Raw genomic sequence first — 288,358 nt, forward strand, 5'->3', positions numbered from 1 at the left:
AAACAGAACCTTTGGCGGCATACATTGACAATGTTAGCAAAAACACTCTTGACTACATACCACATATACTAAAGGACTCCTGGCACTGTCTGGACTGACTCAGGACCTTGTTAAACATGACCCTGGGGAATTTTTGGTTTGTTACAGTTGATATAACAAACTTATTTTCAGTAATACCTCACAACACAGTTTGGATTGGTTTTCTAGAAGTTTGACCAAATATAGTCACAACCACTAAGTAAAAAGAAGTTTATTGGTTGACTTAATGCAGATTGTCTTAGAAAACAACTATATTCACTTTGAGGGTGAATTTTACAAACAATGCATGGGAGTAGCAATGGGTGCTAGATGTGGTCCCATTTACGCTAACCTGGTACTAGCTGAATGGGAGGACCAATATGTTTTGACATTTACTTATGCATCCAAAATGATTATTTACTTAAAATTTTTGAATGACATATTATTTTTATGGAAGGGTTCTCAGATGAGCTGAATGATTTCATAGCTTACTTAAACTACACCACAACTTTTTTGAAGTTTACTAGTAAGGTTGACAAAAGCTCGATTGATTTTTTTGGACTTGCATTTATATATTAGAGATGGGAGGATAGAATCAACTCTATTTAGGAAAAAAGACATGTAGTAACACCTTCTTACATTATGAGAGCTGTCATCCACAATATGTCAAGAAAAATGTAGTAAAAGGTCAGCTGATTAGATCATCCCGTATAGTAAGTGAGGATACTACATTCTTAGAAGAAATTGGCACATTAATTGGTTTATTTGTAGAAAGAGGCTATCCTATGGACATATTAATGTCAACTAAACACGACATTATTCAAAGAAAGGGAAGAGACTTTCAACCTATTTTATTGGACAAATCAAGAGACACAGGAAAGGTTTCTGGACATCAACACAAACACATTGACAATCAGACAGGCATGGTGTTGCAGTACAACACCATGTCTGGTAAGATGAAGGAAGTTATTGAAACAGGATGGCACAACATATTTTCTACAGATATGTTAAACATTTTAGGAGATGGCCCAAAATTTATAAACAGCAGGGGTGTAAACATCAAGGAACTTCTGGAGAAAAGACCTAAACCCATTAGTCAAAAACCTGCAAGGATGGCTAAATGTGGAAATTGTAAAGCTTGCAAACATATTAATGACGGTCCTTATGTACAAATTGGTAATTATAAAAGGTCCCTGATGTGTCCAATTTACAGTAATTGTAACACGAACATGGTCATATATGTGGCTACTTGTCTATCCTGCCCAGCGTTTTACGTTGGCATGACCACAAGAAAATTAAGACAAAGGATATTGGAACACACCAGTGACATAAAAAATAAGAAGTCAACTAATTCTTTATTTACCCACAGTAAGGACTGCACGAATTTTAAGAAATTTATATTTTTTGTCATCGACAGATTATACACCAAAGATTTTGGTGGAGATTACATAAACATGCTCGAAGTTAGAGAATGCCTATGGCAAATTAGACTAGAAGCCAGTAAATGGCCTGGCATTAATGATACCTTATCTTTGGCATGTATATTAAAACACAAAGCATTATGCATTTGAAAAGTTTGTAATTTTGCAATAAAGAAATACAAGGGATTTTCAAAGGAGGGATGTTTTGAGACACATTGCATTTTGTTAAAAACTTTTGTATTATATGGGTGGCAACTTCTTGACAAGTGAAATTTTGTTGTACCAGCAAGAGTTAACTCTCAAGACAATTGATAATAATTTTACTTTCATTGCACTTGAATGCTCATTGGCTACAATGTTATTTGAATTTCATTTATAAAGGCTTGTTAATATTTTATTAACTGACTCTGAAGATGCCCTAGTTGAGTGAAAGCGCTAAGTCCGTTTATGTATACCGGTTTCCTGAGTCATTAAAGCTGTAGGTGATTTTACTTTTGCATCACCAGTATTTTCTTTTTATAAGTTAAAATCTTTATTTTTGGACATCTCAAGTTGTGCATACACACATGAAGTATGCTGGATTAAGAGCAGGACTTGTTGTTGAGTGACTTGATTGCATGTGTGCTGTGACAACTACCTCTGCCAGACAGCTGACACTAAACTTATCCTTGTTTAAGCTGGTGAGTGGGACATTTGTACATCTCACTATACAGTCAACTATTATGTAAATCTTTGGAATAGATGCAGATTGCCTTAAGCACTTCTATGGTGAGGCAATGGTAATATTTCTTATGTGTACTGTCTGCTTTGGGTGTAGTATTAGATGTAGCATGATTGTGTTTAGGATGTGTGTGCTGTTTAGGCTGGTTTGTGGGGAGTACCCCTGCACATGATAGTTTGTGTTGGGTGTATATTATGAGTAGGAGTCAAGGTGTGTGAGTGGACAGCTTGTTAAGTGTGACTCTTCTGGAAGCAAAAGAGCACTCATTCCAAATTTCTACTATAGGTGGATCTCTAGAAAATTGTACTTCAGTGATGTAGGAGATACAGGCTGTTCAGTGCACATGAGGCATTATCTGCACTGAGTCAAAAACATATGTCAACTATGCTAGGGGGGAAACAGCGGGAGAATGATAGGTGATAATGGGAGGTTTGAACCTGTTATCCGCATAGAGAATGCAAAAAGGAGGGGTATATGAGATCTGACTACTATTTGCAGGTGAATAACCTTTGGGGTGTACAGGAGGTCCTTCATAAGGTGGATCAATACCATCTGTTTTTTTCAGGACTTCTGAGATGTATATGACAAACATGAGGATCCACAGCTGCTGCTTGTTATTTAACAGAGGTTCTGACAGCTAGATCTGCTATGCTACATAGTAGCAGCCGATTGTATTTGAAAGAAAGTGTACTGACACTTCTGAGTGTATAAGGGCAAAGTGTTACAGTATCTGCACACAATCCGGAGCAGAGCAGGTAATGCAAAGACACACTGTTAAAGCCCAAACTGAGTCCAGACACGCTTACCTTCAAATAGATACTCCTACTGTACATTCCTGCCACAAGTGTACAGATGGGGTTTCTCCAAACACAAATGTCATATTCTTCCTGTTCTTTTGGATAGCACCATTAGGGCTCACCACAGCAGATCATCTGCTTCAATTTCTACCCATCCTCTGCATCTTGCTCTCTCTAGCACACCAACCATCTGCATGTCCCCTGTCATCACATCCATAAACCTTGTCTTAGGCCTTACTCTTTTCCTCTTACCTGGCAGCTCCATCCTTACCATCCTTCTCCCAAGACAGCCAGCATCACTGCACAGCACATGTCAATTGCACCACTCTGTCTTTGTCTCCAAACCATACAGCCTGAGTTGACATTGTAATATATGGTTAATACTCCTGTCCATCCTCAGCACACACAATGCAAATCTTAACATCTGGAACTCTACCAACAGCTGTTATGACTCCTGTCTTTTTGTCAGTGCCACCGTCTGCAGCCCATATAACATAGCTGGTCTCACTACCATCTTGTAGATTTTCCCTTTCACTCGTAATGGTACCCATCTGTCAAAAATCACTCATGACACTCTTCTTCACCCACTCCACCCTGCATGAACTCTCTTCTTCACCTGTCTTCCGCACTCACCATTACTCTGAACTGTTGATCCAAAGTATTTCAATTCATATGCCTTCACTAAATCTACTCCCTGTATCCTCACCATTTTTCTATCCTCCATCTCATTCACACACATCAATTCTGTCTTAGTCCAGCTGATCCTCATTCCTCTCCTTTGTAGAGCATATCTCCGCCTCTCCAGGGTCTCCTAAACCTGTTCCCTACTCTCACTACAGATCATAATATCATCATCAAACATAATAGTCCACGTGGACTCCTGTGTGATCTAATGTGTCAACCTGTCCATCATCACTGCAAATAGATGAAATGATGTTTGTGCATACAATAACAGGAATGTCACTGTTGTCTGTCTTATATAGGATGAGGTGACATCTACCCATCAGTCATACTAGTGTGTGACCATGGTCTGTTGTGATGTATACATATCCAATAATCTGATATTGCTGATGACATCAACAGTGTCTGTTGAAGACAAGACAAGAAGACAGTGTCCCATAGGCTACTGTAAAATGATCCATGTAATATCCACCAACAGCTCATACATATATGACTGCAGTGCAAATAGAACCCCTACCAATTTAAGTTTATGGACTATAGAACAGAGTACTTAATGGCACAAGTGTGATTTCAAAAATACATCAGGTAATCTTATACTAGAAGACATTAGCAGGCCACGTGGGGGTCAAGAGTTTGGAGGCGTCCTTCAACTGGATGTTTGTGCACACACCAAAACAGTGAAAAACCATGCCATTTGAAAAGTCAGTGTAGGATACACACTTACAGCCTTCTTTATGGACACACACACACACACACACACACACACACACACACACACACACACACACACACACACACACACACACACACACACACACACACACACACACACACACACACACACACACACACACACACAGGCCACTTGGGGAACAAGAGTTTGGAGGCCTGCTTTGACTGGATGTTTGTGCAAACACTAAAACAGTACAAAACCATGCCATGTGAGAAGTCAGTGTTGGATACACACTTACACAGATCTTTATGGAGAGACACACACATACACACACACACACACACACACACACACACACACACACACACACACACACACACACACACACACCAAGTTGGATGCAGTGAGGATAGAAACCCTACTATCTAGTTTGCATACTACAGATCACAGTACTTAAAACACACACCACTGCACAAGTCTGATATTATTAGGACTGCAGGTGATTTTATTTTAAATTACATCAGTCGGACATGTTGATGACCTGTGTTTGTATGCCTGCTTGGAACAGATGTGTGTGCAAGCAGCAAAGCAATGGAAATCCATGTTATTTAGGAACTCGGATGGATTGGGATACATACTTCCACTTTTGTTTATACAGGCACATACACACACTCACAGTTGACTACAGTGAGACTAGAACCCCTGCCTATCTCAGTACAGGAAATGTAGAACACAGTACTTAACAGATGCACCACAGCAAAAGTCTGATTTGTATAGAACTGCAGGTGAACTTATATTAGATGACTTAACCAAGCCATGTGTTGAACAATGGCTTGGGAGGCCTGCATAGTCACATTGCTTCTTAGTGTCATCTGAGGCTTGAAGACCAGCAGACAAATGCTGTCTAATAGCCTAGCTGTGTAACAACACTCTTATTGAGCATATTTTCTGTGTTTGTGCTTGGATGAGCAAGCCTATGAGCACCATCAATTGGCTTTGTTCATAGGTGAGCACACAGCATTATATATTACAACTGTACAGTGGTTGATATATGTGTGGAAAAATCAAGGAGACTCAGGGCTGTTGTGATTTTTGGTGTTGTTGCTGGTGGGAAAACAAATGGATAGCTTATCAATTTATGTACATATACTTATATTGTGCTCTCAATTTTCAACATTTCCACATGTAGTCTTAGGGGAGACATGAGGTCTGAGAATGATTGGGAACTATACCTCACAACTGTTCAGATATTCGCAGAATGTCTAGATCCTTTACTCATAGTTTTGATATGTTTCTCACAAAATTGTGGTTTTTCTGAAAAATCAATGGAAAATCATTGAGAAATGAAGTCAGACAAGAATGTCAAACATCTGAATGTCAAACTTCATATCTTACAGAGAATTCATGATAATGTAACTCCTGTTATTCTATCAAGTTTCCAAGTATGTAAGAGCAATATTTAAAAAGTGTCCTTATTTTTAGGCCTTTGTCCACCCATGATTTGTGTCTTAGTCCATATTTCTTGTTCTAAGAGGTGAAGGGGTATGTAGGGCACTAAGGACATATATATATATATATATATATATATATATATATATATATATATATATATATATATAAATGCAATAGCATGAGAAGCAACAGATTTGTGCTATGTACACGCATGCCCATTTGCCTGTTTTACCTGTTTGCACATAGGTAAGCAGTGCGCAAATGCAGATGCATTGCTCAAGTCTGAGACTTACTATTATGTAATATGTACCTGCTACTACAGCCCACTCCTATCTGTACTCCAGTCTCTGATTTCCCAATTACTAACAGTAATAACTGAATGTATCTGGTGTCTGTGGTTGGCAGTCTGACATTAATCCTATTTCCTCTTTCAATGTTTCTGCACTTCTGTGCTCCACACACACTGGCTAAGCTTTATCAAAAGGGTTTTATACATGCGCCATGCAAATGTGGAATTAAAACAAGGCAAAGTTGATAACGGTATGGAATAGAGTCACAGTCTGTAAAACACACAGTCTATTGCAAGTAGGCCTCCAAAACGTCTATATCAGGATTAGAACCATCAACAGCAATTCAGCTTCATCAAACAGTATAGCAGTTTTAGTGCTTTTGGCCACAGATGTAGCTTGCCAGAACTGGGATCATTCATCACACATCCACTTGCAAAAAAAATGTAAACTGCTATTCATCAGTTACCTAACACATACAATGTATGATCAAATCTACATTATTATCCTGAAAATGTGGGGGAATAATAACTGTGACAAACACCCATATAACATGGGTTTGGGGGTAGCATAAATGAGTTACTGTTATGGCAATTACAGGGGGATACTCCTGTTCTGGGGGAACAAACCACATTTACTGTTAGGATACACAAACAAATATGAAGTCAGACACTGTAAAGTGTAGCCTCACTTTCTAACTTTTCTCTTGAATGATGTACCACTAATCTGTTGCAGTAGGACTGTATGAATGTTTAATGCATGAGGCCTACTAATTGCAAATGGACACATAATAGTAAAATAAGTGTCTGTAGTCACATGTTAATTTAATTTCTGTACAAATACACTGCTATATACTTGCATACTGTACCAAGTTCATAGATACAAGGATATGCCATAATACTCTTCAAGATTACAGTGTAGGTTAAGGACCTACCTTGCAAATGCAGCGACTGACACAACTTTAGTTCAAGGCTGACTTTGTCTGATGCAAGCAGTACACAGCCAATACATGGATAGGTACAAGTCATATGAGTTGCCTGGCATGAATTTTAAAATATGTATGTGACTAGAAGAAAGGTATTAGTCCCTAGGTCCCTAACTGTTCAGTTAATGTGCTATGTTGTCTCTTAGCCATAACAAGGACATATTGAGCACACCTACATCTGCCTAAAGGGACAGGAGCTGGGGGTTCTTCCTCCAAGTCCTCCTGTGACTGTGACTGTGGTGACCTATGTGTTGGTGTCCCTTCTCTTTGTTGATCCTGCTGCAGCTGTTTCCACAGGATCAGATTGTGGATCTTAGCACATACTATAAATGTTTAACTGGTGGAGTATCCTGGATGCTGATGCCTGTGACACCCCCATCATTTCCCCAGTTTGTCTTTGAAAAGTACCTTGTACCTTAGTTTCCACTGGGATGGATTCCCCTTGATTGACTCTGGCTCTGATTTGAGGATGCCAGACTTCACAGAGTTCTTGTAATATGTCCCTGTCCACCCTGCAGCACTTTACAATCTCCAGCTCATGCAGCACCTGGAAGGTTACCCTGGTCTTGAATACTCTTCTTCTTGGCCTATGCCTATTGTCAGCAGCATCAGAAGCACTGAATTCAGCCTCTAGCACATACAGATGTAGAATAGCTGCAGCAGTCTCTAGCATTATCTCAGTTAAAATTTCCAAGTCTCTACTCCAATGGCCTTGAAGTACAGAGGGAAAATCAGAATGTAGGCTGTATACATACTTTATACATTTCTTGGATAGGCCCACCATGTGTGATTGGCTAATTAAGATGCAATTCACCTGCTTAGGTTGTAATTAACATGATTTAAAGCTCCTGCTTGAGTGCTCTAGTGTGCAGTATGCACCTTCATGCAGCAGAGTGCAACTGTGCATAACTAAGGTAAGCCATGTCAACATTTTACATTTTCATCCCTCTTGTCATGAAATGTACAGAAAATTCTATTTATTGCAAGTTACACTTTATTTGTATAAGCTGCAATGTCACAACAATATGAGAAAAGTTAGCATATTCTGTACTAGGACCCAGAACCAGCTGCATTTCAAGCCAATACTTTAAACCTGTTGCCACAAGACTAGTTACAAAAAGCCTCATAACTTGAGGGTATTAGCAGAGAACAGCTCCACTTACTAGGTTTGTGCAATGCCCAGCAGTGCTCAGCAATATCAATTGAATGCATCCTGTTTCTATTTTTGGATGTATAGCTCAAGTCTGACATGTGAGTGGTATAGTAGCGCAAACAGGTTATGCATTGCCAAAACTGTTTGGGACAAGTGGAGCACTGAACAAACATGTACAATACACAAAACAACAATAGAAGTGACCTGACACACCCTGTGATGTCATTGACATCCATTGGAAACATAAATGCTGTGTAGAAGCCTAAATGAAGTGATCATCCCTATACAGTTCCTGCTTTTTGCAACTCAACAAATCCATTGATTTTTGCACTCATTTGCATAATAACCATGCTGTCAGCCTGGATACATGGTTAGTAGCCATGTAAGTTGGTTAACAGCATGGGAGCACGATTTTACAGAAACGAGGCAGGGTATTACATTACCTATAGTTACAGATCATTATACTCCTTTTTTGGTAATCATAGTTAAAACCTTTTGAGGCAAGTGCTGTGCAAACATGAGGAAAATAAACCATTTAACTTTATACTAATCTAACACACCCCCTGATCCTTTTGGATATGAACACTGCATACATCGGCCATTATATTTGTGTTGTTACCTTTTCGGGGAAATTCTGTCCATATTTCTGGAATTTTACATTCAATTGCTTCTGTGTACATCCCTGTACATGGGGAATCTCTGCATACACTACCAACACAAACACGGAGTCTACACAGTTCTATTAAAGGATGTCGGATTGCTCCACCATGTTGTTTCACTTTATTAGTATAAATTTCAGCTACTTATGCTGAAATTTGAATTCCATGAAAGTTAATGCATTAGTGCGAGTGATTGCACACCACTACATGGAGTTTACTAGATCTAAAACTGTTCACACCCATGTTTGCATTGTACCACAGAGTGCACACATACAAAATGACTGTGTAAGCTTTATTGAATTCCCCCATAAAGTAAAATATAAAAGTTCAACTGAATTTGCAGTCAGTGATCACAAATAACTTGACAGAGAACAAATAATAACAACAATACCTTTGTGTTAACCAGGTAAGCCCACAATCCCTTTTCAGGGGCAACACTGGAACAATGTCTGTTCACAGAGTAGGCATAGGAAGGCTAAGAGAATCAAACCTTGTACCACAGGAATTCCATCTTATAGTATTAAACCTCTTTTGCAACTGTCATACGAAGAGTACTACAAAGGCTTTTTTTTTAGTCATAACCTAGTTACAAATAGCAAACATATTGGAACATGAGATTCGATAATTAATGGGGTAGTGGTTAAAATCGTCTGAAACACTGCCATGAGTATTGTCAAGAATAAGATATCGTGCTGAATTGAACAAAGCAATAGAAAGTAATAAGAGAAGAAAAATGTGGTCTGAAACAAACTTGATGCATACATTATTAACTTGTAATGTAAGTTCCTATTAACATTATATTTTCATGAGATTTTTACTGGATAAAACAGGAGAGAGAATTTTCATAAATCAATTCATTGTGGAAGCTGGATGTAAGCATTACACATGGAGTGTGAGTAATATCAGAGTTATTAAAATAAATGCTACAAGTCCTGGGAATAAGTTGGACTACTTGCAAGTAAGGGCATATTAAATAGTCATTATATAGTACAGAAAGTAACTTTATAAAAACAGGTGGGAATGGGCATTACATAATGTTATGAGCTACAGAATCGACAACAATGGGAATCATAGTCATGTTGTATGATGATTAGAGCAAAATAGCACCAGTAGTAGCCATGCACAAGATGTGGACAATCCAAAGATGCTGTCTGAGTAATACTTGCAATGCTCAGCATTGCCCATTATGCAGCACAAGAAGAATGATTGCATAATGATGTAAATGGGAAAACACATGCAAATAAGCAACACGAAATATGCAAATGCAAGAAACTAACATCGCAGAATGAATCAGAGGTGTATAAAACAGTGATGCTGCTTGTCCATTCTCACCTAGCTAAAAGAACATGATTTGTGAAGTGCAGGACAGAAGCCATGTTAGAGTCAGCAGCAGCAGTAGCTCGACAACATATATAGGTAGCCCCTGTTAGAGTCAGTGCTGGCGATGCTACTCTGTATAGCAGCCTATACCAAAAAGGAAAATACAAGCGGCGACTGACATACCAGCAGATAGTTGATCACTTCAGAGTCAACATGGATACACCATAGGACCTATTCAAAATCTGTCACCAGAATTAAGGGATATCCATGATATGCCCATTCCTGTGAAATTGAAGGTATGTGTAGCATCACCCATCCTAGATGCAGGGACCTTTCACTTCTTCTGGATATCGGAATTATGACTCTGTACCTTCTCTGTGAAAGGCAGTATACAATAAAGCACAAGGTTAAGATAGAAGGTTCAGTAGCTAAAAGAGATTGTCTTCAAATAGTAGAAGGCAAGCTTAAATACCCTAGTAATATTAGTAAAGGGTGGTCTTGTCAATAAATCACAGTTCATACTGACCAGTGTATGTTCATTGTGAAGCCATGAACTGCTGAGATAGTGTGCATCAAGAAGGGAAGACATTATTTCATACACCCCCAATTCCCCAACATTCAAGACAAAATTGTACATATCCACCCAAGCAATTTAAACAAAGACAATTTAAGACTGTTACTTAAAAAGCACTGAACAGATATGAGATTTTTTTTCTGGAAAGGTTTTAGAAACATGACCAATACGCATGTAAGAGTTTGTAAAGTACTACTAAATATCAAATGTAAATCTGGAAATCTAAAAGAATGCTGGAAGAAATTATTTCAAGTTTTAACATAAAAATATTTATGATATAATTTACCTCGTACCAATTTTAGATTCTATAATACTTTTTAAGAAGATGTTTTTACCTTTATTAGTATGTTTGTATCAAAATAAGGAAAATGTCAAAATCATTGGGCCGGATTCACGAAGGCTTTCACAGAGTCTAAGAGCAGAGTAAGACTCCAGCAATCCAACATGTCCGCCGAGCAATCCAGGAACAGCCGGCAGGGGCGTGCAACTGAGCTCTCTAAACTAGTCCTACACGGACAGGGCTGGGATATGAAAATTACCTCAGTTGCAGACGAAAGCCATGCAAATGAGGTAAATTTGCGATCCAGGAAACCCGAACCTGTTCGAGTAGGAGTAGTGTTATCTGCAGAAATGTAGTCAGTTGATAACTGAGTACGGTTCTGCAAATAGCAAAACGGAGCCGTGTCAGCAATAAAAAAAGCATGCATTCACAGGAGGAAGCATGCCAATGGCCAAAAATATGGCCATTGCCAATAGGAAGTGATGCAAATTAAAAATAAAAAAAATTTTTTTTAATCCCGATCTCCGGGTTTAACCGTAGCACAGTGCCCTAAGAAGCAGAAAATGAATAATTAATATCCACAAATGTGGATTTCATAGCTAAAATGAATTTACAATGCAAGGGAATGGCAGGCTGAAGACAACATGGCCACCGAGTAGAGATTGCTAAGGGGGGAAGCTCAGTCTAAGAGATGTAACTAAGCATTAGTAGGCAATCCTATGCAAATGAGAGTTATGATAGTGAATCGCAAGTTCACATAGCAAATGAGCACAGTCAGTGGAGTGTAGGAGTAGAATAAGGGGAGTAACAGAGTAGAAGATAGGTGACATCATGAGGGGAGTATGTATGAAAGAAGTGCAGCTCATTGGAGCAGAGTGACATGTGTCACCTTACATTTACATAATAGTGAAAGAGGTGTGTCAACAGGTAGGCCAGGTAAAGTCAAGAAATCGAAAGTGTATGCTGTGGATAACACCATTTCTTGCTGAGCATGCATGCATGCGTGTGCGCACCAGTAAACCTGAGTAAGACAGTGTGCACGCGTGTAAGCGTGTGTGCGCATGTGTAGGCTTGAGTAAGCATATGTAAGGCTGTGTAAACAGTTGTAAGTGCATTTGCGCCGATGTGCATGCGTTTTAACAAGAATAAGCAAGTTTTAGTCCATGTAAGCATGTGTGCGAGCATGTGAGCTGGTGTGCGCATGTTTGCACTTGTTTGCACGGCGCTGCCCCCTGAGGAAACAGAAAGGGAAAAGGAAGCACAACAAAGGGAGTACTAGCAGAGCTAGTAGGTGAAAACAATCAGAATCAGCCAATTACACAGGCATTACACTAGCCCAGCCCAGCACTTAAAACTCAGCAAAAAACATTCCAGTATGTTTTTCTCAGACACACTGCAACACTGCAGTGAGCTAATAGAAGTGAAAACTGAAAAAGCTTTACTGAGACAAAAAAATGTTAGGGGCTGCCATTGCTGTCATAAGGCAACATATGCAACATGCTGGGGGTGGTGACAATGCAAATGCTGCTGAGCAACCCACAGTGAGGAGACGGAGAAGAGTGTACAGACTGAGGGTAACCTACCAGGAGCTACATGAGCTGGAGATAGTGGAACACTATAGAGTGGACAGAGAGCTCCTGCAACAAATTGTTGAGCTGTGCAGGCCACGCCTCACACACAGAACCAACAGAGGGGAACCCATCCCTGTGGAAACCAAGGTATGTGTTGGCCTAAGAATATTCGCAACAGGTATCTTCCAGAGGCCAACTGGCGATATGATGGGGATTTCACAGGCATCAGCATATAGGGTACTGCACCAGTTCCTGAATGCCATGGCAGCACATGTCAGTGATCATGTATATTTCCCCAATTCTTGTGAGGTATTAGCCAGAAATATGCTTCTCTTCCAGCAAATAGCAGAATACCCTGAGGTAGTGGGTGCAATAGACTGCACGCACATTTACATCAAAGCACCAGCCAGTGAGCGGGGTAGGGTCTACTATAACCACAAGGGTTACCCCTCCATCAACTGCCAGGTCATGTGTGATGCCCAGGGCATAATAATGAATGTGTGTGCCGCCTGCCCTGGAAGCTACCATGACTCCCATATCTAGCATCTTACACAGCTGTACCAAACATTTGCCAATGGGGACATCCCTCATGGTCACCTAGTGGGGGATGCTGGATATGCACTTGAGCTGTGGCTGATGACACCCATCAGAAATGCACACACACCTGAACAGGAATACCATAATGAGGCACACGCACAAACACAAAATGTAATCGAGCGTGTGTTTGAGCTGCTCAAGTCACGGTTCTGGTGCCTGGGCACATCTGGTGGAGCTTTGCAGTACTCACCAACTACATGTACCCAAATAGTCATGGTATGTGCTATACTACACAATATGATCCTGCAAAAACAGCTACAGCAGGAGCAGCATAGGGCCAGGCACAACAGCCCCCAACCATTGCCAAGGCCATCACAGGCAGAGTGTGACTCGGAGGAGGAACAACCTCAGCTTGCCCCAGTAGGCAGAAGGAAGCATGCCCAGTATGCTTTGGCCTTGGCAAAGAGGCAACACATAGCATATACACTGGCTCAGTAGGAACCCTGGAAATGATACCTCTCTCCAACTTGCACATATAGTAAAAGCGATGACTAACTTGACACTACCTGTTAACAAACATGTATAGGGAGTGTAAAATATGCATCTGACATAGGCAGCCCTGCGGCAACACCTGAGGCATGATTGCTATGTGTTAAGCAATATAAAGCACTGCTAAACAGCTCTCACCACTATTTAATATATGTAAACAAAATTGCGCACACTAAGTAGCACAACTACAGGCAATGTTCAGCAATATTGTGCACTGTCCAGCAATGTTGGGCAACATTGAGCTAGTCTGGTCAAATGTGGGCATAGTTCATCAAAAGCAGGTTAACAAGTTCATATTTGCTTCACTTTTCTTGAAGCAGTCTGTTCTGCCATGTATGAAAATATGAAGCAGTAACAGTCCTCAAACCCAGGATATAGTGCACTATAGTCAGAGAACAGAACCACTAAACCATAACAGTATGTCAATGGTCCACTTGCATGAAAAATGTTAATAAGTCAATGCTCAGTATGTAATGGAAACCTTGCATGCATAGCAAAATCCCTGTCGAGTCAAGAGACAAAGGTGAAGCCTGCAGTAATAATAGAACCTGATATTCAACACACATATAGTATAAATGTTAATATTGGTAATGTTCACACACATCAACAAACGTAGTGGACCTCAGACAGCAACATAATGCAAGGTCACACTGGGCATGCTCACACACTTGAAACTATGAGACAAATGGCAGGCAATAAAACTCTAAAAGTCTGAACTGGGCATGCTGACACACTTAGGAAAAGTTTGAGTACAGCAGTGGGCCACACATATCCCACAGTTGCAAATGTCAACCCAGGAATCTTGTACTATTCACCAATCCACCGTGTGCACACAGTGATATGACAACAGACACAATATAAAATAGTGAGATACTGTCACAATCAAATATGTAATGCAGAAACCTAGGTTGTTCATAGGAAGTGGTAAAGCAAAGAAAAAACAAAACCTGCAATCAGTACCATCACTGAACAATGTGCATCCTGAACATTAGGGTATGTAGAAGCCTAGCCACAGTGTGTTTGTAGTCTGCAATCACGTTAGATCAGTAGACTGTGTCTGTCAATAGTAGGTCACACAAGATATCTCACATATGTTCATTTCATTCTGCCTCTGTCTAGTAAGGACCCATAACATATCCCAGGGCTAAGCATATGATCACCCGTCCACCTGTGAAGATGTCACCTGTAGGTGTTCAGCATGGGTCTGTGCATATGTGGTACTGTGATCACATTCCTGAGTGAGTGGAGCCTCTGTGATGGTAATATGCCCCTCCAACATGTCCTATTAACATCATTGCTCATGTACCTGTCCCTGGAGCATGTAGCTGTAAGGGACTTTGATATCCTCATGTGGAGCCTGTCCATCAATGCTGTGATGGACATGGCATCAAAGAAAAGGCACAGACTGCATCCAAGTAGGCAGTAAGCAACTGAGGAGAGCTGGGGTCACCATAGCCAAACTGTGCATACCATCTGCGTGAGTCCCTAGATCCACTTGGTATGTAAATCTGTGTACATACCAGTTGCTGCAGGGGTTGGGTAAGGTACAACTGAAATGGGCCATTGTATCCAAGCATGTTCCAGAGAACTGCAGGGTCACAATGACCCCACCTGATCTGGATGTAAAACTGTATGGGATAAGGTTGCCTAAATAGAAGGTGTGTCCAACAACATTGGCAATGTGAATGCCAAAGGCAAGAGTACTAAGTATTCATGTCCACAAATCACAAACCACACACACTGTACGTGATGTATCATCACCTATGTGGTAATGTGTGTGCACGATGTTACTACCAAAAGTGATGACTATGCATCTAAAGTAAGGTAGCTGTAGGCCATGGCTCTGGCATCAGTTAGCCATCTCTGTGAGACCCTTTCTGAGGATGCATGTGCCAGCTGTGGAGTCGATTATGGCACACAGTTTGCAGCCATCTGCAAACATGGTCATCCATATTCCCCCTGTGTTAGCCAGTATGTATCAGAAATATATACAGAACAAGAGAGGTCCCAGGACTGAGCCCTGTGGGATGCCATGTGTAACTGGTGTATAGTCAGACATGGCACCTGCAATACTGACCATGTGTGTGCTATCCATGATCCAGTTAGCAATCCAGATTGTGACATATGTGTAGATATTGAATCCGGTGATCTAATGTGTAAAGGCCAAGTGGAGTATTGTGTAGAAGTGGTGTGCGAGCTCAAGGTAGGCTGTGTGGACAACCCTGTGTATGTCTATGGACCTGTTAACTGTTTAAAGACATCAAACATCTGCAAGAGGCAAGATATGCTCACAACAACACCAAATTGTGTAGGGTCCAGTGTCTGTAGGTTCACAATGTGTATGTGTTCCATGATGATACACTCCATAGCATAGCAGACCAGGATAGTTAGGCATATATTGTGATAATGTCCAGGTTCCCTTGTGGCACCAGCACTGTGTAGCGGGTACACCATATCTGTACACCATTCCATGGGTACACATCCTGTAGTAACTGTGATATTGAACAGTGACATAATGTGAGTGTGAAGTTTGTCATGAATCTCATGTATGCCACAGTCTGGGACACTATCTGGTCCCACTGATGCTGTGTTGTCTGCTATGGAGAGGGCAGCACACACATGTTCATCTGTGATGTCAGGGAGGCTACACCCTGTTGTGATGGACATGTGCACTGCAGGGGGGTGGTGGGGAAACATTCCCACTGAACCTGTTGTCCAGGATGTTTGTAATGTCAGTGGGTTCACTGTATCATTTGTAATTATGCAGTAACTCACAGCATATCTGTGAGTTCCCACACAGGTCCCTGACATAACTAAATAAGGCCTTGTGATTGTCCACAGTGTCTGTTGCAAGTGTCCATTAGAAGTGGGCCTTAGATGAATCAACAACTGATCATAGCTATACCATAGTACTGATCAGAGATACCTTCTAGATTGTGATTGTGCTCCATAATGTAGTGGCCTCCTCCTATCCATGTACAGCTCAGTAATGGCCGTGGTCCAGTAGACAGGTCCCCTGCCTTTAGAGGAGTGAGTCTTGTAGTTATCTGGGATAGCATGATCCATGAATTCCAGTAGTTGTCCATAGAATGTGCTTGTAAAGTATGTAGTTGTCTGAGCCGTAATTAACACTGTCCCAGGGTCATTGAGGGATACCACCTCAGTTTGTACAAGTGTGATGTTTGCTCATGAGAAGTATGTCATTGAGATCACATAGGATGTGTGTGTGTATGGGATATGTATGTCTAGTGAGATGAATGTATGCTCCGACCTTAACAATTACAGGTATACCTCTGTTGTGGAACATAGAGTCCCCATGTGTGTGATGATCAGGTACCACATGTATAACCCCCTGTGGGTGTGGTGACCAGGTCTTCCCTAGCATTTGAGTGTAACAATCTTAGCAACTGTTGTGCGAGGGTGTCACTGCTTGAGTAGTATACCCAGTCAATGTTTGTGTATTTGAAGTCACACAATATAATGGTGTTTGGTGAGACCTTGACATTCCCCAGTGTTCCCAGGAATAACGACTGTTGTGCCCATCTTTGGAAGTGTGGTCTGTAACAGTCTACAAACTGAAATGCAGTTTTGACTACTCTCAGTTGCACATGTACATTCCCCAATGCTTTGTGTACTGCTACCAACCTGGAGGTGTGTGTATGAATGATGTATATGGAATCCCCCCCCTATTGTTGTTGTCCAGACCGAGTCCTGTGTCTGAAAACAATGGTATGACGTAAAACATGTTAGTGCTGCTGTGCGTTTGTGTGCCTGAACCAGGTGTTTGTTACTGCACATATATCGACAGATTCCATACTGATGTGAGTCCTGAGTGCATGCATTCTGAGGGTTAGACATCAGTTGTTGAGCAGCATCACTCTCCTTTTCATGTACCTTGTAATGTCTATAGCTGTGCTTATGTCATCTGACCCTCACTTCAAACAGCCACTATGTGTGTGTCAAGAGCCTAAGGCAGTCTGTGAAAGCCTAGGGGTGACAGCTGCATGGCGTCCATAGAGAATGTACATGGCATGTTGAGCATGTAATCCCAGGCTGACAGACACTGGATCCCCTGTGAATGACAACAATATGTTAGGCAACTGTTGAAAGTGATCAGTTCGTCTGTATACTGTGACATAGTACTTGGTGAGGGTAAGATGCTACACAAAGTCAGGATCATACTGGCCTGGGCTACATGATCAGAGAGCTCCTCTATGTCTCTTGTCATGTAGTCCAGGGAGGAACGTCTGAGGGTTTACACACCAGCATGGTCAATGATGGAGCCATATTTGTACTTGCAGTGGACTGACAAGAATGCATGTGTCATGTGGCAGATCTTGGCACCTGACACACAGCACAAAGTGACCTTCACCTTGTTCAGCCTGGTGAGTGGGATGTCAGTGTGACCAACAATTACAGTCACCTAATACAAGTGTATGAGGTGTGTTGTGTAGGCCTAAGGGCAGTGACTGTGTGGCACAATAACTTTGTGAACTATGTGATATGTGTGTATGGTTGTGGGTTAGCAGTTGTTTGTGTGTCTGCTTTGGATGTCTCTGCTGCTTAGGCAGAGTATATTTAGATGCTCTAAGTATGTCTTTGTGTGTCAATGTATATGGTTTGCTGTTGTCATAGGTCCATGTGCGACTGGATTTGTGGTGTGTGTGGTTACCTTCACCACCTGATAGACTGTGCCAGTCATGGCTTGGGAGAGCTCAGCCTCCTGTCTGTCTATACAGTTGCACCTCTCACATATATCTGAGTTTGCTGGTAGGAGGACAGTGTTCCCTGTGTACATAAGGCAGTTGTAACAATGCGTCAAAATTCCAATATGCACCAGCTGGACTGGAGAGTACACACGAAACCGACCTTTGGACATGCCAGGATATAATGATGATGTACACTGTTGACTGATCACAAAGGATCAGTAGTGTGTGAAGTGTGTAAAAGAGTATAACAGGGGTTTAGTGTTCAGGTTTGTTGTTGCTGTGGAAAGATAATCTGCAAAGGAGTACAGACAGAAACATTACACCTCCTTCAGCTATGTCAGAAATATCGCTGTACAGTCATATATGTCCTGAGTCAGGGTCAACTGTACCTGATTGACAATGGCGACATCCTGTCAGACAGGCCCATACATACATACCCACCCCCCAGTAACAAAAGGCCCTAACATCATACCAGGAGATATCACATGTAGAATGTGTAAACTGGTCCTCCCAAAGCCAAATGAATCCCATCACGTGGATAACATTGTTTCCCCATATGTGTCATAAGTGAACAACAGAACAAACAGACTCTGCACCTGAACAGTCTGTTGAGCCTCACACTCTCTACAGGATCTTACACCATTGAATGTGTTACAGCAACATGTGGCACACCCCACAAGTGTTGGTGCACAACACACCATGGGAACTATAGTCCTATAAGCCTACGAAGTCCAAAATGCTAGTCCATGGAGCCCATCATGATTGCAGTCAGGAACAGAGCTATTGTAAACTGACAAACACACAACCCAAACGTCTGTGGTATGTTAATGAGCACATCATGTTCCCCAAACCTGCTAGATTTCTTGCAAGGCAGCCACCCAGGACATACATCACTGAAAGGAGCAACACAGGTCCCACATAGACTTTGAATAGCCCTTTACCAACATCGCAGACACATGTTGTATCCACAAAACCAACAATCCATGCATGAATATGTATTGTCATATGAAGGAATGGTAATTTGTCCACAGATAGATCACACAAGCTATGAATTGTGTATTCCCGTTCAAGATGTTCACACCTGCTGACCCACAAGGCTCATTCCAGGGATTGCATAACACTAAGTGCACACACATTACCATGTCCAGTCTGACGATGTCAGCAACCTACAAATATAGCATGTGAATACAAGCTAGATAGTAAAACATATAGCGCATTGTGTTAATGTGTATCTCACTAGTATCATAACAGAGCTAGGTAGGGGTTTGAATCCTGCAATTGCTGAGTGTGTGTGAGATTGGCTTTGAGGGGAGTGGCCTTTTTGGAGACTGTGGAAACACATTAAGAGAGGTGAATACCTCTTTGCCAAGTGTGATGATGTCAGCATCCTACGAATACAGCATTGGAAATGAATGCTTGCAGGAAAGCAAATAGCGTGTTGTGTTAATGCGTATCTCACTAGTGTTATAACCTAGTTAGGTAGGGGTTGGAATCCTGCAAATGCTGAGTATGAATGTGTGTATGTGATTGCTTTTGAGAGGCATGGCCTTTTTTGGAGACTGTGGAAACACATAAGGAGAGGTGAATACCTATTTGCCAAGTGTGATGATGTCAGCATCCTACAAATACAGCATTGGAAATGAATGATCCCAATAAAGCAAATACCCTGTCGTGTTAATGCGTATTTCTCTAGTGTCATAGCATAGTTAAGTAGGGGTTTGAATCCTGTGAATGTGTGTGAGATTCTCTTTGAGAGGAGTGGCCTTTTTGGAGACTGTGGAAACACGTAAGGAGAGGTGAATACCTCTTTGCCAAGTGTGATGATGTCAGCATCCTACAAATATAGCATTGGAAATGAATGCTCCCAATAAAGCAACTAGAGTGTCATGTTAATGCATATCTCACTAGTGTTATGACATAGCTATGTAGGGGTTTGAATCCTGTGAATGTGTTTGTGTGTGAGGTTTCCTTTGAGAGGAGTGGCCTTTTTGGAGACTGTAGAAACACATAGGGAGAGGTGAATACCTCTTTACTAAGTGTGATGATGTCAGCATCCTACAACTACAACATTGGAAACAAATACTCCCAATAAAGCAAGTAGTGTGTTGTGTTAATGTGTATCTCACTAGTGTCAGAACATAATTAAGGAGGGGTTTGAATCCTGTGAATGTGTGTGAGATTGCCTTTAAGAGGAGTGGCCTTTTAGGAGACTGTGGAAACACATTAGGAGAGGTGAATACCTCTTTGCCAAGTGTGATGATGTCAGTATCCCATAAATACAGCAGTGGAAATTAAAGCACCCAACAACACATATAGTGCGTCGTGTTAATGCATATCTCACTAACATCATAACATAATTAGGTAGGGGTTTGAATCCTACAAATGCTAACTGTGTGTGTAATCCTATGCAAAGAGTGGCTTTTTTTGAGAATGTGAAAACACATTGAAAGAGGTGAATACCCCTTTTGCTGGTTTGATGATGTCAGTATCCCACAAAAACAGCAGTGGAAATGAAAACTCCCAGTAAAGGATATGGCGCATAGTGGTAATGCATATGTGTCTAGTACCATGACATAGGTAGGTAGGGTTTTGAATCCGGCAATTGTTGAGTGTGTGTGTGACACTGTTGAGCAAAGTGTTGTGTGTTTTGCTACTACTACTGTATGACATATCAGTAAAACAACAGTATGTGCATTGCACACTGCAGGTATCTGTGTTGCAAATACACATATGTACATGTGACCTAAATTGGTAACTGTGTGGACAAGACATATATGTACATGTGACCTCATTCACGTCATAGGTGTGAAGCCTGCTGTCAACACAACTACATCTGTTACCATTGACAGTTTTTGCTGCTGCTTCTTGGACCGTAGCTCACATATGTATGTATGTGACCAGTCCAGCCACTGTAATGAGCTGTGCCCTAGGTCATCTGTGTCACACACACACATGACAGTTGTTACAGAATAGTGTGAGTGTGTGTGTATGCCTGTGGCATATGACAGACATGCCCAAACACAACACAGTCTGTCAATAATGGCCATTCATGGTAGGTATACAACAACCCTGTGTATATGCATACAGACACCTTATTACTTATGTGATACACTGAGGGACATCAGCATAGCTTTGGGATGTGGATATCAAAGGACAGATGAAATCACATGTGGCTGTCTGTACACATCGGTACCCCTGCTACACGTTGTGTGCTACTACCAATGTGGTACAATCAGGATACTATGTGTAGCAAATGTGGATGAGTATGCTGTTGTTGGATCATAGCTTCACAACATGTGTTTGTCAACAGGTATGTGTCTGTATGTACCTAGGACGGACACATGCCAAACAGGAGTGGTCATGGGAATGTGTGGTGGTCATTACCACTGGTAACTGGTATAGTACAAAACCAGAAAGATTCTAATGCTAAGTAACTGAAACAACGAACGAATTCAGCTCCAAACCAACAGCCAATTATGAGACTCCACAAGTTGTTTTAGCGCTTTCATTCACGTTTAATATTCTGTGAACTTCCTCAGAAACAACTTCACCATCCATTCAACTGTTTAAATATCACATCAATCACATTTAATTTACATAATTAATTGATTTAAATACTTAATCAAAACTTAAAAACATACACTTTAACAAATATAAAACTATGAAACAGTAATGAAATAACTCTTTTGAACATCATAAAACATTAATATATATATGTGTAAATACTTTAAAATGTGTAGTAATGATATAATTTATGAATTCATTTCCAAAAAGCATCTCATGTTTATAGTTTCGTTGAGACCTGGAAATCTGTCAGCTCCTAAAAATATTTGCCAAAAAGACTCTTTACATTCCAATAAAAGCTTAAAATTTCCACCAAAAATTTCACTGTTGACACTATCTAAAACAGCAAATGTAAACTTTTTGAATTCATTACAGCTGATAGAATGCCTTGCTAGGGCATTATTTAAATCTTTTTTTCTAATAGCCAAAAGGTGTTCAGTAATTCTAATTTTTAAAGTTCTTGTAGTCATACCAACATAATAACTTGGGCATGTTTGGCACTGAGCTAAATATACAACCATGGTGCTGTGGCATGTAAAATAATGTTTTAGCCAATAAGTGGTACGTAAATGTTGAAAATACACAAAAGATGAATTAATAATGTATCTGCACTGTTTACAACAGTGACAGGAAAAAGTACCTCTGGTGTTGATGGCACCCACTTTACTAATGGTACCTATGTTCTCCTTTTTCTCAAGTAAACTTTTAAGGTTGACTACCCTTTTGAAAGTAAATTTTGGTTTAGTACATATAGTATTCACTAGATCTTGATTGCCCAAAATTATCTTCCAATTACTGACTATAATATCTTTGATCAGCCACATCTCATTACTAATAGGTAACAGGAAAGAACTGTTAAGTTCCTTATTGTCCTTTGTTGTTGTATTTGTCAGTGATGACCCTACTGTTAAAATGGGCCCTGCTGTAGTCTCAGAAGTGCTATTACCTCTTTTTCTATTAATTTTAACCAAGACAACTGGTAGCCTCTATTGGCAAAAAATCTCCTTAAAATGTTTATTTCACTTAAAAAAACATCATTGTCAGATGTTAACCTACTTAAGCGAATGTATTGACCTTTTATAACTCCTTTTTTCATATGATAGGGATGTATACTATTCTTGTGTAAATACTGATTCGCAAAAGTGGGTTTCCTGTATATAGTACTTGAAAACTTTTTAGACTCACTATCGTAACTTAAATGTAAATCCAAAAAGTTAATGTTAGTTCCAAATTCACCAACAGAGAATGTTAAACAATTAGTAGTATTGTTTAAGTAATAAACAAAATCATGAAATTCCTGTAAAGTACCATTCCATAAGAAAAACAAATCATCTATGTATCGAGTGTAATAAATAATCTTATTTTTGTAAGTACAATTTACTAAGAAAGTGTTTTCCCATTGGGCCATGGTCAAGTTGGCATAAGCCAGAGCTACTTGTGCCCCCATGGCTACCCCGGAAATCTGTCTATATAATTTGTCATTAAATTTGAAAAAATTATTATCCAATACACATTCCATAAGACTACAGATAGTGTTAACTCTAGTGTTACTAAAACTTGTATTAGCAATCAAATATTGTCTTAAGTATTCAATACCAAATTCATGATTAATACTTGTGTACAAGGACTGTACGTCCAAAGAAGCTAGGAAAAACTCAGACACCGAAGGTTGTAATTCTTTAAGCTGTTCCAATAAGTGCCAAGAATCTTTCAAATAATATTTTGAACACTGTACAACTGGATTTAAAATATAGTCCAGCCAAATAGAAATGTTCTCTGTCTTATATTTAGATGCTGAAATGATTGGCCTGAAAGGGGGATTGACCAGATCTTTCTGTAATTTCGGGATACCAAACATGGTTTCCATCTTGGGAAATTCGACCAATAAAAAATTATAAGTAACATAATCTATTTCATCTTGACTAAACATGTCAAATAAAGTAGTGTCTAATGTCAAAAAACTTTTTTGTATCTGTTTAGTATCTACTTCTTGATAAACTTGTTTGTCTTCTAATAAAGCTTCCATAGATGTTATATACTGTGAATTTTCCATGATAACTATTTTACCCCCCTTATCTGCCTTCATAATTCTTATTTCAATATTGTTTCTTAAATCTTTCAAAGCTATTAACTCTGACTCACTTAAATTATTGTTGTTGTTAGAAGTGTTGATGTTCCTCATGGCTTCTTCACATATATTTTGGAAAACCTGAAGTGTACCCACTAACGGAGGGTTGAAAGTACTAGCTTTCTTGGGACCTTCATGTGAAGAAACAATCTCAATATCTTTCATAATATATTTCAGATTTAACTTCCTAAGAGTTAATCTGAAATCAATAATAGTCTTTGTTTTATTAAAGTGGTTCGAAGGAATAAAAGACAAACCCTTCTGTAAGAGAATAACAGTCTCTCTAGAAATTTCTATACTGGACAGGTTGTATATCTGTATTTCAAACTGATTAGAATCAGTTCCTTCTATCATCTCTTTCTGTTTCTCAACCTGCCCTTGGGTTTGTTCTGAACCACTTTGTATGTCGGCCCCCGTTTGTTTCTCTGTTTGTCGACTAAAAAAGGCCCTCCGTTGGATCCACCATCACCACAACTATTGTCAACATTACCAATACTATTGTTGTTACATACAACAACAACAATAATTTAAGTGAGTCAGAGTTAATAGCTTTGAAAGATTTAAGAAACAATATTGAAATAAGAATTATGAAGGCAGATAAGGGGGGTAAAATAGTTATTATGGAAAATTCACAGTATATAACATCTATGGAAGCTTTATTAGAAGACAAACAAGTTTATCAAGACGTAGATACTAAACAGATACAAAAAAGTTTTTTGACATTAGACACTACTTTATTTGACATGTTTAGTCAAGATGAAATAGATTATGTTACTTATAATTTTTTATTGGTCGAATTTCCCAAGATGGGAACCATGTTTGGTATCCCGAAATTACAGAAAGATCTGGTCAATCCCCCTTTCAGGCCAATCATTTCAGCATCTAAATATAAGACAGAGAACATTTCTATTTGGCTGGACTATATTTTAAATCCAGTTGTACAGTGTTCAAAATATTATTTGAAAGATTCTTGGCACTTATTGGAACAGCTTAAAGAATTACAACCTTCGGTGTCTGAGTTTTTCCTAGCTTCTTTGGACGTACAGTCCTTGTACACAAGTATTAATCATGAATTTGGTATTGAATACTTAAGACAATATTTGATTGCTAATACAAGTTTTAGTAACACCAGAGTTAACACTATCTGTAGTCTTATGGAATGTGTATTGGATAATAATTTTTTCAAATTTAATGACAAATTATATAGACAGATTTCCGGGGTGGCCATGGGGGCACGAGTAGCTCCGGCTTATGCCAACTTGACCATGGCCCAATGGGAAAACACTTTCTTAGTAAATTGTACTTACAAAAATAAGATTATTTATTACACTCGATACATAGATGATTTGTTTTTCTTATGGAATGGTACTTTACAGGAATTTCATGATTTTGTTTATTACTTAAACAATACCACTAATTGTTTAACATTCTCTGTTGGTGAATTTGGAACTAACATTAACTTTTTGGATTTACATTTAAGTTACGATAGTGAGTCTAAAAAGTTTTCAAGTACTATATACAGGAAACCCACTTTTGCGAATCAGTATTTACACAAGAATAGTATACATCCCTATCATATGAAAAAAGGAGTTATAAAAGGTCAATACATTCGCTTAAGTAGGTTAACATCTGACAATGATGTTTTTTTAAGTGAAATAAACATTTTAAGGAGATTTTTTGCCAATAGAGGCTACCAGTTGTCTTGGTTAAAATTAATAGAAAAAGAGGTAATAGCACTTCTGAGACTACAGCAGGGCCCATTTTAACAGTAGGGTCATCACTGATAAATACAACAACAAAGGACAATAAGGAACTTAACAGTTCTTTCCTGTTGAGATGTGGCTGATCAAAGATATTATAGTCAGTAATTGGAAGATAATTTTGGGCAATCAAGATCTAGTGAATACTATATGTACTAAACCAAAATTTACTTTCAAAAGGGTAGTCAACCTTAAAAGTTTACTTGAGAAAAAGGAGAACATAGGTACCATTAGTAAAGTGGGTGCCATCAATACCAGAGGTACTTTTTCCTGTCACTGTTGTAAACAGTGCAGATACATTATTAATTCATCGTTTGTGTATTTTCAACATTTACGTACCACTCATTGGCTAAAACATTATTTTACATGTCACAGCACCATGGTTGTATATTTAGCTCAGTGCCAAACATGCCCAAGTTATTATGTTGGTATGACTACAAGAACTTTAAAAATTAGAATTAGTGAACACCTTTTGGCTATTAGAAAAAAAGATTTAAATAATGCCCTAGCAAGGCATTCTATCAGCTGTAATGAATTCAAAAAGTTTACATTTGCTGTTTTAGATAGTGTCAACAGTGAAATTTTTGGTGGGAATTTTAAGCTTTTATTGGAATGTAAAGAGTCTTTTTGGCAAATATTTTTAGGAGCTGACAGATTTCCAGGTCTCAACGAAACTATAAACATGAGATGCTTTTTGGAAATGAATTCATAAATTATATCTTTACTACACATTTTAAAGTATTTACACATATATATATTAATGTTTTATGATGTTCAAAAGAGTTATTTCATTATTGTTTCATAGTTTTATATTTGTTAAAGTGTATGTTTTTAAGTTTTGATTAAGTATTTAAATCAATTAATTATGTAAATTACATGTGATTGATGTGATATTTAAACAGTTGAATGGATGGTGAAGTTGTTTCTGAGGAAGTTCACAGAATATTAAACGTGAATGAAAGCGCTAAAACAACTTGTGGAGTCTCATAATTGGCTGTTGGTTTGAAGCTGAATTCGTTCATTGTTTCAGTTACTAGATTCTAATGCTACTGTGTATCCTACAGCTGTGTGTCAGTTGTCAAGACACCATGTAACAATTGGTTAAAATCAGGCTGTTGAGGTTATGTACACTAACAGAATGCTAACCAATGAAAGATATCAACAGTATCACCCACAGCATAGTGTCATACCATGTCATACACACATGTGTACCCAAGTTGTGACATATGTGTAGTGACATGCATATTGGACACCAATAGGAAATATGAAGTATTAACACTGTGTAATACAGGGCATGTCACCCTTTACATGTGCCCACCATGCACATACATGCAAACAGTGCACCTCCACCATGTTCACAAATGTACACCTTGGAATCTGTACAGCACACATCATAGACGTTACATCCACTCAACAAAACATGCTGCCAGTACCACACACATCAGCCAACTGTCACATGTGTAGACAATCCATGTTTGGGATTAACACTGGTGTATGCAATACGAAATTGATAATCACTGCTGGGATGCATCATGTCTGCTCAGATACACCTACAAGGATATCATTACCCATTACTGTTCACAACATGCTAACATTGCTACACTGCTAGTAGGTCACCCTGTGCATCAGCACCATGTTATCCTGTTCCTGCATCAGTGCCACAGATGACAAGAGGTGGTACAGTTTCATCATAGCACAGGGTGTGTGGTTGTTTCCCAGAGCCCGACAATGACCCATCCAATCAACATGCATGTGTGTGTGTATGTGTGTGTGGGACAACAGTACAGTATGGGTCAGTGTTGATGTGATGTGTGTGTGCATGTGTTAGCCCTACGTGTTGGTAGTATGTGTGTGTCTGCATGCACACAGTACCCCCTTGTGGCTGCCAAATATGGGAGTTTGTGGGACAGCCACAGACTGTACCTGCCAGGCTGTACAGATCACTGTCTCTAGCCACGGACACAGTACCTGTGCCTGCCAGGGGTGACACGGACTGTATCGGGTACTAAGCCAGACTGAGTACTATTGTCAAAGGCAGAGGGATGTTGACTGGACCCATGTCCCTGCTGGGACTGGCCAGAGCCACGTGCATGTGGTCGTCTCGGACGGTCTACCGACAGCCGAGCCACAACATTGCTGGGGCTGGTACTGGCACTATGGGAGCAGCTGGCACTTGGTTGTCATCTGCGTCGGCTGCCAGCTGAGGATGTTGCTGGCATACATCCACATCAATGTCCCAGCCATCCTGCACTGTCCTGGCACATGGACATAACATTGAGGAGGACATCTAGTGTCTCCCCCCAACATCTATCAATGACATTGGTGTGATTGCAGATGGCACCGGCAAGGTCATGGATACTGTCATTGATCGCAGTATTATGAGCCCTCTGCGCCCTTAGTCCCTGCCTGGTGTACTGTTCCATACGTGCCTGTGCTTGCATCACAGCACGGAACATACCTGAGGTTGTGAGACCTGTGTGGGCATGCCTGCCAGGGGCATTATGGCCAGCGATGCTCCCACGAGAACCCCTGGACATATGCCTATGTGGTACCGTTCTGTGTGTCTGGGCATGGCTGCTGTGTGGGGTTGCATGTGCCATGGATACCACACTTTCCTAGTCAATGTCTACCGTATGCTGTTCCTCACCTAAGGCCATTGATGTTGAGGGATGTAATGGCAGTACGTATGTGCGCATAGATGGGGTGGAAAGCTGTGTACTGTCGAATGGTGGACCACCGATAGACCCTGGCAAACATGCCTGTGACACTACACATGTATCATCATGGTCACTATTAGTGGCAGTGACCTCAGGTTCCCCGCTGCACCCATCCAACATTACCTCAGCACCTGCAAGCTTCCTGTGAAGCACACTTTACCATCTGTACAGGATGTTCGCACACTTGCACACATGAACACATGAACACATGCACACATGAACACATGCACACATGAACACATGAACACATGCACACATGCACACATGAACACATTAACACATGCAGACTAATACACTACACATTCAAGTTGACACACACACACACCAACAGCAATATGGAACATAGTCGTTAGTGGTTGATGGTGGAGTACAGTATCACAATACAAAGAGTCCTCTCACACGTGTCAGCATGCAGAATGTGTGTTGCTCAACAGCATGCAGTGCGAGTGTAGAAAGTCCTTGTAGTTAACAGTATACATGTCGTTGATGCATGCGTGTTGCTCACTGATTGCCCTCACCATGGTAGACAATGTGTACATGGACACAACATTGCAATGCAAGTCTGAAACACTTTCCAATGTCATGTGCACCATCACTCATAGGTATACAAACCATGTCCGGATGCATACAACTGTCAGGTGTCTAACGATGAATGCTATGTGTAGTACTGCAGGTACTGTAATTGGATGTAGTGTAGTACCATGAGCCATCATCAGGCAGCATCATGTGGTCACTCAAGGACACTGATGCATGTCACACTGGCAACTATCTTGCTGTACCTGACCTGCACCACTTAGGCTACATTAAAAAGTTCACAGACAGTCGTTGCATGGGCATGTCAGGTGTTTAATAGGAACATTGCCTAACATGACTGTGTTGTGTGTTGACGCATGTCACACTGCCCCATGATAGGGCTCTACCCCCAGGTATAGTATGTGTGCTGTGTTGATGACATATAGGATACTGGAGTACGACCTTACAGCAGGTGTCTACATACGCCATGTGTATCATATTAACACATACTGCATATGACAAAGTGGTGTATGTTGTGTGCATTTGTATTGACTATGCCTATACAATGTCCACTACAGTGTACCCCACTTGTTTGTGATGCTCTGTGTGTTGCATGTGTGTGAGTCAGCTACTCATGTCACTGTGAAGTGCATAGTCACACAGAGAACATGCAGAGCATGCACTATGCGTAGGTGTTTAACATGTGTATATGGCCTACAACTCCCCTATGACATGCAGATGTTATATGCTAAATTGACTGTAACCCACTCACCAGCATGGGTCTTCTGTCTTGCTATCATACCAGAGGGACCTGCAAGGATATGAGACAGTATGTCAGTGTCAACAACTATGGCATTGCTGCTGTGAGTCTGCAATTATACAGTAGTACATGGGGTGACAGTCACAGGCATACAGATAATGTCCCAAATTATCAGTATTGCATGACACCAGGCCCTACATATTCTGCATACACAGTACACATCTGATTAATGCATATTATAACACTTTGGATAACAGTGGTCTACGGATATGCCATGTTACCTGCACGCTCGTTGTCGCTATGCTGGGTGACTCCGGCCTCCATGATGACACAGGTGTGTTGTAATGGTTGGCCAGGAGCCACCACGCTGAGGAGCAGCTCTTCCACTCTGGTGAGGGGGGGGTGTGGCAGCACCACCACCTGTGGCAAGCTGTTGCCTGTGGACATTGGAGACGGACATGTCTCATTAAATCACTGCAGTGATGGCATACCTGCTCATAAGTCCGGTTATGCATGCCTACATCATGCACCCGACAGACAACATCCTGCCACAGTGCAGTGCGACCATGCTGTATCTGGCAGGATCTTGAAAACAGTAGATTATAATGTTGGATGTGTGCATCTCTGATAACATCCTCCTCCTCAGGGGTATAGGATGGCTTTCTGTTGTGTGCCATAACCCTGGAAGAGAATTAAACAGTAATTGTAAAAAAGCCATGTTGCACGCTCAACATTCTAATGTACAGACCTCATTGAAATGCCATGTATAGCAATCTATTGGCTGTCAGCAGATACACACTTTTAATAACACGTATGACTGCTAAGACCACAACTACCTGACAGTGCCTGGCACATGCTAAATACAAAACCATGTTCTGCACAGCCACAAAGTGAAACCAGTATGTAGGACTATACAACAGTACATGGCACATTGTATGTGACACAATGCAACACCTAGCCACAGGAGGTGTATATGAAGCTAATGCATACAGACATTTGTCATCCATTTAAATCTATGTACAGTATGGTTACAGTACTAGCAGTGCACCGCACTACTTGTTGATAGCAAACCCCTCAGTAACATATGTGCACATTCACCACTATAGGTGGCATACTGCTGTACTACACTATACATGTTGCTAGATATGCACCTATATCCTGTGACACACATACCACTGAGGACATGTTACAGGCATACCCACACACACTTCAGACATACCTACAAGACACAAGGGTATGGCAACCCAGACTACAGTTACCTGTGTACAATACATTACTGTGTGTCAGCACATACATAACCTCATGCCTGAGGTATGTGATGTGTGAGGACTACAGGTAACAAACAAAAGTGTGTTACCAAGCCATGTGGATATAAACCATACTGTGCAGTTGAGGCATACAGCTTCAGGTAGTACTACAGTCCATACGTGACTTGTATTCACTAGTGTTAACAATCAATAAGCATACATGTACTGCTTTAGCCTACAAAGGCACACTCCATTCGACAACATGGGACTACATCACAACGTATGCCATAGTAATTTTCATGCCTGGCAATAGCATACGGACCTTTTGATGGGATTAGAGCTGCAACACTACATACCATGGTATACACAGACTCCCACTAGGCTATCACACATATACACATCATTGACACATTCACATACACATTCTCCATCACACTCAGTCAACCTCACATAGCATGTGTTGCAACAGGTACATGCATGTGTGTATCGTGTCCTAGGCAGCTGATAGGCTGTTATCCATAGGGCCTATGGAAGCATAGACATATGGTACCCTGAACTACAACACACATGTAATGTAGGTTCCTGTGCCCCTGTCATGCAGAGCCACAGGGGTGATTACTGGGTTGTGTTTCCTATCTCACATGCAATCATCATGGTTATTGATGGTAACTGCTAATGAGGACCTTCATATGCTGTTGATAGGTGGTTGGTTCCACAGTATGGTATGTGTCTGTGATGATGATGTGCCAGTCAAGCATGTTCTGCTTTTTACATTACAAGGTGTTGATCAGTAGAGTGTGTATCTTGTCTGGTGTTCCATCTGTTAACATGGAGCACGTCCAACACCTGTGGGTTTGCCATAGCTTTGTATGTTGGGCAGGGGTAGCCTCTGGGTAGGCGGTATTCAACACAGTGTACAATTGGTTTGGTAAGACAGTCAGCATAGGGCATCTGTTGGAATCTGGTAACACTCTTTGTGAGGTATGTGTCTGGTATCTGTTGCTGTGTATGTGTTCTGAGGTACATACCACCAGGGACATTGTACTCTATGATGGGTGTTATGACTGATGAGTGGAGTGGAACCCTGACCTCTGTTTCCATGGATGACACACATTTACTGATGACATGTGGACTGTACTAGGTTTACATGACTAGTGTGGCACAGTGATCAGCATTAGGGACACTACTGTCCACCTGTGTCCCGTAGTCTCTTATCACACCTTCGGTGTTGAGTACACTACCACCTATGTGTTAGTTCATGGGTACAGGGCTTTTAACAACAGGGATGGCAATACATGTACAACATTCAGCTGGAGCGTACATTTCAACATCCACTGGTGTACACATTGATATGCATATCAGCACATATACAGTCCACCTTTCATGGTGGGAATATCAAAATGTTAAGGTTGAGGGGGATACAGTTATGTAATGATATTGCACAGTCTTGTGCAGAATGCATGGAAGGTGTTCTCAGCCCATATATGTTTAGCAGGACCCCATATCTGGGAGGCTATATACCTAACAAAGTATACCCACGGCATTTGAACACCACATGTCATATGCCAGCACTGAATGCTGTCTTGTTTGACACATGCTACAACCTACATATATATATATATATATATATATATATATGCACATAACCTGCACCAACATATAAATGTCTGCCTTTCACAAACAGTTGCAGTATATCCCTTGCTCTATACACATGTTCAGATGCTCATAAATCAGACACACATGTATCTTGACATATGTGTGTGCCAAACAGACACAAGGTCCACACTGTTGTAAGTCCATACACCTCACGGATGACCTGTTGGGCCTTGCTATGACACGGACAGTTGTCACATGTGTGCATACAGTAATAGTACAAGGGTATACATAGCTGCAAATGATACATTACTATGCTAGCCTGCTACAGCGGTTGCCAATGCTAAGCTACACATTATGTGACTATCATGCATGTCTTACTCTGTGACATCCAAGTTTATCTAGATGTTTGCGATACTCCCCAAAACTGCCATTAAACGCAGTACTGTACAGACCATAGATAACATGTTCAGATGTTTGACATGTACTGCTGACCTACAACTGTCACACTTATGTCCCACTGCACACAGCTACCCAACAATTTCTCCATGGCAATACTTATGCATGGCATCAGTGCATACATACCTACTGCTGCCACATATGCATGTATCAGAGGATCAACAGTACTAACCATAAACATCTACTACCTGCCGGTAACATCAAACTGTTACATACCTGTATGTCCCTTCCGGGTCCGTCTGTGTATGTTTATTATTATTATTTTTTTTGGTACTGAAACGTACTGTTTTTTTTTTTTTGTTTTTGTTTTTTTTCCCTGCTTGGCGTTGTTCGCTATGTTGAACTTGCAATGTAATGATTGCATGTGGGGATAGCAAGTCATGGCCTTCCTATTTTTCCTTTACATTCACTCATTGCAATGCATGATATATTTTTTGCAGCACACAGTTATTGCATATCTGTTGTGGCTTAGTGGTGTTTCATGCAGTCTTATGTGTCCAAGGTCTGGGGTTCAAGACTGACAAATATATTTGCTGCTGAGCAGAACAAGGGCCCTGACCTAGAGTGACTAAGGCACTTTTAAGCAGTTGTAAGTGGGTTCGCGTGACACTTAGCGATGCTTGGCTAAGCGCACACATATGCACAGTCATTTAATCCCGCTTACTACTGCTTAAAAGTGCTTACTCCCGCTAACTCCTGCGCTAATTTCTTTGAAAGAAAAGAAAATGGGGAGATAGGAAAGTGGTGAAAAAGGGGGCACAAAGAGGGAAAGACAGTAGGAAAACAAGCTTGGGATGTGCAGGACGGGTGTAGGGAAGGTCTATAGCTGCCCATTTCTTTACCAGCAACAGCTGTGCATATGTTGCAAATTTGGAGTGAAATTTGAAACCTTCCACCCCTGAGAGAGGGGTGAGGACAACAATGTTTGTTGTACTGCCAATTAGAATTATCAGTGTACATGTCCAATGGGCATGTGTGCGAAATGGGCAGCTATGTATGGGGCGTAATTGTTTTTTGGGTACAGATTGCCCTTTTTTTTTTTCCAGGGGAGAGTGGAAAGTGAGGTAGAGGAAGTAGGTATATTTGGAGAGGTAGGTTGGGTAGGTAAACAGACAAGACAAACAAGACGCATACAGGGGCAGATTATGACACATGGGGTGGGTGAACACAATTGACGGGGACGGATGTTTGGAAATCGCAAGCCCATGAGCCCACAGATGGTAACAGTGGGACTGAGATCCCCACCCATGGGCAGTCACCACTGGACCTTCACAGACCCGAGAGTCGCTGTGCTGGGGGCTGCATAGGAGGGGTAGGCTCACCCGTGAGTCGAGCCACTCTCGCCTCGAGCTGGCATAGGGGATCAGTGACTAAACGCTGGATCTCCCTACGCACAACAACCTGGACCCTTTGGAGGGTGACAGGAGGCCCTTCTCTGCCCAAGCTTGCAGGGGGGGTGAGCCCCATCCCCTGCAGTGCTTCCACCCGAAGGTGGCTGGGCACCAGACCTGCTGGTGCCAGGTGTAACTGCCAGCTGAGGTGGGACAGGTGAGTCCACTGGGACCGGCCTTCCCATACGTTCTGTGATTAGGTGTGTTTAATTACAACATAGACAGCAGCATTCCAAGTTAATTGTAACAGCATGCAATAATATTCCCATTAACCCAACACACCAGGGTTACAACAGTTGAACAGCAAGCATAACACATGCATATATTGAACGACAGTGGACATTACAACAGCATGCAGGGATGATTGGTGGCAACATGCCACCAAGATTGTGGTGTTTTAACAGGGGACATGCATCAAAGTAAGTGCAGATTTTATATAACAATAGGACATATGTCCCAACAAATGTTATGAGATTAGACATACCCATTGAGGTGTGGAATTGCATTGTTTATGCACATGGAGTAGGGTGTAAAAAGAAACCTCCATTAACATCTTATTAGTACTTTAACTGTACACTACATTCCTATTGACTGCAGGTGTATATCCCCTACATGTATTCTTACACTAGGCAACATACATTTGATTGCGTTATGGGTTTGGTTACTTCATTATATACCTGACCTATATCTGACATAGTAACTGTCCAAGATGCAGATGTTACTGCTACATACTTGTATTAAATTTACTTGTTTGTGTATCTGCACATCTGGATGTATTCACATGCCTTTTTCACTTGTTTTCTACACAACCCTACTTTTCAGGTAGAACACTAACATTTCTGGGGAACACCTTGACAGTCTACTCGTGTGCCAGATTTACCTATGCATGTCAGCCATTTCACACCTGTTGAGGACTGTTACATACTTCACAACTACTAGCACTTCCTTCATCCACTTTATATGGGACTGCACTACTGGGGGTTGTCAGCACTTAATACAACAGTAACATTTCTTCACTGCAAGGGTACAACAACATTTCTGAGTAACTGGCACATACACACTGCAAGTATTATACCTTTCTTATTTACATTAAAACTATTTTCTACAGGCTCTCTTCTTTATTTGATATTACACTGCATACAGTAGACCTATTCAGGACATATTATACCTTTATTGATAGGTTACAAGACTGTTTTTCAGGCTCACTCACTTTTTATCTATGACAGTACATGCAGAGATAGTATTCCAGACATGTTTTTGCTTTATTCATGGGTTACTACACTCTATTACTGGCTATCTGACTTATGATATGTAACAGTACATGCAGAGGATTTATTCAGGGAATAAATGTTATATGCTTCACAGCTACTGCCACTTCCTTCATCCACTTCCTATGGGACTGCACAGCTGTGGGTTGACAGCACCTAATACAACAGTACTATTTTTTATTGCAAGAGTACAACAACATTTCAAAGTAAGTGACACAGACACACTCCAAGTTTTATAACTTTATTAATTACATTGAACACTCTTTTCTACAGGCTCTCTCCTTTACTTGTTATTACAGTGCATACGGAAGACATATTCAGGACATATTATACCTTTCTTGATAGGTTACAACACTCTTTTTCAGGCCTGCTCACTTATATATTATGACAGTACATGCAGGGATAGTTTTCTAGACTTATTTTACCTTGATTGGTGGGTTAGTACACTCTATTTCTGGCTCACTGATGTTTGTTATATAACAGTGCATGCAGAGGATTTAATCAGGACATTTTATTGCTGTATTATTGGGCTTTAATACATTTCCCATGCTCACTCACATATATCATGTAACAATACATGCAGAATATTTACCAACCTGCCTGGTGGCGCAGCCTTAGCAGCCTATCTGCTTAGGCTTGCTGATTCATAGCACGAGCACCTGCAGCTGTGGAGTAAATAAAGGGATATTGAGACATACCTATCAATTATTTAGACTATATTAGCTTGTCTTACATATTGCATTCCATGGCTACCTACTTAGTAGTGGGCATCACGCATTTGACGGGCCTCCTGGATCCACTGGTTCAGAAGGTCCTGCTTCCACCTCTTCAGGTCTGCATGGTGGTGACAGACCTGCTCACCAGTCCGAGGGATGCCTGTGGCACTGGTGAGTTCATGAGCCAACTGGTTCCAAGCCTCTGCCTTATACTCCATTCCTTGGAACTGGCCCTGCAGGAGTCGAGTCTCATGCCGATGGACTAGGAGCCAAACCATATATCTTGACTCCTCGATGCCCCAGCATTGCGCTTGAAAGCATGTACCCTCTCCAGCACCAGACATTCTAACTGCAGATGGGAGCTACAATCAGTTATGGCAAGTATTCCCGCCTATGCGGCTTAAATATGCCGCATTTCCCACACTTTTCTGTGATTGGCCATTTTTGAATATTCTCGGCTGACTGCAGACCTGCTTAGCAATTTTTAATCTAATGTTTATTAGTATATATATGTTAACAGTTGATGTGTATCCTAAGCTGTTGTGGCTTAGTGGTTCAGTACTTTGATTATGGTGCACAGTGTCCTGGGTTCAAACCTTATCATTGCTTTTTATTTTACTACTGTCCAGACAGGTTAGGGGGCGTGGCTGTGTTTAAGAAACTTTGCTCTACATTGCTCCACGTTGGCCGACGGTGCACTGGTTGGCGTGGCGCGCACCTCCGCGCAAAACAATTGCACTGGGTAAAGCACTATTTAGCTATGGGCAACTATTTTGTGCTGGGTAAAGCACGATTTAGCTATGGGCAACTACATTGCGCTGGGTAAAGCGTGAGTTAGCTATGGGCAACTATATTGTTCTGGATTAAGCATTGCTTAACTGCGACCAATTATATGTCAGGTTCCTTTATAAATATACATTTTGCTCACTGATACATAAGCCATTTGAATGCTTTTTAGTAAAAGTTTCATCATATAGGTCAAGAATTATTTCATATACTAATTTGGAACATAAAATAGGAAGGGGAGTGGTGGGAATCGTACCGTGAATGCCTCTTCTTTGAGTGAACACTCTACCACTACGCTATTACTATTTGGCATAATTTGCCTGAACATTCCTTATTATGCTCTTCCATGTCGTGATTGCTAACTGCAGCTAAGCAATGGGCACACCCACGCACACACGCGCAAATATGGGCAGCTATACTGGGAATTAGAAAAAAAAATATTAATGTTTTACTTTTTATAACTTTGCTGGGGGTTTACAATGTCAGGGAGTGTGGTGTTGGGTACATGGACGTTGGAGCGGACTCGCTCTTGTGTGTTGACATTTTGTTTTTTCACACACTTGCAGGGGCATAGACCTTTACACTGCTCGGCAGTCGGACACGCCCCCTGCTTGCCTGCATGGTCTGTGTTGGACTTGGGGTTGAGTCAGCGTGCCTTCATGAATATTCATGGCACGCTGATGTCATACCGTTCAACTGCAGCCTCCAAGTAAGACTTATTTAGTCTTACACGGAGAATTCGTGAATCCGGGGGACAGTGTTGATCTTATCATTGTCAAAGTTAGTATGACAAGTCAAATATTCCCTAAATAAATCAATTCCAGCTTCTTGATCTATACTTGTATAGAGGGAAGTAACATCAAGTGTCTCAAAAAATACAGTTGACATATCAAAATTTTCCAAATTAAATTCATGTAACAACTCTAATAGATGCCATAAATCTTTTAAATAAAACCTGGAACTTTGAACAATAGGGTTCAAAATTGTATCTAACCAAATAGAAATTGGTTCAGTCATAGACTATGCTGCTGACACTATGGGACTAAAAGGGGGGGGGGGGCATCTGCATTTGTGAAATTTAGGAATACCAAAGAGAACTGCTAACTTCGGATGTTCAACCTGTAAGAACATGTATACTGAGTGTCCAATATTACCTTAACAAAAGAAATCAAATAATAAAGTGTGAATACGCTTGAAACACAATAAAACTTCATTTATATTGACCTGTTTGTAGTTTCTATGGTCACTCAAAATTTGCAGCATAGCATTTTCATAGTCCACAGTATGCATAATGACAAGGACCCCACCCTTATCTGCCTTCATTACTCTCAGATTCTTGTTAGTAGCTAAGTCAATTAATGCTTTCCTCTCTCCCTGAGTAAGATTATCAATACTGTGGGACCATCAACTGTTGTTGTTGTTGTTGTTGTTGTGTCTTTCGGCTTATCACGATTAGGGGTCGCCACAGCGGAACTCCGGTCCGCTAATGTTTGGTAGTGGATTTTTACGTGCCGAGTTACCAGCCCTGACGCACAATCTTCAATGAAGGCACGCCCATTCACGCATGCCTCCACACAGAAGACTATGGGACCATCTACTAATATCTCTGAAATGCTGTTCACGTAGTGTACCAAAAACTTGTAAGAAAGAGCATAAGGCAGGATTATAAGTACTTCTATGTTTACATTGTTCTGTGGGTAAAACAGAAGTAGACAAACCATCCAAAATGAACTTCAAATTCAACTTCCTTAAGTATAACTTAAAATCCACAAACAAATTTACTACATTCACTTTGTTGGAAGGAATAAATGTAAAGCCGTGTTGTAACACCTTATACATGTCATCTGTTAAGTTAACATCAGTCAAATTTAAAATGTCTATACAAAAGCTTAAGTTCAATTTTTGCTGTTTCTGTTCCTGTTGTTCCGTTTCTTCCCTTGTTCCTTCTTGTGTGTGGCCTGAACTTCTTTTGACCACCTCGGGGTTCTCTGTATCCCTGATTTGTCCACTAAAAAGGTCCATTCATTGTGGACACAGCAGCACCAACATTAGGAGAATTATTGACAGCATTCATATTGCCAGCATCACACTGACTAGAAACAGAAGTAGAAGCAACTACCTCTGTCCTATAAAATGCACCAGTTGGTTTCACAGTTTGTACTGATGTTAAATGTTTAGGTAAAGGATCGGCAGTCTTGTCTTTATAGGCAGCCAAGTCCCTCTTCAATTTTCTTTGTTTCCTATTAATAATGGTCGCCCTCTGCCTGTCTGCTTTGATGGAAATACCTTCATATAAAGTAGAAAAGCACTGGAAACATTTGGACCCCCTAACTTTTATGTCCAAAATTTCCATGTCAGTTTTTAAGTTAGTAATATTACATTTATAATGGGCAACCAGCATTTTCATCATGGCGACACCAGTACCATTAAAAAGTTCAGTCAATTGCTGGTACAAAGTGTCCCCTTGTTGAACACAGTTATGGAATTTAAATAATCTTAAGCCACGAGGTACACAGCAGAGTCATACGCATTCTTCTAAGTAAGCCACTTCTAACTGCAAAGAAATAATTTTAAAGGAATGTTTTTCTAAAGAAAATGTCATTTTTGCAAATGTCAAACTCATCTGAGCAGCTACTTTCAATAGTGGCACTTACTTGTACTTCATAAATATCCAATTTGAAGGGGTTTTCAAACTCGTTAAAAACCTGAGAAACCACATCTTTATGTGAAATTGTGCTAGCTGAAGTCCCAACAACACCATTAGGATGAGAAACACCATCACTGGATCCACTGAATGAAGAAACACCTCCATCTTTGTTTCCCCCAGCCAACTGACTGAGAGGTTGTTGTACTGAAGTCAGCACACTACTAGCAATACTGCTCTGTAGCTGAACACCTCCTCCTTGGTTACCTTGACCATGATAAAAGCCTTCACGAATAGCAGCAATAATGTTGTCCATAAAATATTTGTTAGACACAAGGGATTTGTCTATCACTGAATGGGTGGTTAAGTTCAATAAACAGTCCTGTGTAAGCTCACTTTCTGCCATAATGCTGCCCAAATGCCTCCAAAATCAACCAAAAATGGATAAACAACTCCAAAGAACAAAGTAAAAGTGAAAAAGCAGAAAAATACTTGTACTGTGGTATCATTCTGGGTGAAGGCAGGATGCTACCCAGGCAGGTATGACCCTAGCCCTGAGTAGCATCCTGCCTTCCCCCCAGAATTATACCACAGTACAAGGACAAAATGATTGACTTCAACAATCGGCTAAGCTTCTGGTGTCATTCCAAGGGGAACAAGTATCTGTCTGCCTGGGACGACATGATCAACAGACCATGATGCTTTGCCAGAGATGGTCTGCACCTGTCGCCCTGGGATTCAGGATACTGGCTAAGGCTCTTGCCACCCATATAGTGCCTTTTTTAGGCAAAGTTCAAAGGACAAAACCACCCCTGTAACAGGTACAAGCATGCAGAATCTGAAGGTAATGCTACTCAATGCTAGGTCTAAACCTCAAAATGCACTCTCTCGAGGCACTCCTAAAAATGGAGAACATTGATATCTATGCAGTAACTGAGACCTGGTTCAAGGCTCCAGAGGGCACTCCTGCAATACCAGGCTACAACTGTTACCTCACTTTTCAGCCACCAAACCAGGACCAAAACACTAAAGGTGGAGGAGTGTCCATATTCACCAAGGATATTCACAACACCAGGCTAGTTGTCCAACACAATGCATCTGAAATTCTCCAGGTGCAACTAACACTAGGTAAGACTGCAATCTAAATTGTAACTTGCTACAGATCCCCCACCATGCCCCAAGATTCTCACTACACCTTTCTAAACATACTGGAAAATATTAAGATGCAACCAAACACCTTAATACTGGGTGATTTCAACTACCCTGCCATTAACTGGGAAAACTACTCATGTACCAACAACTTTGCCCAACGGTTCTTGGAATTCATAAATTCCAATGCCCTGGATCAACTAATCCTTAGTCCCACCAGGGGCTCCAATCTCCTAGACCTGGTCATTACCAACATGGGAAATCAATGCTCCACACCTGTGGTCACCCCCTCATTGGTCAGGTCTGATCATAAGCTAATCACCCTTGACATCCACATCCCACCCCCATCCCCCAGTAAGGAAACCTCCGTAAAAAAAACTTCTCCAAAGCCAACTTCATGCTACTCAAGTCAGAAGTGATAAATGTCATGACACCCATGCAGATGGGAACTGAATGTTTGACTGCTGAATACTACACTAATGCACTGTATGAGCACATCCACTCGTGCATGAATCGTGACATCCCCAATAGAACCAAGATGCTCTCCTCCAAAAAAAGGAAGCCAATCTGGTGGTCCCTTGCCATAAGCAAACTTTGTAACAAAAGGAAGAAACTGTTGCAGAAATGAGGAAAATCCCAGGATGCAAAAAACTCCCTTACCAGCCTCAGTAAGAAGCTGAGATCCCTCATAAAATCCTCCAAAGCTAGTTACAAAAATAAAATTGCCAAAGATTCCAAAGACAACCACAAGGCATTCTATAGCTATGTCAAGAATCTAAATGGCAATGCTCAGATCTACTCTGAGTTACAACAGGATGGCATTAAATATACTGAGCCCAAGGATATTGCCAATATCGTGGCAGTTCGATTTCAGTACAAACTTCACCCACCTCACACCCCCTAAAGGTCTCATCTCAATACCGAAAGATTGCCAAATTCTGGTAATAACAGCCACACAGGTAAAAAAATGCACTCTCTAAAGCTAAGAATACAGCATCCATGACACCAAACAACATCCCAGGCTATGTACTACATGAACTACAAAACGAACTGGAACCTCACCTAAGTCTCATGTTTAATCTTAGCCTCACCTCGGGCTTTGTGCCCACTGAGTGGCGCACAGCTACAGTTATCCCACTCCACAAGGGGGGATACAACTTGGATCCGGAGAACTACCACCCCATCAGTCTGACAAGCCTGATCTGCAAGGCCATGGAACATATTATCATGGAACTTATAAACAAAGACATTGGCAACCTTCAAACACTGGACCCCATGCAGTTTGGGTTCATGAAGGGCCAACCTTGTCTTCTGAACCAGAATGACTTCTTCGAATCAATCTCCAGAGCCATTGACAAGGATAAGGTGGTCCACACAGCCTATCTGGACCTCAACAAAGCCTTCAACACCATCCCCCACTCTGGAATGATAGATAAACTTGCTAAGCTGGGCATTAATCCCTACGTCACTCGGGTTGCCATATGGCTTACTGACAGAACCCACACTGTAAAAGTAGCCGACTCCAAATCCAGCTCCAGACAAGTGACAAGTGGAGTACCTCAGGGCTCAGTCCTAGGACCGCTCTTGTTTGGCATCTACTTCTCTGAAGTACAGGCCAACACTAAGGGACTCTGGCTAACAAAGTTCACAGATGACTGCAAACTGGGAGCCATTACTGAATCCCCAAATGATGTGGATATTCTACAAAAGGGCCTTACAGAAACAGATGCTTGGTGCCAGCGCCATGGGCTCAAGCTCAATGCCAAGAAAGATATGCCCCGGGATTCATGAAGCTTGCACCAGGTGCAGACGTAGCGTAGGTGGTATAACACCAAATATGGCCATCGAGTGATTCAGGTACATTCCAATTCCACGTGCACTACCGGCGTATGCCAGAACTGCACGGCCCTTGGCTTAGGTATGCTAATCACCCCATGCACAGTGCCGCACCATGCAAATGAAGGTATGTAGCGATTCATGAAGTGGTGCAGGCATAGCGTAAGCCCACAGAAATGTAAACCAAAAAAACACGGTTTACATTTTCCCAAACAGAACATTGGAGCTATAGAAGCGGCCCAGACTCATGTATTACAAAGTTAACAAATGCCAATGGCTAACTACACAGCCAATGGCATAAGAAAAGATGCACAACACCTAAAAAACAACATTTAATGTCATGTCCACAGTAATGCAAAGTACAACCACAGGGCATGTGTGCGCAAACTGGAACACAAAGAAAATATATACAAATGTCATAAAATCGCAATGTAATACAAATCAGGATTTCACCATAATACGCAATGGTATGCATGGTACACCACAACCAAGCTGCAAGGGTTGCTAAGGGTCTGTGACAGTGTTCGGCACAGTAACTATGAATTAGTAGTCAATGCCATGCACATGAGCCAGGTAATACTGAACCGCAAATGTCCCGCCGGATTAAAGATGCACCATATGGTGCAGTGCTATAACACCGAGGAGCAGCTCAGAGGTATACATGACATCAGCAGTGGGGTGTGCCACCGTAGCTGTAAGCATACTGGAGCAATACAAATCTGGCCTGGCTGTTGCTAAGCAAAGCTGCAGGACAGGGGTGGGGGGTAGGTATAGAATTGTTTAGCTGAGAGCACATATGGTGCCCGAAAGCGCATGTGTATGGGGATGAAAACATGCCCAAAACCCGGTAAGCGGATGCACGCACCGCGAACCATATCACAAACAGGAAGGTCAGGGGAAGAAAAGAAGGAAATGCTGCAGTAGGGTAATTGGAGTATAACTGAGCAATTAACACCTATTAACTCACAGTGGGCAATCGACGGCAGCTGACAAGTCTGCTCGCAGAAACCTGCAAAACAGGATAGGAGAGGCATCGGATTGCAAAGAAAGGAGAACTGTCATAGCAGAGCAAAGCAAACCTAAAGCAAACCTACAGTAGACTGGCAATAGAACACATTACGCAAGATAAGCCAGGTCTAGGAAAGTACAAATGAAAGCAGGCTGCTGGATGCATGCCAGAAAATGGTAGGTGAAACGTGAAGAAATGTAAAGGGAAGGGCAAGAGGTAATTCACGGCAGCCAAATGTAATTCAACACCAAAGGCACCACAATAGTAGTTCCTGTAGTAAAACACATAAGATACCCTGTAGCTATGATCGTACATACACACCCTATGACATCATCGGTGTTCACAGCACAATAGTATAAAGTGTGAAAGCACCCTACACACACCTGTGTATTCCCAAACACCGCACCATAGGTGTAAACACACGGGGAACTTTTAAAATGTACATGTTGGGAGCTGCCATAGCTGTGATTCATCACCATGTGTTAGAAACTGATGGTGTTGTGGAGGATGATGCTGACAACCACCGCAGGCCCCAGAGGAGGAGAAGAGTGTTCAGACCAAGGGTAACCTTCCAGGGGCTACATGATCTGGAGATAGTAGAGCATTACAGGGTGGACAGGGACATCTTACAGCAAATAGTTGAGCTGTGCCGGCCACGCCTGAGAACCAGAAACAACAGAGGGGAACCCATCCCAGTGGACATGAAGGTATGTGTAAGCTTGCAAATACTAGCCACAGGTACCTTTCAAAGGCCAACTGGAGATATAATGGGGATCTCACAGGCATCAGTTCCTGGATGCCATGTTACCACATGCCAATGAGCATATATACTTCCCCCGAACTCAGGAGGAGTTGGCCAGCAATATGCGTCACTTCCACCATGTGGCACACTACCCGGAGGTACTGGGTGCGATAGACTGTACGCACATACATATCAAGTCACCACCCGGTAAGCATGGTAGGCGCTACATAAACTGCAAGGGATTCCACTCCATCAACTGCCAGGTCATGTGCAATGCCCAGGGCATTATCATGGATGTAAGTGTGCTGGCAGCCCTGTAAGCTACCATGACTCCCATATCTGGCATGCCTCACAGCTGTATCAGGTATTTTTCAGGGGGGACATCCCACATGGCCACCTTGTGGGGGATGCTGGCTATGCACTGAGGCCATGGATGATGACTCCCATCAGAAATGCACACACACCCATGCAAGAATGCCATAATGAGGCACACGCACAAACCAGAATCATCATAGAGCGTGTGTTCGGGATGCTAAAATCACAGTTCCATTGCTTGGACACATCTGGTGGAGCCTTGCAGTACTCTCCAGGCACGTGTGCCCACATCGTCATAGTATGTGCCATGCTACATAATATGATCTTGCGGAAACAGCTGCAGCAGGGACAAAATGGTGAAGGCCCTCATAGCCCACCACAATTGCCAAGGCCATCACAGGCGCAGAGGGATTCAGACCACGAACACCCGGTGCCAACCCCAGTAGGCAGATGGAGGCGTGCCCAATATGCCTATGTCTTGGCAAAGAGGGAACGTATAGCACATACTCTGACAGTGTAGGCCCCTATGGACTGACACACCTCTCCACCTGCACACACAGTAAAATGGATGGCACATACACACGACCACCTGTAAATTGTAATGTATAGGTGGCCTACTGTGTGAATCCTACATAGGCAGCCCTCAAACATTGTACACACAACAGCTATTGGAACAAGGAATGTCAACACCTGAACAGTACATGCGCCTATCAGCATATGTTGGTGCTGTGTGTATAGGTTCCTAGGTACATCAGTAGGTACACGCCCGATTGTCAGAGGCCATACACCAAATGAGGCAAACAGTGTCTGCTGTCACCACAACATCGATTAACCAACTGTCGCTCAGTGGAACAGAGGCAATAGTGGGATCACATGTGTGTAAGCACTGTTCTCCACACACTCTGCATGGATTCCCTGCTGTGTTAATGAGGGGCTCCACATAATGTAATCATGGATGTTGTATCAAGGCATGGGGTGTACCCATGACAGGTATTCGTCACCCCAGCATGCTCCACCTATGGTCGTTTGAAGGTGTAGCACATTATCGTGTGTGGCTCACTGTGATATACATACCCAATGCTGGAGCACATCCAGTAAACATCACATGGACATACCATTAATTGGACTCATCCATATGTAAACTAAATGAGTTCCCATGTGAGTGCAGTATGGAGTAACAGCCGTAGTATACTCCACATACAAAATGCCATAGCACGTGTACAAATCCCAGATGGCCAAGTGGTAAATGCAGTGACCGTCGTGCATGTTCCCGGTCCCACGTCCTGCAAGGGATGTAACGTAATCCCGAAGGCACAAATAATGCATGTCGGATACAGGTCATCAGATCATGTTTAGCACACGTTAGCGGGAATATGCGTTGCCCAGTGCTGGTAAGCGCTGTTTAAATATGACTATATGGATATGCACAAAACAGGGCTACACTTCTCTGAATATCACGCAGATCACGGTCAATGATGTCCAGAACAGGTGAAACCAGCATTATTCACCCCTGTACTAATAGCACCTGCTCTGAAGGGTAAAACGACCACTGCCAGGAATAGAACACGCAATCATGTATACAATTACCTAACACTATGGTAGCCAAGATGTACCTACGGCAGATGTGTAATGTGACAGGTTCAGACACAAACGTGCAGAGTCCAGGAAACAGTATACACCGATAAGTACACAATGAAAGGTGTATTTTGCCTGTCACTTTCTCTGTCAGAGATATACATATATATAATACAGATAGAAAGGGTGATAGAGAGATATATGTTGATATATACAGATTTACCGATATCTGCACATATATAGATAGGACAACGACATTCATAAAACCTTGGAGGTACAAATAAATAGGATACCGCCAACTATGGAATGTGTCACATACCGACACGCGTAACCACAAGGCTGAAAGACCGAAAGAACACAGTACCGGAACACTAGAACCGTGAGTAATATTATCACGATATGAAGGGACATTTAGTTACTGCTGCCGGTGTTGCGGTCCACGTAGGTACTGTGTTCAACTGTGTTTCTGATTGCCGTAGTCTGTGTATATATGTGTTGAGGGTGCCGTGTGCATTTCCATGTAACTGTAATGTGTGTGTGTGTGTGTGTGTGTGTGTGTGTGTGTGTGTGTGTGTGTGTGTGTGTGTGTGTGTGTGTGTGTGTGTGTGTGTGTGTCTGCATCGTGTGTCTGTTAGTGCCAACTCGGAGGTAGATCATTATGGTAGTTGTGGTTATAGCTAGCCGTAGGCATACGGTTACCACCTGTCCCACATTAGGAGGGACAGCCCCTCCCTGGGCAGTTGTGTCCTGACATAAAACATTACAAAGGGCAACTGTCTGAGATTGTAGGACATTATTATGTCCCATATATTATGTAATCATTGCATTAAATAGTTATGCCTGTATAAAAGAAACGTAAATGTTACATGCAATAAGATAAGTAGCCAAAGTCCTACAACAATAAGTATATAGCTGTGATTCATCACCATGTGTTAGAAACTGATGGTGTTGTGGAGGATGATGCTGACAACCACCGAGGCCCCAGAGGAGGAGAAGAGTGTTCAGACCAAGGGTAACCTTTCCAGGGCTACATGATCTGGAGATAGTAGAGAGTTACAGGGTGGACAGGGACATCTTACAGCAAATAGTTGAGCTGTGCCGGCACGCCTGAGAACCAGAAACAAGAGAGGGGAGCCCATCCCAGTGGACATGAAGGTATGTGTAAGCTTGCAAATACTAGCCACAGGTACCTTACAAAGGCCAACTGGAGATATAATGGGGATCTCACAGGCATCAGTTCCTGGATGCCATGTTACCACATGCCAATGAGCATATATACTTCCCCCGAACTCAGGAGGAGTTGGCCAGCAATATGCGTCACTTCCACCATGTGGCACACTACCCGGAGGTACTGGGTGCGATAGACTGTACGCACATACATATCAAGTCACCACCCGGTAAGCATGGTAGGCGCTACATAAACTGCAAGGGATTCCACTCCATCAACTGCCAGGTCATGTGCAATGCCCAGGGCATTATCATGGATGTAAGTGTGCTGGCAGCCCTGTAAGCTACCATGACTCCCATATCTGGCATGCCTCACAGCTGTATCAGGTATTTTTCAGGGGGACATCCCACATGGCCACCTTGTGGGGGATGCTGGCTATGCACTGAGGCCATGGATGATGACTCCCATCAGAAATGCACACACACCCATGCAAGAATGCCATAATGAGGCACACGCACAAACCAGAATCATCATAGAGCGTGTTCGGGATGCTAAAATCACAGTTCCATTGCTTGGACACATCTGGTGGAGCCTTGCAGTACTCTCCAGGCACGTGTGCCCACATCGTCATAGTATGTGCCATGCTACATAATATGATCTTGCGGAAACAGCTGCAGCAGGGACAAAATGGTGAAGGCCCTCATAGCCCACCACAATTGCCAAGGCCATCACAGGCGCAGAGGGATTCAGACCACGAACACCCGGTGCCAACCCCAGTAGGCAGATGGAGGCGTGCCCAATATGCCTATGTCTTGGCAAAGAGGGAACGTATAGCACATACTCTGACAGTGTAGGCCCCTATGGACTGACACACCTCTCCACCTGCACACACAGTAAAATGGATGGCACATACACACGACCACCTGTAAATTGTAATGTATAGGTGGCCTACTGTGTGAATCCTACATAGGCAGCCCTCAAACATTGTACACACAACAGCTATTGGAACAAGGAATGTCAACACCTGAACAGTACATGCACATATCAGCATATGTTGGTGCTGTGTGTATAGGTTCCTAGGTACATCAGTAGGTACATGCCTGATTGCAGAGGTCATACACCAAATGAGGCAAACAGTGTCTGCTGTCACCACAACATTGAGTAACCAACTGTCGCTCAGTGGAACAGAGGCAATAGTGGGATCACATGTGTGTAAGCACTGTTCTCCACACACTCTGCATGGATTCCCTGCTGTGTTAATGAGGGGCTCCACATAATGTAATCATGGATGTTGTATCAAGGCATGGGGTGTACCCATGACAGGTATTGTCACCCAGCATGCTCCACCTATGGTCGTTTGAAGGTGTAGCACATTATCGTGTGTGGCTCACTGTGATATACATACCCAATGCTGGAGCACATCCAGTAAACATCACATGGACATACCATTAATTGGACTCATCCATATGTAAACTAAATGAGTTCCCATGTGAGTGCAGTATGGAGTAACAGCCGTAGTATACTCCACATACAAAATGCCATAGCACGTGTACAAATCCCAGATGGCCAAGTGGTAAATGCAGTGACCGTCGTGCATGTTCCCGGTCCCACGTCCTGCAAGGGATGTAACGTAATCCCGAAGGCACAAATAATGCATGTCGGATACAGGTCATCAGATCATGTTTAGCACACGTTAGCGGGAATATGCGTTGCCCAGTGCTGGTAAGCGCTGTTTAAATATGACTATATGGATATGCACAAAACAGGGCTACACTTCTCTGAATATCACGCAGATCACGGTCAATGATGTCCAGAACAGGTGAAACCAGCATTATTCACCCCTGTACTAATAGCACCTGCTCTGAAGGGTAAAACGACCACTGCCAGGAATAGAACACGCAATCATGTATACAATTACCTAACACTATGGTAGCCAAGATGTACCTACGGCAGATGTGTAATGTGACAGGTTCAGACACAAACGTGCAGAGTCCAGGAAACAGTATACACCGATAAGTACACAATGAAAGGTGTATTTTGCCTGTCACTTTCTCTGTCAGAGATATACATATATATAATACAGATAGAAAGGGTGATAGAGAGATATATGTTGATATATACAGATTTACCGATATCTGCACATATATAGATAGGACAACGACATTCATAAAACCTTGGAGGTACAAATAAATAGGATACCGCCAACTATGGAATGTGTCACATACCGACGCGTAACCACGAGGCTGAAAGACCGAAGAACACAGTACCGAACACTAGAACCGTGAGTAATATTATCACGATATGAAGGGACATTTAGTTACTGCTGCCGGTGTTGCGGTCCACGTAGGTACTGTGTTCAACTGTGTTTCTGATTGCCGTAGTCTGTGTATATATGTGTTGAGGGTGCCGTGGTGCATTTCCATAACTGTGTGTGTGTGTGTGTGTGTGTGTGTGTGTGTGTGTGTGTGTGTGTGTATGTGTGTGTGTGTGTGTGTGTGTGTGTGTGTGTGTGTGTGTGTGTGTGTGTGTGTGTGTGTGTGTGTGTGTGTGTGTCTGCATCGTGTGTCTGTTAGTGCCAACTCGAGGTAGATCATTATGGTAGTTGTGGTTATAGCTAGCCGTAGGCATACGGTTACCACCTGTCCCACATTAGGAGGGACAGCCCCTCCCTGGGCAGTTGTGTCCTGACATAAAACATTACAAAGGGCAACTGTCTGAGATTGTAGGACATTATTATGTCCCATATATTATGTAATCATTGCATTAAATAGTTATGCCTGTATAAAAGAAACGTAAATGTTACATGCAATAAGATAAGTAGCCAAAGTCCTACAACAATAAGTATATATTGAGGACAAAAGTATGTGCTATCCTGTGTACTGACCGTGGGTATGTGTCGGCCTGTAAACACTGATGTGTGTCACTCAAGTGTCCCACAATGGCCATTTGAAAAGGTGGCAACCCATGCCAAATGCCAAAGAGGTTCAGTTACCAACACAACTGCAATGACTGCAAATATCTGGGACAGAAATACATGGAACAGCTGGCATTTAGTAACATTCCTTTACATATCGCTGTAATTATGGAGGTATGGAAGTATCAACCTCACCTGCATACTATACAGAAACCAATTAACAACGGCCCAATGTATATGCCCATAACAAAAGTCTACTAACTGATAGCTCTTTAATTAGGGAAGGAGCCCACACACATATATGGAATATGTAGAAATGCAAGCCCCACAAACCTGTATATGCTACGTACATCCACCTACATCCCCCACACACGAAACTATAGCAATATAGACTGTAATTACAGCACAAACATCCAGTCAGTCAATTACATCTGCAGAAGCGTTAACATACCTTGTGAGAGACACATTTAAAGGCACCATGTGAAATTGTAGCTGTTGTATAATGGAACAAATGGAGATGTTACAGGTTTTGTATGCAATAGTCCCTTATCAGGTGGTTGGGATGACAGGTACACTCACATGTAGAACCACATACTCTAACTGTCACACACAATCCACGGGGAACATGAATCCAAACTATCCATGTCTTTACACATAGCAGTTGCAATTACTCACAACAAAACACAATACAAGCCGTCTCCCCGAAAGTAGGGAAAATGGGCAACGCCCAAGTAGAGAATTCAATTATACCCCACTGCTGCCACGTAATTGGCAAATGGAGTAGCTGCACAGCTGATGTGCAAGTAATAAGTCACTCAGGAACACCAATTGGTGGCAGGAAACCACATGTTACAGGTATCGACGTATATAAGGATGACTTGCCAGACATTCAAACCAAATGCTCATACCATAGAACTGTTTAAACAGTGTAAGAGAGATAGTCACGAAAGTCTAGAATGATAACAAGGTATGTAGAACACTCGGTATGTAAGTGTATGTATAGACTGTTTTGTATTAATTATGTTAGTGTATGTATAGCCTGTTTTGTATTAATTAAAAGTGTCTGCAATGCATAAAGTGGGAAAAGGTATTATGTAGTGATGTTTTGCTGAGCATAGTAATGCTTGTAGAAATTGTGTGTCCTGCAGTGGGCCACAAGGTAAACATCACAGACACCACAAGGGATGTTACATGAGGGCTTTAAACAGAACAATTCCATACCACCCGCCGTCAGTGGTAGGGTATGTCCAACAAGTACGTGCCATAGCAGGGGATAGTATATGTCAATATACTGTCACAGTAGGCATGTGTATGGGCATATAACGACAATGACATGTCTAAGGTGGTCCCGCTGTGCAAGTATGCTTTGTATTATGGGATACTATGTAAAATATGTGTAATGTACAGTATTGTAGGTAGATATGTCAGATATTCTACACAGCATAACAGGCATATCATGCATACCGAAGGTATCGTCTATTGGCATGTACAATATACAATAACAGGATACATATGGCTTGTATTCATGGGACACTGTAATAGCGTGATAGCTAATCTAAATGGAAGAGCTACTCAATTAACTATGCACAAAGGACATGTAATAGCTTCACAGGTTCATAGTGGGGTACTATGCAGTCTGGCAAGTCTATGTGTAAACTCAACTACAGTGTTCACACCAGCGGCACCTCTCTAGGGTAGTGTCCTGTTTGTGAGCAGCAGAGCCATGTGTTACCTGCACCTCTGCACAGTACAGCCACTGCAGTGATCCCTGGCGTACATGTGTCTCCCATCCACCAAGTGAGGTATCACATGAACAGTGCTACTGAGTGTCCCTGCATGATGTACATAGGAATCATGTTCCAAAGCATGGTGAGTGTCTGGTTTGGGTATGTAACCCTCAAGCACATCCCACTCATCATTGCGTGTATGCACATATCCATGAGCATGTTGCTGACAGTGGCTTTTGCTTATGTCGCTTATGTGGAGTATATCCATGAATATTGTTGTGGACATGGGCCCTGTCTGTTCAGTGGAGGTCACCCCTGAGTATGTAGTATGCAAATGTGTACAGATGTGGTGTCCATCGTTCTGCCGCATACGTCAACCTTCGGAGCTCAATAAACATCATGGTGTGTTAATGTTGTGGTATGTAAAGCCGTAGCTGTTGGGTAAGGTACACCCTAAATGGGGTGTTGTACGGTTGAATGTGTGTATACATCTGGAATTCAGAGGTACAATGGGTGCCTATGTTCCAGCTACAAACCCAGTAAAGATAAGTGTGGCCACGTAGAAGGATATCCACGCCACAGTGGCAATATGGTTATCAAAGGAGTGGGTGCAACATACGTGTGTACTACGATCATATACAATGTGACATGTATGTAGGGGACTACCACCTATGTGATAGTCAGTGGGTGAATAGTGTACTGCAAAGGGGATGTTCATGCACCTTGTGTCATGCAGCTTGAGGCCATGATATTGATATCAGGTATCCATCACAGTGACACCCTCATGGAGGGAGTTAGTATCAGCTCGTGGATCAATCATGGCGCTTTGTATGCAGTTGTCTGTAAAGCTAGGCAGGGAAAGTCACTCTGTGCTAGCCTGTACCTCAGGGAAGCATATACTGAACATGAGGGGCCCTATGACTGAGGATTGTGGTAAGGCAAGTGTAACTGAAATACAGTAGGTACTATGGTATGCTGCCCTCATTGTGTGTGTCCTGTCCTTGAGCCACTTTGCATAACAACCTGAGACATAGGGGTCAATGTGCAGGTGGATGTATATGTTGTCAATACCAGAATGGAGAACGGTGCTGAAAGGCAATGAGAGGACAATGTAGGCTGTGTTGGCCCCCTTACCATCATCAACTACCCTGGTAACTGTATCAAAGGAGTCCACCAGGTGTAGGAGCCATGCTCTGGCCCTAACAAGTCCAACCTGGGTAGCATCAAAGGACCGGAGCCCACCAATGTCTCTGTGAATGACTTCCATGATGATGTGCCCCATAGCCTTGCAGAACAGTCCAGTCAGGTGTATAGGGCAATAGTCCCCCTCGTGCATTGTGGCGCCACCTGTGTGGAGTGTGATAACTGTTGCTGTGTGCCATTCAGGGGCCACAATGTCTGATACAAGGCTATTACTGAATATGGTGGCCAAGTGGGAAGACATGTCGTTCAGAGGTTTGTGTAAATCACAGCCTGGGATGTTGGACGGTCACATGGGGCCAGTGTTCCAGGCCACATAGAGTGCAGGTTAGTACTGTGTAGGTGTGACCACAGGGACACCGCAATGTTCCTGCATAGATTGTGGCCCTGTAGGGAGTGAGAGGGTGTAATGTTAGCATTGAACCCATCCGCCAGCATGTTGCCAACATCACCTGGTTCTGCAATGTTCCTGAGTAACTGTTGTATGTCAGAGCAGATGTGGGTATTGCCATTGACTACTGACATACCTCCATAATGCCTTGTGGTACACCCTGGAATGTGTCGCAGTAATGTTTACGTAGCTAGTTTTGGAGTATGTGATGAGGGATCCTGTAGCCCTACTGAGGCTGACCAGTGAGCTACCCTACCCATGGGATTGTACTCCACTTTGCAACAGCCTTCACCTGTTGTTGTAAATTATGTACATGGAACTGGACCCCCAGAGTGGTGTCCTTTATCTGGTGGGTACCATCATGGCTCTGTGTGGAATAGCATGATCCAAGCAGTTGTGTAAGTGCTAATGAAGTGCACTGGGGTATGTTTCAGCATTTGTATGCGCATTGTCCATATGCACGGGTGTCATGATGTTAACTACTGCTGTCATAAGATGTCTGTAGTAGGCGTTGTAGTACTCTTGTACTGTGTATGCCATGAAGGGTGTGGTGCCGGGATGTAGATAACAAGGGTGATTAGCATATGTTCGGAATCCACCAACGAGGTGATAACCCCAGGTGTGGAACACCAGTCACATGTTGGTAGTGTCCATGTCAATGATATTGTTGGTCTTGGAGGTGGTGTGTATGGGTTGATCCAGCCGAGTGGAGGTTATGAATCCCGGACAGCGTTGGCCTAATGTGTCGGTACATGAGTGGCTATCCCAGTTAAGTGTGGGGTAGTGTCAGTCTCACATCAGTAGTACCTGTCTGAGCCCTACTGTCCAGTACACCAAGAAATGAGGTCTGGTAACCGTGGGGTATGTTGTTGAATCCGTAGCTTGTTACAATGTGTATAGCAGTTCTGGCCACAGTTAGTTGCACGTGGAGCACCTCTGATGCATTGTGCTAAGCAACTAGCCAGGATGTGTGTACAACATAGTGGAATATGGGAACACCTCAGCAGTGGGTGTGCCGGTCCAGGTTACATGACTGAAAGGTATGGTCTGTGTATAACCTGTCATTGCAGGTGTGCTCTGCAGAGCCTAGAGGCAGGTCCCAGTCACTGCAGAGATATTGAAGTGGTCCATTATAAGGAGTGCCTTGCCTGCATGCGTCAGAGATGAAGATGTCAAGCATTGCATCACATGACCCCATGTTTTGCTTGCCTGTTCCCGTTCTGGTGGTGAATGTTATTGGAAACTGTGCAAGACAGGCAGTATAGAAGCAGCAAGAGCCTTACATGTTATCTGTACTCCCAGGGCTGACAGGTGCAAGTCATCTGTGCCAAAGCATCGTGTTTTGTTGACCATGTCAGTCAAAGCGGGCAGATACCAGATGCCTGTGGAATGACAGCAGAAGCATAGGCAACTGTTGAAGTGACACAGTCAGTCATTGTACAGTGGTAACAGGTCCGGATGAATGCATAATGCTCCCAGGGCTTGGCCCATACCTTCAGAGCTACAAGACCGGTGAGATATTGCATGTCCCTGCACACGTAGTCTGTGAAGTTGCATCTCAGGGCAGTCACACTAACATGGAGAATGACGGACAAATTGTACCTGGTGAGGTGTGGCATGGGTGCATAGGTTATGTTGCAGAACCAGTTACCTGACAGCAAGATGTAAGTGACTATCACCTTGTGTAGCCTGCTGAGTGGAACATCAGTGTGACCGCCTACAGAGTAACCTATGACAGGTGTGTTGTGTATGTTATAACACCCTATTGGCTGTATGTGATGGGCATACATGAGTCTGTGGGCTATAAGTTATTGTTGTTGTGTTTGGTGATGGGAACTGCCTTTGGTGCCTACACAGAGTATGGCGAGGTACTGCACAAGTCGTACTCGTATGTGTGGCCTGTGGTGGTGGAGATCTTGTGAGACTATGTGATGAGTGGGGTGTGTTGCGAATGTTACACATCCCCACATGACTGTCAGGTTCAGTCAGGGTTGTTGACAGCATTACCCCTAGCAGGGCTGCATATGTGCATCTCCCACAGGCTGTAGTGTCGTATGTTGGGAGGTGAGCATTGACTGTCTACATGAGACAATTGCTCTATTGCCACATGTACGACATATCCATCATATAGACAGGCAATGGCACTGGTACGTGACAGTTGGACATGCCTGTATATACAACCATGTCTCACAAGATATGTGAGTTACGTGTGTACAACAGCTGTTGTACTGTAAGCAAGCTGGAAATGTAAGGACAGACAGTGTACTTGTGAGAAATGGTGTGGAATGGGTGCTATATTAATCAGTAGCTCATGAAGTGCACACAAGTTCTGAACAAGTGCTGAGCATGAAAATACAATACAGATAGGGTGTTGGATAATATCAACCCACAAGTGGTGACGACAGTCATAATTGGTGGCACCACACTATTACCCTGCTGAGTATGGTATGCAAGTCCATGAACCATTATCAATGTAGATGTTAGCAGTACAGATGAACATGACAGTACGGATGTTTGACTACATATACCTTCGTATGTCACAGGAGTGTTCTACCAGTGGCATATTGACAGAATCAACACTACAAAAGGTGCCAGAGTGACATGTGCATATCACACCAGTTCCAACTACAGTAAAACAGGGTTAATGTGTTGTACTCCACCCTCATTGTAGCCCATACCACACAGACAAATGTGAGGCATCTGTGTATGTAAGGATGTGAATGGCCATGACCTATGAGCAATAGCTGTCTCAGTGTTGTGAACAACATACAGAATGGGCTTTGTGGGTGAGGTGTGTGACATATGTGCACATTCTGACAGATGATATCAGCATTGTCACCGCTAGGTGAATATCCCTTTACCCATTAACTACCACCTAGGCTGAGGTCAACATTATGGACACTGTGTAAGGGATGGTGCTGTGCAGTTCACCTCCTTGAGTTGGTGACATCTCCAGGCCCCTTAGGTAGTCATACAAGGTACCCATGTCATGACAGGGTGCCATCCATGAGCATGGAGATCATTGGACAGGCATACACAGCACTTGGGTGACCAATATTGGATCACATATCACCTTTAAGGGGTATTGGCCATGTGTGGATGGATGATACCAGCCTTCACAATCTTCACCTCCACTATGCAGCATGCTGTCAACCTTGCATAAAGACATGTGCTACACTATGATGTTGGACATGCTACATGTCCATATCCTGATCTGAAAGACATATGTCATGGACAGCCACCATCCTACTACTAGGATTGCCACATGCTGGACAGATCCCTGTGCCATACATGTGACATACTCCCATCATACCATGCAACCCTGTCCATCAAAGCTGCACATGTCATCTCTGTCATACATGGTGTGATGACCGCATGGTAGATGTAGTATCAACTGTCTGGATCAGTAATGTGGCACTGATGCACCTCGCGGTGGCAAAATGGCTATTGGATACAGCTAGGAAACCTTGCCCATACATGCTATAGTTGATAACCATCCCTGCGAATGACGTCCGACTAGCCATTGTCCCATGTCTATCACATGTGCAACACAGGTGATCCATGACAGGATGTTGAACAGCTGTACAGTGCCGTGTAGATGTATATGGCAAAACACATGCATGTAAAGGTTTCCATGTGCATGTGTGCATTGTCACTGCTCAAGTCCATTAAGGCAGTGTATGTGTTGATATGTGACATATACACAGCATCAAGGTCAACAGCATTACCGTGGACACATCCAGGCATGTGCTGATAGGTAAGAACACCAGTGCAGGCAAACAGACATGTCCACATCAAGACAGCATTCACATGGAGTATGAACAATGTAATGAGGTGACACACATATATGGTGATGATATCCAATGCATAATGGGTGTTACATGTCAGTCGTGTCAGTGTCATGATGATCTGCAAAGATAATTGTGCAGATGTACTAGATTTACTAGAAGTGTATGTGCAGCAGTATCGCTGTACATCTCTGATACTGTGACCTGTCAATATCATTATGTCTTACAGATAATGCCACGTACACGCCTACCAGTGTACAGCCACCAGGAGGATGATGTCCTCATCCCGTACCTCCATGAGAACTAAAAGGTGTTGTTCAGCTATGTGCCACAGCATGCCCAGCAGCGTGACGACCTGTGGCAGGATCTTCGCAGGAGGGTGAATGATGTGGGTGGCCATAACCGCACCTACGAGCAGGTGCACAGACACTACACAGACTTGATACGACATGCAAAACAGTGTGCCACTGCAATCGCCAGGGAACAAGGTGGAACAGGTGGTGGGCCACCAACCCAGCCCCCACTCACACACACCGAGGAGCTACTGGCCAGTCTAGGGACACCCTCAGAACAGCATCCACAAACACTAGCTGCCATCATGGAGGTGGGTGTCTCCCAACCAATGAGCCTGTTGTTGCCTGGTAAGTCAGAACTGCACATATGACTATTATATCCCATTTAGTTGCATGTGTCACTGTACATTATGTAATGTAACATCATATGCAAGGTATGTCGACACACATGCTGCATACTATAGTATGCTACCCTGTGTATGTACACATGTGCATACTATATGCTATTGTACAGGCAAATGTGTTAACATGCACAGTGCACCCTGTGGCTGTCATACAATCATGGATAATGTTCAAACTGCTGTGTCACCCCTATACAGGTACCTCTGGCATGCCGCACAGACATCAGTCCATTGCAGGTGAGACTGTCATCAGTATCAGGCATGTTAAAGCATAGATCTATTTGCCATGTGGCCATTTAACACTTGTACACTTGATGTTCGGTCCAGTCACGATATACAGGTCGCATCACCCAACATTCACACTGGCTACCCAGGTGCAATATATACAAATGAAATGATACACCGACATGAAACCACAGTATTTGTCATTGCTACATGTGTGGACATATGTACTATACATTGGAACAACACGTGTGGTACACAAACAGTACCACACAGAGAGCTGTGATATGGGCAGCCCACAGGAGTCACCATTGTGTTATATGCCCCAGCAATGGGTGCACACATTGTGATGTGCCATCTGACATGTCCCAGACATGTAGTGTTCTGGCTGCAATATTGTCACACTATCCCATAACCCATACCCCACATACCAAACATACAACCCATTGTCTGCATAGCCCTGTGGATGGTGACATATCTGACATCTATGGGTATATGTCATATGGGAGAGCACAGACATGTGAGATAGACGGCCATCACACACATTTGGCCAACACATGTGCACACATGGCCATAGGGAGATGGCCAGAGACACGTAGCCACACAGTAGATGTGATGTGTATACACCCTGTTGCAAATTGTCCACACATGGTCCAATTATAGCCTTAGTTGACTGATTATACAGTTGATGTGGTACACTGGACATCCTAAAAGCCTGTGCACAGCTAGTGGAGGTGTCACTGAAGTCTACCATATAAGATGTGTTGAACATCACGACTGTGTCATAGCATGACAGTAGTCACCTGTACAGCTTCCACAGACATTGACACCACATCAGGCCACAGATACTGTACATTTCCCTTGCTGCTGTAGGACATCACCGTTAGCTGTGCACCTCATGTGTGTGGTACATCAATGTCGTGGGACATGGTGAATTGACAAGTCTGCTATGTGTGGACATGGTTGCCAGGCAGCTAAGACTCTGTAGTAGTTGTGCAGGGGTGTCATCTGTAGGTCCTCCAGTGACCTGTCACATGACACAGCATGGTTTGGTGTGTATACACCTCAGCATCGTGGGTAACAATCCACAGTTATGTCATGGGTATGCATGCAGTTATGGCTATGCAATGTGTACATATTATGCACTGTATAGCAATATAGATGCCTCATGATGCCATGCAATGGCACAGTGTCTGTACTTCACACTGTATAGCAATGAAGATGGCTCACACTACCCTTCCATGCTCATGCACATTTGCTAAACATGCATTCTATCTGTAGGGCATACAGACAACACCGCAATGTGATGCCCATTACGACGCTGTACGTGTGTCAGGACACCATTGTGTCAGACATGTATGCATGTTAATGCACACGTCAGCAGATTACATGTCAAGGTTACGTCAGCCATGTGTACTGTTATCCTGTTCTGGTCCACATGGTGTATCACAGGGATGCATGCATACTACCATGACTGTGTGAGCTGCATGGTTACTGATATGACACCTGCTTGCTGTAGTATGCACCCCAGGGAGGTATCCTAACTAACACTATTAATGTCTGAGCTGCATGCCATCCGCTGTATCCCATGCATGCTGCATGCCATCTGTCAAATCACATGCATGGTGTGTCTGTGTGTGTCTGTGTGTATCTGTGTGAGTCTGTGTGTGTCTGTGTGTGTCTGTGTGAGTCTTTGTGAGTCTGTGTGTGTGTGTGTGTCTGTGTGTGTGTGTGTGTGTGTGTGTGTGTGTGTGTGTGTGTGTGTGTGTGTGTGTGTGTGTGTGTGTGTGTGTGTTTGTGTCCGTGTGTCCGTGTGTCTCTGTGTGAGTCTGTGTGTCTGTTTGTGTCTGTGTGTGCATCCGTGTGTGTGTGTGTGTGTGCGTGTGTGCGTGTGTGCGTGTGTGTGACTGTGTGTGTCTGTGTGACTGTGTGTGTCATAATTTAGAGTCTTTCTTTGCATTCACAGGTGATGTAGGTGCGTTACCCTCCTGTGGTCCATCTGATGTTAGTGTCCCCACAGATACTAGCAGTGTAAACATATGCATGAGGTACAGGCAGGGTTGTCAGCGGCTGAATCTGTGCCACTGGTTGCCATCCCAGCGATGTCCCCCTCTTCCCCGCACACAGTTCTGCTGCCAACACATACCACATCACCAGTGGCCATAGAGGAAGGACAGTCAGCATCTGTTAGCGTGGAACAGGAATGTGTGGTGGCTACAGAAGGTGTGTCTCCACACCATGGTGTCAGTGTAATGACTGCAGATGTGCCACACAGGCATGTGGCTGGTGCTGCTCGTAGGAGGACCTCTGGCAGACATGCACCTGCAGGACAGAGCGCAGCAGCTGGTATCACCAGACACATGTTCCAGACTGTAATAGTGGCACAGGCATGTGCTGAATGGCAGAACAGAGAAGGGCAGAGGCTGCAGAGGGCTGCTATCCGTACCCTAAATGACAACATCCAGGCATTGGCAAATGCTCAACAGCAGATTGCTGATGTTCTGGACAGGTGATTGAGTGACATGGTCGGAATCCTTGACCATGGCATGGCAATCCGTGAGCTGAGCTGTCTGTGCTGGAACATCTGGTAGGAGTGAGGCATAGGCTATGTGGACATAGGCCAGCTACATCACCTAGTGCAGGCCAATGTGAGCGTGTCACCTCACATGCCCGCTCCCATAGTGCTGGTAGCAGTAGCAGTGCAGCTGGTGTTGCGCTTTCCACACCAGGACACAGCAGGCCACGTGGATGTGGCCCTGGATGTTCCCAGCAGGGACACGGTTCCAGTGGACATGTGTCATCGGACAGTAGCCAATCTGTACCTCCGCCTGATAGTGCCCGTGCAACCCCTGGCAGGCACAGGTCATGTGGCCATGGCCGGACACAGTGAGCTGTACAACCTGGTCTGTACAATCTGAAGCTGTCAATAATACCCCTGTGTAGGCCTCACAAAAGGCAGAACTGTGTGCACACATACACGCACACAGCAAACACATCTGTAGGGCACCACAACACCCACATGCATACTGAACAGAGATGTCCAATCATATCACCGGCCCTTACCCACACACATGATGTCATCCATTGGTGCAGCCTATGCCCCTGGCAAACATTATCACCCTGCACATATGATGAAGCCTGTGCCACATCTCTGTCATCCAAACCATCGGTTTAGGAACATGCTCAAATGGTCTGATGCACAGGGTGAACAGAATAGTGAGAGAAGTTTATATTACATTAGTTGTGTAAGAATAGTGAGAGAAGTGTATATTACATTACTTGTGTAAGAATAGTGAGAGAAGTGTATATTACATTAGTTGTGTACTGTTGACACACACCAGACATACCATGTAGTACAGGTTTAGCATGCATTGTTATATGTTCACAGTATGTGTCTCAGTAACAACAGTAACAGCATGTTGGTAATGATGCCCTGGTTCCCTCCTTATGGTCTACTTGCATGTGCCTACAGGTAGCAGTGTTTGCAGTCTCCCATGTCTAACTATGGAGTACTCACAGGCATGTATGGCACTATCAGCATGCTATACGTAGCCTCAACCTGACTGTTGGAAAGGGTAACATACCACAGATGTCCACACATATACTGATCCAGAAGCATGTGGGCAGTTTAATGGGCTACAGTGGCTAGAGACATGACATCCATATCAGGTCACATCACAGGTATGTTGACGTGGTGCAGGGATTGTACACAGCGGTCCGGCCGATGATAACGTTAGAGGCCACTTGATAGCATGAGGCCTCACTGTGTAGCAGTAATACCCAGTCACATTACAGGAACATGCCCACTCTCACGGGGTCAACAACACTATAACGCACACCCCATAGTGTTGAGGTGAGGACCCCTGCCTATGTGGTCATCACCTTCACAGTACTGTGCACCCACATGATGCGACACAGAGAAAGAACATGTACAGGTAGCCAGTACGGCTGAGACCGATGGCATCAACAGGGTAGTAGACTGCATCACCATGAGGGGTTAGGGATCCTGTGTGTTCTGTATGGTAGCATACACCCTCAATCCATGCACCAGACAGCCATACATACATACACACACACACACACACACACACACACACACACACACACACACACACACACACACACACACACACACACACACACACACACACACACTGTGGAGACCACAAATGTCATTCACATACGGATAGCTGATATGTGTGTGATACACACACCACCCCTGCCTACGTCATGCTTTCCACACTGCAGTATGTACAGATCTCTACAACAGTGTACAGGGGTGAGTGACAATTGGGATGTATTCCCCACCATATGTGGCATATATGGTCACACAAGCAAACACCCATGGCAGTACTGTGAATGATACACCTGCTAAATGATGATACATCTGACAGACATGCAGCAGTATTGGCCGCATTATGTGTACCAACGCTACGTCCGGCAATTGTGCTGCTATATGCAGACAGGAGGATGTAAGTCTTACAGGTGTCAAGTGACTTACAGTCAGTAACACCCGACCGCTGTGCAGGTTTTATGTCTTCACCGTCAAGTAACAGTAACATAGCGTACTGTTTGCACATGTAATGGTAGGATGGCGTGTGACATACCTGTGAGCCATCCCCGGCAAACATCCATCTGCACATGTGGATCACCACTTTATGTACACACATCCATCCATACCTGATGTGCATCCTACCGTACTGTCAGTATGTCACCATATACAGGTGTCAATGATGGGGCTGCATTGCAACTGCATGTTGTAGTTGGGCACAGACGAGTTACATACATCAGCTACTGCACATGCTTGGTAGCTGCATGCACACTACAAATTGTACAGGTGTTTTGGTCCTACATGCCTGTCATGTAGCCATGTTTGTATGCATTGCAATTGATGGACATGTGTGATGATATACATAACACATGGACTGTTGTATGATATGATGGGTGTCATGGGTAACTAGTACAGAGGGAATGTGTCCTCAGTCAACATTGCTACCTCATGTACTGTTACCATTCAACAGCCATGGACCCACCTTCCATTTGCGTGCATGTGATTGCTGTAGCCACTTGTCTGCATGGAGGACAGCAAAAGCTATGCTATGTACATATGTGTTGTGTGTGTGGTCCATGCACATATCCACTGCAATTACATGTATGTCATATCCAAACATGTGTGTTCTTTGGTGTACAGCGACAGTCATCTGTCACAGCTGTGTAAGACCCAGGGCCCCTGGTATGTGTAGAGCCGACCTGGTTATGTACAGTGGTATCACTGCAATGCATAACACATGATGGAACCCTGTCGGTACATGTGTAGTCTGCACAGTTGCTGTAGACCTATGTACAGTCCACTGGTCATGAGTCACATGGTGTTGTGGTAATGTATGGCTGTGTATTGTTGGTCCAACGACATGGGGATGTCTGAGGGCTACATTGTAGACTGCGGTGTGTACCTCTGTGATCTGCACCTGAGACATCTGTGATGGCTCCTGAGTGTGCACTGGTCAGTACATGTGGGTGGCCTTCATGTACGTGGGGACAGTAACACCATACTGTGCCCTTCCGTGTTTAGAATCCATGTGCATGCAAGACGGCCCTTTGCAACTGCTAAGTGTGTGAGCATGCCCAGTATGTCATTGTGTAGATGGACACACAGTACATTCCAAACTGCGCCCTTCCATGTTTAGAATCCATGTGCATGCAAGACGGCCCTTTGCAACTGCTAAGTGTGTGAGCATGCCCAGTATGCTTTTGTGTAGATGGACACACAGTACATTCCAAACTGCGCCCTTCTGTGTTTAGAATCCTTGTGCATGCAAGACGGCCCTTTGCAACTGCTGTGTGAGCATGCCCAGTACACCATTGTGTAGATGGACACACAGTATATTCCAAACTGCGCCCTTCCATGTTTAGAATCCGTGTGCATGCAAGATGGCCCTTTGCAACTGCTAAGTGTGTGAGCATGCCCCGTACGCCGTTGTGTAGATGGACACACAGTACATTCCAAACTGCGCCCTTCCATGTTTAGAATCCGTGTGCATGCAAGACGGCCCTTTGCAACTGCTAAGTGTGTGAGCATGCCCAGTATGCCGTTGTGTAGATGGACATACATTACATTCCAAACTGCGAACTTCCATGTTTAGAATCCGTGTGCATGCAAGATGGCCCTTTGCAACTGCTAAGTGTGTGAGCATGCCCAGTACACCGTTGTGTAGATGGACACACAGTACATTCCAAATGGACGTGTGATACTAAGCATGTGGGCATGCCCAGTGACACCTTGTGTCGGTGATGTGCCTCTGTGTATGGGCATGGCCATTGACATCCTGTATAGTGATGGTGGTCATCCAGGCAACAAATGTCCATTTTCAACATCACGATGGATGCCTACATTGAACACACTGGTTGACTGTCTTGAAGGGTGTACTGTCTGTGGCGTGTCCCATATCTATGTAGTGTTGTTGTAGTGCTCCATAGATATTTAGTTGCCCCGATTACACCATTGCCATATGTTTGTCTACATCTACCTTGGAACAGTAATATGCTTTCAGACTGCTCACTCTCTATACAGTCCCTATTGGCATCCTTGCCTTTGTGGATGATGTCATCCACCTAGAAGTATGCCTCTAGGAGTGCTGCGTTCAGTAATCTCTGTAGCGCGTTCTGTAACTGCGTAATGCTGTAGTGTGATAAGGTAGTTAGGTGTATGTTCGACTCCCAACCCTGCCAAGTGTGTGCCTCTGTGTGTGTGTGTGTGTGTGTGTGTGTGTGTGTGTGTGTGTGTGTGTGTGTGTGTGTGTGTGTGTTTCCAGTTGCCTGGGGACACAGTAATGCTTTTAGACGCCTCACACCACATACATTCCCTATCAGCGTCTTTGCCTTTGCGGATGATGTCATCCACCTAGAAGTATGCCTCTGGGAGTGCTGTGTTCAGTAATCTCGGTAGCGCATTCTGTAACTGCGTAATGCTGTAGTGTGATAAGGTAGTTAGGTGTATGTTCGACTCCCAGCCCTGCCAAGTGTCTGCCTCAGTGTGTGTGTGTGTGTGTGTGTGTGTGTGTTTCCAGCGGCCTGGGGGCAGAGTAATGCTTTTAGATGGCTCACACCACATACATTCCCTATCGGCGTCTTTGCCTTTGCGGATGATGTCATCCACCTAGAAGTATGCCTGTGGGAGTGCGGTGATGCCGGAACTCGGTAGCGTGTTCTGTTACTGCATAATTCTGTAGTGTGGTAGACTAGACAGGTAGATGCTCGATTCCAGGGCATGGCAGGTGTGTGTTTGGCAGTTATAGCGTTTGTGTTGGTATCTGTGGGTCACTAGCTGCAGGATGTGTCCAGTTTGTTTTGTTGCTGACCTATTTAGTGTCCACAGCCCGCATATTCTGCCAAGACACTGGGTTGTCAACACATATAGTCGCCAATAGGTCTAGTGAGTAACTGTCAGCAGCCCTACTCTTACCCTTGCTACGCTCTGACCTGTGTGACGCAACATAACACACGTGCCTTGATATTAACAACACTACATGATGCAGGTGGCACATGTAGTTTCCTTTCCATTCCTGTCTAATGCATTGCTATCATGTGGTTTGCTGTTGTGATATAAATGCCATATCTACATATGTGTGTACATGTATATGTGTCTATGTATATATACATATATATATCTCCATGTATATATGTCTACAAATAATATATGTGATATATGTAGATGTAGAGGTGGACATAGATGTGAACATATGTCTGGGGACTTCAGCACTATTGACTATTTGTGCCGGATGATCTGTATGTGATAACCTGTGATCTATGTATATCTGCCATGGCGTGGTGTTAATGCACATCGTCTGTGGTGTGCAGGACCACAGGTTGTAGTCATGTAGAGACCGGTTATTTTGTTGCTGGGAAGACCATGGGATATTGAATATGGTGATGCTAAGGCACCTGTTGCCAGTTGTGTGTGGATCTGAGTGACACTGAGCAGTGGTTAATATGTTGGAGGTTTGGTATGGGTCATATAACTATTCATTAGAAGACTATACTATGCAGATGAGGTTGACTATGGTGTATCACATTTATCACCAGGGTGTGCTGCTGGTCCCTGGAGTGTATGTGTGTAGTCAGCCAGGTGCAGGTCTGGCATATAGTTGACAGCATGGGAGGGGGGTCAGGCATACTGTACGTACATTGCAGAACTGTGCCTCGGGACTGCTCCTGCCTTAGCAAACCTAAGCTAGGGGTGTGTCTATACCTGCCTGGTGATGTTGGGAGGGATGACAGCAGTGGTGGGGTAGTCAGGGTATACAGGCTGCACAAACAGGTGTTGATCAGCACAATCAGCTAATGACATGGCCAGCCCACACATGAACAGTACATTAATGCGAACAAGCAGCATACACACATGTTTCATCCACACTCTACACCACCGGTGTATACCTGCAGGGACATTTCACGACACAGTCCAACCAAATGACACGGGCTGCAGCAGGCAACATATACCAACATGTGCAGGAGGCTGGGGCAGTGCGGATGTGTATGCTGCCGAACAACCCTTACTGGGGTGACATAAGACTTTATAGACCGAGGGCGACTTACTAGGGTCTATATGGGCTGGGGATGTTGGAGCACTATGGGGTGGACAGAGACCTCCTACAGTAGCTTGTTGACCTGTGCCTAACACATCAAGTAGGCCAAGGGGAACACATCATAGTGGATAACCATGGGATGTGTTGGCCTAGGTGTACTAGCCACAGGTACCTCACACAGCACAACTGGGGATATCATGGGTATCTCACAGGCATCTGCATCCAGAGTATTGCACCAGTTCACAGATGCCATGTCAACACATGCTAGTGAGCATGTACAGGTCCTCCACACATGTGATTAGTGGACCAGCAATATGAATCTGTTCAACCACATGGATGAGTACCCTGGGGTGCTGGGTGCTATAGCCTGCACACGTAGCACCACCTGGGGAGGAGGGTAGGGCCTACAGTCAGTGCAGGGGCATACCCTCCAACAGCTAGGCCCTATGCAATGGCCAGGGCATGAGATTGAATGTGTGTGCTGTCTGTCCTGGAAGCTGTGATGTGTCCGATATGGTGTCTGACACAGCTGTAGCACACCAATGCCTATGTGGACATCCCTTACAGTCTCCTCATGGGGGATGCTAGGTAAACACTGGTGTAGTGGCTTATAACACCCATCAACAATGCACACACACCTGAACACTCACACCATACTGAGGCGGATGCACAGGCAAGACATATACATGTGCATGTGTTTGGGATGCTTGGTTCACAGTTCTGGTATCCAGACACATCTGTTGGGGCTCTGCAGTATTCACAAGCTACATGCATACATGTTGTTATGTTATTTGCTATGCTACACAATGTTATCCTGCAGTAACAGTTGCAGCAGGAACAGCATGGGGCAGGGCCACACAGCCCAACACCACTGCCAAGGCCTGTACAGGCACAGTGTGACTTGGTGAAGGAACTACCTGAGTAGGGCAAAGTTGGCGACAGCCCGTGCACAGTATGACCTGCCCTTGGCAAAGAGGCAACACAAGGCATATGCACTGACACAGTAGATACCCACGGATTTACCCTCTCTGACCAGCACACAGTACAATGGATGTCAAACATGACAGTACCTGTGCTCGGCCATGTATGGGAGGTGCACTGTGTGCATCCGACATAGGCAGCACTCCAGCACCGTCCTGCAGTCCGTAACACAACCAGGGTATGTCTGTTGACCTAACAAGTGGTAGTTGTATTAGAATGTGTACTTACCCATTGCTCTGGTATGTATGTGAGCATACAAGTGACTGTGGTGGCCAAATGTTAGGGCAGCAGACAGTACACATCCATAGTGGCACCATGACCTCTGTAGCACATACAGGGGTCACAATGGTAGGCTGTAGTACACAGGGTGTCCTAACCCACTGCAGATTATGGGCTGACCATGATGTGTGTCCGTACAGCCCACACATATTCCATGCAGCTGGACAGATGTGGACCAATACAGACAAATGATATACGATGGCCTATGGATATGCCCAATGACTGACCCCAACCCCCTATGACCCACACAGATGACAGCAGGCCAGGCTGTTTGATGTAGGATGTGTAATAGGATGTCCAACACCACTGTGCTGGTAATTAATGCTGGGAACTGACATACCCTGGTATCCCTCCAACCAGCAATTTAGGTAGGTCCACACACTGACATGGAGTACCCAGCAGACCAGTACAGTAGTGGCAGATGTGTACAACTGTTGGCTGTGCCCCCGTCACACCTACACATGTGAGAGTCATGTGCACCACCCACGGTGCTGTGTAGGACTGTGGTTGTGGTTGCATGTCCCTCCATGCTATACAGACATGTAGCAACTGTCAATGCCACATGACCATTAGCTACCGTGCAGACACAGCATGTCACCTATCTGTGTAGAACGGAGGTGTCAGCAACGCAGTACTAACTATCTGGACATGTGACACATGCAATACAGTTGACCATACTTTGCATGCTCACACACACATGATGGTATTGTCAGTCTACAACATGCGTAATAGTCATACTGGGCATGCTCACACATTGAAACACAGGACGGCCAGGCATGCACACACCAGTGGTGTGGACATATCTGCCAGTACATTGCTATACTGTTGGATGTCTGCGCTGTATGGTGTTTGTGGTCTCTTGTCTGTACATATGCCATGGTCTATTGTTAATTCACATGCGCTATGTGCACAGGGTACTTCTACCATCACGTGTATAGGGCAGTTCTTTGTTTGCGGACAGGCCGACACCTTTGGATACAAACTGGGTAAGGCACAGTCCAGCAGGTGGGAGCTGTTGTGTATGGGTTTGCACAGTGTTAAGCACTGCTGACCTCTGGTCACAGCACCTTATACATGTTTACACTCCACATTTCTTTGACAGGGCACTACTGGCATACTGGTAGACAAACACGCTTACAGCCGCTCGCTCTCCAACATTTCCTCTTACATTTGTCACTCACGCTGGGTGTGTGCGATCCCTTGTGATGCGTATTACATCGGACTACATGACTACAGTATCGGGTATGTGTAACCATTTTGCAATGGCAGCCGTTCGACTGTACAGACTCAGCGGCCTGTCCAGTGACGTACTCATATTATATGCGTGTTCCTCATACGATCTGCTCCCATCTGCCTGATACATGGGAACCGATACTCTGCAATGCTGACATGTGACTTGAGTTTGTTAACGCAGCTGTCTGCTGAGTCATGCAACCACATACCTTTCAGATTGCACGATGGGAGACTGTAGGAGTGACACCTTTCCCACTTTGCATGGGACAGTCCCTCATCACACATCACATGTGACAATACCAGAACTCTCCACCAATCGGCGACACATTTCTGCAGAATCAGGGACAGGTCATGAAAAACAGGGACACTTTTACAAAAGTAGTGCTATTAACTTGACACATTGACAGAATCAGAGCATATGACATTATACACATATTCTGAAGTAACAGTTGTTTATAACTCTTACTTATTGTCATTAGTCAGTAAGTGTAATTCACCACCTTTCCTTCAACAGCCACTACATTTAGGAGGGATTAAGAAGGACACAGTTAGACTTTCAATCAAACTCAGGGACGTACCTGACATTCAGGGACAGTTGAGTGGTATGGACAATACTCTAGCCATTGCAACTGTCCTGATTAGGGGACCTTCTCATGTTGTAGGTGTTTGTACTGGTTGCTTGTTACAGGTCTTGTATACCTGACATGTTGATATGTCATATGTAGTAGCATAAGCAACTATACTGCTGCTAGACTACGCTTTGATTTGCTCCGATATGTATATTTCTGTACTATGCATGGCTGAATGTTCTGCCCTGGTACATCTGACAGTTCTACAGAGCAGGTTCCACTTTGGCCGTTCAGACTGGTGGTGGCCCTATAGACCCTATATGTAGAGCTTTCACATGTGTCGAGGCAACACATACCCACAGCATACCTCTCAACTGTCCCTGATTTTCAGGGCCGTCCCTGATTTTGAATAAAATTTTAACTCTGTCCCTCTTAATCCCTCCTAAAACTAGTGATGTTTGGAGGAAAGGTGGTGAATTACACTTCATGAATAATGACAATAATTAAGAGTTACAAACTTCTTTTACTTCAGAAAATGTGTATCAATTCATATGCTCTGATTCTGTCAATGTTTCCAGTTAATAGCTCTAATATTTTAAATGTGTCAATGATTGTCCTTGTGTTTTCTTGACTTGTCCGTGATTCTGTTGAAATTTGTCCCCAATTGGTTGAGAGGTCTGACCCACAGCCAGTAGTACACGGACGACCTCCACGGTTTGCATATGTTAAGGTTATTCATGTAGCATTATAATTGATAATAGTGTTTCCTATTACATGCAGCTGTTACTGATACAACAAATTGATGTCTGACACCACTACACACACTATATAGCCTCCATTCCCGAACTCACAGGCCATGTGCCATAACTGTCATTTTGCAAGACAAAACTGCCCAGACGGGTGTGTCCCTCGCAGGCGTATGGGTGTTTAACCTCTTCTATTATGCTATCATCTACTTGAGGTGGTCAGCAACTTATGCACTTTCCGTCAGTAGCAGAACTCACATACCAATGGGTGTGACTGAACATCATATCAGGAACAATGCATAACACCCTGTGGGATACATTTAGATGATTGGTTCTATTAACCAGACACATTCACAGTCACAGAACATATGTATTCATTCACGTTTGTCAAGGTACATGCCGCTTATGACTCATACATGTTGTCATCTTTCATTACCTGTATTCCGTCACCTGTTCACCTAATATCAGTAGTTCTGGCAGTGTTTAGTTGGACTTTGTTACATTCTGATACATAACTATGGACATCCATGCTAATCGGGCACATGGCACTGTGTAGGTCTCTATGTATTCCCCGATGGTTTACAAACTATCCGGTAGATGTGCTCTTTAGGTTTGGGAGGTGTAGGCGTATGCTATGCCTACATAGGAATATTAATGACTTCCACTGGGCGGGCCTACTACATCTCTGCCAACCAGCACCTGCACACTTAAGCCCATTAATGCATACTCATGGTCCACCTACCTGGCACCCCTCTACAGCAGTCGTGACAAATACTTACTGCGAGCGCAGCTGGGGTATGAGCACACCCCTACAAATTGTCCACTCTCCCCATCTCGGGACACATGTCGTACATTTTGTTAACCCATGTATTATCACACTTGCACAACCTACTGTTCCATGTACACCTACATCCTGCTCGTATTAGTGTCAGCAGATTCTTTCATAACCTGAATTTTGAGGTCCCGCAAGGGACACCATTATCCATGTTTAAAGTGTAGACCTTGCAGAACTCTCCCACTGGTCCTTTCCTACCGGTGTTTTGGACAGCGACAGTGTATTGATCTGTATTGCCTGTCTGTATGTCTGTCCAGCCTAGCTGGGTGATGTGGGGGGTACAACGTTTCTTTATTGGACCTCCCAGTCACAAATGCCTGGGCTGTAAATATGTTACCCCTAATTGCTGTGAAGTAACCTATTTATGTGAATGTGTATATCTACACTGACATATAGTTTGTTTTGTGTGTATGTGTATATATCACTACCTGTTGTTTGTGTGGGTCTACCTGACAACGTCGACAGCTTAGAATGCCGACACTGAGAACACCGACGCCAGAAGATCGACAACTGAGAAGACCGACAGATGAAAACACCGACGCTGAGAACACCGACATGGGAAATGGCTGTGTAAGTATGCAGTAGTGACGGACGTTAGGGTGCGAGTAAGGTAAGTGTGCGATATTGACGGCCTGTAGGGATAGGGGTGGGTTAAGTGAGTTAGGGTTAGGGTGCGGGTTAGGTAAGTATGCGGTAGTTATAGTCTTTGGGTTAGGGGCGGGTTAAGTGAGTTAGGGTTAGGGCGCGGGTTAGGTGAGTGTGCGATAGTGACAGTCTTTGGGTTAGGGGTGGGTTAAGTGAGTTAGGGTTAGGGCGCACGTTAGCTAAGTGTCTAGTGATAGTCTTTGGGTTAGGGGCAGGTTAAGTGAGTTAGGGTTAGGGGCGGGTTAGGTGAGTGTGCGATAGTGACGGACCTTAGGGTTAGGGTTTGGGTTAAGGTTGTAGATAGTTGTGTATGTGAGGTTTAGTGTGGGTTTGTAAGGATTTTGGTGTGCTTGTGTTGTGTGTGTGCTTTTTGGACAGGGGATTTGTTTTGTTTGTTGATTGTCGGTATTATGGTGTGTAGGGCATGTGAGGTTTCATGTTTGTGAACTGTCGGTTATGTGGTGTCGGTGATTTCGTTGTCGGTGTTGTGATGTGTCGGTGTTGTCAGGTAGACCCTGTTTGTATATATATATATATATATATATATATATATATATATATCCATAATATATATATATATATATATATATATATATATATATATATATATATATATATATATATATATATCCGTATGGATATATATGTGTATGTAAATTAATATAGCTATGTGTATATATACGTTTTTATCTAGATATACATCTGTGTGTCCGTTAATCTGTACATTTTCCGGACATGGACACTTACACATGCGTATTGGTTTTATCCCTGCTTCAACAGCATACTATTGCCTTAGTCATTCTGACACTGACACTTCACTCCGGTGAACTTGTGCTCAGTATATTGCACGTTATGCAGTGGACAGATGTCGCAAGTTTTTCATGTGTGGGGGTGCCGCTGCTAACTGGGTTGTGATAGTGTCATTCGACCTATTGCTCATATGCGCAGCCTATTCCTGCTACTGTGTTTGTTTCTGTACACATTCATATTATTACTGTTGATTGGATGTGTGTTTGTGTTACTGTGACTGTACGTCGACAAATTGTTGTTTTCATGTAGTTGCGTCTTTCTGCTTTTCCCGGTTTGGGGGTGTCACAGCAGAATTCCGTTCCGCTCATGGGTGGCGTATAGGTTTTACGTGCTGGGCTGCCAGACCTGACGCACAACGTCTGACAACCATACGCCCATTCACGCATGTCTCCATGCAAACTATGCTCTGTCTGGGAATTGCAACTATGTACTAGCTGACCTCCATTGCACCCGGCGCAACATACCCTATCACTCCTGTGTCCATACTCACATATCCATGGTTTCTCCTGCACACCCGTGTTGAGTTTCCCCGCATAACAGCCATTATACACCTGATATCTCAGCCATGGCACACCTTTACACATTGCCCTCTCATGAGCGTTGGGGCCCTACACACATTTTGTACTGCCTCGAGTATTCACAGGCTCACCATCCATTCATATTTGCACATACATGCCTTTCCTGGTGTTATGGATTACAAACAATTTGTGGGTTACAAGTGTAGGTGGTCACAACATGTCCAACATTCCATCTGTTTACAATGTTGACGTAGCACTTCAACGATGCTATGGCCACTGGTATAGCCCTGCCTCTGGTGTGGAGAGCGGTGCTCTACCCACACTTCTTCAGCTTTATGTGACATACGCTGCGAGCACTTCATAATTCCTAACTTGCTCTGGATTCTCTTCACAACCCTTAGGTTTGCTTTCATCTTTCAGCATTCCTAACATATCTGTGTATATATATATATATATATATATATATATATATATATATATATGTATATATAGATAGATATGTAGCTATATAATTGCATATTTCTGTTATGTCTGTGGATATTTATCTATACACACATCTATCTAACTATATATATATATGAAAGTTACAGCTGTAGAAGACAACATACATTTGCTATGCTATTAGACGTGTACACCCACACAGGCCCACATGCATCTACTTATTCTGAGTTACATATGTTTACAGGCACGTCTTTAGGATTACATGTGCCTTATTCCTTATGACAGTACCACTTTGATGGAATCCGGTTAACGGACCCATGCAAACGTGGTTACCTTTACATGTATAAATGTTGGCTTTACAGCACAGAGGCATTCATTACACAATTAATATGTGCTATAGTCGTACTTGCACCGGCAATGCCTTTACGTTGGGCGGATGCTGTAACCACTACACTATTGGTGTTCTGGCTCATTGATATGTATACCCATGGTTCATAGCTACTCTGACATATGCCTCACCACTTTCCTTACACAGCAGGCATCCATTCTCCTGCTGGGAAAACTGCAGTACTACAATTAGGACATTCCCTGTTTCCTACTGCTCTGGGCCTGTGCTGCAAGTCTATTCACTCCAAGGATATTCATAACTCCTACGCTTATAGTCCTCGCACATACACGTGTTTGATTGTCAGGGTGTTCATGTGCTGGTCCGGGTTTAGGCTCAGCCGACTGGTGACTAGCACTGCCCTGGCACTGTTCAAAGATCAGACGTAGCACATGGACAGAGTTACTCCAGAGTTTAACATTCTACCTGTGTTTATGGACGCAGGTGTTTGGGCACCTCTGACCACATTATTGGGTCGGTGCTACATAATTTATGGTGGGGAGTGGTTCCACTACATAATGCAGGTTGGGGGGGTAGTTTCCCTTCCCATTTGACTATTTCATTCATTTATACATACAAATGAATATTATTCTGGACATCTGTTATGAAATCACTACAGGTATGCAATAGTCTTGTTAACAGCTGGGACAGTTGGTTGGTGTACTTCTGTGTACGGACCTGTCTGATACTTGGGGACTCGTGTCTACAGGGACAAGGCTATGACAACTCAGGGACAATCACGGACACTTCTACCATATTAGTACTATTAACTTGGAACATGTTGACAGATTCGTAAGACTACTAATTGTCTGCAGTTAAATGCATGTATTACTCTTCATTGCTGTAAGTAGTCATTCTCATTCAGCACCTTTCCCCCAAAGGGCACTGGCTTTGTGAGTTTTTAAGGGTCTGGCCAGTTATTGTGTGAATGCTCTGACCATTGGTATCGTTGACATTGTGATATGTATGGGTTGTGCTGTATTCCGGTGACTAGGGTTGGCACCTTTTCGAATGGCCAAGATGGGACATTTACAGAACACACCAGGTTTTACAAGCCGACACATACCCACGGTCAGTACAACGAATAGAACTTTACTTATTTGCCTACATAAAAGCCTATTGTTGTAGCGGTTTATTTGCTTATTCTGTTTCTTGTAACATTTAGGTATTGTAGATACTGCAATAATTATTTTCTGCTACTATTACATAACATATGGGACATAATTATGTCCTACAATCCCAGGACATTTGCCATTTGAAATGTCTTTTGTCAGGACACAACTGTCCAACGATGGACTGTCCCTCGCAAAGCAGGACAGATGATAACCCTACTGCGGACACCAGTTGTTTGGGCCAACACATAGCCATGGTCACTGCAGGTTTAGAATAGTAATTTGTTTCCTAGCTGTAAGCCTTATACATTTGGCACTTTTGTTGTTTGCCTGTTTCTTGTATGAATTACGTTTATTCTGTCCTGACGTGACCGCTTTAGGCAACTGTTACATGCAGTATGGTGCATAGTTATTTCATACGGTCACAAGACATTTGGCATTGTACCATTGTTGGTCAGGTCACACCTACACACACATTAATTGTCCCTCACACAGTGGATCAGGGGTATCCTGTTTATGTCAGTGCCTTCATCACCCTTATACCATGTGCCACTATGCGAATGTGTGCAATATATTCTCTCGCTTATTCGTGTCGGGACACGTGTGTCACGGGCAGGTGTTTGATCCTGGGTAGTAGATTATGCATGACCATTTAGGGCTGGACAGTGTGGTGCACCTCTAATGCACATTCCAACTTGTGTCCAGATATCTACAGGACTGGACTTTGTGTCTTCCATTCTGATGTTTACAGAGGTTACGTATCCCATGAGGGATATCCCAAAAATTGGACTGGTCCAAAACAAGACAAATACTGACCATTTTTCTGGCATTATGAAAATGTGCTGGGGGTTTTACATGCAAAGGATACATAGTGTGCAATCCTGCAACTGCCTAGGGTGACACTACCTACTACATATGTGTAGTGGTCACTATGTGTAGCTGTGGCTGCACCAAACCAGTAGGCCAAGTATGGATGGATTTGGCAGATGTTCAGGTAAGGGAGCGGGTTGTGTGATGTGGAGGGGATGCTGGGTAGTCAATTATGCATCCAGGTGTGTTGCATTTGTTATGGCCAGTTCCATCAGGACCAATCTGTGGGTATGTGCCGGTGACATGTCTATACATTTGTATCGCGCATTTCAATATTCATATGTTTGAGGGATTGTGTTCTACAGTATGGCCTGTCTGGTTGTATTGCAGCTGTTTAGATATGTGTTTGTGTTTCTTTCAGCTTCACCCACTGCTCCCTCATACACCTCCGGTTCATCTATTCTGCATACGACACAGTATCGCCTTGGAGGATTGTACCATTACCCATCCCCACACACACACATATTCCTCACACCCCATACATCACTGCTTTGGTTGCTGGCCCATGTCACGGCCAGAGTAACACATTGAATACCCTACATATGTCAGGTACCTGTATGGTTCTGTGGACTACCCTGCCATGTTTGCTTTCCACATGCTATACCTCACACACATAGGTACATGCCCATACTTAACTTTCATTACATGGTTGGTATACTCGGGTACTACCCATTCAACTGTGACACATCCTGACAGGTTCGGCTTGTACCGCTGATTTGTGGATTTTGGCAGACTGTTCTACTCATTGGTAGGATGCCACCTTTTCCTATGTCCAGGATGGGATATATTCCGTACACATATCCGACTGTACTGGACAGCACGTCCCCACAGTCGACGGTATGGATAATACTGTTCCTTTCAGCCTACATGTTTCCTTATTGTTGTAGCCGTTTATATGTTCCTTCTGTTTCGTTTACATGCTTATTCTATATCCTATCACATTTGGTATGTGAAATATGGACATACCTTTTGTATGTGACTATTACATGCCTTGTGGGATATGATTCGGACATACGGTCGCTAGATATGTACATTTATCGTGTATTTTGTTATGGACACATCTGCCCAGCTGTGTACCCTCCCTCACATTATGGGTCAGCTGGTGACCCTAACCATTGGGCTTGATGTACTTACTGGCAGCTCGCTAACATATGATGCATTTCACTTCCACTTGGTATAGCTATCTACACTGCGTTGGACTATGGCCACACCGTCTTCCATGTCATTTGTTCGCGGGATACGGACCCGTTATTCCCTACCGTGCATTTGTGTTTGCTTCTTCATTTTGTGTTCACAGGAACTTTCTTGCATGCTTTGCATATGTTTCAGTATCCACGGACACTGACAGATGTGATTACTATCTTGCAACTTGCTATATGCAAGCATTTTAGGTTGCACGTCAACAGCTGGCATTTCCACGCCTCCGTGTGGCACTTCGACATGCCTTATGCACTTGCGCTCCTTTCCTGTGCACGTGGCTGTGGCGGCAGCACGCCTTCATTAATATGCATTTGGCGCTACTGCGCCATCTTCACGCCGCACTGTCGACGCAAGCCTACCGCCGTCCTTGCGCTGAGCTTCATGAATCCTGGGGATAGTTATCCCCTTTGGGAAAAAAACATGAACCCATGAATTACCACATAGGTGGCAGTACACTAAACACCAAAAGTGTGATAAGAGACTTAGGGACACAGGTGTACAGTGGTCTCACCTTCGATAACCACATTGCCAAAACAGTCTATGTGGCACACCTCATCACTAAGGGCTTTTCATCCAGAAAAAATGAGGTCATTGTCCCACTGTACTCATCCCTCATTAGACCCATTATAGAATACAATGCCCCATTTGGTATGTACCTCTCAAGGCATCTGCAACAACTGGAAAGGCCACAGAAATACCTCACTAAAAGAATCACAGGCCTAAAGCAGATGCCCTGTGCTGACTATCTATAAAAACTCCACCTATACTCTGTCGCATATCGTCTACTCAGAGGTGATCTCTGCTTAACATACAAGGCCATGTCAAACCCAGAGCTGTTGAACATGCTACACTTAAAGAACTCCCAATCCCTCAGAGACACACACTCCAGGGATCTAAACCTTGTCATCACAATGAACAAAACATGCTGGAGGGATAGGTTCCTGAACCAGAGACTCCCCAGACTCTGGAATAGATTGCCCATACATGTCAAGCAGAGCGCCTCTTTGGCCCTCTTCAAAAGGAACCTTGATGATTGGATGGGAGATAGGAAATTCACCCCGGGGATCACGTCAGTCACTCTGCTAGACAGGGGTCCAGGGAAGTAAATACTGTGGGAAGAAATAGCCAGGGAATTGTTATGGCTAGGCTTGTATAGGCCCTAGGGCCGATAGCCTAGTACTAACCTATGAACCTATGAATCAAAGACCAGGGAGGAACCAGACCTCAAAACTTATAAGCTTTTGTTCATTTAATAAAACACCATGAAATTCATCAGAATAAATACAAAAACTTGAAACCACCGTTTAAATACTTGTCATGTGCAAAAAAATCATCCAATGACAAAACACTTCAATTGAATTATTTAAAAAGCCATTGTGATGTCATGAAAATTTAAAAATACACTACAAAATATTTTAACATTGCATATGTATAAGAACATAAAAATGTATATATATATATATATATATATATATATATATATATATATATATATATATATATATATATATATATATAATAGTCAGGAATGACAAACTACTACACAGAACACACGAACAAAAGCTTATAAGTTTTGTGGTCCGGTTCCTTCCTAGTCTTTGGATTTCTGCTTTTTCACTTTTACTTTGTTCTTTGGAGTTGTTTAGCCATTTTTGCTTGATTTTGGAGGTGTTTGGGCAGCATTATGGAAGAAACTGAGCTTACACAGGACTGTTTATTGAACTTAACCACCCATTCAGTGTTAGACAAATCCCTTGTGTCAAACAAATCTTTTATGGACAACATTATTACTGCTATCCGTGAAGGTTTTTCTCATTGTCAAGGTAACCAAGGAGGAGGAATCCAGCTACATAGCAGTATTGCTAATAGTGTGCTGACTTCAGTACAACAATCCATCAGTCAGTAGGATGGGGGAAACAAAGATGGAGGTGTTTCTTCGTTCAGTGGATCCAGCAATTGTGTTTCTCATCCTAATGGTGTTGTTGGGACTTCAGCTAGCGCAATTTCACATAAAGATGTGGTTTCTCGTTTTTAGTGAGTTTGAAAACCCCTTAAAATTGGACAGTCATGAAATACAAGTAAGTGCCACTATTGAAAGTAGCTACTCAGATGAGTTTGACATTTGCAAAAATGACATATTTTCTTTAGAAAAACTTCCCTTAAAAATTATTTCTTTGCAGTTAAAAGTGGCTTATTTAGAAGAATTTGTAAGACTCTGCTGTGTACCTCATGGCTTAAGATTATTTAAATTCCATAACTGTGTTCAACAAGGGGACACTTTGTACCAGCAATTGACTGAACTTTTTAATGGTATCGTTGTCGCCCTGATGAAAATGCTGGTCGCCCATTATAAATGTAATATTACTAACTTAAAAACTGACATGGAAACTTTGGACATGAAAGTTAGGGGGTCCAAATGTTTCCAGCACTTTTCTACTTTATATGAAGGTATTTCCATCAAAGCAGACAGGCAGAGGGCGACCATTATTAATAGGAAACAAAGAAAATTGAAGAGGGACTTGGCTGCCTATAAAGACAAGACTGCCGATCCTTTACCTAAACATTTAACATCAGTACAAACTGTGAAACCAACTGGAGCATTTGATAGGACAGAGGTAGTTGCTTCTACTTCTGTTTCTAGTCAGTGTAATGCTGGCAATATGAATGTTGTCAATAAATCTCCCAATGTTAGTGCTGCTATGTCCGCAATGAATGGACCTTTTTAGTGGACAAATCAGGGGTACAGAGAACCCTAAGGTGGTCAAAAGAAGTTCAGGCCACTCACTATAAGGAACAAGGGAAGAAAGGGAACAGCAGGAACAGAAACAACAAAAAGTGAACTTAAACTTTTGTATAGACATTTTAAATTTGTCTGATGTTAACTTAACAGATGACAGCTGCAAGGTGTTACAACGCTGCTTTACATTTATTCCTTCCAACAAAGTGAATGTAGTAAATTTGTTTGTGGATTTTAAGTTATACTTAAAAAAGTTAAATCTGAAGTTCATTTTTGATGGTTTCTTTACTTCTGTTTTACCCACAGAACAATGTAAATGTAAAAGTACTTGTGATCCTGCCTTATGCTTTTCCTTACAAGATTTTGGTACACTATTTGAACAGCATTTCAGAGACATTAGTAGATGGTCCCACAGTACTGAAAATCTTACTCAGGGAGAGAGGAAAGCATTAATTGACTTAGCTACTAACAAGGATCTGTGAGTAATGAAGGCAGATAAGGGTGGGGCCCTTGTCATTATGCATACTGTGGACTATGAAAATGCTATGCTGCAACCTTTGAGTGACCATAGAAACTACAAACAGGTCAATATAAATAAAGTTTTATTGTGTTTCAAGCGTATTGACACTTTATTATTTGATTTCTTTTGTTAAGGTAATATTGGACTCTCAGTATACATGTTCTTACAGGTTGAACATCCAAAGTTAGCAGTTCTCTTTGGTATTCCTAAAGTCCACGAATGCAGATGCCCCCCACCCCCCTTTTAGACCCATAGTGTCAGCAGCATAGTCTAAGACTGAACCAATTTCTATTTGGTTAGATAAAATTTTTAGCCTTATTGTTCAAAGTTCAGGGCTTTATTTAAAAGATTCATGGCATCTATTAGAGTTGTTACATGAATTTAATTTGGAAAATTTTGATATGGCAACTGTATTTTTTGCAACACTTGATGTTACTTCCCCTCTATACAAGTATAGATCAAGATGGTGGAATTTATTTATTTAGGGAATATTTGACTGGTCATACTAACTTTGACAATGACAAGATCAACACTGTGTGTTTTGATGGAAATGATTTTGGAAAGTAACTTTTTTAAGTTTGGAATTAATATTTTTCAGCAAATCTCTGGTGTGGCCATGGGTTCTAGAGTGGCTCCTTCTTTTGCCAGTCTAGTTATGGCTATGTGGGAGATGAAATTTCTTGTGACACATCCTTTGGCTAAGAATGTTTTATTTTACAGGCGTTACATTGATGATTTTTTTTTTTTTTTGTGGCAAGGAAACCTTGACAATTTTCAGTTATTCTTGCAAGATCTAAATTGTTCAACCAGTTTTTTTTTTAACTTTACCCTGGGAGGGTTTGGGAAAATAATAGACTTCCTGGATATTCATTTGGAACTACTTGATGACAGTTTTAGTTTCAGTAGTAGTATCCATAGGAAATCTACCTTTGTCAATTAGTACCTGCACAGGGACAGTTTCAACCCAACATATGAAAAGAGGGTTTGTCAAGGGACAACTTATTAGGTTGAGTCGTTTGACCAGTGAATATTCTGTTTTTGATGGTGAGGTTAACACACTGATTGGATTTTTATAGCCAGGGGATATAATTTGTTTTGGTTATGTAGCATTGTTGCTGAAGTTACAACTCTCAGAGACAGTTTGCTAGCCCCATCTTGAGAGGCAATTTCAGTGTTGCAAGTAGGGTGAATAAAAACAACAAGGTTTTTGAGCTGGTCTTCACAATGCCTATTTCAGATGGAATGGACATTATTAGGCGTGTTATTAAGGAAAATTGGAAGGTGTTGCTTGGATATTCTGAATTGGTGAAAGTCCTGGGTAATTAACCTTTCTTTACTTATAAAAAGGTATGTAACATAAGAAGTATACTTGAAAGTACTTCTAAGACATCCCACAACGGGGTCAAAGACCCTGTTGGGACTTTTGCTTGTGGTCAGTGCAAGCAATGTAGATACATAGCCAATTCAGGTTCTGTTGAGTTGAAACATTTCAAGAAAGTTATTTGGGCAAAGGACAGGTTTGCTTGTGATTCATGTGTTGGCAGTGAGAAGTAAAGACAGGAACAATGCACTGGCACAACATGTTTTATTATGTAACAATTTTAAGAAATTTACATTTTTTGTCTTATTTTAAGAAATTTACATTTTCTGTCTTAGATAAAGTAGTTTGTGGTCCTTTGTTGGGTAATTTTAGAGCCTTATTAGAATGCAGGGAAACTAAATGGCAGATAGCTTTAAAAGCAGACTACTCTCCAGGACTAAATGAAACTATTAACATTAAGTGTTTTCTTCAGTTACAAAGACTTTGATGTAGTGAGCCAAGCTGTTCACAAAATGGGCTTTATTTGCTGAAACACTGTAGTAGTTTGTCATTACTGACTATTTTATATGTATATATATATATATATATATATATATATATATATATATATATACATTTTTATGTGTTTATACATATGCAATGTTAAAATAGTTTGTAGTGTACTTTTACATTTTCATGACATCACAATGGCTATTTAAATAATTCATTTGAAGTATTTTGTCATTGGATGATTTTTGCACATGACAAGTATTTAAAGGGTGGTTTCAAGTTGTTGTATTTATTCTGATCCAAGTTCATAGTGTTTTATTAAATGAACAAAAGCTTATAAGTTTTGTGGTCCGGTTCCTTCTTGGTCTTTTGTTTGCTGCTTTTTCACTTTTACTTATTTCCAGTTAGATTTTAAGAATAATATAATCAAATCAAGGCAGCTCACAGAAAGGACTAGCAGAAAAGCTATTAACTTTGACTCTGTCATTGTACATGTTGGTGTGAACGACCTGAGACGTACCTCCCTGGACTACATGGAAAGAGACATAGAGGAGCTCTCTGATCATGTAGCCCAGGCCGGTATGATCCTGACCCTGAGTAGCATCTTGCCCTAACCAAGAATGATTCCACAGTACAATGAAAAAATGATCAGTTTTAACAATTGGCTAAGCTATTGGTGTCATTCAAATGGGATCCAGTGTCTGTCAGCCTGGGACGACATGCTTGACAAGCCACGCTGCTTCACCAGAGATGGCTTGCACCTGTCGCCCCTGGGCTTTTGAATACTGGCCAAGGCTCTTGCCACCCCCATAGTGCCTTTTTTAGGCAAGGCTCAAAAGACAAACCCATCTCTATAAACAACAGAAGAAACCAGAAACTGAGGGTAATGCTACTTAATGCCAGAAGTCTAAACCTCAAAATGCACACACTCGAGGCACTCCTTAGCATGGAGCAAATCGATATCTGTGCAGTAACAGAAACCTGGTTCAAAGCTCCAGAGAGCACCCCAGCACTACCAGGCTACAACTCATACCATACCTTTCGGCCCAAGAACCCGGACCGAAATACAAAAGGAGGGGGTGTGTCCATTTTCATAAAGGATGCCCATGCCTCCAGGTTAGTAGTACAGCACAAGGCCTCGGAAACCATCCATGTGCAACTATCAGTGGGCAAAGCTGCTTTTCAGATCATAGCCTGCTACAGATCACCTACCTTGTCTCAGGACCCCCACTCAGCATTCCTGAGAACATTGGAAAATACAAAGGTCCTACCTAACACCATGATATTGGGAGATTTCAACTACCCAAACATTGACTGGATTAACTAGTCGAGTACAAACTCCTTTGCCCAATGCTTCCAAGAGTTTATAAACTCAAACACCCTGGAACAGCTGGTCTCCACTCCCACAAAAAAAGCAAACCAGTCTGGTGGTCCCCGGCCATAAATAAGCTTTACAACAGAAGGAGGAAACTACTACATGATAGAGCTAAATCTCAAAAAGGAAAGGCATCACTGATCAATATTAGCAAGAAACTACGATCCTTCATAAAATCATCCAAGGCCAGTTTCAAAAGAAAAATTGCCAAGGACTCTAAAGATAACCACAAAGCCTTCTTTAGCTATGTCACAAATCTAGGTGGTAACTCTCAGATATGCTCTGAGCTAGTGCAAAATGGCAAAAAATACACTGAACCAACTGACATTGCCATCATCCTGGCTGACAAGTTCAGTGCAAACTTTACTCCCACCCCCAAAAGGGCCAGTGTCCATCCCAGAAGAATGCAGAGCCCCAGACATCACGGACACGCAGGTAAAAACAGCCCTCTCCAAAGCTAAGAACACAGCATCAATGGGACCGGATGGTGTCCCAGGCTGCGTCTTACACAAACTCCAAAAGGAACTAAACCCTCATCTAAATTCACTGTTCAGACAGCCTTACCACAGGCTATGTACCCAAAGACTGGCATACAGCAACAGTCATCCTGCTCCACAAAGGTGGTGCCACAACAGAACCAGGGAACTATTGTCCTAAAAGCCTGACTTGCCTGGTCTGCAAAACTATGGAGCGAATCATCATGGAACTCATAAACAGAGACATTGGGAACCTCCAGACACTAGACCCTACCCAATTTGGCTTTGTTAAAGGCAGATCCTGCCTCCTAAACCTAGTTGACTTCTTTGAAACAGTTACCAAGGTCATAGAAGAAGGAAAGGTAGTCTACACAACCTACCTGGACCTCGCTAAGGCCTTTAACACCATTCCACACTCTGAAGAACACAGACCAAAAGGGGAAGCTCCACAAGAATATCCAAGGTGGCAGGCTCGAGCAGTGCAGTATTGCATCCAATCCAGGCAAGAAAAAATAATTAACCAAGTCCACGAAACTTCTCCAGTAGTAAAAACACTTTATTACACACGAAATAAACAAGGCAAGCAGTGAGAAGATGCAAGTAGCGTTAAACACTAAAACTGCTAAGGCTAGCGTTTTTCGTTCGGTACTCTGACCGAACTTCCTCAGACAAAGTTCAAACAATGTAAAACGATTCGGTATAAGTGTCCAAATCCTTAAGCACACCTCCTCATTTAATTACGTCAGTTCCTGCGAGTAAATAGATAAATATATTCACCCCATGAACTGCGTATAATGTTCATTAAACCAAAAATAATAATAAAATAGAATGTAAAACACAAATTAAAATACAATATAAAATACATTTTTAAACATACTATTAAATATATTATAAAGTAGTACGCATTAAGACATGCTTAACTAAACACAGGGGACCTCAACATAGTGAAAAAACCTGTCTTAAACAGTCTATAATTTAATCTATAAATTAGTCTATAAATCAATATTATAATTTAGTTATTTAATATAACCTATCAAACCCACATCGATAAATATAATTATAATATATATATGGTATATATAAAAATATGAAAATCTATTTTATTCTAAAAATTCATGTTTATACACCCTATCTTAACCCAGACAAAATTTAAATAGATGTCTAGTTTAAACAAATACAAAAACAAAAAAGGAATAGCTCTTACATAGCTTATATCGTACTTGCTGTTCCAAAAACAGAGAATTGATAAGAAATGTTGTAGTATATTATATGTAAAAAAGGCACCTACCTACCAACAAATTAATAGGCAGAATTGGCTATAAACCAGGAAAAATATCATACAAAGTATAAAATACTAATTTAACATGAACCAAAAAGGTTCTTCATCTCCAGAGGCTGTTCAATTTTAATAAACACATAATCGAACAAGCCTCATTGATACCTGGCGTTTTATAAGCCATCAGGCGTATCTGCCAACTAAGTTCCTTCTTTTCAAGTTGTAACTTGAATAAATTATCATTGTTAAAACTGTAATTCTCAGTGTGTATCTGGTCAATCACCATAAAATCGAATACATGGCCCTCATGTCCATTACAATGCCTAGCAAGGGCGTTATCATCTTTCTTTGTGTTAATAGCATAACAGTGTTCGTATACCCTGTCTTTCAAACGCCTATCTGTTTTCCTACATAGAAGGCGGGCATTGTTTACACTGCCAAATACACCACTCGTCTGCTGTTACAATTAAATTTATTCCTAATCACATATGTGTCAACACCCACGGTGAATGAGTCTTTGGTGTTAATATGGGTGCAGTGCCTACATGCCCCGCACTTCCTAGTCCCTCCCTTCGACATGGGTTTCAATGATTTCCTTTCCAGGAGTTGCTTCATGTTCTTACCCTTCTAAAGATGACAGTAGGTCCTACTTAAACAGAATTTAATACAGTGTCCAAAGACAAGCAAAACCAATATTTACTGAGGACTTTTGAAATATTGTAAGCTTCTGGGCAAAGGTAAAACAAAGCGATACCATATAGTTCTTAACCCCGGTGACTCGTCAGTTATTACTCCTTGATTGTTACAGGCTACTACCCTTGAGGTCGTCCTCATTTTCATGGTGGTCAACTAGAATGGTGGGTAAGGTTTTCGGTTGTAGTATTGGTTTATAGACCCTCGTTCCTCTTATCAATAACTTCTTTAAAGATGGCCTCCAGGAATGAGCGAGGTATGCCGTATGTTGAAACATTCGATAAACATTCTCACATTCATTAACAAAGTCTTCTTCCAAGCTAGTCATTCTGGCCACCCTTACTAGTTGGCCTTTGACCACTGATTTTTTCTGGTGTTTGGGTTGGGAACTTGAAAAATGTAGATATGTGTTAGAGAATGTGTTTTCCTGTAGATTTTAGATGTATAACACCCCTGCTGTTTGCTAAGTGCGACATCCAGGAAACAAATGTTATTTGTTTGAAAATTCATAGTAAATCTAAGGAACCCTGTTGTAGAGTTGAAAAAATCAACTAGTTCCTTTGCTGCAACCTCATCACCACTAAATAGAATAAAAATGTCATCCAGGTATCTCTTATATAAATGCGTGGCTTCCATACACTATTCAGTACATATGAGGTCTCCCAGTGGGCCATTACCAAGTTAGCAAAACTTGCCCACTGGTGACTATAACCCTCCGATCTTCTGTAGGTACAATTTGTCCTCAAAGGCTACATAATTGTTCTTCAAAATTATATCCAAGAGTTGTTCAACAAGGTTGCATTGGTCACTACTAGCCCCCTTCGACCCAATGTATTCAACCACCCACTGGATACCTAGGTCTTGGGGGATACTAGAGTAGAGGTCGCATACATCTACTGTCAAAAAGTTAAGTGAACAATCAAACCCTATTCCTTGCAGACAGTCAAGGAATGACCATGAGTCTTTTAATATTTGGGTCTCCTTTGTCACATATTCCTTAAGAATTAAATCGACAAATTTTGCAACTGGATACGTAACTGATTGCCATGCGTCGACAAGTGTCCTAAAAGGGGGGTTATTCAGATCTTTATGAAGTTTTGGGATCCCAAAAATTTTTGGGATCCGAGGAGCTAACATATTTAAGTACTGATTTTGCTCACTATTGGTAAGACCATCAATAAAGAGGTCACCTAAATTTAACTTAACCTGATGGTATGCTTGGTTAACTTGATTCTTGCTTACTATCTCGTAAGTATCCTTTTCAAGTAACTTATACATGATCTTCACATAGTCCACATTATAAACAATAGCTAATCCCCCACCCTTGTCCGGTTTCATAATTCTCACCGGTAAATTCCTAAACAAAGTTAGTAAATTTTTATCATCCTTAGATATGTTGGACTGGTCATTATGATGTGCTCGAGCAACTATTTCCCTAAATTCTAACTCACATAGTTGTTCGAATAAGACCAGTGAACTATTCAAGGGTGGGTTAAAACTACTAGGGACGCGTAATGGTTCAGTATGTGAATTCAAATCCCAAAAATCATGTTTAGGTTCAACTTCCTTATGAACATTTTGAAATCAATTAGCAATTCCACTATATTACAATGTTGTGAAGGTACAAAAGAAAGCCCTTTAGCAAAAAGTTCAACCAGTTTGCTGTCCACAAAACATTCGGTAAAGTTATAAATTTTAAAGTCAGCATCTTTGTTTGTTAATGTTTCAAATAGTGTCAGTCCCACTGGTTGCTGTTGCTCCGTGTGTTGTAATGCCTCCTCAGGGGGGCTGGGGGTCGGGGTAGCCAATTCCTTCCCCTCCCCCTCCCCCCTCTGGAGTTTTTTTGTTGTTGGGGTTGAAGTGACCACTCGTTCCCCTCTCCATTCACAAAAGTAGTCTCTGGAGCATTAGAATTGTCGACCCCTCCTTCCACTTCTTCATCATCGAAATTCATATCTGTATTAAAGTTACGTTGATAATTACCATGACTAGAGTTATGCTCTGCAGTCAAATGATTATGCCTAACAGGTACAGGGAACTGCTGTCTTTGCTGTGTTTGTCGTGGTTGCAAACCGGGGGGTTTTGGAAAAGCCAGTCCTTCTTTATAGGCCTTAAGGTCTCTTTCAAGTTTTTTAATTTTGACTGCTTTCAATTTAAACATTTGTTGGGAAATGCTAGTTAAAGTTCTTTTGAATTCAAATTCATACCTATGGAAGTCCAAGTCACTCTTAATGTCTCTTTCCAAAAGTGTTGTTTCATTAGTCAGACAGTCTAGTTCGATTTGGTAGTGTTTGACCATACATTTGAGAATTTCAAGTCCGTGATTATTAAAAAGAACAACAAGTTCATTATAGAAGTCAGATCCAAATTCTAGGCCATTTGGATATACAAATAGTCTGAGACCTTTCGGGACTATCTTCTCCCTAATGCACTTATTTAAATAATTTAATTCAAGTTGTTTTTTCTTTATTTTAAAAGTTTGTTATCAAAACTTTTCAATTTCTCAGCTAAGGAAGATTCACTTACTAGTTCAGTGGGATAATTTGTTGTACCCTCCAAGTCTTCCAAATTAAGTTCGTCATTAAGCCAATTCCGTGGGTCGAAGGTGCCATCAAGTATTATTGACCTCCCAGTGTTTGACCTGACAGCCCCACTTGTTTGAATATTTTGCTGTTGCTGTCGAGAAGTCCCTGTGTTTGATTCGACTCCGTGCCTTGAGCAGAATTGGAGCTCTGTTGGCCCCAGCTAGTATTCTCCACCTTTTCGAAAGCCGGTCTAATCGTGTGTTAATAAGTTCCAATAACTGGGTTAAGTTGCCTTGCGAAGGTTACCTTGTGTAAGGTTTGTGCCATCCTCCGTGTCCGCCATCCTGATACGTAAACTCCCTTAAATAAACTCAGAACTGACAAAATAGTCCAACCAACAAACCGAAGAACACAGACCAAAGGGAAGCTCCACAAGAATATCCAAGGTGGCAGGCTCGAGCAGTGCAGTATTGCATCCAATCCAGGCAAGAAAAATTAATTAACCAAGTCCACGAAACTTCTCCAGTAGTAAAAACACTTTATTACACACGAAATAAACAAGGCAAGCAGTGAGAAGATGCAAGTAGCATTAAACACTAAAACTGCTAAGGCTAGCGTTTTTCATTCGGTACTCTGACCGAACTTCCTCAGACAAAGTTCAAACAATGTAAAACGATTCGGTATAAGTGTCCAAATCCTTAAGCACACCTCCTCATTTAATTACGTCAGTTCCTGCGGAAGTAAATAGATAAATATATTCACCCCATGAACTGCGTATAATGTTCATTAAACCAAAAATAATAATAAAATAGAATGTAAAACACAAATTAAAATACAATATAAAATAAATTTTTAAACATACTATTAACATACTATTAAATATATTATAAAGTAGTACGCATTAAGACATGCTTAACTAAACACAGGGGACCTCAACATAGTGAAAAAAACCTGTCTTAAACAGTCTATAATTTAATCTATAAATTAGTCTATAAATCAATATTATAATTTAGTTATAATTTTATTATAATTTAATATATTATATATTATAATTATATTTATCGATGTGGGTTTGATAGGTTATATTAAATAACTAAATTATAATATTGATTTATAGACTAATTTATAGATTAAATTATAGACTGTTTAAGACAGGTTTTTTTCACTATGTTGAGGTCCCCTGTGTTTAGTTAAGCATGTCTTAATGCGTACTACTTTATAATATATTTAATAGTATGTTTAAAAATGTATTTTATATTGTATTTTAATTTGTGTTTTACATTCTATTTTATTATTATTTTTGGTTTAATGAGCATTATACGCAGTTCATGGGGTGAATATATTTATCTATTTACTTCCGCAGGAACTGACATAATTAAATGAGGAGGTGTGCTTAAGGATTTGGACACTTATACCGAATCGTTTTACATTGTTTGAACTTTGTCTGAGGAAGTTCGGTCAGAGTACCGAATGAAAAACGCTAGCCTTAGCAGTTTTAGTGTTTAATGCTACTTGCATCTTCTCACTGCTTGCCTTGTTTATTTCGTGTGTAATAAAGTGTTTTTACTACTGGAGAAGTTTCGTGGACTTGGTTAATTAATTTTTCTTGCCTGGATTGGATGCAATACTGCACTGCTCGAGCCTGCCACCTTGGATATTCTTGTGGAGCTTCCCCTTTTGGTCTGTGTTCTTCGGTTTGTTGGTTGGACTATTTTTGTCAGTTCTGAGTTTATTTAAGGGGAGTTTACACGTATCAGGATGGCGGACACGGAGGATGGCACAAACCTTACACAAGGTAACCTTTCGCAAGGCAACTTAACCCAGTTATTGGAACTTATTAACACACGATTAGACCGGCTTTCGGAAAAGGTGGAGAATACTAGCTTCGGGGGCCAACAGAGCTCCAATTCTGCTCGTCAAGGCGTACGGAGTCCGAATCAAACACAGGGGACTTCTCGACAGCAACAGCAAAATATTCAAACAAGTGGGGCTGTCAGGTCAAACACTGGGAGGTCCGAAATAATACTTGATGGCACCTTCGACCCACGGAATTGGCTTAACGACGAACTTAATTTGGAAGACTTGGAGGGTACAACAAATTATCCCACTGAACTAGTAAGTGAATCTTCCTTAGCTGAGAAATTGAAAAGTTTTGATAACAAACTTTTTAAAATAAAGAAAAAACAACTTGAATTAAATTATTTAAATAAGTGCATTAGGGAGAAGATAGTCCCGAAAGGTCTCAGACTATTTGTATATCCAAATGGCCTAGAATTTGGATCTGACTTCTATAATGAACTTGTTGTTCTTTTTAATAATCACGGACTTGAAATTCTCAAATGTATGGTCAAACACTACCAAATCGAACTAGACTGTCTGACTAATGAAACAACACTTTTGGAAAGAGACATTAAGAGTGACTTGGACTTCCATAGGTATGAATTTGAATTCAAAAGAACTTTAACTAGCATTTCCCAACAAATGTTTAAATTGAAAGCAGTCAAAATTAAAAAACTTGAAAGAGACCTTAAGGCCTATAAAGAAGGACTGGCTTTTCCAAAACCCCCCGGTTTGCAACCACGACAAACACAGCAAAGACAGCAGTTCCCTGTACCTGTTAGGCATAATCATTTGACTGCAGAGCATAACTCTAGTCATGGTAATTATCAACGTAACTTTAATACAGATATGAATTTCGATGATGAAGAAGTGGAAGGAGGGGTCGACAATTCTAATGCTCCAGAGACTACTTTTGTGAATGGAGAGGGGAACGAGTGGTCACTTCAACCCCAACAACAAAAAAACTCCAGAGGGGGAGGGGAAGGAATTGGCTACCCCGACCCCCAGCCCCCCCGAGGAGGCATTACAACACACGGAGCAACAGCAACCAGTGGGACTGACACTATTTGAAACATTAACAAAGATGCTGACTTTAAAATTTATAACTTTACCGAATGTTTTGTGGACAGCAAACTGGTTGAACTTTTTGCTAAAGGGCTTTCTTTTGTACCTTCACAACATTGTAATATAGTGGAATTGCTAATTGATTTCAAAATGTTCATAAGGAAGTTGAACCTAAACATGATTTTTGGGGATTTGAATTCACATACTGAACCATTACGCATCCCTAGTAGTTTTAACCCACCCTTGAATAGTTCACTGGTCTTATTCGAACAACTATGTGAGTTAGAATTCAGGGAAATAGTTGCTCGAGCACATCATAATGACCAGTCCAACATATCTAAGGATGATAAAAATTTACTAACTTTGTTTAGGAATTTACCGGTGAGAATTATGAAACCGGACAAGGGTGGGGGATTAGCTATTGTTTATAATGTGGACTATGTGAAGATCATGTATAAGTTACTTGAAAAGGATACTTATGAGATAGTAAGCAAGAATCAAGTTAACCAAGCATACCATCAGGTTAAGTTAAATTTAGGTGATCTCTTTATTGATGGTCTTACCAATAGTGAGCAAAATCAGTACTTAAATATGTTAGCTCCTCGGATCCCAAAAATTTTTGGGATCCCAAAACTTCATAAAGATCTGAATAACCCCCCTTTTAGGACACTTGTCGACGCACGGCAATCAGTTACGTATCCAGCTGCAAAATTTGTCGATTTAATTCTTAAGGAATATGTGACAAAGGAGACCCAAATATTAAAAGACTCATGGTCATTCCTTGACTGTCTGCAAGGAATAGGGTTTGATTGTTCACTTAACTTTTTGACAGTAGATGTATGCGACCTCTACTCTAGTATCCCCCAAGACCTAGGTATCCAGTGGGTGGTTGAATACATTGGGTCGAAGGGGGCTAGTAGTGACCAATGCAACCTTGTTGAACAACTCTTGGATATAATTTTGAAGAACAATTATGTAGCCTTTGAGGACAAATTGTACCTACAGAAGATCGGAGTGGCTATGGGGTCACCAGTGGGCGCAAGTTTTGCTAACTTGGTAATGGCCCACTGGGAGACCTCATATGTACTGAATAGTTTATGGAAGCCACGCATACATTTATATAAGAGATATCTGGATGACATTTTTATTCTATTTAGTGGTGATGAGGTTGCAGCAAAGGAACTAGTTGATTTTTTCAACTCTACAACAGGGTTCCTTAGATTTACTATGAATTTTCAAACAAATAACATTTGTTTCCTGGATGTCGCACTTAGCAAACAGCAGGGGTGTTATACATCTAAAATCTACAGGAAAAACACATTCTCTAACACATATCTACATTTTTCAAGTTCCCACCCCAAACACCAGAAAAAATCAGTGGTCAAAGGCCAACTAGTAAGGGTGGCCAGAATGACTAGCTTGGAAGAAGACTTTGTTAATGAATGTGAGAATGTTTATCGAATGTTTCAACATAGGGCATACCCTCGTTCATTCCTGGAGGCCATCTTTAAAGAAGTTATTGATAAGAGGGAACGAGGGGTCTATAAACCAATACTACAACCGATAACCTTACCCACCATTCTAGTTGACCACCATGAAAATGAGGACGACTCCTCAAGGGTAGTAGTCTGTAACAATCAAGGAGTAATAACTGACGAGTCACCCGGGGGGGTTAAGAACTATATGGTATCGTTTGTTTTTACCTTTTGCCCAGAAGCTTACAATATTTCAAAAGTCCTCAGTAAATATTGGTTTTGCTTGTCTTTGGACACTGTATTAAATTCTGTTTACGAAGTAGGACCTACTGTCATCTTTAGAAGGGGTAAGAACATGAAGCAACTCCTGGAAAGGAAATCATTGAAACCCATGTCGAAGGGAGGGACTAGGAAGTGCGGCCCCCGTAGGCACTGCACCCATATTAACACCAAAGACTCATTCACCGTGGGTGTTGACACATATGTGATTAGGAATAAATTTAATTGTAACAGCAGACGAGTGGTGTATTTGGCGCAGTGTAAACAATGCCCCGCCTTCTATGTAGGAAAAACAGATAGGCGTTTGAAAGACAGGGTATCTGAACACTGTTATGCTATTAACACAAAGAAAGATGATAACGCCCTTGCTAGGCATTGTAATGGACATGAGGGCCATGTATTCGATTTTATGGTGATTGACCAGATACACACTGAGAATTACAGTTTTAACAATGATAATTTATTCAAGTTACAACTTGAAAAGAAGGAACTTAGTTGGCAGATACGCCTGATGGCTTATAAAACGCCAGGTATCAATGAGGCTTGTTCGATTATGTGTTTATTAAAATTGAACAGCCTCTGGAGATGAAGAACCTTTTTGGTTCATGTTAAATTAGTATTTTATACTTTGTATGATATTTTTCCTGGTTTATAGCCAATTCTGCCTATTAATTTGTTGGTAGGTAGGTGCCTTTTTTACATATAATATACTACAACATTTCTTATCAATTCTCTGTTTTTGGAACAGCAAGTACGATATAAGCTATGTAAGAGCTATTCCTTTTTTGTTTTTGTATTTGTTTAAACTAGACATCTATTTAAATTTTGTCTGCTAAGATAGGGTGTATAAACATGAATTTTTTAGAATAAAATAGATTTTTCATATTTTTTATATATACCATATATATATTATAATTATATTTATCGATGTGGGTTTGATAGGTTATATTAAATAACTAAATTATAATATTGATTTATAGACTAATTTATAGATTAAATTATAGACTGTTTAAGACAGGTTTTTTTCACTATGTTGAGGTCCCCTGTGTTTAGTTAAGCATGTCTTAATGCGTACTACTTTATAATATATTTAATAGTATGTTTAAAAATGTATTTTATATTGTATTTTAATTTGTGTTTTACATTTTATTTTATTATTATTTTTGGTTTAATGAGCATTATACGCAGTTCATGGGGTGAATATATTTATCTATTTACTTCCGCAGGAACTGACATAATTAAATGAGGAGGTGTGCTTAAGGATTTGGACACTTATACCGAATCGTTTTACATTGTTTGAACTTTGTCTGAGGAAGTTCGGTCAGAGTACCGAACGAAAAACGCTAGCCTTAGCAGTTTTAGTGTTTAACGCTACTTGCATCTTCTCACTGCTTGCCTTGTTTATTTCGTGTGTAATAAAGTGTTTTTACTACTGGAGAAGTTTCGTGGACTTGGTTAATTAATTTTTCTTGCCTGGATTGGATGCAATACTGCACTGCTCAAGCCTGCCACCTTGGATATTCTTGTGGAGCTTCCCCTTTTGGTCTGTGTTCTTCGGTTTGTTGGTTGGACTATTTTTGACCATTCCACACTCTGGCATCATAGATAAGCTCACCAGCTTGAACATTAACCTCTATGTCACGAGATGGGTGGCCAACTGGCTCACGGATAGAACACACATGGACAGAGTCGCAGGTGCCATGTCCGACTCTAAACCAGTTACAAGTGGTGTCCCACAGGGCCCAGTCCTGGGACCCCTCCTGTTCAGTATATACTTCTCTGAGGTACAGGCAAACATGGGAGGACTATGGCTGAGCAAGTTCGCAGATGACTACAAACTGGGGGCCATAATCAACTCACTGGCTGACACTGACATCCTCCAGAAGGGTCTCACAGAGACAGATACTGGTGTCAAAACCATGGCCTCAAGCTGAATGCCAAAAAATGCATAGTCATCCCCTTTGGGAAAAACAAAGTGCCCACAAATTATCCCATAGGTGGTAATCCACTAAGTATGGAAGATGTAATTAGGAACCTGGGGACCCAGGTAGATAGCAACCTCTCCTTCGATAATCACATTGCCAAAGTAGTTAGAAATTCCTTCTATGTAGCCCACCTAATCACAAAAGGGTTCACCTCTAGATCAAGAGAGGTCATTGTGCCCCTCTACTCATCATTCATTAGGCCCATAAAAGAGTACAATGCCCCATTTGGAATGTACCTTACTCACGACCTGCAACAACTGGAAAGACCACAGAAGTACCTCACCAAGAGGATCATGGGCCTCAAAGAGATGCCCTATGCAGCTCGTTTAAAAAAACTCCAGCTTTACTTGATTGCTTACCGCCTGCTCAGAGGTGATCTCTGCCTGACGTATAAGGCCATGTCCAACCCGGAATTAATGGACATGCTCCACCTCAAGAAAACCAAATCTCTTAGAGCCACATGCTCCAGTGAATTAAACCTCAGCACAACAAGAAACAGGACATGCTGGAGGGATAGATTCCTGTCTCAGAGACTTCCCTCACTCTGGAATAGAATCCCAATTTATGTTAGGCAGAGCCCCTCGCTGACTCTCTTCAAGAGAAATCTTGACAAGTGGATGGGAAACCATAGGTTTACCCCTGGGATCACTTCAGTGGCCCTGCTAGACAGAGGCCCAGGAAACTAATTTAAAGGGAGGCGAAAGCCAACACATTCTGGCTAGGCTTATAAATGCCCTTAGGCAGATAGCCTAGTACCTACCTATGAACCTATGTATGAGTCAGAGTATACTTATTATCAACCACCTAAATCTTGTCATTTTTTTAATTCTATGTACTGTTAAATCAGTACCTTCCTATATTTAGCTGTTTTTTATACAGACTCAGGTTTATCACTTCTTCTTCCGGCTTTTCCAGGTTAGGGGTCGCCACAGCGGATCACCTGTCCGCTCATTATTAGCAGTGGAGTTTTACAGTGTCGAGTTGCCAGCCTGGTGCCCAACCTTCCACAGAATGCACACACACGCACACACTCACACCTAGGGCCAATTTAGAGTGTCCAATCCACCTACAGCATGTCTTTGGGATGTGGGAGGAAACTGGAGCACCTGGAGGAAACCCACGCGACCACAGGGAGGGCATGCAGACTCCGCACAGAAGGCACCCCAGCCGAGAATCGAACTGGCGAACCTCTTGCTGTGTGGCGGCAACGCTAACCGCTGCACCACCGTGGCCACCCACTCAGGTTTATCACTATGATTCTTTATTTTGATTATCATGTTTGGTTTCAAAATAAATAATGCCAGACAAAGACAAATCATATTTTACCTTTATTGGCATTCCAAATGTGAATGGCCATATGACATATAAAACAGAGAAAGGTTATTTCCTGTCTATGAATACTTGATCATGTGTTACTTGAGGATTATATTCTGCATTTAGTAGTGATATTGTTATTGTAGCAGAAGTAATAATGTTCTGAACTAAAACATTGTCTACTTCCCAAGTTGTTCAAGCCGAAAAAAACAAGTGTCTTTCGTACATTAAACCATGCATAAGCTCTTTAAAATAGTGCTCAGAAAATGGTGAACAACTTATGAAAGATACAGCCCATGTATATTTTTTCAGTCATCTGCCCCCAACTCCATATATGTGAATCACACTAACCCAACACACATTTGCAGCTGTTCAGTTGCATATGTATACATTTCTTCTCAGACACAAGCAACACAAGGTACCAGTTGCAAAGGTTACTCATACCAGTTGCATGCAATACCTGCATCTAATACCCCTTTCAGTTTTTAAGATACAGATGGATTTAAAATTCTTTGCATGTACACATTAAATTCTGGGGAGATGTCACTAAACTGATAAGATAACTGGTTTCTAATTTCTAAAAAATATATTTTAGAAAGGTGTTGATTAACAGTTAGTTATGTACACAGCAAGTCACATGTAAAAACACTTCAGTTTAATATATGCATTTACTGGAAACATATCAAGAAATAATAACAGTTTTGTTTTTTGCAGTTGCAGATGGTTGTTTGTGAAATGTGCTCCTCAGTTATGCTGATAAACAGTGGCTGTTTCATAAAAGGGAGATTTGCAGCAAGTTTAGAGTCATGACTCATTGTGACTGAAACATTCCCTTTCTGAAGATTCAGTAAAAAGCCACATAGCTCATCATATGCCAAAGATACTATCTGGAAATACTGAAAGGTACTGCTAAACAAGATGTACTCTTTAATCCAAGAAGAAATGAAGATACCAGCATCCAAAGGAAAAGACTAAACCTTTCATCTACTATTATTAAGGACTCCATCAGAGAACACCTTCGGAGAAGTGTTGTTTTTCCAAGATTTTCGGCATATCATGCAGGACTGCACAATAATTATATGGCTAATCTGGGCAGGGCAATAAATAATGAGGATGGCAAACAGGGATGTTCCTACTGGCAGGCTGGGAAGGCAATGAGATAATGAATTGGATTAAGGAAGCAACTACATCTAGACCTTGGGTTTGAACAGGTAAATGTTTGCTTCCTCAAATGCAGGTATGTCAAATGTTAATGAAAATATTCATGGTATCACTTTATTATACTTGACATAAAAATGTTTTGTGCAATGTCATCATATCTTGTTTGCTGTGTATGAAACTGTGAGTGTCAAGATGGAAGACACATACCTGAACATAAGGAGGGAGAATGCTTTATGGATCGTAATCCCATTATGTTCTTCATTTATGAACAATTGATTAAAAGATAACCCAGGGAATTCAATAAACTCTGTGTAGGCTTTGCGCATGCCATACATATTAATGAGGCACAGTGCGCCTAAGCTAGGATTCAGTGTCAAAACCTTTTAAGCGAACATGGATACCAGTTCTGTGTAATGCAGAGCACCTACAATGCATTAATTTGTGCAGAATGCCACAATGATCACCAAGGCTTTACAAATAGTTGTCATTCTGTTATTGCAACACATCTACACAGAGGCCAACTTAATGAGAGGGTAAATAACCAGTAATGCCACATAAGATTATACTAGGATGTAACAGTCTCAACATCTTAGAGTGAGAAATGTGGACAAAGCCATAAAAATGGAAGGACAAAGGGCCAGAAATAGGGACAGATGTTTAATATCACATTTCCAAACTTAGGAAGTTAATTGAATATATAGGTTGTATATTAGCATGAACTTTCTGAAGAGCATAAAGTTTGAAACTCAAATGTCAGTCATCAGTTTCTGATCGTATTCTGCATGACATGCCAATGATTTGCCAATGATTTCCATACAATGGAAGCAACCACTATGCTGCTTCCATTGTATGGAAAGCTTTCTACGTGGCCCACCTCATAAGTAGGGTATTTCATCCAGGGAAAAGGAGGTAATAACATCCCTGTATTTTTCCCTTATAAGGACCATTATAAAGTACAACACCCCATTCGGCGTGTACCTCTCAAAGCACATACAGCAGCTGGAGAGACCACAGATGTTCCTCACCAGGAAAATCCAGAACCTCAAAAATGTACCATACACAGTTAGGATAAAAATCCTATCCCTCTACTCAGTTTCATACAGACTCCTCAGAGTTGATCTCTGTCTGGTGTACAAGGTGATATTGGACCCCGCTTTGATGGGACTGCTACATATCCGCAAGTCAAGCTCCACTTGAGTAACCTGCACGCGTGGCCTCAACCTGGTCTTTGACATCAATAGGACTTGTTGATGAGACAGATTTATGTCCCAGAGACTCCCCCATCTGTAGAATAGACTCCCTCTCCATGTCAAGCAGAGTAACTCTTTACTCCTTTTTAAGTTCAACCTGGATAACTGGATGGGAAATAGAAAATAATCCCTGGGATTCCATGCATGTCCCTGCTGGACAGGGCCATCAGGTGCTGATTTGTCTAAACATGGGCTAAACCTTTGGCTAGGCTTATAAGGGCCACAGGTCCAATAGCCTAGTAACTTGCTATGATCCTATGGAAAAAAATGTTATGAGGAAAAGATCACAAATATGAGACAAAAACTCCACATTCTGCACAGATCGGGACAACTGAGAAGTACGTACTCAAATGTATGTATTATTGAGTCATATTAGTCCAGAGATCATTTCCCATTCCTGGCATACTGTACTGAAGCTGTGTGTGTGTGTGTGTGTGTGTGTGTGTGTGTGTGTGTGTGTGTGTGTGTGTGTGTGTGTGTGTGTGTGTGTGTGTGTGTGTGTGTGTGTGTGTGTATACAGTGAAAATATGTTGCCTGTGACTATCACACAGGGTGACATAACAATGGGAGGATGTGTGTGGCATAAGCATCCTTACATGAATAATGCAGAGGACATCTATCAGGGATCTGACATACAATTGAAGTAGGGTGCATATTGGGAAGCTGTGTAAACTGTTATTCCTGAATTTGAGTGTACACTCAGCAGAAATCTCCAGCAAGGGGGCCACAGGTAAAGGATAATGGCAAACACTAGAAGAACCAACCACAATCATGAACAATATCAGATTAATGCCACCATTAATCCCATGCCTGTGACATAACATATGTGATATGGAGTGATAGATGAGCCTACACACACACACACACACACACACACACACACACACACACACACACACACACACACACACACACACACACACACACGCACGCACGCACGCACACACACTCACTTGACAACTATTATAATACATCCACACTCTATGAGAATAACCATGCACACTGTCCTGGTACTGTACTATCTGCAGGAGATGTTAGAAGCGACACTGCTATACCTGTATGTGACAGTATGGGCAAAACAGACTAGTTGCCTATCTATATCTATGGCACAATCCACACTGTCATGAATGATATACAAAATGATGAGCACTTTTGTCTTTTTAAATAAAAGACTTCATCAAACAATCAAGTTTTACTCATGCTTAAAAAACATTTTAGACCAATAAAAATCCTTTAATGTAACCATGTGATTTTTCAGGCCTCCCAACAAGCACCACCCAATTCATAGCAGTTTACCATACATAAATAAAACACAAGCACACTTGTTTGAGGTTAGCTCAGTAGTCAAGACATCCACCCAACAAGCAAAAGGCGCAAATAGCAACTCTCATCTGGGGCAGGCAACTGGGCTTCAGATGCCCAACCTTGGCACCCAGTACTAACCCACAAAAGCTAGTTTTTACAATTATAAATTCAGACTTAACATTGAATGTTGCTCCTTAGTAAAACCAGCTTTAAAAGATTTATTATTTCTGTTGAGCCCCATACCTTACAACTGTACAGTTTTCGCAGAATCTCCAGATTCTGGCCTCATATTTATGGACAGTTTTTCAAAAAATTGCAGTTTTCTGGTAAATTCGTGGCAAATCATTAAACATTGAAGTTAGAAAATAATGACAAACATTTGAGTTTCATACTTTACATACTTCAGAAAATATATCCTAATGTAAACCCATTATTCTATCAACTTTCTAAGTTTGTAGAAGCAATATTTAAAAATTGTTCCTATTTCTGGCCCTATTTTCCTCTTTTTATTTATGGCTTTGTACAGATTTCTTGCTCTAAGAGGTTGAGAGGTATGTTGAGCCCTTAGTATAAATAAACAAGCGATTGATATATTTTCATTTAAACCTGGCTGGAGCCCTGCCCCCTATTCCCACCCACCCCCAGTACTCGTACTTTTATAACCTCAAACCACTCCCCCTACTGTCCACTAACTTCCTGTACCTCACTACCGCCCTCTAAGATCAAACGGAATATGACACCACCCAGGAAGCTTATCATACTAACTCTTTTTCCCCTCCTACTTGTCCCTTACCTAGCTACCCTATATGAAACCTGGTCTTACATAGGCTTCCACCACCCAGGCTACCAAACCAACCCCTCACCCATAATTAACAACAGAGGCCATGACTCAACTCCCTACTCACCCACCTTGTTAGAACTCAACGCTATGTAATTATCAAACCTACCAATATTAGGCCAAATGATAAACATTACTACAAACTTCTACTCAAAGCCCTCAAATTCATTACCACTCTGAATCACAGACTAGCCACAGATGGTGATATCCACCCCAACCCTGGCCCTTCCCTCCACTCAATTGTAATTCCACCCTATCCTCCCTCCACTTCTCAATCTAAACTCTAGACCCTTTAACTCTCTTCTGACCTGTCATCTAAACATCAGAAGTGTAAACAATAAGATTCACAACCTACATGCCCTTTTAGCTACTTGTTCCCCAGACCTACTATGTCTCACAGAAACCTGGCTTAAACCAAGTACGAAAGACACACAGATAATCCCACCAGGGTATGATATACTAAGAGCAGACCGAATAACTCGTAAAGGTGGCGGTGTAGCCATACTCTACAAAAATACATTACAAATCTCCCTTGCCTCTCCACAAGCCCTCCTAACAAACAATGCCGAAATTCTACTTGTAAAACTTCAACCAAACAAACATAAAAGCATAAATATAGCATGTATTTACATCCCCAGGCAACAATAATAACAAAACCTTAGAGGACTTTCTCCACTGGTTAACTCAAACTCACCCCCAGGAATCCATAGTGTTAGGTGACTTCAACATCGATTGAAATTCCTTCTCATCTAGCTCCCCATCTAGCAGCATAAATCTACATGGCTTTTCTCAGCTCATATCCACTCCTACCAGACTAGGTAAACCCCAAAACAAAGACAGCATCCTGGACTGGATCCTTACTAATAAAGATCCTGACCAGTACTCAGCAGGTACTCACCCAGAGGACATGAGTGATCACTTACTCACCTATGTTATCAAATTCAAGAAAATCACCCCCTTCTTACAACCATAAAAAATCAGGAATAATAATAAATTCAACGCCTCCATTTTTCAAACTGAACTTAAAGCCCACAACTGGACAATACTCAAGTCTCTTCCTCTTGAAGAGGCAGTTATCTACTTCAACACCACCTTCCTCAAGATTCTAGATTCCCATGCTCCAATACGGTCCATTAGAACTAAAACCAAAACCGCACCATGGCTCTCTAAGGAAACAAAATCCAAAATCCTATCTAGAAACAAGATGTGGGTCACATGGCGTACCTCTAAAGACCCACACTCCCACCAAACCTTCCGCAACTTAGAAATGAAACTAAAAGAATGATCTTAAATGATAAAAACTTCTTCCTCCACCTCCAACACAAACACCTTAATAATCCACAAAAATTCTGGGCAGGCTTAAACAAGCTCCTGCACCCAGGCCAGGCAACCACCCCCACTCCAACAACTTGCAAACAACAGTGCCCTGTAAACATTGCTAACACATTCAATAGTTTCTTCACAGAAACTATATAATCCCTGGCCACACAATTCAAACAAACAACCAGCCCACTCCACTACCCATGCCAGCAGAATACTACAACTACATCAGATCATCTATTTACCTTCGATCCAGTACCCATATCCTTTATAACATCTCTTCTTAAAACTAAAACCCACTAAGCTAGCAGCTGACCTTCTCCCAGCTGAGTTTCTGCAAAAGCAGCTGAGGCCATTTCCTATCCCGTCTCCATAATCATAAACCGTACCTTGTCAGAAGCCTTCATCCCTCCATATGGAAAATGTCCCACATTATTCCTCTCCATAAAGGTGGTAGCTCACTAGAGCTAACCAACTACAGACCTATAGCTATACTCTCACCCCTAGCCAAAATTATGGAAAAGTGTGTCCACAAACAACTGATGGAACACCTCACCAAAAATAAAATTCTAGCTAACTCCCAACATGGCTTCAGGCCAAATCACAGTACCACATCAGCCCTACTATCCTTTTCTAATACCATCAATAACTTCAGAAACAATAATAAACTATCATCTGCTCTTTTCTTAGACCTCTCCAAGGCCTTTGATATGGTGAACCACATTCAACTCCTCCATACATTAAAAACTATCACTCAGCAATTCCACACTGAAATGGTTCCAATCCTACCTGTCCAATAGGCAACAGGCTGTTCTATGGCAGGACAAATTATCTACATGCCTACCTGTTACACTTGGAGTTCCCCAAGGATCTATTCTTGGCCCTCTTCTCTTCACCATCTTTGTTAATCACCTGCCCACAATCACCCCCCATGCCACATGCATTCAATATGCAGATGATTCGACTATCATCAGCACTGCCTCCAACCTGGCAGACCTCACTGCTTCAACCCAAGACACCTTCACCCTAATAGAAAAATGGTTCTCAAGTCGACAACTAGTTCTCAACCCCAACAAAACAAAACTACTTACTTTCTCACCCACTAACAAGACTCTTCCCCCACCTTCTCTATTACATCCTCCAATGGAATCACTATATCACCAGAAGCTCACACAAAGCTATTAGGTGTTACCATTGATAACTCCCTTAAATTTGACACCCATTTCAATCTTACCATCAAAACCGTCAATAAAAAGCTTGGCTCTCTCTATAAAGTAAAACACTTTCTCACTCCTCACGCTAAAATTACAATTGCCAGCACACACCTACTATCAACTCTTTTCTATGCCTCCCCTCTTTACAAACCTAAACAAGACAACCCTTAACAAACTTGCTTCTTGTTACAATCACATAGCTAGATTTGCCACAAATTCCACCTTTATAACGCACCACTGCACTAACTTGAAGCAACTAGGGTGGTTAGAGTTTTCCAGCCAACTCCATTTCAACCAACTCAAAACGGCTCACCAGATACTGTATCACCCAGAGAAAACACCAGCTCTGAAAACATCATTAACCCCTATATTAACCTGCAATCTTTACGCTCCTCCAATAAGATCTTAGCTCAAACTACCAAAGCCAATAATTCTGCTGGGGATTCTCTATTCTCAAACTTTGTAGGTAAAATGTGGAACTCCCTACCGACCATGCTCACCTCAGAACCCTCACTCCTACAATTCAAAAAAAAGCTTAAACCCCATCTCAATACTCTCTGGCAATGTCCCTGTTCCAAACCTGATTAACCACTATAATTTACCCTTCTCTTACCTCACTATCCTTAACCGCTTTTTAACAAGGCACCTCGCCTTTGTAACTGACCTATGTTTTTTATTTATATGCTGCTGTTGTTTTTTTTTTTCCCAAGATGTGATGTATCTTTATATTGTATTTAGAACTCAACTATCTTCCTTTTTTGCATTAACAATGTTCATATGTCTGTTATGTACTTGGAGCTTTTCTCCCCGGGCCTCCGCTGAAAATGGACATGTATCCAGTCGGACTCTCCCGGTTAACAAATGTAAAATAAATAAATAAATATAGTTGCCAATAAAGACTACACTTTTCAAAGGTTAAATTCCAAGGTCTCCCTCTTTCATTCACTGCAATTTGTTCAAGTACAATGAATGTAAAACAATGGGTAGGGTTTTGCTGGAAATGTTTAAACAGTGTACTTGTATTTTTATGATTTTTAATATCATAAATATGTTCTTAGACTCTCTCTCTCTGAGTCTCCTCTCTGTCTAACCAATGTAAAAACATGTACATGCTGAACAAAGTATACCACCCATTTTGTATTGCAGTCGGAATACCCTCCAATTGTGATTTTATGGGTGGAAATAAAGTACTTCTTCATAACAAGAGTATGTTGACACTGAGGGCAATTCCCACACTTGAACATTCCAGGGTTGTTGGTGTTAATAATTGCCTTGGGTATGCTCAACCCTTTTTCGAACACTGCCTTTAAGTTCTCCTCCCTTTTATATAGCACATGTAGACATGAACCAACATTTTTGATTATCCCCTGCTTGCTCCTTAAGATTGGCCAATTCTTTACCAAAATGTCCTTTATTGCCATACTATCAGCTGTAAAAGTGGTAATAAAGGCACACTTAAAAGTTCTCCGAATTTCGGGTGTGGTTGACGTTTGGGTAGTAGTAGGCTCAATCCCCTTACTCTCATTCATATTGTTGTGGCAGATAGTCTTCTTATTTTCCAAAATTTGAGTAAATATCTTTTGTTCTCACTTATTCATGACTTCATACATTAAGTTGTCAATTAAGTTATTTGGATACCCTTGTACCATAAACATGTCCTTCAACCTCTGACATTCATTCCAAAAAGTTTCAGCTGTCACCATTCTTGCTCCCCAAACAAATTGTCCATTCACTACTGCTCTGTTTTGAGTTACTGGATGAGAGCTGACAAAGTGAAGGAAACTGTTAGAATAAGTGAGTTTTCTATAAATTTCAGACACAAACATCTTGTTTATTTAGTCTTTCATCAACAGGATATCGATATAGGTAATCTGGTCATTGTTACATTCATCTGTAAAATTTAAAAACTCTGTAGTTGCAATAACGTACTCAATAAATGTCGGTATGTCGTCCCACTCCCCATCACAGACAACAAAAATATCATCTAAGAATCAAATGTAGAAACTACAATGGGAAAAAATTCTGAAGGAAACAAATATTTCTTCTCCCATTTGATCATTACAATGTTTGTAAAAAGATCCCCACATGGTGAACCCATAGCAACACCCTTACTTTGTAAGTACAACTTTTTCATGAATACCAAGTAATTATTTTTTAGCGCCCTCTCCAATAAATTCTCATAAAGATTAATATGATCTTGCTGTATCCTTTTTGGTGCAAAAATTCAACAAATCACTCCATCCCCAATATGTGCTGACCGTGTACAGGTCCTTTATATCTATCATTCCCCCTACTCTACTATAACTATACACTGTACTTATTAGCTATGCATATACTTTCTTCTTATCGCCCTGTTGCTCTCCTCTTATGCTCTGACCCACTCCTCCTTTTAAAAATTTTGCTAATCTTTAGCTGTTTAATTGTGATGCTTCTACTGAACTAGTATATTTTTTTTGGTGTGCCTTAGGTATTTTGTTGTTCTTATTACTAAATGTATATTCTTATTGTACTTAACTTTTTATTAATATGTCTCTTTGTAATTGATTTATGTGTGGAGCTTTTCTCCCCGGGCCTCTACTGAAAATGGACATATATCCAGCTAGACTAGCCCGGTTAACAAATGTAAAATAAAAATAAAAATAAAAATAAAATAAAAATATTTTAATAAATATATATAACTCCTTGAATGGTATGGTATTCATCTTCTGGAGAAACTCCCAAGAGTCCTTACAGACGTGTTCCTCATCCATAACTAGGGAGTTTAATTTTTCATCAAGAAATTTTGAAGTGGGATATGTAATTGATCACCAGGCATCTACTGTGAGTCTCAATGGTGTTTGATGTTTTTATGAATTTTGGGCACCCCAAAGATAGATGGAATTAATGGTGTTGCCACATTCAGGTTGTCAAATCTCGGTAGATGAATTCAACTATCTATAAATAGATCTTCAATGTTAACTCAAATTTGTCTGTATGCCCATTTAATTCATTAATGGAAGTTTCACAGTAAGTCTGATCAGTAAACAATTGTTTCATCACATTGGAATAATCTCTCTTATCCATTACCACAGCTCCTCCCCCCTTGTCTGGCTTCATAATATGAATGTCTGAATTACTCATAAGTTTGCGTAGGCTGTTCGTCTCTTCCTTCCTTCCTTGCTGAAATTTGTAACCTTACGCATTGCATTCAGTTTTCTCCTGAAGTCCAGTTCACACATCGTCTCATAGAGGTGAATGGCTGGAAGCCTCATCCCCTTGTTGAAACATTATGTTAAAATTAAGTTTTTGCAGATTTAATTTCAAGTCTATTAATGCATTAGCTATATTAGCATGTTTTCTTGGGACAAATGTAAAACCCCTTGCAAATAAATCAACATATGTGGTATTAATATACTATTAGGAATAATTGTAAACATTAAAATCCCTACTTGTATTCTGAACAATAGACACTATTGCCTCTAATGCAGCATGTTCTAAACCCTTTGATTCCAGTATTGTGCTCTCCCTCTGCTCCTCCCAAGGGGCTGGGAGAAGGTTATGTTGGTTGATTGGGGAAATTGTTGTTGCTGTCTCTCTTTGAGCCATTCCAATCTCCTTGGGATAAATTCCCCCCAATTATCTAAAAAAACATTTTGTTTAGACTGGTTACTCTGTTCCAAGACTTGAACATGATTATTTACCATATCAGTTCTATGTTTAGAATTGTTTGGAAATTGATTTGAATTGAATTTAGTTCCCCAGTTAAGGAGGGTGGAGAGATTGGGTAAGCCTTATTACAAGCATAATCTTTTCTGTCTCTTTCCAACTTTTTTATCTTATGGTTTCATATAGACTGTATCTGTGCATCATTACTCATAAAAATTTGTGCATGCTCAAATTTGTAGAAATTCATATTGGGTATCACTAGTAATTTCTGTGTTCAGTGTTTGGGTGTCTTTTATTAGTTAGTAATCCAAACACAAAAAAACTAAAAAAAAACTGAAACAAATGAACACACCCTCACTGCACCACTTCTATTAAAACAATCCAAATGGTATCGATATCCACCTTCAATGGACCAAGCAAAACATGAAAGTTTTAAAAACCTTTTTAAAACTTTCATGTTTTGCCTGGTCCATTGAAGGTGGATATCGATACCATTTGGATTGTTTTAATAGAAGTGGTGCAGTGAGGGTGTGTTCATTTGTTTCAGTTTTTTTTTTTTTAGTTTGTCTTTTATTAGTTCATTGATCAGCATGGTGTTATGTTTGATTAATAAATTCATATATTCACACCCATGTCAATCAAATAATACCATAAGGGCTTATGTAATGGGGAACCTGCCAAAGGTCCAGAAGGGTACCGCCATATCCTCAAACCTTGCAGTACTGTGTTTGTTCTTACACATTTCCCAAAATGCACATTCTCTAATTGCAGCCCTTTAATTTTTGAAAATTTATAATGAAACTCACTCAGCTTGACTACTATCAAATTTGGACATGGATTTGAGTCAGTCTTTTGGTTTACAATTAGATTAAATTAAGGTTGCAACCATTCGCTCAAAAATGGTGGATTATTTGAAAAACTTTTTATAGGTTTTCTTAAAATGTTATTATTATCAGCAGCCAAAATATTTGAAACAGAATAAGTACCTTGTGAAATTCTAATTCTCCAACTTGAATGCTCACTGCTTACTGGAATATTTGAAGGCCTCACTTTTTCTCTTGGCTGACCAGGCTTCAAACTGGGAAAAGAAGAACAAATATAAGAATCCATGTGCTGAGTTAACTGTCAAACAAGTAGGGTTAAATTTTCAATGGACTGTTGGAGGATTGGAGGGTCCATATCATCGTACAAACTTTGGCTTTAATGTCTATTAATCCTCCTGTAAGCCATGCTATAGCAAAAACATGAAACAACAACCTGATCACAATTTAAAGCACCCAAAACAAACTTGAAACAAATGGCTGAAAGCTGGAAATACAGGCATCAAATTTGTACTTAAAGGAAAATTCTCTTAAATCCTTTTAAAATCACTGCTCATAGATTTAAAATCAAATCCTTTTATTTATACATAAAATGAGGAGCTCTTTCATCTTTTTACATAATTAAAAGATGAAGAAGGGTGCATTGTACACAGTTATTGGTGTAATGAAGGCTGGGAACCATGACGTTATTATGGCCTCTGATGTGCATGTCCTTCACATACCCAGTAGTTGTGCTACATTCAAGGAAGTAGTCAGGACTGCGACCACATGCTGGTGGATATACCATTTACCATCTACCCCAGTACACAGGTCACATACCTACTGGTCTAATTATTGGGCGCAATGTCCACATTATACTTGAGTGGTGTGTCTGTTTCCTGATTGAACAAATCCCTCCATGTGTTTCATCAATGCAGCTGTTGCCATAGCTGTGGCAGCAGTCTCTGGTATTTGCTGATACTGTCTGTATCATACTAATATCAAAGTTGGAGTCAATAATTGCCCACAAGCTGTAGCCCTTCAGGCAGCTGTTTGGACATAGCATGTGTATGTCATCTGTGATGTCCATCACTTAACTAATGTGCAGGAAAGGACTTAGCGGGCACCCCTGATGTACGGACCTGATCACTGGACTGTCCTTAGATACCGCCTCTCCTCGCTCCACCTCCCTGACCCTCTCTGCCTCTATCTCTCTCCATCCACCCTGGCAGAGGCCGGTGAGACCAAGCCCATGACTCCTGGAAATGAGAGAGAGGGCGCGAGGGGCGGGGTGGCATCCGTCCCCCCTTGCCTCCCAGTGGTGGGAGGGAGGGGTCCTGTCCACATGGCAGGAGGCATGGGAGCTCCTCTGCTACCCGAGGGAAAGGCCATGGAGGGGGAGCCCAGCCCAGTGGTGCAGTCCACTGCGCACCCCAGAGGTGACCGACTCCCGCTTGGGAGGGGGAGAGTGAGAGTGCCATCCCAGTATATGGACACTATGCCCTCCCCTCTGGCCATATGGGGCAACCCTCATGGGAGTACACCAGTGTCCTCTCCCCTTAACAGCAGTCGCAGGTACCTGAGGAGGACACCCTGCTCCCAGCTGGCTTTAAAAAGATCACAGCTTTTTGCTGTTCTGCTACATACAAAACCCTGACTCAGAATCAGGTCATCTATGAATGATTTAGCACCCAGTTCCCCACAAATGTGTGGTGCACTGCTAGAGAGATATGGTCCCCTTCTGTCTGCACTCCAACCCAGTGATGAGCAGCACTCCATGTCAGCCTTGAGGCTGGATATCCCTGGCCAGCCAGAGATCTGGGGTGCTGTGGTATCATTATGTTTAGCCAGGATTCTGAGGCATTCAGTCATAATCCCACAGATGGTAGCTTTGCACCATTAGCTCTTCAGCCAAGCACATACACCAAATGCCTGAACCTGTGGTTCCTCTCATACTGAGCAGGATTACTATTGAAACAACACATCATAAGTAGGGCAAAACTAACCTGTCTCATGATGGTCTAACCCCAGCTCATGTTCCCTATGAGTGGGTGAACAATCCAATGCTCGGTAAATTCTGCTTCACAATGATAGGAAGAGCCAACATTGTAGGATCAAAAAGTGACATCGCTATGAACGCTTGGCCACCACAAGCTAGTTATCCCTGTGGTAACTTGTCTGACACCTTCTGCTTAAAACCCAAAAAGCTAGAAGGATCATGAGGCCTGGCTTTCACAGTCTATATTCATACTGAAAATTAAGATCAATTGAGCTTTTGCCCTTCTGCTCTATGAGAGGTTTCTGTCCTCCTTGGGCTTACCTTACGACACCTGCATTACTCTTTGACAGATGTACCACCCCAGTCAAACTCCCCACCTGACACAGTGCGTGGAGTGAGTCACACCCAAATGCCCGGGTGCTTGGAGCCAAAAAGTAAGAACCCAGGGGGCCCACCTCACTGGGTAAGTGAAAAAACAATAAGAGTAGTGGTATTTCACTGGTGGCTGAGGCCTCCTACTTATTCCACTCCTCTCATGCCTCTTCACAGTGCCAGACTAGAGTCAAGCTCAACAAGGTCTTCTTTCCCCTCTGATGATGCCAAAACCATTCCCTTGGCTGTGGTTTTGCTAGATAGTAGATAGGGACAGTGGGAATCTCCTTCATCCATTCATGTGCATCATTAATTAGATGATGAGACATTTGGCCAATCCCTCATTGCCATATCACATATTTCAACATAGTGAGATGTCAAGTATGTCATACACTGGTCTACCCATTTGGTGATATAGCTGTTCATGGCCACACATCAAATCCCTTGGCGAGTTCAAGTTCTTCAGATGATACTGTTGTCATCATGCATGCCCTCAATTACCTCTTTGAGGACATCTATCAGACATAACGGACCTGATGTAGCAGTCACAACTCACACAGGTCTGTTGCACAGACCAGGAATACTACTTATGTACATGCAGAAGTGGACCATGATGACATGTTGATCTACCTTGCAGTCAAGTAGAATCAGGATGTCCCTATACATGCAGGTATCAGGCACTGTCCCTCCAACTCAGGTAGATGCACGTTGATGTACACACTTGTATGGGAACATAGGCCATGTGGAAGGTGTGTTGAACTGTGTATTCAACTATATCAGGAAGGTGTTTGTGCTGGGTCATTCCATAGGTGATCGGTGATGTTGTCACAGCACATGGATTCCATGTGATAGGCCTGGATAAGGTAAGACAGTGCATACTGCCTATTGTGAGCTGGCCTAGGGTTTTGAAACAATCATACACTCAGGTATCATTGAGGAAATCCCCAGGTTAGAGATTAAACTTTACATCAGTTGATGGGCAAACAATTGGTTCACTGACAATGCACATCATATGAAAGTTGGTAAATCAACCTGTGCCAGTAGAGCTGTCACTACTGGCAAACCTCAGGGATCTGTGCTTGGCCCTTCACTGTTTGAACTGTATTTCTCGACAGTTCAGGCTAAACTATACGGCTTTTGACTTACCAGGTTTGCTGATTCTTGCATATTGTGTGCAATCCTTGAGCCCACCAGTGGTGATAACATAGTATAGGAGAAGCTAACACATATGTTCATAGGTTCATACTAGGCTATCTGCCCTAGGGAATTTATAAGCCTAGCCAGAGTGTGTTTGGCTTTCACCACCCATTTTAAATGAATTTTGCTATGCCCTTTTTCGAGGTTAGTATACTGTGCCTCTGTCTAACAGTGACACAGAAGTGATACCCGGGGTAAACATATGATCTCCCATCCAATCATCAAGATTCCTCTTGAAGATAGAGTCAATGAGGGACTCTGCCTAACCTGGACTGGGATTTTATTCCAGAGTGAAGGCAGCCTCTGGGTTATGAATCTGTCCCTCCAGCACGTCCTATTTATTTCAGTGCTGAGGTTCAAGTCTCTCAAGCACATAGCTCGATGGGATTTGGATTTTCTGAGGTGCAGCATGTCCATTAATTCCGGGTTGGACATGGCTTTATACATCAGGCACAGATTGCCTCTGTGCAGGCAGTATCCCACTGAGTAGAGCTGGAGTTTCTTTAACCGGGCAGCATATGGCATCTGTTTGAGCCCTTTGATCCTCTTGGTGAGGTACTTTTGGGGTCTTTCCAGTTGCTGCAGGTGTCTGGTAAGGTACATCCCAAAAGGGGCATTGTACTCAATTATGGGCCTGATGAGGGATGAGTAAAGAGGCATGATGACCTCCCCTGATCTAGATGTGAATCCCTTCATGATTAGGTGGGCTATATAAAATATTTTTCTAACCACTTTGGCCACGTGGTTTTCAAATGAGAGATTGCTATCAACTTGGGTCCCCAGGTCCCTAATTACTTCTTCTGTACTTAATGGATTACCACCTATGTGGTAATTTGTGGGCACTTTGTTTTTGCCAAAGGGGATGACTATACACTTTTTGGTGTTTAGCTTGAGGCCATGGCTCTGGCACCAGTTGTCGGTATCTATGAGGCCCTTTTGTAGGATGCTTGTGTCAGCTGGAGAGTCAATTATGGCACCTAGTTTACAGTCATCTGCGAACTTGGTCAGCCACAGTCCTTCCGTGTTGGCATGTACCTCCGAGAAATATATACCGAACAAGAGAGGTCCCAGGACTGAGCCTTGTGGGACTCCATTTGTAACTGGTTTGGAGTCTGCCATGGCTCCAGCAATTCTAACCATGTGGGTTCTGTCCTTGAGCCAGTTTGCAACCCATCTAGTGACATAGGGGTTTATATTTTAGCTGGTGAGCTTATCTATAATGCCCGAGTGGGGTATTGTATTGAAGGCTTTTGCGAGGTCCAGGTAGGCTGTGTGGACCACCTTCCCCTCGTCAATGGCCTTGGTGACTGTTTCAAAGAAATCAATCAGGTTTAAGAGGCAAGATCTGCCCTTAACAAAGCCGAACTGGGTAGGATCCAGTGTCTGTAGGTCCCCAATATCTTTATTTATGAGGTCCATGATGATCCTTTCCATAGCTTTGCAGACCAAGCTAGTCAGGCTTATGGGGCGATAGTTTCCAGGATCCGTTGAGGCACCATCTTTGTGGAGAGGGACCACTGTTGCTGTACGCCACTCTTTGAGTACATATCCTGTAGTAAGGCTGAGATTGAACAGTAGTTTTATGTTTGGGTTTAGCTCTTCTTGGAGTTCATGTAGGAAGCAGCCCGGGACACTGTCTGGTCCCATTAATGGTGTGTCTTTTGCTTTGGAAAGGGCGGCTCTTACCTGAGCATCTGAGATGTCAGGGGGGCAGCACTCTGCTGGGATAGATATTTGCCCTTTTGGTGGGGGGGGGGGAGTTTGAACTGAACCTGTCAGCTAGGATGTTGGCAATGTCTGTGGGTTCGGTGTAATTTTTGTCATTTTGGACTAATTCTGAGCACATCTGGGTATTCCCCCCCTGGTTCCTAACATAACTAAAGAAAGCCTTGTGATTATCCTTAGTGTCCTGTGCAATTCTTCTCTCGAAGCTGGCCTTAGACGATTTTATGAGTGCCCGTAGTTTTTTGCTAATACTGATCAGGATGCCTTCCCTTTTAGGGATTTTGCTCTATCATGTAGTAGCTTCCTCCTTCTATTGTATAGTTTGTTTATGACTGGGGTCCAACAGACAGGACGCCTGCCTTTGAAGGATTGGGTCTTGCTTTTATTTGGGATTGCATGATCCATGCATTCCTGAAGGTGTTCATAGAATGCGTTTATAAAGGATTCTGTGGTCTGGGCCGTATTTTCCACAGGCCCGGGGGCTTTGAAGGATTCCACCTCGGTTTTGAGGAGTGTGAAATTTGCTTTAGAGAAGTTTTTCACTGTGGTTTTCTGGGCGGGGGGGGTTGGGATGTGAATATTCAGTGAGGTTAGTTTATGGTCTGATCTTACGAGTGAGGGATACACTTCTGGTCTGGAGCATAGAGCCCCCATGTTGGTGATGATCAGGTCCAGTATGTTTTCCCCTCTTGTGGGAGTGGTAACAAGTTGTTCCATAGCATTTGAGTTTATAAATTCTAGGAACCTTTGGGCTAGGGTGTTGGAGCTAGAGTAATGCTCCCAGTCTATGTTTGGATAGTTGAAGTCGCCCAATATAATGGTGTTTGGAGAGACCTTCATATTTTTCAGTGTTCTCAGAAAGGCCGAGTGGGGTTCCTGGGTTTGGGAGGGTGGTCTTTAGCAGGCTATAAACTGGAAGGCAGTTTTACCCACTGTTAGTTGCACATGGATAGTCTCTGATGCTTCGTGCTGTGCCACCAACCTGAAGGTGTGGGTATCTTTGACGAATATTGATACTCCCCCTCCTTTTGTGGTTCAGTCCAAGTTTTGGGGCTGAAAAGCATGGTATGAGGTATAACCTGGTAGTGCTGGGGTGCTCTCGGGAGCCTTGAACCAGGTTTCTGTTACTGCACAGATATTGATGTTCTCCATGCTAAGGAGAGTTTTGAGTGCATGCATCTTGAGGTTTAGACTTCTGGCGTTGAGTAGCATTACTCTTTGTTTCTTATCCCTTGTGATACCTATGGAGGTGGGTTTGTCTTTTGAGCCTTGCCTAAAAAAGGCACTATGGGGGTGGCAAGAGGCCTTGCCAATATCCAAAGCCCAGGGTGACAGGTGCAAGCCGTCCCTAGCGAAGCATCGTGGCTTGTCGAGCATGTCATCCCAGGCTGACAGGCATTGGATCCCCTTTGAATGACACCAATACTTAAGCCAATTGTTGAAATTAATCATCTTGTCTTCATATTGTGGCATCATTTTTGGTGAGGGTAAGATGCTACTCAAGGTCAGGGTCATACCGGCCTGGGCTACATGCTCAGAGAGCTCCTCTATGTCTCTTTTCATGTTGTCCAGGGGGGTACATCTCAGGTCATTCACACCAGCAAGGACAATGACTGAGTCATATTTGTACTTGCCTTGGAGTGACCTGAGTGCTTGTGTTATGTGGCAGATCCTAGCGCCTGACAGGCAGCTCACCGTGACCTTCTCCTTGTTCAGCCTGGTGAGCGGGATGTCAGTGTGCCTGATGATAGAGTCACCTATTATAAGTGTATCAGGTGTGTTGTTTAGCCTTAAGGACTGTGACTGTTTGGCACACTGGCTTTGTGAGCTATGTATTGCACATGCTTTGTTTTGGGGTAGCGGTTGCTTGGGTGTCTGCTTTGGAGGTCTCTGCTGCTTAGGCAGATTTTTATTTAGAGCCTCTGAGTATGTTTTTGTGTGTTTATGTGTTTGGTCTGCTGTCGTGGTAGGTCTATGTGAGACTGGAATTGTAGTGACTGTGGTTTCCTTCTCCTCCTGACTGGTTACACCACTACTGAGTTGAGAGAGCTTAGCCTCCAGTTTGGCTATATGGTTGCATCTCTCACATATGTTGGAATTCGTTGGGAGGAGGAGAGGGTTGTCTGTGTACATGAGGCAGTTGTAACATTGCCTCATGATTCCCAGATTCACCAGCTGGACCGGAGAGGAGATTGACAACTGACCTTTGGACATGCTAGAATAGTATTGGGAATTCCTTTATAATTGAAGAAAAGGGCCAATGGGGAACAAGGTACTCAAGGGGAGTTTGTGAGGGTGTAGTGCTTTTAAGTTTTTAGTGCTGACTTATATAATTGCTTTAGTGAGCAAGTGCCAGGCTTTAGAGTAGGAATAGGGTGTTTATTATGAGAACTAGATCAGTTCTAAGGGAAAAAGTGAAGAACAGACTTTGTGGAGCCGAGAATAGTTTAAACCCAATTAAGCAGAGCTGCCCGATGCTGCGCTATGCGCAAAATCGTTCAAAGCCACGCCAGAGCGGGTTTTATACAGGGGGACTTCAAAGAGCTAGAAATTGGCCTAAAACAGCCAATAGACTACCAGATTCTTGTGCTGGGAACACTCCTCCGGGGATAGATTGGCTGCTCTAAGCTCCCCACTGCCACTGGTGAACAAAGAAGCCTCCCTTTATCCAAGAAAGGAAATGGGCAACACAGGAACTTTCCAAAAGTCCAGAATACAGCAAAGCCTGTATTTGGACTACTCTAAGTCAGGAAAGACGGGAAACAAGGATCATTTTTTTGTTTTTTTTCTTTTTTGCAACAAACAGCAGGAAAATGCAATAAATATGTAACACAGGCTAGCGCACTTGAGTGTGTAGCCTCAACAGGTAAATGCAACAAACAGGACAAACTTTAAAAGTGCAGGTGCAAAAACAACTTTAAACAGTTTAAAACAGTTCAAGAAGCAGAAATACTTGCAGTTTAGCTAGATCGGACAGTCGCCCAGGTAGCAGCAGGAAAAAAGACACTTTTATCAGGTTAGCAGTCACTCTTTTAGCCTCACTGCTGCTAGCACCACTCTGCAGGACCACGAGCAGCTTGGCTGAGTAGTATCAAGTGCAAAAACCACATCAAAGCGGGTTTTATACAGGGGGACTTGAAAGAGCTAGAAATTGGCCCAAAACGGCCAATAGACTACCAGATTTTTGTGCTGGGAGCACTCCTCCAGGGATAGATAGGCTGCTCTAAGTTCCCCACTGCCACTGGTGAACAAAGAAGCCTCCCTTTATCCAAGAAAGGAAATGGGCAACACAGGAACTTTCCAAAAGTCCACAAAACAGCAAAGCCTGTATTTGGACTACTCTAGGTCAAGAAAGACGGGAAACAAGGATCATTTTTTTGTTTTTTTCTTTTTTGCAACAAACAGCAGGAAAATGCAATAAATATGTAACACAGGCTAGCGCACTTGAGTGTGTAGCCTCAACAGGTAAATGCAACAAACAGGACAAACTTTAAATTACAAGCGCAAAAGCGTGCTAAAGCTGGCTATAAAGCAGGGGGTTAGAAAGAGATAGGAAATGGCCCAAAACGGCCAATAAGCTACAAGTCACTGGGCTGGAACCACTCCTCATGGGACAGATAGGCTGCTCAGAGCTCCCCACTCTCACTGGTGAACAAATAAGCTTCCTCCTATCCAAATAAGGATATGGGCAACACAGGAACTATGACACAGCCCACAGATCAGCAATACCTAAAGACTGGACTATTCTAGTTAAGTAAAGGTGGGAAACCAGGATTTTTTTTTTCTTTTTTACAAAGTAGCAGAAATTAGGTACAGAAACACAGTAAATGCTTTAATTCGGCTAGCGCACTTGAGTGTGTAGCCTACCAGTTAAACTAAGCAAAAGCAAACTTTAAAAGTGCAAAAAACTCAGAAATACAGGCAGGAATGCAATAAAACAACTTTGCAGAGCTTATTTAGTTAAAGAAACAGAGGCATCTATATATACAGAAAAGCAGCTAAAACACACAAACACTTCAGATGCAGTGCAACCTAGAGCACTTGAGTTGTAGCAATATTAAGGCAATTACAGTTATAATAAATGCTCTGAAATATACTCTGTATTTCAAAAATGTTTGAGAAGCACAGTCAGAACACAAGGAGATTCAGGCAAAAAAATGTTTGTTTGTTTTTTCTTTTGAAAAGGAAAAAAGGAGAAACAGAAGGCCTTATCCAATGTTCTCTCTGTATTAGGTAGACTGAGCTAATGACACTAGACTGGGAGGAGTGTCACAGATCAGATTTACAGTAGGGGCAGGCAACTGCAAAGCCACCAAGTATAACAGTAAGACACCAACTGGGAGGGGGGTGGTGACAAAAACAATAGCCTACAAACAGTAAGCACTAGAGAAAGCCACAAATGAAAGTTTTTAAACAAATAAAGATTTGTAAAGATACAGAATGCTTTTAACTGCAAACAAATCAGTTACTTGTGCAGATTAGTTAATAGCAACAAAATACACTCAAAGACTAAAAAGCAGGCAATAAAAGTGCTATATATTAATTGTTAGAAACAATAATCTGTATAAATAATTGAAAAAAAAACAGGATACTTATATACCTCAGCTAACAGTTGTGGTCAACAACTCTCATCCACTCTGCTCAGTGTGTATAGACAGAAACCCTATCAAAGTTAGGGCTTAAATACCAGAAGAACAACTTTTTTTTTTTTTTTTTTTTTTACAAAAACAAAAAATAGCCAGCCCCCACTAGCCAGCAGACAATTAACACAATCTAGCCAAGTTAAAGAAAGGCTTCAGCTAAAAACAATAGCCTACAGACAGTAAGCACTAGAGAAAGCCACAAATGAAAGTTTTTAAACAGATAAAGGGCAGGATTCACGAAGGCTTGCACGGAGTCTAAGAGTAGTGTAAGACTCCATGCAGCCCTCGCGATCCAGGAACAGCCTGAAATTCCGTGTAAGAGACCAGCTAAAACGTCTCTTACATGGACTGGGCGTGGATATGCTAATCACCTCACTTGCAGCTGAAAGGCATGCAAATGAGGTAGATTAGTGATCCACGAAGCCCAAACCAGCCCGTGTAAGAGCCGTGTTAGCTGCAGAAGTGTACTCAGTTGACAACTGAGTACGTTTCTGCAAATAACACAATGGAGCCATGTCAGCTTCAAATAAAGGGTGCATATGTGTCAGGCAGCATGCCAATGGCCAAATATGTGGCCATTGGCAAGGTACCCCCATGCAAATATGAGAAATAAATATTTTTTTTCGGCGATTGCCGATGTTTAAACGCAGCGCAACCCTGCGCTATATAAAACATAAAAATGAAGGTTATAAACCCACAAATGTGGGTTTTATGCAATACATGGATTTACAATGCAGGGACCAGCAGACCAAAAACAACATGGCCACCGTTTAGTGGTTGCTAAGGGGGGAAGCTGAGTCTAAGATATGAAACTAAGCATTAGTAGGCATTCTGATGTAAATGAGTGTTAGGATACAGAATTCCACTGTCACATAGCAAATGAGCACATTCTGAGTAGTATAAGAGTTACATAAGAGAAGGAACAGAGTAGGAGATAGGTGACATCACGGGGGGAATGGCAGAAAGAAATGCAGTTCATTGGAGGTCAGTGTTACATGACAGATGTCAGATGCATATCATGGAAAGAGGAGTGCCACAAAATAAGCATGGGAAAGTCAAGAAATGGAAGGTGTACACTGTTGCCAACACCAAAGTTTCTTGCTGGGCGTGCATGCGCACGTGTGTGCGCCATGATTTGTGAGTAGGGCAGTGTGCGCACATGTAAGGCAGACTGAGCATGTGGGAGCCTGTTGGCAGACTTGTAAGACTGCTCTGGTGTGCGCGTGTTTTAACCCGAATAAGAAGATTCTAAACCGTGTAAGCATGTGTGCGCGCGTGTAAGCCACTGTGAGTGTGTTTCTGTTGGTATGCGCGTTGCTCCCCCCTGAGGAAACAGAAAGGGAAAAGGAAGCAACAGAATTAGTAGGAAGCTAGCAGGGAATACTGCTGGAGCTAGCAGGTGAAAACAATTAGAAGCAGGCAATTACACAGGGAGAATAGTAGCCCAGCCCAGCACTTAAAACTCTGCAAACAGCAGTGCAGGATGTTTCTCTCAAGAGACACTGCAAGACAGGAGTAAGTTATTAGAAGTGAAAACTGAAAAAGCTGAACTCAGAGCAGAAATGCTAGGGGCTGCCATAGCTGTCATAATGAGACATAGGTGACTTGCTGAGGGTGGTGACAATGCAAATGGTGCCAGACAACCCACAGTGAGGAGACGGAGAAGAGTGTACAGGCCCAGGGTCACCTACCACGGGTTACATGAGCTGGAGATAGTGGAGCGCTATAGAGTGGACAGAGACCTCCTGCAGCAAATTGTCGAGCTGTGCAGGCCACGCCTCACACACAGTACCAACAGAGGGGAACCCATCCCAATGGAAACCAAGGTATGTGTTGGCCTAAGTATACTAGCAACAGGTACCTTCCAGAGACCAACTGGTGATATGATGGGGATATCACAGGCATCAACCTCCAGGGTACTGCACCAGTTCCTGGATGCCATGTCAGCACATGTCGGTGATCATGTATATTTCCCCAATGCCCGTGAGGTATTGGCCAGCAATATGCATCTCTTCCAGCAAATAGTGGAATACCCTGAGGTAGTGGGTGCAATAGACTGCACGCACATATGCATCAAAGCACCAGCTGGTGAGCAGGGTAGGGCCTACATAAACCGCAAGGGCTTCCCCTCCATCAACTGCCAGGTCGTGTGTGATGCCCAGGGCATAATAATGAATGTGTGTGCTGGCTGCCCTTGGAGCTACCATGATTCCCCATCTGGCATTTGACGCAGCTGTACCAGAAATTTGCCAATGGGGACATCCCACATGGACACCTAGTGGGGGATGCAGGTTATGCACTGGAGCCGTGGCTGATGACACCCATCAGAAACGCACACACACCTGAACAGGAATGCCATAATGAGGCACACGCACAAACACGTAATGTAATAGAGCATGTGTTTGGGCTGCTCAAGTCACGGTTCCGGTGTCTGGACACATCTGGTGGAGCCTTGCAGTACTCACCAACTACATGTACCCAAATTGTCATGGTATGTGCTATGCTACATAATATGATCTTGTGAAAACAGCTGCAGCAGGACCAGCATAGGGCCAGGCCAAACAGCCCCCCACCATTGCCAAGGCCATCACAGGCAGAGCGTGACTCGGAGGAGGAACAACCTGAGCCTGCCCCAGTAGGCAGAAGGAGGCATGCCCAGTATGCCCTGGCCTTGGCAGAGAGGCAACGCATAGCACATACACTGGCTCAGTAGAAACCCTGGGAATGATACCCCTCTCTGACTCACTCATATAATAACAGGGATGCCTAAAATGACATAACCTGCTCTCAAACATGTACAGGGAGTGTAGTATGTGCATCCGACAGAGGCAGCCCTGCAGCACCACCTGAGGCATGAATGCCATGTGTTAAGCAATGTAACACCATGTAGTATATGCAAACTTGATGACCCTGACTAACATCCTACCATCACCAAGCATGATGCCACAATATGACGATGAGATGATCAATTGCAATAATTGGCTGAAGTATTGCTGATAGTCAAAGGGGATCCAATGTGTGCCAGCCTGGGATGACATGCTGAGCATGACATGATGCTCCACCTGCTAGTGGTGGCGTGCATCTATCAGTCCTGGCCTTATGGATACTGGCAAAGGCTGTTGTTACCCACAGCGTGCCTTGAATAGGTAAGGCTCAAAACACAAACCCACCTCCATAGGTATCACAAGGGATAAGAACCTAGATGTAATGCTACCCAATGCCAGAAGTCTAAACAGCGAGATGCATGCAGTCTAAACTCCCCCAGTATGGAGAATGGTGATATCTGTCCTGTAACAGAAAACTGGGTCAAGGCTCACAACAGCACCCTAACACTACCAGGTTACACCTCATACTGTGCTGTACAGCCTCAAAACATGGAACAAGCTAAAAAAGGAGGGTGACTATCAATAATTGTCAAGGATAACCACACCCCCATATTGGTACCACAACAAGAAGCAGCATGGACTAGCCATGGTCAAGTAACAGTGACTAAAACTGCCTCCCAGTTTATAGCCTGCTACAGACTACCATCCTAACACCAGGAACTGCACTTGGCCTATGTTGGAATACATGAATATATCAAGCCCTCCAAACCACATTATATTGGGTGACTGAAAATACCCAAACATAGACTGGGAGCATTATTCTAGCTCCAACACTGTAGGACAAAGGTTCCTAGAATCCATAATCCAAAATGCCCAGGAACAACGTACCACTCCCACAAGGGGGGTAAGCATACTGGATGTGATAATCAGCAACATGGGTACTGGATGGCAAGATGAGAAGTGTATCCCTCACTGGTAAGATCAGACCATAGAGTAATCACACTGGATATACACATCCTGACCACAGTCCCTGGCCAGAAAACCACAGAGAAAAACATGTGTAAAACAAAAGTTTCACTCCTCCAAACTGATGTGGAATCCATTAAAGGCCCTGTGCAGGTGCAAAATATGAGTCACACCTCAGAACCTGTTATACAGGCATTCCATGAACACTGCCAGGAATGCATGGATTATGCATTCCCAAATAAAACCAAGACACAATGTCATACACTCAGGCATCTGGCATGGTGGACCCCAGCCATTACCAAACCATGCAAGAGAATGAGGAAGCTACTACATGATAGAGCAAACATAAAAAGGGAAGTAATCTCTGATCAGTATTATGGCAATAAAATATGTCCACTCATACAATCCACTAAGGCCAGCTACAACAAGTTGAATCTGTGAATCTTGAGGCAATGTTACACCTGCCCCATGTACATAGACAGCCTCACCTCCCCCCAAGAAATACAAATATATGTGAGAGATGCAACCATTTATCCAAACCGGAGGCTGAGCTCTCTCAACTCAGTACTGTCAAAACTAGTCAGGAGGAGAAGGTAACCACACACACCACAAACCCAGACTCACATAGACCTAACACAACTGCAAACCAAAGACATAAACACAGAAAAACATTCCCGGAGGCTCTAATTACAAACACACCACATCAACAGAGGCCTCCAAAGCAGACACCCAAGCAACCACTACCTCCAAACAAAGCACATGCAACACATAGTACACAAAGCTGGTGTGCCAAACAGTCACAGGCCAGAAGGAGAAACAACATGCCTGATACAGTTGTAATAGGTGACTCCATAGTCAGACACACTGCTGTCCCACTGACCAGACTGAACAAGGGAAAGGGTACAGTAAGCTGCCTGTAGGCTGCTACAATACGCCACATAACACAAGTACGCAGGTCACCCCAAAGCAAGTAGAAATATGATGCAGTCATTGTCCATGCTGGCGTGAATGACCTGAGATGTACTTCCCCAGACTACATGAAAAGAGACATAGATGAGCTCTCCGATTATGTAGTCCAGGCCGGTATGACACTGACTGTGTGCAGCATCCTACCCTCACCAAGAATGATGCCACAGTACAAACACAGAATGATCAGCTTTAGCAAGTGGCACAATTACTGGTGTCATTCCTAGGGGATCCAATGTCTGTCTGCTTGGGATGTTATGCTTGACAAGCCACGCTGCTGTGCCAGGGATGGCTTGCACCTGTTACCCCTGGGCGTCTGGATAGTGGATAAGGCTCTTGCCACCTCCATAAAGCCTTTTGTAGGCAAGGCTGAAAAGACTAACCCACCTCCCTAGAAAACATAACTGGAAAGAAACATAAGGGTAATGCTGCCCAATGCCAGACGTGTAAACCTCAACATGCATTCTCCCGAGGCCCTCCCCAGTATGGAGAACATCGATGTCCGTGCAGTGACAGAAACCTGTAGCAAGACTCCTGACAGCACACCAGCACTACCAGGTTATACCTCATATCATGCGTTATGGCCCCAAAACCTGGACCAAAACATAAAAGGAGGGGGAGTATCCATATTCAGCACAGACACCCACACGTCCAGGTAACTGACAATGCACGAAGCATTCGAGACCACCCATGTGCAACTAACCATAGGCAAAACTGCTGTACAGTCTGTAGCATGCTACAGACCACACTCTCACACACAGGAACCCCACTCAGCCGTCCTGAAGACACTGGACTGTATGAATGTCTCACCAAATACCAAACAAGGTACTCACAAATTACCACATAGGTGGTAATCCATTATGTATGGAAGGTGTAATCAGGGACCTAGGGACACAAGTGGACAGTAACCTGTCATGTGACACTCACATTGCCAACGTGGCTAGGAAGACTGTCTATATTGGACACCGTATCATGAAAGGATTCACATCTATGTCAACAGAGGTCATTGTGCCCATATACTGTTCTCTTATCAGACCCATTTAGTACAATGCCTCATTTGGGATGTACCTTACACGACACCTGCAGCAGTTAGAAAGACCTCAAAGGTACCTCACCAAGAGGATAAAGGGTCTCAAATATATGTCATATGCTGCCTGGCTGTAGACACCCCAGCTGTATGCAGTCACATACTGCCTATGCAGAGGCGTTGTATGCCTGTTGTACAAGGCCATGTCCAACACAGGAGTAATGGACATGCTCCACCCCAGAAAACCCAAATCCATCGGAGCTGTGAGAGTGAGAGATGTCAACCTCAACACATAATGAAATAGGATGTGCTGGAGGGACAGATACATAACCCAGAGGCTCCCTACACCCTGGAACGGAATACCACTCCATGTTAGGCAGAGCCCCTCACTGACTCTCTTCAACAGGAATCTTGCCAAGTGGATGGGTGATCGTAGATGTACACTGGGGGTCTTCACTGTGTCACGTCCAGACAGAGGCACAGTAAAGTAAATCCTAAATGGCCATAATATTCACATAGCAAGGGGTGGCAAAAGCCACACACACTCTGGCTAGGCTTATAAATGCCCTAGGGTGGATAGCCTAGTATGAACCTATGAACCTATGAAGATACAAATTGCACAGGACACTAAGGATAATAACAAGGCTTTCTTAACTGATGGTAGGAACCTTGTTGGGAATTCACAGATATGCTCTGAGTCACTCAAATATTACAAACAACATACCAAACACACACACATATTGCCAACATCCAACCTGACAGGTGCAGTGCAAACCCCCCCCACCCCCAAAATGCAAAATACCTATCCCAGCAGAGTGCTGGCCCCCTGACATTGCAGATGCTGAGGTAACAGCCAGCATCTACAAAGCAAAACACACAGCATCAATGGTACGAGATGGTGTCCTGGGCTGATTCCAACATGGACTCCAAGAAGAATGGAATGCCAAATAACACTACTGCTCAATGTCAGCCTTACCACAGGATATGTACCCAAAGAGCAGTGTACAACAACAGTGGTCCTTCTCCACAAAGGTGTTGCCTGAATGGATACTGCAAACTACCACCCCAGAATCCTGACAAGCTTGGTCTGCAAAGCTATGGAAAGGATCAGCATGTACCCCAGACATAAAGATATTGGGGACCTACTGACACTGGACCCTACCCAGTGTGGCTTTCTTAAGTGCAGATCCTGCCCCTTAAACATGTTTGACTCATTTGAAACAGTCATTAAGGTCATTGATGAGGGGAATGTGGTCCACACAGCCTAGCTGGACCTTGCAAAAGGCTTCCATACAATACCCCACGTGTTCATTATAGATAAGCTCACCAGCTTAAATATAAACCCCTAGGTCAGTAGAGGGGTTGCAAACCAGACCAAGGACAGAACTGACATGGTCAAAAATGCTGCAGCCATGTCAGACTACAAACCAGATATAACTGGCATCCCACAAGGCTTGGTCCTGGGACCTCCCTTGTTTGGTATATATGTCCCATAGGTACAGGCCAACATGGAAGGACTGTGTCTGAACAAGTTTGCAGAGGACTACAAACTGGCCACCATATCTGACCTTCCAGCTGACACAAGCATCCCACAAAAGGGCCACATAGAAACAGACAACTGGTGCCATAGCCATGTCAGCAAGCTAATTGCAGAAAAGTGTATAGTCAACCCCTGTGGATATACAGTAAGTGCCCACCAATTACCACATAGGTGTTAACCCATTAAGTACTTAACATGTAATAAGAGACCTGGAGACACAAGTTGATAGATATCTTGCATTGGACAAGCATGTGGCTGTAGTGGTTACAGAAACATACCATATACCCACCTAATCATGAAGGTTGTCAGATCTAGATCAGGGGAGGTCATTGTGGCTCTGCAGTCATCCTTTATCAGCATCACAATTGACTACAATGGCCCCTGTGGGATGTACCTCAGCAGACACCTCCATCAACTGGAAAGACCCCAAAAGAACCTCACCAGGAGTTTCAAAGAGCTTGAAAAGATGCCATGTGTTGTATGATTAAACAAACTGCAGCTCCACACACTGCCATACTGCCTGCCCAGAGGCAAGCTGTGCCTGATGTATAAAGCCATGTCCAAGCTGGAATCAATGAACATGCTGCACCTTGTACAATCTGAATGGCAGTGAGCTATGCACATGAGAGACCTGAACCCCAGCATTGACATACATAGGACAAGCTGTACTGAATGATCCATAACACAGAAGCCACCCCCACTCTTGAGTAAACTCCCAGTACAGGTTAGCCAGAGAGTCACTCATCGACTCCTCAAGAGGAATCATGATGAGTGGATGGGAGATAGTAGGTTTACCCTGGGTATCACTGTTATGTCACGGGTAGACAGAGGCACAGTATACTAACCATGACATATGTCATGGCAAACTCCAGTTACAATGTGTGTCGAAGGACAAACACACTCTCTGACTAGCATTAGAAATGGCCTAGGGCACATCGCTAGTGTTTGCCAATGTCCACCTATGTTGTGGAATACACTACCAATGTTGGACAAGCCTGGTTTAAGTAGTCCATATATGAACATAATGCAACATGGTCATATGTGCACAACTGGCCCCTAACCAGTCTGTTGTGCTCACTATGAAAATTTAAAGCAGTGATAGGACTAAAGCCCAGGATACTGTCCACCACAGTGAAAGTACTGAACCAGTACACTATACGGTACTACAGTGTTAGGTCAGTATGAAAGGATGTTGACAACTGTATGCAAAGTATCCCATGCAAACCCTGCAGGCACAGTATAATCCCTGTTGTGTTCAGACACAAAGCAGTTGGACAGTAAGTACACAACATGACACACAACACACAACCATAAACGTGAGATATTGTTGAAGTTCACACTCATCCACATATGTGGTGGACTGCAGAGTTCAACATATGGAAAGCTCACACTGGGCATGCTCGCACACTTTGATAAATGAGACATATATGTCAGACAACATGCCATGGAAAGCCTGAACTGGGCATGCTCACACACACAGGCCATATCTCAGTTTAGCAGTTGGCCACACATATCTGGTATTTGTACGTGTTATTCCAGGAACCAACCACATTACAGCAATCTGCCCAGTGCACACAGTTAAATGACTACAGAGACATAAGTGATATAGTGGATCCCTCTCATATTCAAACATCTTCCACAGATACACAAATTGTTCATAGAAACAGGGAATGCTATAGCAATAAAGACCTGCAAACAGTCTATCAGCAACAAATATTGTGCATCTGACAATTAAACATATGGGTGTAGAGGTCATTACTAAGCTGTTTGCCCTAGGGAATGAAAGCTTAGCCAGAGTGTGCTTGGCATCTGCCTCCCCAGTACAGTAGGCTACTGTGCCACTGTAAAGTAGGTCACATAAGGCACCGTTTGAGGCTAGTGTGCTGTGCCCCCGTCAAGCAGGGACACAGTGGAGATCCCAGGGGTTGAATTTGCTATGCCACATCCATGTTGTTAGTGTGTACTGGAAGAGGGTTGGTGAGGACCTCTAACAGTAAGTGGGCGTCAATAACAGACTGAGGGGAGCCTTATCTGCAGTGACTGGGCAATTTCACTGTCAACACTTTGTCGTGATGATTATGAGGGATTGAAGTGTCGTGCCAGTACTGTTCAGAGATGTCCTCCCTCTGTGGGCTACTGCTCTGCAATGTATTAGCTCACTCTGTCTGTTGGTCAGCTCATATATGGCTTGTGTACACCTGACAGGTGTCCTGTTGTGGAGGAGTCATGGGTATATTTGGGATAGCATGATCAATGCAAACCTTCCACATGCTCATAGAATGCAATTGTCAAGAATTATGCAGAGTGGCCTGTATACTCCCCCAGCATGGGTCCTTTGAAGTCTTCCACCCCAGTCTTCACAAGTGTAAGTCTGCTTTTGATAAATACACTTTGTTTGCAATGACAACCTTGCCTGGGGGTGGGGATGGGATATGGATGTCCAGGGAAAGGTGGGTATGGTCAGATATCAACAGTGGTGGTCTACCTCTGGTGTGGAACAGTGAGTACCTATGTTGCAGATGGTCAGGGGCAATATGTATTCCCCCTTGTGGCTGTGGTGAGTGGTCCTGCCATAGCACATGGACTCAGAAATTGTAGTGGCTGTAGGGTAATGTTGTAGAGGCCTGAGTAGTTCCCACACACAATATACCTGTACCTGACGTTAACAACTGGAATGGTGTATGTGAACACTTTCATATCTTGGCACTGTTCCCAGGGTAGCAAAGTGTGTGTCCTGGATGTGGGAGGGGTGGTCCAAACTGGTTGTGTTGTGTGTTACAGGTCCTGTGGTCATGAAGCATGGTATAGAACATAACCTGCCAGTGCTGATGTGCATATCTGACCCTGAAGTAGGTGGCTGCAAATGCATATATATGTTATCCCCCACCTGACAGGTAGTAATATATGTACATACCTCAGTATAAATAATGATGTCAGCACCCTATAAATACTGCAGATGCAGAACAGCTGCCCAATAATTCGGATAGTGCACTCTGCTAATGCATCTCCTTCAAGTGTCATAATATAGTTAGGTAGGGGTTTGAATCCTGCAAATGCTCAGTGTGTGTGTGTGTGTGTGTAATTCTGTGTGAAAGAAATGTCCCTTTTGGCAACTAGGAAAGCACACTACAGGGTGCATGCACATTCCCCTTTCTAAACACTGATGATGTCAGCACCCTATAAGTACAGCAGGAGAAGGGAAACCTCCCAGTAATGCGAATAGCGTGCTCTACTAATGCATCCATCTTGAGTGTCATAACATAGTTAGGTAGGGATTTGAATCCTACAAATGCTCAGTGTGTGTGTGTGTGTGTGTGTGTGTGTGTGTGTGTGTGTGTGTGTGCGCAATTATGTGTGAGAGAAAAGTCCCTTTTGGCAACTAGGAAAGCACACTACAGGGTGCACATATCGCTTTCTAAACACTGATGATGTCAGCATCCTATAAGTGCAGCAGGAGAAGAGAAACTTCCCAGTAATGCGAATAGTGTGCTCTGCTAATGTGTCCGTCTTGAGTGTCATAACATAGTTAGGTAGGGGTTTGAATCCTGCAAATGTTCAGAGTGTGTGTGTTTGGGTGAGGGGGGTTAGTGTGTGTGCAATTCTGTGTGAGAGAAATGTCCCTTTTGGCAATTAGGAGAACACACTACAGGATGCACATTCCCCTTTCTAAACAGTGATGATGTCAGCACCCTATAAGTACAGCCGGAGAAGAAAAACCTCCCAGTGATGCAAATAGTGCGCTCGGCTACTGCGTCTCATGCTAGTGTCATAACATAGTTTGGTAGGGGTTTGAATCCTGCAAATGGCAAGTGTGTGTGGGGGAGTAGGGTGTGTGCAATTACATGTCTGAGAGAACTGACCCTTTTGGCAACCAGTACAACACACCAGCTGCTGCATATTTCAATATCTACACAGAGATGATGTCAGCACCCTACAAGTACAGCAGAAGAGGGCAAATCTCCCAGTAATGCAAATAGCACACTCTGCTACTGCGTCTCTCAGTACTGTCATAGCACAGTTAGTTATGGCTTTGAATTCCACAAATGCCACGTGTGATTTTGTCACACAGAATGCCCATGTGTGTGGGTTGTTGTTCACAATAATGCATGACATCGATTAAACCAGTAATGGCAATGCACACAGATGATGTATGTGTGTGCCAAATACACATATATACCTGTGACCTTAATTAGTTCCCATGTTTGATGCCTGCCACATGTGAATACATGGTATTTGCACTGGATAACATTATGACTGTGGTTTTCTGCACGGGTGCTGCATGTGGTATGTGTATATACAGTGTGAGTTGTATGTGGTATCATCCTAGCAGCGAGGGATACACATCTGGTCTGGGGCATATAGTCTACATGTTGTTGATGAACAGGTGCAGCATGTTTTCACCTGTTGTGGGAGTGGTAACAAGTTGTTCCATAGCAATTCAGTGACTACATGCTAGGAACCTTTCATCTAGGGTGTTGTAGCTACAGTAATTCATCAGCATTCAGTAATACTTCAGCATTCTTGGTGAGGGTATGATACCAACCAAGGTCAGGGTCATACCAGCCTGTGCCACATGCTCAGAGAGCCCTTCTATGTTCCCTATCATGTAGTCCAGGGAGGTACATCACAGGTCAGCCATAGTGGCATGGACAATGACTGAGTCATATGTGTCCATGCCTCTGACTGACCTGTATGCTTCTGTTATTTGGTGGACCATAGTGCCCCACAGGCATATCACTGTGACCTTCACCTTGTCCAGCCTGGTGAGCGGGACCTCACTGTACCAGACAATAAAGGTACCTAACACAACTGTAGCAGGTGTGTTGTCTAGCCGTACAGGCTGTGACTGTTTGGCACACGGGATTTGTGTGCTATGTGTTGCACGTGCTGTGTTCCGGCTTAACGTATGCCTGTGTGCCAGCTGCAGAGGTGTCTGCTGCTCAGGCAGGATGCTGTTCTGAGGCTCCATGAATGCCCCAGTGTGTTCATGTGTTTGGATTGCTGTCAGTGTAGGTCTACATCAGACTGGTATTGTAGTCACTGTAGTGACACCTGACAGGTTATGCCAGTACTGGGTTCAGAGTGTTTAGTCCCCAGTTTGGCTATGTGGTTGCATCTCACACATGTGTTGTACATCCATGTGTAGGGGAGAGGGTTGACTGTGTACATGTGGCAGCTGTGACACTGTCACATGACTCACATATTCCACAACTGTACCATAGAGGTGACTGACAAGTGACCTTTGCACATGCTACCATAGTATTGTGATTGCCATGGTGATTAACAGCACATAGGGCCAATGGGGAACAAGGTACAGAAGGTGAGTATGTGAGGGTGTAGTGCCTGTGATTAGTCAGCACTGGCATATATGACTGCTCACATGGTCAAATGCTAGGTAAGTCGTATGCAATGTGTCACAGGCAACATACATGCGAACAGGACAAACAGTGACGTTCTGCCAAGTGAGACATGGACATACATTTAGTAAGCTATGCAGATGTCACTAGGAATCCACAGAAGCTCTGTAAATCTGCATTGCAGGTAGAATCAGTGTTCCAGGGTAACTGCAAGCAAACATGCATGCAAACAAAGCTACAGTAAGCAGGGCTGCATGTAGTCCATTGTACAACAAACAAGCTGTACCACTTCCAGTAGGTAACAGTGCAAATATGTAGGCACTATACACATGTACATGGAAATACACAGGTCAGATGGCCAGGGTCCAGTCTCAGCGCACACAAGTGTACAGACCATGTACCGTCAGGATGTACAATAACTGGATGGAAACCCAGGTGCTCACACCTGCAGTAATACACATGTCATATAACAGACACTGAGCCTTCACTCAGTGGTTCCATACTTAGTAGGATGTATGCTATCTGTCCTGCCACCACAGTATCCCTGACATTTATGGAGACTCTCCTTCCTGTGAAAGTTAGTTTTGTGTGTTGGGGCTGTCTAGCATGGTATGAGATGTGAGCTTACAGTGCTAGGGTGCTCCTGTGTGTCCTGTACCAGTCGTGTAGTACTGCACACATATCAACATCCTCAAACATCCGCATTGCAGAGTCCAGTGTGGGCAACATGCCACTTTCAGTTTACATGTCCATCATTGCGTATCAATACTTTCATTACCTTATCCCCTGTGCTACCTATGTATGTGGCCTTCTGTTGACATCCTTACCACCAGTATGCAAACATGTGCAGATGATACACTATGGTACTTACCATGGGTGTAGACAACAGTACAAGACAATCATACCCTTACTGCATCAGGCATGCTGGGATATACCCACAATTATATCAGCACACAGTACTGTTAACAACATGATACTATTACTACACGTCTATGTAGTCACCCTGTGCATCAGCAACATGTTAACCTGTACCTGCACTGATGTTACAGATTGCAGGAGGTGGCATAGTTTCATCATATGGACAGGGTGTGAACTTGGTATGCCTGAGTCTGCCACTGATACCACCAATTGACATGTATGTGTATGTGTGTTGGTGAGGGACAGCAGTACAAGGTGGGGCAATGTTGATGCAGTGTGTGTGAATGTATGCGGTAGCCCTAGGTGTTGCCAATTCGCATGTGTGTATGGATGCACACAGTTCCACCTCATGGCTGCCATATACCGGTGTTTGTGGACAGCCACAGACTGTACCTGCCAGGTCATACAGATCAGTGTCTCTGGCCACGGACACGGTATCTGTGCCTTGCAGGAGTGCTATGGACCATATCCGGTACCAATCCAGACTGGGTACTGTCATCAGAAGCAGGTGTTCATTGACTGGACACAGATCCCTGTTGGGCCTGTCCAGAGCCACGTGGTCTCCTGGGGTGGTCTGATGACAGCACAGACCCAGCATTGCTGGGGCTGCTGCTGGCACTTTGGGGGCGGCCGCGGCCCTGTTGTTGTCCGTGACGACTGCCAGCTGCTGCTGTTGCTGGCATATGCCCACGTCGACACCTCAACCATCCACCATTGCCCTGGCTCATGGACATGTAGTTGTGGAACTGATCTAATATGTCCCCACAATGTCTGTCTATGACATCGGTGAAATTACGGATGGCAGCCGCAATGTCACGCATACTGTCAGTCATGGCTGTGTGACATGCTGTCAGCTCCTTCAGACCCTGTCTGGTGTACCGTTCCATACATGACTGTGCCTGCATAACAGCCCAAAACATAGCTGAGGTTGTAAGACCTCTGTGGGCATGTCTGACAGGGGAAGTACGCCCACGGATGCTCCCACGAGAACCCCTGGACATATGTCTGTGTGGTACCATCTCAGGGCCATGCCCATGGCTGCTGTGTGGGGAAGCATGTGCCACAGATACCACATTACCTTGGTCAATGCCCACTGTATCCTGTCCATCACCTAGGGACATTGATGACAAAGGATGTATTGGCAGGATGACTGTGCACATTGATGGGGTTGACAGCTGTGTACTGTCAATTGGCTGACCAATGATGGACCCTGGCACACTTTCCTGTGCCATTACACAGATGTCATCATTATCAGTACCCGTGGCACCTGATTCAGGTTCCCTGCTGCATGACACCAGAGCAACACCAGAACGTGTGGGAGGGAAACAGGAAACACAGTTTACAATGTCTACACAATGTTACCAGTGATGCACACATGCATAGGTGCACACATGCGCACATGTGCACCTGCACACATGCACACATGCACACATGCACATTTGCACACATGCACACATGCACACTTGCACACAGTTGCACACAGTTGCACACAGTTGCACACTTGCACACTACTCAGTATGCGAGATATCAACACACAGACACAGACACACCTGCATGCATACACAGAGCACTACTAAGTGAGCCTAATATTACTATTACTATCAAGACTATTAAAGGTATTGTTAATACACACTCACCAGCATGGATAGGCTGCATTGCTGTTACATCGGAGGGACCTGCAGAAGTGAGGAAATTAATGTCAGTGAGCACAACTGTGCCATTGTTACTGAGTATGATACAGGTCAGTAGTACAACAGTTGCCTTTCACAGGTCAGCTGCTGATATTGAGAATATCACACTTGCACATTAAATACTGTGATGACAGCTACAAACCAAGGACACACCTCACACATGCATTAACTACCAGTGTACACAACAGTCAACTATACATATGGCATATTACCTGCACGCTCATAGTCATGGTGCTGTGTGGCTCCAGCCTCCATCATAATGCAGGTCTGCTGCTGTTGTTGTTGTTGGTGGGCTGGAGCCACAACACTTATGAGTAGTCCCTCCAGTCTGGTGAGTGGGGGATGTGTAGCCACCCCACCACCTGTGGCAACCTGTTGCCTGTGGATATCTGACGCACGCTGACGGACATTTCTGATTAAATCACTGCAGTGATGTCGTACCTGCTCATATGTCCTATTATGCCTGCCTATGTCATTTACCCAACGGACCAGGTCTTGCCACAGTGCAGCCCTCTCCTGCTGATTCTGGCTGATGCGGGAAAAGATTATTGCATAATCCCGCACCAGGCACTGGTGTATTTCCTCATCCTCAGCTGCAGAGTATGCTGGATTGTGCTGGTGAGCCATGGTCCTGAAAAAGGAAATAAAATTATATCAGCAAAATATGTCAGCAGAATTTGGCACACATACTGCACATGCTACTCAACTGTTGTGATACAACATATCTCACATATATAGCATCTGTCTGTCTATTGGTGGATACACATGTAAATGGCCAGGTATCGGTGCTCAGCCATCAACTGTGCAACAGTACCTGGCACACTCCATACGACATACTACCAAACCCCAACAGTCAGAACACTGATTCAGGTCCAAAGCACCTCCTCACTCTGGAGGTTTGTATCGAGGTACTGTATGGGGTACATCATCAACTACTGTGATCTGACCACAAACTAATTGCCCTGGATATACATATCTCACCTCCACCACCAGCACAAATGACTACAATGAATAACATTTCAAATGCAAACTTTACACTTCGTAAGACTGAGATGGTATCCTTTAAGCCCACTGGGCCAGTGGAAGCCACAACCCACAATGCTGACTCCTTCACAAATGATTTCTATGGACATCTCCAAGAATACATGGATCATGCAATCCCATATAAGACCAAAACACTCTCCACAAAGGGAAAGCATCCTGTCTGGTGGACCCCAGCCATAGACAGATTGTATAACAAAAGATGGAAGCTACTGCAAGACAGAGCATAATTCCATAAAGGGAAGGCATGTCTGATCAGCACTAGTAAAGAGCTATGTTCTCTCATACAAACATCCATGGGCAACTTTGAGAGGGAAATCACTGGGGACACTACAGATAACCACAAGGCCTTCTTCAGTTATGTTAGAAACCTGGTCAGAAACCCTCCAATATGCCCATAGTTAGTACACAACAACAAATAATTCACTGAACCCACAGATATTGGCAACATTGTGACAGACAGGTTCAGTGCAATTTTCCCCCCTCCCTCTCCCCCAAATGAAGACATACTTATCCCAGCTGAATGTAACCTCCCTGTCATCACAGATGTCCAGGTGAGAGCCGCCCTCAGAAAAGCAAACAACACAGCATCAATGGGACCTGATGGTATCCCCAGTTGCATGCTACATGAACTCCAAGAGGAGCTAAACCCGCATATAGAAGTGCTATTAACACTAGCCTGACTACAGGATATGTACCTGTACACTGGCGTACAGCAGCAGCAGTGGTTCCACTCCACAAAGGAGGCACCTCTACATACCAATACAATACAACACAATACAACACAATACAATACTATACAATATGCTATTGCCCCTGGGACTACAGCAGCATACTGTTCTGCTACCCTGACCATTGTGACACATGTGATGTGATGGTACCTGCTCCTGTCAAACAGTTACACAGGCTGACTCATATGGCATATTACCTATCTGACTAACATTCAGCAGGGGTATGTGTGACATGTACTCATGGGGAGCCTTGCTTCTTAACACTGTGTGGTTTACTGCAGGGTATGTCTTATCTGTGGGTAGGAACCTGTACCTCTGCCATGTGCTCTCTACTGTGGTGTCAAGGACGACACACAGCGGTCATTTAGGTTGTGGATGGTGTGAGGTATTACTATGGTTGTTGGACATCTGTCATTGGTGTGACTTAAGTATGTAAATCCAGGAATGGTAACCTCTATGTGGGTAGTATGTGTGCACTCTGTGGTGTTGTCAGTCACTGTGCATTGGTAATGTGTTTGAGTGCATTGTCACAGTGTCGTACATGTCACTGTGTCCTTCTCCATATCTGTAGCTGTCATGTGAGGTACATACCGTGGCAGCCATTGTGTGGTGTGGAGGGGTACACTGACCTACATGTCCATAGCTGACACACCATGTCTGCTGACACATACCATGTACAGGTATTCCAGGAATAGTGTGCCACTGTGACTATCATTGGGGGACTATTGTACACATTTATGACCCTGTTCACCCCTGACACATGCAGTGGTGGGCAGCCAATCACATATCTGGTGGTTACTGGTGTAGGTGATTTGAAATGGGGTATGGTACTCCAGTTCATCACTGGTGTTCACTCCATGACTTTGTCACCAGGCACCTGTTGCAATACATCTGTACACATGTGCCTCACTCAGAATATATATACATCTCTCTCTCTCTCTATATATATATATATATATATATATATATATATATATATGTATATATATATATATATATATATATATATATATATATATATATATATATATATATATATATATATATATATATATATATATATATGTCTGTATGCATATACACATATATATATTGATGTACATATATTGCTATAGATATGGAGGGGGGGTGACAGAGAGGGGGTGAGAGTGACAGATTGGGTGGGACAGGGGGAGTGTGAGATCGTCATACACAGTCATATCTGTAGATAGTCAGATCTGTCTGTCTATGTATATGTATCTACATTTATCTATATCTGTACGTGTGTATTACATATATATGTTTGTACATATTCTATCTATCTACATCTGTCTATGTATTCCTACATCCCTCTCTATCTATGTATACATATATGCATATTATATATATATATATATATATATATATATATATATATATATATATATATATATATATATATATATATATATATATACATACATACATATATTGACATACATACGTATCCATATGATAGATAGGTATATCAACATGTTTGTTTACAAAACTGTATACACACACTAACATACTGCTAAACATACATAACTGTGAAACCTACTTTGTACATTGCACTACAACCTACATTCAACCTACATTGATATGTGCACATAGATGCCCTCACATACATATGTATGTACAGCCTTCACTGATAGTTGCTGTATGTCCCCTGCCTTATGCACATCTTCATATACATATAGATACAGACCAATGACACGTATGGAGGGTTCACAGTATGTAGACTTTTTAAAGTATTACTTTACATTACCTGTGTTTGTCACAGCTGCTTGTGTTGCCTTTTGTATCGGTGTCCTGCTGCTGCTCCAGTTGACAGAAGTGTTTTTGTTTGTGTATTTTTTTTCCCTCTCTCTCTCTCTCTCTCTCTCTCTCTCTCTCTCTCTCTCTCTCTCCCTACCTCCAGAGGGTGCAATGAAAGTATTGTATGTGTGGACTGGGAGTACAGCATGCTTTTGTAGGTATCTGCATATGTCCATGTGATGGCCTCTGCACCAATTGTTAGCCAGCATTTGCTAATTGCATGCAGCCAGTTGTGTACTGATTGCAGTTCTCACTGTCATTTCAGGACAGTGCTATAAAAATGTATGTGAGATAGGCGTAGCCCTTTCAGAGTTTAAGGGCAGGGACCATGCTGGTATGCTGTGGACACTGTTCTGTGAGTGTAAAGGTTAGTATCTCTCTCATATTTCCGGCTGTGTTGTAGATTAACATTTCTCCATTCATTTCTCCAGTTTCCTGTACTAAGTGTGTATGTTCACTGACACCTAAGACTACTACTACTGTTAATGTGGGTGTGTGTGCTTTCCTGTGGGACATGTGTAACTGGTATATAGCAGTGGCTCTTGCACTTTGTTGCTATGGCTTCAATATTTACCCTTTACATTCACTACTTGTATGCCTGCTAGGTGTCTTGACTGTAGTGTGTTGCTGTGGCTTTCCTATTTTCCATGTACATTCACACCTTGGAATGCTTGCTATATCTGCTAGGGTGTTACTGCATACAGTGTGGTCTGGCCATGGTGTGAGCCTTGACATCTGTTAGGGTATTTGAGTATGCTGCTGACCAGGCCCCAGAGACTCTCAGGTGCATCTTTTATCTGCCTCATGGAATGGTACATATCAGTGGGGTGCACCCATTAAATTGTCTGGTATTCTGCAGTTGTGACTGTGGGTTAGCATGAGCATATGTATTACTACACTATTTCTGCCGTGCAAGTGGTGCATACTTTCAGTACTTCATAGTTACCATTGCATGTGTTGTAACACCTTTCTGCCTACTGTTTGTACATTTCACAGGGAGTCTGTGGGCCATCCCTGTAACTCAGTCACTGTTGCTATGTCTAGGCTCTTAACTATTCAAATATGGCAGCGTCAGACCTCTCAAGTGTACAGATATTTGCAAAATGTCCACATTTTTGATTCATATTTTGGTCCATATCTCATAAACATCTTTTTCTGGCAAATCACTCAGGGCTCAAGTCAGACTATAGTGACAAACATGTCAGTTTCAGACTTCATACCCTTCCAAACATCCAACATAATGCATAACCTGTTACTTTCTCAACTGTCTAAGTTTGTCGGAGCAATATTTGAAATGTGTCCCTGTTTTTGGGCCTTTGCTCCACATTTTTTATTACTTAGTCCGGATGTGTTGCTTTAAGAGGTTGTGGGGTATGGGCAGTGATTATCCTGCTGTGAGTATGTATGTGGCTTGCAAGGTGCTACAGTGACATTATTACCTACTAGCTACCAAGTAGCATGGTTGTTTCTGTTCACACACTACTATTATAGTAGTCCACTACATTTGACAGTAAATATACATGACATGCTTTGTGTACTACACATCCTATATTCCCTTTACATTCATGCCTACTATTGCATGGTATATTTATTGTAGCACAATGTTCTTATATGGCAGTCATGGCTTAGTGGTAAGTCATGCAGACTACTGTTTCCAAGGTCCTGGGTTCGGGACTGACAGTGGGATTTTATTTTGCTTTCGAGCAGACTACAGGCCTTGTCATTCAGAGTGACTAAGGCACTTTTAAGCAGTTGTAACCGGGTTAGTGCTGGTTTGCGTGGAGCTCACGCATGCGCACTGGCGTTCAGCTCTGCGCACACCCGCTTACAACTGCTTAAAAGTGCTTACTGTTGCGCACACCTGCGCTAATTTCTTTGAAAGAAATTAAAATGGGGAGACAGGAAAGTGGTGAAAAAGGGGTCACACAGAGGGTAAGACAGTGGGGAAACAAGCTCGGGTTTTGCAGGAGGGATGTAGGTAAGGCCCATAGCTGCCCATTTCTTCATCAGCAACAGCTGTGCATATGTTTCTAATTTGGTGTGACATTTGAAACCTTCCACCCCTGAGAGAGGTGTAAGGACAACAATACTTGTTGTACAGCCAATTGTAATTGACAGTTTCCATGTCCAGCAGACATGTGTGCAAAATGGGCAGCTATGTATGGGGCGTAATTTTTTTGTGGGTACAGAGTGCCCTTTTTTTTTTTTCAGGTGAGAGTGGTATGTCAGGTACAGGAAGTCGGTATAGCTGGGGAGGTAGGTTGGGTAGGTTAACAGACAAGACGCATACAGGGGTGGTGTATGACACATGTGGGGGGGGTTACACAATTGACTGGGACGGATGTTTGGATATCTCGAGCCCATGAGCCCACAGATGGCAACAGTGGAACTGAGATCCCCACCCATGGGCAGTTGCCACTGTGCCTTCACTGCCCAGGACGGGGCTGTGCTGGGGGCTGTGTAGGCTGGGCAGCAGGCACACCAGTTAGTTGTGCCACCCGTGCCTCAAGCTGGCGTAGGGGCCCAAGAACAGCATCCCGGATCTCCCTATACACCACAGTCCGGACATTACTGAGGGTGAGTGGATGTTCTCCTCCGGCCACACTTGCAGAGGGGGAACGAGCCCCATCCCCTGCAGCGCTTCCACCCACAGGTGGCACAGGGTCCGTCCTGGGCACTACTGCCAGGTGCACTCGACAGCTGAGGAGGGAGAGGTGGGTCCGCTGGAACCCGCCTTCCCTGTCGTCCTATGTTTTGCATTATGTTATGACAGTTTGAGTTAGTAACGTACAATACCATTCACAATTAGTTGTAACAGCATGCATTAGTATTCCCATTAACCAAACACCCATATATTCAAACCATTGAACAGCAAGCATAACACATGCATAATTTGAACAGCAATACACAATCCAACAACATGCAGGGTTGATTGATGGCAACAGGCCATCAGGTTTGGATGTATGAACAGAGCAGATGCATCAACGTACATGCAAATATGTATGAACCAACAGGACAAATGTCCAGGGGTGTTAATTGTGATTGCACATACCAATTTCACGTGGAATGGATTATATGTGGTTATAGGGTAGGGTGAAGAAAATTTAATTAACAACTTCAAATACCAATACATATGCTGTACATTTCTAATAGCTGCAGATATATATACACACTACAGTTTCCTATGTGATAACTACTTCAGGTTGGTGATAGGAATGTTACTGCTACATCAATATACATTTTCATTTTTATTCATACACATTCATATCTGGCTCTGTTCAGCTACATCATCCCGCTACATTTGCTTTATATAGCTATAGACAACTGTGGATGTTTGGTATTTCAGACAACCATACTATCTGCATATTTCAGACTGTGAGCAACATATCCAGATTTTGGGACACACATTTCAGCTGCGGTACCGTTCTCAACACATGTTACTGTTTGGTTCTGCCTGTCACATTCATTTCATTCTGTACTGACTGCAGTATACTTTATTCAGGAGTTATTACTACTTTATTGGTGGATTCATAACTCTTTCTCACACTCTCTCACTTGTTTTATTTTTACAATTCAGGATGGTACTTAATTCTAGGCTTTATTGACATGTTTTACCTGTAGTTATAACAATCCTTTCCAACAGTCTCACTTCTGTCATGTTTCTGTATTTCAACATGGATATATTTCACAGATGTGTTTTACTCAGCTTCTGCAGCTGTACTTTTCAGCCTGCTGCAGGTCATATACTATTATATTACAGGTGGGACATCTTTATTTCAGACTTGTTTAATTTTTATGTTTGGATTACAGGCTGCATCACACTTTTGTAATCAAGCAATACTTGCAAACCCTCTTACACTGTTACTTGCACATTTTATTAATTAGTGACTACACTGCACTCTTTTGCTAACTGTCATACTTATATATTTATTTACAGTTACAGGGAGAGAATTACTGACCTGCCTGGTGGCACAACCATGCCAGCCTATCGCCATAGGCTCGACGGTTTGCAGAACGGACATCTGCAGCTGTAATATAATAAAGTAATATTGGAATACACATCTCCATAATATCAGCTAGGTTAATTTCTTACATAAATAATTACATGTAACTTACTCAGTAGTGGGGCGTTGGGCATTTGCCGGGCCTCCTGGATCCAACAGTTCAGTTGGTCCTGCTTCCATCTCTTCAGGTCCGCATGGTGGTGACGGACCTGCTCACCAGTCCTTGGTATCCCTGTGGCACTGGTGAGATCATGAGCCAACCGGTCCCACGCCTCAGCCCTATATGCTCCCCACAGGACCTGGCCCTGCATAAGTTGGGCCTCATGATTGTGGACAAGGAGCCAAACCATATATTTGGACTCCTCAATGCCCCACCTCTGTGCTCAGAAGCAACTACCCTCACCTACACCTGACATCCTGGCTGCAAGTCGGTTCTACAATCGGTTATGCTGTGTATTCCTGCCTATGGGGCTTATATATGCCGTTTTTCCCGCACTTATCTGTGATTGGCCATTTTGGAATTGTATCAGCTTCACAAAACCTGCTTTGTCATGCTCCTCTTTCTATTCATTCCTATATATATGCTATTACTGCATTTCTAAGTGTAACTGTCATGGCTTAGTGGTTCAGTACTTTGACTATGATGCATGGTATCCTTGGTTCGAACCTGGCCATTGCTTTTTATATTTTATGTCTGTCTACACAGGCTAGGAGGTGTGTCTGTGTAAAGGCAGTTTTGATACAGCTTGCTCAACGTTGCCCTTCGGTTAGCTTGTTGGCGCGGTGCGCAGCTCCGCGCAAACGGATCACGCTGGTTTACACATGGTTTGGCTGTCAGCACGCATATTGCGATTAGCTCAGCTACGGGCACACAGTTTCAGCGTGTTAAAATGCTGCTCAACCCCGGGCACTCATTTTACACCTGTTAAACCACTGCTCACCTACGGGCACTCATTTTATACCTGTTAAAACACTGCTCACCTACAGGCAGATGTACTCAACTTGTTAGACTGTAGCTCAGCTATAGGCACATCTGACATTTTTTTTTTTTATTATCTCACATTTCTTTAAAATACATGGCCCATTTCATTACATTTTACATAAAATATAATTTTATACGTGTACATATATGTCAGGGACTTGTTTCGTGCTTATTTCACTAAAAATAAAAATTGATGTTGTGGGGGCGCGAACCATGACTGCCTGCTCTTCAGCCGACGTCTCTACTGCTATGCTATTGCTTTTTGGCTTATGTTGAATATTTAGTTCTTATATGCTTTCCACTGACTGCTAACTGTGGCTAAGCTACGGGCACGCTCGCGCAAACGAGCGCACTCACGGGCAAACATCTTTACAATTTAAAAAAAATATATAAGATGTTCATTTATACATTTTATGTTCGTAGTCTGTGGGGGCATGTGTTGTGTTTATTCACATTTACACGGACTCTGTCGTGGGGGTTTACTTTTGGGACTTTTACTCTTCTGGGGCGTGTCCGTTTGCAGGGCTCAGCCTACGGACACACCCCCTACTGTCTTCCACAGACCATGTTAGCCTTAGGTGTGATTCAGCATGCCCTCATGCATATGCATGACATGCTGACGTCACACCGTTTAACTGCAGCCTCCGTGTAAGCCTTGTAACTCTTACACGGAGGCTTCGTGAATCCTGCCCAATGATTTGTAAACATACAGAATGCTTTTAACTGCCAACAAATCAGTTACTTGTGCAGATTAGTTAATAGCAATAAAATACACTCAAAGACTAAAAAGCAGGCAATAAAAGTGCTATATATTAATTGTTAGAAACAATAATCTGTATAAATAATCAAAAAAAAAAACAGGATGCTTATATATCTTAGCTAACAGTTGTGGTCAACAACTCTCATCCACTCTGCTCTTGTTGTGTGCCATGTCTTTAAGAACCATGTCAAAGATGTATCGTGCATATATAAATGCTAGGCATGTTCCATTTTGAGAGAGCAGCCAGAGAGTAAGCATGTATGATTCCAGCATTTAGTTTGTATATAAATAACTTAAGTAAAAGTCAGATAACCTCTACCAATCCTAAAATGGTTGTTCCTGCTTCCTTACAACAAGAATATATTCAGATTTTGCATTGTGGTCACCCAGGTTTCACATCCACTAAGAGAAGAATGACAGAATTAGTATTTTGGCCTTCGTTACTGAAAGACATTGATAAAGTACTTTCTTCCTGTTCAGTATGCAATAGTACTAGACCGCATTTGCAAAGAGAACCACTTCGGCTAAGTCAAGTTCCTGAGCTACCTTGGTCAACAGTAGCCACTATCTTCAAGTGGAACAATCAACACTACTTAGTATTGGTAGACTCTTATCGAACTGGTCTGAGATTGACTTACTACCTAACTTAACGTCCACTGCTGTTATTACTAAGTTGAAACATCATTTCTCAGTCCATGGTAGTCCACACTAAGTTATATCTTACAATGGTACTCAATTTACTAGTCAGTTGTTTCAGAAATTTGCAAGAGAATGGTACTTTGTACATGTTACTAGTAGTCCTGAATATCCACAGTCAAATCGTCTAGCTGAACACGCAGTGCAGAGTGCAAAGCAATTACTTGAAAGGTCAAAACATGACAACACAGATTTACTTAATCTCAGAAACAGATCCCATGACGATATTATTGGCTCACCTGCTCAAAGACTCCTTTCCAGGCAAACCAGAATGATGCTACCTATTAGTTCCAGTTTATTGAGGCCTAAAGCTAAGAACAACAGAACCATAAATGCTCAACTATTCAGAAGTCCAGTTATGATAAATCGAGCAGATTTTTTCATCTGTTGAGGGAAGGAGAGACAGTGAAAATACAAACAGTGAAAGGTTTCGACCAGATTGGTCAAGTTACTATAATATGTGCTGAGCCAAGATCCTACCTTGTGGAATCTAAGTGTATGGAGTACAGGAGAAATCGTAGGCATCTACTTCCTGTACAGAATCATCATCACAATATTATTCTAGTGACACAGATTCTAGTTCTCAGAGTGAACCAAATGTTATTCCCATTCCAGAATGTGTTCCTACCTCTGATTCTATTCCTGAAGATGTTCCAAACAATTCAAAGATCGAACATTTTACAGAGACAGCTCCAGTTGCTAAGCCCAATTCCCAGTTTTATGTCACATGAAATGGATGAGTATCCAGGTCCAGTGTGAAATATGCAGCAGCATGGATTTAACTGTGTATATATGTACCTTATCTTGTGTAAATGCATGATGGAGAACTATCTGTGATATCTGCATGTCAAATATATTCATAACATTGCATGTTTAATTTTTTCAAGAGAGAGGATGTACATCAGAGTGCACTTGCTGTGTCTTTAAGAAGCATGCCAAAGACGTAGTCTGCATGTATAAATGCCAGACACGTGCCATTCTTAGTGCCATTTTGAGAGTGCCACCAGAGAGTAAGCATGTATGATTCCAGCAGTTTGTATATAAGCTACTTAAGTTAAAGTCAGTTAACTTCTAGTGTAATGTGTTTGTATAAAATAAAGCTACTTGAATAGATCCCACAAAGATTCTTCTATTGTGTCCAAAGTAGGAGAGTGACAACATACAACTTAATAGTTATAAAGGCCCAAGATGTACAAATAAATGCAGAAATGTGAGTTTGTAATATTGTCCATCTGAAAAGTGGAATTCCATGTTAATCACAGCATTGACAACAAACCTGCTATGCAGAAACCCTGGGATGCAAGCACTGGGAATACATTTAGATAGCCAATCTGAACTTTGACCACCAAGTGTCCACACTGCTATTGAAAGCCTATGTTGTAGACATCATACATCACTCCATCATACTGAGATCTTAGGATTGTATGACAGCACTGTAGTCAAATCTCATTACAGTACTAATAGAGTATAATGCACATTTTTACATGTACCTCACCAGACACATGTAGCAGCTGGAAAGGCCACAGGGCTTTCTCAGCAAGATAACACAATGCCTACATACCATGCCATGATAAATGTGGATAGATTTAAAGCCATGTCACTGTAAACTTTATTCTATAGGATAAGATGATGTCTGCCTAGCCCCCAGTCCAGTTTCTGACCCTGCCCTGGTGGGAGTACTGCATATCCAAAAATGTGATATAGCTGATGACATCAGTAGTGTTTGTTGAGAAAAAGATGACTGTGTCACACATGCTGGTGTAAAATGCTCTCTGTAATGTCAAGCAACAGCTCACACACACACACACACACACACACACACACACGCGCGCGCGCGCGCGTGTACACACGACTGGAGTGAGAACAGAACCCCTACCTACTTAAGTACACAGACTACAGAACATAATACATTACACAAGTGCCAAGACACAAGTCTGATTTACACAACAGTGTGGGTAAACTTGTAGTAGATGACATCAGCAGGCCATGTGGGAGACAAGAGGTTGGGAGGCCTGTATGAAATGGATGTGTGTGCATGTGCAAGTATCAAAATATTGGCAATCCATGTAATTGGAGAAGTAACTGTAGGATACACACATCTGCTGTGCTATCCACACACGCACAAATACAGTTGAGTGCGGTGAGAACAGAAGCCCTGCCTAAGTACACAGATTACAGAACACAGTACATTATGTGAGTACCACTGCACAAGTCTGCTTTATACAAGAGTGAAGGTGAACTTATAGTAGATGATATCAGCAGGCCATGTAGGGGGGTCAACAGGTTGTGAGGCCTGCATAGGCACATAGCTTCATAGGTTCATATGTATCTAATAGCCTAATAGCACTAGGGTGTTTAGAATACCTAGCTGTGTAAAAACGTAAGTACCCTTATTGAGCATTGCTGGATGGTCATTGTTAGCAGAGCATGTTTGTGGGCAGCACCAACTAGATCTGTCCATGAGGGACATAGGTGCCAGCCCAGAGGTTGAGTGAGTGTAAGGTCACCTTTGGGGTAGCAGCTATGCCCCTCATAGACAGGCTCAGTTGTTGCTGTTCAAAACATTGCTTTGCTAACAATGACCATCTAAATATGTTTAATAAGGGTACTTGTGTTTTTTCACAGCTTGGCTTCTATTGCCTCATGTATACTGACAACCATATACTCCTAAAACTTACAAACACAATATGTGAGAGATGCAACTATACAATGAATTGAGAATAAATGCACTCTCTCTCTCTCTCTCTCTCTCTCTCTCTCTCAGGTAATAACAAACCAGGTATCAAACAGGTTGTAAGCCCACACACTTCACCTCTTCAACAAACCAAGTGCACAACACATAACCCCACATACACAGAGGTACTCACTAGAAGCTTACCAAAAGAGCATAGACCTCACAAATGCAAACTTTCTGCACACATGACAGTCCCAACAGAACCCACTACACTTAAAAACAAACATATTGGTGTGTTACCCATTAAGCCCTTAAGGCAAAACACCTGAAAACCAATGTTCTGGTCATAGGCAAATCCATAGTGAAACACATAGATGTCCCCCTCACCAGGCTGAACAAGTAGAAAGTCACAGTCAGCTGCCTGTCAGTTGCCAGGATCCACAAAGTCACACATGCCCTCAAGTCTCTCAACAACAAGCACAGTTACACTTCTATCATACTGCATGCTGGAGTAAATGACTTGAGATGTACCTCACTGGACTATATGAAGAGAAATATGACTGAACTCTCAGATTATGTGTCCCAGGCAGGTACATCCTTGGCCCTAAGCAGCATGCTACCTTCACCCAGGATGATGCCTCAATACAAACAAAACAATTATTGTCTTCACCAATTGGCTTAGCTACTGGTGTCAATCCAGGGGATCCAGTATTTCTCAGCCTGGGATGATATGGTCGACAGACCACATTGCTTTGCCAGGGATGGTCACCTTTCAGTTAGTGGCCAAGGTACTCAGCTCCTGCATAGTGCCTTTTTTACACAATGTCATAAGACCAAAATTCCTGATGTAAAAATATCCTCAAAAGATAAACTCAAGGTTATGCTGCTTAAGGCTAGGAGTGTAAATCAGAAATTAAACTCAGTGGAGGCACTGCTTACTTGTGCAGATGTCAATGTTTGTGCAGTCACAGAGACATGGTGTAGGGCAGCAGAGAGTATTTTGACCATGAAAGGCTATAATGCCTTCCAATTGTTAAGGCCACAAAATGAACATGAAAGAACCAAAGGAGGAGGTGTACCCATCTTCATAAAAGACAAATGCACCTCAAAACTGGTTAAGCGGTATGACTGCCTAGAGTTACTCCAGGTCCAGCTAACTGTAGGAAATACCCCCCCTCCATATCATTGTTAGCTACAGATCCACCAACATGAACCATGAAAATGACACAGTGCCTTCCTGGACCTACTTGAATCATTCATAATATAGCCAAACACTCAAGGCATGGGTGACTTTAACTGTCCTTCCATTGATTGAGATACATATATGAGCTCAAACAAGCTTGCCCTGTGGTTCATGCACTTTGTAAACACAAATGCTCTGGAACAGTTAGTCCGGACCCCCACAAGGGGCTGGAATGTTCTTGACCTAGTACTCGCCAACACTGGAGATCGCTGCACCCTCCCTGATATGGTCTAGCCATAAATCAGCCATGTTCAATGTGGCAATCATACCTGAACCCCCTCAGGATCCAAAAGGTTGAGAAGTTTATCCAAAGCAAACTATAGCCTCCTAAGTGATGATATAAATAGCTTCAAACCTCCTGCCACCAATGGCAGTAAAGACTACTGTATGGAGGTGTACACAAATGTCCTGCATACAGAACTTTACACGTGTATAGACTTAGCCATACCAAAATGGATCAAAACTTGTTTATGAAAAAATAAGGCACACTGGCGGAAATCTAGCATAAATAGATTATACAACAAGAGAAAGAAACCGATGTCCAGGAATTAGAGGGAACAGTCTCAGAAGAAGAACACCCTCCATAGCTTGAACAAGCAAATGAGACATCTTGTAAAGCCTTCTAAATCTAATTACAAAACCAAATTAGCATCCATAACTAAGGATAATCACAAGGCATTCATTAGCTATGTCTGTAATGTAAAAGGGCATTTTTATGAGCATTGTTATGCTCAACTCATGAGAGACTTACTTGGCTACAAACATCTGCATTACAAGCTGAAGCTAAGTGAAACTTGCAGTAGTGAATTTTAGTCTTCTGTTAAGTACAAACTTGCAGTTTTAAAAGTACTGTATTTTAAATTTTTCTATTTCCTAATTATGTGTTTCGGGACAGTGTGCTGTGTGTCTCTGCAATTATTTTGTTATAAGACGGGGTGTTGGTATCACTTGTTTGTTATCTGATATTTAATAGCCTAGAGGGATTCCTCTGTACTGTAAGTGCTAGCCACAAAGTTTGAGAAATCATTTTATGCTCAACTCCCGAGAGACTTGCTTGGCTACAAACATCTGCATTACAAGCTGAAGCTAAGTGAAACTTGCAGTAGTGAATTTTAGTCTTCTGTTAAGTACAAACTTGCAGTTTTAAAAGTACTGTATTTTCATTTTTTCTGTTTCCTAATTGTGTGTTTCTGAACAGTGTGCTGTGTCTCTCTCTCTCTGCAGTTATTTCCCCACCTTCTCTCACTGTTCCTGTGTTGGTATTAGTGTTGGTGGCTCTGGAATTGCCAGCCCGCCCCTCCTGTAAGTCTGTATTAGAAAACTCCTCCTGGGTCCATCTCATTTGCTCACTTAACTGAGTACAGTTAGATCATATTCTGAGTCAAGCGTTCACTCTGCTTAAAATAGAGAGAAGATTTGAGAAGGCCAGCCCACTTAGTTTCTTCCTTCCTCTCTTCTTGCACTTTAAAAAAACAAAAACAAATGTTTGCACTTTATTCATTTGCTTTTATTGTATTTGTGTTTCCTCCTACGTTATTTTGCTTTTCTTAAAAGTACTCGATTTTATTTATTCTGCTGCATTTATTACTGCTTGGTCGTAGCCTGATTAAATTATTACTGTTATTCTAAGTATTTTTGTTTAAGCACTTGGGCTTCATACCAGTTTGTTTACATTAAGAAGGTTTGTGGTCTGCACTGTTGTGGCAGGACAGGTAGCTTACATCCTTCTAAGCTGGGAATTGCTGATTGAAGGCCCAGTGTTTGCAATTCTAAAAGTGCATTAGTTCTGTCTTAAGCACTTGGGCTTCAGGCCAGTTATTCTACATTAAGAAGGTTTGTGGTCTGCACTCTTGTGGGAGGAGAGGCTGGATTCTGCCCTTCTGAGCTGGGAATTTCTGATCACAAGCTTATTGTGACTGCTTATTTGAACTGTTTCTTTCTGAAATTGGTGTGCCTTGTTGCTGTAGCATAGACCAGATTCAGGCCTGCTGAATCTAGCTTTGTTTGCATAACTTGAGCACTGATCCAGGCCATCTTTTTTGGAGAAGGTTCCCCTGCACCCTAGTAAGCAGGGGTGTGCAGTTACAAAAAGCACTTTATTCATCTGCTTTTACTGTATTTGTGTTTCTTCCTACTTTATTACTGGGGGCATTGACTACAATTCTGATCTGCGATATATAAATAAGTATCATTTTCTCTGCTTTTAAACTGTTTTTTTGAGTGTATCTGCTTTATTTTTCTGGAAAAAAAAAAAAAAAAAAATATATATATATATATACTTGTTTCCCGACTTTATAAGCTAGTATAGTCCAGTTTTCAGGTTAGTGCTGAATTCAGGGCTGTGTTACAAATCTCTGTTTGCCCATACCTTACTTGGATAGAAGGAAGTTTCTCAGTTCACCTGTGAGAGAGGGGAGCTTTGAGCACCCTATCTATCCCTGGAGGAGTGGTTTCAGCCCAGAAATTAGTAGTTTATTGGCCATTTTGGGCTAATTTCTATCTCTTTCATTTCCCTGCTATAAATACCATATTTCCCCAGGTTTGTGCACCGGGCAGCACTGGTTAGCTAGTGTAAAACTATTCCCGGCTCCACAAAGTCTCCTCTTCTATTTTTCTCTTGGAACTAGACAAACTTTCAACTTAAGCACTCAAGCCATTCATTCCTCAGCCCGGCACTTGCTCAAAACTTATAGCAAGCACTTATAAACCCTATCACTAGACCCTCCTGTACTGTACAGAAGGACAAGGCTTTCTATTCAACCTTACCAGCCATCCAGTAAAACAGTTCACTGTACCTATCCAGGTATGTCCAAAGGGCAGTTTCAGGTGTACTCTCCAGTCCAACTGGTGAATCTGGGCATTTTGAGGTCATGTTACAACTGCCTCATGTACACAGACAACCCCCTCCTCCTACTACCAAACTGTAATACATGAGAGAGATGCAGTTATACAGCCAAACTACAGGCTATGCTCTCTCAAACCAAGACTGGATCAAACAGTCAAGAGGAGAAGGGTAATCCTTGCATCATACCACCAGTCTTACATAGACCCATTAAACCAGCACCGGCAAAAAAACACACATAAATACATGAAAACATACTCGGAGGCTCTAAATAAAAATCTACAAAACCAACACAGACCTCCAAGGAAAACATCCTAGCAACCTCCACCCCCCAACACAAACCATGAAACACATACTTCACAAAACCAGTGTGCCATACAATCACAGCGCTTAAGGCAAAATAACATACCCAACATACTAGTAATAGGTGACTCTATAGTCAGGCACACTGACGTCCCAATCACTAGGCTGAATAAGGAGAAGGTTACTGTTAGCTGCCTGTCGGGTGCCAGGATCTGCCACATAATACAAGCACTCAGGTCACTCCAGAACAAGTACAAATATGACTCTGTCATTGTCCATGTTGGTGTGAATGACCTGAGCCATACCTCCCTGGACTACATGAAAAGAGACATGGAAGAGCTCTCTGATCATGTAGCCCAGGCAGGTATGACCCTGACCCTGAGTAGCATCCTGCCCTCACCAAGAATTATACCACGGTATAAAGAAAAAATTCTTGATTTCACCAGTTGGCTAAGTTTCTGGTGTCATTCAAAGGGGATACAGTGTCTGTCCGCCTGGGATGACATGCTTGACAAGCCACGCTGCTTCACTAGAGATGGCGTGCACCTGTCACCCTTAGTCTTTCGAATATTGGCCAAGGCTCTTGCCACCTCCATAGTGCCTTTTTTAGGCAAGGCTCAAAAGACAAACCCACCACCGTAAATAGCACAAGTAACAAAAAACTGAGGGTAATGCTACTCAATGCCAGAAGTCTAAACCTCAAAATGCATGCACTCAAGGCACTCCTCAGTATTGATATATGTGCAGTAACAGAAACCTGGTTTAAGGCTCCAGAGAGCACCCCAGCACTACCAGGCTACAACTCATACCATACATTTTGGCCACAGAACCCACACCAAAATACAAAAGGTGGGGGCGTATCCATATTCATCAAGGATACCCACACCTCCATGTTAGTGGCACAGCATGATGCTTCAGAGATCATCCACGTGCAACTAACAATGGGCAAAACTGCAATTCAAATTGTAGCTTGCCACAGATCACCCACCATGTCCCAGGACCCCATTCCGCATTTCTGGAAACACTAGGAAACATAAAGGTCCTGCCAAACACCCTAATATTGGGTGACTTCAATTACCCAAACATTAACTGGGAGAACTACTCAAGTACTAACTCCCTTGCCCAACTTTTCCTAGAAATTATAAGCTCAAACACCCTGGTTCAACTGGTCAACACTTCCACCAGAGGTGACAACATACTGGACCTGGTCATCACCAACATGGGTGACCGGTGTTCCACACCAGAGGTCAACCCCTCACCGGTTAGATCTGACCATAAACAAATCACTTTGGATATCCATATTCTGCCCCCACCCCCGGACAAGAAAGCCACTGTGAAAAACTTTTCAAAAGCAAACTTCACATTACTTAAGACCGAGGTGGAAAGTTTCAAAGCCCCCATGCTGAAGCATATCACTGTCCAAGCTGCAAAATCCTTTACTAATACATTCTACGGGCAGCTACAAGAATGCATGGATTGTGCCATCCCAAGCAAAACCAAGACTCACTCCTCCAAGAAAAGGAAACCAGTCTGGTGGACTCCTGCCATAAACAAGCTATACAATAGAAGGATGAAACTAGTACAGAAAAGAGTAAAATCCCAAGAAGGGAAGTCATCCCTGATCAATATCAGCAGGAAACTACGATCCCTCATAAAATCATCCATGGCGAGCTTTGAAAGAAAAATTGCCAAGGACTCCAAAGGTAACCACAAGGCATTCTTTAGCTATGTCAAGAATCAAGTGGCAATGCTCAGATCTGCTCAGAGTTAGTGCAAAATGGCACAAAGTACACTGAACTGACTGATATCACCAACATCCTGGCAGACAGGTTCAGCACAAACTTCACCCCCCTCTCACCCCCAAAATGGTCCATAACCATACCAGAAGAATGTAGAGTCCCTGAAATCACAGACACTCAGGTTAAAACAGCCCTCTCCAAAGCCAAAAACACAGCATCAATGGGACCGGATGGTGTCCCAGGCTGCATCCTACAAAAGCTCAAAGATGAACTAACCCCTCACCTAAACACACTGTTCAAACTCAGCCTCTCCACAGGCTACATACCCATAGAGTGGCGCACAGCAACTGTTATTCCGCTCCACAAAGGTGGAGCCACAACAGACCCCAGGAACTTTCGCCCTATAAGCCTGACTATCTTGGTCTGCAAGGCTATGGAGCGCATCATCATGAAACTCATTAAGAGAGACATTGGGAACCTCAAAACACTGGACCCTACCTAGTTTGACTTTGTTAAGGGCAGATCATGCCTCCTAAACCTGGTGGACTTCTTTGAGACAGTTACCAAGGCTATAGATGAGGTAAAGGTGGTACACACAGCCTACCTAGACTTCACTAAGGCCTTTGACACTATTCCCCATTCTGGTATTATAGGCAAGCTCATCAGCCTGAACATAAACCCCTACATCACAAGATGGGTTGCCAACTGGCTCACGGACACAACCCACATGGTGAGAGTTGCAGGAGCTAGGTCTGACTCTAAACTGGTTACAAGTGGCATTCCCCAGGGCTCAGTCCTAGGACCTATCCTGTACAGCGTATACTTCTCAGAGGTACAGGCAAGTACAGGAGGACTATGGCTGACCAAGTTCACAGACGACTGCAAACTAGGGGCTATAATTGACTCTCCGGCTGTCCCAGACATCCACCAAAAGGGTCTCACTGAGACGGATACCTGGTGTCAAAATCATGGCCTCAAGCTAAATGCCAAAAAGTGCATAGTCATCCCCTTTGGAAAAAACAAAGTACCTACAAACTACCACATAGGTGGTAGTCCCCTAAATACGCAAGACGTAATAAGGGATATGGGGACCCAAGAAGATAGTAATCTCACCTTTGATAATCACATTGCCAAAGTGGTTAGAAAATCCTTCTACGTGGCCCACCTAATCACAAAATGGTTCGTATCCAGATCAAAAGAGGTCATTGTGCCCCTCTACTCATCACTCATCAGACCCATCTTAGAGTACAATGCCCCATTTGGGATGTACCTTACAAGACACCTGCAACAGCTGGAAAGACGACAAGAAGTACCGCACCAAGACGATCAATGGCCTCAAACAGATGCACTCTGCAGCTTAACTAAAGAAACTACTGATGTACTCGATTGCATACCAGCTACTCAGAGGTGAATTCTGCCTGACATACAAGGCCATGTCCAACCCAAAATTGATGGACATGCTCCACCTAAAGAAAACCTTATCCCCTTGAGCCACATGCTCTAGGGATCTAAACCTCACCACAACAATAAATAGGACGTGCTGGATGGATATATTCCTGTCCCAGAGACTTCCCATGCTTTGGAACAAGATCCCAATCTACATTAGGCACAGCTCCTTGCTAACACTCTTCAAAAGAAACCTTGATGAGTGGATAAGAAACAGAATGTTTACCTTGGGGATCACTTCAGTGGCTCTGCTGGACAGAGGCACATGGAACTAATCTAAGGGGACGGCGAAAGCCAACACATTCTGGCTAGGCTTATAAATGCCTTCGGGCAGATAGCCTAGTACCCACCTATGAACCTAAGAACCTAAGGGAAGGCCCAGCTTTGCACCAAATTCATAGTGGATGGTACCAGTCATACTAAACCTGAGGACATCGCCAACCTGTTAGCAGACAGGTTTGGCATAAATTTCACACCCCTGTCTCTAGCAATTATACCCCAAAGCATACTTGTCACCAGTTCTGTACCTATTGTCTACAAAGAACAAGTCATAATCATACTCGCCAAGGCCAAAAACACAGCCTCTATGGGATCAGATAACATCCCAGGCTGCTTATTAAATGGTGTAAAGCAAGAGTTAGCAGAACCACTGCATACTCTCTTCAACCACAGTCTAAGTACTGGCTTTGTCCTGGCAGATTGGAAAACAGTAACCATAATCCTCTTGCACAGAGGGGGTCCCTCAACTGACCCAGGGAACTATAAACCCATAAGCCTGAAGAGCCTTGTCTGTAAGGCCATGGAGTGAATCATCTTGGAAATTATCAACAAGGACATCAGTGACCTTTAAACTCTTAACCTGACCCAGTTTGGCTTCAGTAAGGGCAGATCATGCCTGTTAAACCTTGTGGAATTCTTCAAGAGTGTCAACAAAGCCCTAAATAAAGGCAAATCAGTACATACTGTCTATCTGGACTTGACCAAAGGCTTTGATACAATCCCCCACTCAGGCATCATTGAGAAACTCACCCAGCTGGGGATCAACCCATAAATCATTAGATGGGTAGCCAAATGGCTCACCAACTGAACACATACAGTCATAGTTAGGGATTCCACCTCTACCAGCAGACCTGTTACCAGTGGTGTTCCACAAGCATCTGTGCTAGGCCTCCTACTCATTGTAATCTTTTTCTCAGAAATTCAGGTGATAACAAATGGCCTGTGGCTCACCACGTTCACTGATGATGCAAACTGTGTGCAATCATTGACTCCCCAAACAATGTCAACATACTTCAAAATGGGCTTACATACATAAATGATTGTTGCCAAAGTCACAGGCTTAAACTTAACCCAAAAATGCACTATTATCCCTTTCAGCAAAGCAACGGTCCCTGCAAATTACACTATTAATAATACCCCCTAAGTTCCAAACCAATGGTGAGAGATTTAGGAATGCATGTTGATAGCAGCATCAACTTTGATCATCATATGTTCGCAGTGTTAAGGAAGGACTTTTATATTACACACCTCGTAGGTAAGGGCATAACATCCAAGACTAAGGATGTTATCAATCCACTGTACTCATCCCTCATTAGACCAATAATAGAGTACAATGATCCCTTTTGCATGTATCTCAAAGACACCTGAAGCAGCAGGAGAGACCTAAGTGGTTTCTCACCAAGAAAATCCAAGGATTTCAACACATGACCTACATGAACAGCCTGAAGACCCTGTCACTGTACTCTGTATTATATAGACTGCTGAAAGGTGACTTGTGCCTGGCTTACAGAGTACTTTCAAACCCTGCCTTAATAGAAATGCTGCACCTCCGCAAATCAAATGGGACAAGATTCACTTGCTGTAGGTAGTTTAACCTAGGCTGCAACATCAATAGGACATGCTGGAGAGACAGATATGTCTCCCAGAGATTGCCATTGCCATGTAACAAACTCAAAATTCACATGAAACTGAGCTCCTCAATGACCTTATTTAAGTGTAACTTGGACACTGGAATGGGAAATAATAAATTTACTGCAGGGGTTTCACCTGTGTCACTATTAGGTACAAATTTGCTAGGCTTGAAAAGACCCTAGGGCCATTGGCCTAATAACCTCCTATGAACCTAGGGCCATTATGGTAGTAGCTTCATATGAACCTATGAAGTTCTAAACCTATGCAGGCCTGTCAATATCTTGTCTCACACATGCCCTGCTGATGTTTATTTTATTTATTTAACATTTGTTAACTGGGAAAGTTTGACTTGGAACAATGCCACTTTTTATCGGAGGCTCAAGGAGAAATGCCCCAGATGCATGTCTTTGTAAAGTGGGAGGAAATCGGAGCACCTAGAGGAAACCCACCTGAACACAGGGAGGACATGCAGACTCCACAAAGAAGGTACCCCAGTTGAGAATCGAATCAGAGATTCTCTTGCTGTGAGGCGATAATGTTACCTCTGCACCACTGTGCCATGTACTATAAGTTCAGCTGCAGTCATGCAAAAGTCAGACTTGTGCTGTGGTGCATGCGTTAAACAGTGTTCTGTAGTCTGCATAATTAGATAGGGGTTCAATTCTCAATACAGCCAACTGTGTGTGCTATTGCTTAACATTACAGAGAGCCTTTTACTGCAGCATGTGGGACACTGTTATTACCATATTCTCAAGAGACACTGCTGATGTCATCAGCTATATCAAATTTTTGGATATGCAATCATCCCACCAGGGCATGGTCAGACACTGGCCTGGAGGCCAGGCAGACATCACCTCATCCTATATAAGACAGATTACAGTGACATGGTTTTTAATCTATATACATAAATCATGGCATGGTTTGTAGGCCCTATGTTATCTTGCTGAGAATGCCCTGTGGTGTTTCCAGCTAATGTATTTATCTGTTGAGGTACATGCAAAAGAGAGCATTATACTGTATTACTGTTCAGATAAGGTTTGACTACAGCACTGTCATACAATCCTAAGATCTGAATATGATGGTGTTACCTATGATGTGTACCATAAGTCTGTGGAAAATCATTAGAGAGAAGTTAGAAAGTAATGATACACGCTGCAATTTCTGACTTCACAACCCTTACAAGAGCATTCACTACAAAGTTGTGAAATTTTGATGCTATCAACTGTATAACTTTCCAAGACCAATATAAGTCAAAGGTACAATGAGCAGTTCAACAACACAAATGTAGATATACTACTCATTACTTTAATTATGCACCCTGAGCATCAGACACAGCCTTTGTATCCCTGAATCCAAAAGATAGAAAACAGGGATATGGCACAGTTATCATCACTTGCACAGGGTGTTGTGTATGGAGAGGGCAGGAAGCCTAGGCTGACACAAAAGGTCAGTGAATGTGTGTGAGTAAGATGGAGAACAAGGCAGATATTTGGATAAAACAACAAATGGCTAGTGAGACAAAATGAGCAACTATTGTATGTGTGTCTGCAGGGGTCCTCCAGGTGAAATGGGTGTGTGAGTGTCTGTATGAACACAGCCGAGCTCTGTGCTGGATGTATATCTTGCTCTGTCAGGCAGGTGTGAGCCATGTATAGTAGAGGTGGCAGTCCATCATTGTCATCCCTGACCACAAGAACTGGCTGTGCCGGGAATTACACTGGCACCTCCATGCCCAAGGTCAGATGCAGTGCTGCTCCCTGAATATGACTGATGTCTGCTGGAAAAGCTCCCTTCAAGAAGATGCCCAGGAAAATGACCCAATGGCTGCCATGCCGGGGTGTGGACAGCACACTTAACAATGGAGAAGTGGAAGTACTGCCACTATGGGAGCATGATCGAGCATGGCCACATTGGTTGACACCACATGATGTGTCTGACCTATGCCCAGGAAGATGCCATTCCCAAAACAGCATACCTCCCATCACAGACGCTACGTATTCCATGACAGACACCCCTCTGTCCATCACAGACACCCCTCATTCCAATGTGTCATTCATCCTATCCCATGAATCAGCAACAAGGTGGAGGCAGTTATGCATGTTAGACTGTGCCACATCCACAACCCTGAGCATTTGTCTGGAGCACCTATGAGAACATGCTTGTCCCTCCATGATGACCCAAACATACGATGAGTGCAACAGGAAGTTATACTTGCGCCAGGTGGAGGAGGGACAGCAGTCCGCCTCTGAGCACCCCTATCAATCCTCCTCTGTGGCACCTTTCCCACACTTTGGCTATGGCCAAACTCAACAGGCACTGAAGCCACAGTAGCCACACTTCCCTGATCAATGCCCTTGCCCTCCACCCACCCAATATCAGTGGGCTCAGTGGACTGGGTAGGTGTAGGCCTACTGGCTGTGTCCAATGGAAATGCAATGGATGGCTGTATGTCAACCTCTGTGTCAGATTCAACCTCTGCACCCCCCTGACTGTGCCTCAGTTTGGCTACCATCATCATCAGGGTCTGCTACACTGATATCAGGTGGCACACTCCCACTGTCATGATCACCTGCGATAAATGGAATGAAACACGAGAATACAGTAATACCTGCACTACTATAGTGCAATATATGATAACAAACTAACAGTGCTGCTGCTATTACAGACAGTACATCAACAAACACAACAGGCCTGAGATCAAAATCACACACTACAATATTTCTTTAAATTGCTCAGCAGGATTGACATAAAAATATTTGGCTTATCATATGCAGAAGACATACTGCACTGTAGTCCAGATGGTCCTGGAAGAAGTTAAGCAAGAGGCAAGGGCAACATTATCACATTTAACAGTAACACAGTGGGTAATACATTTATCCCTTTACATGTATGCATTAGCTCTACTTTCAACAAGAACTTGGTTGACAACTCCAGCCTAAGCTTTTAACTGTAGCAAACTTCATCCTCCCCTCAAAAAAGATATGTGACACAGAATTAACTTATTCATTTCAATTGTTTTACTATACAACAATATTCAACTATTCAGATAACAAAGCCTATCTGGAAGCTCCTCCTGGGATGTGCTTGCTATCTCGGAAGGTGTTATGCCCACATCCAGTACATACTGTCCTGAACTCTCCTGGGAGCTGTCTGGATCTCTGATATTGGCCAGGAACTGTTCATTGGGAGTTAGTTGTGGTTCCCCTAGCAGGTCCTACCCTGGTAGCTATTTGTTCTTAGCCAATTGCAGCTGCTCACCTCCATGCAGTTGTGATCATGTCAGTGGCCCTGTGGTGCACTTGTTCATATGTTCTGCCATGGTCACCCACAACACTGACATCCTGAACAATCTGCTGCCATGTTCACATCCTGTGCCATATCTCTCCACCCCCTTTCCAGATGAAAAGCACCAGGTTGCCTTAACCATCCACAATAACTTAATTTTTGGCATCAGTGAAGGGAAGTCTCCATGGACTGGCATGCCTGAGTGGCATACTTGTACATGTCCTAAAAGACAACAGTAGTATAATACACATAAGTACCACATAACTACAAAATAACTGCTTCCAGATAAAACAGAAAAGGTAGCCAGTCAGTATTACCCACTGGAGACACATAAAACAGTGTAGAGATGAGAATTACTAACAACAGGCAGGATGCAAAACAAGGAGAGGAACAAGAGCAACACATCATTGTTTGTAGTATAACAGTAACTCAGCTTTGCTCCCACCCACAAAAAAACAGTCCAGCCATGTTTGTGCCATAACAGTAACTCAGCTTTGCTCCCCCCAACAAAAGAACAGACAAATCACCCATTTTGCTAACAAAAATCTTTGAAAAGCTAAAAGTGCTATCAAAGGACCTGTCCCTGAAACATTTGTATATATTGATTACACAGCATTCCATTTTCATGTATTGGCAATCATGTGTAGCTCTAAAATGGCTTGAATAAAATCCCCATCCATCAGTACACTTCTAGCTAATGCATACAGATAAAAGTGAAAAAGCCTGTGCTTCACATTATTCTGAAATACATTCCAGCATATGCAGTATGTAGATAACCTGCTGAAGTTCAGTACTCCTCTGTACTATTATATCCTGAAAAAAAAAACACATTTTTGCAGTCTTCCAAATATATACAACACTTCTCACCATCAGTTGGCTAGCTAGGGGGTTGCTTTTTTATATTGTTTAGATTATTAATGGATCGCATCTGTCTTTGTCTGTGTTTTATAGATGTTAATTACAGCATAAGCAGCTCAATTGCATGCTAATCAACCAATCCAGCACTGTGGAGATATTCACCAAGCTATAAAGCATCCATGTAGACTCCATGCTGGCTTTTCCTGTGGATTTCAAAACTTTTAGAGTACAGACATGGAAAGTCCACACAAACAGAATGTTAGGGGCTGCTGCTGATTTAATCCATTTGTATGTGCTAAAGGCTGAAGCTAATGCTGCTGCTGCTGCCAATAGGCTGAGTCTGAGAAGAGAAGAGTTTTCAGGACCCATTTAACTTTTCACAGCCTACATGACGTGGAAGTTGTACATCACTACTGGGTGGACAGGGACACACTACAGGAACTCTGCGACCTCTGCCACACTCAACTCAGAGCCAGAGCCATATGAGGGGAACCCATCCTAGTGGAAATTAAGGTATGCATAGCCCTTAGAAGCTTAGCTACAGACACCTTTCAGAAACCAACAGGGGACATGCTGGTGGTGTCACAGGCATCAGCATCCAGGATCCTCCACCATTTCCTGGATGCTATGCTCCAACATGCCAGGGAAGAGGGCCAGAAATATCCAACAGTTCTACCAGGTAGTGCACTACCCTGAAATAGTGGGTGCAATAGATTGGACTCATGTAGAAATTAAGACATCACCTGGGGAACAGAGTAGGGCTACCATTCCATCAACTGCCAAGTTGTATGTACTGCAAAGTGAATCATCTTGAATGTTTGTGCTGGCAACCCTGGCAGTTACCATGACTCACATATCTGGCACACCTCCTAACTGCACCAAATGATGACAGGGAAGAGGGCCAGAAATATCCAACAGTTCTACCAGATAGTGCACTACCCTGAAATAGTGGGTGCAATAGATTGGACTCATGTAGAAATTAAGACATCACCTGGGGAACAGAGTAGGGCTACCATTCCATCAACTGCCAAGTTGTATGTAATGCAAAGGGAATCATCTTGAATGATTGTGCTGGCAACCCTGGCAGTTACCATGACTCACATATCTGACACACCTCCCAACTGTACCAAATGATTGCTAGGGGGAGATATCCCACAGGGTCATTTTCTGGGGGTTGCAGACTATACACTGGAACCATGGCTGATGACACCTATTAGAAATTCACACACACCCATGGAAGAATGCCATAATGAGGCACATGCTCAAACCAGAAATTCTATAGAGCATGTGTTTGGGCTGCTGAAGTTCTGGTTCAGGTGCCTAAATACATCTGGTGAAATCCTGCAGTACAATCCAGGGAAATGTACAGAAATCTTCACAGTATGTGCCATGCTACACAACATAATCCTGAGGAAACAGCTGCAGCAAGATCAGCAAGGGGAAGGAGCACACATCCCACCACCAATGCCAAGGTCACAGTCACATGCAAATGAGGAGTCAGAGGGGGAACCAACAGTTGCTGTGAATGTAACCAGGTATAGGCAAAGCATAGTATACTCACTCACCACCTAGGGGCCTAAAACATTCTTCCTACTCATATACATATAGTAACATTGATGCCAGGCAACTCACACATGCTTTACCTCCCCATGTATTAGCTGTGTACTGCTTGCATCAGACAGAGTCAGCCCTAAACTAACACTTCAACAACTGCTGCATTTACAAGGTAAGTCCTGAACCTGGAGTGTATTGTTTAACAATATTATGGCATATCCTTGTATTTTATCACTTACTACAGTAAGCAAGTAAAAGGTGGGAGTTTTGTAAAGAAGTTACTTTAACGTGACAGCAGAGACTTATTTGACTTATATGTGTCCATTAGTAAGTAGTAGGCCTCAGGCATCAATGAGTCACACAGTCATACTTCTCAAAAGTACTGATGATCACTGCATTCCCTCAGTTTAGCACCATATATTTGTATTGAAAAATCAATAAAGAGAGAAGTTAGAAAGTAAAGATACTTATTGCAGTTTCTGACTTCACAGCCCTCACAAGATCAAACAACAGGCAGGATGCAGAAGAAGGAGAGTAATAAGAGCAACAGATCCTTGTGTGTGCCATAGTAGTAACACACCTTTGTTCCCCTCCCAAAAGAACAGCCCATTCTTGTTTCTGCCATAACAGTAACTCACCTTTGCTCACCCCAAAAGAACAATCTATGCTTGTCTGTGCCATAACAGTAAGTCACCTTTTCCCCCTCCCCAAAACAGCATTCTGTGCTTGTTTGTGCCATCCACCCTGCCCTTCAGTTGCTGGTAACTGCATATCATATTATTCCCAGTTAATATCCTAAATAACAAGACCCCCCAACTTCAAACCACAACTGGAACCAGTGAAAAACCTTCACAGAAACTGGTAAAATCCAAAAAGCTTCATTGTACCACACACCAGTTGAGCGCTTTCTTCCCTACTGAAGGGACTTCATCAGAACAGTTTCAGTTTTACAACCCAGCCCTTTTATTTAAAGAAGCACCCAATTAACCAATTCATTATACTAAACACTTACATAAAAAAACACAGAGACATAAAAACAAGATGCATATAACAATTATGTGTATACAACAGTTCAAAACATTACATGGCAATTACATATCAGATAAATTAACATTCACTATAAAAACTTTAAAAATATTCACTCAAATGTCTAAAACTAATTATGTTACCCTAAAATATTTTTTAACTTCAAAAGACATGCCATATTCACATTTTCATTAATACCAGGTGTCTGGGTGGCATTCAGTCTTAACTACCACCTTAACTCACATATATCTAATGTACATCCAGTATTCTACCCTGAGGGTCCTTAACCAACTGTTGCAGTACAGAAAACTTAAAAATGTGATCCTTATTCTCAGATATATGCCTACTCAAAGCATTAGTCATTTTGTTGTTTCTTATATCTACTAAATGTTCCTTAAACCTGTCCTTAAATCATCTACATGTTTTGCCCACATAAAAGCAGGGCATGACGGGCATCTAGCCACATATACCACATTCTTACTGCAACAGTTAAAGTGCCCTGCAATGTGTACATACAGTCCATTTAGCCTCAAATACTCTGGGGTCTCTCCTATATTCATACAACAATTCCCCATTCCACATTTAGAATTCCCCCATTTTCTGCTAGAAATAACCACTCCTTCATTTCCTTTTGATTCTAACAATTTTTTGAATGATATGCCCCTCCTACAGACAATCACAGGTGCAGATCCTACTTTTTGTGCAATACATTGATCATATGACAAAATTTCCCAATTACGCCTGAGTATTTCGTCAATTCCATCTGCATCCAAATTGAAAGTGGTAATAAAACTAAGCTTCCTATCAGGCTCCTCCTTTCCGACCTGATAGGCTACCTGACATCTACCATTATTCCGATCAGGCCTGCCCAAAATGGGTTGGTAAATGCCATCCACTCTCTTTTTAATCACCTCTTTGGCCACCACTGCCACTAAACCACTAGGATATCCCCTCTTCAAAAATATTTCTGATATAAACTTCACTTCTTCCCTAAATGTGGCATCTTCACTCACCATTCTAGCAGCCCTCACGAGCTGCCCCTCAATGATGGACTTTTTTGTACATAAGGATGCCAACTCTCAAAATTCAAACATGAATTGGAAAAAGTAGGTTTACGATAGATGCCAGAGGTAAGTTTTGCAGTTTCCTTATCAATCTTTAAGCCCACATCAATATATGTTATACCTTCCACACTATAATCACAGGTAAACTTTAAAAATTCTACAGTGGCATTAATATAGTCAAAAAAAAGTTTGGAGTAACTCTATACTGCCTTTCCATACAAGAAATATGTCATCCAAAAAATGAGTCTAACACATAATATACTCTCTCAATCCACTCTTGAAGACATATGCTTGCTTCCAGAATGATATCACATAATTTGCAAAAATGGGGGGCACAAGCTGCCCCCATGGCTACACCTGTAGCCTGCTTAAAGTACTGTCCCTCAAAATGAATGTAATTGTTTTTCAGTACAATTTCCATCAAAGCAAGCAACATATTAATGGTATCCTGGTCGTATTTGCCTGTTTTTACTAACTGATGTTCCAGCCATTCGAGGCCAGTCTCATGTGGAATGACAGTAAACAAATTACATACATCAATGGTAACCAATATTTTGTCTTTACATGTACAGATGCTGTTTAACTTTTCTAAACAATGCCAAGAATCCCTACAAATATAATCAAAACATTCCAACCCTTTGCTTAACTGTATGTTCAGAAAATTACTAATGAAGCAGGTCTTTCCCCACTTTCCATCTACTGTGGGTCTAAACTTTGGGTAAATCAACCCCTTATGAATTTTTGGGATACCAAATATATTAGACATCTTAGGGTGGTCATTTCGTACATAATTATACTGTTTTTCATTTAGCTGCCCTTCCAGCACCATGTCCTCCAACCGCAAATCAACAGTTCTATACATAAGATTGATTTCATTAATTGAACTTTCTTCATATACGTCTTCCATTAATAAAGCATTCATAGCATTAGAATAATCCCCAGAATCCATAATCACCAAGCCACTTCCCTTATCCGGCTTCATGACACGGATGCTGGGCTCTTTAACTATTCCCATCAATAAAAGCTGTTCTTCTTTAGTTAAATTATAGTCAAATACATTCTTTTCTTTCATTAGCTGTCTTATTTCATTTTCACAAACCTTTTCATATATACCTATAAATTTATTTGTTGGTGGATTGAATGTACTTGGTTTCCTTAAATTACTAACTTCTTTCTGGATTTGTGTATTAGTAAACCACATTTTGCAATTTAATTTTCGTAGAAATAATTTGAGGTCAATGAGTACTTTTGCACATTACCTCTCCTACTCGGAACAAATGTTAAACCTTTGGATAACAAATTTGCATACCCAAAGGTTAAAGGTCTACTGGAATAATTATAAATCTTAAAATCTCCACTATTATTTGTAATAATATCTGGTACTAAACATTTTTTTTTAGCAAAGCTATTATAAAATCAGTGTCTTCCTGTTCATTAATACAATCCATAATAGCTTCATCCAAATGCTGTTCAATTAAACTGGAAGCCATATCTAAACATTCAGGCATCATACTGTCATTTGGCATACTAAAATCAAGAGTTAATTCACTACTATTATTTTCTGGGACCAAAGATTCATGTTGCCACCCACCAGAGGCAACACACATTATTTCTGCAGTAAAACTTTTCTGTTCACCTTCAAAAAATGACATATTACACTCATTACTATTAATATTGCCATGCAATGCATTACATTCTCCATTTTGGTAATTTTCCACATCAAATAACACATTACAATCTTTTATTCCATAAAACCCTTCGCCATCAGTTTCAAGAGTCTCAATAGTAATTTTGGATAGCAGTACACTACCCTCCTACTGGTTGACATCAAAGTTTTTGAAAGGACATACTTCTGAGCAGTCAGAGTCCATGGGTTGCTTTAATTCTGTTTGTAGAAGTTCCGACACCTTTAGTTCTTCGGTCTCGCCCCTTGGTGATTGTATTCCCTCTGTTCATCTCCAAAAAAATGATTTTGTTGCTGTTCCCTTCCTCTTAGGCATTCAGACCACCGTAATTCACCTTCATTTGGTGAATGTTGCCTTTCTTCCTGATCATGATGTACTCTCGGTGATTACATCACTTCCTGCTCTCTCTGATCCATCTGATTGGGTCTAGAATTACTGCTACCATGGTTTCCAGGGGAATATGGATACTCCCGCCCTTTTACATACTCATTGAGATCTCTTTTTAGTTTATTGCATTTTCTGAGATATGTTTCCGAACAACAAGTGTCCACTTTATTAAATATATTGTTATAGTTAGTTAAAAACCTGTCAAATAATAAATCCTTTTGAATGAATTTATTATTTTCATCCAAGATTTTTTTTAAATTGTCTAGGGCTCGTTTGTTATGTTTTACCATAATTTCCCATCAGTTCATTTCCAACCTTATCAAAAAATTCATGCAGTTCTTTAAGAATGTCTGAATTGTTTTCAGACCCATTAGGATATTTCCACATTTTCAGTCCACGTGGAACCTGTTGTAGCTCAATATTTCTTTCAAGCTATGAATTCTCCATCTGCAATCTCTTGAAAGAAATCATTTTTTTTTTCAAGTAAACCAAGCCAATCTACCATAGATAAATGTTTTTGTTGTCCAACAATATTAGGGACTGAACCCTCATGAAAGTTAAACCCATTAGTTTTCCACTCTGCAAGAACCACTGCTGCTCCTCTGGAATCATCCACTCCTAAACCACTAGAATTGTCCATTTCTCTGGGCTGGGTAGCCTGCGATCCCCTAGTAGCTTGTGTTAGATGCAAACCCAAGCTGCCAAAAATACTAGAGGCAGCACTCTGCTTATCAGTCAACAATTTTATCTGAGTAGTGTGCGTTGCTAGCTGCTGATTAATTAGTTGCAGCAGCTCCATAATGTCCTTGTTAGCTGTTGATCCTTCCATGCTGTAAAGGATAAACCAAATAACAATACCTCCAATTCCAAACCACAACTGGAACCAGTGAAAAACCTTCACAGCAACAGGTAAAATCCAGAAAGCTTCATTGTACCACACACCGGTTGAGCACTTTCTTCCCTACTGAAGGGACTTCATCAAACCAGTTTCAGTTTTACAACCCAGCCATTTTATGTAAAGAAGCACCCAATTAACCAATTAATTATACTAAACACTTACATAAAAAAAGTAGAGAGACATAAAAACAAGATACATATAACAATTGTGTGTATACAACAGTTTGAAACATTAGATGGCAATTACATATCAGATAAATTAACGTTCACTATAAAATATTTAAAAATATTCACTCAAATGTCTAAAACTAATTATGTTACCCTAAAATATTTTTTAACTTCAAAAGACATGCCATATTCACATTTTCATTAATACCAGGTGTCTGGGTGTCATTCAGCCTTAACTGCTACCTTAACTCACATATATCTAATGTACATCCAGTATTCTACCCTGAGGGTCCTTAACCAACAGTTGCAGTACAGAAAACTTAAAAATGTGTTCCTTATTCTCAAATATATGCCAACTCAAGGCATTAGTCATTTTGTTGTTTCTTATATCCAATAAATGTTCCTTAAACCTGTCGTTAGATCATCTACAGGTTTTGCCCACATAAAAAGCAGGGCATGACTGGCATCTAGCCACATATACCGCATCCTTACTGCAACAGTTAAAGTGCCCTGCAATGTGTATATACAGTCCATTTAGCCTCAAATACTCTGGGGTCTCTCCTATATTCATACAACAATTCCCCATTCCACATTTAAAATTCCCCCATAAATAGAGAGTGGATGGCATTTACCAACCCATTTTGGGCAGGCCTGATCGGAATAATGGTAGAGGTCAGGTAGCCTATCAGGTCAGAAAGGAGGAGCTTGATAGGCAGCTTAGTTTTATTACCACTTTCAATTTGGATGCAGATGGAATTGTCGAAATACTCAGGCGTAATTGGGAAATTTTGTCATATGATCAACGTATTGCGCAAAAAGTAGGATCTGCTCCTGTGATTGTCTTTAGGAGGGACAGATCATTCAAAAATTTGTTAGAATCAAAGGGAAATGAAGGAGTGGTTATTTGTAGCAGAAATGGGGGAATTTTAAATGTGGAATGGGGAATTGTTGTATGAATATAGGAGAGACCCCAGAGTATTTGAGGCTAAATGGACTGTATAGTCTGTATACCACTGTGGTAGTCTTAAGAGTAAAGGATAAGGTAATAGAGTAAAATAATTGTATTAATGCATCGTATGTCACATATGAAGGTACTAATCTTATCTCTTTTTTCTCTCACCCCAACCCCTATCTCCCTTTTTAATTGCATTTATTTATTTATTTTTACATTTTATGTTTTATGTTTTATTTTATTATGTGTCTTCAAAATATGTCCATGTCATCCATGTGTATCACATCAAAAAATCCTCCACAGCACAGCAGGGTAGGCCTGTCCACAGGATCTGCCTGGCCCTACACCACCGGCTATGGCATCATTGACCAGTACATCTGGTAGCCAACCTGGCAGCACCACCTCTGCTTCCCCTGCATTACCTGCCCCCTCAGGTAGTCCTGCCCTGGAGGATAGTCCAGTGGTTCCCTCTAGGAGAAGTGGCAGAGGTGGTGAGTTTAGCACCCACTTTGAGTTGCCAGGGATGGTGCATAGGGTAGTATGCTGCACTGTTGGTGCTCACCTATGCCAGCTTGACAGGTAGCTCTCCCTCATTTTATGAAGTACCCGAGGAGAAGGAGATGTCAAGCACTCTAGCCAGTGGCAGAGTGAGGTAACAGTGATGACAGTCCTGTGGTTGAGGGCTCGGGTCTCACTGTCTCCCAATTTGATGACCATGGGTCCGGGATGTCCCTACCCTCACTCCATCAGTGATGTCCACCAACCTCTTGTGTCCATCGCCATCCCTGTCTCTTGTCATGTTTGCCTTGTCTGTCTGCAATTGCTTCCTCACTTACACAACTTACCAGACCCAGACATACTTACATCCCTTCCCCAACATTCCTCTCTTTCTCAAAGAAAAAAAAATGGCCACCTGGTTGAGCGCTTTCTTCCCTACTGAACGGACTTCATCAGAACAGTTTCAGTTTTACAACCCAGCCCTTTTATGTAAAGAAGCACCCAATTAACCAATTAATTATACTAAACACTTACATAAAAACCTACAGAGACATAAAAACAAGATGCATATAACAATTATGTGTATACAACAGTTCGAAACATTAGATGGCAATTACATATCAGATAAATTAACGTTCACTATAAAATATTTAAAAATATTCACTCAAATGTCTAAAACTAATTATGTTACCCTAAAATATTTTTTAACTTCAAAAGACATGCCATATTCACATTTTCATTAATACCAGGTGTCTGGGTGGCATTCAGCCTTAACTGCCACCTTAACTCACATATATCTAATGTACATCCAGTATTCTACCCTGAGGGTCCTTAACCAACTGTTGCAGTACAGAAAACTTAAAAATGTGGTCCTTATTCTCAAATATATGCCTACTCAAGGCATTAGTCATTTTGTTGTTTCTTATATCCAATAAATGTTCCTTAAACCTGTCCTTAAATCATCTACAGGTTTTGCCCACATAAAAAGCAGGGCATGACTGGCATCTAGCCACGTATACCACAACCTTACTGCAACAGTTAAAGTGCCCTGCAATGTGTATATACAGTCCATTTAGCCTCAAATACACTGGGGTCTCTCCTATATTAATACAACAATTCCCTGTTCCACATTTAAAATTCCCCCATAAATAGAGAGTGGATGGCATTTACCAACCCATTTTGGGCAGGCCTGATCGGAATAATGGTAGAGGTCAGGTAGCCTATCAGGTCAGAAAGGAGGAGCTTGATAGGCAGCTTAGTTTTATTACCACTTTCAATTTGGATGCAGATGGAATTGTCGAAATACTCAGGCGTAATTGGGAAATTTTGTCATATGATCAACGTATTGCGCAAAAAGTAGGATCTGCTCCTGTGATTGTCTTTAGGAGGGACAGATCATTCAAAAATTTGTTAGAATCAAAAGGAAATGAAGGAGTGGTTATTTCTAGCAGAAAATGGGGGAATTTTAAATGTGGAATGGGGAATTGTTGTATGAATATAGGAGAGACCCCAGAGTATTTGAGGCTAAATGGACTGTATAGTCTGTATGCCACTGTGGTAGTCTTAAGAGTAAAGGTTAAGGTAATAGAGTAAAATAATTGTATTAATGCATCGTATGTCACATATGAAGGTACTAATCTTATCTCTTTTTTCTCTCACCCCAACCCCTATCTCCCCAACCCCTATCTCCCTTTTTAATTGCATTTATTTATTTATTTTTACATTTTATGTTTTATTTTATTATGTGTCTTCAAAATATGTCCATGTCATCCATGTGTATCACATCAAAAAATCCTCCACAGCACAGCAGGGTAGGCCTGTCTGCAGGATCTGCCTGGCCCCACACCACTAGCTATGGCATCATTGACTAGTACATCTGGTAGCCAACCTGGCAGCACCACCTCTGCTTCCCCTGCATTACCTGCCCCCTCAGGTAGTCCTGCCCTGGAGGATAGTCCATGGTTCCCTCTAGGAGAAGTGTCAGAGGTGGTGAGTTTAGCACCCACATTGAGTTGCCAGGGATGGTGCATAGGGTAGTATGCTGCACTGTTGGTCCTCACCTATGCCAGCTTGACAGGTAGCTCTCCCTCATTTTATGAAGTACCCTAGGAGAAGGAGATGTCAAGCACTCTAGCCAGTGGCAGAGTGAGGTAACAGTGATGACAGTCCTGTGGTTGAGGGCTCGAGTCTCACTGTTTCCCAGTTTGATGACCATGGGTCCGGGATGTCCCTACCCTCACCCCATCAGTGATATCCACCAACCTCTTGTGTCCATCACCATCCCTGTCTCTTGTCTTGTTTGTCTTGTCTGTCTGCAATTGCTTCCTCACTTACCCAACTTGCCAGACCCAGACATACCTACATCCCTTCCCCAACATTCCTCTCTTTCTCAAAGAAAAAAAAATGGCCACCTGTTCCACAGAATAAATTGTCCCATGCATAGCTCTCCATTTCACACGTCTTCTTGACACACTTGATTTGGTCCAATTGGCTATACAACATGATTGTGTTGTGGTCACCCCTCTCTCTGGAGGTGACAGTCTAAATTCAGCTAATATTCTGCATATATTATCAGTTTTTACTGTTGAAAAAATGGATAGCTATGGTTCTTTCCTACCTCCCTCCTGCACATTCCTATATTGTGTCCCTTTGTTCTTCCCCCTGCTTGCTCTCCATTTCAGCACTGTCCTATCTTCCCTATTTCTTTTCTTTAATGCATTATTATGCAGTGGTGTGCATCATGCACCAGCTCACAGCAACTGTAATACAAAAGTAGTTAAAAGTATTAGATACAGTTTATAATCGAACCCAGTACCATCTGGCCCCAAAAAGGAATGTATCACTCTATTAACTGCATTAGCACATGCTGCCACACAGTCAGTTAAGTAGCAGGTATATTCCAGAGACTCAATACTAACTGTCAGATTTTAGCAATGCTAGAGAAGCAATGGATCCCTTCACTTTCTGTACTCCATGTTTGCACAAAGGTGTGCATCATGCACTAATGGTGAGCTGTGGCAAGCTGGTCCAGTTACCCCCATGCAGGGCTGCTTAACACTGCTGCGATATGCCAACACACAGCAACATATCTCATAAACAATTCATGTCATTCTATTATCACTGTGTAATGAAAAGTATTTTAAAGTATAACATACCCCTGTATTTGAACCCAGTACCATCTGGCACCAAAAACGAAAACATCACTGCATTAACGTCTGCCGCCTCAGAGTCATTTAAGTAGCAGATGTATTCCACAGACTCAATACTAACTGTCATACTTTAGCAATGCTGTCACTTGAAAAGTTACATGATATTCCCTTATTTACTAATCATTCTTAAGATCTCCCTTTTGCCCATCACACAATGCTGTGCAAACAAGATAAGCACAGCCAAAACTTGCATTCATTCCTCCATTTCCCACAATTGCACTAAGCGCTGCATCATGCAAACAATGGCCAAAAATAATAAAATAATAATAAAAACTGACAGAAAACACAATTTGCCAACAAATGAAGAGGAAAGTTGGATGTTAATGAAACAGAACCTGTGAAAAGTGTGCTGCTTACTTGTATTTCCAACCTGACAGACATATATGTAACACTTTGTAAGTCTAACCTGACACAAACCTGATGTAAGCATTCACAGTTGCCATCCATTGAACACAAACACTGAGGGAGTGCTTGCACTATGTTTACATTTCTACACAGATCCAATTTTTTGGGATTCAGCAATTTTAATGAGTTCAGACCTCATTTGCATTTTCACTATGCTGATAGCCCTGAATCTACACCAGACAGCAACCATGTAGATAGGGAAACTGAACAGAAGGCAAATTGTTTATGTGTTGAACACAGAAGATTTATATTACTTTGGAATACAGTATATCTGCAGAGAAGAGTACTGATTTTTAAATGATGTTCCTGCATTTCACCATCTACATATTGCATATGCTGACATGTAACTATGAATAGTCTGTTTAATGTTTTTTTTTATATTTATTTTGATTAGTAAACACTTTTACACTTTTATCTGTCTGCATTACTTAACAGTGCATTGTTAATTTGGGGGTGGGGGAGCAAAGCTGTATTTCTGTTAAGGCACAAAAAAGGATTATTTTGCTATCGTTGCTCTCCTTTTTTGCATCCAGCCTGTATCTGATGCTGTCACATGTTAAGTTCAGTTCTGTACAAATCTCACATCTTTTACTTTTTACTCCATCCATGTAGACTCCTTTCTGCGGCTGTTTCCAAAAGTTTTGGAATTCATGGGGAACACCAGCACGGAGTCGACTTGGTTGCTCTATAGTTTGTTGGATAGCTCCACCATGTTAAATTGATTAATTAGCATGTAATGCAGTTACTTATGCTGTAATTAGTATGCAGTGGAGTTTACCTTGTTTGTGCAAGGGTGTGTGCCTATATACGGCACAATATACACATGGCGAAAAATGACCGTGTAGGCTTTATTGAATCCCCCTGTACATCTTTCATATACAGTATTATCTGCTGAGAAATGTCTGGGCTGTTCCTTTAACCAAGGCACAACAAAAACATGTGAACCAGACCAAATCAGTATGAAAATCAGAGCAGACTTCCCCCAAAAAATATATACAACTTGAAACAGATGAAGGTACTTCTGAGCAGTAATGGTCTACATAACTAATAAAGGATGTTACAACCACATTGTGAAAATGTAGCATCTATAATATTTTGCTGCAAATACTTAAAAAATAGGAAGAACTACAGAAAACTGGCAATGAAAATAAACTGTTGGTTTGTTTTGTAAGCCAGCAAATGTATTTACATCTCACTATCTGAGCTCAGAGGCTGTATTTGCCAGTTCTAAATATTCCTTTACTACATCATCATTATTAAATGCTGAAATGCTCATAGAAAGCATCTGGTGTTAAATTACTGAAAATAAATATGGACAACTGACAACAATGGGAAACTGAGTTTGGGAGTTGCTCTATAAATGTACTACATTTCAATGTTTTAATATCAAGACTCCTAGACTCTTACAAATTTACTTGTGAAACAAGAGGCATAAATTATTAACTTCTGTTTAGCAAGGAGATTTTGCATGCGGAAAACTTTGTCTCAAGCCTACTACAGTCAAAGAGGCTGTGTTAGTTGCTGAGGAAGTATATATGCTCAAACTAAGCTTTGGGATTTGTACTTCCAACAGAGAGGTCGCATCACCCTGTCACCCTCTTCTTTGGAATATAAGGTGATTCCCCCTTTTGGGCAGGTGATCGCAGGTCTTCCCCTCTTTATTTCCTACTTCTTTCCTGGGTCATTTGGTTTATGTGCAAGATCTTGAGTAAGCAGTACTCCATACTGCTCAAGTACTTCAAGGAGTGCAGGATATTGAGCATATTGGTTGGATGAGCTGTTCAGAAGGGAGGGAGGTGAGACAAGCTACCCATCTCTGAGGCATCTTGTTTGGTGGAATTATTAATTTACTTTGTTGCATGGTGAATTTGAACTTGGAGCTTGGCCCTGAATTTCTGAATTTGATGAATATATAATTTATGGTATTAGTATAAATAAACCTGGTTGCACTGGCTATCTCTGTGTTATGCATTACTGTGGTGTGGTTTTATAGAAAAGATAATTTTGGAATGCAATGATAAGAATTAAATAACTGTCTGCCCCTTGTAAAGGGTTTGTAATATTTGAGAAAACCTGCATTGTAAATTTAGAATCAAAATGTCACATACTACTTGATTATACAGATTGCGTGATAAGATTCAGTGCATGGTCTTTTCTGAGATGTTGATATTATTCTCTTAATGTTATTTCTGCATGATTTTACTTACTTATGCATTTGGTGTTTTTGTACAGTGGCTTTCAAATCAACCTAGAGGACAGCACATTGCAGTTTAATTATTTATTGCTTTTTGTTAACTGGTTGGGTGGACTGGTTGTTCAGCCCTTTTCAGCCATGACCCAAACACATATAGTGCAAATAATTCAGCATACACAGAGGTATACTACAAGCTTTCACATGCTTAATTTCTGCAGTGTTACATTGTAAAGAAAAATTAGTGCATGCATATTAATATCAATTCTTAAATGCAGTGATATACAAAACATGGTTTTACAAGTTTGATTGTTGTAGTGTCAGAGTACCATCAGTAATCTACACACATAACATTTGCATTGTTGTGTTCGAGAAGTAGCAAATGCAACATAGTTCATTTCAAACACATTTGATCATCTGGGATAAAAGTATTACATTTAAAAATACTGAAAATGTCAATAAAAGGTGAAGCGGCATCAGGGCCTGAGGAAAAGATTGAGGGAAACCTTAGGAGGGCAGATATGGATGGATCTGCACTGGAAAAGTTATGGAGCAGTAAAGAATATATAATACTCATGCAAAAGATAAAACTGGATGCTCAAACATTACAAGTGAGGGGAGGATACAATATGGAGAGATGAACCCAGTTTAAATTAATTGACTTTGAAGGTCATCCAGCCTGTTTGCTTCATAAGCTATTAAGTGATTCTCCTGAGATTCAGACAGAAATATTGTGACTTAATTTATTCAGTTATTTCTAGTTAAAAATAATCATACTTGCCACTTGGCCAAAAAAAGTCACTTCTCACTCTGTACTTACTGTCCATCTGTAAATAGTGACTGTAAGTCAACCTGGAAAAAAATAGATCCAGTGCTTTTTTTATTTTGGAAATACTTGGAATTTTAATGAAGACCAGTACGGTACTTGAATAAATAAAAATCTTACAAACGGATTTGATAAGCATTATTAACTAGAGACAATATTTAGATATTTTCTCATAGTAAAATCAGTAAAATGTTTCTCCCTTGTCTGAGCTAGTTAGAATAAATATTTTGATATGTTTCTGGTGGTCCTTGTACCAGGTGCTAGTGAGTGATATACAGGTTGAATGAAACAAGAACAGGAATTTAATATCAAGTTCCTATTTGATCAGCCATTGTTCGTTTCCCTTAACTTTTGTAAAATAGGAGAGTGGGGCAGATTGGTGATACTGTTGTGGTTGTCAGAGGATATAATTCTGGTTAAACTCTGGTTTTAATTGTGTCTGCAAGTGGTTTCATTGACTTTTTTTGCAAGAGCTGGGTGCTGGTGTGTGTGATCACACAATGGTGCACATAACAGTGGCTTAATCTTTCTTGCATTGTTGTGCCATCTTAGAGTTAGTAAGTTTGCGATGGTGTGGTGGTGTCAGGGTGCAGAGTGGCACTGTTTTTGTTCATTCCATGGATCAGGAGTTAAGCTTTTTTTTATAGGCTCCTAATCTTTTTCAAATTCATTGTTGTGACATCATCTTTTTTTATGTCACAACAAATAATATGTATTTATCCATCCATCCTAACTGTAGACCCCAGATACATGGTACAATAAAAATACATGTCATTAGTACTTATCTGAAAAGTCTTCCAATGAACAATATATGTTTTCTTGAACTGTACTGCTTTCTGTATTTTCCAAAATCAAAGTCTCTTGAATGAATATCAAGACAGTTTTAAGCTACAGTTTAATGATCATTCCTTCTTTGGAGTGAGAAACTTAAAATAGAGAGTGTGGGCTGTACTGGGGTTTGCTTAAGGTGTTTTTCCATATTGTATTTAGCAAAAAGCTTGTATAACAACACATGATGCAAAGTATTCTCAAGTATCAGTTTTGTGCAGTTACTGTCCAGCTCTTTAGCTGAGAACAGTTCAGATCTGAGAAGATTTAGTACACCATGTCTATGTATGTGTAAGTGTGTATATATATATATATATATATATATATATATATATATATACACATATACATAGTTCTTATAGACTATAGACTAGTATTAGGCTAACTGCCCTTCGGGGCCATTTTAAGCCTAGCCAATTACTCTATGTGAGGATCAAACCCTGCACCTTGTATTTGTAAGGTAAACACCTTAACCATTATGCCATCCTTACCAGAACATCGACTCCTATACCAAGATAAAAACAGTGGTGATTTGTAACTACAAACTCTCGGAATGGCGAATTTTGCTTCCGGGGAAACTAACCACTTGGCCACCAATGACTGTTACCCTGTCTCCACTGTAGTGCAATTTTGTAGTTGTTATATTTAGGTAGGGGGGGGGCTGTGGTGGTGAAGCCCCCCAATCTGGTGGGTTTTATTTATGTATTATTTTGTTTTTCCACTATGGTGGATTTAATTTACATATTTATTATGTTGTTTTCGTCAGTGGTGGCCAAGTGGTTAGTTTGCCAGAAAACAACATAATATATAAATTAAACCCACCATAGTGGAAAAAACTAAATAATACATAAATAAAACCCACCGGAGTGGGGGGCTTCACCCCTCCACACACCCCCATCTGGGGGGGCTGTGCCCCAAACACACATCCTACCTAAATAAACCAACTCTGAGATCACTCTACAATGGAGACAAGGGCAAAGTTCATCAGTGGTGGCTAAGTGGTTAGTTTCCCGGAGGCGAAATTTGCCATTCCAGGAGTTTGCTGTTGTAAATTGTCACTGTTTTTATCTCGCTGTTATAGAAGTCGACGTCCTGGTAAGTTGACCACTTAAAGGGGAACCATATATATATATATATATATATATATATATATATATATATATATATATATATATATATATATATAAAGAGAGAGAGAGAGAGAGGGATATACAATCACTGTTGAGGTGACATCCCAACCCCATGTGCAAAAATAAAACAAAAGACGTGGATGAATGAATGGGTAGATTGATAGATGGACTGACATGCATTATTCCCACATTCTGTTGAGAGACAATTTATCAGAAAAATTACACTGCATGTACTGATTGACAAGATAAACAAATCAAACTGCAGCCACTGACAAAAGCTAGGGCTCTATCCTGCCCACCGCCAACACCCCACACCACCTTACTTATACGTAATAACTCTGTGGTCACACAACCACAGCCAATGGGAGGGGAATTCTACAACAGAGTCAAATTATCAGTATCTGCAGCACTCCTTGACAAAGTGTGTGTTTTCAATGGGTTGTGGCAGCTTCCCTAACTGCAACCATATCTACCTATATGAAACTATATATTAATAAATACATATATATATATTTAAGTGTGTAAACTTACTTAACACATATCCTTTTCAACCACAAGTTGAGGCACAAGCAAAAAGAAAATCCAATCAGTAATGTCAATTACAGTTACCATCTACCTATACAGTAAAGGTTGATATTTGTCATACAGTTCTGCACAACTAATAAAAAAATTGTGAGACTACCAGTAAACAGCTGGGAAGAGATAAATAATAGTATACTTGGTTATTAAATGCATCACAAAAGAACAATGTTAAATAACTGTACAGAAGGTACTGGAGTGATTTTTAATAAGGATGCAGACCATTTGGCAGCATATACCTAAGTTATCAAACTGCCCTTCAGGTATCCTCAGTTAAAAGTTTGCACTTTTGATTACTGTTGCATCATGGGCTAGTGATGAGCAAACATTGGTTCTAGTAAACTCTGAAATGTAGGAGTCTATTATAATTAAAAAAGAAGGCATGGTTTGTCCCTGGTATTCATAGTACCTTCTGCTACTGAACTGACATGTAAGATAAGTAATTCCTCATCAGAGAGCTTTGCATTAGCAGTTGTTTTAGCAGAGTTGGTGAAAGTCATCTGTAAATGTACTGAATTTATGCAATGTAACACTTTAAGGGCTAGTGAAGTAGAGATGGCCATTTCAGTGCACTCTGGTCAGCAAAATGAAGTTTTCAGTGAAATGACAGATATGAGACACCACTTGGACAAAGCTGAGCTACCTAAAGACTGCTTAACTGATAGTGAAGATTGGGCTAGAAGGATGAAGGTTAGCTTTGTGGAGACCCACGAAGTGGCTGAGGTCTCTAGTTGGCTGCCTTGCATCAGTCATCATTTGGCCCAATAGCTGGGGATCCCTGAAGACACTACACTTACTGAAATAGACCAGACAGAGTTTTTTCCATGGATAATCCAAAAATCCTCTTCTTGAACCTTTCTAATAAGACAAACATGAATTATTTGCTCTACCTGTACCTTAAAGGTCTTTTTTGATCATAACATTTTAGTTAAGACCCCCACCCCAAACACAAAAATCACTCATTGCCAGTGTTCAGAGAATGTAGACTAAGGATCATTACATTTTGTCTCCTCTATCAAATGATCTTAAAGCTGCAGTTACCTACATGATTTTTGTCATTCAATTCTTCTAAGAATGCCCTTAAAGTTTTGCAAGATCTTCTGATGTCTCTGACATCTACCATAAATAGGACTTTGAGACAAAAGAGCAAGAAAGATCCGCTGCCAATGAGGACAGCACCAAAATACAAACCAGTGATGCTTTTCAAGGTATTCAAAAGAAAATTAAGCTCTTCGAGTGGGGCATTTGCCTCCAGTGGATGACAAAGGTACAACTGGACTTATTAACTGTGAGTGTGAATCATCTCCTTCTCTGTTTGAGCTATCTGAATGGTGATTCCTTTTCTGTTGATGACAAACATACAACTGGACTTATTAACCATGAGTGTGAATCATCTCCTTCTCTATTTGCGCTATCTGAATGGTGATTCCTTTTCTGTTGAAGGTAATGATATGGGTTCCTTCTGTTTAGCCTGAGTAGATTGTTCTTGGGCTAGGAAGAGGGTCCAGATTCAATAATCCAGATTTAGGGGAAGTTTTAATATAAATTGGCAGGTCTGGAGGCCTGTAAATGGGGAGGGAATCATTTTTTTTATTATTATTGTTCTTGTTCAAATCTCCTTTCTCTTGATTTGCCATAGAGCTACTTACCTCCACAATAGCCAAATTTACCTACATTGTTCACCCACACTTCCTTTAGAAATTCTTCCCTCCCAAACCAGCACAACCTATCCCATTTCCCTTCAACTCTTTAACACTGCCATCACACATTTCTACTCCTTCAAATACTCATACACATACCCCACAGGTTTCACTTTCTATCAAAACCACAAACACGTCAAAACTCATATTCATACTGTTGCACTCACTAAAGCACATCAAACATCTCCCCGATATCGACACTAACCCTGGACCTAACACCAACCCAATACCTTATCTACAGTCTCTCCCCTCCACACCTATCACACAACTCCTGTTTAACCTACCTCATAGTCGGTTACTTCCCTGAAAAAGCAACTCTGATCTTCTAATAACAAATTTCAGTCTCAGAAGTATCACCGGCAAGGTTACAGAAATCCATGCTACTTTATCCGTCTACTCCCCAGATATAGCAGCCATCACCGAGACCTGGCCAAAACCCCATATAAGTGATAAAGAAATTTTACCCAGTGGATACAGCATCTTTAGACTTGATAAGCTAAATAAGCGGGGAGGAGGCATTGCCATTATGTTTAAAGACTCCCTTAAATTGAGCTTACTAAACAACTCCCCCCTGACCTCCCTAACTGTGAAATACTAACCACTCATCTAGAAATTAACCCCCACAAAACAATAATTATAATCACTGCCTATCTATCCCCTGGCCAAAATTTAACTAATAAAGAAAACCTCCTCTACTGGGCCTCAACTAGCTTCGGTCAGGAAACAATAATCTTAGGAGGCTTTAACCTCGACTGGCTTACCTGCTCCTCCCCTAACACATCCAACTTCATTAATCTTTACAACTGCTGTCAAATCATAAGTTCCCCTACCCGCACTGACAAACATACCAAAAGCAATCAATACTAGATTGGATTCTAACTAATAAACTCAACCTAAGTTACCGTGCACGCTGCCTTCCAGACTCACTTAGCAACCACTCACTTACCTTTCTTCTCTGGAAATGTCTACATGAACTTAATAACATCAAATTTCATTATATTTGCAGCAGGAAAAAACTTCTCCCCCACTATATTCAACACTTTGCTCCAGCAAAGCAACTGGTCTCTCTTAAAATATCTCCAGCTAGATCTCGCTGTACACTACTTTAACAAAACTTTCCTTGAAATATTAAATAAAGTAGCACCCTTAAGAAAGATATGAACCAAAACCAAACTTCCTTGGCTAACCAAAGCTACTAAACAACTTCTAAAAAAAAGAGACAAAGCCTGGTCATACTATCAAAATTCCAAAAATAAAGATTCCCACACAGCATATCGGCAACTAAGAAATCAAGCCAAGAAACAAATAAAACATGACAAAAAAAACATACTTTCACACATGCCAACAAAAACACTAAAACAACCCCAAAAAGTTTTGGAAATGTATAAATAACTTTCTAAACTCAGGAAAACCCTCAGCCCCAACTCCTGCAACTGACAATACCACCAAATGCATATCAACACAATTTAACACTCACTTCATCACTTTAATATTTTCCCTCATAAACAAACACAACACATCCTTAACTGTACCTTTCCATACAGCTCCTAATCACGATTCATTTTATATTAGATTCATTCAAACCAACTTCATAAAAAGTCTCCTAAACACACTAAAATCCATCTCTCTCTCTCTCTCTCTGCCGATCACCTCCCAAACAAATTTCTGAGAACAGCTGCTGCCACCCGTTTCCTACCCAATATCCATTCTAATAAATCTCTCTATTTCTGAACAGTATGTCCCTCTACTCTGGAAAATATCACATATAACCCCACTAAACAAAGGCCGTACCTCCACCGCCCATTCCAACTACCAACCTATTGCCATACTCTCCCCATTAGTTAAGATTCTAGAAAAATGCATCCATCAACAACTCCACAACCACATCCTTAAGAACAATCTTTTATCCAGTGCACAGCATGGCTTCTGACCCAAACACAGTACAGCACAGCTCTACTTAGTTTCACCAATTCTATTAACCTCTTCAAAAATGAAGGTCATCTAGTCTCATCTATTTTCCTCAATATTTTCAAAGCTTTCAATACTGTATCACATCAGCTTCTTCTTAATAAGTTTGCTGAATTTAACCTCAGCCCAACATCCCTCAACTGGTTTCATAGCTACCTTTCCAACTGACAGTAAGCTACCAAACTTTCCACCATACTCCCAATCTTCACTGGAGTACCCCAAGGATCCATCCTCAGGCCTCTTCTCTTTATCCTATTTACCAATAACCTCTCAACATCAACTCAACTAGCCTCCATTATTCAATACGGTGATAAAACTTCTCTTATCCGTTCTGCCCCTACTATTCAGGAACTTCAAGGTAAAACACAAAAAGCCCTACAAGACATAGAAACCTACCTCATAACTCTCCAATGGATAGTCAACCCTAACAAAACTAAGCTGATGGTCTTCGGCGTTATCAAAACTAAAAATAGTCCTCCCTCCTTCTCCATCTACTCTACTAATGGCACACAAATTGAACCTATCAATCAAACTAAAGTTTTAGGAGTAACTATAGATGACTGTTTAAAATGTGATAAATACATATCCCTGACAATTAAAAAATTCCACTGCAAACTTGGCTCTCTCTACAGGATAAAACCTTTTCTATCCAACCACACCAGAGTAGCCACAGCCAGATCCCACCTACTATTTACCATCCTTTACTCCTCCCGAATCTTTACCAACCTCCACAAATCAGATTTAAAAAAAACATTGAAAGCTGTTATAACAAGATAGCAAAATTTGTCAGTAACCAACCTCAGAAATCCCACCACTGTCTCACCTTCCACCAACTCAGTTGGATTGAGCTACCTGAATATTATCACTCAACCAACTAACCACTGCACACAGTATAATCCATAAACCCAACTGACAGCCCTTGCATACCTAGTCCAAAAAAATACCAACACAAGATCCCTTAGATCATCCGACAAATTAATTCTAAAAGTAACTAAATCCAACAGCTTCTGTGGAGACTCTCTCTACTCACATGAAATTTCCAAAATCTGGAACACACTCCCCCAACACATCCTAAATAACCTAGACAGTCACAAGTCCAAATCAGTATTAAAAGAACACTTTACTAAACACTGACGTTGCTCTTGTACAGTCCCAGGATAATTCCTTTGCTGTTCTGCTGCCACCTATTCTAACTTCATAAACTTCCACTCTCTTGCCTTCCCCCATGCTTTCCAACAAATTTCCCTTATCTCTATCCTTACGTAATAAACCCAAATAATAAAAAAATGTGCTTGTGGTTATCTGTGACCTTTGTAAATCTACTGTTCTTGGGCTGTAATGTAAATACCGTTTTATGTAGGCCAACTGCACCTGTATTTTTCTTAATGTATCTTTGTACTACAATGTTCTACATGTACTGTGCTTGGATATTTTTATTTATTTATTTATTTATTTATTTTATTTTACATTTGTTGACCGGGCTAGTTCAGCTGGATAATTTCCATTTTCAGTGGAGGCCCGGGGAGAAAAGCTCCACAATTAAAACAAGGTTAAACATTTAAGCAACAATGCATACATTTTAGTGTAGTAGAAAATACAGCGAAAAAAAACAGGTAAAAAACAAATAGCCTAAGCTATATATTCATATTTTTTTTTTTTTTTTTTAGAACAGTACAGTAATTTAGTCATTTGAAATAGCAGGGAAAGATAGTGATTTTTACGTAGGGAGGTATGGCTGAAGAGCGAAGAAGTCATTTAGTCTGGATTGGTACAGGAGCAGAGCCAGAAGTTAAGATGTAATAGAAGTTGCTTTTTGAAAAGTTGAAAGGAGTCTAGTGAGGTAATGTGTGGGGGGAGGTTATTCCATATTTTTCCTATGGAGTTTGAAAATAGACAGTTACCTGCTGAATTTGTAATTCTAGTTGTGGTGACTTGTATCTTTTCGGCAGATCGCAACTGTTTCAAGTTTTTGTAGGGAGTAAGGAGGTTACTGAGAGCTGGTGTTTTTGTTGGTTGATAAAGAATGTTATGTGTAATTAAGAGTTGTTGATAGATAAGCTTGTTAGGTAGTTCTAACCATTGTAATTGTTTTAAGTTATTACAATGGTGAGTTCTGTACTGGGATGCTGTGGCAAAACGGGCTATATTATGATAGGATGTAGTTAGTTTTTTCAGGTTACCTTTAGAGAGATTGGTGTAAATAGAGGAAGCATACAGTAGGGTGGAGATAAGATGTGATTGAGCTAAGGTGGTCCGTGCTTCTGGAGTAAGGAAGGGTTTTATTCTGTACAGTGAACCTATCTTTTTATTTACTGCTTTTATAGTGTTATTGATATGACAATCATAGTTAAGGTTATTATCAATAGTAACACCAAGCAGTTTGGTAGTAGAGTCTGGGGAGATAAGAGAATTGTCAGCTGCAGTAATAGTAAAATTTAGTTGAGGAGATTTGTGGGTAGGTGAGAATAGTAATAGTTTTGTTTTCTTGGAGTTGAGAAGGAGACATCTTTTGAGAACCATTGTTCAACGGTTGAAAAGGTAGATTGTGTGAGTGACTGGAGTTCAGATTGGGTGGGAGCTGTACAGATGATGGTAGAATCATCTGCATATTGTATGCAGGTAGTGTTATGGATAGATGATTGAAGATCATTAATAAAGATAGAGAATAAGAGTGGGCCTAATATTGATCCTTGAGGTACTCCTAAGGAGATAGGTAGTAGAGCGGATAGAGAATTTTTCCAGAGTACTGCTTGTTGTCGGTTTTCAAGGTAGGATGAGAACCACATTAAGGAGGAAAAATCCAAGGCAAGTGAGTTTAGTATGTGTAGGAGAAGTTTATGGTTGACCATGTCGAAGGCTTTTGACAGGTCTAGGAAAAGAGAAGCAGTTAGTTTGTTATTATTACGGTTACAGTTTATTGTGTTAGTAAAGGAAAGTAGTGCAGTGGTCGTACTATGTGAGGGTCTAAATCCATGTTGAGTGTTTGCTAGTAGGTTATTTTGAAGGAGATGGTTAAGTAGTTGTTTGTGTATACATTTTTCCATGATTTTAGCTAGTGGAGATAATAGTGCTATTGGGGTAGTTAGAGAGGTCAGTGGATTTGCCTCCTTTATGTAAGGGTATGATGTGTGATATCTTCCAGATTGCTGGAAAATCACTTTCTTTTATGGATCTGTTTATTAGGATCGAAACAGGGTAGGCTATAGCTTTTGCTGCTAGCTGAAGGAATTCAGCAGGAAGCTTATCTGCTGAGGGGGTAGTGGGTTTAAGTTTTTGTAAGAGAGATTGTATGTAGGATGTGGGTATGGGTTGAAGTTGAAGGGAAGGAATGACGTTGTTGGTGTTACTTAAGATCAGTTGGGAAGCATCAGGGGATAAATGGCTTGCTAGTGTTTGTATGGAAGTAGTAAAGAAGCTATTGAAGTTATTGGCTATTAAAGAGGGATTATCAGGGTCTAGATTCTGTGGGTTAGGTGTTACTATTTTACCTGGGGTAAGTAGATGATTGATAGTAGACCAGAACCTTTTTGTTTTTTTTTTGTGGATTGCTGAAGTTCTACATAGTAGTTCTTTTTGTCTGAAATAATAGCATTTTTGGTTTTATTTCTCAGCTCTCTAAAGGTTTGATAGTCTGTTGGGTTTCTAGAGGAGCGCCATTTCTTCCAAGATTTATTTTTAAGCCTGATCTTTTGTTTAGTATTAGAGGTAAGCCAGGGTGCTGTTCTGGTCTTTATTCTAATGGTACGACTTGGGGCATGGTGGTTTAGGATTGTAAGGAACGCTGAGTTGAAATATTCTATGGCTTTGTTGAGAGAGAGGTGCTTTAGAGGGGTCCAATTGTATTGTGAGAGTTCTGTTTGAAATCTTTGGGGATTAAATTGTTTCTTTGAATATAGTGTTCTATGTGAGGTAGGTAAGTTTTGATGAGTTTTAGCTCTAATGACATATGTGAGGGAGTGATCGCTAAGGTCATCAGGAAGGATGCCAGTTTTGTAGCTTTGTGAGGGGAGTTTGTAAGAACCCAGTCTAAGGTGGTTTCTTTTTGCTTGTTTTATTTATTCTAGTGGCACTATCAATTAGTTGTTTGAAACCAAAAAGGTTTAAATGGGAAGTAGGGTTAGCATTGTTACAAGATTTCCAGTCAATGTTAAAGTCTCCAAGAAGTAGTGTTTCTTGGGGGAGGTAATTTGAGAGTTGTTCAAGAAGTTGTTCTAATGTGGGGATATTATTTCCTGGAGGCAGATAAGTACAAATGATGTTTATTGATTTAGTAGTATTAATTTGAACTCTAGAGCAGATTATTTCGACATTATTGTTTTGGGTAAGAGCAAGGTCAAGAAGAGTAAGCTTCAGGTTAGATTTATATAGGATAGCTACTCCGCCTCCTTTCTTGGAGGTGCGATCAAGTCTAACAATGTTATATCCAGGTGGGGTAATTTCAATATCTTTAATAGATGGTTTTAGCCAGGTTTCTGATAAGCATAGAATGTCAAAGTTGTGTACTTCTAGTAGGGCGTGTATTTGACTAACTTTATTACAGATACTGCGTATATTTAGGTGGGCCAAGGATAGTATGTTTGTAGTTATAGTTGATGGAGGAAGGAGAGCTTTTATATGGTGACTGTGTGTTTCAGTAGTTGTAGGTTGAGGGCCTGGATTGGGGTGTATGTCACCGTCCTGAAGTAGATGGAGTAGTAGACCATAGTTTTTGGATATGTGTTTTAGAGATGTGTCAAATACTTTCTTTGATTTAGGTTTAGTAGTTTACAATGAAATAGTCTATGGTATTTGGGAAGTAGATATATGGTTTGTGATGAGGTAGGTAAATAGGATGAAGGTAGGTATGTTGTAGGTGTACTAGTATGTTTTGAGGGAAGTGAGAGAGAAATAGTTAAGGAGTGTTCATAGGAGGTTAAGAAGTAGGTAGTAATGAGAAGGAATAATAGTAAGAAGGTGATAGGTAGTTTAAGTTGTGAGTGGAGGATATTTGTAGACATGATAAGATAGTTGTATGTGAAGTAGGGTTTCCTGATATGTTGGAGAGGGGTGTGTGGTGGGAGTAGGGGGTAGAGTGGAAGGGGCTGTAATGGTATAGGACTTTAGTGAGATAGTGGTGGGTTGGTTAAAGTGGTATGTAGGTGTGACTAAGTGAAGGAAGTTACACAATCTGTGAGACTGTGAATTGGATAGGATAGCAGTAGTAGGAGGTGTGGCTTGTAGAAATATAAATGTAGGACCCTGGGGGTGGGTGGGATATGGGGGTAGGGTGGGGAGCGGAGCGGGGCACACAAAGTAGACCAGAGGAGAGTGGAAAAAGTATCAGGGAAGGAAGGGGAATCAAGGCAAGAGAAAGTATCCTCGGGGGAGAGGATGAGACAGAGAGGTAAAGGCGGAAAAGGATTAGTATAAGGAGGGGAGAATAAAAGTGTAAGGCAGAAGTCAGTACTAATATCCCAAATAGGGATGAGAAAAGTATAACATCTAGTGGACAAAGTAGTAGTGCAGTAAGCAAACAAGGGAGCTACCAGGCGTGGAGCTGTACTAGAAGGGGGAGAGAGGATAGCCTATGTGGCCATCCGAGGAGACTGTGAGGGGAAATGAAGGAGTAAGGAGGGGTAGCTGCTGGCTGCTTAGCTAGTGGCAGTCTGAAAGTTTAGCAGGAACATTTAGTTAAAACATAATATAGCATGACTAGGTAGACATACTCTCTTTTTTCTGGTGGTAGAGGGTGGTAGAAGAAGACAGTGTCCTGACCGAGTCCAAGGGTATTCTGTGGGGAACACCCTAATAGTGAAATTAGAGGGATACAGCCCAGGCAAAGACACAGGGTCGTGGAGAGGATAGTCTCTTTTTTCTGGTGGTAGGGGGTGGTAGAAGAAGACAGTGTCCTGACCGAGTCCAAGGGTATTCTGTGGGGAACACCCTAATAGTGAAATTAGAGGGATACAACCCAGGCAAAGACACAGGGTCGTGGAGGGGATAGTCTCTTTTTCTGGTGGTAGAGGGTGGTAGAAGAAGACAGTGTCCTGACCGAGTCCAAGGGTATTCTGTGGGGAACACCCTAATAGTGAAATTAGAGGGATACAACCCAGGCAAAGACACAGGGTCGTGGAGGGGATAGTCTCTTTTTTCTGGTGGTAGAGGGTGGTAGAAGAAGACAGTGTCCTGACCGAGTCCAAGGGTATTCTGTGGGGAACACCATAATAGTGAAATTAGAGGGATACAACCCAGGCAAAGACACAGGGTCGTGGAGGGGATAGTCTCTTTTTTCTGGTGGTAGAGGGTGGTAGAAGAAGACAGTATCCTGACCGAGTCCAAGGGTATTCTGTGGGGAACACCCTAATAGTGAAATTAGAGGGATACAACCCAGGCAAAGACACAGGGTCGTGGAGGGATAGTCTCTTTTTCTGGTGGTAGAGGGTGGTAGAAGAAGACAGTGTCCTGACCGAGTCCAAGGGTATTCTGTGGGGAACACCCTAATAGTGAAATTAGAGGGATACAACCCAGGCAAAGACACAGGGTCGTGGAGGGAATAGTCTCTTTTCTGGTGGTAGAGGGTGGTAGAAGAAGACAGTGTCCTGACCGAGTCCAAGGGTATTCTGTGGGGAACACCCTAATAGTGAAATTAGAGGGATACAACCCAGGCAAAGACACAGGGTCGTGGAGGGGATAGTCTCTTTTTTCTGGTGGTAGAGGGTGGTAGAAGAAGACAGTGTCCTGACCGAGTCCAAGGGTATTTTGTGGGGAACACCCTAATAGTGAAATTAGAGGATACAACCCAGGCAAAGACACAGGGTCGTGGAGGGATAGTCTCTTTTTCTGGTGGTAGAGGGTGGTAGAAGAAGACAGTGTCCTGACCGAGTCCAAGGGTATTCTGTGGGGAACACCCTAATAGTAAAATTAGAGGGATACAACCCAGGCAAAGACACAGGGTCGTGGAGGGGATAGTCTCTTTTTTCTGGTGGTAGAGGGTGGTAGAAGAAGACAGTGTCCTGACCGAGTCCAAGGGTATTCTGTGGGGAACACCCTAATAGTGAAATTAGAGGGATACAACCCAGGCAAAGACACAGGGTCGTGGAGGGATAGTCTCTTTTCTGGTGGTAGAGGGTGGTAGAAGAAGACAGTGTCCTGACCGAGTCCAAGGGTATTCTGTGGGGAACACCCTAATAGTGAAATTAGAGGGATACAACCCAGGCAAAGACACAGGGTCGTGGAGGGATAGTCTCTTTTTTCTGGTGGTAGAGGGTGGTAGAAGAAGACAGTGTCCTGACCAAGTCCAAGGGTATTCTGTGGGGAACACCCTAATAGTGAAATTAGAGGGATACAACCCAGGCAAAGACACAGGGTCGTGGAGGCGATAGTCTCTTTTTTCTGGTGGTAGAGGGTGGTAGAAGAAGACAGTGTCCTGACCGAGTCCAAGGGTATTCTGTGGGGAACACCCTAATAGTGAAATTAGAGGGATACAACCCAGGCAAAGACACAGGGTCGTGGAGGGGATAGTCTCTTTTTTCTGGTGGTAGAGGGTGGTAGAAGAAGACAGTGTCCTGACCGAGTCCAAGGGTATTCTGTGGGGAACACCCTAATAGTGAAATTAGAGGGATACAACCCAGGCAAAGACACAGGGTCGTGGAGGGGATAGTTCAGAGCTGTCGCACACAGCCAAGCAGACTCAGCAGCAGTGAGGAGGGCAGATTTAAAGATGTTTTATTGTATCAACTTCATTATCTTTTGTATTCTCCATTATACTTGCTAGAGCTTTTCTCCCCTGATCTCCACTGAAAACGGGCTGCATGGCCCTGTCGGACACTACCTGGTCAACAAATGCAATAAATAAATAAAAATGAATACTACCACCTCTTAAATGAAGAGCTGAATGTCTTACCTGTTTTCTGCCATTCAGGCTTCTGTGCTGAAAAACACTTTACATTTTTTTCTCAGTATATGCAAGTGACTTTATAGGCAGTTGCTGGAAAACAGTTTCTTTTCTTTTCCTTTCTATTTTTTTTTTTTTTTTGAAAGAATTTCTTTTGCACTGATTTTTTTATTTTTTTTTAAAGGGCAAGATCTTTTCCCTTGGCCGTATCGGTACAGAGTAAACATTTGATTACTTTGATGTGCTGAGCAGAATATTTTCAGCCACTCACTGATGTTACTCCCCTTATTCCTGTCAGGTTTTATTAGAGTTCAAAGTCATTATTCCATTAAAGTCTAGAGAGACTTATTTCTATAGCAGGTTTTGACAGCCTTATTTATTTTCTGAAGATACTGTATTTAAATGCTGACAGTTATATGGGGAGTGATGCTTAGAGTAATTTTGCCTCTAGACATCAAGAGGTGTTCCGGGCTGATTCTCAGTTGGGGAACATCCTGTGTGGAGATGGTATGTCCACCCTCTGTCCATGTGAGTTTTCTTTGGGTGCTCCAGTTTTTCCCACTTTCCAGTGGGATGCAGTAGGCTGATAATCTTCAAACCTGTAAATAGATGTGCTTGCAGTTGGTGAGTGAGTGTGTGCATCTTTATCAGACAGATGTCTTCTCCAGAATAATCTTCAAATTGTACACTTACTAGTTGCTGGAATAGGTCCTAGCATGCTCACAACCCTGTAAAGGATAAACGAGGTAATCAGAAAAGGGATAGATGGATGGATGGATGGATGGATGGATGGATGGATGGATGGATGGATGAATGGATGGATGGATGAATGTCTAACCCAGCTCTGTTAGAAATACTACATCTAAAGAAATCCCAATCCCTCTGCACCACATGCTCCATAGACCTCAGCCTCATTACCACAATCAACAGGACATGCTGGAGGGACAGGTTCATAACCCAGAGACTGCCCATACTATGGAATAGACTTCCCATACATGTCAAGCAGAGTACCTCACTGGCCCTCTTCAAGGGAAAGCTTGGTGAGTGGATGGGAAATAGAAAATTCACCCCAAGGATCAGTCCAGTGGCTTTACTTGACAGAGGCACTGGGAACTAAGGTTGGGTGGCACAATGCCAGGGTAATCCTATGGGCTAGGCTTGTAAAGGCTCCAGGGCCATTAGCCTAGTACACACCTATGAACCTATGAATGGAATTTATACAGACTGGCATTAGACTTGTAAAAGTTGGGTGGTGTCTGACATTACAGGAGGTCTGTTAGGAAGGAAAACTGCTTTATACATTTATTCTTTTGATATGACTAGGGGCAGCCCACTATTTTCCTATTTTGTTTACTTATTCTTCAATACTTTGATTATTCTATGAGCTCAAGTTTTGTTTTGTTTCATTGTGTGTGTGTGTGTGTGTGTGTGTGTGTGTGTGTGTGTGTGTGTGTGTGTGTGTGTGTGTGTGTGTGTGCATAATATAGTAACAGCTGCAATATGTTATTCATTTTAATTTGTTTTCTTTTACCTGATTTTTACAGTTAAAAAGTAGTACATCGATATAATGTGTATTCACCTACTTGTTTAATGAGCTATGGAGGTACTGTGCGGAGTGTTGAGCTTGTTTTATTTAAATAATCTTGAGCTGGACTGGATCCAGCACAAGGTGTCTTATGCAGCTACCTACAGCCTGGTGTTAGCTGAGGGTGGGGGCATAAAAAAAAGAAAGAAAAAAAGAAACTATCCATCTCCCATCTAAGTTCCAAACCCAGTTACCTAAATCTGCTCCACTTGGACCTGTTTTGATTGCAGTCAGCTCGGGTCTCCTTTATTGGCTCAAATGTTCACATCAGTGATCTGGGGCTTGACATAGTCAGAAATGGAAATGGTACAGAGTGACTATTTTTTGGAATAAGTTGTTGCCATGTTTCTACTAAATGATGCCATGTTTCTACCAAGTGAGGATGTGTGTGAGTGCCTGAGTGAAAGTTTATGTATGCTATTCTGTGCCTCACTGATTCACTTTACCGGATCTCTCTTGCCACAGAATAGGACCCACAGACCTCACAATCTGCCCCCTCTCGCCTGGTTTCACAATTGGCCCCTTCTTGCCTTTTCTTAGTACCAGATCCTTAGACCTCACAATCAGCTGCAGATAATGGACCTCAGAGGACCAAAAACATTTTCTGATAAACCTGTGAGATACAAGTCAAAAATGCCATATTCATACCCTACCTTTCTTTCTATCCGGGTGAGTTTACTTTTAAAGGGCAAACAAGGAGTCACACAGTAGGCAAATGCAGGCAGAAAGAGTCAGGCAGAAAGCTGCTCAGTCAGGGGTTAGAGTGTTAATCCTCTGCACAAACTGATAAATATTCATTAACGTCTTCATTTTCTAATAAATCACTGAGGATTACAGTCAGTCAGTAATGCCAGTGATTAGAGTTTCATACTTCTTGTTGTTCAAAAATGCACATGAATGCAAAATTTGTTTTTCTGTTAATATTTTAAGTGAACTAGAGTACCCTGTCTCTTATCCACCCCTGAGTTTGTAGAACATCTCATATTTTGTATCATATTTATTCCCTGTCCCCTGTTAACATCCTGTTTGCTGGTAAATCATTGAGGAATACAGTCAGTCAGTAATGCCAGTCATTAGAGTTTTGTAGTTGTTACTATTCATAAAATGCATATCCATACATCGGTTTACTATTGAAATGTCGAACGGCACTACATCGACTGTACTATAATCGAACACGGAAGTTCGAAAATAGTAATGTCGACGACAAAAAAACAAACTAGGACTGTGTTTTAACATGGGTCGAGGTAGGGGAGATGTTTGTAGTTCTGAATAATACTGAACACCTACCTCGACCCATGTTAAAACCATTCCTAGATTGTTTTTTTGACGTCGACATTACTATTTTCGAACTTCCGTGTTCGACTATAGTACAGTCGACGTAGTGCCATTCGACATTTTAATAGTAAACCCATACATCATTTGTTGTTGTTTAAACTTTTTATGTAAATTAAGGGTGTCTGGCATGTAAGGCTTTGAGCTGTTAATAAACTGTTTCCTGTATTCTGACATATAGGGTCTGAGTATTTCCACCTCGATTTGCCTACAGTATGACTAAGCAAGTCATTCAGACAGAGAGCCTGGGTTGCCTCTGAAAAGGGACACTTCGTCCAGTGGATTTACCTGGTTAACAAACTGACAAAATAAAATAATATTTAACATTTGTCCCTTTCTTGGCCTTTGTCTCTCCCCAATTATTTTTGGCTTTGTCCAGAATTCTTGAGCACAGACATTGTGAGGTATTTTGGTCTGTTCCCTGTAAAATCTGTGGCTTTCTGATAAACTGTTGCGGACATAAGTCACTAAATAATGATAGGCCTGTGAGTGTCATACTTTTTATCCTTCAGAAATTTTTTGATAATGCAAAGCCACTTACTCTAGCAACTTTCTAAGCATATAAGAGAAATATATAAATCTGTTCCAGGTTTTTTAGGTCTTTGACATTGATTCTTTAACTATGAAGTTAAGAGAGCAGAGGGAGTTGGAATAGGTTGGTTGCACTGTATGGCTCTGACATCAATGAGCTGCGATACATTCCCGGACCATCATTTATTAATTTATTCATTCATTTGATGTTAAGCAGATATTTGAGGTGTACAGTCATACACGTCGCTGTAATTGATTATGATGTTTACATCTGTACAATGAGCATACATTTTAACTGTCCCTGATTTCCTCATATTTATGGTCTGCTGCTTATAAAATCTGTGGTTATTTGGTAAAGTGTTGTAGACTGTAGTCACTAAATGACATACATGAGAGTTTCACACTTTATACCATTCAGAACGTGCTTATTAACACAAAACCTGCCATACTAGTAACTTTCTATGTATACAAGACCACTATTTAAAATATGCTCCTGATCTTGAGTTTTGTCTCTGGATTTTTGAGTTAAGAGGTTGGGAAAGCATGGTACTGTGATGGGTTGCACTTTATGGCTCGCACAGCAGAGAGCTGAAAAACACTTGTCAGTCATTATTTATATATTTGTTCATTCATTTGCTCGCCAGCAAACGTCTGAGTGTGCATAGTCATTCATGGGGTTGTAACTGAAGGTCACGTGTGTGTGTGTGTGTGTGTGTGTGTGTGTGTGTGTGTGTGTGTGTGTGTGTGTGTGTGTGTGTGTGTGTGTGTGTGTGTGTGCATATGAATACTTAGTTCCTGCATGTGAGTTGTTATGATGCAATAGAAGGAATCAGTCATATTAAACAGGACCATCATCATATGGGACATATTATTTGAGTACTATCTTTGGTTTATTTGTTTTGCTGACTGGTAACATTGTGTTTATTACTTAGATGTGAACAACCTAGACAGCACGATGTCCACAAGTTTAATGTTAATATTTTGAACTATTAATGCACTTTTAGCTTGTTTTTTGCAGGCACACTGGTATGAAATGCAATGTTTTTATCTACAGCAATTTGTCTGGTGCTTAGTCTAGATGAATAGAGATGATTCCTGTAATGCAGGATTTAATTCTGACAGCCTTCTTTTGTTTACAGTGTGACTCTGAACAAGTCACTTCCCAAAACAGTGCTCCAGTGCTCCCCTGAAAAGGGACATTTGTGTCTAGCAGGCCATCTAAAGCTGTTAGCAAATATGTTACATGTTTGTCTTTTGGCCCAAATCTAAAATAGACATTTAAATGTTTGATCACACTAAGTGCTAACATACACTGAAGTAGGGAGTAATAATCCCTTCTCCAGCACAAAAATGACTGCAAATGCTGCTAATACCTCAGACGAGCTGTTGTTGGCACATTTTAAAAAAGTGCCAGTGCAGTGGACAAGACTCTCCTTATTCTTTCCAAAAGAATGGCACTAGTGATCTCAGAAATTAAGGTGCATCACACCCTGACCTCACAGCAGTAATGAGAAATGAAGTGCCCGAGCACTGAACTGGACATCCCAAAACAGACAGTGTCTCATCTACAAGCAGCAGTCACGTTTTTAAAAAAGGAATTAGAAGACTTAAATTGCCATGCTGACAAAGTGAAGTAGAATCTGGATGATCTGGAAAACCACTCCAGTTTCATCAATGTATGAACAAATGTCATCCCTGAGCCAATCACAGACAAGGAGCTGTGTCCTTTTTTGAACATTTACTCAAGTCAGTAATCTGCTTAGCAGGATATGTGAATCTAGTTATAGAAAGAATTCATAGGGCAGGGCCACACAGAAAGAACACGTCTGTCCACTGATGCAAACTTATTCCTTTACAATCAGCAGATCAGGGACTGGTTGTCACAATACAGCCCTTTATCCAATGGAATCAAGTGGGGATAAGCATATCTTATATTCAGCTGCTCATTAGTCACAAAACCTGTATGCCATGAGAAACAAATTCATTCCATATTAAGAGACAACTCAAAGGTTTGAGTTATAAAATGATGATTATATACCCTGCTCTTCTAGTATTGGAAAAAAAGAGAAAACTAGATGATATTGGATGATGATAACAAAGTCTGTGATTTCTTGGGCAGTGCTAAGTTTCAACTGAACTATATAGAAGAGTAAGTGGAAGAAAACAGGTAGACAGACAAAGAAATGGAATGCAAATTAGCATGCAACAAAAAACAATGTCCATTGTCACCAAGCAAGTCTATTATGCCCCAAAAAGAAACTTATCCCTAAACTCTCCACAATGTCTAGCTCTTCCGCACTCTGATAAGCAGCACAGTTCAGGGAAAGCAGGGTTTTCACAGCTTGATCACTTCTTAGTCTCTGCTACATCACCCCAATGCTTTATGGGAAATGACAAAAGTGAATAAGGACCATCCTCTTCTGCTAATGAGTGTTTAACAAGGAACAAGGGTATAACACTATCCAAATGTGAGGCCTACAACCAATGGAGAAAACAAGGACCTCAGTATAGGTGTAAAACTCTTGAATTCAGCAATTCTCCAGAGAAATCAAGCACATCCAGTAATAAGACTTGGTCAGAAATATTCACCGGATCATCCTTTAGAAAAACTAGATAAAAGTGCCACAGGGGATTGATTTGTCATCAGTAGGAATATAACCCCTTTGAGTGAAAATTTATTATTAGCCGAGGGAACTATACTGGGGAAACTAAAAAAAAAAAATTAGTTGCAGTTCTACCTATATTGTTAATGTGCTCTGTGTGTTGCAGTGGAAGATGTGGATTAAACTAAGACCAAAAGGAGATAGTGTACAAAGGAACAATAACCAAAAAGACCACACAATAGCACACTGGAGTCCAATCTCAGATACAAAAACGGCCACACAATAAAGCCTGAAGGTTGCTCACTTTATTAACCACACTAACACTCAAAATGTACACAGCGTTTTCATCTTAAGCATATAAAGACTTCTTCAGATGTATAGAGTCAAAAGCAAGTGATTCTTCTAATATATCCCTCCCTCTTAAAAATCATCCAATAAGAACTTTATTAGCCTTACTTAAAAACACTTGAAAATTACAATTTCTATATAATTTAAATCTAGTAGAAACAAGTAACACCTTGTAAACTGTATATTGTATTCTAAAAATACATATAAATAAATCATATAAAATACTATATAACAATAGTTGATGCCCAATTATAAAATAGAAAAATAAATGTAAAAATATGTGTATGTTGTCAAAGGTCTTCCCCTCAATTCCCATCTAGTGGCCGAATCGAAAATTACAATTTGGCTGCCCTAAGCTTTAAAACTGGGGCCAGAGAAATGTAGTCATTTAAGCCTGCACCTTTATTTGCTTCCAATTTTAATTGCCAAAACAATTCACAAAACTCTATAGTAGTCTCCCATGGTCCTCCCCGTGGATCCACATGCACATTTTCTATAACATAGAAACCATACTTTGCTGATGGACAAGGGTTAAGATGCCTGTATAGGGCATTAGTCTCATCCATTTTCCTAATGTCGTTCACATGTTCATAAATACGACTTTTCAGCTTTCTGGTAGTTTTTCCTATATAGAAAGCCCCGCAGGTGTTTCATATAGCAATGTAAACCACTCCTATGGTATCACACTTGCTATAACCATTTGTTCGGAGTTCTATCCCTCTTTTGGTTAAAGCAACTGATTCCCCCTGAAGGACATAGGCACATTACGAGCAATTACCACATTTATATGTCCCTGTTTTCTTTCTACTCTGTCTCTTCTTTCTAGTCTCTAATATTTCTTTGATGTTCCTACCTTTTCTATAAGTGAATTTTAGGGGGTCTACAAATAGTTTTCTTAAATCTGAATAACTATTACATTTATTCCAGTTGTTAGTGACTACTTTCCTAATTGTTACTACTTCTGTACTATAATTTAGTACAAAGTTACTATTCCAATTAGTGGTATCATGTTGGTCTTTGTCCCCCTCCTTCAACTCATGTGTTCCCTAGAATAGGGGCAAATTTCCTCTTTCTTTCTTCCTTAATCTCAGCCATTGTTTCTTCAATAAGGGCTAGAGGATATTCCCTTTCCATAAACATGTCTTTTAATTTTTGGCTTTCTATTTCAACCCCTCGCTGTTTGTATCTTCACTGTCTCTCCTTGTTTTAATGGGCAAAGAAATCTGATCATTTTATCATAGCTGGACTTCTGAAAGGAATGCTTCTTAAAGAGTACAGCTTTTTATTGCTCTGTTGCTTTTAGCATTAGGCACCAACAAACTAGAACTGATAGGCAAAGTTGTTCTGGTTTGCCTAGATAGAAGTCTCTGAGCAGGCAAGCCAAGTAGTTTGTCACAGGGTATATTTCTGAGATGAAGTAAATTCAAGAAGATATCGGTATTGTCATGCTTTGACCTCTCTTGTAATTGCTTTGCACTCTGTACTGCACTTTCAGCAAGGCCGTTTGACTGTGGGTATTCTAGACTACTAGTAACATGGATAAAGTCCCACTCTTTTGCAAAGTTCTGGAACAATTGACTGGTGTACTGGGTACCGTTGTCAGAAATAACTTTATGTGGACAACCATGAACTGAGAAATGACGTTTCATCTTTGTAATTACAGCACTGGATGTTGGGTTAGATAGCAAATTGATTTCAAACCAGTTTGAATAAGTCTACCAACACTAAGTAATGCTGATTGTTCCACTCAAATATGTCAATGGCTACTGTTGACCAAGGTAATTCAGGAATCTGGCTTAGCTGGTGACTCTTTTTGCAAATGCAGTTTAGTACTATTGCATACTGAACAAGAGGAAAGCACTTTATCAATGTCCTTTGATAGAAAAGGCCAAAATACTAGTCCTGTTGCCCTTCTTTTTGTAGAATCAGAACCTGGGTGGCCACAATGCAAAATCTGAATGTATTCATATTGTAAGGAAGTAGGAACAATTATTTTTGAACCTTTGGAAATGATACCATCTTCCATCTGCATGTCATCTCTGTATGGAAAATAAGGTTGTACTTCAGGCGATACACAACATTGCTTTGACGGCCATCCAACATGGATGAAGTGGTTGAGCTTCTGCAAATTTGGATCAGTCTTTGTATGATCTCTTAGCTCATCAAGTCTTGTGATAGAAAATTACACACTTCCATGAGATCAAAGTCTAAAGTGTCTGCATCAAGCTGTTCTGTGGTATTTCTGGGTGATCTGGATAAGGTATCAGACAGATAAAGAATTTTGCCTTTTGTGTAGACCATTTTGACATTATATTTTTTTATCTGAAAATCATTCTTTTTAGCCTTGCTGGAGAAATATGCATAAGCTTCTTTAAAATAGTGATGAGAGGTTAATGATCAGTTTCAATTTGGATAGATCAGCCATAAATATAATCATGGAACTTCAAACATGTGAACACAATTGCCAAAAGTTCCTTCTCAATTTGAGCATACTGCATCTCAGTTTGGGTAGGAGTTCTAGATGTACAAGCACCAGATCTGCCCTCCTGATGAATAACTTCACCAAGACCAAACTTTGAAGCATCACAGGAAAGGACTACTGGTTTATGGACATCATAGTATCTCAATATAGGCAGGTTTTCAATTTGCTGTTTGTTTGTTTTGTTGGTGTTGTTCGAACCATGACCAGGCAACATTTTTACATGTCAGCTCTCTTAAAGGCACTGATAACTCACTAAAGGCAGGGATAAATTTGCCCAAATAGTTAATCATACCAAGGAAATGCTGTAGGGCTTGGACATTGTCTGGAGCCGGCATCTCAAGAATGGCTGCTTGTTTGGAAGGGTCTGGTCATAGGCTTGTACTGGTAAATAAATGACCTGCATAAGTAACTTCTGGTAGTCTGAATTTGTACTTTAGAGGATTGAGCTTCAAGTTCACTTCACAGTGCTCTTTCCAGAACTTACTTTAGGTTTCTGTCATGCTGTGCTTCACCATTATCTCCAATCAGTAAATCATCAACCATTACAGCACATGGATAGCCTGAAAAAATATGCTCCATTGCATGCTGAAAGACTTCACTGGCAGAATTTATTCCAAAAGGCATCCTGAAGAATGTGTATCTACCAAATGACGTGCTGACTGTAGTCAGTAGTGAAGATTTGTGATCAAGCATTACTTGCCAACATGAACTATTTGCATCTAAGACAGAAAAAAACAGTGGCACTTGGCATGAGAGCAGCAACCTCCTCGACTGCACACATAGGATGAGGAGATCTCTTTAATGCCTTGCTCAAGTCTCTTGGGTCAATGCATATTCTGATTTCATCTGAATTTTTCTTATGAGCAGCTACCATGGAAGACACCCACTCAGTTGGTTCTATGACTGGACAAATCACACCTTGCTGCACCATCTTGTCTAACTAGACCTTGACCTTGTCCGACATAGCTATTGGTACTCTCCTTGCTGGTCTGACCACTGGACTGACCTCTGGGTCTACTTTCATCGAGTACACAACTGGAAGTTTGCCTAGATTGTCATCGAAAACATCACTATACTCTGAGAAAATAGCATCACTGAAGCTGGAACTAGGACATGTGTCTACGTGATGGACATCTTTGGTAAAAGAAAGCAGTTTCTTTCTCAAACTGTCTCTGAGACCTAATAATGACTGCACAGGTCTTCTGACTACATAAAATTGCAAGCTGTAACTGTTCCTAGCAGAATAGCATGAAAGATTTACTGAGCCATCAGTTTGAATCTCTTCACCTCCATAAGCAACAAGCTTCACACAATTAGCTAAATTAAGTTGCTTTGACCTCTCTAGTAATTGCTTTGCACTCTGTACTGCACTTTCAGCAAGGCCATTTGACTGTGGGTTTTCTAGACTACTAGTAACATGGATAAAGTCCCACTCTTTTGCAAAGTTCTGGAACAATTGACTGATGTACTGGGTGCCGTTGTCAGAAATAACTTTATGTAGACAACCATGAACTGAGAAATGACGTTTCATCTTTGTAATTACAGCACTGGATGTTAGGTTAGATAGCAAATTGATTTCAAACCAGTTTGAATAAGTCTACCAACACTAAGTAATGCTGATTGTTCCACTAAAATATGTCAATGGCTACTGTTGACCAAGGTAATTCAGGAATCTGGCTTAGCTGGTGGCTCTTTTTGCAAATGCAGTTTAGTACTATTGCATACTGAACAAGTGGAAAGCACTTTATCAATGTCCTTTGATAAAAAAGGCCAAAATAATAGTCCTGTTGCCCTTTTTGTAGAATCAGAACCTGGGTGGCCACAATGCAAAATCTGAATGTATTCATATTGAAAGGAAGTAGGAACAATTATTTTTGGACCTTTGGAAATGATATCATCTTCCATCAGCTTGTCATCTCTGTATGGAAAATAAGGTTGTACTTCAGGCGATACACAACATTGCTTTGACGGCCATCCAACATGGATGAAGTGGTTGAGCTTCTGCAAATTTGGATCAGTCTTTGTATGATCTCTTAGCTCATCAAGTCTTGTGATAGAAAATTGCAAACTTCCATGACATCAAAGTCAAAAGTGTCTGCATCAAGCTGTTCTGTGGTATTTCTGGGTGATCTGGATAAGGTATCAGACAGATAAAGAATTTTGCCTTTTGTGTAGACCATTTTGACATTATATTTTTTTATCTGAAGATCATTCTTTTTAGCCTTGCTGGAGCAGTATGCATAAGCTTCTTTAAAATAGTGATGAGAGGTTAATGATCAGTTTCAATTTGGATAGATCGGCCATAAATATAATCATGGAACTTCAAACATGTGAACACAATTGCCAAAAGTTCCTTCTCAATTTGAGCATACTGCATCTCAGTTTGGGTAGGAGTTCTAGATGTACAAGCAACAGATCTGCCCTCCTGATGAATAACTGCACCAAGAACAAACTTTGAAGCATCACAGGAAAGGACTACTGGTTTGTGGACATCATAGTATCTCAATGTAGGCAGGTTGGCAATTTGCTGTTTGTTTGTTTTGTTGGTGTTGTTCTAACCATGACCAGGCAACATTTTTACATGTCAGCTCTCTTAAAGGCACTGATAACTCACTAAAGGCAGGGATAAATTTGCCCAAATACTTAACCATTCCAAGAAAACGCTGTAGGGCTTGGACATTGTCTGGAGCCGGCATCTCAAGAATGGCTGCTTGTTTGGAAGGGTCTGGTCATAAGCTTGTACTGGTAAATAAATGACCTGCATAAGTAACTTCTGGTAGTCTGAATTTGTACTTTAGAGGATTGAGCTTCAAGTTCACTTCACAGTGCTCTTTCCAGAACTTACTTTAGGTTTCTGTCATGCTCTGCTTCACCATTATCTCCAATCAGTAAATCATCAACTATTACAGCACATGGATAGCCTGAAAAAATATGCTCCATTGCATGCTGAAAGACTTCACTGGCAGAATTTATTCCAAAAGGCATCCTGAGGAATGTGTATCTACCAAATGACGTGCTGACTGTAGTCAGTAGTGAAGATTTGTGATCAAGCATTACTTGCCAACATGAACTATTTGCATCTAAGACAGAAAAAAACAGTGGCACTTGGCATGAGAGCAGCAACCTCCTCGAATGCACACATAGGATGAGGAGATCTCTTTAATGCCTTGTTCAAGTCTCTTGCATCAGTGCATATTCTGATTTCATCTGAACCTTTCATTTGAGCAGCTACCATGGAAGACACCCACTCAGTTGGTTCTATGACTGGACAAATCACACCTTACTGCACCATCTTGTCTAACTAGACCTTGACCTTGTCCAACATAGCTATTGGTACTCTTCTTGCTGGACTGACCACTGGACTGACCTCTGGGTCTACTTTCATGGAGTACACGACTGAAAGTTTGCCTAGATTGTCATCGAAAACATCACTATACTCTGAGAAAATAGCATCACTGAAGCTGGAACTAGGACATGTGTCTACGTGATGGACATCTTTGGTAAAAGAAAGCAGTTTCATTCTCAAACTGTCTCTGAGACCTAATAATGACTGCACAGGTCATCTGACTACATAAAATTGCAAGCTGTACCTGTTCCTAGCAGAATAGCATGAAAGATTTACTGAGCCATCAGTTTGAATCTCTTCACCTCCATAAGCAACAAGTTTCACACAATTAGCTAAATTAAGTTGCTCACCATCTCTCACTCTAGCAAATGTTTCTACTGACATAATATTACACTTTGAACCAGTATCTGCTTTGAGCTCTGTGGGTTTACCATTGATCAGGACAGTACAAAATGCTTTGTTCTTTGCCAATAAATCAACTGCGTTAACCTTTTCACCGATCACTGATGCACCATTTACATAGAAAGTAGAGCTGCAGCTTTCCACGTGATCAGCTTGCTTTTTGAAGTGACCTTTCTTAATAACTAAATGAGGCTTGCTTGATTTACAAAAATATTTGAAAGGGGTTCCATTTTTTACACTTGTGGCATTACTAACCCAATGCTATGCAATTCTCTCTTTTAGACTCATGATTGGCACCACAATTATGACAGTTAACAATAAGACTTGACTTGAGTTTTGCTGACTCACCCTTATACTGCACTGAGTATGTCCATTTTGCTGAGCTAGTCTTGGAACTTGCTAGAAAGATATGGATCCTCACCAGGAATTCCACAAGGACTGCAGCTGCCATGTGCTTAGGTCTGCTTCTACTTGCCACATGCTATATGCTGTCTATACTTGCTCTAGAGGCTGCTGAAACTAACCTCTTATCACTGTCAAGCATACTTGTGTGCCTTTCTGCGAGCTCATGGATTTGACGAATCTCTATAGCTTTGCTCAATGTTAAATCACTGTCACAAAGCAAAATCTTTCTCACTGCAGCATTATCAACAACACACATAAGCCTGTCCTTTATTAACTCATCTTTCAAATCACGAAATCTGCACATTTTAGCCTTATTTCTCAAGTCAATGATATAAGCTGCAAACATTTAAACTGCCTTTTGGTCTCTATATAAAATATGTGCCTCTCTAATGTAACATTTGTCTGAGGTTGCACATTTCTCTAAATTTACATTCCCAGCACTCAGGATCCTCTCTTGATTCAGCCGATACAACACTATGGCATTTTTCCTCCCTCTCCTATACATACTGCTGGTGCAGACACAAATTAATGCTCTCTCTTCTGACCCTGCTAAGTTAAGCAAAATGAATGCCCTTGTATGTGCATCTTTGATGGAAAAAGCTGCTTGTATGAAAATATCATATTCCTGCTCAAATACTCTCCAATTCTCTGCTATATTATGATCAAACACAAGTGGACCGGGTCTGCGAAATGCCTGTGTCATATTAACACACAGTAGTGAAGGTGCTTGAAATTATGTCCAAACATACACACACATATATATGCCAGAACTTGTAATTATGCCCAGTAGCACAATATACTCTGAAATAACTGCACTTTGCCAAATAAGTCTCTGTAACACAAGAACACTTTAAAATCACTGTACTTTGGGAAATCACTACTTATCAGTGTAAGAAATACTTTGAAATGAATGTACTTTGCAAACAAACTGTACATATCAGAAGAAGCTCAAAGTAAGAAATACTTCAAAATGAATGCACTTTTCAAATAAACTGTATACAGAACAAGAACCTTTCAAAATGGCTATACTTTGCAAAATAACTCTGCAGTGTAAGAAACACTTTGAAATGGCGGCACTCTACAAATAAATGTACACAGCACAAGAAACCTTTTCGAAATGGCTGAACTTTGACTGCACTTTGCAAAATAACTGTACTTTGCAAACAGAAAACTCTATGAAATAGTTGCACTGTAATAAAGCACACATTCTGCAAACACTTTGCACACTCTGAGATACTTCAAAGTGTAGTTATGCTTTGAATGTATTTGGTCAATGCAGAATAGTAGTTTATGCCCAAAACAGGGTCTTTTACTAAAAAACATGCAGTCGCCTTGCTCCTTAAGCTTTTTTGCCCTTTTACTGTACTCGTTATGCACATTTAACCTCTTATCATGCTCATTATACTTTTCTTGTGCTCGTTTTATTTTAAACATGCTTGTTATGCAAACCAAAGGTAATTCTGGGCCTCATATGAATATTTCTGACATTTTTATCAAATATCATGGTTTAGAAGACTTTGTTTAATTAATAATGCATTTTGTGCCTTTCATTTGATTAATAATGCATTTTATGCTACTCATTTGATTAATAATGCATTTTGTGCCTTACAAATGCTCCATTTCATTTCCTTTGCAAACTAAATCATTTGTGCAAGTTTTGGTTACCTGAAGTTTGTTTCCAGCCCTTTTTCATCGTTTGGGCATTGTTAGCACCCAACCTGATCAATATACCTTCACCGTCAACTCTGCACCTCATCGCTTGAAGAAATTGCAGTCTCTGTCCCACTTCTGACACCATGTCGCTCATCTGGTCAGGATAAAGCAGACATTGTGGGTTCCGTTCAAGCAGTTTTATTACACAAAAACACATCAGGAATGAGGCTTAGTAACTTAAACTTAAATAAACTTATAAACAGACTGACTACCACACTCGCACATGTTAACATTCTGGCTGTTCTCTCAAAATGGCGTTGCTGCCTGCAGGTGCTCACTATTTATATGCATGTGCCTACATCTGGAAATGCTTCTTAAAGTTACATACACATGCTCTGTTCTACAGTGATGTAGCTTTCTGAGCAGTACTGGCAATTGCTCACAACACTATGGTCCCTCACAAGGACACTTCACATCTTCAGTATGTGTTCAATGGGAATCATCTGCAATGAGTGTCATTGTCACCTGTGGCATATAGAGTACTCAGAGGTGATCTGTCCCTTGCATATGGGGCAGTGTGTGACCCTGCTTGATTGCATATGCTGCCTATCTGTAGGAGGCATAGTAGATGGATAACTCACTGTAAGGACATTAACCTCGTATGTGACGTTAGTACTACATGCCTGTGGGAGAGATTTGTTTAGCAGATGTAAATACACTCTTGAAACAGAACCCTGCCTAATGGCCCACAGAGTACCTCAGTGCACCTCAGCACATTCCATCTGTATGATTGGCTGGGCAACCATCATCTCAACACAGGGTGTCTGCCTGTTTCCCTCTTGAACTGGGACAATATGTGTTGATCCTGTAACTATGGGTATAAAGATGCCTATGATTGTGAGGGCTGTATGACCATTATACTAGTGAAGTTCAAGCATTCTATAGTTCCATAGCATGTAAAATGCTCTAATAGGTTCACACACAAACATGGCTACATTGTGGCAAGCACCACATCCCATCACTGTGTATAGGACATGCCAAGGCACACACATAATCAAATTGGTTGCATGTAGATGAGAACACTTACCTATGTAATAGTACATACTACAGATCACAGTACATGATGCCTGCAACACACCTCATGTGTGCTAGTACTATAATTTCAGGACATATTATGTTTGATGAAATCAGCAGGCCTTGTTGTGGTCAGTCCTCTGGGGGGGGCACATCACACGCTATAAATAAAATACTGCAAAACCCTACCTTTTTCTAAGTTATCAAGGTGATCATATTTATGCCAGCTGGACATACACATGCACCAAGTAGCCTGGAGTGAGAGTAGAACCCCGAACTATCTAGTCCCATTCACTATAGATCACAGTACTTATCACATATGACACAGGGTGATTCTGTCATATATGTGATTGCAGGCACAGTACTTGTGCATTACACAAACTAGGCTTGTGTTGAACAGCATCTGTGACCTACAGAGTGATATTGCTTCATACTGTTATCTGCATCTAGTGTCCTAGCAGTGGGATAACTGTTATTATACCTGCTGTGTGCATACAGTTACCAGTATGGCCATATGTGGCTGCTTGCAGTTAGGTAGACAAACCTGTGGGCAGCAATAATATTCCCTGTCCATGCAAGCATTAACAACATTGTACAGTACAGCACCTGCTCACCTATATCTCTCTACGTGTTGATATCCAGCAGGCACAGGGGTCTGTAGGTAAGTGGATTATGTACTGTTGCACCCTTAGTTTGGATCCTTTGAGCAACAGTATAGATGTGTGATAGTGCAGATTTACTCACCATTATTAGGGTATGTTGGACAAAACAGACATCCACACACACATTTATGTAATTAACAGGGATGCATATATAAATGTAGTTTTGTGTGTGTGTGTGTGTGTGTGTGTGTGTGTGTGTGTGTGTGTGTGTGTGTGTGTGTGTGTGTGTGTGTGTGTGTGTGTGTGTGTGTGTGTGTGTGTGTATGTAGCTATATGGGGAAAGTCTATGTATCATTGTTTTTTATATATATATATATATATATATATATATATATATATATATATATATATATATCAGTATATATCTATTTGATACTACATAGCACTAGATATACGATGTATGTGAGAGACAGATAGTGGCAGATGGATTTGTATATGCATATGTCTATATGTATAAACATATCTATACATAACAGGTCATTCTGATGATGGGGCAACAGAATTGTGCTCATTTTAACTAAATGTTTGGGCATGCCCAGTAGGACTGCCAGTACTTATAAAGTTACTCCAGGCCACACCTACCTGTACTCAGACCATTTTTTTGTGTGTTACAGACCATATCTCTGAACTGTCCAGAGTTTTGAAGAATGTCCAGACTTTTGGCTCATAATTTTGGTCTAATCCTCATAAAATTTGTGGTATTCTGGCAAATCACTTGGATGATCTGAGGACTGAAGTCCCTAAATAGTGACATACATTTGAGTTTCTGACTTCAAATCACTCAGAAAAATGTCTGTTGAAACAAATGCTGTTATTCTAGCAATATTTTAAGTTTATGAGAGCAGTATTTAAAATATGCCATTATTTGTGGGCCTTTGACCCCCCCCCATTTTGTCGGGCTTTGTCCAGATTTCTTGCATTAAGAGGTTGAGAGGTATGTTACAGACATTGACGTCTGTTCCTGTTTGTGCAGTACTGCACTTCACTCAAAATGTCCACGGCATTCCCCAGCTGTCTGCTTTATTAATATGTGACTGAGGTTCATAATGTTACACCGCACTCAGACTGACAGTATGTGAAAACACCAACATAATAATACCTCACATGCAAAAGATGTGACTTCTTCCAGATTAGAACCATCTACACCATCACCCCTGCTAACTTCCCTAATCTACTGAGCCACACAGGCTGCCAGACAGAGATAAGTCATTCATCACACATTCAACAGCATAAATATGTACATTGTTATTTCTGTTTTACGTGGGACATACAATGTGTGTTAGAGTACTATGTTACAGCCCTGAGATTGCCTGGTCTGCTGATATACCATTGCTGACTTACTGTTAAAGCAGTTATATAGGAACACTGCTGTGTTGGGGGTGGGGGAATAAAAGCGTGTGATCTGCTGGGATACACAGTAGTCCAAATATCATGTGACCACACTGTTTAACATCTCCCTTGACTGATTTAGTAAATATTCCCAACATAAGGCCTAGTGATTATTAACGAACACATACTATTGGACTGGTTATCTATAGTCCCAAGAGGATGTTACAGCTGCCCAAATAGCCCACTATATTTCCTTGCATAAATGCAGCAGATCCATACATACAATGCCGTATTATATTAATCTTGACAAGTAGTCTGTAGATTAAAGACTTACCTTGCGAATGCAGAAGTTGACAGAACTGTAGTTCAGGGCTGACTCTGTGTGATGCAAGCAGTACACAGCCAATGCATGGATAGTACAGGTTGTGTGGTTTGCCTGGCATCAACAATTTTACTATATGTATGTGAGTAGGATTAAGGTATCAGTCCCTAGGGCCCTAGGTTGTCAGTGAATGTGCTATGCGTTTTCTCTTAGCCAAAGCCAGAGCATACTGGAGATGCCTGCATCTGCCTACAGAGACATCATCAGGGAACTCCTCCTCCTAGTCCTCCTGTGACTGTGGTTGTGCTGACCTAGGCACTAGTGGAGGGCAGTGTATCCCTTCTCTTTGCTGATTCTGCTGCAGCTGTTTCCGCAGGATCATATTGTTTAGCATCGCACATACTGTGAATATCTGTGCATATATGGCTGGAGTGTATTTCAGGGCTCCACCAGATATACCAAGGCGCTGGAACCATGAGTTCAGAAGCCCAAACACATGCTATATCATGTTGCTAGTTTGTGGGTGTGCCCCATTATGGCATTCTTCCATGGGTGTGTGTGCATTTCTGATGGGTGTCATTATCCACGGTTCCAGTGCGTAGCCAGCACCCCCCAGTAAATGGCCATGTGGGATGTCCCCCCCCCCAGCAAACATCTGGTACAGCTGTGATGAATGCCAGGAACGGGAGTTGTGATAACTGCCAGGACTGTCAGCGCACCCATTCATGATAATGCCCAGGGCATTGCACACGACCTGGCAGTCGATGGGATTTCGGTTGATGTAAATTCTACCCTCCTCACTGGGTGGTGACTTGATGTGTACATGAGTGCAATCTATCCAACCCAGTACCTCAGGGTAGTGTGCTACATGGTAGAAGTGTTGCATATTGCTGGCCTTTGCATCAGGAGTGAGGGGAAAAGAAATGTGCTCACTGGCATGTGGTAGCATGGTATCCAGGAACTGGTGGAGTACCCTGGATGGTGATGCCTGTGAAACCCCCAGTTGGTCTTTGAAAGGTACCTGTAGCTAGTATCCTAAGGGCTGCACTTACCTTTGCTTCCACTGGGATGGCATCCCCTCTCTTGGCTCTAGGTCTGAATTATGGGTGCCAGAGTTCAGTGAGTTCTTGTAGTATATCCCTGTCCACCCTGTATCACTCTACAATATCCAACTCATGTAGCCCCTGGAAGGTTATCCTTGGCCTGAACACTCTTCTCCTTCTCAGCCTAGGCCTGTTGTCAGCAGCACCAGCAGCATTGATTTCAGCATCTATCACATAGAGATGTAGCAGACCTGCAGCAGCCCCTAACATTCTTTCAGTTAAAATTCCCAAGTCTGTACTCCAATGGTGCAGAGTATGGGGGAAGAATCAGATTGTAGGGTGTATGCATACTTTATAGTGCTCTGCTGTAGGTGGTGACTGTGTGATTTGCTACCTGTGATCCATTCCATCTGCTTAGTATATCATTAACATCATTTAATGGCCCTAGTGTAAGTTAAACAGAGGCAAAACTAATTAATATGTCATTGCCTTTTAGATACACTCGCCATTTCTGCACACTGCATAAACGCGTCCCCAGTAGATAAACAAAGTTTAGCACTTAGTACTCACACCCCTCAGATTTCCAAGCTCAGCATAGCAGCGTACCACTCCAACATGTGGAAACACACTCTCCTTACCTAAATAAAGCTTATATGTTAGTGCACACCTCCCCTGAAAGGGCACACTCAGCACAGCAGCGCACCATGCAAACAGGTGCAGCTAAGCTGAAATAAGCTTAGACATTATTGGACGCACCTTCCCCTGATGTCAGCTACCTTTTCTGTAAACATCAAGATAGTTCTCTGCCTACACAGATGGGATATGTGGACATGATTACCCCTTTATGTTATTCAGTAACTCCATCTCATTTGCATAGGGATCTGTGCTCATAGTCTGGAAAAGCATCAAAGCCCTACCACATTAAGAACAGAACCAATGCACCATTGCAAATACTCCATACAGGGTCCTGTAATACATTTCTGTCACATAATATACATTTTGTTTTTTCCATTTTTTTTTAAAGCATGTTTGTGCAGTGCAGCACACCGTGCAAACATGCCCATATTATTAAAAAAGAAATTTTATTTATTTCCTTTAATTCTTCAGACACATGGAGAATAGTTTTGTTTCTTATCTGTATGTGATATGCCATTTCTATCTATCTACACATTTACAGCCCCTTTTGTCTGTCTACATTCCTGTACACAGAATTTTTCTGTGTACACTACAGACACTAACAGGGTCTGGATTGCTCTACCTGCCTCATTTGCATGAGATTTACCTGCTTATGAGGTTATTTGTATGCCATGGAAGTTTCTGTGTTGGCGCACTCATGCACACCTCTTAGTAGCGCATACTGAATCGAAAAATGTTTGCAGCCATGTTAGCAGCATGGAGTGATGCCTACATGAAAAAAATTTGTAGACTTTATTAAATTCCCCCATGACTTCACATTGTGATTGCTTAGATATTGCACTTCATCAGTTTTAGTATCATATATTCTTATATTCATGTTGCACATCTATGGTGTGGTGACTCACTCCTGACTATTGCACATTCAGGAAGTAATTGCATAAGAAATCAGGCTAACTGTACCAGTTATTGAAGCAATTTGCCAGAGTGATTACTATAGATGACAAGTTCAGCAGCATTATGGATAGAAGGAAGAAGCTCCTGTTCACTCTAGATGTTTTGCAGTGTAAGCTGCGATACCGCCTGCTGGAGGAAAGGTAGAAGTACATGCCATGGGCAGGGTGAGTGGGATCTTCAATTATCTTCCTAGCCCTTCCCACAAACCAAGTCTCATGCAGTTCATCCATGGATGTGAGCGAGAAACCATTGACCTTTTCTGCTGTCCTCACTACCTTCAGTAGAACCTTGAGGTGAGATGTTTTGCAGTTACTGTACCAAACTATGATGTTATTTGAGAGGATGCTCTCCATGGTCCCCCTGTAGAAGGCTTTGAGGATGGACTCTGACAGGTTTGCCTTCCTCAGTTTCCATGGGAAGTACAGACGTTGTTGTGCCTTCTTCACTGTGTGGCTAATATGAGCTGACCAGAATAGGTCATCTGAAATGTGTACCCTCAGGAGCTTGGTGTTTTTGACTCTTTCCACTGCCTCCACCTTAAGTTCCAGAGGTTGATGTATCTCCTGAGTCCTCCTGAAGTCCACTATTAATTATCTGGTCTTGCTTACATTTAAGGCCAGATTGTTGCTGTTGCACCAGCCTATCAGATGCTCCACTTTGTTCCTGTAGACTGCTTCCTCACCATTTCTAAGAAGACCTACGACAGTGGTATCATCAGCAAACTTGATGATTTTGTTGGATTCATGCTTGGCCATGAAGTCGTGTATCAACAAGGTGAACAGCAGAGGACTCAGGACGCAGCACTGAGAAACACCCATGCTCAATGTAATGCTGATTGAACTGTTATTTTTCACACATACTTTTTTGGGGTCTGTTGATGAGAAAGTCCAGTATCCAGTTACATAGGGGGGTGCTGATGCCCAGCTGGATCAGCTTCGATCTGTCAGACTCTGAGGATGACAATGTTTAAATAGAACTAAAATCGATGAACACTATTGTGACAGCAATTCTTGTTCTCTAGATGTGCCAAGGATTCATGAAGTGCTATAGTTATTGCATTAGGCTTGCAGCGGTTAGATCTATAAGCAAACTGTAATGTATCCAGTGTTGCAGGTAAGCTTGAAGAGATATGGTTCTTGATCAACCACTCAAAACATTTCATTACTGTTGATGTAAGAGCAACTGGATGGTAATCATTTAGGTTTGTCAGTTGGGATTTCTTGAGTAAGGGAATGATTGTCATATTTTTGAAGCAAATGGGTACAGTGGCTAGTTGCAGGGATGTGTTGAATATACCTGTTAGTAAAGTAGACAGTTACGTAGCACAATTTCTTAGAATCCCTTTCCATAATATTATCAGGACCAGCTGCTTTAGTTGGGTTTTCTCACGTCAGGGTCTTCAGAACATCAGATGTTCTTAGACATAGTCCCTCCTCACCCTGTTCGACAGGGAGCTTATTTGGCTTAGTGTTGTCCATATAAAATCTGCTGAAGTAGGTGTTTAGTGTGTTCAGAAATTCTGTGTTGTCATCTCATGGGGAGAATGCAGGTCTGTAGTCACTTATGGCTTTGTATGCCTTGCCACAGACATCTGCAGACATCTGTACTTTATTGCAACTCCTTATTTACCATTTTTCTTTTTGGCATGGCTGTAACTTCCTTTAGTTTTCATGTTTGGATTACCTGAACTAGTGTAAGCCCATATGTACCAGACATTTAATTACCTGTTTGATTAATCTCTCTTACTGTGGTGGTGGGTTCTCTCTACTTCTGATGGCCCCTTGAATTAAACAATTGGCATCTAATTTGTACCATCTCATTCTGTTCTCTTTCTATCCATTACAGATACTCTTTGGACAACACTAGTATTTCTGTCCTGTGGGAAAACCCATGGAGAAAACAAGTGTGGGGTCCATACAGGTAATCCTTATAACTGTTGTACTGAATGAAAATTTGTTGCATGATGTCATTTATATATATTTAACATCAGAATTTAAAAGATTCATACATAAAACACAGATCAATAAATTAGAATAGCTAGATATCGATGCACTCTTGATTAGATGGATAGCTGCATCGTCTTATAAATAGGACAGGGCAAGTATCATGCAGCAATTGGACAGTCACAATTCTTGGCTACAGTCAGCGTGTCCCTCAGGGCTCTGTCCTAGTCTCATACTTGTTTAGATTGTATCTTTCAGATCTATCTTTCTTCATCTGAGGTGTTCTACAGTCTGTATGTGGATGACTTGAAATTGGGTCAGCTGATTACATGTGTTACAGATAGGGCATGTTCTACAAAAGAACTTAACTAAATTGACCATTTGGGCACAGGAGAATAATATGCTGATAAATACATCTAAAACTAAGACATGAGATTTCGGAGACATAAACTGAAAGGTGAATATTTAATACAGTATACAGTGATTAAAACTGTAGATTCATTTAAAGACCTCAGTATATGGGTAGATCCAGCTTTGAGTTTTTTCTAATCATATCATCCAATTGGTTAATGATAGTTATAGAACCATAGGTTGCATAAAAAAAAGATTTATAAAGTCTAGGATATCAGAAATGATGAAGTCAATGTTTGTTAGTTACCTTACATCCAAACTTAAATAAGGAACAACAATGTCGAAACCCTATATGAAAACAAGTAAACTGGAAAGAGTACAGCGGAAATATACCAAGGGCATCCACAAATGTGAAAACTTAAGTTATTATGGCAGAATAAAATATCTGAACTTGTACAGTGTGTCATATAAATATTTAAGAGGAGACCTAATTGTGACATATAGGGCATTTAGAGACAACTACCTATGGGAATGTTTAAGGTTATTAGAAAGTAGTAGAAAAAAATCATCAACCTATGTAGAAGATTCTGTAGGAATGACAAGTGTACTAATTAGTTCTCTGAGAGAGCAGCTGACAGATGGAATAGATTACCAAATTACATTAAAGCAAGCTCTAGTTTAGATATTTTTAAAAACACCTGGACACTTAATATGGGAACAACTGTTTTGGTATATTGGCAAGCTAGAAGGGTATTAATGCCCGTGCTTGAAATGTTTGCATGTATATATATATATATATATATATATATATGTTGAATACATTAATAGGGTTTGTTAGTAAGGGCAGTTGCCCTGTATGTCTTAGTGTGCCCAGGTGGAAGGAATCTACAACTTCAAGTGTCTTTGTAATTTACTTAAAAAACCTCCATGCTTCCAAGTATCTGGGAATCAGTGCCTTAACCCCAAGGGGAGAGCCCCTCCACTCCCTAGCCTAGGAGAGGGCCCTGGTACTTGTTCCAAGGGTTACTCAAGCTCAAGAATCTAAAGAGAAGGTGAATACTGGTAACTCAAGTGGGCAGTGGGAAGTGACCCTTAAAGAATGTGTTAAAATTGTTTCTTGGAATGTGGGGGGAGGGGGTTGCAGTCTTCTCATTTGACAAACTCAGGTTATCCAAAACAAAAGAGAAGGAATGCTCATAGCACGATTACAGTAGACCAAAATGTATGTTAGAGATACCACAAACCTGTAAAGAAAAGAATTTCAATCTTTTCAGATAATAAAGCAGGTGGGAGTGGGGAGGAGTGGCATTACTATTCCGCCATTCCTTGAATATAGAGACACTTTATCTGCTAAAGAGCAACAGAGATAGATGGATAATCCAGGAGGGTCTAATCGACAGAGAAACCTGGTCTATCGGGAACATATATGTTCCCAACAATGATGGCAGGTAGTTCTTTGAAAACCTCCTTCCAGTTTGGCAAGAGATAGCTGATAGGGGGAACACTAGTATCCTAGTGGGAGATTTTAACCCAGTACTATATTTGGTTAAGGACATGCTTATTGATAGCAGGAATGTTACAGGAAGAGCTATGCAGTCCTCAAGGATTTGATGGCATGTAAAAGCTGGGTTGATGTGTGGAAGGAGTTTCACCCACATACCATACTTCCATCTTTTCTAGAAACTTAATGCAACAAGGCAGTAGAATAGCTCTTACCATTATTCCAGCCAGGCTAGGGCACAGGAAACAATGTCCTACTATTCATAAGATAGCTTTATCAGACTACACCCCAGTCTCCCTAACTGTTAATTTAAAACAACAAAGTCAGTTAGTCAGGAGATGACGCTGGGCGCATTACTAGGGACCAAATCATCTTCCTCAAGGAAGAGTAAACCTGTCTGGTAGACAGCAGTAATAAATAAACTCTATAATAAAAGGAAAAAAATTGCTGTCCAGTGCCAAGAAGGAGGAAGTGCCAAGTTGGAAGCAATCGCTCCTTTGCCTGAACAAGCAAATAAGGTCACTGATGAAATCCAAATTGGCCACATCCACCAAGGACAATCACAAGGCCTTCTTCACATATGTCCACATTCTCAAAGGCAACACACAAATATGCTCTGAACTGGTGGTCAATAACACCACATACACAAATGCCATAGATATAGCCACCTTGCTCGCACACAGGTTCAGTGAAAACTTCACCCCCCCCGTCCCCCCATCAGTAAACGAGGGCATCCCCAGCACCTGCCTCCATCCCCTCATCACCAGGAGCAGGTCCTTAATTCCCTCTCAAAAGCAAAAAATACAGCCTCCATGGGACCCGATAACATCCCTGGCTGTATCCTACATGAACTCAGGCATGAGTTCTCAGCTCCATTAGACACTGTATTCAACCAAAACCTGAGCACCGGCTTCATCCCAGCTGAATAGAGGACAGCCACTGTCATCCCTCTGCACAAAGGTGGAGCATCCACTGACCCAGGCAATTATAGGCCCATCAGCCTAACTAGCCTGATCTGCAAGGCCATAGAATGCATTATCATGGACCTTATAAACAAGGACATTGGCAACCTCCAAATGCTTGACCCCACACAATTTGGTTTTGTCAAAGGGAGATCATGCCTGTTAAACTTGCTTGACTTCTTTGAAACAGTCACCAAAGCCATGGACAAGGGGAAGACGGTACACAAGACCTACTTTGACCTAGCCAAAGCTTTTGGCACTATTCACCACTCAGGCATAATAGATAAACTCTCCCAGCCAGGAATCAACCCGTATGTTAACTGGCTCACTGATAGAACCCACTCAGTCAAAGTAGGGGAAGCCACCTCTAGTAGTAGACCCATAACGAGTGGTGTAGCGCAAGGATTGGTCTTGGGGCCTCTACTGTTTGGGATATACTTTTCTGACTTGCAAGCCAAAACCAATGATCTGTGGCTCACCAAATTGCAGATGACTGCAAGCTGGGCACTGTCTTAATTTCTCCTTGTGATGTGAACATCCTCCAAGATGGCCTTACACAAACTAATGACTGGTGCCAGAAACATGGCCTCAAACTGAATTCCAAGAAATGCATTATTATCTCCTTTGGGAAAAATGTCATCCCCACTAATTATCATATTAATAACAATGTACTAAGCATGTAATCAATCGTGAGGGACTCGGGTACCCAGGTTGATAGCAACCTGACTTTTGACCACCACATTGCCTCCATTGTATGGAAGGCTTTCTACATGGCCCACCTCATAAATAAGGGTATTTCATCCAGAAACAAGGAGGTCATAACATCCCTGTACTCCTCCCTTATCAGACCCATTATCGAGTGCAATGCCCCCTTTGGCATGTACCTTGCCAAAAACATGCAGCAGAGGGAGAGACCACAGAGGTTCCTGACCAGGAAAATCTAGGGTCTCAAACACCTATTCTATACAGATAAGCTAAAAGCCCTGTCCCTCTACTCAGTCTCATACAGACTGCTCAGAGGTGACCTATGTCTGGCATACAAGGGCATTTTAGAACCAGCCTTGATGGCGTTGCTGCATATCCATAAGACAAGCTCCACTTGCACAACCCACACGCCAGGCCTTAACCTGGTCTGTGACATTAATAGAACTTGTTGGTGGGATAGATTTGTGTCCCAAAGACTCCCCCATCTGTGAAATAGACTCCCTCTCCATATCAAGCAGAGTACCTCTCTAGCCCTCTTTAAGAGGAACCTGGACAACTGGATGGGAAACAGAAAATGCACCCCTGGGATCTCACCTGTGTCCCTGCTGGACAGTGGAAACAGGTGCTGACTTTGAGCGAACATGGGCAAAATTCTTGGCTAGGCTTATAAGGGCCTCCAGGCCAATAGCCTATTATCATCCTATGAACCTATGAACTAACAGGTACACTCCACTGATAAAGATACTTTGAAAACCATCCTATCTGATATTCTAAGGAACAACATTGAGGGGATCTCTACAACATATGTTTGTTGGGAGGTTTGAAAAGCAGCAGTCAGAAGTGAGAAACATGCTGTGGAAGAATTAAAGAAAAGTTGAGGAGGAATGCCATTGTGGAGAAAACTAGAGGATTAAAGATAAACCAAAAGCACTTCGCAAGCACAGGAGGTACCAGTCATTTAAGAGACTTAGAAATCCATTTAAGGATGAAGATCAGTATATTCAAAATTTCCTGTGAAGAAGTAGAACTCATGCAGAGAGGTCAGTTCTGGTGGCTTAACAGAAAAGGAAGCTTAAAATGCAGTGTGTGGTTCTTTAACCAACGGGTTTCTAAAAGGATGATATCACAAATCCAGGCCTCTAATGGAATAGTAGTGACAAGTAAGGATAATATTAGAGCATAGTAGATCATACCATACTAGTCTCTAGTGCACATATCTGAGCAGAAGTTCCCAAATAAAGGTATTCTCTGCAGCCAGATAGTACTCTATGTTTCAGACAGACAGAGATAGATTAGACCAACCCACTCCTATTCAGAAGTGACAAGGGTATTTTTTTACTTACAAACTACATAAAGCACCTGAGCTTGATGGATTCCCACCTGACTTCTACAAGTGCAGGTTGGAACATTACAGAATATCCTCACTCCTTTATATAACTCTTCACATTTTCTTGCCCACCATGTCCAACATCTCAATCAAACCATGATAACTCTGATCCTGAAGGTGAAGGAGGGAATACCAGTACTGAGTAATGTTAAGTTGATATCATATTAACCTTGACCTCAAGAATTTTGAGAAAAGTCTGGCAGCAAGATTAGATAAACTGCTCCCTGACTTAGCATATCCAATTCTGAATGGGTTTGTTGGTAGGAGACCAGTAAGCAGGCAATTGATGCAAACTGGCAAAGCTTCTCCACTAACATCAGCACTTTTAAGAAAGGCAGGGATTATCATATTTGATATTGCCAAATCTTTTGATATAGTAAGTTGGGAATTCTTATTAATGACTCTAATGAACAAAGGATTTGGTGACACCTTTATGAATTGGATGAAGTAGCTCTATGCCTTGCTATCTTTCAAAGGTTATTGTTAATGGTGGACACATGATCAGGTCAGATAGCTATTGGCACTAGACAGGGATTCCCCCATCACCCAAAGTATTTCTCCTAGGGATGGAAGAGCTAACCTCTCTGGTGAGAACCTTCTTGATGGAGAGAGGGGGTTTGAAAGGGTGTAACAAGTCTGTTCCTTATGTTCACAGACAACTGCTGACTGTTAAGTACAGTTCTAACTGGAATTTTAGATGTAGTTTTAGAAATGTAGACTTTTTGGAGAGGCCTGTGGTCTACTGTCTAACTTTAGTAAAGTAAATCACCAGTAGTCCAATGCAGGTCCAGTGAATATACCCTGGAAACTCATACCATCCAGAGGACCCTCTATCCAAAATATCTGCACCTACTTATTGCTGTTAATTTGAGGGATACCATAGGAACCAGCCTGTATTAACACAGATTACAACAGTCTAGCAACCTAAACTGCAAACATTAGATATAATCTCTGGTTAGACTATGCCTCATATTTTGTAACTTTAATGAACCTGCCTGTTCTTCCAAATCACCCTGTAATAACCTGCTACAAGACCTAATCAACAAATCTGTAGTGGGGAAATGTGCTAGGAAAATATCATCTTGAGTAACTTATTTCCCAAAGTGTTACAGGTGTTGGGTCTCCAGCATCTCTCCAGATATGACATCGCTTTTAAATTAACCCAAATATTAGGGCTCTGCAGGAATGAATTGGCTGAAAGAGGTCTATACTGACAGCATCTAACAGGATAATCTAGTTTGGGATGAAGGACCCATGACAGTAATCTGACACCACCATCAGGTAATTACTAGGGTAGCACCATGAATAATATAGTATTGACGTGATAAAAGAATGGGGTCAAATGAAGGCAAACTGGGGGGACTACGCCCTGGGAATTTTTTTTAGAGATCCACTCTGAATATCACCTCATGAAGCAGGAATGGTTTTACTACCCTGTCAGAAAAATATGTATTAGTATATGTATTAGTAATATGCTTAGTGCATTTAGAGCTTTTAAAGGGTTAACACATTTATTCTATTTTACACTGCATAAATCTGTACAAATTGCAGAAGCTTTCTGACCTTGTATTGTCATGAAATATGCACAGCTAAAATCTTTACTTATGCCTTGGAAATTTACTGAGAAGCAGATGATTTCTGCTTGTGTCAGGAAAATAATGAATAGAACAATACCACTTGTATAAATGTTATGAAACTTAGACAAGGAGTCCCGCTTGTGCTGTGAGAAAATACACAGCTGCAGAAGCTATAGATAATTAGAACAAAGACTGTTTGAAAAGATGAACTGCAATCAGAATTTGCTTGTGTCTGAGTTAGAAAAGTATCTTGAAAGGTAACACATGCATTAGAACTACACAAAAGAAGTTTGTAACGGGCTAGGGCCCACCAAGGCCAGGTTGTTTTTCTCAAAAGTTTCTCACAAATCTAGTCATGTCATCAGAAAATCTGAGTAACATCTGCTGTAGAACAATACTGAAAGTTGTGTTTGATTGCATCAGCTATAGAAGGCCATGTCTTGTAAAACAGTATAAGAATAGCATACTTCCTGTTAGTAGTTAGGCAAAATCCTGTATTTGCATGTTTTTGTCTCCTTGCTGCAAGTTATTAAATGTGTCTTAACTGAACCTTACGTGTATTGGTCTTTGAAGTTTTTTCCTTTGACAGATTGGTCCTTCGGACCGGAAACCCTCACTTCGCCTCGGATCAGATAGGCCAGGTGGCATGAAACCATACGGGGAAGAAACCACATTGGTTCTTCTTATTTGAAAAGCCCTCCGACTGAATTGTCGTACAAAAGAGGCCAGCCACTTTCTGATCTGCGACTGAAGGATGGGTTTACATGAACCAGGTGATCAATCACGGAGGCTCAGGTAAGGTGAATCTACCTTTTTTTCTGTTTCAGATCAGGGACTAGATTTGCATTGTTTTTGTCAGGACTATATTTTTATAAGTCAGGGACAGAAACGATTACTGTCTTGTCATAGATCAGGGAAACAGAGCAGGTAGGCAGTCATTCTGAAGAGACTATAACAAAATCCGTGGTACCATGTTAAAAATAAGGAGTTATGTAACGATTAAAAGGGTAGAACAAAATGGGTAATAATTGCACAAAAAGATCCCAAAATCCGCCATTAACCGAAGACGCGAAATACATGCAGTCACAGCGTGCTGATAATATTAAATACTATTCAAAATGGGTTAATAAGTATGAATTTGACGGTAAATTAGAAAAATCCTTGCTTATCAAACTTGTCAAACAGCTTAAAACCGATTCTAAAGGTCGGGTAAAAAAAACACTGCCAATTAGGAATTCCTCAGGCACACAGGTGGATTGAGGAGGTAAACCGTAGGGAACAAAAGAATAACTCAAAAGCAATGTTTTTAGATAAGGAGGACAATAACCTAGTAAAAGCATCGGCCCCTCCGCCTCCCTTACCAGAATATGAAGCAAGTGAACAAGTTAATCCACCTCTGTGATATACTGCTGCCACTGTAAACAGAGACACTACAAAAGCAAAACCGTTTATTAGACATCCCGTCGAGACCAGGTCTCGAACACGGGCAGGTAATTTAAAAGGGGACATTGAGCTATACCAAATGGGTAGGAATTCACGATCTATGAGTGAAGAAGAAATATACCCACTTATAGAAGTGCATAATCCTCAGGCAGGACAAGAAGGTCAGGACCCAACTATTCTAGTGTATAGACCCTGGACTCCGGAAGACATCCGGAAAGCCATTGAGGGGATTCCCCATCCAAAAGTTAATTTTAGAAAGTTCTTAGAAGATTTGCAAGGAATGAGGCTAAGTTATAATGTAAACGGAGAAGAGGTAGAAAAAGTAGTCAGACAAATTGTGGGACCAGATTGGCACATGATTAGTGGCGACTGGAATCTCCATGGCGCTGCACTCAGGCCCCTCCCACATAGCAGCGCAGAATTAGACAACAGAGTGAAAGGTCTTACAGACTGCATATCTGAGAAATGGAAGCCTAGGGCAGTCTGGACTTGCATTAATCAATGCATCCAACAAGAAGGCGAAACTGTTGACAGATATTATGCCAGACTGTTAGAATGTTTTAATAACCATTGTGGAATGCAGGTTCCTGAAGATCAGACACACGATTCTCCATATGAGCAGCAGCTAAAGAATGCATTTTTGAAAGGCAGTACTGCACCCATAAGCAGTTTTAATACAAAGCACATGGTAGATCATCGTACAAGCAGGTTAGTCATTACTTGAATATGCTAGGCATGCCGAAAGGCATTTTAATAGCAAAAAGAAAAAGAAAGCCCAAGTATTTTCTGTAGAAGATGGAGCAGAACTTTATGTAGTACAGTCCGGGAAAAAGGGCAAGAGAAATGCCCAGGGAAACAAACAATCTGATCAGCGATCAGAGGACTTTGAAGGGTGAAAGAAAAGGGGTGAATGTTTTAAATGTGGTAAAAAGGGACACTTGGCAAGGGATTGCAAGAAAAATAAGAAAGCAACCACAGAAGACAAGGAGGGTGAGGACTGACTATATAATAGTCAAGAATCACTAAAAGGGGATAGCAGAGAAAGGACAAATGAAAATGTGATAGAGGGAGTAGAGGATGTGACAGAAGAAATAGAGGAAGTGCAGGAAGTTATGGATAGTGAAGAAAATGAAATATTGGATTTAGCTTTATTGAGCTTAGAGCTCTATTTAGCAGACATGAAACCAGAAGTTACACTCCTGGTAGAAGGTTGGGAAGTCAGATTCTTGTGTGACTCAGGGGCATCACGGACCCTGATACATCCCTCCAAACTGCCAGAGAATTCAGAGTCACCTGATTACATATTAGTGAAAGCAGCTAATTGACAGCTGTATCGGGAGCCCCTCTCCCATAATATTGCAATAATTGATCCTGTTTCAGGATTGACCCAGAAAAGCAAAATTGTTGTTTCTGCAAAATACCCAGTAAATCTCTTGGGCAGAGACCTTATGCAGCTATTTAGTATAGCAGTAGTTCCAACTATGCAGGGTATGGAAGCACAGCGACAAATTGATGCCTTTGCAGTGCAATCAGAGGGTGAAATGTTTTATTGGTACAGCCAGGACTTGGTTATGACTGGTCCAGGGGCAGTAACCGAAGAGTTGATGAATGTAGGCATCAGCAAGTTCCCCTCCCTTGACATTGATAAACAGCATTTGTTGCACTGTACTCTGTATTATTGTAACACACCAGGACCTGATAAGGAATATGAGCAAGAATTGTTTAGAAATCGTGCAAACAGATTGATATTACGTAATCTGTACTGGGACATGGAAGGGAACAGTGTAGCCAACTGTGCATTGCCCCAGGAGTTCTTTGCACTCTATAAATCTAATTGACTACCACGCGTTAGCTTAACTAAGGACAAGAATGTAGAATGGGTAGACTTAGGAGAAAAAGTCACGAGATGGGAAAAGCAGACAGAGTTAGAACTGTCAGAACAAGGAATACAAAGGCAGAAGTTGAACTGGATAACTCAGACCCACCCAGCTGTGCACTTGCAGTCTAGCAAGGACAGCTGATTAGTACTCCTATTAAAGGAGGAAGAGAATGCCTTACAGAATATACCAGAAACTCTTTGGTCAACAGGAAAGTCAGATGTAGGACTTATTTGTACAGTGGGACCAGTTACTATTACGCCAAAGTCAGCAATTAGACCACAGAAAAGGCAGTATCCCTTAAGAAAAGATGCAGAGGTAGGAATCAAACCTATTATAGCAGCTTTACTTAAGGAAGGGGTGCTGGTGGAATCTCCTGATTCACCATGTAGCACACCCTTATTTCCTGTTAAGAAAGCAAATGGAGAATGGCGTATGGTCCAAGATTTACAAGCCATAAATGATGCAGTAATACTAAGGGCACCTATGGTGCCAGACCCACACACCCTGTTGAATGATTTAAAACCTCAACAGAAATATTTTTTTGTGGTAGATATCAGCAATGCGTTCTTCTCAATACCGATACACCCTGACAGCCAGTATTGGTTTGCATTCACATTTCAGGGGAAAAGGTATACATATATGTGACTACCACAGGGATATTGTGAAAGTCCGACAATATTCTCACAAGAAATGGCAAGCAACTTGGCGGGATTTACCCCACCAAGAGGTAGTCAGATTTTACTTTATGTTGATGATATCCTGCTGGTGGCCCCCACCCAGCAAGATTGCAAAGAAGATACCATAGCGCTATTACAATTTTTAGCCACTGAAGGACATAAAGTAAACAAAAATAAACAGCAGCTTTGGAAAAAACAAGTTAAATACCTAGGATATGTAATATCCAAGGAGGGTAGGACATTAGATGAGAACAGAAAAATAGCGATTTTACAAGCACCAAAACCACTACCAAGAAGGAAATGATGTCCTTCCTCGGTACAACTAATTTTTGTCGGAGCTGGATTCCAAACTATGCCTTGGAATCTGCACCACTGACTAATCTGATTTATAAAAAGCCTATGGCAGCACAGGATTCATTACAATGGACACCAGAAGCAGAATCTGCTTTCTGCAAACTGAAACAGTTAATAGCATCCTCATTAGTTTTAGGATTACCAAACTATCATAAACGTTTTTCCAAACTGTAGATTGTAAGGAAGGTTATATGACATCAGTGTTAACACAGCAGCATGGGGACAAGCAACGCCCTATTGCTTATTATTCATCACAACTGGACCCAGTGGCACGGTCTTTACCTCACTGTGCACAACCAGTAGTTGCAGCTGCAATGGCAGTACAGGCTTCTGCCTCAGTAGTTTTGTTCCACCCTCTCACATTGAGAGTGCCTCATGCAGTCACGATTATTTTACTGCAAGAGAAGGTAGCATATCTTTCCCCTGCTAGGCATCTTTCCTGTATGACTATATTGTTGAGCCAACCTCATATGACAATTGAATGATGTATGACTTTGAACCCTTCTACCTTGCTCCCAACTCCTGCAGATGGCACACCACACAGCTGCCTGCAGGTGATTGAGCAAAAGACACTGCCTAGAAAAGATCTCACGGATGTCCCCTTGGATGATGCCAAGGTGACATATTACGTGGATGGCTCGTGCAAAAGGGGTCCTGCAGGACAGAACCTAGTAGGATATGCAGTAGTTTCTGATACTGACATTATAGAAGCAAAAATCTTTACCACACAATTTATCTGCACAGGCAGCAGAATTGATTGCCTTAACACGGGCATGCACCTTAGCAAAGGGTAAATATGTAAACATTTTTACTGACAGCCAGTACACTTTCTCTACTGTACATGTCTTTGTGCAACAGTGGAAAAATAAACATCTACTGGCAAGCCAATCAATCATGCACAGTTTATTTTAGATCTTTTAGAATCTGTTCAGTTACCTCAGAAAGTAGCTATTTGTAAATGCACAGCTCATACCAAGCAACAGGATAGGATTTCAAAAGGTAATGCGAGAGCTGATACAGCTGCAAAGCAGGCAGCGTCAGAAGTATTTCTTTTGAATGAGGAATTACAACCCTCTGAGATTTTAGATGTAGAAATGTTAAAGACAATGCAGACATTTACTACGCAAGCTGAAAAACGAAGATGGGTAAAATGAGGAGTAATTCTCGAAAAGGGGCTGTGCATCTCTAAAGAAGGGAAACCGATATTGCCATCTAATTTGTTTAGATATGCAGCTTTGTTGAGCCATGGGCAGTGCCATGTCTCAACAGGGGGGATGGTACAGCTGGTGAACCAAGTGTTCATGACATATGGATTCTTAAACTACTCTAAAAATTTTGTTTGATGTGCCACGTTTGTAATAAACATCATGCACAAGGGGTGTTAAAGCCCAAGCAAGGGAGTTTCCCCACACCACCGTATCCATTTCATACTATCTGTATGGATTTCATAGAATTGAACAAATGTGAAAATAAGAAGCATTGTCTTGTCATTGTAGATATGTTTTCCAGATCGGTGGAAGCCTTTCCGACTAAAAATCCAGATGCGGCAACCGTGGCGAAAATTCTCGTTAAAGAAATCATTCCTAGATTCGGCATTCCGGAAAGGATCTACAGTGACAACGGCACACACTTCGTAAACCAGACCATACAACAGTTAAGTAAACATTTTGGTATTTCTTTAAAATATCATTGTGCATACCACCCACAATCTGCAGGGCTAGTAGAGAGGCATAATGGGATTTTAAAGAGTAAGCTAAGGAAGTTAATAGTAGAAATGCAGAGGAATTAGGTGTACTGTCTGCCCCTGGCACTGTTGAGCATGAGAACTGTTCCAAATGCAAAAGGATTGGCTCCTTTTGAAAAACTATTTGGAAGGGCTTATTATATACCTCAGTGGAAACCTCTCATGCCCGCAGACCAGGAAGCCAAGTGTACACTCGCAGAGTACATGAGAAATCTGTTAAATTCTAAACATCTTTTGCAGTCAAATTCTGTTTCAGATAAGGAACAAACCAGACCATCAGAAGTGGCAGTGGTCCCAAGTACCTGGATCTGAGTGAAGACAATAAAGAAAAAAGAATTGGGCATCACCAAAGTGGGAAGGTCCATATCAAGTGCTTCTGTCGACACCCACTGCAGTCAAGATAGCAGAGCGCGCCTCCTGGATCCACCTGACGCACTGCAAACTAGTCAAAAACTTTGAACTGGACAAAAATCTTGTCACATGCCAAGGTTAAAAATGATAAGAGTCCAGAAGAAACAGGAATGCAGAACAACCCTTTCCTCAGAAGTATTGCATAATCATCCTGTTTACTGTACTAGTGACAATAATCCTTTTGCTGTGGCCTTTCCTTTTCCCAGCCACACAAACTGAATTGAATAAACGTGAAGCATTGCTCATAAACTGGCACCCAAACTTTAACACTTACCAGGCAATTAAATATGTGTATGCTGAGACTTTCAATGTTTCGAACTGCTGGATCTGCACAGCTTTGCCGACAGCATACGGGGGGTTATTAATGACTACGGTCCAGTGGCGGCTGGTGACTTCAAATCAAATGGGGGCTGCAGGAGACAGCTGAATGGGTGGGGTCAATGTGAAGGGGTGTGGCCAACTAGAAAGGGGAGGGGCTATGCTGAAAACCATAAAAACTAACTTTAATTAAATATGCTGCCCTGGGTGCCAAACCGTCATTATGAGAGTCCAAACAAGACAAAATGAAGTGTAGAAGAATAAAAATATTTCAATGCATTGGTTGCATGACAGTTTACTTAATATCTAGATGGAAACAAAAACGTTGTGAGGCATGAAAAAATAAATTACTTTTTAAATACATTACTGGAATGCCAGTCAAAATGAAGTGTAAGAAAAACAAGTAGCACTCAACTCAAACCACTTCTCCTTGCACTGCAGTTCTAATTATAATTTATATTCAGCTTTATTAAAGTACCAAGTAACACGCTGAAAGCAGAAATCTCTGTGATGCCCCCACTTGTAAAAATGTTTCTTATGCAAAAAAGACCTGCTGCCTGACAACTATCTACTTGTTTCATGGGGAAAACATGATAAAAGTAAAAAATGAAAAGCAAACAAGAAACAGGCTCAAGATACATTGCTTAAATGATTACTGTACAGGTTATGGACCACACATGATTGGCATTCTTTTTAGTTTATGAGTAAAGCCAGCAGAGATGACTGGAAGTCTCCAACAAGTGTAACGAGCTTCTTAAAATAATGTAATCCTGTCCTTTATTACAAATACTGTCATATACATTTCAATACCAAAGGCTTATACATTATCTAGTTAAGTATTCTCTGCATGGCAGCAACAGAAAGGCTTTCAATGTTGGCAATTCTTTAATAGTATGCTTATTAAAGCTTACTTGCATCTTACGATCTCAGACAAGCTTGCCCGATGGTCATTAAAGCATTGCTAATTAAACACAGAGCAACAGGCACTTTGTGTAATAAGCATAAATCAACAGTACAAAAATATGACAAACCAGACCATTCTGCAAAATCAAGGACAGATGAAAAGCCACTGTAGTATTTGTGTCTACCTTGGATGGGGGGATACTCTGCACATTTATACTGCATAACTACTCCTTGCCTTTCTTGGACACATCCAGAGTCACACTACATGAGGCAGTGGGGTGAAACAAGTATGTCACAATTTGAAATGTCTCTGGCTGACTGTAATAGCCCTGACATATCTGTCATACCTCTCAACCTCAGAGCAAGAAATCTGGACAAAGCCATACATAGAAGTGGGACAAGGCCCAAAATAAGGACAATTTTAAATATTGCTCTTATAAACTTAGAAAGGTAATAGAGTAGTAGGTCTTGCATTAGTATGAATTTCTGAAGGGTATGAAATCTGAAACACAAATGTCTGTCATTATTTTCTAACTTCAGTCTTTTAATGATTTGCTACTAATTTGCCAAAAAGACACAATTTTATGAAAAATGGACCAAAAATGTGATGCAAAAATATAAAATAGCCACACAATACAGCTGTATACCTGTCAAAGAAGGGACACTTTAATATTAGCACTGCTAACATGAGCAGCTGACAAAATAAAAGAATCTGCATGCATTTCTGAAATAAAAGTAATCTATAACTCTGATTATTACAGTTATTTCTTAATTGTAATCCCTCCACGTTTTCTTCCAAAATTGCCGTTTTGCGGCGGGATTATTAGGTGAAGAGCAACATTTTGAGCTAAAATCAGGGACAGTTCAGAGGTTTGGATATGCCTAATTCTTTAAAGCAATTTATTTGCACATACCTCTCAACCTGTTAATGCAGGAAATCTGGACAAGGCCAAATATACTTATAAACAGTACAAAAAAATTGTATAAACTGAGACAGTTGATAGAATGACAGGTCTTGCTGTGGCATGCATTTGAAGTCTGAAACTCAGTGTCTGTCATTATTTAGTGACTTAATTCCTAAATTATTTGCCAGAAAACCACACATTTAATGAGGAACAAACCAAAAATAAGAAGCAAAAATCTATTCATTCTGTGAAAATCTGGACAGTTGAGAGGTATAGTTCAGCCGGGGCTGCCTTTGAGTTTGCCGCCCTTCTCCCTCACAAAATCATGGTCGAATGGAGCCTCCCCCCTTCAGCTATTCCAATGAACCATTACTTGGCTATTTCACCCCATTTACCATAAACACTAATGTGCATACTGATTTACTTCTATAATGATTTGGACTTCATTTGAAAGTTTTATTTTGCATTTTACAGCACAAACACTAAGACATCTGCTAAACAAAGCAATGCAATCTCACAATGAAAACAGACTTAGCATTAAAACTTATCTGACCTTGAAACTCACATTCATTGAAACAGCATTGAAACCCACATTCAAAGAAAATACATTTTGCCAGTGACAGATAAAAATTAACTTTGGGCTGTTTTCAAATCATAGGCCCGTTGCACATGAAACATCACATGGTCTTTGATACACCTTTCTGATTTTATTAAATTATATTCCTTGTACAATATAGTATAGCGCATTTTAAATTTGTTTTGAACATTTTTCCAGTAAACAATGAAACAAAATGCATGCACCAATAATGACAAAACTGCCCAATTCAGAACATTTTCCAGTAAACAGTAAAAAAATGCATGCATCAATAACGACAAAACTGCCCAATTCAGAACATTTCTATCATAAGTCTACTCAAACTTCTACAGTCCACCAGTATCAGTAAATATGCACATTCTCTGAAGAAGTAAAAGTCATCTAAATAATTCCACATTAAAGAAATCTGTAACTAATGAAGAGGTTGCTGCTAGCAAACAACTTTATATGTCAATGTTTCATCTACAAATAAAGTGTCTGTTGCCCTTGAGGAATAAATTGCCTATGTTTCTTTAAAAAATGATAAGCTAGTAATATTGCAATAGGGAATGGATGGCAAACTGATAACAGGATCAGAGTTACTAGGTATCTTCACCAAAAAGGAGTGCAGCATCCACCCCCTTTACAATACAGTACAGCAATGCATCTACTTACTGTGGGAGTAGAACCCACACCCTTCTGCATCAAAAGGAAGTATACTACCTGTTGTGCTATTAACAATGCAAGCAAACACAGCATAAGCATCACTAAACTTTTGTTCCCCTGCAGCTCTCAGCTTCTTGTAAAATCTACTTGACACTCAGATGTATCTCTGAACTTTGCTGCATAAGAAATCTGGAAAAAGCCATAATTTAGGGGGGGGGCAAAAAACCAAAAACAGGGACATATTTTAAACATTGATTGTATAATATTGGAAAGTTGCTAGAATAAAATGCTGTGTTATAACTGTACATTTCACTGCCAAGCATTGAACCTATGATCCTATGCAAAACCGTCAGAGCAACATACCACTATGACAAATCAATCATCTATTTTACGAAAGAGGAAGACTGAAACTTAAATGGCTACATTCAGTGCTCACCATAGCTGTCAACATCTTAACACAAAACACCTGAACAAAGCCAATAATGGGGGAATATAGCCCCCAAATATATTCAGTGAATTCAGTTCTTACCATAGCTCTCAACCTCTTAGCAAAAACACAGACAAAGCCAGTAATGCGGGAATACAGCCCCCAAACATATTCAGTGAGTTCAGTTATCACCATAGCTCTCAACCTTGGCACAAAAAACCTGGACGAAGCCAATAATGGGGGAATACAGTCCTAAAAATAGGGACAAATTTAAAATATCCATCTTATAAACTTAGAAATGTACTATAATAATAGGTTTTGTGTTACCATGTACTTTCTGAAGAATATGAAGTCTGAAATTCCAGTGCTTGTCATTTTTATTTATTTAACATTTGTTAACCAGGAAAGTCTGATTTGAAACAAAAGCCAATTTTTGGCAGAGGAAGAAACACTGTAGACATGTCTTTGTAAGATAAGAGAACACCAGAGAAAACCCACGGAAGACATGAAAACTCCACATAGAAGGCACCCCAGCTAAGAATCAAACCAGACAACCTGTAGCTGTTAGGCAACAATGGTACCACTGCACCACTGTACAACTGGCTGTGTTAAGAAACAAAAATACAGAAACCACAGATTTTATGAGGAACAGAACAAATATGAGCCACAAATCTGCATTATTTTTACAAATGGTGGTGGGTAGGGAATTCAGGCTCTTGCCATTTTGGCCCAAGGTACAGGGTTCAAGCCATATTATCTACCCATCACCATGTAGTGACTAGGGCATTACACACACACACACACACACACACACACACACACACACACACACACACACACACACACACACTTACCTGCAAAGTCCATCAAAAGCAGCACGCTCTGAGCTGTACAATCCATTCCTGCATCCACCATCATCGCCGGCCGATATTCCATGCAATAGGCAAGCCCTTCCCATGAGAGCACCTAAGGCTCATCCTATCCGTCCCGCGAGACCACCCTGCCTGCAGATGTTGCAGTCCAATCCCCTTCCAGTCTATGCCGTTCTGACTGCATAGACTGCTGGGAAAATGGAGATGCGCATGTTGACTTTGTAATCCGGACTGCTGGTGGAGACAGTCTGGATTCTGTGTGCATGCTCCAGACTGGTTCACCAGCACTCCAAATATCGGAAATGCCGCGAGTGCACATGCGTGATGTTCTGGGACTCACGGTTATTTTATTTTTTTTCTTTTGTTATTTTTATAATTTATTTTATTTAATTTGTCTTAGTTTGCAACTGGGAGGGCTGCAGTCCAATAGCATGAGTCGCCCCTGCTACGGTCCCCCTGGGGGTCAATGAGACCTGGGAAAACTTGATTTATGATACCTCAACCATTACATCACAAGATAAAATAGCATTGCACTTGTCTGTTCCACAAACGGGAACTGTGTGTTTTTATAAAAATGAAACTGTTCAGGTGGGTTGGAGCAATTGCAATGTGACTGTTCCTTATAAATGTTACACTAAAGGTAACAATGCAGATTTTTATTGTAATACAAACTATGATTCATTTCTTGCATTGATGCACATAACACTTGATGAAGTAAAACACAATTCTGTTCTTTATAAACAACTGTCTATGATTGATAAAAAAATGTTTCATGCAGGGCGAGTGTATATTCATAGTAAGGTTACTACTAAAGTAGAGGACTGTTATTTTGTGTGTGGCAGAAAGGCATACAAATGGCTACCTGAGAATTGGTCCGGCAGTTGTTTTTTGGGTTACCTGGTTCTGGCCATACGACACACTGCAGTTTTGCTTCGAGGAAAAATTTGAAATGTCCGAGAGGTCATCAAGAAACCTGTAAATCCAGTGGGACAAATCGATGTGTGTTGGAAAAAACATCATTCTATAGGCAATGGACTGACACACATGGACTTGAGTGATACTGTTATATCGTGGGCAGGCATATTACCAGCATATGGAGCAACAAAATCGATCTGGGAGCTGAGAAAACTGTCTAAACTTCTCGAAGTAATGAGCAACGCAACTTTTTCTGCTCTCGAATTGGTGACTGATGAACTGAATGCCATGAGAACTGTAGTGCTTCAAAACCGCATGGCTCTCGACTTCACCCCTAGCGGCGAGAGGTGGTACTTGCGCTTTAATCCAGGAAGACTGCTGTTCGTATATTCCTGACCATAAACACGAGATAGACAATCATCTTGAGGTAATTCAGCAAGTGTCAGTCATGACCAAACCAGGCCCAAACCCACTGATGGACTTTTTCCAGAAATGGTTTGGGGGGTGGGGTACCATCCTAATGAACATCCTGATTGCCATTTGTGTAGGAATACTCCTACTGGGAGTATGTGTTTGTTGTGGCAACCCCTGCATGAAAAGACTGATTAAATACCTTATAGACATGTCAGTTTCTGAAACCTTATATAAAAGTGCTGAGTTTGAAGAACTATTAAAAAACTGAAATGCTTTCATAAGTTTAAACTGAATGACTCTCTTAACTGCAAATCCTGAGTAGGAAGAGGTTAGGAGAAGAAAATAAAAAACGTTTATGCTTATTTTGAAAGTAGAATAAAAGTATTAAAAGGAGGGAAATGTCAGAAAAATATGTATTAGTGTATGTATTAGTAATATGCTTAGTGCATTTAGAGCTTGAAAAGGGTTAACACATTTATTCTATTTTACACTGCATACATCTGTACAACTTGCAGAAGCTTTCTGACCTTGTACTGTCTTGAAATATGTGCAGCTAAAATCTTTGCTTATGCCTTGGAAATTTACTGAGAAGCAGATGACTTCTGCTTGTGTCAGGAAAATAATGAATAGAACAATACCACTTGTATAAATGTTATGAAACTTAGACAAGGAGTTCCGCTTGTGCTGTGAGAAAATACACAGCTGCAGAAGCTATAGATAATTAGAACAAAGACTGTTTGAAAAGATGAACTGCAATCAGCATTTGCTTATGTCTGAGTTAGAAAAGTACCTTGAAATGTAACACATGCATTAGAACTACACAATAGAAGTTTGTAACAGGCTAGGGCCCACCAAGGCCAGGTTGTTTTTCTCAAAAGTTTCTCACAAATCTAGTCATGTCAGCAGAAAATCTGAGTAACATCTGCTGTAGAACAATACTGAAAGTTGTGTTTGATTACGTCAGCTATAGAAGGCCATGTCTTGTAAAACAGTATAAGAATAGCATACTTCCTGTTAGTAGTTAGGCAAAATCCTGTATTTGCATGTTTTTGTCTCCTTACTGCAAGTTATTAAATGTGCCTTAACTGAACCTTACGTGTATTGGTCTTTGAAGTTTTTTCCTTTGACATACCCCAAATCCATCAAATCTATAATACACAGATAGCTCCAGTGGGGAGAAATCAAAGCATGATCCCCTGGGCTAATAAGTCTAAAATCAAGAAAGGACCACAAGACATGTTCTACAAGGACATATTAGTGGTCAGAGTTAAAGAAACTAAATGTTTAATAGAGCAGAGTTGGGGAAAGCAACAAAACGTTCTCCTGAACAAAAAAGACTATAGCTGGAACACGCCCCAAAAGTTAGGCAGCTGGAGACACTATAAAGACTAACAGATGCAATTAATGCAAAAATGATATCTTACCCCCTCTAAACAGTTCAAAACAGGATCCAAACAAAATGACAATTGATGGAGATGTGTTTCCTTTGGAGTTAGTGACCTACATATGTTTTGGGAATGCTCTATTGTTAGGAACTATTATTAATTTCACATCTCCTCTCATTTTTGAAGGAATATTCTGCATAACTTTCAACTTTGGTTGGAAATTCTGGCTATATGGCATAGCTAATTCAAGAACAAGGTCAACATGCCTGTTCTAGAGGTAGGCTGGGTCTTAGTGAATATCATTAAGCTGATATGTGTTAAAGAATGAAAATCTAGGAAAACAGTGTCACCAGGATGAGTGGCACAAACTACGTATAAACACCTGGGTTATATTCTGTATTAATTTAAAATCAGTTGTCGTGTTAAAATACCAATCATGTGGAAACCTGCCTTTGCAAAACATAATCATCAATGATATGTTTTTGATATAACATGTTAATTAGCTCTAATGTAATGAGTAGAGATTATAATGTAAACCCTACCAGTCCATGGAGATTAAAAAACATCTGAAAGCTGAATGAATAAATGATGCGTATAGTTTTGAGGTTTTGCTATATGTAGATGTCACTTATTTCACTCTATTATTCTGCTGTTGGATGTGTTCATTGATGTAACTGTTGATATTATTTGTTTATTCATTTAATGTTCAAAATACAATAACATGTCTTTAAAAAAAACATGAGTGTTTTGTTTTATTTAGCAAATGGTTGTTGGTGTTGTTGCTGCAAAACTTTTAATAAAAGTTTTAACTTAAATCCAAATTACTGTGATCAAATCAGGAAATGGTATGCATACCAACAGCTCTGATCAGTGTTTTTGGTTAAAGGGGAGAGACAGACAAGTAGTGGGATATTGGCATGGCTGGGGGGAAGTCCATTACCCTACCAATGGCCCCATTTAATCACAATATGACTCTGTTACCACTCCATTAGGGCCAGTTGTGTGTGTGTGTGTGTGTGTGTGTGTGTGTGTGTGTGTGTGTGTGTGTGTGTGTGTGTGTGTGTACATACACACACACACACATATATATAAGTTTGTCATGTACATACATTTATTTGCATCTTTAACCATATTAATGCACTTAAAGTCATTGTACTGTTTTTCAGTGATCTGATGAAGCCCCACCTACTTACTAGTAGAGAGCCAAAAGCACTTTAGAATCCTGAGATTTTTCATTTTACTTACTTGCATCAGTTTTAATAACAGCTATAAACTGATGTCATTTATGAATGGCAAATTATACCTTTTTCTTTACATCAGACATAGTCACCAACCAGACCACTTATCTCTAAGTTTTGTAATGAACCTCTCCAGGTTCAGGTTATTTGTGCCTTTCTTTCCTGAGCAGATTCACCACCTCTTCATAAGAGGAGAGTCACGAGGAGGTCATGGAGGCCCACAAAGTTCAACAAGTAAATTATGTGGAATGCCTCAAGTTTATGGAAAAGTATCTGCAGTTTGTTTAACTGTTCTTTACAACAGCAGAATTGGGATTTAGAAGACTGACTATTGTGGATGGTCACGGTGGATGAAACAAAAATGTATTTTTCTTCATGGCAGTAGCAATAAGGCTAAGGAGTCTGTCTTAGGACTGTAGGAAGAAACTACCCAGAAAGCATCAGCAGGAGTCCATACATTACAGTGACTATAGGCTGCATGGAATGCCACGGCAAGGCAGCTCTTAACTGAACTTAGCAGGTACTTTGATTTTTTCAAAATATAGTACTTTCCAGAATGGCCCTTTAAGATCGTAAACATTTTCAATAGCAGCAAAACTGTATTACATTTTATTTATTTATTTAGTTTGGTGAGGTTAGCAGGTTAATAAAAGTACATAATTTTTCTGGCAGTGTGATATGCAAATGATATACATCCTCTCTAGCCTTTCAGTTTGTTTGTGTTTTGCAAAAAAAAAAAAAAAAAGTGTCTGCAACTGTTTAAACAAATTCAAGTGAGCATATTTCTCTGCTTTTCCTTTTGCATTCTCTTATGCACTATTCCTTTCTTTCTTTCCCTGTTCTGTTTCTTCTACAAATATTTATGGCTTTTAATAATGTTTTATCAATGGAATCTTTCTAAAGTTAGGTTATTCTTAAAGTTCATGAAATCAGTATTGATTCAATCTGTGATGATTCTCAAAAGTGTTCCTCTCAGCACCTACAAAGTATCCAGAACTGCCTCCTTCATATAAAATACTTAAGCATGCTTGGGCATTACTTCTTATGAAGCCAGCTGCACATCCTGCAACTACTGGAACTGTTTGGGTGTCCTTATTCCACATTGCTCTAGTTTCTTAGATTAATGTGGTCATATCTTACAGTAAATCTGGCACTGTATTGTAATCACTGGTTGTAGATATTTCAATAATTAATGCTGATTTTATCCTTTTCACTTACACAGAGGTTTTCTTGCTCGCACTTTAACTGCTGACATTTGATGACCCTACGTGATTGTTATTAGATAAGTTTCAGTAATTCATTGTGGTTCATTTTCCAGTGCCTTTCAACTACTCATAAGTGCATACATTGCAAGAGGCTACAGTGTAACAACCTTGGCACATTATTGTGCTTTTAAGTGCACAGACCCTTAAATTTAACTGCATCACAGCCTGCAAAAAGATATGCAACTGCTTCTAGGTCTGTACTGAAAAACCTGCAATTGTCTGTGACTCCTACATTTTCTGTAAGTTTAGTTAACCAGCATGTAAGGAGTCTACTGTCCTGGACTGCAAATATTAGCATTTCATCCTTTGGTTTAAATTCGCTTTACTTTAGCAATTCATGTATCAAATGTCGATCATTATGTTATTTAAGGAGTTCTCTACATTTTTCATCTTGTTTTTGATTATTTCATATTTCAAAATGTGACTATGTTTCAGTGTTATGGTGTCAAAATAAGTATGTAGTCCTGCAGTTTCTGACCTATACATATACTATACATATACTCAGTTTCAAGTAGGTTCATGCTTTCTTTAAACTGTGGGATGTACTAGTCAAAAAATATTGGATCAAAGAAAAGTAAGTTAGAATAAGGTGGACAAGATGAGTAACAGCTTCAGCTTGATTCCATGATGACAAAACAGTTTTCAAGATCAGTTTCAGTCTCGTAAAATAATCCTTAATATTCTTTGTTCTCATTTACTCATGCTAAGTTCTTAATGAACCTTTTCCCTGCAGTAAAAAGTACAGGGTTTGAATCTTTTCACCTCCATTTGCTTACAGGGTTTCTATCCTTTCATGTTCATTTGCCTGCTGTGATTTTGAGCAAGTCACTTAACCAGACGTTGCTCCCACATCACAACTGAAATAGGATACTTTGTCCAGTATTTTTACCTGGTTAATATTTAAAATAATATATACAATTTGCACCCCATTGTTTTTGACTTTGTCCAGAATTCTTGAGCAAAGAAATTAAGAGGTATTTTGGCCTGTTCTGTTGAACGTTTGTGGCATTATGGGAAATTGTTGTGGACCATGGTCACTAAATAATGACAGGTATATGCATTTAGACTTGTATCCTTCAGAAAAGTCTTGCTAATGCAAAGTCTGTTATTCTGACAATTTTCTAAGTATATAAAATATTTAAAACCTGTTCCTGATTTTATGTCTGTTTCCTGAGCTAAGAAGTTGAGAGGGCAGTGGAGGATTACACTGTATGGTTCTGACACCTGTGAGCTAAGCTACATCTCTAGGCCATTATTTATGAATTTATTCATCCACTTGATCTCAAGCAATATCTAAGGTGTACAGTTATGCAGGTGTCTGTAATTGTCTGTGAGCATGTGTGTGTGTGTGTGTGTGTGTGTGTGTGTGTGTGTGTGTGTGTGTGTGTGTGTGTGTGTGCACGCATGCGCACACGCACACGCGTAAAGGGTATCATTCTCAACTGATCTTGATTTTTTTTTCTCATATTTGTGGTCTGTTCCTTGTAAACTTCATGGCTTTCTTGAAAAGTGTTGCAGACTGCAGTCATGAAATAATGACAAACATGAATTTCAGACTTCGTAACCGTTGGGTGTTTGTCTTTGATTCTTTTTTTTTTTACAAGAAACATCTTTATTGAATTATCACTTATGTCATAAGTAAGTCTACATTTATATAAATTAAAACAAACTACGTAACAAACTATGTTGAAATATTTTCTGTTGTAAACAATATACATCACATATAATCTACTACAAAGTCGTTGTCATTCAAACATTGTATAGCTTATTCAGTTTCTGCCTTCCCTTAAACCTCATTCCTTCTCCAAAACAGTATTCTGCATGTATTGTTCTGACAATTCCCATTTTTGTCAATGTAATTTGCTCCAACCCTTTTCTAAAGATTCCTGTCACTAATTCTTGAGCTAGGAGATTGGGAGGACATGGGATGCAGTGAGATGGAATACATTTCTGGGTCATTATTTATGTATTTGATCATTTGATAGCAAGCAAACATCTGATGTATATGCAATCATACAAGGGATTGTAATCGAAGGTCACATCTGTGTGTGTCTGGCTGCCCAGGCCGTTAACACATGGAATACACATCTTTTGAATTTCTGCACCCTTCACATAGCTGCAAATTAGTACTTCACAAATGCATTTCCAATAGAGAAGGAGTTTAACTTACATTTGCACCTACACTGTCCTCACGTTCGATATTCAACATAAATGTCGAATCTGCTGAATTCGTTCAACAGATTTGGCATTTATGCCTAACTAGTATTCAGTAATTTGAGGTTTCCATTTGATGTTACGGACATTTTTTTTTTGTGTGTAGATTTCATGGTTTTGATAGTAAACTATATATATATATATATATATATATATATATATATATATATATATATATATATATATATATATATATATATATATATATGGGTTTGCTACAGTTGGGTGAATGTTTATTGAAGGGAAAAAAGCTGGTGCAAATGACTGAACAGCAGTTGGTGGCATGTATTGGCTATTTTTGTGTGAGACTGTGAAACAGTGGCGATTGGAGGTCTTTCCCCTTTCCTCACTGTACTGCAGTCTTAGATTTACTATATGTAATTAGCAGGGGGTATAAGGTATGCAAGAAGGCTTGCTCCCCCCTGCAAAAAGCATGTTTAAACTGTCATGCAGATTTAATAAAGCCTACATGATTCGTTAAGACCATATGCATGTCATGGTGAGACTCCCATACGACAGTGCTCAATTTTGTATTCAGTATTTATTTATTTATTGACATTTGTTGCTCAGAAAAGTCGAACTGGGTCAGAAACCCATTTACAATGAAGGCTCAGGGAGAAAAGCTCCACATAGAGTAAGGACATTTGACAATTTACACTTGTGTGTGCACATTACATTCTGTTACAGAAAAATGCCATTTAATTTTAATACCGTATTGCATACAGTTATAGACATAGTAAAGCTTAATATATAAATAGAGTAGTAGAGCCGTACACAATGTGTAGAGCCACACAAACACAGTAAACATCATGACATGCTAATTACAGCATGAGCAGCTGAATTGTATGCTAATCAACAAGTTATAAATCAAGTATGTAGACACAGTGCTGCCTGTGCCAGTAGCTATGTTAACCTAGTTTTGGTGCAATGGGAACAACATCATTTATTGTCAAACAGTAATGTATTTTGCAGAGCACCTTCTTTGGTATATTCGTTTTGTTGATGATATTTTTATGTGATGGGGTGGCACAGTTGATGATTTGAACAATTTCATGAGGTACATGCATAGTACCACCTCCTTTCTGAAATTCACATGTGTACACTCTTTTGAACATTTAGAATTTCAAGATGTCAAAATAGACAAAGCAGACTTTGATTCTGTCCATACCACCTTATATAGAAAACCTACACGCAGGAATGCACTTTTACACAATAATAGTATGCATCCAAGGCATATAATGAGAAATATGCTTAAAGGACATGTATATAGAATACTTTGGCTTCATAATGATGATACAGTTGCACGCAAAGCTCTTGAATCTTTGAAAAATTATTTTTTAGAAAGGGGCTATCAAGAAATAGAAACAGACACCTGCATCTCTGAAGTTTGGAAGCAGAGATTAGATAGATGCAGGCCTTATTTTAAATCATCTACAAGCACACATGCAGTAGGATGGCAACAGGACTCTACTAGTAATATTTTTAGAGTGCCTTTACAATATTCTAGTGATATAAGTCAATATTGTGACATTATAAAGAATAACTGGAAGATACTGAACAATGTACCTGAGTTAAAAGACAGGATAGGAAGTACTCCACATTTTTCTTTCAGAAACAACAAATCCCTCAAACAACATCTTTGTTATAAGTCCAATATGCTAGAGAAAGGGAAACCATTATCTAACAGGATTGGTACATTTCCTTGCAGAAGTTGTTCAGCCTGTAAATTTATTTTTACCTGTCTGTCATACACTCACCCAGTTTAAGATTCACAATTAATGCTAATTTTTATGCTGACTGCAAAATGTGTAACCTTGTATATTTTTCTTTCTGTCAACTACATCATGCATTTTATGTTGGCAAGACAAATAGACCCTTTAAGGATGGGATCCTTGAACTTCAGAGATACATAAAGAATAAAAAAGATAGTAATGCCTTAGCAGCACATATTATAAGCCATGGTACCACACATTCATTTAGGTTCTTTGCATTGCAAGTTTTAGACGCTAATTTAAGAAGAGATGATTTTAAAAACCACACTGAAACTATAGAACAGAAGTAGATTTTATTGTTGAATGCAGAAAAACCACCTAGTCTAAATGGGTTTTTTCACTGAAACCCTTCCTGAAAGGACGTAGACTTAGACATAAATAATATGTTTTATTTTTATATATATTTTTATAAGTGCAATATGCTTGCATACATTTTTATAGCTGTTTTTATTCATGATATATGAATGTGTTTTCTGCAGTATGTGTTCTTTTAAAAGATTTTGTAACTTTTTGATGACATCATAACTAAGGGCTTTTTATTGGTCACACTTTGTATAAAAGACTTGTATTTCTTAGTTAATGTTGTCTGATGAAGCGGTGTGGTCACCGGCAAAGCGCTTACCACTCTTTTGAATACATCTATTAAAGTTCCTGGATTTTAGCCTGTTGGTTTGGTATTTCTTCATTTATTTTATTTCTTATTTTTGTCTTACCAACCTTTATCTTGCTACCATAAATATTTTTTACAGTGCTGGTTTTGCCTATGAATTCCAAAATCTACTGGAATACAGCCACAGGAACTACTACAATGTTAGGGGCTGCAGCTGCTCTTATACATGGGTATGTGGTACAGGCCCAAGTTTATGCTGCTGCAGCAAATGGACATCGGCCAAGAAGGAGAAGGGTGTTTAGACCCCACTTAACTTTCCATGGTCTACATGATGTGGAAATTGTAGAGCACTACAGGGTGGATACAGACACACTACAGGAAATCTGCAACCTCTGTCATCCACAACTGAGAGCAATGGTAAAACAAGGGGAACCAATACCTGTGGAGACTAAGGTATCATGTAGCACTTAGAATATTAGCTAAAGGAACCTTTCAGAGGCCAACAGGGGATATGATGGGAGTATCACAGCCATCGGCATCCAGGATACTACATCAGTTCTTGAATGTTATGCTACAACATGCCAGTAGTTACATACAGTCTCCCAGTGCACCTGAGGACAGAGCTGCAACTATGCAGGATTTTTACCCTATAGTACACTTTCCTTAAGTCCTAGGTGCCACAGACTGCATGCACAGTAAAATCAAAGCACCACCTGGGGAATAGGGAAGGGTGTATATAAACAGAAAGGGCTTCCACTCCATTAATTGCCAGGTCTTGTGTAATGCTAAGGGAATCATCCTGAATGTGTGTGCTGGCAACCATGGCAGTTAACATGACTCACATATCTGGTACAACTCCCAACTCTATTAGAGGTTTTCTAGGGGTGATATCCCACAGGGCCATTTATTGGGGGATGCAGGGGATGCGCTGCAGCCTTGGCTGATGATGCCCCTCAGAAATGCACACACACACACACACACACACACACACACACACACACACACACACACACACACACACACACACTCACACACTCACAAATAACATTATAATAAGGCACACACTCAAACAAGAAATGTCATAGAGCATGTGTTTGGCCTGCTGAAGTCATGGTTCAAGTGCCTAGATACATCAGGGGAGCCCTGCAGTACAATCCCTGTACATGTGCTGAAATTTTCACTGTCCGTGCCATTCTTCACAATATTATTCTGAAAAAAACAGTTCAGCAGGAACACCAGTGGGAAAAGGCACACATCGTGGCCAGGTCACCACAGACACAAGTAGGAGAGGAGTCAAAGGGGAATCCATCAGCTACTGTGGGTGCAGGTAGATGCAGGTGTCCATAGTGTGCTCTCACCCTGGCCAAGAGGCAAGGAATTAGCACAAATGTTCACCACCTGAGTAAAACCTGCATCCTATGCACATGCATACAGTAACATTGATGCCAAGCAGCACTCACAACCATTACTTACCCATTTAATTGCTGTATACCATCACACAGAGTCAACACCAAAGTAAAACACTTGTAACTGCTGGACTATCAAGGTAAGTGCTGAACATGGAATATGAAAATAAATGTCTAAGAACACAAATGAATGGCAGATCCTTGTATACTGCTACTTGTTAATGTAACTATGTATAAGGTATGTGATATAAAGTTGTTGTGTTTGCAACATATCACGATCGCACACAAACAGATGTGTAGTTCAAATCAAGGAATACCAATGGAGTACTGTATTGTTTACCACATTAATACCAGTATGAATACACAATTGCAAGAGCAAACTCTTGAAACCCAACTTTTGATGTGGCATCACACAAATACTACTTGGCTCCCCCACCCCCAAAACAAGAGGAAAATGACAGTCTGTACAATCCAAGGAATAATACATAATTCACTTGTTATAAATACTTTCCACACAATTCGCACAAAATGTGTATACATTTACAACATAAAATTCAACTGTATACAATTGCTAGTCACCTATCACTGTGCCCAGCACTCCCCTAGTGGTGTCTGCATAGGCTATCTTAGATGCTTCACATCCCTGTGTCATTGACATTATAGTATCTTACATTGCTTTGGAATAAGATAGAAAAGACTGCAAGGTAACCAGCTTTAACAATAACACTTGTAATGACTGTTAATAAGGCTGTCTATCTGTGAAAGTCAATGCATGCCAAAAATGCCTATGCCAAGAGTGAACTATAAGAAGTACACATAGATAGTTTAATCTTCTAATGCATATATATATATATATATATATATATATATGCATATATATATATGGCAATTTTTTGTAACATGTTAACAAATCTAGCATGTACTTGAAAAATACAATCATATCTTAGCAACATCAGAAGCCTTCTGTGCAGATAAATCAAAAGGAATATCAGTACTCTGTGTTTTACAAATACACACGTCTCCTCACCGTCAAGTTCCCTAGCTACATGGTTACCTTCTTATGGTGTAGATTCAGGCTTCTGAGCAAGATGAAGATGCAAATGAGGTGTGAACTCATTAAAATTACTAATCCCAAACTTTTGGCTTTGTGTATCAGATGTAAACATAGAGTAGGCACTACCTCAGTGCTTGTTACTAATGGAGTGAAACTGTCAATGATTAGTGGGAGGGAAAAGGAATACACGGCAGGTCAGACTCCCTACCTGAAGTAGGTGTGTCAGCCAAGATACACTTACAAAGTGTAGTAGTAATTGTCGAAAGCTCTGAAATGGACATGAACAGCATACATTTATCAGTTTCTGTGCACTAATAGTCAAATGCTCATTCCTTTCATGAAAACTGAATTTTATTGTCATGTAATGTTGTTATACATTTTAAGGACAATTATACAAAATTCCCTATAGACTGCATGTCTGAGAGTACAGCACACATAAGAGAAGAATGAGGACTATAAAAGAGAAGACAGAGCTGCACTGGTGCAAACAATCCTCATAAATGGCTATGTGATCATTCACTGCACTAAATACGGAAGCAACAGATGTACAAACAACTGAGAGTGTACAAGTGTTATATGTCTTGTTAATACTGTGGATGAAATGGGACTTGCTTATATGCACAATGATTTTCATTCTTCCTGCAAAGCTGTTTCTGTGGCAAACAGAGATAAGAAACCCTTACTATGTTTTGTAGGCTCAGTATTCTGACAGTTCAAATCCAGTGTTATGGAGAATTCTATCAGTTGTGTTAAAACGTTTATGTTTCCTTTTTGAAACATTTTTAAATAATATTTGTGCGACTTGCAGTTTAGCACAAATACTGTAAAGTAAATTAAAATTGATGAAAGTCGCTTATAGGATAAATACATCATAAATTAAATCAGTGAATATAGTCTGTGTTTAGCACGTCTGTTAAAATACAGTAAATCACTCAACACATAGTGTATGTTAAATCAGAGTGATGAAACATAATAAACATGTTTTACAATAATAATGCATATTGATTTTTGTTAATCTCATATGCACATTGCTCACCTCAGCACAAACACAGCATGATGGCCCTGACAAGCAGACATTGTCAATTTCACCTTTATAATGACAATAGACATTCAAATTGTCTTATTAATGTGGGCAGCAATTCATCACAAATATGAATAAACAAATATGATCACAAAAAAATGCATGTGTCTGTTAGTGAAAATTTATGTGTGCATCTAGTTTGAAAAGCTATCTTTGAAGTATATCTACTCATTGGAAACACAACAGGAAACAGTACAGCCACACTTTGCACACCACTCTCATAACAGGATATGTTACCCACATCATATAATGATGATGGCATCATATATAAAGACTACTTTCACAAAAAAAGAACATACCCTATGGTTGCTGCAGTCATTAAATACTGTGTTTTGCAGATAGGAACATTATACCTACCTGTTTGAAATTAGCACAGTGGCCACATTATGTGTGTGTCTCTATGTATAAGTATGTGTGTGTGCATAGTCAGAGGGGCATCAGTCTGTATCCTACTATCATCAATCTAGTCTCATGCAGAACTAATATCTTGACAGCCATACATCACCAGCCAGCCATTTCATGCAAGCCTCACAACATCTTCTCACAAAGTTCCAATGAGGATGTCATCCACTACACATTGTCCAGCAGCAGTATAAAAGTCAGACTTGTGCCATGGTACCTGCATTACGTGATGAGTTCTCTAGCTGGTGTACCTAGTTAGGTAGGGTTTCTTATATCACTGCAGTCAACTAGTTTGTGTGTGTGTGTGTGTGTGTGTGTGTGTGTGTGTGTGTGTGTGTGTGTGTGTGTGTGTGTGTGTGTGTGTGTGTGTGTGTGTGTGTGATCAGAAATGTGTAAGTATGTATCCTACTGTCAGCAATACAGTCCCATGGAGTATATATATTTTGACAGATGTACATGGGCTACCCATCCATTTCATACAGGCCTCCCAACATCATCTTTCAAACATGCACTGATGATGATGTGGTCCACTATATATATTGTCTATCAGCAGTGTAAAAGTCAGACTTATGCTATGGTGCTTGCATTAAGTACTGACCTCTGTAGCTTATGTACCTAGTTAAATAGGAGTTCTAATCTCATTGTAATCAACTGGTGTGTGTGTTTGTTTGTGTGTGTGTGTGTGTGTGTGTGTGTGTGTGTGTGTGTGTGTGTGTGTGTGTGTGTGTGTGTGTGTGAGTGTGTGTGTGTGTGTGTGTGTGTGTGTGTGTGTGTGTGTGTGTGTGTGTGTGTGTGTGTGTGTGTGTGTGTGTGTGTGTGTGTGTGTGTGTACTCAGAAGAATGTAACTGTATCCTACTGTCAGCAATACAGTTGCATGGAGTACAAATATTTTGACAGTCATACATGCCTACGTATCCATGTTATAAAGGCCACCAAACATCTATTCTTAAACATCCAGTGATGATGTTGTCCACTATAAACTGTCCAGCAGCATTACAAAACTCAGAGTTGTGCCATTGTGCTTGTATTGAGTTCTGTAACTGGTGAACCTAGTTAGGTAGGGGTTCTGATTTTACTACAGTCAACTAGTGTGTCTGTGTATTCAGAAGAGTATAAGTATGTATTCTACTGTCAGTTCTAAGGACAACAAATAATTTTGAAAGTCGTACATGGTACCCAGCAATTTCATACAGGCCTCTCAACATCTTTCCTCAAATATCCAGTGAGGACGTCATCCACTATAAAATGTTCAGCAGCACTGCAAAAGTCAGAATTGTGTCATGGTGCTTACATTAAGTACTGAGTTCTTTAGCTGATGTACCTAGGTAGGGGCTCTAATCTGACTGCAATCATCTGCTATGTGCATGTGTCCTACTGTCAGCAATCCACTCCCATGCTGAATAAATAATTTTGACAATTGTATATAGATAACCAGCAATTTCATACAGGCCTCCCAGTAACTTCTCTCAAACATCCAATGAGGATGTCATCCACTATAAATTGTCCAGCAGCACTGTAAAAGTCAGACTTGTGTTGTGGAACTTAGTTAAGTACTGTGCTCTGTAAATAGGTAGGAGTTCTACTCTCACTGCAGTCAACTAGTGTGTGTGTGTGTGTGTGTGTGTGTGTGTGTGTGTGTGTGTGTGTGTGTGTGTGTTCACTTGGTTGACACTTAAGAGACCATTTTACACCAGCATGTGAGATACTTCTGCTACCATCTTCTCACCAGACACTGCTGATGTCTTCAATTATAAAGTGCTGTCTGTCATGATAAAAGCCCAATTTGTGTTGTGGCACTTGCATCAAATGCTGTGCTCTGTAAATAGTTAGGTAAGGGTTCTACTGACACTGTATTCAACTGGTGGGTGGCTGGGTGTATGTGTGTCTGTGTTCAGTTTACTGACATTCAAGTGACCATTTTAGACAAGCATGTGAGACACTCCTACTACCATCTGCTTCTCACCAGACACTGCTGATGTCATCAGCTATAATGTGTTGTCTGAGACTATAAATCCAGACTTGCGATGTGGTGTTTCCATTAAGTACTGTGCTCTGTAAATAGTCATGTAAGGGTTCTACTCAAACCATAGCCAACTGGTTTGTGTGTGCATTCAAAATCAATATGGTGCCAATTTTAGAATGACATATGAGTCTACAGCTATGTCAGACACTCCCCCGAACATCTTCTTGTAATACACACTGATGATGTCATCCTGTATAACATGCACTCTGACAGTATTCAAGGCAAACTTGTACTGTGGCAGTAACATTAAGTACTATGTTCTCAAGCTACTTTATTTAGATATAGAGGGATTTTAATCTGACAGCAGTCAACTCGAGTGCGTATACATCCAAATTCTACTTTTGAGACAATTTTACACAGAGATATGACTCTACATCCATGTCAGTCTCTCCTCCTAACATGCTCATCTCAGCATACAATGATACTATCCTAATCCATAAAGTGCAACGTGACAGTGTTAAAGTCAGACATATGTGGTGTTGTTAGAGTTATATTGTGTGGCATTCATCTTCTATGCCTACACAGGTATAATGTCCAAATCAGATCCAGTCTACTGCTGTGTTTGTGGATGATGGTGCAATATGGTCATTGTATGATCTTTGGAATCGCACTTAATTTCACTACCACCTAAGAGAACCTTTAATGTTGCCCTATGCATCCGCCACCCTCTTTTTTCCTCAGGCCACAAATTGTCCTTCCTACAGAGGAGTGGAGGATGTCCTCGTGTCAAATATGCATGCACACATCATGAAGCAGAGTCCTTACATGAGCCTCTACAAGCCACCTCCAGACCACTGCATGTGTGATTGCTAATTTTTTCATGTCTGGTGCATATGACCATATGGACAGTGGCAGTATGTAATGCAATCCAGCAAATACACACAATACCCTTACTATCTTCCATCATATATACAAGTGCCACTGCGATGGTGGAATGAGAACTGTGTAGAATGTTGATCTGGTCCACTACAGTAACATATTTCCCAATAAGTCAACATATACATAAAAGTGTATCATGCCATGTCAACAGTTCTCAGGAAGCATATTACTATAGCTGTTAATGGAGGCGCATATAATGAAATGACAGCAGCGTCCATCAATATATTAGCTCACATTACAGATTGTAATACCTTCTTGTAACCATACTATACATCCATTCCTCAACATAGTACATGTCAGTGACAGCAACATTGACATATCAAATGTTCATTGGGTTACCTAGGACATTATTAAGGTAAAGCCCAACATCATATAAAATCCTAGCCATTATTATGCCATTTAAAAGAAACTCTCTATATCTATATGATGGAAGATAAAAAGGAAGAAACAAGAGTGCAGCTCTGGTACTGGAAGAAAACAGTAGCTAATAGCAAAACAACCAGCAAATCAGTCATCAAACTCATAACTAATTCTGATGATGTCTTAGTGTTACAGACAAAAGTGCTAAATTGTGCATGTTTTTAACCTACCTTTGGTATTATACATATTCTTTGACACGTTTTGAGTTTGGTGGCTGATTTGCTGGTTGTTTCGCTGTTATATGATGGAAGATAGTAAGACTGGTGTGCATGTGTCTGCATGCCATCATTAAATGCTCTGAGACATACATCAATATAAATTCATACTGATTACATAGACACATAAGTCTTGTTTCATCCACATGTTTTAATGCTGTGAATGCTGTGATATGCACAAAAATATCACATGTTTTGATTCAATTGCAACTCTGTGGAATTCATTGTATGTGTAGTTGTGTTGCTATTCCAAAGGATTACTGAGGTGGTCAGCAGCATCACTGTGTGACTATTAGCATTTGTGTCAGGAAATGTTCTACATGAGCCACAAACAACTGATTTGTAATGTGTCCTGACAGGACATCAGGCTGCTCAAACACACCTTTTCCATGAAACACATACAGGCATATATTATGCAATTGATGTAATTACATGACATTGGTACAGTTGTATGACTGTGTGAACAGTACCAATGTGTGGAATGTGATGCATGACCAAGGTTGTATTTGGAGATGTTTTTACAAATCATTTATTTCAATAAATGTGAAATGTTAAGGAGAATACATAACTAAACAAATGCTGTTTGTGGATGCCACCAGCCATACTCAGCTAAAGAAAATAGACAATCTGCTGGCTGACAGTTTGTCTCACACTGCACCCCTCATCTTCAATGGCCATCAGTCAAAGTATACATGCAAACATTACTCAGTTTTTCTTCTCAGGAGGGCAGCTCATCTGTGCACTGTCTATGGCTAATAACACAGAATAAATGGGCCCCTGACAACATCACAGGTTGCCTATAGAGTGAATTAAACCCTGACCTACCAGACACAATTGGATCCCTGCTTCAACACAGCCTCCAGACAGCCTATGGTCTCAGAGAAGAGTGTACAGCCACAGTCATTCTGTCTGACCAGGGGGGGGACCATCACTTGATGCATACAGCTATAGACCCATACTCCTGACTCTCCTCAGTTGTGAGGCAGACCAACGAGTCATCATGGACCTTATCAAAAAGGACACAGGTAATCTTCTGATTGTGCACCAAACCCATGTTTGATTTGTTAAGGCTATATCATGTGTGTTGATTTGTTAAGGCTACAGCATGTCTGTTGCATCTGTTTGATGTCTTCAAGAAGGTCACCAAGGGCATGGATGAGGAAAACACCATCATCTTCCATAACTTCACCTGGCCAAGGTATTTGACACAAATCCACACTTAGGTATTACAGAGAAACTAATAACAAAATGGAACAAAAACCAAAAAACGAGCAGGATACCTCCACTTTAATAACGGCAAGACCCAACGACTAAGCGCTTTTACCAAAATGCCTTGGCTTCATCTGAGTCATTTGGAAAAATGAAACACACATTTAAATATAAAAGCAACCTCACATAACAACTAGTCATGGACAATTGCATCAATTCCACACCTTCATACATTAATAAATCAATAATGATGTCTACATAAAATATAACTTCATATAACTTTGTTTAAAGAGATCTATTGATAAATTAATGGTAAAATGTATTTATTATTTATTTACATTTGTTGACCGGGAGAGTCAAACTGGAGACAGGTCCATTTTCAGTGGAGGCCCTGGGAGAAAAGCTCCACATTAAGTATTGCTTACATTATACAGTTAAAAAACATAGCATTTAAAATATAGACATTAGTCCAGCTGAGGACGTAAGACAAGAATAAAACATAGATGTAAAACAGCTGTGGAACATAGCACAATTTTAAAATATGGTGACATATACTAAGCATGGTTACAAATGTAGTTGAGATTCATCAGTGAACAATTGATACAATCTGTTTTCGAGGTACATAACAACCATTAGCAATTGTAAAAACCTCTAAATCCTGCAATCACGCCGGTGACTTAGTATTTGCCAATTACATAGCAAAAATTTGGAACTCACTTCCTCTTTACTTAACCCTCGAACCCTCTCTAACAAAATTTAAGATTGCAGCAAAAAATTATTTCACCAACCACTGGATATGTTCCTGCTCTAGCCCAGGTTACTCTCCCTCCTTAATCTAACCTCTCTATCATGCTCATTGCTTTATATTTTTCTCTTCCTCATTTCTACTCAGTTATTACATTGCTCCCTACACCTTACTACCCAAACTTACTCCCTAATTTTCTCTCAGCTTATTATCTCCTGCAATCTTTCTTTGTATTAATTATCTGAACTGTTGGTATTATATTTTTAACTGTAGTTGTTAAATTATTCTTGTATTTCTGGAGCGTTTCTCCCCAGGCCTCCACTGAAAATGGGTATGTATCCAGTTGGACTTTCCCGGTTAACAATTGTAAAATAAATAAATAAAATAAAAACCCTAAAAACCTAGATTCATAATATAAAATATCAGTCTTTATCTAAAAATTAATCATGAAAAAAAGGAAAGAAGGATTTACCATCTATAATTTCAGTAATCTGAATTCATGATACACATCACAAACTACTCAGGAATTCATGATACACATCACAAACTACTCAGTAAAGGAACCACTTTTGTTCCATGTTTTTGTTTATATCTGGAAGATGTTCTTACAAGCCTTAAACTTTATACAAGACAATTAAATTTAAGGCTATTTCAGAGGAATATAAATAGCAACATGATAAGACCGCTACAAAGAAAAAGCTTGTTTGTGCTCCCTAACCACACAGATGTAACAATTTTCGAAAAGATGTGTGAAAAAGAATTTAGAGGGCTATTGTTAGATAACAACAAAGGGAAAGATAACCTTAGTTATGATGAGAGAACTGTCTTGCACAACTTGGCTAAGAATAAAGAATTGAGAATAATGAAGCCAGATAAGGGGGGGGGGTGTCATCATAATGGCTTACATTGATTATGTATCCAAAATGCATGAGATTTTGAATGACACCTCCACAAATAACAGGCTTTCAAGAAATGAGGTCAATAGAGCTTATGGTAGCACCGACCTGTATTTGTTAGGTGCTTTATTCCAGGGAGTGTTAGCTCAGAATGAACGCAAATTTCTTAGTGTGGACCATCCCATAACACCTGTCATTTTTGGGATCCCCAAGATCCACAAAAATGTAAATAATCTTCCATTTAGTACGATAGTGGCAGCAAGGGGCTCTAAAACTGAGCCCCTTGCAGCCTTTGTGGATGAAGGGGCCCATTTGGCTGTAAGGGGAGTGGAACATATACTCAGAGATTCCTGGCACTGCCTAGAACACCAAAAAGTTAGGAGGATCCAATGAGTTTTCTTTTCTCACTATTGATGTAATGAACTTATTCACAGTCATACCCCATGAGGAGGGGTTGGTATATTTTTCGTGAAAGCCTCCTTAAAAGTAAAAAGATAGATAGCTAGAACCAAAATTAACACACTGGTGGAATTTATGGAAATTATACTCAAGAACAAATTCCTCAATTTTGAGGGTGAGTTGTTCCACCAGATTGCATGAGTGACCATGGAGGCAAAATGCACCCCTGTGTTTGCCAACTCGGTGCTCCTTCACTGGGAGGAAACATTTATTTTTCCCTCCCCGTTTATGGCCAAGATTATGTTGTATAATTGATTTTGGATGATATTTTGATTTTATGGAGCGGGAATGAAGAAAAGGTTAAGAACTTTGTTGATTACCTGAACAACACTACCCCATTCCTCAAATTTACAAGTCACTGTCATCCCAGTGAGATTGATTTTTTGGATATTCATTTAAGTAAAACTCAGACAAGGCTACAAAGTAACATATACAGGAAGGAAACCTATTCTAATTCCTTACTACACTTTGACAGCTGCCACCCCTTCCACAAAGGGAGAGCATCATCAAAGGCCAGATGGTGAGATTGCCCCATTTGGTCAGTGACAATGACACTTTTCAGAATGAGCTATATACCTTCATAGGGATGTTTCTTGAAAGAGGATACTCCCTAAAATTATTGATGAAGTTGTGGCAGGAGGTTATCAGTAAAAGGGACACTGTTGTTCTCCCCATTTTAAGTGCAGGAGAGGGGAGTATGCAAGTTATAAGACAATTGAAGAATCCCAAATTGTTTGTATTGAGGTATAATCACTTGACTCCCTCACTTGTCTCTGTGATCAATAAATCTTGGCATATAAGCCTTGATGAGCAAACAAAACAAAAGTTGGGGTGTAGACCAATAGTTGCATTTAGTAGGGGTAAAAACATTAAGAACATCCTTGAGGGGTACAAGATCAAGAGGCATAATTCTTTAATGTATAAATGTGGGGCATGCAGATACTGCAAATGTATAAATGATGGCTCATATATTTCAGTACAAAGTTATGACTTTGCCCTTTCATGCCCAGGTAGATGTAGTTGCAACACTATGTTAATTTACATTGCAACAAGTACCAGGTGTCAAGGATTTTATGTGGGCAAAACTATATGCAGGCTTAGAGATAGAATAGCAGAACATCTAAGAGCCATCAATCAAAAAATGTACATAATGCTTTGTTTGTATACAGTACTGGTTGCCCAATTTTAAGAAATTCATTTTCTTTGTCTATGACCGGGTCCTTTCGAGTGAAAGAGGTAGTGCTGATAAGCTCAAAGTGGAGAATAAGGAATATAGGTGTCAGTTAAGGCTTAACGCCACAAGCCCACCAGGTCTTAATGACAGTATATCTTTTTTTTCTGTGTTGAAACAGAGAGCCAATGAAATATATGTTGGTTGGGTTGTGCATTTCATTAATATGTATACAATACATTCAGTCCACACAAATATATTAATGTAAACATAATTGTACACAATTTTTTCATGATTATTTTTTAGATAAAGACTGATATTTTATATTGTGAATCTAGGGTTTTTAAACTAAGTTACACAAAGTTATATTTTATGTAGACTTTATTACTGATTTATTAATGCATGAAGGTGTGGAAATGATGTAATTGTCCGTGATTGGTTGTTATGTGAGGTTGCTTTTATATTTAAATGTGTGTTTCATTTTCCCAAATGACTCTGATGAAGCCAAGGCATTTTGGCAAAAGCACTTAGTCGTTGGGACTTCTTGACATTATTAAAGTGAAGTTATCCTGCTCATTTTTTGGTTTTTGTTCCATTTTGTTATTAGTTTTCAGCCTTGTTGGGTTGGCTATATTACAGAGAAACTGTCTGAAGTGGGCATAAACACCTACATCACCAAGTCGGTAGACAAACAGGTTCTATACATGATAGACAATATTGAAGTGCATGACAGCACCTCTGTCTAAAGTGACCAGGGTCATACCTCAGCATTCTGTACTAGGCCCTTTCCTGTTCATTATTTAAGTCTTAGAAGTCAAGATTAAGTTACACATCCTTTGTCTAACCAGCTTTGTGGAGGACTGCAAATTGTGGACAATCACTGAATCCAAGATTTTTACTGGTATAATGGAGACAGTATTAACACACACAAAGGATTGTTGCCAGAGCCATGGAGACACAGTAGGATAACAAAAATCATGGGGGCATTAGTTTATTTAAGAAAGCAAACACACAAGATAATTACAATATAGGCAGCACACCCCTATGAGCAGACCAAGTGGTATGTGATCTGTGTACTCAGGTAGATGGTATGCAGAACGTACACCACCATGTGCCCACAGTAGTGACTAACCACTTGTATGTAGCAGGACATCCACATCAAAGGGCATTATAGCCCCATTGTTCTCAGCCCTCACCACACCAATAATTGTGTAGAAAGCATCCTTTTGCATGTACCTCCCAACACATTTTCCAGAGATGATTTATTTAAGTGTATCACTTTTGCCACAGTGAGCTCCCACACATGTTATTGGCCGTACCTAAATATTCCTTTTTGATGCATAATCATTAGGAGTTGATAATGCAGAACTTCCTTCAAGGTGTTATACAAGATGCATGTGTGATATGTGTTCCTGTGAGGCACACAGTAAGTACATAGATGATTGATAGCATGGGTTAAATTCGTGAAAGTGTGGATTGCGACATGTGTATGCCATGCAAACCTGTCAACTAGACAAAATTGCTCTTAATTTAAACTACAGGTGTAACAGTGTCCCTCTTTAAACCTCCAAAAGATGTTAATTTTGAGAAAGATGTGCTTGATTCTCCTTATAGATTACTGACAAATTATTAGTTGTACATGTGAGTTCTTGCAGAACCATAGGTTCATAGGCAAGTAAGCAAGTACTAGGCTAGCTGTCCATGTGGGCCATTTAAGCCTACCCAATTTTCCCAAGCTGAGAATCAAACTCTGTACCTTGTGCTGTGAGGTAAACACCTTAACCAATATGCCAATCACCAAGTCATGTATAATAACTCACAATCACATATTTTATGTCAGTGACACAGATTAATGGTGGTATTATTCTGATATTGTCCATGATTATGCTGCTTCTGTCTATTGGTGTCCATGAGCATGTTGTTATGTGTCCCATTTGATTGACACCTATTCTGACATTACATTCGTATTCAATCAACTGATTTTTCACATCTTCACAATTTGCACCTACCCCTATTGTATACACCATCCTTGAAACGTGCCCTCTCCAGTGATCCTGTCGGGATGCTTATATCACAATAAATATTTTCCATTGATATGTCACCTTGTGTGAAAGTCCCATAATATACAATAACTGAGTGATGATATGACTATACCCACACAGGGGGTGTAAACAGCAGTTTGTACTATATTGTGTAGATATGTGATTACTGTTCATGCTACATCTGTCTTGCCTTTGTGGTATATGCACATTGACATGCCCTCATCTGCTGTACATTACCATGTGTCTCTTGTCCTCTTCCCCTGTGTTCATTCCTACAATTCATGTCTGTGGCCCTTTAAAATACACACACTACCCCAGAATAATTATTTATAATGAAGTCTATGTACTCCTTGCTGATCACTACCAAAACGTTTATTCAGCATGCCTAAAACAGGTTTGCACACTACTCTGCACTGACTACACTTTCCTATAATGTGTTAGAACTTTATACATTGTCTTATATTAAGCCCTGGTATTCATTGTGGATGTCTGTGCAATCCTGCAGAACTAGTTTGCCTGTAGGTAAACAGATTTGCAAGCCTACAGGTGTTCATGCTGCTTTACATGTTGCCAGCCATGAAACTACTCATATTCGTGTAAGCGCAATTTGCAGCATGATTATGCGATTAGCAGTGCTGTTTATCATGCTAACGTGTAAACTCCATGTAGGCTTTGTGCTAAGCCTACATGGAGTTTATTGAATCCTCAGGTGTGTTTACTTTGTTTTTCAATTGGCAGATGATTGATTCTTTGTGTTCAGTCATTTGCTGTTCGACTATGTTGTTTTTTGATCTACTGTAGGACACATTATATATATATATATATATATATATATATATATATATATATATATATATATATATATATATATATATTGCCTATGAAACATTTCTGAAAGGATTCAGTGAAAAAAAAGCGAAGATGAGCTGATCTTCTGACAGAATAAAAAAAAAAGCTGGATAATATCTTTTAGTGTATAAAACACGTTGCAAAAAATGGTCAAAAATTTGGATCACAGAAGCCTTTCTGGAGCTGACAAGCCATTAGGGTATAAAACCTACGTTGGAAACACAGTTTTGGGGGTTTTTTGTTTGATTTTTTTTTCTTTTTGGCCTCACTTTGACCCGTAACAGCTTGTCAACTTCAGAAGAAAGGTTCCCATACTCCAAAAGTGTGAATAGTATTTTGTTGGTGTATTAAGCGTTGCCTGGCTGTTTTTTTTTTTTGTTTGCTTATTTGATTTTATTTTTTTTTTTTTGTCTTCTCATAGGTTTTAGGTAAATACTAGGCTTTCATTCTGCAGACTATTACAAGCCCAGCCAATAACCTGAAGTCAGAATCAAAGGCTGCACATTGTTAACTATGAAATAAAGACCTTAATGTTATGCCGCAGCCTCCCCCTTCTTTTGATTATAAAAAGATGCTGTTAGAATTTCTGTAAGATAGACTAGGAAATTAAAGTTTATTCCTACCATGAGCAGAATGCCCATTGTATTGCTTTGTCTGACTCAGGATATTATTATTAAACTGAAATTTACTGATGTGGCAAATATGAAACACTGGAAGCAAATATCAAGAAAGAAAAAAAATGTTAACATTGCATTTTCATCTGTATAGCAGAATGTCAAAATGTTTCCACCTCCCCCACATATTATGTACCCAAAAATATTAATATGAAAAGCTAAAGTGCAATTTCTTGGCATGATGGAACATGATATTCCAAACTGCAGTAGCATATTGTCCCCATTTTCTAATACTTAGAAGTTCTTTGCCATCATTTACAAAACAGTGGTCCTTTTGTTTTTTCAAAAGAAAGCTATGCAAGCTGGTAGTTTTGCCCAGTTTGTTAAAAACAACAGTCTCTCCAAACAAGTCACTTTAAGGAATATATTTCCTTATTCTTACATTACAGTGATCCTGGAGTTGATTATAATAGTAGACAGCCATTTTAGCATGGGGAGGGGCACTGCCCCCACAAAAAACAAGTTTAATAAAAGTAGTTTTGATTACTTTATTTTCTACTAAGACTGCAGTCGCTGAATATGTCTTGATTAGATTCACCTGAATCCTTCTTACAAACACTTGCAGTACTAATCTTCTGAGAAACTTTGTAATTTGGAGCAGGAAACAGAATGGATAAAATCCTATAAAATAGCTACTTCATGTAGTGCCCTAATAGCCTACAATCATCCATGAATCCAAACTACTAGTACCATTAATGGAAAAGGTCTTGCCAGAAAGACAGTGGTCATCTCTAAATATGTTTCCAAGTACACTGTCAGCAGAGGCCTGAGCATGCTTCTGCCCTGGAATTTCTTATTTTTTAATACAATAATTAGCATGCTATCATCACCATCACCATTTTTTAGTCCATTCTGAAATGGAACTCAGAAGCTCAAGCAAATTAAAGCACTTGCTTAAGTGTCACATGGTATGCAAGCGAGGGTGAAGGATTTAAATCCAGGCCTGCAGAACTGCAAGCCAGCACCTTACCAGCTATATTATACTACTTTTTCACAATTAACATTCTATTTCTTTCTTTCTTTTTTTTTTTTTTTTTGCTTCACTTTGCCCTCACTGCCTGCTGACCATTCATCCAGTTCCCAGCCAAATGACCTATTTTCCTCTTCACTAGTATGAGAGTGGACCAGGAGGGTACACTGTTCAGGCAGCCATTAGGAGTGGTTTGAGTTATTTTCTTACTTTGTCCTACTTCCCCCACAGGCAATCTACCTTCAGGCAGATATGCAATGGGTTGACCACAATGGACAGTGCCCCACTTCTGAGAGGGTGTATTCTACAAAGCAGCATTACCCCTGCACTGACACTGCAGGCTGTCCTCCACAGTCTTCATCAGGGTGATTCTACTCATGCATGAGCCTTCTGTACATGTGCACCCACCCCTTCCTTCCATGAGAGGCGAGCAGGCTATGCCCTTTCATTCATCTTTCCACCCCACCCTGTTCCTCCATTGCCAGACCACCAATGAATGCTCATCACCTGGATGATAATCAGGAGTCCATCCTTCTATGCCATGGAACACTGGGAGTCCAGTCAGGGCTTCATTTCTCTGTGCCATGGAGCATCTGGGATGTAGTAAGGACTCCATACCTCTATTGCTTGAAATATTTAAGATGCAGTCAGGACTCTCTCCCACTAAGCCATGAAGCACCTGGGATATAGTCAGGGTTCTGTTCCTTTATGCCATGCAGCAGAGTACAGTTAACATTTTCAAACAGTTTATTTCAGAATATTAGCAAAGTAAATGTGTTAACTTTAATTTGCTTCTTTTACAATAGAAAGACACATGAAGTCTATAAGTTTTAAGCTTTGATTTCAAGATACATACAGTAGACTGAGATTGTAAAATACTTCTTGAAGGTATTCTCTAGACTTGAGAACAAGAAATGAAGGCATGAAACAGCAATCATTTTAAATATATTTAATATGGAAAATATATAAATAAGATATCGAGCACAATTTAATTACACATACATCATCTCAGAGGAAAAGGCAGAACTTTCTGCAAGACACATTCCTTAAAATAATAGAGGTATTCTCAGAAAGTAAAGGAAGTTCATTTAAACAGTAATAAATACATACAAATATTAATGTGTTGCTACAAGTCCTAAAGGGTCCAGGAAGCAACAGTGTGTTTTTGACCCTAGACATGCTTCTCATCTTCTTTGCTAAATAATTCAGACAAAGCCAAAACTAATGACAGGAACAAAAGCACAAAGTCAGGTTCAATTCTGAAGCATTTCTAATTCAATTAAAAATTAATAGAACAAGAGGTTTTGTATCAACATGTATTTTCTGAACAATGAGAAGTTTGCAATGCTAATTTCTGGCATTATTGACTTACTGTAATCCTTAGTAATTTACTAGAAAATAAAAACTTTTACGAGGGATAGGGCAAAATATGATACAAAATCTGATAAAAGTCTCCTTTGCACGTGAGACAAAATTTGTTTTTCTTATTGATAGCATTTTGGCCTTGGTCTTTGGTGTAGAGTTTTCTGAATCTAATTATCAAACACCTTGGGATTGTAAAGAAATCTCATTCTATATATTTGAATTTCAATATTTCTAAATGTTGCTGAACACTTCATAACAAAATGATATTTGCCATAACTGAGTCACCTTATTACAAGTCTCACAATATATGCAATAACCAGCCTCTTAACAACTGCATTAAAGAAATATTCAACCTTAAAACTGAAAATATATTTGATATCATATGCACTACTAATATATCAGAATCACAATAAGCATTTATTATTACATTTCAGTTTTTATACAAAATATCCACGAATGGGACAGCAGTAGTGATATTATTTTGTTGTTAATTCCTCCTGACTCTTTTAAGAATGTTTTGAGGTCCCAGTACTATGACACAGGTTAGACTTTATAAATGTGTTTCTTTCTATTTAGTTACAGTAATAATAATGAGCCATTTTGTTGACCTTTCAGAATGCAGTTTGGGTCTTTATAATACAACACAGCTTAGAAATAATAAATATTCTTGTTCCCACCTCACTGGTTTCTCATTATGATGTATGAAAGGAATGGCAGGGCTTCTTAACTGAACCACTTTTATCCCAGCTACTGTACCCTGGTAAAAGTCATTCATGAACTATTTACAGTTTCTTCGATATAAAAAAGTGAAACTGTCTTAAGCGTTCAAAGCTGCAGTCATTAAAAAAATCCAAAACGTTCCTCTCCCCACGCACTATAGCTAGGTATGAAAATTGTCAGCTTTGCTCATTCATCCATGATTGGCAGCTAACCCTTTCAAGAGCTAGTGTAGCAAGTGAAAACAGCCTGTAGTTTTTTAAGAATGTCCTTATTTATGTGGTTAGATGTATAAATACAGGATTCCATTAGTGCAAAATGAGAGTACTGATGAGTTTGTTTACACAGTTTGGCAGTAAAACTCATCCCCATTACGCACATAAAGTACGTATTTATAGCACATATTATAGGCTAAAGTATAAGACTTTTCCAAAGAATCAATTGTTGAACAAGTCTTTATGGCACTTTATTGATCTCGCCAAGACATAGTCTCAGGATATAAAATAGTGCTTTAATCAACAGTCAAAACTATGAAATCTATACCGTCCAGTCTATGCCTATCAGGCTGAGATAAATTCCCCTTATCTGAATAAGAAAACAATTTTTGTCCCTTCATGATCTATGGAAAAGAAGTAACTGGAAATGAGATAAACTGAAAGATACTGAAGGGTTCTTAGGCAGTAAAAAAAAAAAAAACACTGGAATAATATTAGCAGCAATGGAAGCTAAGATTTTCCTTTAATAATGTATGAATAAATTCCTACAGGGGCAGTCGGTACCATTAAGGCTTTTACATAAGCACTGAGTTTACATTCATAATTTTACAATGAGAACATTTTACTTTTAACTATACAAATTTTTCTACAGTAGATGTCATAATGCTATTATTCCTTTCTTCTGAGAGATCATCTTTCGCTACTGACATTAGGCTACAGTGAGAGATGTAACAGTTGAATGTGTACATAAAGTTTATAAAGTGAACTACTATAAAGTTTATTTAGCAAAGAGCACATGGAAAACTTCTAATCAGAATCCAAAGTTGTGAGGTTTGCAGTTTGCACCTTCACATTGACAAGTCCTGTTATATAGCCTATAGCCTGCCTGCATTCTTATAAAATGAGTACCAGCAGTATACGCTCCAACTAAAAAAAGAACATACATTACTGAATGAATAATTTAGCAAAGTGTCAACGTTTTCGACTTAAGAATGCTAGTGTGGTACATCTACAACAATATAAAGAAATTTATTGTGAGTGATCTGTCACTTCCAAGAAGTTAGTTCTATCAGCAATTGCTACTCTGATCCATTGTGTATGTTTTTTTTTTAATAGTCAAGTGATATTTCACATATCCATACCACTAAAGCAGAAAAGAATGGAAGTATTTACACCACCACCTTCACAGTGTCATGATCATTTAAGTCCAGAATAAATGCTGCAGTACTAGCATATAAATACAAATAGAAATGACAATTAACTAATAGTTGTGTGCTCTGTGTGTGACTATTGATTCCCTCCAATTTTGCTTTATTGATATCCTGAGATATGTACGAACACGTCTCAGAAACATGGGAAATTCAATTTCAGTGGCTTCTTTAACTCCACATATTTTTTCAGGTTCTATTTTTCTTTCCTGAAAAAAAAAGGAAAAATGATTACGTTGCGGTATTTCTTGCCATACAAACCATAACTTTAGTAAATTGGAGTTCAAGCAATGTGATCAAAAATATGTCACAAAAAATGTTTCATTTAAGAAACTTCTGTTACTAGATTAATACTTTTTGGAATTAAGATTTTTACTGACATTTTGGTATTCTCCCATACTGTCTGCATGTAACTGCATTTATTACAAGGTATTATTTAGTACAAAAACAGGAAGACATGTTCAGCATTTATTAGACTTCTATGCTCTCTGCATATATTTCATGAAATGCACTTCTTCACGCTAACATTGTATCCAACCATCCACAACCTCTTTTCCTCATTTCTGCACATGGGGTTGGAGTGTCACTTCAACAGTGATAGTCATGTACAGACAGGTTTTCACTGACGGGTGGCTAGCCCTGCTGCGGTTCACACTAATGTTAGCATGCAAATCTGGAATAAGATGTAAACAAAAAACAGACAAGGAAGTGAAAGAGCTGTCATACCTGTATGGTATGAACTGTATACATGGGAAAATGTGTTAAGACAGCTTTTATGTTGTCCATAGCCAAGACGATACACCCTAAAAAATCTCTAGCAAAGGAAACCTGGCACATGTACCCAGGAATGTTTGACATAATATGGGTGAATAGGCTTATTAATGTCGGAGTACATTTTCAGTGACTTTTCATTTGCCTTTTAACATGGCAGTCTGGCAGTGAAAGCTATGGCTATGAACTGCTAGCAACCTTTCTCTCTCGTGCCATTTGCACTTTCTGTTATTCTGAATGAATCACTTTACTAATCTGCTGCTCATTGTTCACCACTGAATGCAGCTTCTGGGCTTAACCAACTTCCAAATTAATAATGTAAAATAAAATAACTTCTGCAATTACCAAAACCTGAAAGATAATCTGACCAAGACTGATATGGATGTGAACGTAGACTTATATTTAATATCCGCAAGTACTGTGATTAGCTATTTCTGCTATCCATGCCTATGTTACCCAAATTTCACTAACTCGTCAGCTTTCTAAGCTTACAAATCCGTGATGCCATCTCGTTTGGAAAAGTTCAGGGCAGTGAAGAACTATATTGAAAGGCATCATTACAAAATTATTTGATCCTTTTAAAAAGGATAAACCATTACGTTATTTATTTTATTTACTTTATTTCCATTTTGTTTACCCAGAAAAGTCTGACTGGGCAACAAGTAATCCCTTTTCAGAAGTGGTCCAGGGTGCTCCATTTTGTTAAAAATTATAAGGCTTACAATATAAGAGAAAGATACTTTCTAATACAAATTCAACACTACTGAAATACAACACATGAGGTAACTTGAGATCCAAGTCAAGAGAATATTGTCTGTTTACAAGTGAACATTTCTAGAAAAATGGGTTAAACTGCAGCTTGGTGAACCTCTGCTACACACGATGGTTCCAGACCAATTGTACTCATCAGTAAGCTGTATTTTCAGTTTTCATTTTTTATAAGCATGCCTGGATTTCAGGAAATAAGGGAGGTTTGCAGCTTGAAAGTGATATTTTATAATAAGCTGGCCCTGACTTTGAGGGATTTGCCAGTTGTTGAAGGTATTTTTATTCTCTAAAGCCAAAGCCAATGGTGTCCCATGCATCTTTACATTTAAGTAATTATATGAGTAGAAGTTTTAGTCATTCTTGACCTGGCTACTCTAGTGCGTCCCACTATGGACTTTAGTCTTTTATTTATTTATTTATTTATTGCATTTGTTTACCAGGAAAGTCCACTGGGCCTAGAATGAGCCCATTTTCAGTGGAGGCCTGGGGAGAAAAACTCCACATTAATTGCATACAAAGAAATGTTAACATACAATACAAGTTATGTTGAGCAGTAGTAGTACATTACAGTAAAATTAATAACAACAGTGACATTTTTTACAATCATGGTATAAATGTAGAAATAAAAATAGAATACATTTAAATAACACATAAGTATAAATGTATATGCAGAATTTTTAGCAGTGAGGAGAGTTAACTTCAGGTAAGAATAGAAGGAGACAGATCAGCTAGAGGAGGGAAAGATCAAGCTAAAGTCACAGCAGAAGTAGTTAGTATGGTAGAAAGAAGGACAGGAGCAATTAAATGGAGAACAGTGAGGTTCCAGTGAGGGAAGTCAGGTTTCAGGTTATTTGTTAGTGTGCAGGTGCATAGCCAGTGAGAGGAGAGATGTAGTATGATGGATTTTTTAAAGGAAGCAGGATTGCTGATAGTCCTGATTGAAGGCGGGAGATTATTCCATAGCTTAGAGACAGTAAAAGAATGCAATACTTGGCTGGCCAAGAGCTTAGGTTTCTCGACAGTCAGTAACATTTTGTTTTCAGAGCTGAGGTGTGGATTAGGATGGTACATGATTAATATGGAGGAGAGGGAAGGGCAAGTTGTTGGGCAGTAAATAAGTTTATGGGCAGTAGTTAATTGTAGATAAGTGAGATAGTGAGGGGATTTGAGCCAATTTAGTTGATACAGAGAGGAAGAGTGGTGGGAGGAGAATTTTGCATTTGTAACACATTTGGCAACCTTGTTGTAGCATGAGTCTAGTTTTGTTTTCAGGGAGGACTGCAGATTGGTGAGGATGGGGGCACCATATAACAGAGCTGGAAGCAGGAAAGATGAGGCAAGGGCCTTTTTAGCAGAGAGGCTAAGAAAATAGTTGTGCCTATAAAGGGCTCCTAGCTTTTGATGTTTATTTTTGATGTTGCTGTAGATGTGAAGGTCAGAAGTTAATTTATCATCAATGATGATACCAAGCAATTGTGTACTAGGGACAACTTAATGATAGTGTTGTTTTGGGATCAAACAGAGAATAGTGACTTGTCAACAGGGCTAGATTTTGTGGGGTAAATGTTAATAGTTTTGTTTTATTGGGGTTGAGGGCGAGATGGCTCTGAGACATCCAGATTTCAGTTGAGGTAAATGCTTCTTTGGTAAGACACTGGAGTGTAGTGACAGATTTAGAAGAGCAGATAATAGTTGAGTCATCTGCATATTGGATAACAGTATTGTGGGTAAGAGTGGTATGAACGTTTTTGACAAATACACTGAATAAAAAGGGATCCAGTATTGAACCCTTGAGTACCCCTGTATTTGCACTGATGAAAGGGGAAAAAGAGTGCTGCCATATAGTAGATTGCTACCTATTGCTGAGATAGTTAGTAAACCAGTGTAAGGTAGGGGGAGATATGCCAAGGTTGGAGAGTTTAGTAAGCAGAAGGGAGTACGAAACTGTGTTGGATGCCTTTGATAGATCAAAAAAGAGGGCAGAGACTAAGGATCCAGCATCTCAAGCTCTGTTTACTGTATCCAAGAAGGAAATGAGGGTGGTGTTACTGCTATGTCTGGGCTTAAAGCCATGTTGAGTAGGGGAAAGGAAGTGATGCTTTACTGGATGACTAAGGAGCTGTGTATGAATGCACTTCTCTAGTAGTTTGGAGATGGGGGAAAGAATGGCAATAGGCCAGAAGTTTGAAATGACAGAGTATTTTCCGCTTTTACGAAGTGGGAGAACAAATGCTTATTTCCAGATATCAAGTATGCATGATTCCTGAATGGACCTATTGAGGAGAATGCTGATGGGGTATGCAATGGAATGGAGGAGGCAGATGGTTGTAAGTATTCTACAGGTAAGTTATCTAGGGCGCTGGTACATGGTTTTAGTTTATGAAGAAGTTTTTGTATGGTGGAAGTGGGTATGGGTAAGAGTGTGAAAGTAGGTAGAGGATTTGAAAGGGAATGTACTAATGGTGGTACTAGTGGATCTGTGTTGATGGGTGGGAAGATGGTAGTAAGTTTAGTGATGGTGTCAATAAAATATGTGTTAAAGAGTGAGGCTAACTCAGAGGGTGTTTCTTTCTGGGTTTGGGCATGGATTATTGTTAGTTCCTGGATGGAGAAGGAAGTTTATTGCTCCCCAAAATTTCTTGGGGTTTTGTTTATGTTGGTTTTGGATAGCTTCAAAACATTCTTTTTTGTTTTTGACAACTAAATGTTTAGCTTGATTTACTAAGTTGTTTATATTGCATGAGGTTGGAAAGAGTTTTGTTTTCCTGCCAGGCTTTCCAGGCTTTGTCCCTAGAGGACATAATTTGCTTTGTGGACTTGGCAAGCCAGCTGGCATGTTTTGCCTTGATTCTTTTTTTAGCAGGAGAGCAGAAAGACTATTTAGGATCCTATGAAATGTAGACTTAAAGAATTCTACAGCTTTATTGAGTGGGATAAATTTTAGTGGACTCCAGTTAGTGTTCTGCACAATGTCATTGAAGGTATTTGGGGAGAAGTGGGATATATCTCTGGTATATTGATAGTGGTGTTTGGTGTAGAGGTGGGCTTACATAGGTTCATAGCTTCATAGGTTCATACTAGGCTATCTGCCCTAGGGCATTTATAAGCCTAGCCAGAGTGTGTGTGACTTTCACCACCCCTTAGGATGAGAATACTATACCCATTAGTTTGCTGTGCCTCTGTCCAGCAGTGACACAGAGATGATTCCTGGGGTAAACCTACGATCTCCCATCCATTCGTCAAGATTTCTCTTGAACAGAGTCAGTGAGGGGCTCTGCCTCACATGGACTGGGATTCTGTTCCATAGTTTAGGGAGTCTCTGGGTGATGAATCTGTCCCTCCAGCATGTCCTATTTATATCCGTGTTGGAGGTTTAAGTCTCTTGCTCTCGTGGCTCTGGTGGATTTGGATTTTTTGAGGTGGAGCATATCCATTAATTCCGGGTTGGACATGGCCTTGTATGTCAGGCACAGATCACCTCTGAGCAGACGGTATGCGACTGAATAGAGCTGGAGTTTCTTCAGTCGGGCAGCGTATGACATATGTTTGAGCCCCTTTATCCTTTTGGTGAGGAACTTTTGGGGTCTTTCCGACTGCTGCAGGTGTCGGGTAAGGTACATTCCGAATGGGGCGTTGTACTCAATCATTGGTCTGATAAGTCAAGAGTACAGGGGTACAATGACCTCTCCTGATCTGGATGTGAATCCCTTCATGATCAGGTGGGCAATGTAGAAGGTCTTCCTAACCACTTTGGCAATGTGAATGTCAAAAGAGAGGTTACTGTCAACTTGGGTCCCCAGGTCCCTGATAACTTCTTCCGTGTTTAATGGATTAGCACCTATGTGGTAATTAGGGGTTACCTTGTTTTTCCCAAAGGGTATGACTATACATTTTTTGGCATTTAGCTTAAGGCCATGGCTCTGGCACCAGTTATCCATTTCTATGAGACCTCTCTGGAGGATGTCTGTGTCTGATGGAGTGTCAATTATGGTGCCCAGTTTGCAGTCATCTGCAAATTTTGTCAGCCACAATCCCCCTATGTTTGCCTGCACTTCAGAAAGATAAATGCCGAACAAGAAGGGGCCCAGGACTGAGCCCTGTGGGACACCGCTTAGAGTCTGACATGGCACCAGCAACTCTAACCCTGTGGGTTCTGTCCTTGAGCCAGTTTGCAACCCATCTTGTGACATATGGGTTTACATCTAAGCTGGTGAGCTTTTCTATGATGCCCGAGTGGGGTATTGTGTCGAACGCTTTTGCTAGGTCAAGGTAGGCTGTGTGAACTGCCTTACCCTCATCAATGGCCTTAGTGACTGTTTCGAAAAAGTCGACCAAGTTCAAGAGGCAGGATCTTCCCTTGACAAAGCCAAATTGGGTAGGATCCAGTGTCTGTAGGTCCCCAATGTCTTTATTTATGAGTTCCATTATGATCCTCTCCATAGCTTTGCAGACAAGGCTCGTCAAGCTTATGGGGCAGTAATTTCCAGGGTCCGTAGAAGCACTGCCTTTGTGGAGTGGGACCACAGTTGCTGTACGCCATTCTTTGGGTACGTATCCTGTAGTAAGGCTAAGATTAAACAGCAGCTTTATGTGTGGGTTTAGTTCCTCATTGAGTTTGTGTAGCACACAGCCGGGGACACCGTCCGGTCCCATTGATGCTGTGTTTTTTGCTTTAGAGAGAGCAGCTCTCACCTGGGCATCTGAGATGTTTGGGAGGCTAGACTCTGGTGGGATAGATATTTCTCCTTTGGGGGGGGGAGGGAGAAATTAGCACTGAACCTGTCTGCCAGTATGTTGGCAATGTCTGTGGGTTCAGTGATTTTTGTATCATTTTGGACTAATTCTGAGCATATCTGGGAGTTTCCACCCAGGTTTCTAACATAGCTAAAGAAGGCCTTATGATTGTCTTTTGTGTCTTTAGCGATTTTTCTCTCAAAGTTGGCCTTGGATGATTTTATGAGTGATCGTAGTTTTTTGCTAGTATTGATCACAGATGCCTTCCCTTTTAGGGATTTTGCTCTGTCATGTAGTTGCTTTCTCCTCTTGTTGTAGAGTTTGTTTATGGCTGGGGTCCACCAGACCGGGTGCCTGCCTTTGGTGGAAAGGGTCTTGATTTTATTAGGGATTGCTTGATCCATACATTCCTGGAGGTGCTCATAGAAGGCATTTGTAAGGGTTTCAGCAGCGTGGGTTGTGGTTTCCACTGGCTCGGGGCCTTGAAGGATACCACTCCAGTCTTAAGAAGTGTGAAGTTTGCTTTTGAGAAGTTCTTCACTGTGGTCTTTTTTGCTGGGGTTGGGGGCGGGATGTGGATCTCCAGTGAGATTAATTTATGGTCTGATCTCACCAATGAGGGATATACTTCCGGTGTGGAGCATTTTGTCCCCATGTTTGTGATGATCAGGTCTAGTATATTTTCTCCTCCTGTGGGAATGGTGACTAGTTGTTCCATAGCATTTGAGTTTATGAACTCCAGGAACCTTTGGGCTAGGGTGTTTGCGCTTGAGTAATGTTCCCAGTCTATGTTTGGGTAGTTGAAGTCACCCAATATGATGGTGTTTGGAGAGACATTCATACTCTCCAGTGTCTTCAGGAAGGCTGTGTGGGTTTCCTGAGTTTCAGAGGGTGGTCTGTAGCATGCTACAAACTGTAGGGCAGTTTTACCTATGGTTAATTGCACCTGGATGGTCTCCGATGCTTCGTGCATTGCCACTAACCTGGAGGTGTGGGTATCCTTTATGAATATGGATACACCCCTCCTTTTGTGGTTCGGTCCGGATTTTGGGGCCGGAACGCATGATATGAGGTATAACCTGACAGTGCTGGGGTGCTCTCAGGAGCCTTGAACCAGGTTTCAGTCACAGCACAGACATCGATGTTCTCCATACTGAGGAGGGCTTCGAGGGCGTGCATCTTGAGGTTTAGACTTCTGGCATTGAGCAGTATTACCCTTAGTTTTTTCCATTTTTGTTTTCTAGGGCGGTAGGTTTTTCATTTGAGTCTTGCCTAAAAAGGCACTAAGGGGTGGCAAGAGCCTTTGCCAATATCCGGAAGCCCAGGGGTGACAGGTGCAAGCCGTCCCTTGCGAAGCAGCGTGGCTTGTCAAGCATGTCATCCCAGGCAGACAGACATTGGATCCCCTTAGAATGACACCAGTAATTAAGCCAATTACTAAAGCTGATCATTTTGTCTCTGTATTGTGGCATCATTCTTGGTGAGGGTAGGATACTGCTCAGGGTCAGGGTCATACCGGCCTGGGCTACATAATCTGAGAGCTCCTCTATGTCTCTTTTCATGTAGTCCAGGGAGGTACGTCTCAGGTCGTTCACACCGGCATGGACAATGACTGAGTCGTACTTGCTGTGGAGTGACCTGAGTGCTTGTGTTATGTGGCGGATTCTAGCGCCCGACAGGCAGCTTACTGTGATCTTTTCCTTGTTCAGTCTGGTGAGTGGGATGTCAGTGTGTCTGACTATGGAGTCACCTATAACAAGTGTGTCTGGCATTGTGTTTGGCCTTAAGGGCTGTGACTGTTTAGCACACTGACTTTGAGAGCTATGTGTTGCATGTCTTATGTCTTGAGGTGGCAGTTGCTTGGGTGTCTGCTTTGGAGGCCTCTGTAGTTTTGGTAGATTTTTGATCAGTGCCTCCAGTATGTCTTTGTGTGTTTATGTGTTTGTTTTGCAGTTGTGATAGTTCTATGTGAAACTGGGTTTGTGGTGTGCGTGGTTTCCTTCTCCTCCTGTCTGGTCTTGCCAGTCCTGAGTTGAGAGAGCTCAGCCTCCAGTTTGGCTATATAGTTGCATCTCTCACATGTATTTGTGTTTTGTGGGAGAAGGAGTGGGTTGTCTGTGTACATGAGGCAATTGTAACATTGCCTCAAGATGCCAAGATTCACCAGCTGAACAGGAGAGGACGCTAGCAACTGACCCTTGACATGCTAGAAAAAGTGAAAAAGTTTGCTGTGTAACTGAGTCAGAAGGGACCTATAGGGAAATGGGTACTCAAGGGGATTCTAGGCTAATGTAGTACTTTGTTTAGTATATAAGTACTTTACCTATATAAAAATGCTTTAGGAGCAAGTGCTGAGCTTTTGAGATAGAGAATAGACTGTTTAGATTGCAAGTAGAGAAGTTCTAAGGGAAAAATTGAAGAGCAGACTTTACGGATCCAGAAATAGTTTAACCTTGTTTAACCGGCGCTGCCAGATGGTGCTCTATGGGCAACTCCGAGCTAAATCACGCAAAAGCGTGCTATAGTGGGCTTTATAGCAGGGGGCTGAAAAGAGCTAGGAATTGACCCAAAATGGCCAATAGACTACACTTTTCTGGCTGGTACCACTCCTCTATGGACAAATAGGCTGCTCAGTGCTCCCCACTCCCACTGGTGAACAAAGAAGCTTCCTTTTATCCAAATAAGGATATGGAATAGCACAGGAACCAAGACAAAGCCCAGAGATCAGCAAACTCTGAAGACTGGACTATTCTAGTTCAGTAAGGCGGGAAAAACAAGATTTTTTTGTTTTTTTGTTTTTGTCTTTTTTGCAGAAAACAGAGGAAAAACAGACAGTAAATGCTATAAATGCTTTTAAACGGCTAGCGCACTTGAGTTTGTTAGCCTACAGGTAAAATTAAGCAACAAATAACTTTTTAAAAGTGCAAAACAGTTAATCAACACAAAAACAGTTTAAATAGAATGCAGAGCTATATAAACAGGCGAAAATGCAGTCGCTAAGCAGTAAATAATCAAAAAGCTAGAAAAATATACTTAAATCAGTTATAGCAAATACAGTTATAACAAATGCTCTGAAATATATTGTATGCTTCCAAAATGTTTGAGAAGGACAGTCAGAACAGAAGAAGGTTCAGGCGAAAGAGAAAAAAAAAAAAGTTTTGTTTTACTTTTTGAAAGGGAAAAAGGAGGAACAGAAGGCCTTATCAAATGTTCTCTCTGTATTAGGCAGAATGAGCTAATGACACTAGACTGGGAGGTGTGTCACAGTAGGGGCGGGCAACTGCAAAGCCACCAAGTATAAGAGCAAGACACCAACAGGGAGGGAGGGTGGGACACAATAGCCTACAGACAGCAAGCACTAGAGAGACAAATGAAAGTTTTTAAACAGATAAGGATTTGTGAAGATACTGAATAGACAAAGTGCTTTATATATATTAAATTTTTAAAAACAGTAATCTGTAAAAATAATCAAAACATATTACATATATTCCATATTACATATTATTATTATAATATTATTATATTACATTATGAATGCCAGACAGTAGTCACTGTGAAGGCTGCCAGCCTAGCCAGATAGAATGTTGCAGATAATTTTGTCATTTGTAAATATGAATGTAAACTACAAGCTTGTTGTCTTAAATGTAAAGAAACAGTGTTACATGTGGAACTGGAAATAAATGTGACAACAGTGCACTCTACTGACCAAAGTAAAGCATGTGGTGACCCTTTGATGTAGACATGAAGGGTCTAGATGAAGAAATTCTTTCTATTGTTTTAACCAAGAGTTAAATTGTTAGATTCAAACATGCAAATGTATTTTTATTGCTCTGCTTCCTGACCACCTGCAAGATAACAAAATGAGATTTTAAGAATGTAAATGTAGTTCTGTTATCCTGGAAACCCATGAAAGTGTGAAGAATGATGTAATGTATAGCCTGAGAACCCCAGAAAAGTGTGAAGAATGATGTAATGTGAATCAGAACTGCAATTTCAATTTAAACAGAGAGAACCAGAGATTATTACGCATTTTTGTCTTGACCATCCAACTCACAGCACTGTCTTGCTCTTATGTAAGTTTATCTTAGACTTGTGTTTTCTTTTAGAAATAGCTAGGAAATAGAAAGATTAGACTAAGTGTTTTTCTGTGATGTCAGAACTGTACTACTGAATTATTTTAAGTATTTCTCTGTGATCTCTGAACTCTTGACTAGCACTGTGTAGTAAGAAGTATTGTCTTGTATTTTTAGTATTTATTATTAAATATTTTTAAATCTTTCAGCTGTGGCTGTTTTGTGTAGAGATAAGTTAAGCTCTAGAGTACATTGCATATTTATAGTGATTACTGTACCAAGTCACTCTAATAAGCCTTGACTGTTTAGTTATACTACCAATTGGATAATAATATTACGCAGCAATAATTGGACACCCTTTTAAGGGCCTTTGAGTAGCTGATAAATATTAGCTGGGTGGTGGTAGGTGGTACTACCGTATAGTCTGGGCAATAAGGGCACAGCTGGAGAACCTGTGCCAGCCTTTCCCAGGAGTGTCTTTGTGGTTATATAAACTCTTATCTCAAAGTGTGTGTGTGTCAGCTACTTGGGCAGGGACACGAAGCACTGGATGGACAGAGAGGGTGCTGGAGGTTTTAGTTTGCCCAGCTAGGCTGAGATCTGGACCATATAGCTGTGCCAGTGGGGAGTATTATTGGGGACCTGGAGAGCAAGGGAGCAACCAGCCCCGGACTGATTATGATTCCTGTGTGCTCTTAAGGGAAATTGCACTTTACTGCGTGTATTTGTTATCCTTTCCTCATATATGAGACACGCTTTCTGGTGTTAGTGGTGAGGATTGAGGCTCCTTGATTGCTGGGCCAGGGCACGGGCATCACAGTCACTAATACTATTTGTGACTGTGCCAGAGGAGGAGACTTTATCTGGGTTGGAAAGCATGATTCAATCCAATATAGAACTTTTGTTATTCTTATTGTCATGTCTGGTTATATCAGAAACTAGCTGAGTATAAATGTGAAGGTTGACATCGGTAGATAATATTAACGTTGCCTAGGATGATAGTTTCATTTTTTTATGTTGTTGGTTACCCAGGCAAGAATTTCTTATGGAATAGGAATGTTGTAGCCTGGGGGAATGTATATGACTATGATATACTGACATCTGCTTTTCCAAATTGCAGAAACAAAGCAGCATGTAACAGTATCAAAATATCGTCATACGTGTACTGACATTTACATGGGATACCAAAGAAATGTGTCCACTGTATGACTTTAGGAAGAACTGTTCCCTGCTTTACTCAGAGCACATGCCAAAAAATAACTAGGCAAAAAATCTGAGGGCACTTCATCATTTAACTTCCAATGATTTTTACCTTTCCATATATTTAGATTGAAACCTTCTAGTTTTCAGACTTTCACAGTTAGTTATATGTTGTTGTTGTTGTGTCTTTCGGCTTTTCCCGGTTAGGGGTCGCCACAGCGGAACTCCGGTCCGCTAATGATTGGCAGTAGATTTTTACATGCCGACTTGCCGGGCCTGACGCACAACCTTCAACGGAGGAACGCCCATTCACACATGTCGCCACACAGAAGACGCTCTAACTGAGATTCGAACGGGACAACGTCTTACTGTGAGGTGACAACGATAATATTCTGCTTACATTTACTTCAAGCAGACTGCACATTTTAAATCTGAACAGGGAGGGATGAGTTCAGATACTTAAGTTAAGCCATTATATTCACTTAACATTCTAAGGCTAGTTGTTAGGAAGTTCTAAGATAGTTATAACAAACTAATGATAGTTGGGACTGCACACTGTCACTAAAGTTAATTCTACTGCCTCAAAGTTCCCTGGTTTCGTTCTTGGCTAGAGTGCCTTCCATGCAGTGATTATATGGATTTTCAATGTGGTAACAGGGTTTCTAATTTCCTCCCATATTCCAAACAAATATACATGAATGAACTGGTGAATTGATGATATGCTAGAATTCTGTGTGTGTGTGTGTGTGTGTGTGTGTGTGTGTGTGTGTGTGTGTGTGTGTGTGTGTGTGTGTGTGTGTGTGTGTGTGTGTGTGTGTGTGTGTGTGTGTGAGTGCAAGTGGGTATGTATGTGTGCACATGTATGCCCAGCGATGAACTGATATAATGTCCAGGATTAGTACAGCAGGCTAATGTTAACCCACAACTCTAAATACGATTATCCATACAGTGCAGTTACTGAAAATTAATTACTTTTGAATTAATTGATGACGTCAGCTATATGATCATAGTTATCATTTACTGCAAATATAATACAAATACCAATTTCTGTACTCCCTGTAACCAGCAGTTATTGTTAGTTAACAAGATAACATTCTAAGCTAAAGAAAAGTACTGCTCCTTCCCAAAGTAGACAGTGAACTACTGCAATTGCATGCCAGCACAAATATGATATGTATGTGGGGTCTATGATGCTACATTAATGCCGCATTTAAACAAGATTCTTGTCATTGAACCCAAATGATCAAACCTTGATCAAATCAAATGTAACTCCATAGAAACTATACACAACCTTCTCCCAGCAAATATACAACTACACTGAAAAACAACATAAATGGGAAATTGCAGAACAGTAAGAAACAGAATGCACTTTCCCAATAAAATATGATCTCGGAACAGAAACAGCATGATACTGAAACTTAAGTTTAAAAATAAAACAATGACCACCATGTGAAGGGATACATCCCCAAGCCTCCACAAACTTAAAGATAGAACTGTTTGATCCTGCAAACATTTGTATAAACTCAGGCTTCATGACAGCTGTGCTGGAAGCACATGAACTGAGAGTTTTTATTGATGTTTCTAATCTCAAACTTCTTATAAAAAAAGGAAATACTTGTATTACATTGAACTTAAAGTCGTTTAGTATGTCCTCTATGTTATAGTTTATCTCATTGAAATGTATAACTTTTTACAGTTTGTTTGACTAAGGTTGCTGATTTTGTGTTTAAAACATTTGTCTGTTACTGCTTTAGACTGCATGTCTTTCTAGTTAAACTAGGTGTTTTTCAACTCCTTTTCCCATTTTTATATTAAATTGCAGTTTTCAGTCTGTTTAACTATAGATACTTATACTATATGTTTTTGCACTTACTTTGCTGTTGTTGGTATGAAAGAAACAGATCCATTTTGTTACACCATGTTCTCCTAGTGTTATTCATTATATAGTATTGCCACACATTCTTCCTGTACTTTTTCAATTCTTTTTCCCACTTTGACATTTAATATTATATTACTGGATTGGGAGGGTGGCCTAATGGTTAAGGTGTTTGCCTTACAAACACAAAGTGCAGGGTTTGAGTCTCACAAGGGGTAATTGGCTAGGCTTAAAATGGCCCACAAGGGCAGTTAGCCTAGTACTAATCTATAATCACATACTCACTTGGTTTTACATTTAATTGCAGATTCACCTGGATTTGCATTTAATATTACATTTAATCACAGATTTACTTGGTTTTGCATTCAATATTACATTTATTTACAGATTCACTTGGTTTTCTGGTCAGTGTGTAAGCCTGTTGGGGGTAGCAGTGGCTGGTCTGAAGGGTGGATATTATCAGCCACAGTTCTGACTGTATTTTATTGGTTCTTTCACTTTATTTCCTCAGCTTAGCTTTGCTAGGTGGTAATCTGTGTAGGACTGCACAGTACTGCATTTGACAGATGCAGGCACTTCCTGTTTAAAATGCTCTCTTAGGAACCATAGCTGATCTCACTTTCTAGTTACAGTAATACAAATTGTTGAGTAAAGCAGAGGCACATCTTTGCACTTCTAAAGTTAATCTCATAGACAGTCTACACCAGAATATTTACTGCTAACTTGTTTTTTTTCGGTACTTGTATTTAACTTTATCTACATTTATTATCATCCCTTGAATCAATACTTTAAGCTAGGAGCTGAAAATGCTATTATTTTATTTTATTCTCCCTAAGCATTCACCAAACTGACTTTACAGCCAGTCTAGACTAGAATAATTACTACATAATGTTATCTTACTGCTCACACCTAATTTAATTTAGATTATTATTTTTCTTTGAACTTTCGGTTTTATCCGGAAGCTAAAACATTATTATATTTTCTTATTTCACCTTAACACCCTTTGTATCCTTGGTCTGAAATGATAGACCTGCCAGTGGAAGGTTGGCATAATGGTTAAGGTGTTTACCTTACAGGCACAAGGTGCAGGGTTTGATTCTCACATGGGGTAACTGGCTAGGCTTAAAATGGCCCACAAGGACAGTTAGTCTTCCTTCTGTTGCCAGCCTCATAACACTTGGTATACTCAGGCAATGCAAAAAAAGATCTGATGCTCACAGATAATGATCTTTTACTAAACATATCAATGTCTATTAGTGAGAAATGCAAGTATCTCACCAAATTCAAGGCCACACTCTCACAAATCAAACACATCCTGTAAGCATCATTCATCTATAACATACTTCACACATACCTGTACTAAAGCATCATAAGCTGAGGCAGTTAAAAAGTCCTTGCCTAAGCATCAGTGGTTTAGTAGGAATAAGGCCCAGTGTAAACAAACCACTGCAATACCAATTAGTGATAACACAGCTGGAAATCATTAGGAAACAGAACATCCCAAACCCAAATCCATTAAGCCAAGGCAATCTACAAACACAAATGGATATGTATTAGTAACTCCACAGTTAGGCAACATGTTTCTACATTCACAGGGCTGGGCAAAACCAGAGTGACAATGAGCTGTCTCTCAGGAGCAAAGACTTACAATGTTACAAGAGTCCTGAGGACCCTTAAACCAGACAAATAGGATTATAACATGGTGGTTGTCCATGTTGGGGTAAATGATCTGGCACACAAAACCCTGAGCGTTATGCAAAGATGTATGATTGAGCTCCTCATGCATGTCACAAATGCAAGGAAAGACCCTAGTATTGAGTGGAATCCTTCCATCAACAAAAATGAAGCCAAAATATAAAGTAAAAAAGAGTGATTGGCTTTCATAATTGGTTAAACACATGGTGTCATTCCAGGGGGTCCAGTAAATGTCAACAAGGGATGAGATACTTCATAACTATTTGCTTTGCCAAGAATGGTTTGCATCTCTCATTTGAGGCTTCCACATACTGGCAAAAGCTTTTGCTACCTCCATTGTGCCTTTTTTATGCTAATAGACCTCCCAATGTAACTTCCCAAACAAACCAACTAGCCAATGTACCATATCAAGGTGACTACACATAATGAATAAACAATACACTGCTGCACCCTGAGACCCTCCTGCATATGAAGGAAATCCGTGTATGAGTTTTTACAGAAACTTTTTAAAAGCCCTGGAGTACTCCCTCAATACCTCAGTTTTGTGTTTATCACTAGTTTAGACCTGAAGGAAACTGGGGTAGAGAATCCATATTTGTTAGAGACCACATTACCTTATAACATATACATAGAGACCCACAAGGGGAGCTCAGAGAGATTGAAATTACACTTAATAGGATCAACTATCAGATCACAGCATGTTACAGGACCCCTCTCTATATCTGAAGAAAATCATATAACAGTCTTAAACATTCTTTATGAACTCCCTATAAATAGGAATGCTTTTATTCTAGGTTATTTTAATTAATCAGTGATAAATTAGCAGATCTATATAATCAATGAACTATATGCGCAAAAATTCTTAGATTATATTAGGAAGAACTCCCTGGACCCGATTCTTAAGGAGCTCACTAGAGGACAATCCCTTCTTGACCAGGCTCTAACAGTCTTAGCATCTGTGGAAACCAACTCAGACGTAACCAACTTTCTAGTCAAGTCAGACCACAAACACATAACCTTCTCCATTGAAATCTCAAAACGACCAAAAGCAAATATCACTGAATTCAAGGACTTCAGATATACAAATGTCCTACAATTCTATGATGACGTGTCCAAAGTTGTGTATAATAGTATCTCCCAAAATGCTGAAGTGCAAGGAGTTATGCAGACAAGTTCTACTCATATATGGACAAATATATACAATTGGTTGTCCCAATTAGATCCAAAAAAATTGGCAAATCTAAAGCAAACCAGAGTGGTTGCTCACAAGCATTGATAAACTATATAATAAAAGGAAGAAACTCATTAATCTATATAGCAGAAAAAAGACCCCCAAATTAAGGAGAACATCAAACACCTTGATAGGAAACTAAAAAAAAAACGACATCAGAAAAATGAAAGCATCCCACGAACTCAGACTAGGCACAAAAGCCAAAGACAACTACAAATCCAGCTATTACATCAGGAAAATAAGAAATAACACTTAACATTGCTCAGAGCTTCTTAACAATGATACTACCAACTCCAGTCCAGTGGATATTGCCAACTTACTGGCAAAAGCATTTAGTACCAACTTCACTTCAGAGACATCTATTCCAAGCCCACTTATCCCAGATGGAATCAAGTGATCAGCTATCATGAAAGAATATGCAGTGAAAATACTCTGCAAAACAAAGAACACCTCATCCATGGGGCCTAACAATATACCCACTTGCCTAATTAATAGCATTAAACAAGCATTGTTGGACCCGCTGCTCACCTTCTTTAACTCAAGCCTAGCAAATGACTTTGTCCCACAGGAGTACTGCACAACTATAGTGATACCACTCCACAATGGTGGGCCCACCACTGACCCCAGGAATTAAACACCTATTAATCCAATGTGTCTTATAAGCAAAGCCATGATAAATATTATAACTGATCTAATTGGTTATGACATCAAAAATCTTATCAGACTTACACCCAGCAGTTTGACTTTTTCAAGTGTAGATCTTGTTAGATGAATCTAGTGAACTTCTTTGAGAGGGTTACTCGAGCTGTATGCTATGGACAAGCTGTTCACATATTGTATCTTGGCATCACCAAGGCATTCAATAACATACCACATACAAACAGAATAACCAAACTGAAGGAGCTCCAAACTGGCCCAAATGTGGTTAGGTGAATAGACAACTAGCTTAGGTACAGGATTCACACAGTAAAAGTAGGGGATGCATCCTATGCGAACATGAAGGTGACCGGAGGAGTTCCACAGGAATCTCTGTTGGACCCTCTGCTATTTGATATCTACTTCTCAGGTCTCTATATATCAAATTAGGATCTGAGGTTAACAAAGTTTGATCATCATGTGAGAACAGTGGTTAGGAAATCCTTTTACTGTGTACAGCATTGTAGCAAAAGAAATCCCTTCTAGTCCAAAAAAAGTCCTCACCACCTTGTACGCCACACTGATAAGACCTATCACTGAGTGCAACACTCCCTTTGGGATATATCTTACTAAGCATACCAAGCAATTAGAAATACCTTAAAGGTTTATAACTAAAATGATAATGGGCTTAGAAAAACTGAGTTACCAAGAGAGACTGAAGGCTTTATCTCTATATTCAGTGCCATATAGACTACTTGAGTGATATTTGCCTTGATTATAGGGCTATAAGGGATCCAGTGGTCCAAGAACACTTACACCTCCAATAGTCAAACAGTCCTACTAACAATAGAGCTAGAGGTATAATTTTACTCCAACAAATAAATAAGAAAAACTGAAGGGATAGATTTGTCATGCAGTGCATACCCCATATATGGAACAAACTCCATTTCCAAGTTAAGCAGTGTGACACACTGTCTGCCTTTAAAAAGGAGATGGTCAACTGAATAGGTATTCATAAATTAAACCCTGGTATGACTAGCCTGGCCCTTTAAAAAGGGAGGTAAGGCCCTATGGTGGTTACTGGCAAGGTGGAAATAGTCTTACAGTTCAGTTGCCTTGTAGCTCCTATGATCATATGAATAATAAGACCCTGCACAATAGTGGAAAAAAGAACAAGACTCTAATCCCCACTGTATGTGATCTCAATATACATATCAGGACACACTTTGAAAAGCAGTGATTTTAACTAAACAAACTAAAGGATCACTGTTTCAGCAAAACAAACAGTCAACAAACTGAATGGCTTCCAATTTGTATGATACGTGTGAGGATATTAAGCTTCAAGTTAGGAAATATGTTGAAGGAACTACAGTAATAAGCTGTTCTTATAGAACCAGAAATATTATTTCATGTATGATTTATTAGAGATAGGTCATGTGTTCATCAGATAGGTAGTGTATACAATGTAATACTGAACAAATACGTAATTTGAATTGTAATACTTACATTAGCAAGCCACAATACATTGGTCATCAGCTGATGAACTCTAATTTTTGAATGTAGACATTGCTCTGCTCTCTTCAGTGCTTCGTGTATTCTACAGTAGATTTTAGCCGGATCTGGTTTCTTAAGAAATTAAAAAAAAAATTTTTCCATTTTTATCCTCATACCATGGGGATTCAAATTTATAAATTCAGTTATCAAATATATGGATTTATAAGAAAAATATAAAGTAAAATCTAAATATCTTTTTCATTAAACCGAAGTAACAGTCCATAATTTGCTGGAGCTGGTAAAACAGCAGAGGAAGACACCAAAGTTGTTAGAACCCATGGTGGATAAACAATATCTTCGGTGTAAATGTACAACCACCAGTTTCTTGAAATGTACTTATTCCCATAAGCAGAAAGTTTAGTTACAAACTGGGGGCTCTGGAGAGTCGAAGACTCATCTTCATGGAATATATGTATACAGGTACAATTCAGCAATGAATATAAACCCTAAGCCTTAAATTTCTTTAAATGTAATCAAACATACCCATATGTATAGCTTTTCTGAACACAATAGTCTCATGTATTACTTCTGAAATAATCTGGCTTTTTATAGTTTCACAAAATCCCCTTCAAGTACAGCCACCAAGTAAAAGTCAAGGCTGAATTTCTTTTCTGAAAATTCAGTGATCATCACAGAGCCTGTCTGTATGGTCCTCTTTCCTCTGATGTTGCTTTTTCTAACATTCCTCTATTAACACAATTATGGGATCCCACGAAAATCACAAGACCTGAATTATACTTGAGTATGATGTTGTGAACCCAAACTACATATCTGACAATGTGAATAGCCTTTGAGACAGTACATCCCATTTCACCTTTCCCAGAAATTAAATAATCTACCAGTGTTATCTTTGGAGTTTTAATTATATTTGGTTGGAGTGGTCAGTCATTTTTTTGTCCAGAAAGACACACACAACATTGGTATATAATGCTTCCTTTAGTGAGCAGTGACTGCTTTGGCCTCAAGGCATAGTATGTTTTCCAAGGTCATCAGTGTTATTAAATCATCTGAGCAAAGCTATCTCTTACCAGCTCAGAAGAAATTTAGTGAGCCATGGCTTTCAATGCATCTAGTGCTCAGGATATTCCAGAACACCTTAGTACCACTTTACCAAATTTGTAGGATAAACATTGGCCACTAGGCTGCATAGAAAAATGGGAGGTATATATGGATGATTTAGAGGAAATTTTAAATGATTTTAAAAGAATCAAGGCCTAATCTTGAACTGAATGGAAAGGCAGTAAATTTGTCAAGGCTAGGGAGAGATTCATAAACCTTAGGCACTTATGTATAAAGCAGGTACACCTGTACATCAACCAGATTAAAATCCTAAACAATTCTATGTGGTTCTGAAAACAGGATCTTTGCGGTTGATGTGATATAACTGGTCACATCTGCCTTAATGACTGTGGTTTGAAACATATCTTCTCTTGGCAGGGAAGTTACTGAAAGAACACCCTTTCACTCTCATATGCTTTCCAGGAAAAGTACCATCTATACCACTATTAAATATTTGTGCTGTCTGCCTACATCTGGAAGCCTTGGATCTCATAGATTTCACTCAGGATTCCTTAAAAAACAGCAGCAAATGGTTTATTTTCAAAGGTAAGGATGGTTACCAGTGGGATGTCACAGAGATCACTGTGGAGGTGATCTACTTCTAGAGCCTATATAGCTGAAGAGAAAGTAGGTCTGTAACGGAAACATATAGTTTTTGCAAACGGGACAAGGTATGCAAAATATTTTACACATAAGGACAAGAACACATGCAAAAAGGCCTTTGCAAAACTGGAGCAATAGTCAAAACATAGTGTCTTAAATTCAATGCGAAATAGAGTATCTGGGAATCAGAAAGCTGGAAAGGATTACTTACATGTGAGGAAAGAAGGAGCAACAAGTTAAGTGGAAAGAGATACGTGGTTAAAGGTACTGACCGATCAAAAGGTAAGTAAGCAAGCTGAGAAATATTAAGGTAACCTGGAGAACACTGGGATACAGAAAAAGACAGATCAGAAGTAGGAAACAATATAATATGATTCTTCTTTGCAAACAGTTAAGATTCTGTCTAAAGTAATGTACATTTCTGGACACTGCACCTTTTCAAAAATACAGGCTAGAGACAGACAACTCAGAAGAGGCCAATCAAATGTTACATTGTCTGCACCAGATGTGATTTAATGATAGAGAATAGAAAAACCTAATGTGTAGAGTTCTGAGGGCAGGAGAGTGAAAGGAGAGTCACAATAAAAACTATCAGGTACTGTGCAAGGATTTTATATAGGCAAAGTGGGCATCATCATTAAAAAGGAGTGATATATATGATAACAACAGATCACCAAATAGTCATTTTCATCAGATGAAAGCTGGTTCAACAATTTCCAGCTTTTACTCAATCAAAAAAGATGATATTATTCCTCCCAAAAGCCCTTACACACCTCAAACAAAATTTCTCAAGTATAGCCTCTAATAACACCCCTATAGAAGTCATCTCACATACAAAGCTACCAAGCATGACAACTGATAACTTGAAATTTGACATGCACGAGCAACAGATTATCAAACAACTCACCAAAAACTAGGGACACTCTACAGAACAAAAAACTACTTAACGGATTCATTCAGGAAACTCCTGGCCTCTACCCTCCTACTCCTCACTTTACTGTGTGGTTCCCCAGTACTGCTTAACCTTCAAGCTTCCATCAAAAATAAACTAAATCAATGCTACAACAAAACAACATTTGCCACTAACTCATCAACAGAACCCATCATGACTTATCCCTAAAACAGCATGATTGGCTTGAATAACCCAAGCAACTCATTTAACTCAACTACTCCTAGTCCACAAATTAATACACTTGGGGTTGGGAGGGTGGCCTTATGGGTAAGGTGTTTGCCTTACAAACACAAGGTACAGTGTTTGAGTCTCACAAGGGATAATTGGCTAGGCTTAAAATGGCTCACAAGGGCAGTTAGCCTAGTACTAACCTATGAACAAACCAGAACAAAGCAAAGCCCTACTAGACTTATTACATACATGCACCACTTCTAAGCCACATTGATCTGAAAACAAAATGCTCCTCACTTCCTACAAACCACATCTGTCAGTAGGAACCTTTCTTTATACCAGCTATATAGCCCACCGCTGGAACTCTATCCCTTTTTACCTTAAACATACTTCCAACCTTTACAATTTCAAAACCAGTCTAAAAAAATATCTGACACCTCGACTCTGTACCTGCACATCCCTCAAAGCAGATGCATGACCACTGACTCACTTATGTCTTTCTCACTCTTAATTCGCTAACACCTCCATATTGTACCAGGTAGTAATGGCCTAACATCAAAAGAAGGTCTCGCTCTAATGATACCACACTACTAATGTAGTATCTTTTACCTTTTTAGCCAACACTGACTACTATTTATTTTCTTCTCAAATTCCAAAACATTCTTATCTCTCCAATAATAAACTCTCTCTCTCCATGTCGTTAATTTTCCCTCCTGTTCATTACTCTTCCTTATCTTATTCTATTACTCTATTTTGGCAGCAGAATACTCTATTTTTTCTCACTTCCATATATTATATAGCCAATATTTTGAAAGACTAAGTATTAGTTTACTTGGCATAGGCTATCCACTTCTACAAAATGGCTTGCTAATTGCAGTTCATTTTGTATACTTGAGTATTATCTATCTTATGAATATTCTGTAAATGTATCTCAATCTGATTGTGCTTCATCTGTTGTGGGGATTTTCTCCCTATGTATATAATTAATTATCAGCTACTGCAAAACATGTTTATGTTTGATTTGTGGAGCCTTTCTCCCCAGCTCACTGTAAATATTTAATCTGTTGCAGCCCCCCGTAAATGATTACTCATCAATGGTTTTGAATCTGTTGTGGAGCTTTTCTACCAGGGCCTCCCTTGAAAATGGGCCATTCTCTCACTCAGACTTTCCCAGTTACCAAAAGACAAATAAATAAGCAATAGAACACAATTTGTAGATATAATTAGGAAACTGCAAGAAAAAAATGAGAAGGTATTTTTTCATTGGCGGGGTGCATGAAGACTGAAATATTTTTGAAAGAGGTACCAGTACTTGTGTTATTATAGCAATAACCCATGCCTGGGTGTGGGTAATGCTGGATTTACCCATGGTTGGCGTGTTTTGGTCCCGAGGGCGAAGCCCGAGGGACCAAACAAAGCCAACCGTGGGTAAATACAGCATTACCCACACCCAGAAGTGGGTTATTGCTATTATACCATGACATTATTTAAGAAAAGAAACTATTACTTTTCTTAAATAATGGCATAGTATAATGCCTGTTTACTGCCCTTCCGCAGATGCCTGGCATCCACAGCAGTTCTGATGTACTGCACGCCTGCGCAGTACATCAGAGCTGTGCAAAAGCAACGGAGAAAGCAAGATCTCCGTTGCTTTTTTTTTTACTGTTTTCGCTATGTTAAATGGGTTTAACATAGCGAGACAGTTTTAAAATAAGCAACGGAGATGTCCGTTGCTTATTTTAAAACTGTTTTGCTATGTTAAACCCATTTAACATAGCGAAACAGTAAAAAGCAACGGAGATCTTGCTTTCTCCATTGCTTTTTTTTTTAAACCTGTCTCGCTATGTTAAATGGGTTTAGCATAGCGAGACAGCTTTAAAATAAGCAATGGAGATCTCCGTTGCTTATTTTAAAGCTGTCTCGCTATGTTAAACCCATTTAACATAGCGAGACAGTGTTTTAAAAGTAGAGTTATACTAATGAAAAAAAGTCCGGGCGACCGGACCTTTTTCCATTAGTATAACTCGATTTACAATGTTCACGCTGGCCAATCAGCGTGCACGTTTTGGGGGGGGGGTCATGGTATAATAAAGAATACATGGTAGAGATAAATAGCTCTAAACTCCTTGGCCCAAAAAATGTAGACAAAGCTAAAAATAATGGGGTGGGGAGCAACACTCTAAACAATAGGGGCAAATTTTAAGCAATCCTCAAATAAACTTAAAAAGTTGCTAGAATAAAAGGTCTTCTGTTACTCTGCATTTTCTGAAGGATATGAAGTCTGAAACTCAAATGTCTGTCAATATACTCTGAATTCAATCCTCGTTGATTTGCCAAAAATATCCAGAAAACTACAACTTGTATGAGGAACAGACCAAAAATATGAGGCAAATATCTGGACATTCTGCAAAAATCTGGACAGTTGAGAGGTATGTAAAGATATAAAAACATTTTTGTGAGGTGTTTGAAAAAACACCATTGGAGATATGTGGAATATGCATCATATCAAATAGGCTGAGCTGAGATGCCATAATCAGCAGTCAAAATACATGCTGCTATGTTTTGAGATACTTCATTCTATAGGAAGGATGCAGATGAGGTATCCAGTATCACACACTGGTGTAGGCAAGGAAGCAGCAGTTGGCAGTGGTGTAGATTTTGTAGGTCTTGGTAGTCTCGCAACTTATGTGCCTTCAGAAAGACACTATATGCCAGGGTCGCCACATTACAAGGCAGCTGAGGCTACACCTTGCTATATGATGGGCACAAAGCAATGGGAGGTTGGTATAATGGTTAAGGCATTTATCTTGCAGATACAAGATGCAGGGTTTGATACTCCTGTGGGGTAATTGCCTAGGCCTAAAATGGCCCACAAGGGCAGTTAGCCTAGTACTAATCTATGAATCTAAGAAAGCTTCCTAATCTTTTATCCTCATTAGAAAGAATAGCTGTAGAATAAGGTCAGTGAAGCAAAAAACATTGCATTTGATAGAAAAATAGAGCACAAGAAGAAAAATGCAACCAGTAGTCCACAGCAGGAGTAAAATCCAAATGTAATTCTTCAATATACTGTTGATAGAAAAATATTCAAAATGTCTGGGTCTGACATATGACAGCACTGATTTAAACAAAAAGTCTGACATCAGTACGGTTAGAAAAAAAATGCACCTGCATGCATATCTGCATGTATCACTGTCACACAGACTATCTACGATATTTTATTAGAGAAAAGGACTTTTTTATTACACTATGATCAGTGCTTTCTAATATCACACACAACTGATGTCAACAGTCTCTCACCAGCTCTATTACGCTGTAATACAGACCATGGTAAATGTCAAAGGATAGTAATATATTCTAATGACTAATTATAATTGCAGCTAAGATTAATTGTTTTGAAATTCTAAAAATACAAACAGATTCAAGCTGTATTGTTTAAAGCTTGTAAGTGATGTTTAATAAAAATATAGGTACCACTATTACAAGGTAAAGTGATAGAGATTTACAGCCTAAAGGTATATGCTCTAAACAAAATATATCTAACCACAATGAACTTAACATGGATATCAAAACTAAAACATGGTTTAATAAAATTAAACTGTTCATAGTGTCTGAAAGAGATTTTTCTGATAAAACAACTTTTAGCAAGCTCTGAGTTTTTCTTATTTAAAACAAATATATGCATTAGATTTGAATAATATATTAAAACACAGAGATTTGAAATGATATAACTGCAATATTATATGCACAACCTGCAAAAACACCAATAAGGAAATTAAACAAGGATTTTCACAGCAATAAAGATAAAACAATCCAAATATTTAAATGATTTTATAGCTAATAACTTTATAGATGTTATATAATCTTCCCTATAGAGAGATACTAAAAATATATTTAAAACTAGCAGGGAACTAAACATTGTACAGTAACACATTTAACAAGAATGACTATTCATTTTTCCATCTATCTACCAATCCACCCACCCATCCATCCATCTTAAATGCCCATTTTATCTAATTCAGGAATGTAACAAGTTAAAGAATATTCTGGCAATCAAAAGGTAGAAAGCACGAACCACTCAAGGACAGGATGCCAGTCCATTGTAGAGTTTATCTTACTCTGCTTAAAATAAATCAGTCAAGAGTTTCATATATGTGCCGGCACAGATGTTGGGGGGAGTAGACTTATTTTACTCTTTGTCTTTTGATGCCAAACTGTTAGCAAAAAATAAATGAATTTTACCTTTGCTATTTTATTTCATTTTCATAAGGTACTACATATGCCTTATGTCTCACTTTCTTCTTCTTCTGGCTTTTTGATTGGCAGTGGAGTTTGTGTCGAGTTGCCAGCCGTGACCATATGCCTTATGTCTCACTTTAATGCCTTTTTAATCTATCAATTTCTACATAGATTGCATTACTTAGACATTTTTTTTCATTTCTGTTATAATTAATAGATTTTTCATGCATGTCTGTTTCTGTATTTGTATAATACAAATTGGGTGAGATGGTGGCTAATGGTTAAGGTTTTTACCTTACAAACACAATGGTCAAGGATTGATTCTCATATGGGGTAATTGGCTAGGCTTAAAATGGCTCACAAGGGCAGTTAGCCTAGTACTAACCTATGAATAACAATTTGCAGTTTATATACCTTAAACATTTCTGAAATATACTTCTGCTGTCTGAATACTACCTGTTGCCTCATAGACTAAGTTCTGGCTGCAAGGGGTTCCCAGAGCAGTACACCTCCCAGGTTAACAAATATTAAATAACTAAGTAATTATACAGATGGGGACAGCTAGCCACATGACCAGAGAAATTCTCTTCCCACTTATAAAGTGTTAGATGGAATTGGGCAGCGCAGTGGTGCAATGGTTAACATTGTCGCCTCACAGGAAGAGGATCTCCAGTTCAGTTCTTGGCTAGAGTGCCTTCTGTGCAGAGTCTGTATGTCCTCATTGTATTTGCATGGTTTTTCTATGGGTGCTCCAGTTTTCTCCCACATTCGAAACGGCATACGTCTGGAGTATTTCTCCCAGGCCTCCACTGAAAATAGACCCTGTCCTAGTCGGACTTCCAGGTCAACAAATGTTAAGTAAATAAAATAGTAACAGCAGGCAGGATTGGTGCTCTGAAATTCTGTATAATATGAAAATGGTTACCTTCAGGGGTAATTCAACAAATGAGGACACTATTGTTAAAAAAGAAACATCCTAGCATATTTTCTAATTATAATATAGTGGCTAGTTCTTCATGTCAGTGTTTTAAGGCAAAAATGCATTGAACTGCAGTTGTATGTAAACCTTCAATAATTTTTTTATGAATATTGTTATCATTTTTGTTTTTATAATTAAAAAAAACAGTAGTTTTCAATAAATGCCATGTGTTCTTTTACATCCACCTGAGCTACCACCAACACAGACAAATGTAACATCAGTTTACCAGGTTGGCAGCACCCTTGTAATGCAGCACTGCAGCGTCAATACTACAACATGCATCCAAGCAACGGATATGGGGCTAGAACCCAAAGCCTTCCAAGCTTCCTAGCATCACAGGTATGTGTGCTGAAACAGTACATGAGAAAAAAAGCAGTTACCATGCATAGCACACTAATGCCATTACTGTGGGGTTAAAGCTCTTGAAACTAAGGTCAGGGTTTTATTCCTAGCAGCATTTTTTTGGCCATTAATCCAATAGGGTCTATACAAGGAAGCAAAACCTGGTTTGCAATCTTGCTAGTATCATTCTTACCCTGAAGATTTGTCTATTCTATAATGTGCATTTGCTTTCTTATTTTTATAAAACGTGAACAGATATATATTCTTTAATAAAAAATTATACCAAATTTAGAAAACAATAAATTAGTCATACAAGCATTAGGGAGAGCCATCATTCTGACTCAGACATTTGCTGTTTCCTTTATAAAATGTGTGACTTGCAAAATAATGATGTTTGTGATTAGTAAGTACTGCACTCATTAAGAAAGTGTGTGTTTTATATTGCAGAAAATGCATATCAATACACATTTTCTTATTCTATCAACTTTCTATTTGGACAGTTATGGTATGTCAAATGTGCACTTGATTTGTAGTCCTTGATTAGGTTTTATTCTCTATGTGAGTCTTTGGTGAAGAGGCCAAGAGTTACAAGATCTTAAATGCACACTATTTTTTCAATATATGATAACAAAACAAGTGGCAAGACTGAAACACCCCATTGCACCTCACTATGTAGAAATATTCTAAAATAGGTTCATAGGCAGGTACTAGGCTATCGGCCCAAGGGCCTAAGTAAGCCTAACCAACAAGGTTCCCTGGCTTACACCACCCAAGAAAGTTAATTTGCTGTGCCCCTGTCGAGCAGTGCCACAGAAGTGATCCCCGGGGTGTATTTCCTATTTCCCATCCACTCATCAAGATTTTTCTTGAAGAGTGCTAATGAGGAGCTTTGCTTGACATAGATGGGTAGCTTCTTCCAGAGTATAGGAAGTCTCTGGGACAGGAATCTATCCCTCCAGTACGTCCTGTTTATTGTGGTGACAAGGTTTAGGTCCCTAGAGTGTGGATTGGGATTTCTTTAGGTGTAGCATGTCCAACAGCTCTGGGTTTAACATAGCTTTATATGTTAGGCAGAGATCACCTTGGAGTAGGCGATATGCTACAGAGTAAAGCTGGAGTTTTTTGAGACAGTCAGTATAGGACATCTGTTTGAGGCCAGTAATCCTCTTTGTGAGGTACTTCTGTGGCCTTTCCAGCTGCTACATATGTCTTGTGAGGTATATTCCAAGAGGAGCATTGTACTCTATAATGTGTCTAATGACTGCCGAGTAGAGGGGAGCAATGATCTCTTTTTTCTTGGATGAAAACCCTTTTGTGATGAGGTGTGCCACATAGAAGGATTTCCTGACTACTGTGGTGATGTAATTATCAAAAGAGAGACTACTGTCCACGTGGGTCCCAGGGTCTATTATCACACATTCGGCATTAAGTAGACTGCCATTTATGTGGTAGTTCATGGGTACAGAGTTTTTACCAAAGGGGATGACAATGCACTTTTTGGCATTGAGCTTGAGGCCATGCCTCTGACACCAGGCATCTGTCTCAGTGAGGCCCTTCTGTAGGATGTCCACATCATTTGGGGACTCGACTATGGCTCCTAGTTTGCAGTCATCTGCAAACTTCGTTAGCCAGAGGCCTTCTGTATTAGCCTGTACTTCAGAGAAGTAGATACCAAATAGGAGAGGTCCCAGGACTGAACCCTGTGGTACTCCACTTGTCACTGGTTTGAAGTCAGATTTGGAGTCTGCAACTTTTACAGTGTGGGTTCTGTCAGTGAGCCAGCTGGCAACCCATCTTGTGATGTAGGCATTTATACCTAGTTTAGTGAGTTTTTTCCAGAATGGGGGATGGTGTTGAAAGCATTTGGCGAGGTCAAGATAGGCTGTGTGAACCACCTTACCCTCGTCTACGGCTTTAGTGACTGTCTCAGAAAAGTTAATCAGGTTCTGAAGGCATGATCTGTCCAATGTCTTTGTTTATGAGTTCCATGATGATACATTCCATGGCCTTGCAGATCAGGCTCGTCAGGCTAATAGGGCAATAGTTCCCTGGATCAATGGTGGCTCCCCCTTTGTGGAGTGGGATAA

This window comes from Protopterus annectens, chromosome 4.part0 (genome assembly GCF_019279795.1).
Source record: "Protopterus annectens isolate FY-2018-M chromosome 4.part0, PAN1.0, whole genome shotgun sequence".
NCBI lineage: Eukaryota > Metazoa > Chordata > Ceratodontiformes > Protopteridae > Protopterus > Protopterus annectens.